General features: G+C 35.2%; 23 protein-coding genes, 3 long non-coding RNA genes and 1 pseudogene across 34 annotated transcripts; 12 read left to right on the top strand and 15 right to left on the bottom strand.

The window, feature by feature from the left end:
- Positions 1 to 18,084: 18,084 nt before the first annotated feature.
- On the bottom strand, positions 18,085 to 22,178 carry LOC132176201 (uncharacterized). Of its 5 annotated transcripts, XR_015911768.1 has the most exons (6): positions 22,028 to 22,178; positions 21,774 to 21,937; positions 21,127 to 21,261; positions 20,730 to 20,895; positions 19,662 to 19,753; positions 18,085 to 18,396 (listed from the first exon to the last, which is right to left on the bottom strand). It is a non-coding gene; the product is annotated as an uncharacterized LOC132176201 (long non-coding RNA). The 5 variants fall into 5 exon arrangements; XR_015911767.1 differs by lacking the exon at positions 18,085 to 18,396 and having other exon boundaries at positions 18,834 to 19,753; XR_015911769.1 differs by lacking the exon at positions 18,085 to 18,396 and having other exon boundaries at positions 18,834 to 19,753; positions 21,774 to 21,927.
- A 7,124-nt stretch (positions 22,179 to 29,302) lies between these two features.
- LOC132176420 (protein ABIL2) lies at positions 29,303 to 34,118 on the top strand. Its single transcript, XM_059588615.2, has 10 exons — positions 29,303 to 29,638; positions 30,599 to 30,724; positions 31,173 to 31,255; positions 31,408 to 31,561; positions 31,996 to 32,095; positions 32,198 to 32,278; positions 32,935 to 32,980; positions 33,063 to 33,151; positions 33,301 to 33,398; positions 33,703 to 34,118. Exons 1-10 carry the CDS (start codon positions 29,630 to 29,632, stop codon positions 33,856 to 33,858), a joined length of 942 nt encoding a protein of 313 aa, XP_059444598.2. The 5' UTR covers positions 29,303 to 29,629; the 3' UTR covers positions 33,859 to 34,118.
- Positions 34,119 to 34,204: 86 nt separating this feature from the next.
- On the bottom strand, positions 34,205 to 42,294 carry LOC132176289 (uncharacterized). Of its 3 annotated transcripts, none has more exons than XM_059588451.2 (15): positions 42,134 to 42,294; positions 40,962 to 41,202; positions 40,772 to 40,843; positions 40,333 to 40,407; positions 40,001 to 40,098; positions 39,484 to 39,727; positions 39,017 to 39,091; positions 38,110 to 38,207; positions 37,591 to 37,834; positions 36,810 to 36,907; positions 36,554 to 36,689; positions 36,244 to 36,360; positions 35,313 to 35,573; positions 35,155 to 35,216; positions 34,205 to 34,676 (listed from the first exon to the last, which is right to left on the bottom strand). In XM_059588451.2, exons 1-15 carry the CDS (start codon positions 42,236 to 42,238, stop codon positions 34,497 to 34,499), a joined length of 2,106 nt encoding a protein of 701 aa, XP_059444434.2. In that variant the 5' UTR covers positions 42,239 to 42,294; the 3' UTR covers positions 34,205 to 34,496. The 3 variants fall into 3 exon arrangements, with proteins under 3 accessions (XP_059444434.2, XP_059444436.2, XP_059444437.2); XM_059588453.2 differs by having other exon boundaries at positions 40,772 to 40,840; XM_059588454.2 differs by having other exon boundaries at positions 40,968 to 41,202.
- A 2,326-nt stretch (positions 42,295 to 44,620) lies between these two features.
- On the top strand, positions 44,621 to 49,751 carry LOC132175853 (protein NLP6). Its single transcript, XM_059587926.2, has 5 exons — positions 44,621 to 44,987; positions 46,157 to 46,728; positions 46,924 to 46,971; positions 47,112 to 48,054; positions 48,198 to 49,751. The coding sequence occupies exons 1-5, from the start codon at positions 44,690 to 44,692 to the stop codon at positions 49,346 to 49,348; spliced, it is 3,012 nt and encodes a 1,003-aa protein (XP_059443909.2). The 5' UTR covers positions 44,621 to 44,689; the 3' UTR covers positions 49,349 to 49,751.
- A 910-nt stretch (positions 49,752 to 50,661) lies between these two features.
- LOC132174408 (bidirectional sugar transporter SWEET4-like) lies at positions 50,662 to 53,174 on the bottom strand. Its single transcript, XM_059586069.2, has 5 exons — positions 53,132 to 53,174; positions 52,942 to 52,978; positions 52,049 to 52,427; positions 51,338 to 51,457; positions 50,662 to 50,835 (listed from the first exon to the last, which is right to left on the bottom strand). Exons 1-5 carry the CDS (start codon positions 53,172 to 53,174, stop codon positions 50,662 to 50,664), a joined length of 753 nt encoding a protein of 250 aa, XP_059442052.2.
- An 11,822-nt stretch (positions 53,175 to 64,996) lies between these two features.
- On the top strand, positions 64,997 to 75,624 carry LOC132175855 (protein NLP6-like; annotated as a pseudogene). The gene is made up of 5 exons (XR_015911761.1): positions 64,997 to 65,386; positions 72,283 to 72,841; positions 73,037 to 73,084; positions 73,213 to 74,148; positions 74,271 to 75,624. The product of XR_015911761.1 is annotated as a protein NLP6-like (transcript).
- Positions 75,625 to 76,240: 616 nt separating this feature from the next.
- On the bottom strand, positions 76,241 to 79,243 carry LOC132175856 (bidirectional sugar transporter SWEET4-like). The gene is made up of 5 exons (XM_059587928.2): positions 79,178 to 79,243; positions 79,000 to 79,036; positions 78,043 to 78,421; positions 76,879 to 76,998; positions 76,241 to 76,417 (listed from the first exon to the last, which is right to left on the bottom strand). The coding sequence occupies exons 1-5, from the start codon at positions 79,218 to 79,220 to the stop codon at positions 76,241 to 76,243; spliced, it is 756 nt and encodes a 251-aa protein (XP_059443911.2). The 5' UTR covers positions 79,221 to 79,243.
- A 7,521-nt stretch (positions 79,244 to 86,764) lies between these two features.
- On the bottom strand, positions 86,765 to 89,107 carry LOC132173299 (bidirectional sugar transporter SWEET4-like). Its single transcript, XM_059584755.2, has 5 exons — positions 89,065 to 89,107; positions 88,895 to 88,931; positions 87,707 to 88,085; positions 87,386 to 87,505; positions 86,765 to 86,938 (listed from the first exon to the last, which is right to left on the bottom strand). Exons 1-5 carry the CDS (start codon positions 89,105 to 89,107, stop codon positions 86,765 to 86,767), a joined length of 753 nt encoding a protein of 250 aa, XP_059440738.2.
- A 3,342-nt stretch (positions 89,108 to 92,449) lies between these two features.
- Positions 92,450 to 94,993, bottom strand: LOC132176333 (bidirectional sugar transporter SWEET4-like). The gene is made up of 5 exons (XM_088514925.1): positions 94,945 to 94,993; positions 94,749 to 94,785; positions 93,593 to 93,971; positions 92,939 to 93,058; positions 92,450 to 92,623 (listed from the first exon to the last, which is right to left on the bottom strand). The coding sequence occupies exons 1-5, from the start codon at positions 94,985 to 94,987 to the stop codon at positions 92,450 to 92,452; spliced, it is 753 nt and encodes a 250-aa protein (XP_088371051.1). The 5' UTR covers positions 94,988 to 94,993.
- A 1,964-nt stretch (positions 94,994 to 96,957) lies between these two features.
- LOC132173684 (bidirectional sugar transporter SWEET4) lies at positions 96,958 to 100,450 on the bottom strand. Its single transcript, XM_059585249.2, has 5 exons — positions 100,315 to 100,450; positions 100,099 to 100,135; positions 98,803 to 99,181; positions 98,148 to 98,267; positions 96,958 to 97,292 (listed from the first exon to the last, which is right to left on the bottom strand). The coding sequence occupies exons 1-5, from the start codon at positions 100,355 to 100,357 to the stop codon at positions 97,119 to 97,121; spliced, it is 753 nt and encodes a 250-aa protein (XP_059441232.1). The 5' UTR covers positions 100,358 to 100,450; the 3' UTR covers positions 96,958 to 97,118.
- Positions 100,451 to 107,887: 7,437 nt separating this feature from the next.
- On the bottom strand, positions 107,888 to 112,351 carry KLCR1 (Tetratricopeptide repeat (TPR)-like superfamily protein). Its single transcript, XM_059585248.2, has 3 exons — positions 111,464 to 112,351; positions 109,481 to 110,389; positions 107,888 to 108,369 (listed from the first exon to the last, which is right to left on the bottom strand). The coding sequence occupies exons 1-3, from the start codon at positions 112,108 to 112,110 to the stop codon at positions 108,135 to 108,137; spliced, it is 1,791 nt and encodes a 596-aa protein (XP_059441231.1). The 5' UTR covers positions 112,111 to 112,351; the 3' UTR covers positions 107,888 to 108,134.
- A 4,639-nt stretch (positions 112,352 to 116,990) lies between these two features.
- On the bottom strand, positions 116,991 to 117,720 carry LOC148586740 (uncharacterized). Its single transcript, XR_015911803.1, has 3 exons — positions 117,582 to 117,720; positions 117,437 to 117,495; positions 116,991 to 117,307 (listed from the first exon to the last, which is right to left on the bottom strand). It is a non-coding gene; the product is annotated as an uncharacterized LOC148586740 (long non-coding RNA).
- Positions 117,721 to 123,737: 6,017 nt separating this feature from the next.
- On the bottom strand, positions 123,738 to 127,816 carry LOC132175924 (beta-amylase 1, chloroplastic). Its single transcript, XM_059588020.2, has 4 exons — positions 127,161 to 127,816; positions 125,175 to 125,385; positions 124,971 to 125,087; positions 123,738 to 124,763 (listed from the first exon to the last, which is right to left on the bottom strand). The coding sequence occupies exons 1-4, from the start codon at positions 127,706 to 127,708 to the stop codon at positions 123,969 to 123,971; spliced, it is 1,671 nt and encodes a 556-aa protein (XP_059444003.2). The 5' UTR covers positions 127,709 to 127,816; the 3' UTR covers positions 123,738 to 123,968.
- Positions 127,817 to 129,237: 1,421 nt separating this feature from the next.
- LOC132173735 (importin subunit beta-1) lies at positions 129,238 to 134,243 on the bottom strand. The gene is made up of 3 exons (XM_059585323.2): positions 134,102 to 134,243; positions 130,472 to 132,897; positions 129,238 to 130,363 (listed from the first exon to the last, which is right to left on the bottom strand). Exons 2-3 carry the CDS (start codon positions 132,889 to 132,891, stop codon positions 130,165 to 130,167), a joined length of 2,619 nt encoding a protein of 872 aa, XP_059441306.2. The 5' UTR covers positions 132,892 to 132,897; positions 134,102 to 134,243; the 3' UTR covers positions 129,238 to 130,164.
- Positions 134,244 to 143,934: 9,691 nt separating this feature from the next.
- LOC132173813 (endoplasmic reticulum chaperone BiP) lies at positions 143,935 to 148,134 on the top strand. The gene is made up of 8 exons (XM_059585425.2): positions 143,935 to 144,159; positions 145,324 to 145,591; positions 145,678 to 145,892; positions 145,981 to 146,223; positions 146,359 to 146,838; positions 146,929 to 147,083; positions 147,187 to 147,269; positions 147,374 to 148,134. Exons 1-8 carry the CDS (start codon positions 144,102 to 144,104, stop codon positions 147,876 to 147,878), a joined length of 2,007 nt encoding a protein of 668 aa, XP_059441408.1. The 5' UTR covers positions 143,935 to 144,101; the 3' UTR covers positions 147,879 to 148,134.
- Positions 148,135 to 149,852: 1,718 nt separating this feature from the next.
- LOC132176613 (carbon-nitrogen hydrolase family protein) lies at positions 149,853 to 157,795 on the bottom strand. The gene is made up of 13 exons (XM_059588870.2): positions 157,324 to 157,795; positions 156,608 to 156,913; positions 155,997 to 156,220; positions 155,652 to 155,755; positions 154,915 to 155,049; positions 154,515 to 154,683; positions 153,867 to 154,002; positions 153,198 to 153,336; positions 152,675 to 152,851; positions 152,140 to 152,307; positions 150,837 to 150,932; positions 150,398 to 150,526; positions 149,853 to 150,282 (listed from the first exon to the last, which is right to left on the bottom strand). Exons 1-13 carry the CDS (start codon positions 157,515 to 157,517, stop codon positions 150,058 to 150,060), a joined length of 2,202 nt encoding a protein of 733 aa, XP_059444853.2. The 5' UTR covers positions 157,518 to 157,795; the 3' UTR covers positions 149,853 to 150,057.
- Positions 157,796 to 159,162: 1,367 nt separating this feature from the next.
- ABCF3 (general control non-repressible 3) lies at positions 159,163 to 167,367 on the top strand. The gene is made up of 18 exons (XM_059586476.2): positions 159,163 to 159,483; positions 159,992 to 160,207; positions 160,444 to 160,633; positions 161,303 to 161,511; positions 161,657 to 161,815; positions 162,299 to 162,427; positions 162,524 to 162,625; positions 162,753 to 162,899; positions 163,158 to 163,220; positions 163,444 to 163,490; positions 163,617 to 163,676; positions 163,891 to 163,973; positions 164,232 to 164,326; positions 164,598 to 164,684; positions 165,046 to 165,133; positions 165,571 to 165,656; positions 166,852 to 166,914; positions 167,039 to 167,367. The coding sequence occupies exons 1-18, from the start codon at positions 159,280 to 159,282 to the stop codon at positions 167,156 to 167,158; spliced, it is 2,148 nt and encodes a 715-aa protein (XP_059442459.2). The 5' UTR covers positions 159,163 to 159,279; the 3' UTR covers positions 167,159 to 167,367.
- Positions 167,368 to 168,641: 1,274 nt separating this feature from the next.
- On the top strand, positions 168,642 to 169,178 carry LOC132175912 (uncharacterized). The gene has a single exon (XM_059588003.2). It carries the CDS (start codon positions 168,730 to 168,732, stop codon positions 168,964 to 168,966), a length of 237 nt encoding a protein of 78 aa, XP_059443986.1. The 5' UTR covers positions 168,642 to 168,729; the 3' UTR covers positions 168,967 to 169,178.
- A 21,377-nt stretch (positions 169,179 to 190,555) lies between these two features.
- On the top strand, positions 190,556 to 193,136 carry LOC148586739 (uncharacterized). Of its 2 annotated transcripts, none has more exons than XR_015911651.1 (2): positions 190,556 to 190,796; positions 192,083 to 193,136. It is a non-coding gene; the product is annotated as an uncharacterized LOC148586739 (long non-coding RNA). The 2 variants fall into 2 exon arrangements; XR_015911652.1 differs by having other exon boundaries at positions 190,556 to 190,800.
- Positions 193,137 to 193,285: 149 nt separating this feature from the next.
- On the top strand, positions 193,286 to 200,368 carry LOC132174685 (putative trehalase). The gene is made up of 11 exons (XM_088514111.1): positions 193,286 to 194,089; positions 194,476 to 194,595; positions 195,342 to 195,457; positions 195,601 to 195,701; positions 195,805 to 195,914; positions 196,579 to 196,651; positions 196,742 to 196,906; positions 196,992 to 197,079; positions 199,257 to 199,356; positions 199,493 to 199,706; positions 199,859 to 200,368. The coding sequence occupies exons 1-11, from the start codon at positions 193,479 to 193,481 to the stop codon at positions 199,940 to 199,942; spliced, it is 1,782 nt and encodes a 593-aa protein (XP_088370237.1). The 5' UTR covers positions 193,286 to 193,478; the 3' UTR covers positions 199,943 to 200,368.
- A 2,017-nt stretch (positions 200,369 to 202,385) lies between these two features.
- On the top strand, positions 202,386 to 207,509 carry LOC132174684 (putative trehalase). The gene is made up of 11 exons (XM_059586324.2): positions 202,386 to 203,205; positions 203,699 to 203,818; positions 204,407 to 204,522; positions 204,666 to 204,766; positions 204,872 to 204,981; positions 205,638 to 205,710; positions 205,795 to 205,959; positions 206,045 to 206,132; positions 206,771 to 206,870; positions 206,989 to 207,202; positions 207,288 to 207,509. Exons 1-11 carry the CDS (start codon positions 202,595 to 202,597, stop codon positions 207,369 to 207,371), a joined length of 1,782 nt encoding a protein of 593 aa, XP_059442307.2. The 5' UTR covers positions 202,386 to 202,594; the 3' UTR covers positions 207,372 to 207,509.
- A 14,639-nt stretch (positions 207,510 to 222,148) lies between these two features.
- LOC132175449 (NAD(P)-binding Rossmann-fold superfamily protein) lies at positions 222,149 to 225,830 on the top strand. Its single transcript, XM_059587403.2, has 8 exons — positions 222,149 to 222,537; positions 222,614 to 222,845; positions 223,053 to 223,132; positions 223,217 to 223,373; positions 223,502 to 223,583; positions 223,761 to 223,848; positions 224,483 to 224,529; positions 224,703 to 225,830. Exons 1-8 carry the CDS (start codon positions 222,414 to 222,416, stop codon positions 224,931 to 224,933), a joined length of 1,041 nt encoding a protein of 346 aa, XP_059443386.2. The 5' UTR covers positions 222,149 to 222,413; the 3' UTR covers positions 224,934 to 225,830.
- Positions 225,831 to 227,301: 1,471 nt separating this feature from the next.
- On the top strand, positions 227,302 to 233,555 carry LOC132176516 (copper ion binding / methyltransferase). The gene is made up of 12 exons (XM_059588747.2): positions 227,302 to 227,544; positions 227,628 to 227,896; positions 229,143 to 229,216; positions 229,333 to 229,427; positions 230,375 to 230,472; positions 230,671 to 230,754; positions 230,942 to 231,022; positions 231,160 to 231,246; positions 231,405 to 231,500; positions 232,229 to 232,311; positions 232,697 to 232,785; positions 232,937 to 233,555. Exons 1-12 carry the CDS (start codon positions 227,412 to 227,414, stop codon positions 233,299 to 233,301), a joined length of 1,554 nt encoding a protein of 517 aa, XP_059444730.2. The 5' UTR covers positions 227,302 to 227,411; the 3' UTR covers positions 233,302 to 233,555.
- A 260-nt stretch (positions 233,556 to 233,815) lies between these two features.
- On the bottom strand, positions 233,816 to 238,917 carry LOC132174858 (uncharacterized). Its single transcript, XM_059586577.2, has 8 exons — positions 238,622 to 238,917; positions 237,055 to 238,260; positions 236,827 to 236,917; positions 236,515 to 236,672; positions 236,386 to 236,437; positions 235,361 to 235,440; positions 235,168 to 235,261; positions 233,816 to 234,962 (listed from the first exon to the last, which is right to left on the bottom strand). Exons 2-8 carry the CDS (start codon positions 238,234 to 238,236, stop codon positions 234,349 to 234,351), a joined length of 2,271 nt encoding a protein of 756 aa, XP_059442560.1. The 5' UTR covers positions 238,237 to 238,260; positions 238,622 to 238,917; the 3' UTR covers positions 233,816 to 234,348.
- Positions 238,918 to 253,081: 14,164 nt separating this feature from the next.
- On the top strand, positions 253,082 to 254,877 carry LOC132175133 (Dof-type zinc finger DNA-binding family protein). Its single transcript, XM_059586971.2, has 2 exons — positions 253,082 to 253,321; positions 253,761 to 254,877. Exons 1-2 carry the CDS (start codon positions 253,301 to 253,303, stop codon positions 254,526 to 254,528), a joined length of 789 nt encoding a protein of 262 aa, XP_059442954.1. The 5' UTR covers positions 253,082 to 253,300; the 3' UTR covers positions 254,529 to 254,877.
- Positions 254,878 to 257,574: 2,697 nt separating this feature from the next.
- LOC132176614 (uncharacterized) lies at positions 257,575 to 261,789 on the bottom strand. Its single transcript, XM_059588872.2, has 3 exons — positions 261,458 to 261,789; positions 258,692 to 258,840; positions 257,575 to 257,917 (listed from the first exon to the last, which is right to left on the bottom strand). The coding sequence occupies exons 1-3, from the start codon at positions 261,632 to 261,634 to the stop codon at positions 257,779 to 257,781; spliced, it is 465 nt and encodes a 154-aa protein (XP_059444855.2). The 5' UTR covers positions 261,635 to 261,789; the 3' UTR covers positions 257,575 to 257,778.
- A 7,418-nt stretch (positions 261,790 to 269,207) lies between these two features.
- Positions 269,208 to 272,380, bottom strand: LOC132176213 (BTB/POZ domain-containing protein At3g05675). Its single transcript, XM_059588352.2, has 2 exons — positions 272,264 to 272,380; positions 269,208 to 270,783 (listed from the first exon to the last, which is right to left on the bottom strand). The coding sequence occupies exon 2, from the start codon at positions 270,712 to 270,714 to the stop codon at positions 269,416 to 269,418; it is 1,299 nt and encodes a 432-aa protein (XP_059444335.2). The 5' UTR covers positions 270,715 to 270,783; positions 272,264 to 272,380; the 3' UTR covers positions 269,208 to 269,415.
- Positions 272,381 to 283,284: the final 10,904 nt, after the last annotated feature.

Genomic DNA, 283,284 nt, shown 5'->3' with positions numbered 1-283,284 from the left:
AGCTCAATCAGCTTCAGGAAGAATCATTTTTTGCTTTCATAATTCATATATATCCCGTGCTCCAATAGCGAATGGTTCTTAGTAACTTGCCTTATCCTACGTACTCATGTTACTCATCAAAGTCTCTTCCTCAATAATTCAACCAACTCCCATTCTCTCTCTCTCTCTCAAAAGATAAACTATACTTCTGTCGGTGTCTTCTTGAGCATTTGGATGGTTATTTAGAGTCTTGAGCTTTACTGGGAGCTGGGTTTTGGATTGCAGCTCCACAGCACGAACAAGGATGACCCATGTGAGCGTAACAATAAAGTCCAGAGGCGCTAATACTATCCAGTAATGAAGGCTTCGGAAGCATTCAGGACTCTTGGATCAACGGGTTCCAAATAGCAATGACCGAACAAACAACAAAAACCGAGACAAGAATTAACGTCAAGTAGTTTACTTAAAATTTAAATGTGCTAAACGACCATGCCATAAAGAAGATGACTTAACAGTATAAGAAGAATGTGAAATAGCTTTACTAATAATACTGAGTTTGAACATTCCATCACAAGAATAACCATTTCCTAGAAACATCTCATTCTTTGACAAGATCAACTTATAAGATCCGATAATTGCTTGTATGCCCTTCTTACACAAAAAAATGGGCAGAAACAAGGTTCTTAATTTGCGGGACATGAAAAACATTAGTTAAAATTAATTTCTTCTCATAAGTAAACTGCATCTCTACAGTCCATTTTCCATGAACCTTAGCAAAATTGTGGTTTCCCATCAAAACTTCTTCACCATCAGTTGCTAGGACATAGGTATTGAATTATGCTTTCTCGTTGCACACATGCACGGTAGCACCAGAATCAAACCATCAATCAGAAGAATTTGTAGCCGCAGCCATATTCACTTCAGTTATCATGCCAATTCGCATTTCAGTCACCATAACGATAATTTCTTCAACTACATTTGCCATGTTTGAATTGTTGCCATTTTCTTTCTTCTAATTCTTTAAAAAATATGCAATCACAAATATAATGACAATTTTTTCCTCAATTAAAACATTGACCTGTTTTTCTTGTCTTTGTTGGGTTCCTTAGAGTTATTATTCTTCTTAAAATTTGTTCTCTTCTTATTCACTTTAAGATAATTCTTTGTTCTATTATCTCCGCTATGAACATTATTGCCATTTACATTAGTCTCAAATTGGATATCATCGCAAATTCGACTTTCTACTTCAATTCACAAATGTTTTCCAATTTGCTCTAACGTAAGATCTTCTGTCATATGCAAAAGCTTCTTCTTGTAGTTATTCCAACTTGGTGGGAGTTTTGCAATTATTAATCCCACATGGAAAGACTTAGGAATTTTTATAGAAAGATCACGGAGTGTATTGACCAAAATCTACAACTCATGCATTTGGTCTAGAAGAGACAAATTATCTACCATTTTAAATTCAAAGTATTTTAGAATTAAAAATTCATCCGTACCTTTTTTTTTTTGTTTCGTACTTTGCTTCCAATGCATTCCAGATTTCCCGCGATGACTCGACTGCAATGAACAAATCATACAATCTATCAAAAAGAGTGTTCAAAATATGCCCTCTGCAAATAAGTTCATTCTCCTCACGTTTCTTCTACTCCGCTTTAACAACATCAGTATCTTCAAGAGTTGCTTCAGGAAGTCAATTCAGACTTGGATCAAGAACATAAAAAATCTTCAATGTAGTGTGAAGAAACTTCCTCTTATCCTGCGAACGAGTGAAATTGGTTCCATCGAACCATCCAATTTCACAAAATCTTGATTCATAACTTTGAAACCAGTTACGTCAGATCCTCCTTCCATTTTGAATATCGTTTTAAAATTGTTAGGAAAATTATGTGATAAGGAAGAAGAATCATAAACAAACAAACATTGAAATTGTTAGGAAACTATTGTTTGAAAAAGAACAATATCCAAAACAAAAAGATAGCTTTGAGGCGCAATGAATCGCTATCTTTAAGACAATATTTGCCCCAAATCGGAAGGAGTTTGCTAATAGGTTGCTAGCAAATCGCCTCCACGATACAACAAAGCTATAAATTCTACAGATAGCAATTCTGGAGAATTCCCACAATTTCTCTTGTAAACTTCTAAAGTTGAGAATGAGAAAACGGAATGGTTAAATCGGTGGGGGAATTGTCTTATTTATAGAAAAACAAGGGGCACAAATGAAAAGTCATAACTTTTCATTTTAGGTAATTGGCGGCAGTTACCATATACGTATATTCATCTGCAACTTGCAAGACATACATGGTGCGCTAGCTTGATGGTAATGCTGTGGTTTTTCATCTTACAACACACGGGTTTGAGCCTTCATAAACCCTATGGGGAGCCACCCGGTGGGGGTGGTAGTGCCACCCTTTCAATTTTTTTAATTTTTAGATTTAAATTTTAAAATTAAATTAATATTTTAATGAAGTGAAACGGTGTGTTTTGGTTGACACTAACGGTTGTTAAAAAAATTTCTTGGTAGGGATTTTATTGTCATTTCGATTAACCTAAGAAGTAAATTTTCGAAAAAAAAAAAAAAAAAAAAAAAAAAAAAAAAAAAAAAAAAAACTGAAGGATTTTTAAATTTTGGAGGGTTGACTCAGGAACTTATTATACAATTACCCAACAATAAAACAAAGCCAACACGAGATTGCCAAGTGGTGTCGTAATAATTGAGACCCCACGGCAGACTTGATTGAGAAGAAAACTAAGTTATTGAAAGAGCTACAAGAGGAAGAAGGGAACACGGACTTGGCTATGTTGGGGCATCTCCAGGAGGAATTAAACGAACTAATGGAATAGGAGGATTTGCAATGGCGGCAATGCGCTAAAGAGCACTGGTTGGAAAACAATGACAAAAACACCAAGTTTTTTCACGCCAATGTTAATCAGAGAAGACGGGCCAATCAAATCTCCAGAATTGATGATGAGAATGGAGTGCCATGCGTCACATCGGAGGAAATAAAGTTGGATTTTGAAAATTATTTCAAGGGGCTTTTCACGACTTCTTCTCTAGTTGGGGTGGAAGGATATATTGCGGTCTTGCCAAGGCGTGTCTCAGATGGTATGAATGCATCCTTGTTGAGGGAACTCAAGAGTGAGGAGATCAGTGACGCTTTGAACCAGATGCCTCCCTTGAAAGCCACTAGTCCGAAGAGCTTCTCGGTTAGTTTCTACCAAGAACATTGGGTCTCGGTGGGCCCGAAGGTATGTCGTGTTGTTTCAAATTTCTTCAGTTCTGAAATAATGGATGAAAATATGAATTCAACTTTTATCGCATTAATTCCAAAGAAATCCACACCTTCTAGAGTGTCGGAGTTCAAACCTATTAGTCTTTGCAATGTCATGTATAAGATTATAGCAAAAGTTCTTGCTAACCGTCTCAAGGAGGTGCTCCCTCATATTATTTTTTCTAATCAGAGTGCATTTATCCCGGGTAGATTGATTTTTGATAATGCTTTAGCGGCATATGAGACACTTCACTCTATGCACACCCGGATGTGGGGTAAGGTGGGGTAAGGTGGGGTATATGGCTCTGAAGTTAGACATGAGTAAGGCATATGATAGAGTTGAGTGGGCCTTTCTTGGAAGTGTAATGGTGAAGTTGGGGTTTGCTAAAAAATAGGTTGATTGGATTATGCAATGTATTTCTACTGTTCATTACTCTGTGCTTATTAATGGGGAGCCTGAGGGAAGTATTCGGCCTAGTAGAGGGATCAAACAAGGGGATCCTTTATCCCCTTATTTGTTCCTTATATGTACAGAGGTATTGAGTTCACAGCTGCAACTAGCAGAAAGGTCTCGTCTTCTCAAGGGTGTTCCCACGTCACCCAAGGGTCATAGATTGAACCATTTTTTTTTGCTGATGACAGCTTACTGTTTTGCAAGGCAACCCCTCAGGATTGGCACCGGTTGATGGATTTGTTAGCAAGGTATAAGAGGGCTTCGGGACATCATCTAAAAAGAGAAAAAACAGCCATTTTCTTCAGTCGCAATACAAGTAACAAGGCAAGAGATGTCATTATCCATTTATCAAGGGTGCCAGGGTCACAAAGTTACGATAAGTATTTGGGGCTCACGGCTCTTGTAGGAAAATCCCGAATAAGCGAATTTCAGAGCATCAAAGAAAGGGTGAGGAATTGGGTTAATAATTGGAAGTTGAAGTTCTTATCCTAAGCTGGCAAAGAGATCCTTCTCAAGGTCGTCATTCAGGCTATTCCAACATATGCAATGAGTATTCTTTTTGTTGCCCAAGACATTGTGTAAGGAGATTAATGCTATTATGCAACAATTCTGGTGGGGGCATAAAGAAAATGAAAAAAAAAAAAAAATTCATTAGACGTGTTGGGAAAAAATGGGGAGATCGAAGTCATAAGGGTGTTAGGCTTTCGAGATCTTATATGTTTTGAGATCATATATGTGCGACCAGACTAAGGCAACCTCCAGCTGGTATACCGATGGCGGCGGGTGGACACGAACTTGTGCTGAAACAAGTTCCTATCGAGGTTAAGTTTACGACCGGACGGATTCTAGCGGCTGGACCAAAGGTGAAACATGACTAGTCGTCATTTAACCTTTGTCTGATTTGCGTTTTGTATATAATACTCTAAATAAACACAAGTCAAAGCTGATTTTGACCTGATTTTGATATCTAGACTCAGAGATTAAGAGTCAATAGTCTTTGACTTTGGAAACCGGGTCTTACAAAGGAATTTTAGCCGGTTTCCATGGTTTACTTTCTAGATTTACCGGACCTGAGTTTGATATCTCAGAGTAAGTAGTCTCTGACTTTGGAAACCAGCTCTTCATATAGACCGATAAATCTAGAAAGTAAAGTAGTAAACCGTGGAAACCGACTAAAATTCCTTTGGAAGAGCCAGTTTCCACGGTTTACTACTTTACTTTCTAGATTTACCGGTCTATAAGATTTTATCAGGCGATGCCGGTTTAGGAAAGATTTGTAAATAAATTGAAACCCGGTCCAACAAAAAAAAACTGAAATATTATATCAATCAACACATCTTTACTATTGATTCTTGCACAATGAGGAGGACATTGTGCAAGAATATATATATGTTCGGTTTATATATATATATATATATATATATATATATATATATATATATATATATATATATATTTTTTTTTTCCATAAATTTTCTTTTGTCTTCTATTTTTTTATTTTTTTAACTTTTCTAAAATTTCTATCACAAATATTTGTCATTTTTTTTTACACAATGAGGACATTGCAAACTTAATGGATGTTTGGGAAAGACATTGTAACAATTAAAAGTTTAGGAAGAAATATTGCAAATTGTTTAATATATCCTCCCCTAAAAACAATTACATAAAGCAGCTAAATGGTATTTGGTGAACTTATAAGGAGGAAACTAGATACCAATTCCACTTATATGTTTCGAGAGCTTATATATTTCGAGATCTTATATGTGCGACCAGACTCAGGCAAACTCCAGCTGGTAAGCCGATGGCGGCGGGTGGACACGGACTTGTGCTGAAACAAGTTGCTATTAAGGTTGAGTTTGCGACCGGACTGATTCCGGCGGCCGGGCCGAAGGTGAAACAGGACTAGTCGTCGTTTAACCTTTGTTTGATTTTCGTTTTGTATATAATACTCTAAATAAACACAAGTCAAAGCTGATTTTGACCTGAGTTTGATATCTAGACTTAGAGACTAAGAGTCAGTACTCTCTGACTTTGGAAATCGGCTCTTCGAAAGGAATTTTAGCCGGTTTCCACGGTTTACTTTCTAGATTTACTTGACCTAAGTTTGATATCTCAGAGTCGGTAGTCTCTGACTTTGGAAACCGGCTCTTCCAAAGAAATTTTAGCCAGTTTCCACGGTTTACTACTTTACTTTCTATATTTACCAATTTATAGGATTTTATCAGACGATGCCAGTTTAGGAAAGATTTGTAAATAAATTGAAACCCAATCCAACAAAAAAAGGTAAAATATTATACCAATCACCACATCTTTACTATTGATTCTTGCACAAGAAATTATCAAATGTTTGGTTATCTATATAAATATATATATTCCCTAAATTTTCTTGCCTTTTATTTTTTTATTTTTTAACTTTTCTGAAATTTCTATCACAAATATTTGTCATTTTTTTTTACAGAATGATGACATTGAAAACTCAATGGATGTTTGGGAAGGATATTGTAACAATTAAAAGTTTAGGAAGAAATATTCTAAATTGTTTAATATATCATCCTCTAAAAACAATTACATAAAGCAGCTAAATGGTATTTGGTGAACTTATAAGGAGGAAACTAGATACAAATTCCAATTATATGTTTCAAGATCTTATATGTGTGGCCAGATTGAGGCAACCTCCAGCTGGTACGTTGATGGCGGTGGGTGGACACTGACTTATGCTGAAACAAGTTGCTGCCGAGGTTGAGTTTGCGACTAGACCGATTTTGGCGGCCGGATCGAAGGTGAAACAAGACTAGTCGCCGTTTAACCTTTGTCTAATTTGCATTTTGTATATAATACTCTAAATAAACACAAATCAAAGCTGATTTTGACATGAGTTTGATATCTAGACTCAGAGACTACGAGTTAGTACTCTCTGACTTTGGAAACTGGCTCCTCCAAAGGAATTTTAACCGGTTTCCACGGTTTACTTTCTAGATTACCGGACCTAAGTTTGATATCTCAAAGTTAGTAGTCTCTGACATTGGAAACCAGCTCTTTCAAAGGAATTTTAGCCGGTTTCCACGGTTTACTACTTTACTTTCTAGATTTACCGGTCTATAGGATTTTATCAGGCAATGCCGGTTTAGGAAAGATTTGTAAATAAATTGAAACCCGATCCAACAAAAAAACTAAAATATTATACCAATCATCACATCTTTACTATTGATTCTTGCACAAGAAATTATCAAATGTTCGGTTTCTATATATATATATTTTATTTTTTCTCCTAAATTTTCTTTTGTCTTTTATTTTTTTATTTTTTAACTTTTTTGAAATTTCTATCACAAATATTTGTCATTTTTTTTACAAAATGAGGACATTGCAAACTCAATGGATGTTTAGGAAGGACAATGTAACAATTAAAAATTTATGAAGAAATATTGCAAATTGTTTAATGTACCATCCCCTAAAAACAATTACATAAAGCAGCTAAATGGTATTTGGTGAACTTATAAGGAGGATACTAGATACCAATTTCACTTATACGTTTCGAGATCTTATATGTGCGACCAAACTGAAGCAACCTCCAGCTGGTACGCCGATTGCGGTGGGTGGACACGGACTTGTGCTAAAACAAGTTGCTGCTGAGGTTGAGTTTGCGACCGGACAAATTCCGGAGGCCGGACCGATGGTGAAACAAGACTAGTCGTCGTTTAACCTTTGTCTGATTTACGTTTTGTATATAATACTCTAAATAAACACAAGTCAAAGCTGATTTTGACTTGAGTTTGATATCTAGACTTAGAGACTAAGAGTCGGTAGTCTCTGACTTTGGAAACCGACTCTTCCAAAGGAATTTTAGCTAGTTTCCACGGTTTACTTTTTAAATTTACTGGACCTGAGTTTGATATCTCAGAGTCTGTAGTCTCTGACTTTGGAAACCGGAGTCAGTTTCCACGGTTTACTACTTTACTTTCTAGATTTACCGATCTATAAGATTTTATCAGGCGATGCCGGTTTAGGAAAGATTTGTAAATAAATTGAAACTCGATCCAACAAAAAAAATTAAAATATTATACCAATCATCACATCTTTACTATTGATTCTTGCACAAGAAATTATCAAATGTTCGGTTTCTATATATATATATTTTATTTTTTCCCCTAAGTTTTCTTTATCTTTTATTTTTTTATTTTTTAACTTTTATGAAATTTCTATCACAAATATTTGTCATCTTTTTTACAAAATGAGGACATTGCAAACTCAATGGATGTTTGGGAAGGACATTGTAACAATTAAAAATTTATGAAGAAATATTGCAAATTGTTTAGTATATCACCCCCTAAAAACAATTACATAAAGCAACTAAATGGTATTTGGTGAACTTAGAAGGAGGAAACTAGATACCAATTCTACTTATACGTTTCGAGATCTTAGATGTTTCGAGATCTTATATGTGCGACTAGACTGAAGCAACCTCCAGCTGGTACGCCGATGGCGGTGGGTGGACACGGACTTGTGCTGAAAGAAGTTGCTACCGAGGTTGAGTTTGCGACCGGACGGATTCCGGCGGCCGGACTGATGGTGAAACAGAACTAGTCATCGTTTAACCTTTGTCTAATTTGTGTTTTGTATATAATACTCTAAATAAACACAAGTCAAAGCTGATTTTGACCTGAGTTTGATATCTAGACTTAGAGACTAAGAGTCGTTAGTCTCTGACTTTGGAAGCCGGCTATTCCAAAGGAATTTTAGCTGATTTCCACGGCTTACTTTCTAAATTTGCTGGACCTGAGTTTGATATCTCAGAGTCTGTAGTCTCTGACTTTGGAAACAGGTGTCGGTTTCCACGGTTTACTACTTTTCATTCTACATTTACCAGTCTATAGGATTTTATCAGGCGATGGCAGTTTAGGAAAGATTTGTAAATAAATTGAAACGCGGTCCAACAAAAAAAAACTGAAATATTATACCAATGATCACATCTTTACTATTGATTATTGCTCAAAAAATTATCAAATGTTCAGTTTCTATATATATATATATATATATATATATATATATATATATATATATTTTTTTTTTCCCAAAATTTTCTTTTGTCTTTTATTTATTGATTTATTTTTGAACTTTTCTGAAATTTCTATGACAAATATTTGTCATTTTTTTAAAAAAAAAAAATGACGAACTTGCAAACTCAACGGATGTTTAGGAAGGACATTGTAACAATTAAAAGTTTAAGAAGAAATATTGCAAATTGTTTAATATACCATCCCCTAAAAACAATTACATAAAGTAGTTAAATGGTATTTGGTGAACTTATAAGGAGGAAACTAGATACCAATTCCACTTGTTACTTACATGAACTTAAATTGGCTTTTTTCAAACTTTCTTTAATTCAAATCGTGATATTATAAATCATTTTTTTATTTAAATATGTGAATGAATATAGAGTAGCGTTCACATGAGGCAAAGTTACAATTACTAGGGGTGATAATTACCTATGAAAAATGATTAAGAATATAATTTAATTACATAAACCAGCACGATGAGAAATAAACTAAACAAATATATTTGCACCAATTCAGACGTAAGGTTGTATTTTATTTCAATTAAAACCCAACATTTTGGATTGCCTAAGCCTGCTGCAACTACTCCTTGCCCTCCTCCACCATGTGATGTAGCACCCAAGTTTTCATGGTCACCTGATTCTGTAATGGCAACTTTGTCACCGTCCAATTCGTGCACGAGTTCATCAATCTTGCAGAACTGATATGGCCATCATACATTGTAGAGAAATTGGCAATGGTCAAACCGATTATCCTCCAGTGAATAACTCTGCATTTAATTTAGAAAAAAAAGTGTAAGATCTTATTGGATTTAGATAAACATAAAAGATTTGTTAGCTTGACAAATATTTGATGTTGAACTGGCTCTTTCACCCAAACTTACCTCTGCATGATAGGAAGGTGTTAGTACATTCATTTTGTGCTCATTGATGGAGTAGTACTTGAAGAAGTGTTTTACTTTATTAGCCACTTCCAATGGAGTTAATCTTGCACCCCATCTATAGCAGAGATTCTGTTGTTGCAACAAGGGAAAAAATACCAAAAAATAAAATAAAATTGATGAGTTCTTACAACTCGATTAGCGATAAAAATATAATTGAAAGATGATAAGGGGGCACAATCCAAGAAAACAACTAGTAGAAAAATAGGGAACAAACTCAGAGAAAATTGAAAAAAGCACAGTAACAATAAAATTAGAAGGGGGAATGAGGCATGGTGGCATTTGCCATCCATGTGAAAAGAGTTAATGTTGTTAGAATATTTTATATATTATTCTCTAGGTTTATTGTCTTTCCTATTAGGGTTTATTCTCTATCTTAATTACTTTAGGGTTTCTTACCTATCACTCTTAACCTCTCTATATATTAAGGCCTATGTAATCATCATATAATAATCACGATAGAATCAATACAATGTAGTACTTACATTTGCTTCAGCTCTCTCTCTTCTCTCTTGTTCTTCCGCTCTCAATATATTCAATAATTTATTTAACTTGGTATCAGAGCCACTTTTCTGTGGCCTTCAACGTCTTTTCTGGCGTTTTCCTTTTGACAAATTTTAGTGTCGTAGCCCTACGTCAAGTGCCGCCAAATTTTATACTGCCCATAGCCTCAAAAGTTGTTCCAAGACTATAAACCAAGAGCCAGTCAATTCATTCGCCGCCAACGATGTCCAAACGAACCGCCACAGCCCCTAAAGAATCTGCTCGTTCTGTTATGTGCCCCCAAACAACACTAATTGCCTCAATAATAGTGCCAATCGACCGATTGGGGCCAGATGAGTCTAGAGCTGTCAAGTACCGCCTCATCGGAACTGCCACGCGCCGTTAGAAGCTTCTAACGTTCCCCCACGGGCCGCCACGTACGGCCGCTCAGACAAGCTACCGGACCTTTTCATAGATAGCCCATAACAGCCCAGAACGCCTTAATTGGAGATCAGACGCGCTTCCACATGTCGCCAGAAGCTGCTGCCGTTTAACCCACACGCCGCTGCATTCCTCCGATCACCTTCATTGTAACGCCACTCTATAAATCAACAACCGCTGGTCTCAAACCAGTCAAGCACAGAGCCAGACATCGGACGCGCATCCATGCACCGGTATAAGCCTCTGCACGTGGGCGACACGCTCCATTCCACCGTCGCCTAAAAACGCGTGTAGTACATGCGCCAGCAGGTTTGAGATCTCTTCTACCGGCCACGTGTCAACCTCTCAAAAGTGACACGTCAGCCTTAGTGCAACGTCATCACGTTTGCCACATCAGCACCTTTGCCACGTCAGCTCCTTGTTTTGTTTTGTTGACTTTTGACTTCCCCAAAGTTGACCGTTGACTTTGACCACTCTCAAGATTGACCAGGTGTTTCCTACTCAATTTTTCGTCCTGATTTCAAATTTGTGATCAATTTTTGCTTTTAGCATCCTTATATGGCAGAAAACAATATTTTTCTCCAAATTTAGGCATTTGTTTTATGCGGTTCAAGTCAGTTCATGCATTATTCAATTTGGGTCCATAACCTTTTTCGGTGCACTTGAATCCGGTTCAATCTTCTTGTGGTGGGCACTCTCGGGTCAGACCAACCTTTCAACGGTCCAAGGGTTTTAGGCATGATTAGCCTTTTCAACTGAACCGTTTTTTTTTTTTTTTGCTACTTAGCTCAGTCAACCAGGCGAGACAGCCTAGTTAGCTTAGCCGACCAGGCAAGACAGCTTTCTCTCCACTCTGCCGACGAGGCCAGCTATTTTATTTTGGCCCGTAGTCGGCCATTTTCATGTTTTGGCCCGTTGTCGGCCCTGGCATGTAGTCGGCCCTTTTTATTTTTGGCTCGCTGTCAGCCTTGGCCCGTTGTCGGCCCCTTTTGAAGTTTGGCTCATTGTCAGCACTATCCCGTTGTCGATACCTTTTGAAGTTTGGCTCATTGTCAGCCCCTATTGGATTTTGGCCCGTCGTCGGCCCCTTTTGAAGTTTGGCTTATTGTCAGCCCTGGCCTATTGTCGGACCTTTTTTAAGTTTGGCCCATTGTCGGCCCTTTTGAATCTACATTCACTAGCCACTTGCCGTCGTCGCTGGCCACCCCGCCAGCTTCTATCTCTTTCGACAGTCGTCACCATCTACCTGCCCGTTCCCCGCCTCTGCCACCGCCGTCATCATAATTTCAGATTTCAAACTTAAGGTTGTAGAATATTCCACCTTAAGTTTGAGGGGGGATATTAGAATATTTTATATATTATTCTCTAGGTTTATTGTCTTTCCTATTAGGGTTTATTCCCTGCCTTAATTAGTTTAGGGTTTCTTACCTATCACTCTTAACCTCTCTATATATTAAGGCCTATGTAATCATCATATAATAATCAATATATAATCAATACAATGTAGTCCTTACATTTGCTTCTGCTCTCTCTCTCTCTCTCTCTCTCTCTCTCTCTTCTCTCTCATTCTTCCGCTCTCAATATATTCAACAATATATTTAACATGTGTTGGGTGGTCTTGGGCCTCTCTCAACCCCAAAAGCTACCTCAAGAGGTAAGGCTTAGGAGTTTTGAACTCAAAAATGGAATATCAACCTTGGAGATGCCTGATTATTAATGGAGGGTTTCTGCAAGTGTCCATTAACCTTTTTCTGGCAAATCTCAGGCCCCATTTGGATCCTCTGATATTGCATCCTTTGATTGGATGACCTTTATTATCAGAATTCTATTTTGCCACTACAATTTTCAGATAACCATAAAGATCTAATCAAAGACAATTCAAAAAATGAGGCACTCCATAAAGAATATTTCTTGATCTGAAGCAGAAAGAAGATTCTCCTAATTGGAGTCTCCATAAAGAATATTGTTGAGGAATAAAATAATCCCACATTGCTTGTGGATAAGATCTTGGGCATGTTTATAAAGAGTGAGCAACCCTCTCTTATTGAACCGGTTTTATGAGATGAGTTTGGCCTACAAATTTCTTCATGGTATCAGAGCCTACCACAAGACCAATGGAGCCCACACTACTTACCCCGTGACAAGGACCATAAAAAAATATTGGCCTGCACACAAGGGAGGTTGTTGATGAATAATCCCACATTGCTTGTGGACAAGATCTTGGGCATGTTTATAAATAGTGAGCAACCTTCTCTTATTGAACCGGTTTTATGAGATGAGTTAGGCCCACAAATTTCTTCAAATATTTCGTGATCTGAAGCAAGCAAAAAGATTCTCCTAATTACACTACCTTGTGATTCCCTATCATAGACTAATTCAAGAGGAAGTAAAAACATTGAAGCTCCATAAGAGAAATAGTGACACATAAAACAGCCAGGACAGAAACCCACTCTAATAAATGACAAGTGTCATGGATCACATGGTTTTTTAAAATATTTTAAGCGTCATTTATTGTCATTCTATTAATCTAGGAACACAAACATTAATTTTTTAGAAACCCAATAATGTTGAATAACACTTATCACTTATTGGAGTAGAATGAAGGAAATTTCCTCCAAACCAATTTGGAAGAAATTTGTGTCCAAACAGACATGGAACATAGATACTGGACCACAACGGAAAATTTTCAGAAACCTTCCAAAGACGGAGAGTTCCTCATATGTCATTCCCATGTCCACTTCATCTAGCTGGTTTATACAACATAGAATTAGGCAAAAGCATAATATTGACATACCCATCTCTATAACTTATTCTTTCACCCAAAAATAGAACATAACGATGAAATGTCAGTAACAAGAAAGAAAATTTGCATATGTTAAAGCAAAGAGTGTCAATGCAAGTCAAGACACCCAAAAGCGAACCATTAACACAATGTTGAGACGATGAATTTTGATCATTTAAATACTACAAAGATTTAGCCTCCACATTGTCGACAATCCATGTTATCGATGTGGGCATCTTAGGAGATGGACATTATTTAAGCAAACACAAAGGGTTTGTTTGCTAAAGTTTTGGATTTTGAGTTTTGAAGTAAAGCTTGAAAATTGATTTGATGGAAGCCACATTTGAAAAAGGCATTATATGTAGGGTCAACAAACGAACATTTGTTTGGCAAACAGGGCAATGAGCAGCGACGGCGAAGGTTAGGGTAGGAGAAGGCAAATCAGTGGAAGGTAATAGGGAAAATCGCGGAAGATTCTCAGTATTTTTTTTATTTTTATTTTTCTATTTTGTTTTTTGGGGGTGTATAATATCTGTAAAATAAAACCTATATTAATGAAGATATAAGAAACCACACGTACGTTTAGCCGACGTGTCCTCCAATGGTGACGCCACCTTGTCCAGAATCGAATCGAGGAGGTCATTTGGAAGCCATGCATACCCAGTCTGATTCTGATTCCGACGTCGATGAAATTGCCATGCCTATATATATATTAGACAAGATCACCGACATGTATGTCCACTTGGTGACAGCGGCCGTTAATTAATAGAGATGTTCAATTGTATTTTTGTTATATTATTTATGAAACAATTACCGCAATTTATGGAATTCCTTGTGGGCTTGTACGTCTCAATTTGGTTATTGACAGCACGTAAGAAATTAAGAGAAATAATATCAATAAATAAAAATATATCATATTCATGGTATCAATATTATTTAATACCATTTATTTCTCGTAATCTCCTATGGAGTAGTGATATAAGTTCTTATATCACTCTTATATCCTTTTAAAGATAATGTGGCTCTTAAAATCACAATTGGACTTGTGATTGATTATTATTAAATTTTGATCAAATGATAATTTTCAAAGTCATCTCAGTTTTTTAGGAACACAAGAGAGACTAATAAAATTACTCTCTTCTACGACCTCAATAGGAATATATACAATTCTCTTTATTGTCAAACCACAATTATGGAGATAACAAGTCCGACTTTAATTAAATGATCATAAATACTAAGTTGATACAAGTAATAAATGTTGATTTGCAAAATCTTAATCATTTAATATGGAAATTTTTTTTGAGATTTCAAAATTTTTACATGGTAGAATATTGTTTGTAGGAGATATGCTGCAGATTCACAATATAATGGTTGTTCTTAAAAATTAAACCAGACTAAAGATGCACATAACAGATCTTAATTAAAAAAAAAAAATCCAGAAATGAATTTTAAACATAATTTTTTTTTTTTTTTGATAAATTGTGTAACAATTGTTGCACTGACATGAAAATGTAAAATATTAATTAAGAAGTTAGAAATATGGCAAGTGGTTTAATTTTAGAAACTTAATATAGATATTAATCAATTTTTAAAAGAAAAATGGTAGGCCTTATTTTCTCAACCATCTCCATACATAGGGGTGATCAGACGGTTTTTATTAACCCTTTTTTAACTACTAACCGCTATAAACGCTAACCGTACTAACCGCTAACCGCTTTTAAAAGGGCTAGTGAGTTTTTGGAAACCGCTAACAGCTAATATCTAATATGGACCATACATATTACATTTGTTCAACCCAAACTCCATATCATAATATAAAGAAATAAACGATTCTTTTTTTTTTCTTTTTTTTTGAACAAATTGCAATCTTTATTGATAATCCATCAATCAAATAGGGGCATATTGCTCACTATTTACATTACCATTAATACAACTTGAAATTTTTCAACCCAAACTCTATCTATGCATCTAAAATAGCTTTTCTAGTGAGACTATGAGCGGCTAAACTCGCATCCTTCTTCACATGTTTAATCATCAACGGTTGCAGCTGGATCAATTCGTCTTTAATTGATTCAATCGACTAGATGACCAAAAAAAAAAAAAACCAAAATTATTATATTTAATATTATATAAATTTAATCCTCTACGTTCACTCTATTATTATAATTTTTTGATTAGTGTTAATTTTGTCAGTTTTACTGAGAATTTTTATTATAATAAAAATTAGTTATATTTTCAAAAGTAAGAGTGAGAAAGAAACCGACAAAAGTGATGAAGAGATCATCATAATAATAGTGATTGAGGATTCTAAATATCCAAGTGTTGGACTTTTATATGATATAAGTGTAATGGTATTGGTTTTGGTAGAAACGATGGAAAAATTTTCTTTGAAGGCATATTGGTTTTCATTATCATTATTATTAATTTTGTTTGAAAATCACATCTTTGCCTGTTTTCCTCACCAATTAAATTAAGGGGTAATTTCACTAAAAACTTCTAAACTTTCACCCAATTTGACAAATCCCCCCTCCCCCCGCCGTAAAACTTCAAAATATCTTAATTTGGACCTCTGAACTTTCAATTGCTCTCAATGTGAAACCCATAATCAATTTTAGCCGTTAGAAATACAAAAAAAAAGACTAAAATATCCCTGATTTTTTTTTTTTTTTTTAAATAAAAAAATAAAAAAAAGATTTTGGAATTAAGAGTAAAGTTGAAATTTTATATAAAATTCAAGAGTATAAACATCTTGTAACATTTAAAATCTCACGGGAGGAGTCCACATTGTGAACAATTTGAAAGTTCAGGAGACCAAATTAAAAGATTTTAAAGTTTTGAGAGTTTATTAAATCGGGTGAAAGTTTAGGGTCTTTAGTAAAGTTATCCCTTAAATTAATGTGCAGGCAAAGACTCCATGGGTTGATGTGATTAAAATTTAAGACTTGTTATTTTCCTTTAATTGGGGGGGTCCCAATTTGGTCAATAGTCGCACCATGGCTTGTCTTCAAGGGAAGTCATTGTCTGCAATTTGACAAAAATGGCTAAGTACTCAGCTTCGGGAAGAATCATTTTTTGCGCGCTTTCATAAGTCATGTATATCCCATGCTCCAGTAGCGAATGGTTCTCAGTAACTTGCCTTATCCTACGTATAGATGTTACTCATCAAAGTCTGTTCCTCAATAATTCACAAACTCCCATTCTCTCTCTCTCTCTCTCTCTCAAAAGACAAACTATACTTCTGTTGGTGTCTTCTTGGGCATTTGGATGGTTATTTAGAGTCTTGAACTTTACTGGGAGGTGGGTTTTGGATTGCAGCTCCACAGCACGAACAAGGATGACCCAGGTGAGCGTAACAATAAGGTCCAGAGGCGCTAATACTATCCGGTAATGAAGGCTTCGGAAGTGTCCGGACTCTCGGATCAATGGGTTCCAGATAGCGACGTTGTTGCGGTGTCCAAACAAACAACAAAAACCAAGACAAGAATTAACATAGAATAGTTTACCAATTTTCGAAGGTAATTCAAAACTAAAGTACTGGTCATAAGTTCCAGTATGGTTCACTTAGCATGTGAGAAGCACATGTTCTCTAATAGCATATACTTCTCATCAGGGACAGAATCATAAATTTCTACCCCTCATAAACAATTCAAAATTGCCCGTGCCAGGTGGTCAATTAACTTCATCCAACACTAATTTATCCTCCTTAAACCATAAAAAACAAAAGGGTAAATTTCAGTGAGTTCCCACCTAAAAAGTGCCATAGTACAAAGCACCTTGTACACAAGTCGGGTAAAAATTAGACGTTCGACCGTTGACATGATCCCATAAAATTGTTTGTACTTAAAAGGTCGAACTTTAGACCTGATGCGTTATGAGGACTTACGCATGAGGTTTGAGCTCGATTTGAGCATGCTAGAAATACATATTGAGGACAACTATTTCCATTGGCAATGAAAGGTGAACGAGTCTAATCGTCCTCAAACAAAGTGGTAGCAAATTCAATTGAAGGTTACATGCAATAATGCTAGCTGACACGGTAGTCTCAAACAACCTAAACCAAAGACTTGTCTTTGTTCTTTCCAAGTCACAAACGTAGCCCTTCCCCTTGTATTTTTTCTATTGCACAGCACAACAATGGAGATCTAAAGACCCAAGGGTGTGGGCCGTGTGGCTGACGTGAGAAAACTGACAGGCAAGGTGCAAGGTGGTGGCTAGGCGGCGATTGGAGAAGATCCCAACAAGTGAAAGCATGGCTGGAGCGGTGTTTTTTGGGCGGTAGGCTGATAGTGAGAAGGCCAGAGCTAGCTGTTGTGGCTCGGTGGTGGGCCTGTTTGTAGGTGGTAAATGTGCTCCCTCTCACTTGTTGGAGTAGGGATGATAAATGTGGATAGATGACATCCATAACAAAGTTGTTTATTACTTGGGCTGGTTGTGAGCAAATTGATAGAGACATGTGAGTGTGGCTTGTTTTTTGGACGTTATGATAATATCTCTACATCACAAAAACAAAAATACACTTTGGGCGATTTTCAATTATTTTATGGCTTTGACTGAGGAAACATTCAAAACCCGTCTCTAATACCAAACTGATGTAGGACAGGAAGCAATTAAGAAGAAATTTGAAGCAAACGAAGACAAGTCAAGAAGAGAAGAGAAAAATGACAACAGTCGGACCAAAATTTTTAATTCATCATAAGCTGTTAAATATAATAGAAAAGTAGGTTTAAATAGACTAGGAATTAAACCTAGAAGTCCAAAATAAAATGATGCAACCCTTCTGAAAAATAGATAATAAAACAAAAAAAGCAAACTAATAATGATTCAACTCTCAACCACCCAACAACAAGGTCATGGGCTGGTGTGATCTGTTGCTCGATCGTGTCTAGTGTCCCACGCCACTAATGCTAAAGAAACAGCTCCTAGTCCTAGTTGAATACCCTCTTGAAGAGGATACTCCTTCAAGGTATTTTGACATTTCCTGTATCTGAATAGGCCTGGTTCAAGAAAATGAATTCATACAGTCAAATCCCTCGGCCCTTGATCCATTGGATAATGAACGGTCAAAACCAAGTGTATGTATGACAAGTATAATTTTTGTGGATTAGGGAATGATAAATGTCAAAATTAATTCGAAAAAAAAAAAGAAAAAAGAACTAGAGCAAAGTTATTTCAGCTGAATATGTTTTGTTCAACAAAATTAGGGACAAATTAGCAGGCTAAACAGGGTTAAAACTATTATAGTAATAATTTGTTTATCCATTGAAGAATGACAGCTTTCAAAACAAATTCTAAAAAAAAAAAAAAAAAGTCTACACAAAGTTATTTTAGGTAAAGATATCCAACACTTTTTTTCTTAAAAACACTAAACATAGTTCCATTAATATATTGGTTAACATCCAAACAAAATATGAACATGAGATGAGTAGCCGGCTTATTGACCTTAAAAGATGTCCTTAAGTTCACACAACACATCAAAAAACTTTTAAAAAATTTCATTACATAAAGCATCAATCTCCTTTTGCTGCAAAACATTATCCTACCGTACGTGAAACTTTAGGACTTGCTTCTAGAATTAAAGTTCCCTTTCCAGAATGTATCAACAAATTTCAGTTATCTAAAAGAAAAAAACCAAACCCTCCTTGGAAACAAAGGTTTTCATGATGTTGAAATTACAGCAATTTCAGTATGCTTGGCTAAATCAATGTTTCTGTGATAACTAAGAAAGACAACAAGATATCCAACACACCCCCGCTCCCGCCTGAGAGAGAGAAAGAGAGACGGGTGCTTCTCCAGTTTGGAGTATTTCAGATACCACTACCAAAGCTTGATCATAATAATATTGAGCTAGCTCCAATAACAGAACAACTGTGAAGTTGTAGAACATTTCTCAAATGTACAAAAAGGAAGCCCAACTAGAAGAAATGGAGTCTATGTTGATGTTGAGGATATATCAGTCTATGCTCTATTGCAACAAACTGACTTGAAATGATCTAGATTGCCAATTAGGACCATTGCACTCAAGGAGAAAAAAACTGACATGAACCACAACTGCATCCTCCACCTCATTTTTGTGGAAGAGTTGGAATTCATTGGCATATAATTGAGATTGGATCTGTGACTAACATCCATAATCAGAATTTAAGCGTGCAACTCAACCAACCCACTTGAGGTCAAATCATAGATGTAGAAGATCAATTCCAATCTCTACTAAAATATCTATCTAATTTATTCCTAAACAAGGACAGTAAAGGAAAGATACCCGACAAAGTCTACATTGGCTGAGGTGCAAGATTTCCAGCTACACCAAATTAATGAACCCAAGTGAGCTCAGAGCTTCTGTTTAGGCACACTCTGCAAGAAGAAAAGGACTTGTAATCAGAATTTCAATCTTTTAATTGTGTGGGAAAGCAATCACTAAAGTCCTCTTGAAGTAGACGGCAAACTCACTGGGTGGAAAGCGCAGTATATTGAACAAATAATTATACAGATAACAGCTCAATCCTTTCAAAAGGGGAAAAAGGGTTAGATCGATTGTTAAAAATGGCCTCTCTTTCGCGAATTGCAGTTTTCTCCAAACCCAATCAATAGACATACAAATATCCCTTAATATCAAATCAACTAGCTCGGAAAATAGTCTAAAACGCATTATAATTTGGAAAGCACATATTTTCCTAAATCACGGTAAGCATAAAATTAGAAGAAGGGAGAATGAGGCATAGACTAATTCAAGAGGACGTAAAAACATTGAAGCTCAATGAGAGAGAAATAGTGAGACCTAAATCAGACCTGGAACATAGATACTGGACCACATCGGAAAATTTTTCCCCAACCTTCCATCGACGGAGAGTTCCTCGTATGATTCGAAAGTGAAGCCCTCTAAATTCACCAGTTTGCACTAGGCCATCTATGAGTTATGGAACAACCCTGGCTAGTGATTGGCTCATTGAAACTCTTGCTAGCCTTTTAATCAATTTAGCATGATTTAACTGTTCAGTTAACCTAACACATTATTACAGGTAATCATATTGGAAGGCTAACAAAAGCCTGTTATTGGTTACCTGCCCCAGGCACTCATCCTGAAATAATTTTTTTTTTAAAAAAAAGTAATCGAGATATCATTAAAAGCGTAAGGCGCTTCCAAGTACACAAGGATTATCCAAGAAAAGCCACCTAACTAGTTGGAACTCATCCTGAAATAATGGTCCTTTTATATTAAATGCAGCATGAGCCCATTAATTATTTGAAACAAAAGTAGACAGTCAACATGAAATATGAAATGCACAGTACAAGAGTACAGCATCGATATGTTACGCTTAATAAAACCAACCTTTTACGACAAGCTGGCACATGCAGCCAACTATAGCAGCAACCGAGGAGCTATCTGCTCCACCAGAAAGAGGAAACAAAAAACCAGAAGCTCCACTTCTTAAATAATCCCATAACCAGCAACCTGGTCCAAAGGCTATTTCCTCCTCAGGATCATGATACTTAATCTGAATCATGTTCAATTTAGCAAGAGTTTCGTAATTAGTGACATTCTTGTGAAAAGAATTCCACTGACAAAAACTACATAATCACCAATGAAATCAAATTAAACTTATTTGCAGAAAATTTCTAAGTGAAAGCAAGACTGCTATTTCAATACAGTTTATTCAATTACAGTGAAGCCTTAATCCCACCAATATGAGATTGGTTAAATAGTCCTTTCTGAACCAAGAACTAACCTTAAGTGGACTAGAAGGACACATTTTCAGGGTAAAAGGCTGAGAAAGCTTGTATGGTACTGCCACCGAAGGAACTTTAATTTTGCAACTTGCTTGCTCTTGAAAGCTACTTATAGATCCTCTAAGACTAGCAACCTGTGATCAAGCAAGCAAGTTAAGGAACAAAGAATATTCACAACACAGGGTTATAATCCAAAGACCAAAGAAATGCAATGAATTTGAATTGATAGAATTAATATCGGATTAACAGAATGGATATCAAAGTAAATGCCTATTTTCAGAGACTTCTTTAGTTGTTTGTATCAGCAGGTTTGCTAAACAACCACCAAGTACCAGTACATACTCAAACAACTCTTACATTAACAGCGTGACATGTAAGTGTGAATCATAGAATCGGATTGATGCAATACATAATTGTGCTGAAAATAGAGGAAGAGCAGTAATGGGTGATTTATTTTCGAGGAAGCAATTTAGTTGACAAACCCGAATCCCACAATTACTTGCTTATGCACTAGCATTTATCAACATAAATTGAAGCTATTTCATATAGTGCCTGTAGATATGATGTGTTATTTTTGGGAAAATTATATACATCGGAAAATTATGAGTGCATTATTATATTTCACATCGGAAAATTTTTCCCCAACCTTCCATCGACGGAGATTTCCTCGAATGATTCGAAAGTGAAGCCCTCCATGGGCTCTAAAAGCCCACTAACATTGGTGGGCCTTCTCTCAACCCCCACGAAATCAAAACTCCTCCGAACCACTCTCTGCGTACTATCTCCCTCCTCCTCTGTTTCTAAAACATCCTTGGCCATGTCAACAATAAACATTTTTTTTTAAAAAAAAAAAAAAAAAAAAACAAACAAACAAACAAATCAATGAAAAGAGCTAGCTACCTGCGACGAGGAGGGACCTATATAAACAGCAGCACCACCTCCCCTGTCTCATTCTCTCATTTTTCACAAAACCATCGCCTCCTTGCAACCCTAGCCTAGCTCCTCCCTCAAATTCACACCTCCGATCGTCAGCCATTACATTCAGTTTGTACAGTCACATTCAGTGTGTTGTCGTCATGATGCACGGTCCTCCATGTCTGCAGAAGTTGTCCGACGAAGAAGAAAAAGAACGCAAAAAACTGGAAAAACTGGAAAAAGAGCCTCTGGAGCCGGAGGAATCTCAGCTACTTCCTCGCACTGAGGTTCCTCCGGCTCCAGAGGCTCTTTTTCCGGTTTTTCCAGTTTTTGCGTTCTTTTTCTTCTTCGTCGGACAACTTCTACAGACATGGAGGACCGTGCATCATGACGACAACACACTGAATGTGAATGTAATGACTGTACAAACTGAATGTAATGGCTGACGATCGGAGGTGTGAATTTGAGGGAGGAGCTAGGGTTGCAATGAGGCGATGGTTTTGTGAAAAATGAGAGAATGAGAGAGTGGAGGTGGTGCTGCTGTTTATATAGGTCCCTCGTCGCAGGTAGCTAGCTGTTTTCATCGATTTGTTTTTTTTTTTAAAAAAAAAAAAATTTCCTAAATTTTCTTTTGTCTTTACACAACGAGGACATTGCAAACTCAATGGAAGTTTGGCAACAACATTGTAAGAATTAAAAATTTAAGGAGAATATTGTAAATTGTTTGATAGAGGGGTAATATACCATCTCCTAAAAACAATTACATAAAGCAGCTAAATGGTATTTGGTGAACTTATAAGGAGGAAACTAGATGCCAATTCCACTTGTTAATTACATGAACTTAAATTGGCTTGTTTCAAACTTTCTTTAATTCAAATCGTGATACTATAAATCATTTTTATTTAAATCTGTGAATGAATATTGAGTAGCCTTCACATGAGGCACAGTTACAATTATTCGGGGTGATAATTACCCATGAAAAAATGGTTAAGAATATAATTTAGGGTTAAATACCAAATACTCCTTGAAGTTTGGTAACTTTATTTTTATTCCCTTAGGGTTTCATTTTTATCACAGGATCCCCTAGGGTTTTAATAAAGGACCAAGTTAGTCCATGATCGTTAGTTGACTGTTAGAACTGACACGTGGCACCTATTTAATTTAATTTATTTATTTTTTTTAAAAAAAAAGAAATACATTTTTTTTAATTTTTTAAAAAATTAAATAGGTGCCACGTGTCAACATCTAATTGGTCCACGTGTCAGTCCTAACGGTCAACTAACGGATTGACTAACTTGGTCCTTTATTAAAACCCCAGGAAGTCCTGTGATAAAAATAAAATCTCAGAGGAGTAAAAATAAAGTTACCAAATCTCGGGGTATTTGGTATTTGACCTTATAATTTAATTACATAAACCAGCATGATGAGAAATAAACTAAACAAATATATTTGCATCAATTTAGTTCACACGTAAGGTTGTATTTTATTTCAATTAAAACCCAACATTTGGATTGCCTGAGCTTGCTGCAGCAACTCCTAGCCCTCCTCCACCATGTGATGTAGCTCCCAAGTTTTCATGGTCACCTGATTCTGTAATGGCAACTTTGTCACTGTCCAATTCGCACACGAGTTCGTCTATCTTGCGGAACTGATATGGCCATCTTACATTGTAGAGAAATTGGCGAAGGTCAAACTGATTAGTGAATAACTCTGCATTTAATTTAGAAAAAAGGTGTAAGCTCTTATTGGGTTTAGATAAACAGAATAAAAGATTTGTTAGCTGGACAAATATTTGATGCTGAACTGGCTCTTTCAGCCAAACTTACCTCAGCATGATAGGAAGGTGTCAATACAGTTATTTTGTGCCGATTGATGGAGTAGTACTTGAAGAAGTGTTTTACTCTATCAGCCACCTCCAATGGAGTTAAGCTTGCACCCCATCTGTAGCAGCGATTCTGTTGCTGCAACAAGGGAAATAATACCAAAAAAAATTTTAAAAAAATAAAATAAAATTGACGAGTTCTTACAACTCGGTTAGCGATAAAAATATAATTGAAAGATGATAAGGGGGCACAATCCAAGCAAACAACCAGTAGAAAAATAGAGAACAAACTCAGAGAAAATTGAGAAAAGCACAGTAACAATAAAATTAGAAGGGGGAATGAGGTATGGTGGCATCTGCCATCCATGTGAAAAGAGTTCATGTAAAGGAGTTTTGAACTCAAAAATGGAATATCAACCCTCGAGATGTCTGATTATTAATGGAGGGTTTCTGCAAGTGTCCATTAACCTTTTTCTGGCAAATCTCCGGCCCCATTTGGATCCTCTGATATTGCATCCTTTGATTGGATGACCTTTATTACCAGAATTCTATTTTGCCACTACAATTTTTAGATAACCATAAAGATCTGATCAAAGACAATTCCAAAAATAAGGCACTCCATAAAGAATATTTTGCGATCTGAAGCAAGCAAGAAGATTATCCTAATTACACTACCTTGTGATTCCCTATCATAGACTAATTCAAGAGGAAGTTAAAACGTTGAAGCTCCATACGAGAAATAGTGAAACATAAAACAGACATGGAACATAGATACTGGACCACAACGGAAAATTTTCCGCAACCTTCCATTGACGGAGAGTTCCTCATATGTCATTCCCATGTCCACTTTATCTAGCTGTTTTACACAACATAAGTTAAGACTTCCCAGCAAAGCATAATATTGACATATCCATCTCTATAACTTATTCTTTCACCCAAAAATAAAACATAACGATGAAATGCCAGTAACAAGAAAGAGAATTTGCATATGTTAAAGCAAAGAATGTCAATGCAAGTCAAGACGCCCAAAAGCAAACCATTAACATAATGTTGAGACGAAGAATTTTGATCATTTAAATACTACAAAGATTTAGCCTTCACATTGTCGACAATCCATGTTATCGATGTGGGCATCTTAGGAGATGGACATTATTTAAGCAAACACAAAGGGTCTGTTTGCTAAAGTTTTGAGTAATGTTTTGGATTTTGAGTTTTGAAGTAAAGCTTGAAAATTGATTTGGTGGAAGCCACGTTTGAAAAAAGTATTGTATGTAGGGTCTACAAACGAACATTTGTTTGGTAAAAGTTCGAAAAATATATTTCTTAAATATACAAATTAAAGAATGTTTCATCAAAACAAAAGAAAAAAGAAAAAGAAAAAGGAAAAATTATTGTATTTTACCAAATAGCTGTTTGAGTGGATGAGGGAGGGCAGAATATTGGGTTGTAGAGCCCAGGGTGGTTATTGTTCACCCTTCTTTCTTTAGGGCAATATTGTTTGATGGGTTTGCTTCAGTAACTTTGGGGGTCTTTTTTAGGTGTCAGGATTTCTTTAGGCTTATAATGGGTTTTTATCTTGGGTCTTATTGTGGGTTTTCGCGGGTTTCTCTATGTATACTTTTTGTGTGCCTAGAGGCGCATTGTGTTTTTTTGATATATACAACTTTACTTATAAAAAATAAAAATAAAAAACCTTAAAAGTTCATACAATTAACTGTCCATATGTTTATAAAAATTAATCAATAGTTTTCAGTACTCATAAGCAAATGCCGTAGCTTCAATATTGCTGAAGCAAAGGATTTCAAATTACTTCAAGTGGACAATAATTGCAATGGAGGCAACCCAGAGACTTATCACTAAAACAAGAAATTCAATATTTTTGCTACATGAGCTCAGCAAACCTGAAGCTTATTAATTGAAAATTTTAAAGGGCTTTGGACCAAAGCTTTGAGCCTTACCAACTGTTATAAGAACTGGTGATTGATCAGAGACTCCTGCAGCCAAGAAAACTGCTGAAGTTTGTCCAAAACAGTCCATCTAATACTCATTACTCACTACTCTGTCAAGCATCCTAGCAACAAAACCATCACCTTCTCTGTTATTGTTCCATGTCAAAAAACAGCCTGAATAAGCTAAATCAACCAGCTCCATTTTATTAGCACACTCCACAAAACCAACATCATAACCATTAAAATTTGAAGTTCCCCATTGCTCATGTACATGAAACACAGAATTAAAGTCACCCACATGAAATCAGGGGATCCTGCCAACAGACTGTTTAAAACTTCCAAAATGGGACCATAAATGCTTCCACCCCAACCCTTTAGGATCACCATATACAAAAGTTTGCAGCCAAACCATTGAGCCATTGACAGCTTCAAGTTGACAACATAACCGAAAATGAAAAGTTAACGTGTTTTAAATAACCTATAGTTTTGAAGTTGTTTGAGTGATGTAGACCGTGGCCAATGAAATGAAGCGACAAGTCACAGCTGATAGAAGTTTTGAAATTTTGATTTAAGGACCAAATAATAATAATAATTACCTTCATTCTTTAATCTGCATATGCACTTGCTACTAAACACTCCAAATTTAAAAAATGCTGGACCTAAAGCTGCAAAAAACAGCAAACGACAAACACTACAATCTGCTATACACCCAAACTCTAACCAGAACCAAAACAAATCTGCAGTACCATAAACCAGAGAAATATATACAATTCTCTTTATTGTCAAACCACAATTACATGTGCGGAGATAACAAGTCTGACTTTAATTAAACAAAAAAAAAAAAATCCAGAAATGAATTTTAAACATAATTACATCAAGAACAATTGTTGTACTGACATGAAAACGTAAAATATTAATTAAGCAGTTAGAAATATGGCAAGTGGTTTAATTTTAGAAACTTAATATAGATATTAATCTATTTTTAAAAGAAAAATGCTAGGCCTCATTTTCTCAACCATCTCCGTACATATTACATTTGTTCAACTCAAACTCCATATCATAATATAAAGAAATATTATAAATAATTTTTTTTTTTTTGAACAAATTGCAATTTTTATTGATAATCATCAATCAAATAGGGGCATAATATTGCTCACTATTTACATTACCATTAATACAACTTGAAATTTTTCAATCCAAACTCTATCTATGACATCTAAAATAGCTTTTTCTAGTGAGACTATGAGTGACTAAACTCGCATCTCTCTTCACATGTTTAATCCTCAACAATCTTAACTAGATCAATCCATCTTTAATTGATTCAATCGACTAGATGACCAAAAATAAAAACAAAACCAAAATTATTATATTTAATATTATATAAATTTAATCCTCAACGTTCACTCTATTATTATCATTTTCTGATTAGTGTTAATTTTGTCAGTTTTACTGAGAATTTTTTATTATAATAAAAATTAGTTATACTTTCAAAAAAGAGTGAGCAAGAAACCGACAAAATTGATAAAGAGATTATCATAATAATAGTGATTGAGGATTCTATATATCCAGGTGTTGGACTTATATGATATAAATGTAATGATATTGGTTTTGGTAGAAACGATGGAAAATTATCTCTAAAATCATATTAAAAACGCATTCATTGCTCTTTTTTTTTTTTTTTTTTTTTTTTTCAACGCACTTTCAAACGGGACACCTTTTACAATTTTATTTAAAAGTTATACGTTGGCAATGGCAAACATGGCAAAGAGCGACAGTGCAGGTTAGAGTTAACTCTCAATATAATATAAGAAACCGCTCAGTATTATTATTATTATTATTATTATTATTATTATTATTATTTTGGTGTATAATATCTGTAAAATAAAATAAGAAATCTTTACAGTAAAGTGGATGTAAAATAAGGAAAATAATAAAGTCACAATTGGAATCCGTAAAATAATATCTTTGCATGAGTTGGTAAAGATCTTGGATGTAAATCTCAATATAATAAGAAATCAGAATTCAGAAAAGTGCCGCTGAAGTTGTGTTTCTAGTGGCTGAGAAAAATGCAAGTCTTACTTAAGATGTTGCTAAACCTAAAATTATGTATCAGTTTATTCACACAAACACACTCATATTATATCTATCTATCCCCAAGACTTTTGAAAAGTCGGACAAAATTTTTCTCTAAATTGAATTAGAGAAAATTTCTTCTAACTTAATTTAGTTTAATAGACCATCTTATTAAAAAATGACGTGAAAATCACATGCTTTAATAGATCAATTTAAAAGAATTTCATCTGTTTCAGTTTGGAAAAAACTTTGGTCATTTGAAGAGCAAAATTCATTGATTAACCCATTACCCAAGTTTCTATTACGAGTAACTTATTCAATAGCTACTACATCTTGTCACGTTCACATAGCCAGATAAAAGATGTGAATAGCATTTCTCTTATTTGTAGGTGATACCGTGATTAGCATTAAGGAAGATGCCTAGGAGAGTAGGGGCATTCAAGAGTGAAGTGCCTTATTAGCACGAAAGATGTTCTCAAGGAAAGCACTCTCAAATGCTGAAAAAAGTTCAATTGGCATATTAAATGGTTATAGACTTTCCTGCCTTAGGGGCAGACAAGGGTGCTCCACCCGTGCCTCAATACCGTGAAACTGTGGCCATTAAAGGTGTTGGTGACAAGCTATGTGTATAGTCTTTAATCCTTTAAATTTTTGTTCTTTTATTTTTATTCTTAAAACAAAATATTATCAAATCACTCAAATACAAAAAGAATTTTCATTGTCATGTTACATCATAATATTCCGTTAAACAAAAAAACAACCTTCAAAAACGAAACCAAAATCATTATATTTAATATTACATATAAATCCAACCCTTACATATAGACTCCTCAATCACTCTATTATTATCATTTTCTATTATTATTAATTTTGTCAGTTTTATTGAAAATTTTGTATTATAATAAAAATTAGTTATATGTTCAAAAGCAAGAGTGAGAAACGGACAAAATTTATGAAGAGATCATCATAATAATAGTGATTGAGGATTCTATATATCCAAGTCTTGGACTTATATGATATAAATGTAATGATATTGGTTTTAGTAGAAACGATGGAAAAATTATCTTTAAAATCATATTAAAAACGCACTCGTTGCTTTATTTTTCTTCAAACGCATTTTTAAAACGGGACACTTTTTACGATTTTATTTAAAAATCATATGTTTGGCCGGCAAAATCACAACTTTGCATGTTTTCCTCACCAAATTAAATTAAATGAGCAGGCAAAGTTGCTAGCTAACCCCACAAGGACTCCATGAATCGATGTGATTAGAATTTAAGACTTGTTATTTTCCTGCAATTGGGGGGGTCCCAATTTTGTCGATAACCGCACCATGACTTGTCTTCAAGGGAAGCCATTCTATGCAATTTGACAAAAATGGGTGACTACTCAGTTTCAGGAAGAATCATTTTTTGCTTTCATAATTCATATATATCCCGTGCTCCAATAGCAAATGGTTCTCACTAACCTGCCTTATCCTACTTACTGCTCTTACTCATCAAAGTCTCTTCCTCAATAATTCACTATATCTCTCTCTCTCTCTCTCTCTCTCTCTCTCTGTGTTCAGTCCTGATCAGAAAAAAGATTAACTCTAGCTTCTGTCGTTTGCTGAGAGTTTTTTTATGTGAAAAAAGATAAACTATACTTCTGTTGGCGTCTTATTGAGCATTTGGATGGTTATTTAGAGTCTTGAGCTTCACTGGGAGGTGGGTTTTGGATTGCAGCTCCACAGCACGAACAAGGATGACCCAGGTGTGTGTGTGTGCGTATATATATATATATATATATGCTCTTTATCTCATCATTTCTTGGTTCTTTTATCGTATTTTATTTGATCTTTAATTCCTTCTACACTTCCTGTCTCTGCCTGATTGATCAGAAGACTGATCACAAATCATATGTTTTTGTTTCTAATTTGGTTTATACAAGTGATAAAACAAAAAACAAAAAAATAAAAATAAAACAAGAACTATCTCAACAAAGGGATATTTTATTATAGGCCCAGTTGAGAACACAATAATGAGTGAAGTTTCCTTCTCAGATAGTTGCAGAATAATATGAACTTCTTTTTGCAAAGTTAATTTGAACTTTACTTCTTTGTGCGTCTCTTTTTCTGATATGAACTTTACTTTCTATTGCCTTTTTATACCTTGCTATTATAGGCCCAGTTGAGTAGACTTTGTTTTATCACCTCCAAAATGAAATAGGGAGTGGCCAACTACTCGCCACAGGTTGTGATGGTGGTTCAACCACCCCAAAAACAGAACAAGGCCCCAAAAATTGAGTAGGATGGTGATCGTACCACCTTAAAAATAAAATAGGAGGTGGCTGAACAATCCTTACAAGCCGTGGAAATGTTCGACCACCCCTCAACCGGTAAGGGGGTGGCCGAACCACCCCTCAGCTATGAGTAGTGGTTAAAATAGGAGCTGGCCAAACAGCACTCACAGGGGTGCGGTCACCCCTTTCAAACTTTTTTTTTTTTTTTTGAATAATTTTAGAGGCACTTTAGATAGTTCAAACAAAATTGGGTAAAGCCCCCCTCCACAAAGGTTGGGTAAAGCTTGAATTTTTGCCCATGGGCGTGGCTCCAAAAAATTGTTTGTATAGAGCTACCAAAAAAGTTCGAATTTTTGCCCGTGGGTGTGGCTCCAACCCTTGAGGTTAGGTCAAACAGATTTTGAATGTTGGTTTTGGTTTTCATTGTTTTAGCAGGCCAAGAGCACTCATTTCATGAAAAGTATGAAGTCTCCCTCTTCTGTTTCTGCACAGCCAGAAGCTTCCCACAATGATGAACTCTTCATGCAGAAGAGGTTATTCTTTTCTGACAGCCTCAAGGTCTGTTCTCTCTAACAATTTATTTTGAGTTGGGCTAATCTTTTCTTACTCATACCATTGTTTACCTGTGGAGTTTCACCCAAGACATAATTTCACTTCAAATATTAGCCCAAAGAAGAAAAAAAAATAGAGTGATTGATATAATATTTTTGGACTCAAACCCTACAATGTTACCAAAAAAAAAAAAAAAAACTACAACATCTAGGTCTCTCACCTTCAAAATTTTGAGTTTATTCCCCCCAACATTACCCATTGAGGAATATAATGTCTCATGCTAGAATTCCCATTTAATTTTTGTGAACTATCATATTTATCAATCTTGTAACGGCCCCATGTTAGAAACTTGAATCATCCCATTGAAGAATGTATCATGTTCATTTGCATTCAAGTTATTGATACTTCAATTTCAAGCAAATATATGTAACAGTGTGCTGCAAATATATTTTAGGAATTGAAGGACCTGAGGAAACAGTTGTACTCAGCAGCAGAGCATTTTGAAGCAGCTTACAGCAAAGAAGATCAAAATCACATGTGAGTCATCCCAAGTTTTTTTTTTTTTTTTTTTTTTCCTGAACAGAAAGTTAATGCAGTATCTGAGAAATGGGGTACTTCTGCTTCTGTCTTTTTCTTAGTTTTACATTTGAGAAGATTAACTCTGTACTTTAACAAAAAAATGTGCATAGAGTACTGGTGGAGAACTTGAAAGATTATGCCATTAAAGCTATCGTCAATACTGTGGACCACTTGGGTTCTGTGGCATATAAGGTTAATGGATTTTTGGATGAAAAGATCTGTGAACTATCTAGAACTGAGCTTAGGTTCTCTTGCCTTGAACAGGTATTCCTTTTGTTCACTTTTCTGTCTGTCAGCATATGAATATTGGTACAGACTTTCTTTATAGAAGCCTGTCCTCCACACCTATGATTCTCGTTCATCTTAAGTCAACAGTTATCCTAAAAGCTCTCTCACGTTCTCTTAATAAGGAAAGTCTGACATGTGAAATATTTAATTGAAATAGAGGTGAATTGTGGAGTTGAGATTCAAATTCAGGACATTTGCTCTGATATTATGTTAAATCACCACTTATCCCAAAAGTTAAAGCTTATAGGAAGAAGTAAATTTAATCATTTAATTAATATTTAACAACACGTTAAAATCACGTTGTGGTTGGATTACAAATTAAAATTTAGTGTCATGGGGAGTCATAATTTTAACTTGTTATAATCCTAATTTAACCTTCTTTTAACTTATATTTGCTGGAAAAATCTCAGAGACTCCGAACATGCCAATACTTCAGAGATAGTGGGGGCCTTTTCCTACAATCATTGGCTCTAGAATTTCCCAAGCATCATAAGCGGTACATCATTCCAGGCAAATACATTCTTCTCTGCTATTTCACTTTGCCCTGATTTACAGCACTTGGAAGCTTATATTTGTGGGTGTTAATGGTCATGCCAATTTTGCTTTGTTCAGCTGGGACAACCACGGATGCTATTGGCCACTCTCAGCTGACACATCACAATGCTAAAGAGCACTTATGTCAGTTTGGAAGTGGTATTACATCTTTTCCGTGACATTTGAAGTACTACATCTTTTACTATAGTTGCAAATTCACATGATAGTCCATATTTTATGAAAATGAATGTCCCACATCAGTTTTTAAATGTAGTAAATGCCAGGTGGATTGCCACTTCAGTTTGTAAGAAACTTGTAGTATAAGTTGTAGTGTTCCTAGCAGTACTTCATTCAATAAGCATGTCATCATCACATTTGAATCATAGTTAAGATTTATTTATTACAATAAGATAGCAAAATAGTCTCATTTTTTATTACCTAAAAACACCTCGACAATTTGAGAAGTAGTATTACTAAATAGGGGTGATCATTCGTATTTGTGTTAGGTTTGGGTCATGTGAGGCATGGGAATAAGACTATATTGGTCAACCCTAAACCAATCAATTTAATTAAACAAGTCAGATCCTTCAACTCTAATATGTTAATTTTGTGTTAAATGTGTATAAGACTATATATAGGTCAACCCTAATCCAACATATTTCATTAAACGGATCATATTTCTCAACCCTAACCTGCTAATTTTGTGTTGGATTTATATTGAATTTGTGAATCATGCCAAAAATTATCGGCTCTAACTAATGCCCATCATACTTGCTACTAGGAAAAGCTGATCAGTTGTCTTTTTGGATTTATAGGCAAAGCTGTTCACGCAACTAGTGAGACCCCTGCAACAGTACTCAGGTAGATGTTGGCACTACATTAGTTTATTTTTGTGTAAACTTTTCTAAGCTCACGCTCTATCTGTAAAAAAATTCTAATACAGAAAAAGCCACTCTGCGTTATGGTCTCCACAATCTTCCTCAAGACCTGAAACTTTCCAGTTTACAAAAGTTGCATCATGCAGAGCAAGAGGTTTGTGCAAATGGTTTTGTTCTTATTATGGGAATTACAATGTAATAAACAATATATCATCTCACATGTTGATAGGTGTACTTGATTGTGTGGTTTAGAGTCTTTGTTGCATATTATGTACTGATCATAATCTTTTCTCATAAAATCAGAGAACCGATCAGTCTCACCATATCGCTTTCCATTTATACGTTCTGGATCTCTTGTTAGGAGATCAACTGCTACGAACTATTCTACTGCCAATAAACGGGTAAGCATGAAAAACCACCGATGTTGAATAAAACACACTGGTTGCTCTAAAAGTAGATAATAATATGTGACAGTCGCTGCCCGAATTTCAAGAAATTTGGATAGGGAATGAGAGGGATGCATGGCTTGGGATGCCCGGATGGGTCCATGGGGTTGCGAGACTCGCTTAAGCCCCGCACCTCCTCTCTTATTTGTTGCCTGAATTCTTTAGATTTTAATAGGAAATTCTAGGGGATCGGCTGATAAATGCAATAAACTTCTAAACTCCAAAAAAAGAAACATAAAACATGTTTTATTTTTTGCAGTACGCATCAGAGCCCCGGAGATCAGTTTCATTGTCTATTCATGCTGAAAGAGAAGGGACTAAAGCTATTGTACAAAATTCTGGCAAAAGCAAAGGGCTGTTTAAGGCCTTGCTAAGCATGCACAAGTCCAAAAGAGAAGGCATATTATACAAATAGTTGGATGAGAGAATTGAAAGGAAGAACAGAAAGCAGCATGTTAGGAAGCTTACAATATGTACTGTTTATGGTTCCTCCATGCCTTTCTTACCAGACATTACAACTTGTCACCAATGCTTCCTTTCATTTGTAACTTGTACAAAGCATCTCCCTACATTTCAAGTCTCACATTGATCAAATCTGATTTGAATGTTTTGGGGAACCGCATGTATAAACTTTTCATAGTTCACGTATATTGCACAAAATATGGTGTTTTAATATGCTTATAGTTTCATGGTTTAAAATGGATTGGCATTGGCTGCAATTCGGTCACGAGTCTAAATGAGAGAAGGCCTCAATAGGGCCACCTACTCGGGCAGGTAGATCACATCGGAGCCCTCTTCATTTTCATCTGTCTTTAGTTTTACGATTTGTGCAATGAAACCCTAATGTATAGTGTTTTGACTCCAATTTGAATGCTGAAGTCTGCTAGTAAGCATAGAAGAAAATGGTAACTATCTCTCACTGTCTTGATATGGCATTATCTTTTACACTCTTAACAATATAAAGATGCATGGTATTTCAATTATTTTGATTAGCATGCTTTCTAATATGACATACAAAGTTTGTAAACTAGGGCGCTATATATCACCTGCTGTTCAAAATCCTAGATCAAAACTGGGAGGCTCTTCTATCTCCCTTGTACATGTATGCTCCTTTGAAGTCTTCTTTACGTCATCGACAGGGTCATAAGAAGCACAAGGAGTCGAGATTGATTTACCAAAAGGGAAAGCTCCATCACACCTTTGAGGCCCAGCCTCAACTTTGTCCAAACAAGGCTATACAACACAAATTGCAACAAAATACATTATTTCTAAACCAAGCCGAAGAGTTCACAGACAATGAAATTCATAAAATAAAATAAAATCTATAACAAAAAAGAAAGAAAAACTGTAGACTGGTTTTATGTAGATATATATGTAGGATAAAAAGGCTACCTTAGACATCACATGAGTATTGGGTTCCAGACGTACTCAACAATATGAAACCACCAGTTGAGTTTGATTACATGAATCCTTTCACGCCTCTGAGAGTTCATATTCTTAAAGATTTACTGCAATATTAATCTTGGGATTCACCTAATGTAAATTTTCCTTTTTGTGCTGATATTGATACAACTAAAGACAACAGAACCCTCTCGGGACTGGACCTATACAAATTTAAGGATCTATATACAGAGTAGGTTTAGTGATCTAGGATCCAAACAAAAGTAGGAAAGTGACTAATAGTGATATTAAAGAGAATTATGGCCCGGACCTGGTGGGAGTTATCAAGATCGACATCCTTGGACGATTCACTGCCATTACAACTAGATATAGCTGCAGAATTCAATTCAGTTCAAGTTCTCATATAGTTAAGACATCAAAGTTTAGAATAGGAAAATGCAAAATGCACAAAGTTACATTAAAACTTACCTTCACAAGATATAAGATCAGGAGAGTTCCCAATGTCTATATTTTCACTAGATTCCCAAATGCCTACATTTTCACTTGATTCATGATGTTGCAAAGATGCTCTTGGTGGTTGAATATCTTCAGGAAAATCCAGTAAAACAGTGTCCGAAACTTGAGGCTCCTTGATAGAGGAACCCATTTCCATTGTGCTATTGTCTATATAGTCTGCAACATTGCTTTCCTGAGCCATAGGTTTTTGGAGGTTGGACAAGATTTGATGGGCTGCACAAATTCAAACAAGAAAATCACTGGCAGATAGGTTTAATACAGCGATGAGTTAATATCAGAAATGCAGCCTCGTAAACTGTCAAATTGCCTTTAAAGCAATCCAGCCTAGAACATGACATAAACAGAGTATGTGTCTGCAATGACTCTGATGCCATTGCACATTCGATCGTAGGAGATATGCAGACAATCCTCAATTTCCTTTGAGTGCATGGTGTATTAATGACTGATAAAAAAGTGAGACAGAAACGGATGCCCTATGACCTCATAATTTAGAAGGACACTCATTGCCTCAACTCAAATTGTCAAAAGCATAAAAGAATTCTAGAGATGCCTACAAAAGTTAAATGAAACATCCAATGAGTAGCAAGAAGCCAATAAACTCAACCCACCATTTTACTTGAAATTTATGTGACCCATGTAGCAGAAACATAGCAATTAACTGCATCAAATTGTATATCTAAAACTCTGTAAAACTGTTATTACATAGGATAGCAAGATATGCAGAAACTTGTATTATGTAAACAAAATCAAAGTGCCACAAAAAACAAAAACAAAAACAAAAACAAAACAAAACAAAACCAAAAAAAAAAAAAAAACGACAAAAGGAAGACAACTTTTCAAATTTCACAATGTTCTGTGAAGCACCAAATAACCTTTAACCCACCATCACGTATTGGCTTGTTTGGAGGAACTCTCCGGCTTAATTTGATCTCATCTACACTAGAGACGCTGAACTTTGAAACCGCGTCTTTTTCTAAACAAGCATTGTTTTGGGGTGCTCCTGTACATTCAATCCAAAATATTTTCTTGAGGGGAGATCAAGACCTGTGCGAACATCAAAATGAAAATAAAAAAGAACTAGAGCCAATACCAAAACTCAAATAAGACTGAAGATGCCAGTTAGCATAGCTTTCAACAACCCAACAAAAAGATATATGAGAACTCAGAATTAGCTTTTTTATAGCAGATCATACCTTCAGGACTTACACATGGCTCACCAACCTCCACCAAATATTTGGGTAGTTCCAGCAGAGTTCCTGTTCTCACATCTTCCGATAAACTGAGGAATTTACGGCTCAGGATGGTTTTATCTTCATTTAGTAAGGTAACCTGTCATACTTGACAGTATTACTTATTTGTAAAGGAATGATTGCCTCTGATTAGTATAACCTCCATACATATGGCAGGGAGCTTAAATCAAATTCAAAAGGGAAAGGAAAAAACAAACACCTGCATCTGGAAAGAACCACAAAATGAAACTTTCAGGATTCCACTGTGATACTTCTTGCTCCTTTGAACTATCTGACTAGTATATAGAGCATGCCATTCTGCATTGCAAAGAAAATGAGAGCATGAGGGAAAGCTGTCGGACAACACTCACAATACAACTAGAAGGTACTTGTAGAAGTTCAGATATAAATACAAAGTGTCGCTCTTTTATACCTGCAAAATGAAACAAATACCAAAATATGCACTATTGCGCATAATCTGTTGTAAGCTAAGCAATCTAATTTCCTGACCTACATGATTCTCAATTTTTCTAATTTATATATTGAGATAAGACCAGTCTTTGAGACTACAAAGACCATTATGAGCATTATTTCAGATCATAACCATTGAATTTTTTTTAAGGAGCAGCAGTGAACCAAAAAAAAAATTGTTACAAAGCTTCATTTTGGGCTGTAGCCCATATCAAAAAGTGAATGCTTACCACTTTGAAAGATCACAAGAAGGCTAATTAGGAGAATGGGAAAATATTTAACATAGGTGTTAAGATGGAAATCAGAACTATAAGAGATCGCAGGATAGATGTTACATGCAATGCTGATAGACGAAAGTTATGAAACCAAGCAATTACAGGGAAGGTCGATAGATACCTTCAAAGAATTCAGATGACCATAAAAACAAAACAATAGATTTTATCTTTATATTTTTTTTCTTCCTGGGAGACCACTATTAAACAATCACCATGAGAAAAATACCAAGTTGATGAAAAACTAATCATACTAACCTTTTACAACAGATTTTTTGTCTGTACGACACACCTGTTGCCCATGCATCAACCCTGATTTTTGAATAATATTGCCATCATTCACTTGAATATTCAAATCCATTAGAGGTTCACGGTTTCCTTCAAGTTCCCCAATTTCAATCAAATGACCATCCAATTCTATTGATTCACCAGATTTTATAACTTCATATTTTTTTAGAAACCTGCTACCTAAAAGTTTCCTGCTTGCATCATATAGCAACACCTGAACAGGGACACAAAAAGGAAGTGTAAGAATCAATATGGACAGAAAGCCAGTGAAACAAAGGAAATTAATTGAAGTCAATCTATCTGCAATTAATTATATTACATAACAAGTGATGTGCAATTGCATGGTTGATTAGTCAGATATGGAGTGGGTAACAGGTAAAACTGAAAAACTAATGATGAGAAAAGATTTATGAAATATGTTATCTGTCAAGACGAACAAACAAGATAATTATCATGTGAATAAGAACGACTATAGCTCTGATAATCAACCTGCCTCCCCAGGGAGCCGCAGATTGCAAGTCGCAAGAAACCATCGTGATACTTCTTTGCTTTTTGAGTTAATTGTGTAGTGTACAGGACCTGCCATTCTGTCATTACAAAGAGAACATGTTAACCTGGGACCCAAAAAACACAGAAAAAGGAAAAGATTGAAGAAGTCCTATGCAATAAATCCCTAGGGAGATCCATGACACTCCTGCAATATAAAGTTAATGATAATAAAATATAAGACATAATCAAACAAACAATTGGGTGTTCTGTTGTTTCGATTGTCCTGATGATTTGAAACATGTTGATGAAATTAAGCGAGTCAAATTTGTGTAAATGCTAGACTCCTAACAGAACTATTTGGGTTCCATTATTCTCATATATTAATCTTTTGACATGCTGCAATGTAAGTGCATGACATTCACAATTATGTCTGCATCAGAAATTGGTCTCCATACAACAACCGCATATAAATAGCTGTCAGCTTCAAACATAACACAAGATTATTGATTCCTATGGGCTATGGCCTTATAAATGTAAAACATTATACATGATGAATATGAACAGCTCAATTACACAGTAGTGAACTGTTGCTTAGCATTATTTTCATTCATAAAGCATTCCAATCGAACTTCTATGTACAACATACAATATGAAACATGGATGAGGAACATGCTTGGTGAAATGTTTTACTTCAGTTCATTTCAATTAAGATTTTATTAGTTTTTATAAGCAAGATTTGAACTTAAGACCAACCCCAATCCCACCCACCTGATCCAAGGTAATTAACCTATAACTGTGGACAATTCAACAATGAGTTGCACGGCCACTTTTAGGACCAAAAACTCCGCTGACAAGCCCTCAAGGGTCTTTAACTGATATAAATGCAGCAGGAAATTCCTAAACTAACCTCTTAAGGTAGGCTTTGCTTTATCTGGACTACTCTCTGGTGCCCCATGCTTGTCCAGTTTACTCTTCTCGAACTCTGAAGCAAAAATCAGCTATGATGTTATTACAATGGAGTCTCATATTTAGTATTATATGTAAGGGAACAAAACTAAATTTTAGGGCCAACACCAAAAAGAAGGGTGAGGGGGGGTGGGTTGCTTTTTTTAAAGGGATTAGCTGAGAGGCCCTCAGAGTGTGCAGATATCTGAAACAAAAACCCAAGACAAAAGTTACAAATCCTTAAAAAACAGACAAATGTTTCGATTATAAGGGCATAGAAGACAAGTGTCATACTGGACTTTATCAATATGACAAAGGGAGATAGAAAAGGTGAGTGTACTTTAAAGCAACTGAAGGAGGAAGAATTTATGAAACAATTATTGTGCAAGATGAAAAAAATAAGAAGAATTAATGTTCAAACTATCCAACCTTTTTCAACATGTTTACTGAGGTCAACATAGTTCTCTTGTCCATGCATTGTCCCGGTTTCTTTAGCAACATTGCAATTGTCTCTTTGAACATTCGAATCCATAAAAGGTTTAAGTTCTCCATCAGGTTCTCCAAGTTCAACCAAATGCGCATCAAAAGCTATCGATTCACCCGACCTTATTACTTCATCTTTTTTAAGGAACCTGCTATTTAAGAGTTTCTTGCTAGCATCAAATAGCATGACCTGAATAGAGACCCCAAAAAAGAGAATGTTAGGGTCAGCTGTTTTCCATCAAAATAAAGTGAACCTCTCTGCATCACATGAATCACTAAACAAAGATGTCTACTGACATCATTGAGGGTCGATTTAAGGAGTCACTAACAGGAAAAAGATAGTTAACAACTTAGAAGAGGACCTGGAGAATGGCTGATTTATAGAATGGTTTACTTATTGAGATCAACAAACATGATGATTGGACTTGTGAAAAAGAAATTTAACGGAAATAGGAAAGCCAACCTGTCTCCCAAGGGATCCACATGCTGAAAGCCGCAAGAAGCCATCATGATACTTTTTGGCCTTTTGAGTTACTTGAGTAGTGTACAGAACCTGCCATTCTACATTGCAAAGGGTAGCACGTTAAACAGGTAAAACAAAAATAGGAGAAAGGAATATACATAACAGAATGCAATGAATCCCGGGGGCATGTAACATGAAGCAACTAGTACGAGTTTGACAATTAATCAGCTTCTTGCCATTATAGGAATGACATAATTTTGTAAGTCATAGTAGCCATTGCACAAAAAAAGAACGTGACCATCGAAGGTACAGCAGCAAATTCACAAACTAACCTGCGATACTTGGTTTTGTTGTATCTGGACTACTCTGAGGTGCTTTATACTTGTGCAGTTCGCTCTTCTTGAACTCTGAACCGCAAGCAACTTTTAGAAGTATGGCAGGCTATAAGCTCATGTACGCACAATGCTAATGTAATGCAAAATGCCATTTTTATGTGGGGAATCCTCACATTCCGAGTGACTCAAACAACTGGTGTCTTAACTGTAAAAGCCAATGATAAAGTAAAATTGCATCTGAACTGGATTTTTTCACCAAAAAGTTAGGTTGACCAGTTGCTCTATACTTCCTTAAATATGATCCATTTATTTATGCAACATATACCAAATATCCTCTTATACTAGCCTGGACAACTTGACTAGGAATTATGATAAACGCAGACATCAAATGCTGTTTTAAATTAATGATCATGTTTATGTGAGTCAATATGCTAACCTCTGATAATTTTATGCGAAGGGCTCAAAGTTGGTCGTGCTTTATTCTTCTCCACATCATTCTTTCTATCTTCTGAACAAAAAGAAAAAAAATAATAAAATAAAAGAGAAAAGAAAACCAAAAATGCACTAAAAAAGGTTCTTAAGCAAAAAATAAGAAACCCTTAAGGAAGAAACTGTTATGGCAATACCAATACCAAAAGAAACCGAATGATTCCTGAACTTTTGTCTTTTCAGCAAACCGGGTTTCTCAGTGATTTTCTTATCACCTCCTTGTGAATTCAAATCAGATAGAGGCTTATGATCTCCCTCAGGATCACCCACGTCAACAAGATAAGCATTGAATGTCAGTGTTTCACCAGAGCTAACTACTTCATCCTTCTTCGCGATCCTGCATTCCAAGAGCCTGTCGCAATCATCATAGAGTATGATCTGTGTGCACCAATTCACAGAGTAAGCAACAAAGGACCCAAAAAAAAAAAAAAAAAAACCCTCTGATTAGTGTCCTCCAGATTTTCTAAGGTAAATCCAAGGTGGAATTCTTCAAATCTTAGCCATTATTCATTATTTCTAAATCAAATGGTTCAGATTTTGCCCATCTCAGCATTTATCACCTCTGGAAGATTCTTAATTTTTCTTTAATTCATTGTACCTCACTCACTAAATTGCATTCTGAGGTGACAAAATCTGAGTGATTTGTATAAATATTAATTAAATAACTAAATTTATTATTTTTCATAAGTTTAAATTTTTGGATTAAAAAAAAAAAAAAAAAATTGGAATAAGTCTTAATTTAACATGGTATAGATCCTAAATTCGAACATTCTCTATAATTTGTATCCAATTTCAATTACATATTCTATATGTTGGCCTTCACAAGATATATTTTGAGCTCACAGGAAGAAAGCTTAAATAACTAAAATTATTCTTTTTAAACATATTAATTTTTTAGGATAATTAATGATTTAACTTGATTTAATTAAAAAAATAATGCTTAGAATCTTAAGAATAAGAACTCCACCTTAGAGTTATCCAAACCAGCAATCTTTCTGCTTCACGCAAATATTTAAAGCGCTCAATAATTCCACCAAAATTTTCAAGAAAAACACAAAACATAACTCTTTAGAAAAGCCATAGAAATACAAGATAAATGCAGTTTCAGATCTTCGATTTCGGTCCAGAAAATGAACAGCCGCATTTTCAAAGTTTATACGCACATTGATTACACAGTTTACACTCATTTCCATAAAACTCAAATCATTTGAGCTCAAAAATTTTGCGCTAAAAATCCAAGTCAAAATTCTCGTCGAATCTGATAATTAAAGAATTCAAAAAAAAAAAAAAAAAAAAAAAAAAAAAAAACCTTGTTGGTAGAGATGTCGAGCTCTAAGAAACCGTCCTGGTAAACTTTGCGCTTCTGCTTCGTGTGCTTTGTGTAGGTCACGCTCCAGCGCTTCATATTCGCCATTGTCACAGTCAATGATCTGAGAGCCAACCAAATTGACCGGGAAAAAAAAAATGGAAACTCGGAGCCCCAAAGGGTTAGAAGAATCGAAGAGAGAAAGTTTTCTTTTGGCGGGAATGGCTTGGGTTCTTTGAATTGTGAACGAAGACGACGTCGTTTAAATGCAACTTCGTGATTTATGGCAAATAGATGGGCTTTTGAATAAGCGATTCATTTATGGGCCTGTGGCACGTACATCAGGGCCAACAGGTGACCGCCAGAGCAGATCCCAAACGGCCCAATATCGGTTTCTCCATTTTCACTCTAGAGCTGACAATTAATATGTTATGGTTAAGGAATATGACACGTTTAATTAAATAGTTCAGTTGTGATTGTTTTATATAGTTTTATACGTATGTCTCAACATAATCCGAACCTAACACGCAATATTTGATGTTAGCAATTTTTTACAAGACTTGCAAACCTGATACAAACTCGATAGAAGTTAACGAATTATGGTTGAAGTGTCAAATTCATTTAATTACATTAATCAAGTTATGGTTAACTTATATTATCATGTCTCAACAGAACTTAAACAACCATAATCTCACATATATGTTACAAAACGTATCACTCAACCAAAAAATCATAGATTCTCAAGACTAAATAAATGAGATTAATTTGTCAATATCACTAATGGTCCAATCTTATAAGAAGAAAAAAAAAGAGGTGTTTATTATTGGGACCATCCAATTGTAAACGACTGTATTACTTGTTTAAAAGTCTCAACTCTGATCCCCAATCAAATAAAGAATCTCATTATACGATTTTCATAATCAACATCCAGATAGTTTCCACTAATACTATAATCAAAGAAATCTTAAGTTCCTTTCCATTATCATAATAATAGCACCACTTTGACTATTTCTAACTTGAAAGAGAAAAGCAAGCAAAATGATATTCTAATTGCATCTCTCAATAAAGAAATATTGGTTAGCTTAAGTTCATATTTGTATTGCACCCACAACACCCAAAACCGCTATCACTACCATCCATTGAGGACAATCATTAAAGGTCTAAGACAACATGTTACAATTATATTAAATACATTTTTTTTACAAATTTAAGTGACTTTATGTTAATGGTAAAAATACTAAGAAAAAAAAAATTAGTGATTAATATGTATATATATCGTTAGATACTGTAAAATCAAATCTAGACCACAAAATGATTCGGTTCTATTTCACCAAACGAAGATATGAACATGTTCCCTAATAACTCTACAAACTAAATTTGTTTATTTAAGGATCTACAATGTCTTCTTTAGAGATCTACATATCCAGTGATTTTTATTTTTATTTTTCTTTTACTGGTTAACTTATTGTCATGTAAGACACAAATGGTGGGTGATCAGCATTTTAGTTGAAGGTGAATCAGCAAATATTTAATAAGTGAAAAGTAAGTTTAGCTTTAATTAAACATCACATTAGCTATGCACATTAGAGGCACGAGCATTTGTTTATTCTTTATTATTATTTATTTATTTTAATTATAGCATTTAACATGTCATACAAATTTGGGGATTCTTTTATTTAGTCCACTTTGGTTTCGGGGCTCCACCAGCGACCTCCTTAAACTTTTGGATGAGATGCATTCTCCATTGAACTATCGAGAATGGGTAGCGATAGAAATTTTTTCTAATGAATTGTTTTTGTCACTCTAAAGATGAAGTTGATTTTATTTTTTTTAGAAAATTACTGATCAATTATCATTGATAAAAAAAAATAACACCTAGAGCTCATCACTCTAGATTAAAGCGCAAAAAACTCTAAAGAGACAATATCAAAAATACATGGAGAAATCTCTTCCATCCAAGCAAATTTTAATTTGCACCCGCTTTGTTAGTTACCTTGGCCAATCCGTGTGCTGCAAAATTCGCTTCCCTCTTGACATGGCATACCATCCAACTCCCGTGAGAGTTAAGCATAATTTTTATATCGCCAACCACTGACTGTAAAAGCACTAAGTTAGAGATTTGGATATTTTATGGCTTTGACCATTAGTAGACAGTTCCCTTCAAGAATAATGAAGCGAATTTTAAAATTATCATTTGATCAAAATTTAATAATAATTAGTTATAAGTTTAATGGTAATTTAAAAAATTATATTATTTTAAGAATACCACAAGAAATACTAATAATATTATTCCACCGTTCTATCTTTAAGGCGGTCTTCTTTTTACTTTGTTTTTCTTATTATTTTATTACGTGATAAAATATTATTTTATTACAACTTGCAAGCACATGAGAGCCTAATCCTAGTTGGGTAGGAAGTGCAACATAGTACCATTCCCCACTAGTTTATCTCTATTGAGGCTAGCACAAGCCGTCGGATTCCGTTGGAAATGGAATTACACACTGTAAATTGGACTTACAATCCCAGAAAGCAAATTCCTGGAAAAGAAAGTCCGTGGAAATGCCCGAACTGGAGGACCCGAAGTCAACGGGACCAACTGTAGGGGTGGAGGAGGAAGTGGAAGAGGAAGAGGGGGAGAGAGTAGAGGCGTTAATCATGGACTTCGATGTTCTCGATGACTCCTGGTCGTTGGATCAGATCCTCTTGCTCGCCGACAACAATAGCCACAACCCCATGTCACCGCTCTACGTCTCGCCCTCCGACCAGCACTTCTCTCCTCCCTGGGCGTTCGTAGATGGAACCGACGACGCAGCGCATACCGCCTCTGCTCCCCCGGACTCCTCTCCGTTGCTCTCCTGTGAGTTTCGTATTTGTATTCTCATTCCTTCTTGGATTGGATTATGAATTTTTTTTTTTTTTTTTTGGCTTTGTTTGGATGGAAGATAATTTAGTGAAAGTTTGAAACTGTGTGGAAAAGTTTGGTTCTTGGTGCTTTCGTTTTGTTTGGTTGCTGAAAATGATAGATTACCGATCGAAAGCTTAAACTGATATTGCTTTGTTAGGTTGCTTGTAAATTATCATCTCTCGAAAGCTTAAAGTGATAGTAAATTTAATCATTTAATTTATCAAAAAAAGAAGTAAAACTGACAGAAAATGATGAATTAAGGTTAAATTCATAGAAAATAATGAACTTAATCACATAATTAATAGTCTTACACTCAAGAACACTTGCTTTGAGCACTTGCTTTGATTACACGTCTAAAAAAGCTAAAACTGATTTCAAAAATAATAATTAAAAAAAAAAAAAAAAAAAAGATGAGGGGAAGAAAATGAAGCGCTATAATCCCAGATGAAAGAAAAATAGAAGGATTAAACCGAGAGAATTATGGTTATATGGCCCTTCTCTTAGGAATTGATGCAGAACGAAAAGTGTAGTATGACTAAATCTAACTTTGGGTAGATGCCCTTGAGGGGTTTCTTGAAACCTCGAAAGAACTCTGGTGTACCAGAAAATAAGAGAAATGTAAAAGAGAATTATGCTGAAATATGAATAATTGGTAGAAAACTTGACGCCCAAATTATAACATTCATAAATTGACCCTAACCTATAAAAAAATCCCTATAAACAGTTAAAAATGAGGAAATAGAACCCTAAAACATGAAAATATAAGAAAGTAACGAACAATAAAATTGATCCAAGAATCAGGAACCAAAGAGCATGAACTTAATTGGCCAGTTTATTTTCTTTTCTTCTACTCATTTTCAGGACAACCAAAACGAAAATTGCATGCACTTGAATTAGTGAATTGGATGAAGTTTGTTGAACCTGTTGAGCCCGAGCTTTAACTCCGAGACTTTATCACCATCTACAATAGTTTTTAGTATATCCCATTCGATGGGTGATCGGTCTATATGGCCCGTAAAAAAAATGCGACAGTTATGCTCTTGCAGTTTCTCAGTAATATTATGGCTTCACTCAGTAGTTCACTCCTTTGAGTTCCGACTTTGAAGTTTCACTATATGCAGGTACTCCCAAACCAGTAACTGCAAGGCCAATGGATAATGGAAATAATAGAAGAGTTCCATCTCCGCTTATGGGACTCAAGCCCCTGGATGATTTAGATGGGTCTTGTGTAATCAAGGAGAGGATGACACAAGCACTTCGGTACTACATAGATTTGACGGAAAACAATGTTCTAGCTCAGGTTTGGGCACCCATAAAGAATGGGAGCCGGAATGTGCTCACAACTTCAGGGCAACCTTTTGTTTTTGGTCCACATAGCAATGGACTGCATCAGTTTAGGATGATCTCTCTGGGGTATAATTTTTCTGTGGATGAGGAGAACGAAGAAGTGCTTGGGCTTCCTGGCCGTGTTTTCCGGCAAAGGGTGCCAGAATGGACTCCAAATGTGCAGTATTACTCCAGCAGAGAGTACCCACGTCGTAATCATGCCCAGAATTACAATGTTCATGGAAGCTTGGCATTGCCTGTCTTTGAGCCTTCTGGCCAGTCCTGTGTTGGTGTACTTGAGCTCATCATGACTTCACCGAAGATCAACTATGCACCTGAGGTTGATAAAGTCTGCAAAGCACTTGAGGTTGGTCTCCTTTCCCCTTGCTGTGCATGTCAAACTTCATGCTGCATTCTTATTTGGTGACTGCCAGATGATGATTCTACTCTTTATGAGATTCTTATGGAAAATGTTGTTGCCTATGGGATTGTTCACCTTGGAAAATATTGGTAACTCCAAACATTTCAAGATTCCTCATTCACTATTTCGGTTGTCCTGCAGGCCGTAAATCTGAAAAGTTCCGAGACATTGGGTCATCCAAACATACAGGTAAGCTGCAACTATCATGCAAGCCAAGTTTGAGTCTTTTGGGAACCAAGAAGATAAATATGGTGCTTTTCTTTCATTTTCCTTCTTTCTTTTTATCTTTTTTTCTCACAGATGTATATACTTGGCAATGCTTTAACCAGATTTGCAATGAAGGTCGCCAGAATGCGCTGGCTGAAATTTTGGGAATATTGACGGTGGTGTGCGAAACTCACAAATTACCTTTGGCTCAGACTTGGGTTCCATGCAGGCATCGCAGCGTTCTGGCCCATGGTGGTGGTCTCAAGAAGAGCTGTACTAGCTTTGATGGTGGTTGCATGGGACAAGTCTGCATGTCCACAACTGATGTGGCCCTCTATGTTGTAGATGCTCACATGTGTGGTTTCCGGGAGGCTTGTGTTGAGCATCACTTGCAAAAGGATCAGGGGGTTGCTGGGAGAGCATTTTCGTCCCATAGCTTATGCTTCTGTGAAAACATTACCCTATTCTGCAAAACTGAGTACCCCTTAGTACACTATGCTCGCATGTTTGGTTTAGCCAGCTGTTTTGCCATCTGCTTAAGGAGCACTCATACAGGAGATGATGATTACATTCTGGAATTTTTTCTGCCCCCAAGTATTACAGACTTCTATGAACAACAGATTTTATTGGGCTCAATATTGGCAACGATGAAGCAGCATTTCCAGAGTCTTAAGGTTGCTTCTGGTATTGAACTTGAAGAGGAAGTATTTGTCGAAATCATTCAAGTTTCTATAAATGAGAGTGTTGATTCAAGATTTGAATCTTTACAAATACCGTTATCTATGAAATCACCACCCAGGCCTTATGGCTTACTGATTAAGGGAGATATGGTGCAGTTAGAATCATCAAAACAGCAATTAATGTCGCACTTCGATGACATAAATGATAAAGGCACCATTTCAAATAATGGAGGCATAAGCGTCGATCACTTTTCTTCTTTAGAAAATAAGGAGATCAGAAAGATATCAGAGAGAAAGCGTGGAAAAACTGAGAAATCAATTAGTCTAGAAGTTCTCCAACAATATTTTGCTGGTAGTCTTAAGGATGCAGCAAAGAGCCTTGGTGGTATGCTTATACACTAACAAATTGTTGCTTGCAATTTTTCTTATATAGATGTGGGTGATGCTGGATTTGTTCATAAAAAACTGGATGTTTATTTGCAATGGCGATTAAAATGTATTGTTCTTTGAAATGTTCTTGCTTTACAGTTTGCCCTACTACAATGAAGCGTATCTGTCGCCAGCATGGGATCTCCCGATGGCCATCTCGCAAGATCAACAAGGTCAACCGTTCCCTCTCTAAGCTAAAGCGTGTAATCGAGTCTGTTCAAGGTGCTGAAGGAGCATTTAGTTTAAATTCTCTCGCCTCGAGTCCTCTTCCTGTTGCTGTTGACTCACAGCCTTCCAGTTTGAATAGGTACTATCCACAAACATCACCATCCCTTAAACTCTCTGAACCTCAGAAAAAGAATGAATCTGCCCCAGGTAGAACACTTAAAAACAATGATCAGTCTGGGCTGCAAGATCAATTGCAAGAACGAAGAAAGTCAAGTCCAGAGAACCTTATTTGTGATCATAGTAGTTCTCCACCAGAGGTTGGTAAAGGCTCAAACCGGTCCAAAACTCGGAGCGGCTCATGTGAAGAGAGCGCTGGGACCCCTACTTCGCATGGTTCATGTCAAGGCAGTCCCCCGAATGAAAGCACACCAGCAAAGCATCCATATATTTCCTCCACCATCAACGAGCAATGTGATAAAGTAGGTGGCTCCTCGGATTTGGCATATCAACCCCCAGGGGCACTCAATATATCGGCTACATACTCAATACCTGATGCTCTTTTGATGACAGAACCTCAAGAAACATTTGGAGGAATGCTAGTTGAGGATGCTGGAAGTTCAAAAGATTTGAGAAATCTGTGTCCTTCTGTAGCAGATGCTATGTTGGATGAGCAGGTCCCCGCAGAGATTTGTTGGATTGACCCTCCATGTCCCAGTATAGCTCCTAGCCAATCTATGGCTGCTCTTGCTCACACCAAGCCACATGTTACAGCTACGAAAGAGATGAACAGTGTCACGATAAAGGCAACATTTAGAGAAGATATAATTATCAGGTTTCGGCTCGCTTTGAGTTCAGGTATTTTGGAGCTGAAAGAAGAAGTGGCAAAGAGGTTGAAACTCGAGATGGGAACATTTGATATCAAGTATCTGGATGATGATAATGAGTGGGTATTAATAGCCTGCGATGCAGACCTGAAGGAGTGCATAGATATTTCAAGATCGTCGACGGCCAGCAATATCATCAGGCTATTGGTTCATGATCTAACCGCTAATCTGGGGAGCTCCTGCGAGAGCTCTGGGTAGTGAGGACTAGTTTGTACATATTAGTGAGTCTGGAGATATATCAATTCTTGTAGTGCTAGGGTGCTGGATAAGTTGTTGATCTAGGTTTCCAGTTGTAAGAAATTTTCCGTTGAGTTAAAGAAGTACCACTTTCTTAGATTACTGTCATAAGACCTAAAAAATTTTGTTTGTATGTATAGGACGGAAGTTTGGAGTATCAAGTGTCTTCAATTATATGTAGATATGACACAACAGCTAAGTATTGTATTTGTATGTGTAGGACATTGTATTTGTATGTGTAGGATGGAATTTGAGAGTGTCATGTGTCCTCAATTATAGATATGGCATTTCAGTTTGCGTCCTGTGTGCACAGAACCTATGATTGATGGTGTCATATGTCATCAATTATAAATGTAGCACTTCAGCTTGTGTCGTGTGCTCCTCAATTATACTTGTAATATTCCAGCTTGCGTCATGTGTGCAGAAAAGATAGAATGCAAGTTGAGAGTATCATGTGTCCTCAATTGTAGATGTGGTATTCCAGCTTACATTATGTGTTTTGTATGCACACGACGCAAGCCATAATCGAATCTAAATAAGTGTTTTAAAATTTGTTCAGAGTATTTTGCTAATGCAACCCTATAGTTCTTTTTCTTTTTATAATACTCAACAAATGATAAAAATCTAATCCCTCATCTTATAAACTCTACAAAAACTTACATCGATGGACCAAATATCAAATATCCTTAAGGAAGAAAGTTAATATATTAGGCTAGAGGGTCATCGATGCACACCAATACTTGAGTAAAGTAAGAAATAAATGGCTCAGTTTGCCAATCGTTTCGCCTATATATCGCATTAATTAATTTATTCCTCATTTCCCTCTTCAAAACCATTTACCAAACGGTCCAAACATACCAAACATGCCCGTATTATCACACTAGTATCATTTTTTACTCAAACTAAAGGCAAACTAGCTATCATTTTGGTGGTAGTAGCACCCCCAAAATTTTAAAATTCCATCTAAATTATTTGTTTTTCATGAAATATACCATTTAAAAGTACTTTTTTATCCTCCCAAATTTTGTTTTTCAGTTTTGTTCCCCAAACCTAAAATTCTAATTCCAGCCTTGATCGGAACCTTTAAAATTGTCAAAAACAAAAATGAAACGACAAAGTATAATTAACTCATTACTGCAATATGATAGTTGGTGAACACAAGAAAGAAACAACATTTGTTTGAGATATATATAGAATATCACACACGACTAATAACAGTTCCTGAAAGTGGGTTCTAGTCATCTGACGGTGGTGATGAGAGAGCCTTCACTATTCTAAGATGCACTGCCAACCTTCTCAGTGTCTTCTCCATCCACAACCAGCTCTAACAGATCCACCTTGCCAGTTTTGTCCTTCCTTTCTGCAATCTGTCGCTTTGTTGATTTGTAGAAAGTGGCATAGAGAATCAATTGGGCCAGCCCAAACATTGTTCCCACCACATTGGGTGCCTGAGATTAATCCACAGGCTCAATTTTTAGATAAAACCCAATATTGTCATTCTTATGATCACAAGAAGCAAGTGATTTATGTTTGTTAATGTGTTTTGGAAGTTTTTTTTTTTTTTTTTTTGAAAAATGTTATGATATGATATAAAGGTAAAACCCGTTTTTATATTCTTATGTGTAAAGAGTGTTTTTTTGTTTTGAGTTGTTGCCGGTTAATGTATTTCTCTTATAAAAGAAAAAAGACATGTTACATTCATTGTCAAGTATACACTACCTGATGTGACAGTGAAAATTACCATTAGATCCAAAACTTAATGGTGATTCATCCAAAATTTAATGATAAATTTTACTGTCACCTTAAAAAATATGCAGTTCGAAGTGTATGTTGCATTTTTCGAACAGAAAATCACAAACACAAACAAATCATTTTTTTTTTCCTTTGCTTAAGATCATTTGGGGGGGGGGGGGAGGAGGAGGTGTGTGGGGGTTGAGTATGTGAAATTACAAGGACGAAGGGGTCAAATTGAATAAGACCATAAGTACTCCAGATAAGACCATTGACAAAGGAAGTGAGGGAGAGGGAAAAAGGCATATACTCCACACTTCTTGTGGTAAGCACCAATTTCTGCACCACACACAAAAGCATCTTCATCAATAGACAAATTACAACGATCAAAATAATAATAATATTGAGCTTAGTTCCTCAAGAACTGAAGTACGCAACAACTATCAAATAATTACCAAATTAAAACAAATATATGAATTCAGCGCCGAATGTGAATACATGTCCGTTTGTCACACATATTTATTGTTAAAGTATTAATTAAATAATTAAATTTTATAATTTTTTAACAGCTTAAATTTTTAAAATAATTAGTTATTTATCATAATATCATAACAAAGATCATGAGTACTCCAAACTCCGTCTCCGATTTATCTGATCCACCTTTTTTCTATTTTAATTAAAATAGTCGACATGCATGTTTTTACTTTTTGATATAATTAATTTGTTAGGTCATCATTTTATCCTAAACAAAGTTATTACATTGACTATTCACTATGGTGATTATAACTGATCAATATATCTTAGATTCCAACACATGCATGTGAAACTCCAACATTAATTTCATAGGATCAAAACAAAAGCAGAAAAATAATTGCACCAAAAATCAGTACCATATTTGCATTTAGGGTAATATATAGTAGATTGACTAACCATTACAACCAATGGGGAAGCATACATCATGACGTTGAACAAAATGCATATGATGCCTACAATCAAAGACCGCTCCTTATGCGAATGGGTTAGGGTTAAAACCAAAGTTGTGAGAACGCCGGTGAATATCAATTCAACAAGTAGGCCCAGCAAAACTCCGAGCCTCATTTTCCTATTGGAGAAGATGAAGAACAGAACTATGTACGTGAGCTCAATGGTGGTCCCGGAGCTGTTGATGGTCAGCACCAGGGTGCTGTGGGGGTGCACCATGGGCATGCCGTACAAGGTCCAGACCAAGCAATTGACTAGGGCTGCAAGGTATGGTACTGGTGAGTAATGCTCCACTGACCCTTTCTTCCATATTTGAACAAAAGTTGGCCTACAAAGTAAATGCCATTATCATTAATAGTTTTAAAAATAAAATTCATTCCCCCAAGGATTAGCTCAAATAAGCAACTTATTTAGTTAATATTACAAGATTGACTGTCCAAATTCATTCGGCCGATACGCAACTCTTGCGCGTGGAGTCGTGTATTTAGGAACGTTTACCCGACATGGAAGGATCACAAAGTTGTCCTATCTTAAAGGGGTTCCACATTGTTAAAAAAAAAATAAAAGAATAATAAAAAATAAAAGGATACAAGAAGATTTTGAGTTTGATTATTTGATTATTTGATCTTTCCAAAGGAAGGAGATAGCAATTAAGGTTGATTAATGCCTCAATTTACGTTAAACCTCTTGATTAACGGTACTGGAAAGCCAATAATGCCCTTCAAGCCATCCAAAAAGACAAAATTGTCTTTTTTTTTTTCCTTAAATTCTTGTTATGGGGGCAAAATACTGGGAGTGCCAAAAATCAGTGGCATTTGTATATATATGGAAAGCAAGCTTACACTGGGGACAAGAACAAGAAAAGTGAGATAATGTTTCCTGAAAACAAACAAAAGAACCCCACATCATCAGTTTGAATTTAATTAGCTGAACAAGAAAATGGTAATTAATAATACGTAATTCAAAGTAATTCTCTAGGAAGTCTAGCCAATAATAGAATATATATTTTAGAAATTAAACTAAGTAACCCACCTAGAACACCAACGGCCATTCGAGCAGCTTCTGTAGAAACCATGTTGCTGGAGCCTGGAGCCTGGAGCTGAAGAAGAACAATGACAAATCTAAATGAAAAGTGAATTTTTTTCACGTTAAAAGAGAGAAAGAGAGAGAGATATAAATGTTGAAGTAGGAATTAAGGTTCTATATTTATAAGCTTAGATTTTTGATGGCATCCAAAACTGCTTGGTCACTTGCATGACATGTACGTAGAGAGAGAGAAATGGCACTGCCTTCAAGATACTCAATACCCTAGCATAAATGCAAAATATACTAAAATTTTATATTAAATTGATATATAAATAATATAGCTAGTATCAATTTAGTGTTAATAAAATATAAACAAAAGAAAAGAATAAAAATAATTGTTTCATACTAGATTTTAATTTTCTACTCCATCCTCTATCGAAATAGAATCCGGTGTTTTTTTTTATCCCAAAAATTATTTATGACTATATATATATATATATATATATATACTAAATTTCGTAGCAATTTCTTTTTTGATGTGCATACAACGACAAGAAAGAGAATCGAATTTTCCGGTGCACTAGTATGGAATTTTCATATGTTGCCGTATTGCTAAAGGAGCCAATATTGAATTTTAATGTGAGTTTTTATATGAAGTTTGGATTTTGGGGAAATACTAGCTAGTAGACGTACATAGCCTCCTCTATCTAACTACGTACGAGGCATGCAATGTACCCCATCCATACATTAAAAAAAAAAATTGACAAAAATACTATTGATAACAAATTTAGAAAAAGACAAAAACAAAATTAAAGGAAAATTTTCCTTTTTTTCCTTTTTTATTTTTTTAGGTAAATTTAATCACTTAATTATTACTTTAACTTTCATCCTTATGTGTGAGTTCAAATTCCATTTTAATAGGTAGGGCCTAACAAGTATAATATTTTAATTGAAATGAGTGGTAAATGATGCAATCAATGTTCGAATTCAAGACCATGTTAAATCATCGGTTGTTCTAAAAGCTTAAACTGATAGAAAAATATAAATTTAATCACTTAATTATTATTTTAAGAATAATTATGAGTTGTCTTCATGATTTTTGAATGTATTGTAGCTAGGCTTTTGAACAAGGAGACTTTCAAGAAAAAATTTTGTCGTTAAGAATTAAATTAAACTAATAATTTGACAAGCATTCGGGGATTAATTGATGACTATTCTTTTGTTGAGGCAAGAGAATAAAACTTTTTTGAGGAAAGCAGTTGATTAAAAGACTAACGTAAAACAGTTTGAAAGATTAGTGGGACATTTTCGGTATTTTGGATGAAAGATATTTTAGGAGTTGGTAAAAATAATAATAATAATAATAAATTCAAAGTATTAGGACTGTTTGGCATTGGGATTTTATACATAATAAGTGCAATTTTAAACTAAATCATAAAAAATAGATGGTTTTGAATTACGTTTTTAAAAAATTACGATTTAAAAACGTAGAAAATTCACATTTTCAAATCTCAGGTAAATATGTGTTTTTTAAAACGCACAATTTTAAATGCTAAATTGCGATTTTAAAGTCCAACCCCTTAACTGCATTTTTAAAAATCACAACATTTTTTTTAAAATCGCAGACTTAAACAAATAGAGAGATATGTCAAAGACTGATGAATTTTATAAATAAATAAATGATAAAACTCATTATTTCAACTATCTTTCAAACATCTTTATATAAGAGGAAATGCTATAAGATTCTTTAATGCAAGCTGAAAATCGGCTCATTCAAAGAAGCTTTAATGCAAGTTGAAAAATTGATCATAGCTATAGATACGTATCTTAAAAATATCTGCTACTGGAGTAAGGCCTTCTGGGCGCATGGTTTTTTTAAAGAGGATAGACAATATTTCAAAGAAAATAATGAATGATGAGAAGGAAAAAAAAAATAATAATAAATAAATAAATTACTGGCATGGGGATCAAGGAGGGGATGTGCCAAGTTGGTTCTGTTTCATACAAAGGGAGAGAGAGAGAATAGAGAGAAAGAGGAAGAAAAAGAAAGAGATGAGGAGAAGGGTTTGGTGAATGGGGCATTTTCTACGTGCTAAAATTCAAGTAAGTAAACACTTAAAAATTCTTGACATTAATACATTTTACTAGATTCATTAAGTTTTATAAATCGTAAAGTTCACTTAACTTCCTCAAACTATCACTCCAATGATAATCTACACTCAAACTATCAATTGCGACAATTTACCTTCAAAACTATCAAAACAATGACAATTAATGTACCCCAAATTTTAACAAAATGACAAAATTACTCTTACTAAAATAAAAACAAAAATACTAAAATTTATTTATTTTTTTCAAATTTTTACGGATATTTTTGTCTTATTAAAAATTTTATAGGGGTAATTTCATCATTTTGCTAGCATTTTTGGGGTATATTGTTATTGTTTTGGTAGTTTTGGGAATAAATTGTCGTAATTGATAGTTTGGGGAGTAGATTGTCATTGGAATGATAGTTTGAGGGAGTTAAGTGGACTTTACCCTTTTATAAAAGTTGGGAAATTTTCTAAATGATGCATTCATTTTATTAATATTTCCTTCTGTATCTTGGAAATCACGATTAATGACACGAATTACATGACATGCTATTTTTAAAAATGATGAGATGATATGATATGATTTTCATGATGTTTTATGACACCCGCGGTTCATGACTACGCATTTTTATGAAAATGTTATGATATATTTATAATGAGATTTATGCACAAGGATGATCATGATCAGCTCAACGCTAATGTTGTGTACTATGATGTTTATGAAAGTTCATGCACAAAGTTTATGAGCTCAATAATGTTATATTTATGAAAGATGCATGGGCACTATGTTTTCCCACGACACCATTATGATGATGTTATGACTGGTATCGGGTATGTTATGAGTCGACTAAATGATGTTAATGATGTAATTAAGGATAGCATGACAAACCACACAAGCATATGTGGGCTATTAGTCTGGTGGCCTATGAAAGCTCCCACACTGATAGCTCGCATGTGGCTACAGGATTGAGCTAACGATGGTCATTCAGGACAAGCCAATCTGCACCGCTCAAGGTTGGAGAAATGTGAAAATAGTCCAAAAGGATATAAATATGTTTATGAATAATCGAAGGGGGTTTGTTAATGAAAAGCATATTGAAAGTTTTGATTAATTTACGAGCCATGACCCATGATGATGATTAACGATTGTTAAGAAATTATGTTTCCAAATTTTTTAATTCTTATTGTAAGTTTCAAAGCAATGACTTTCATGAACCAATATGACTTGTAAATAAGACTTTTCTGCATGCAAATGTTTCAGCATACGTTTTGTCTTTATTTACTAAGAGCATTTGAAAAATTCTATACTATGCATTTGATAATACAAAATCTCCCCTTGATCCCCTTTTGGTATTGGGACATGACACATGACAGTTGTGGTATAAGAGGAAATGCTACAAGATTCTGTGAACTCAAAGCAGTAGGAAGTTTGTAACGCTAAAATTACTTAACTGGTAATTTACTCTATGGTTTGTCTCTTAATTTTATTTCAGAATGAATAAGACTTAGATATCTCACATTGTCGGAAGAGAAGAATTTCCACTTTCATCACCAATATTTTTCAGAGCATAATACTCTGATACCATGTCTGCAATGCTCCCAAACAATTAATTTTGATTAACTTGAAATGTTACTAGCAATTCCTTTAGACCAATTAACTGGTAACTCACTTGTTGTATTACCCTAAACATTAAATTATCAAAATATCAACATGTGGAAGCAAAAATAAATGATTTGAGACAATTATCATATAACTTTAAATAACATAATGTTTCATTAATATAAACTAGGAGCTTCCAAACAGACATTAATATAATTAACGATATCAATCACATCTATCTAAGCAAACCTGAGAATATGAGCCATTTGCTCGGCATCTTCAACCCAACAAATTTCTCCTACTCTACGGCTTGACATCCTGCTAATATGAAAAACACCAAAGTGTTCGACAAGTAAAAGAAAATAATTGTGCAAGTTCACGACTTAATAAATAAATTTATATGAATCTAGTTTTTTGAATTGTTTCTAGAACATATTTATTTTTTTTCTGTTGAATTGTTCTTTTTTGCCCATTCATGTTTCTTTATTTTTTATACTATTATTATGGTTTTGTATTTAAAGTTAAAACATCAATAATCCTACATGTCCTCTATTGTCTATTTTGCAACTAAAAGCACATTTTTAATTTTGTTACCAAACATCAATAATTTCAAAAAAGCGCTTAAGACATATAGTTATCAAACATGTAAATAACTTTTCCGTAAAAGCGCTTTTGACAAAAGTTCACAGACAAAAGCTCTCTATCCAAAAGCTCTACATCCCACCGCAATACCAAACATACTCTAAGTAACAATTCGTAACCTATGAATACTAGCACATAATCCGTGGCTATGCGCGAGATTTTCTTTATAATTTAATTTTAAAATTTAAACGCATCCCCATTTTATCATACCTCTTTTAACGAAAAGACATATTAAATGTTATACACTAGTACATTATTGAACATGCATTTTTTTTTTTTTTTTGAAGTGTATTGAACATGTACTTAATGACACAATCACAGACATATGAATTAAAACTATGACCATTGAATTTAGTTTAATTTATATAAACTAAAACATTGTAAAATCTTTGTTCCCGTCAAAGTAGTTTAAAATGAAAAGAAGAATAAAGAGAAGAAAAAAAAAATAGCAAGAATAAAAATCGGATTCTGATTATCAAAGCATTAATAGAAATTAGTAAGAATCTATTATATTGTTGGTGTGTTACCTATTATATTTTAATACAAATAAAACTCGTATACTTCTAAACATTCAAATAAGGAAAAAAAAAAAAAAACACACACACACACACACACACAGAAAAAGAAACAAAATTTTTTTTATGAATACAAATTTTTTTACTCAACATTTAATGTAATCAAATAAAGCTTCTCACATTAGATTCAATGCTTAATTATCTATTTTGTGTTTCAAAAAACGAAAATCTTTTTTTTTACACAGTAATCAAATAAATTTTTGCTTTCTTCTGCCTGAAAATTTGAGTATAACACAACCGAAAAAAAAATAATAATAGTAATCTCATAAAACATTCAAATGAATTACAACATATTTGTAAAAATGTTAAAATATTTGTTCTCATGTGAGTAGTTTAAGATGAAAATAATAGCAGGCAACTAACTATTGGATCTAAGGCCAAAATGACCACAAGGTTAAGCCTGTATAATAGTAGCACATGACGCACAATAATGTCATACCATGCGAGTATTGTTCATTTATTTAAGAAAATCATATATAAGCATTTTCCATATAAGCGGTCTTAAACATTTGGGGAAACTTCACTTACCCCACATAAACTTACGCATATTTTGCGAACACCCTCTAATATTCAAAGTCTATCACTTTGGTGTATTGAACTTTCATTTCGTTCCAAATACCTCTCCTACCGTTAGATATTTGTTATGGGTACACGTAGAAGACCTCACAGCCAAGCAAGTGGTATAGAAGGAAAGGTCTAAGAAGAAGACACGTGGGGAAGAAGGGAAAGTTGGGGAGTACATCTGTCCTCTTTTCTTCTGCACTTTATGTTAATTTTATACATGCGTTTTATTTGTTAAAGCCTGCGTTTTGCAAGGCCTTTCTATGTAATTTCCAGTACTTGTATTTCGGCACTTCTAGAACCTTGGGGAAAGGATCCAGGTGGCCATTCTGTTAGAATATATTCTAACAGAATGGGTGATATAATGGGGGGCACTCTCATTAGATGGGATATGCATAGAGATTCCTGGCTTAAGATGTTGTAGGAGAAGGAGCAATCTCGAATCTGCTCATTTATCTTTAATATATTTTCTGCATTATTCCATTTCCTTTGTTGTTTTCATTCAAACCCATAAAAATCATCATACAAACCCAGAAAAACCTTTACAATTGGTATCCAGAGCCAACGATCTTCTCTAGTTTAGTTTCCTCAACCACCAGAAAACACAAATTTTTTTTTTTTCTTCTCTCATACTCTACCATGGCAGAAGGTACTCATTTCTTTCCAACTGTTTGAATCTCTAAAAGAGTGTCAGGAGGCTATTAACTTGCAACGCACAGTCAATACTGATGTTCAGCAACGCCTCATGGAGCTGCATGAGATGATGCAGACACTCGTGGCTAACCAGAACCCTCCACCTCCACCTCCACCTCCACCTCCACCTTCACCTCCTGCAGCGAATGACCTTGAGCAAGCTCCTGGCCGTGATGATAGGCGCCAGCAGGACCATGCGTTGGATTGGCGTGACGACAGGGATTTCAGACGTCCTCCGCCGGAAGATGACTGTGACCAGTTCCAGGGAGAGAGACAAATTCACACCCGTACCTTACGCCTAGATTTTCCAAGGTTTTTTGGTGAGAATCCCTTTGGTTGGACTTACAAGGTAAACCAGTTTTTTGAATATTATCAAACTCCCCTATATCAGTGAGTCCGCATGGCTTCCTTTCACATGGAAGGCGAGGCCTTGGTATGGTTTTAGGACGCTGATAAGGCTGGCCAGTTTCCTACTTGGGAGATATTCCTCCAATCCTTACTCACCCGTTTTGGCCCTGCCTACGATGACCCCATGGAAGCTCTCACCAAGTTGCACCAAACCTCCACTGTCGCTGAGTATACTTCTCAGTTTGAATCCCTCTCCAATCGACTTCGTGGACTTTCAAATAGGAATCGTTTGAGCTGCTTCATGAGTCGCCTCAAGGATGAGATTCGCCTTCCATTATGAATGCTCAATCCTCTGACATTAGTTGCTGCCTTTGGCTTGGCCAAACTCCAGGAGGAATATTTGATTAGCACTAGAAAAGCTCTCAAACCAGCCATCCATTCCACATCCTTTACCTGTCATCATTCCTGGGGTTCTTCGAGCTCCACTCCAAACCCGACCCCTACCCTACCTAACCCAAACACTAGACCACAAGCCAATTACCCTGTTCAGAAAATCTCACCGATTCAGATGTGTGAACGTAGGGAGAAAGGGTTATGTTACAATTGTCATGACAAATGGAATCCGGGACACCGATGTAAGTCTCCCAAGATTTACCTATTGACGGGAATGGAATTCCAAGATGAGGAATGTGGCGATGAGATTTTTTTTGACTCCATTGAAGATACTCCTACCGTGGTTGAGAATACTGTGTTGGATGGAATTGAACCCGCCATTTCCTTACACGCTATTGCGGGGTCACTTAGCCCCAACACCATGCGTTTGGTGGGATTTATTCAAAATCAATGTGTGGTTGTCTTGATTGACTCAGGTGGCATGCACAATTTTTTGGACCCTGCTTTGTTACAGAAGATTCCACTCCTGGTGGCACCTACACCCATATTGCAGGTGAAGGTGGCAAATGGTGCTAAGCTTTTAAGTGGTGGGTGATGTCACTCGGTGGCCTTAAAACTGCAAGGTAACACATTCATCACTAATTTCTATGTTCTTACTTTAGTAGGCTGTGATGTTGTGTTGGGTATTGATTGGTTGAGGACATTAGGGCCTATTTTGTGGGATTTCAACTTATTAACCATGCAATTCCAAATTGGGGAGGAGACTATAACATTTCATGGTTTAAGCCTTATTGGGTTATCATTGGAAGAGGGTCATCAGTTTCTTAAAGGCTCAACATCTATGAATAAGGGTTTCTTATTACAGCTATATGCACTAGAGTTTGATCAAGCCTCTAACCTTATTCCTGAACCGCTGAGGGGTATAGTGCATGAATTGAAATCCATCTTTGATGAACCTAAAGGATTACCACCTCCTAGGTCTCATGATCATCAAATCCCCCTTAAAGGTACTCAACCTATATCTGTTACTCCCTATAGATACCCTTTTTACCAGAAAACAGAGATAGAAAAGATTGTATATGAACTTTTGGAGTCTGAGGTAATTAGACCTAGTCAAAGTCCATTTTCTGCCCTTGTGTTGCTGTTTAGGAAGGCGGATGGTTGTTGGTGGATGTGTGTTGATTATAGGGCACTTAATCAGGACACCATCAAGGATAAATATCCTATTCCTGTCATTGATGAACTATTGGATGAACTCCATGATGCAAAATATTTTTCTAAGTTGGATCTAAGGTCAGGATACCATCAAATTCGTGTGAAACCTGAGGATGTTCACAAAACTGCCTTTCGAACTCATGAAGGCCACTACGAGTTTTTAGTAATGCCATTCAGCCCCACTAATGCTCCATCGACATTCCAGGGGTTGATGAATGACATCTTCAGACCCTTTTTGAGAAAATTTGTCTTGGTTTTTTTCGATGATATTTTAGTATACAGCCAGACTTGGGCTGATCACGTGAACCACCTTTGCACCGTATTGACCGTGTTACAATCTAATCTCCTTTATGCTAAAGCTTCTAAGTGCATCTTTGGGGTTCAAGAAATTGAGTACCTAGGCCATCTTATCTCTCATCAGGGGGTTCGGGCAGACCCATCTAAGCTTGAATCCATGCTTCAATGGCTCACTCCTGCGAACATCAAGTCCTTAAGGGGTTTTCTTGGCCTCACTGGCTATTACCGAAAATTCATTAGGGGGTATGGAGTCATTGCAGCCCCCCTAACAGCATTATTGAAGAAAAATTCCTTCCACTGGAATGATAGTGCCACAGAAGCTTTCCTCAAACTCGAGCAGGCCGTGACTAGTCCTCCTGTGTTAAGACTTCCTGACTTTACTCAGACCTTCACCATTGAATGTGATGCCTCTGGTATCAGATTGGGTGCAGTGTTAATGCAAGAGGGTCACCCCATCGCATTCCTCAGCCAGGCCTTGAAAGGACAAGCATTGAACCTCTCCAACTATGAGAAGGAGATGCTGTCCTTGGTCAAGGCAGTTCAGAAGTGGAGACCCTATTTGTTAAGGAAGCCTTTTAAAGTAAAAACTGACCAGTAATCCCTCAAATTTTGCTGGAGCAGAAGATTGGGACAACAACCCAACAACGCTGGATTTCCAAATTACTTGGTTATGACTTTGTAATAAAGTCCAAGAAGGGGAAGGAGAACCGAGTAGCTGATGCCTCGTCTCGCAAATTTGAGGATTCTACGGATGAAGTGACTATTTCTCTAATTTCTTTTCCCACACCTACTTGGGTGGATGACTTGAAATCCTCCTATCTCCAAGATGCTGTCACCAGGGAGTTGTATTCCAAATTACAGCAAGGGTTGGATACACCAAAAAGGTATACCTTGCAGCAGGGTTTGATTTTACGGAAGGGTCGCATCTGGATTGATAAGAACTTAGCCTTTAAACTCCAACTCTTAGCTTACATTCACTCCAACCCCATTGCGGGCCATTCAGGCTACCATAAGACCATCCATCGAGCTAAGGCATATTTTTATTGGGAAGGGATGCGGCGAGACATCAAACAATTTATCAAAGAATGCTCTGTATGCCAAGAAAACAAACATGAGACCATCCTCCTTGCAGGGTTACTCCAACCTCTTCCTACACCTACACGAGTATGGTCCGATATTTCTATGGATTTCATAGAGGGCTTGCCTCTCTCTCTCATGGCTATACAGTGATTCTAGTGGTGGTGGACAGATTCACTAAATATAGCCATTTCTTACCCCTTTCCCATCCTTATACAGCTTCTAAGGCTACTCACATTTTCTTGTCTAACATCCTCAAGCTTCATGGTATGCCAAAAACCATTGTGTTAGACAGGGATCCGATCTTCACTAGCACCTTTTGGCGAGAACTCTTTCAGCTATAGGGTATCTCATTGGCTTTCAGCTCAGCCTATCACCCCCAATCTAATGGTCAAACCGAATCACTAAACAAGTGCCTCGAAACTTACCTGCGATGCTATGCGGGGACTAAACCAAAGGGGTGGAGTTTATGATTGCCTATGGCTGAATGGTGGTATAATACAAACTACTATTCTTCTACTGGTTTAAACCCCTTTTAGGCAGTTTATGGTTGTCCTCCTCCCTCCTTGTTATCCTATGTTCTCAGGACATCAGCAAACCTTGTTGTCAATACTCAATCGAAGGATTGCAGCTCTGTTCTAACTCTTCTTAAGGAACACCTGCAATTGGCATAGAATCGTATGAAAGTGCAAGCGGATAAGAAGCACAAAGAGCGGAATTTTGACATAGGAGATTGGATTTATCTCCGTCTTCAACCTTACCGCCAGAAAATTGTGGCTATGCGGAAGAATTTCAAACTCTCACCTTGGTTCTTTGGACCTTTTCGCATTATCCAGAAGATTGGTCTTGTCGCCTATAAGCTGGATTTACCACTCGAAGCAAGAATCCACCCAGTCTTCCATGTCTCTTGCCTCAAAAAGAAATTGGGCCAGCAAATTGTGCCACTTCCTACCCTGCCACTGGTGGATCAGAATGGAGAGGTTAAGCCCAAGCCCGACTCAGTGACTGAGAGACGTATGGCCAAGAAGAAAGGTAGGTCGATCACGGAAGTGCTGATCCGTTGGAAGGGAGCTTCACCAGAGGATGATACTTGGGAGTCCCTCTGGGCTTTGCAGGAATAGTACCCCCACCTTGTGGGCAAGGTGCTTTGAAGGGGAGGGCCCTGTTATGGGTACACGTAGAAGACCTCACAGCCAAGCAAGTGGTATAGAAGGAAAAGTCTAAGAAGAAGACACGTGAGGAAGAAGGGAAAGTTGGGGAGTACAGCTGTCCTATTTTCTTCTGCACTTTATGTTAATTTTATGCATGCGTTTTATTTGTTAAAGCCTGCGTTTTGCAAGGCCTTTCTATGTAATTTGCAGTACTTGTATTTCGGCACTTCTAGAACCTTGGGGAAGGGATCCAGGTGGCCATTCTGTTAGAATATATTCTAACAGAATGGGTGATATAATGGGGGGCACTCTCATTAGATGGGATATGCATAGAGATTCCTGGCTTGAGACGTTGTAGGAGAAGGAGCAATCTCGAATCTGCTCATTTATCTTTAATATATTTTCTGCATTATTCCATTTCCTTTGTTGTTTTCATTCAAACCCATAAAAATCATCATATAAACCCAGAAAAACCTTTACAATATTGTAGTTAAATCAAACGGTAAAATGAGTAAAAAACCTTTATATCCCTAAAAATTTTTAAAATTTCAAATTTACCTTTATTTATAAATAAAAAATTATTATTATAATTATTATATTAAAAAATAAATAAAATCGTGGATCACAAAGTGACCCACAGCGAGTCACCAAGGTGACCCACGGAGGGTCACTTGGTGACCCCGGTGGGTCGATGGGTCAACAAGTGACCCATTGACCGTCATTTTTTTACCTTTTTTTTTTTTCATATATAATAATAATAATATGACCCTGTGGGTCACAATACGGGTGGGTTAAGTCCATCAGTGAACCTACGGGTCAAGAGTTATTTTTTTAAAATTATTTTTTAATAAAAAATAAGGGTATTTTAAGAATTTTAAATCCTAACAAAAGAGGGTAACTGAAACGAAACGAAAGTTCGATACACCAAAGTGAGAGACTTTGAATATTGAGGGAGTATTTGCAAAAAGCGCCTAAGTTCATGAGGAATAAGTGAAGTTTCCTCTAAACATTTTATTAAAATTGATAAGCTCATGAAATAGAATAAAAGAAAAAATTTAAATACATCCCTCAAACTATTACCTAACTGGTAATATTTCTTTCAAACAAGCTACCACCACCCCAGTCATCTTCTTTTTACTTTGTTTTTATTATTATATTATTATTTTATCACTTGCGTGATAAAATATTGTCTTATTACAAATTGCGGAACGAAGGAAGCCTAATCTTCTGTTGGAAATGGAATCACACACTGCAAATTGGACTTGCATTCCCAAAAGGCAAATCCCGGGAAAAGAAATTCCGTGGAAATGCCTGAACCGGAGGAACCCAAGTCAACGGTACCAACCGTAGCGGTGGAGGAGGAAGAGGAAGAGGAAGAGGGGGAGAGATTAGAGGCGTTGATCATGGACTTCGATGATTTCGACGACTTCTGGTCGTTGGATCAGATCCTCTTGCTCTCCGACAACAACATCGACAACAATAGCCACACCCCATGTCACCGCTCTACGTCTAGCCCTCCGACCAGCACTTCTCTCCTCCCTGGGCCTTCTCAGATGGAAACGACGACGCAGCGCATGCCACCTCTGCTCTCCCGGACTCCTCTCCATTGCTCTCCTGTGAGTTTCCTATTCGTATTCGCATTCCTTCTTGGATTGGATTTTGATTTTCTTTGGTTGGGAGCTGTTGCAGGGAAAGTTTGAAACTGTGTAGAAAAGTTTGGTTCTTGGTGGTTTTGCTTTGTATGGTTGCTGAAAATAGCAAATTACTGATCGAAAGCTTAAACTGATATTGCTTTGTTTGGTTGCTTGTAAATTATCACCTCTCGAAAGCTTAAAGAGATAGTAAATTTAATCTTTTAATTAGAACTCTAACATTAAGTAAAACTGATAGAAAATGATGAATTAAGGTTCCATTCATAGAAAATAGTGAATTTAATCACTTAATTAATAATCTTACACTCAAGAACACTTGCTTTGAGCTCTTGCTTTTGATTACGTCTAAAACAGCTAAAACTGATATATATATATATATATATATATATAAGGGAAAAATATAAAATGGCCCCCTAAACTACCAGCTATTTGTAATTTAGCCCCCCAATGTTCAAAATGTAATAAAGTAGCCCCTCAAACTACCAATTAGTTGCAATTTGGCCACTCTGTTAGTTAATACCGTCAAAATGGACAGAAAATGTAAAACGACGTCGTTTTGTTGAGGTTAAGTTACTAAAATACCCTTTTAAAAAAAAAAATATATATATATATATATATATATATATATATATATATATATATATATATATATATATATATATATATATATATATTAAAAGCAAATCCACCTAAACGTTGTCGTTTTGCTTTAATAAAATCTATTACACGACAACATATCATACTTTCGTCCATATTGTTTCTCAGTTCGTTTTCTTCGTGTTCTTCATTCCAGTTCGTCACTTCCAGCTCAAAACCTTCTCCTCTCCGGCTCACAGCTCGTCAACGATGGTTTTAAAAATTAGGGGTTTTACGAAATAAGTTTCTTAGGGTTTGTTTGTGAATCGCGACCGTTTAGTCTCTCGATTCTAGGTATCTCTCTATCCTTCTCTTTTATCTCTCATCTCTCGCCCTATATATGTATCTTCTATCTCTCATCTCTCTATTTCTGTTTTCATTTTTCCCTCTTTGTATTTCTAACTCTCATCTCTCGGTTTGTTTTGGAAGAAGATAGGGTTTCATTTGATGTGTTCTGTGATTTGGTACTTAATTCTTTGTTGGTCTTATATTGACATGTATTGTGATTTAGATTCGTTATTTCGGTCTCTGTTTCATATTGATTTAGGGTGATTGTGGTTGATGAAGCTCAAATCAATTTGGATATTTGTTTGTGATTGAAGGGTTGATTAGGTGTTCTTGTTCAGTTGTAGTTGATTAATTGATTGCAAATTTTGGGGTTTGATTTTGGAGGTTTTGTGGTTGAATTGAAATGTTCTGGGCTGTCAAACCAATTGGGTTTCGAGAGGAGTTTTGATTTGGTGATTTTTGGTGAATTTCCGAAAACCTCAAATCTTCAGCCACAATGCTATGAGAGAGATTGGAGAGGATATTGATATGGGAATAGAACTCTGAGTTCATACACTCCAATCAAGAAGATAAATGATTTCAGCATCTGATGGTACACTCCAATCAATTGATCAAATACTTACAAAAAAAAAAACAAAAAAACAAAAGTAGATTAAAAAGATAAGTCAAAGAAGAAGGATTAAAAGTCCAATTAGTTGACGAAAAATTCAAAGAAGTAGAAAAATGATTTCAGCATCTGATGGAACACTCCAATCAGTTGATCAAATTCTTACCCAAAAAAAAATAAAAATGTTTATCAAAAAGATAAGTCATTATTATTATAATTATTTTGGGTACTCAGTCTTGGCTCGTGTGCTAAGAGTCCCATTGCATAAAAGAATAGTCATTTTGTCAATCCAAATCTTCTCAGAACCCTAACAAGATGAAAAAGAAGGAAGAAGTTACTATTTTTTCTTGTATTTATTTATTTATTTATTCTTCATGTGTAATGTAGGAACAATTTTGCAATGCTTACATTAAATTTGAAGTTTATTCCACCTCACTTGCCTGTTTTTGTTGTCGAGAATGATAGAAGATAGAAGTGAAATTGCATTCATGAGCATTGCCATTTTGTTCTGTTTTCACATTTCTTAAAGAGTTTTTTGTACTCTCTCTTTTAAATGAGATTGAGAACATTCAATTAGTGTATTTTTTAGGGGATTTTTTAGTAGGTTTGTTGTCAATTTTGACCGTATAAAGTTTGATTTTGTCAATTTAGTTCATAGACTTTTAGATTACATTTATTGTGATCCCCCCCTCCTCTTCAATGTCAATATTCAACACTAAAAGCAAATATATATATATTTTTTTTCCAGTTTATATTTTTAACCAAAAAAAGGGAGAGTGATAAAGCATAGAAGTGAAATTGGATTTTCTCAGGACCATATCATGTTTCACATGTGCTTTTCTTATTTTATCCAACAGTACATCAAAATTAAGAAAAATATTCAATGGCAGCTGCAAGGGAGTGGCAATGGGGGCTTTATGCTTAAATTCTTAATAGGTCAACATTTATTCAGTTTCTGTCACCCACTGTATCTTATGAAGGTTTTTCATTGGTGAGTGATTGTCCTTAACCGAGTTCATCCTTATCCCTGTTTACTTGAAACTTTAACTTTAAGTTCTTGTGGTGCATGGAAGGATAGTATATGAGGAGCAAAATGTAAATTTGTTGTTTACATCTTAGAATAGGGGAACCTTTATTCTTTTCATAAAGATTATAGATAAGTACTGTCCTAGTTTTTGAGTTTAGAAGCTGGATGTTTTATTCAGGTTCTTTAAATATATAGAACGAACAATTGGTGACTAATTCTCATTTATGAAATATGCAGAACGAAGGTGATCATGGTTATGTGATTATTTTATCTTGGTTGACGAAAAAGCTATGCTTCCTGTGTCATAGTTCAATGCCCAAATAGCTGACACTACAAAAAAACCATATTTACTAACGCTTGATATAGGGGCATTTTAATTAAACGCCTTTATATGAGGGTGTTTTACAGTGCGAATGACCCTAAAAAAAATTAGAGACGCTTGCCCAATAAAACGCCTTCAATAATAATAGGCGTTCCATCAAAGCACGCCCCAATTTAATATATTAGGGGTGCTTGCGAGACAAGCACCCCAATTTAATATATTATGGGCGCTTTCTAGCCAAGCACCCCCAAATTATAGGGGCGCTTGCAGCGAAGCGCCCCAAATTAGGGGCGCTTTCTAGCCAACGCCCCAAAAAAATTAAGTAATTGACTATTATTTACCCAATCCACATAAGCCATTCTCCATCGCCTCCACTGCGCCTGAGATGGGTTTCCCAGTCCTTTGAGGAGTGCCCTCTCCATCTCCCCCCTTGCCTTGATACCAGGTGCCCTATTTTTCTTCTTAAATTGTCGGGTACTCTCTCTCGCTCTCTAGCTTTCCGATCTGGCATTCGTTCTTGCCGATTTTTAAGTTTTTTTTTTTTTTTTTGTTAATTTGTCTAATTTTATTTTTTGCTTGCAGATCTGCAAATTAATTTTCACTCAGCTCTCTCTCTCTCTCTCTCTCTCACTCAATTCTCTCTCCCTCAGTTCTCCAGCATGCAGCTCTCGATCTCTCTCTCACACCTCCGGTGGCTTCGCTCCCCCGATCCAGCTAATATAAACAATATTCCCCCCACGGCCGGCGGACAAGAAGACTTGTAATTTTTAGGTTTGGTTTTAGAGTGAGAGAACCAGAGAGAGCTCTAGCAGAAGAAGAAGAAGAAGAGGGGTTTTGGCCAAGTGTTGTAGTGAGGTATATCTCTAACATTTTCTTATGATTTTCATTATCTCCATTGGATTGAAGCTCGAAATTGTGATGATTTGTGGGATTTTTGATTCGCTCTAGAATTAGGGTTTCTGTTTGGAAATCTGGGCCTTTTGTTATTTTGTTGTGTTGGTGGCCGATTGGGACTTTGGGGTGATTGTTGTCATATTGTTGTTAAGGTGTGTTAGTGTCTTTACTTGTGATTTTCAGAACATGATTGGTTAAGCATTCTAAGCCAAGTCCCATTTCTTCATATTTTGTGGCCTTAATAACACAATACATGTAGTAGCAAACAAGAAAAAGGAAATGCAATGCCGTTTTGGGTTTGGCTCAACTTATGAAATATGAAAAGAGTACCAAACTTCTGAACAATCGATTTATGCCTATACTAATTTAGTTTCTTGTTCTTTTTCTTGACTCAGGGGGTGAAGAGGTGCTTGAATGAAGGAGGAATTGGATTTATGATGGCTCCAAGATATCACCCAGCAATGAAGACTGTCAGCCCTGTGAGGAAAAAGCTGAAAGTAAAAACTGTGTTCAACATCTACCTACCCAATGTTGAATCCAGCAAGAGTACCCTGTTATTTGTTTCTGCATGGGTGATCGTATGCATGATTAATAATCCAAGCTTTATGGCTTTGGCTGTATACTATTTCCTTAGATTCTTGGGTCTATGAAAATTGCTTTGATCCTTTTGGTTTGATGATGGCAGAAATCAAAAAAAGATGCAGCAATTGAAAGGCATATGAGGTTTGGTTTTATAGTGAGAGTGGCTTGTATTTTGAGGTTTGGTTTTAGAGTGAGAGTTTTGAATGTAATTATAAGACTTGTATTTTGTGAGGAATTGTAATTTATTGGGAGCAATTGAGATTGTATTTGAATAAATTTTTTATTCAAAATATATATTATGGGATTGTATGGTATTGAATTTGGACTTGTTATCTATTTTTCAAACAGTGAAAAAAAAAAAAAAAAAAAAAAGGCATATGAGAAAAAAAATAAATATATGTTATGGGATTGCAGTGAAAACTACCCTATAGATGCTGTTAAGATTTTGGTCGGCTCAGATTTAATCTATGTTTTTTTAACTTAAAAACTCACGCCGTTTGACCAAACAACAAACGTCTTTTTTTTTTCCATGATATTTTCTTCCATCAAACAAAGCAAACCTCTATTCACTACTGGAACCGTCTCTTTTGATTTGGAAATTGCAATGGGAATTGTTGGCATTCTGTGGTTTCCAATCAGAGATATTGGCTTGGACTCAAAATAGAAACCATTTACTCTGAATGTCAATATCATACTTTACGTAGGGGACCACAGAAAAAAAATAAAATAAAAATAAAATAAAAAATAAAGGAAAACTATACCATAGCATATAAAATCCACATAACCCATCAACCCTTATGCGTAAAACCCACCAAACAATAAGCAGACAATAAATCCATAAACCAGAAACTACAAATATTATTCAATGAAACCAAAATCTCCAATAAGCAGACAAGCAAAAAAATATACAAAACAAAAAAAGAGAGAAAAAAACAAAACAATAAAAACAAACAAACAAAGGGATCCATATCATTTTCCTTTCACCATAAAATCAATTTCCCTTCACCCAAATCAAAATATCAATAAAGAAAACCTAAACCCATCGAGAAAGAGAACTCCACAAACCCTAAAAATAGGAAAACTCAATTAAATTTAGTGTTAAACCTTTAGTGGCCGAAATCTTGAAAGGAAGACGTCTTTTCCCCCACGATCTATATGTTTTTGGTGAATTTAATGGGTTGACTAAACAAATTGCAGGTGAGACGAAGTGAAGTGACGAACTAAAAACAACGCGACAAACTGAAAACTGCTGGAAGGGGCTCTTTTGTTTGCTGAAATCTGACGGTGTGACGAACTGAAATCTTGAAAGGAACAAATGGAACGTAAAAAACTGATCTTTTTTAAGCCAACCCCCAAGGAAACTGATATTTTTCTCACGTGAAAAACTGTTGGACGAAGGTTAACGTTGTAGCTATTGGACGTGGTTGTAACTGTTGGATGTGGGTTGTCTAGTTGCTTTCAAACTGTTGTTGTCGTGTTGTAGTGTTGCAAGGAGTTTTTTTTTTGAAACCCTAAACGACAAGTTTAGTTGGATTTGTTTTTAATTTGATTTTTTTTTTTTTTTTTTAAAAAAAAAGGTATTTTAGTAACTTAGTCTCAACAAAACAACGTCGTTTTGCATTTTCCATCCATTTTGACAATGTTAACTAACGGAATGGCCAAATTGCAACTAGTTGGTAGTTTGGGGGGCTACTTTATTATATTTTAAACATTAGGGGGCTAAATTGCAAATGGCTGGTAGTTTGAGGGGCCATTTTATATTTTTCCCTATATATAAATTGAAACACGAACATCCAGGATGAAAGAAACATAGAAGGATTAAACTGAGGAATTATGGTTATATGGCCTTTCTCTTAGGAATTTAAGCGGAATGAGAAGTGTAGTAGGACTAATCTCAGTTTGGGTACATGCCCTTGTATCCATAAGGGGTTTCTTGAACCCTCGAAAGAACTCTGGTGTACCAGAAAGTAAGACAAATGTAAAAGAGAATTTTACTGAAATACGAATAATTGTTTTTTTTTTTTAAATTTTAATTTTACAGATTGCGGTAGAAAACTTAATTCGCAAGTTATAACATTCATAAATTGACCCTTACCTATAAAAAAACCCCTATAAACAGTTAAAAATTGAGGAAATAGAACCCTAAAACATGAAAAATATAAGAAACTAACAAACAATAAAATTGATCCAACAATCAGGAACCAAAGGGCATGAACTTAATTGGCCAGTTTATTTTCTTTTCTTCTACTCATTTTCAGGACAACCAAAGGGACAATTGCATGACACTTAAATTAGTGAATTGGATGAAGTTTGTTGATTAACTCGGAGACTTTATCACCATCTACAATAGTTTTGAATATATTCCATTGGATGGGCGATGGGTCTATATGGCCTGTAACAAAAATGGGACAGTTATGCACCGCTTGCAGTTTCTCAGTAATATTATGGCTTCACTCAGTAGTTCACTCCTTTGAGTTCTGACTTTGAAGTTTCATTATATGCAGGTACTCCCAATTCAGTAACTGAAATGCCAATGGAGAATGGAAATAATATAAGAGTTCCATCTCCCTTATGGGGCTGAAGCCCCTGGCATATTGTGTAATCAAGGAGAGGATGACACAAGCACTTAGGTACTTCATAGATTTGACGGAAAACAATTTTCTAGCTCAGGTTTGGGCACCCACAAAGAATGGGAGCCGGTACGTGCTCACAACTTCAGGGCAACCTTTTGTTATTGATCCAGATAGCAATGGACTTCATCAGTATAGGATGATTTCTCTGACATATACGTATTCTGTGGATGAGGGGAACGGCGGAATGCTTGGGCTTCCTGGCCGTGTTTTCCAGCAAAGGGTGCCAGAATGGACTCCAAATGTGCAGTATTACTCCAGCAGAGAGTATCCACGTCATAAACATGCCCAGAATTACAATGTTCAGGGAAGCTTGGCTTTGACTGTCTTTGAGTCTTATCGCCAGTCCTGTGTTGGTGTATTTGAGCTCATCATGACTTCACCGAAGATCAACTATGCTCTTGAGGTTGATAAAGTCTGCAAAGCACTTGAGGTTGGTCTCCTTTCCCCTTGCTGTGCATGTCAAACTTCATGCTGCATTCGTATTTGGTGACTGCCTGATGATGATTCTACTCTTTATGAGATTCTTATGGAAAATGTTGTTGCCTATGAGATTGTTCACCTTGAAATATATTGGTAACTTCAAACATTTCAAGATTCCTCAATCACAATTTCGGTTGTCCTGCAGGCAGTAAATCTGAAAAGTTCTGAGATATTGGATCATCCTAACACACAGGTGAGCTGCAACAATCATGCATGCCAAATCTGAGTCTTTTGCGAACCAAGAAGATAAATATGGTGCTTTTGTTTCATTTTACCCTTTTTCTTCTCAAAGATGTATATCCTTGGCAATGCTTTGACCAGATTTGCAATGAAGGTTGCCAGAATTCGCTGGCTGAAATTTTGGGAATATTGGCGGTTGTGTGCGAAACTCACAAATTACCTTTGGCTCAGACTTAGGTTACATGCAGGCATCTCAGTGTTCTGGCCCATGGTGGTGGTCTCGAGAACAGCTGTACTAGCTTTGACGGTGGTTGCATGGGACAAGTCTGCATGTCCACAACTGATGTGGCCCTCTATGTTGTAGATGCTCACATGTGTGGTTTCCGGGAGGCCTGTGTTGAGCATCACTTGCAAAAGGATCATGGGGTTACTGGGAGAGCATTTTCATCCCATAGCTTATGCTTCTGTGAAAACGTTACCCTATTCTGCAAAACTGAGTACCCCTTTATACACTATGCCCGCATGTTTGGTTTAGCCTTGCCATCTGCTTTAGGAGCACACATACTGGAGATGATGATTACATTCTAGAATTTTTTCTGCCCTCAAGCATTACAGACTTCTATGAACAACGGACTTTATTGGGCTCCCTATTGGCAACGATGAAGCAGCATTTCCTGAGTCTTAAGGTTGCTTCTGGTATTGAACTTGAAGAGGAAGTATCTGTCGAAATCATTCAAGTTTCTATAAATGAGAGAGTTGATTCAAGATTTGAATCTTTACAAATACCGTTATCTATGAAATCACCACCCAGGCCTGATGGCTTGCTGATTAAGGGAGATATGGTCCAGTTAGAATCATCAAAACAGCAATTAATGTCCCACTTCGATGACATAAATGATAAAGGCACCATTGCAAATAATGGAGGCATAAGCGTCGATCACTTTTCTTCTTTAGAAAATAAGGAGATCAGAAAGATATCAGAGAGAAAGCGTGGAAAAACTGAGAAATCAATTAGTCTAGAAGTTCTCCAACAATATTTTGCTGGTAGTCTTAAGGATGCAGCAAAGAGCCTTGGTGGTATGCTTATACACTAACGAATTGTTGCTTGCAATTTTTCTTATATAGATGTGGGTGATGCTGAATTTGTACATAAAAGACTGGATGTTTATTTTGTTCTTTGAAATGTTCTTGCTTTACAGTTTGCCCTAGTAAAATGAAGCGTATCTGTAGGCAGCAGGGGATCTCCCGATGGTCATCTCGCAAGATCAACAAGGTCAACCGTTCCCTCTCCAAGCTAAAGCGTGTAATTGAATCTGTTCCAGGTGCTAAAGGAGCATTTGGTAATTTACATTCTCTCACCACGTGTCCTCTTCCTGTTACTGTTGACTCTCAGCCTTACAGTTTGATTAGGTCCAAGTCCAACCCACAAACATCACCATCCTTTAAACTCACTGAACCTCAGAAAAAGAATAAATCACCCACAGGTAGAACGCTCAAAAACAACAAACAGGCTGGGATGGAAGATCAATTGCAAGGACGAAGAAAGTTTAGTCCGATGAACCTTATTCGTCGTGATCATAGTAGTTCTCCACCAGAGCTTGGTAAAGGCCCAGACAGGTCCAAAACAAGGAGTGGCTCATGTGAAGAGAGTGCTGGGAGCCCTACTTCACATGGATCATGTCAAGGTAGTCTCCCAAATCAAAGCACACCGGCAAAGCATCTATATATTTCCTCCATCAACCAGATATGCGATAAAGTAGGGGGCTCCCCTGATGCTCTTTTGATGACAGAACCTCAAGAAACATTTGGAGGAATGCTAATTGAAGATGCTGGCAATTCAAAAGATTTGAGAAATCTATTTCCTTCTGTACCAGATGCTATGTTGGATGAGCAGGTCCCAGAGTTTTGTTCGATTAAGCCTCCATTTCCCAGTATGGCTCCTAACCAATCTATGGCTACTCCGGCTCCCACCATGCCATATGTTACAGGTAAGAAAGAGATGAAGAGTGTCACGATCAGGGCAACATTTAGAGAAGATATTATCAGGTTTCGGCTCTCTTTGAGTTCGGGCATTTTGGAGCTGAAAGAGGAAGTAGCAAAGAGGTTGAAACCTGAAATGGGAACATTCGATATCAAGTATCTGGATGATGATAATGAGTGGGTATTGATAGCCTGCGACGCAGACCTGCAGGAGTGCATAGATATTTCAAGGTCGTCGGCCAGTAATATATCATCAGGCTTTTGGTTCGTGATGGCTAATCTAGGAAGCTCCTGTGAGAGCTATGGGGAGTGAGGATTAGTTTGTACATATTAGTGAGCCTTTAGATATATCCATTCCTGTGTTTTGTGCGTATAGAACCTAGGATGTAAGTTGGGGGTGTTTCATGTCCTCAATTATAGATGTGACACTCTAGCTTATGTTCTGTGTGCACAAGACATAGAATGAAAGTTGAGGGTGTCACACGTCCTCAATTATAAATGTAGTATTCTAGCTTGCATCCTATGTCGTGCGCATAGGATGCAAGCCATAATTAAATCTAAATTATAAGTGTTTTGAAATTTTTGGGAGTACTTTGTTAATTCAACCCTATTCAACGAAATGATAAAATCAACACTAGTCCCTCATTTTATAAACTCTATAAAACTTTCATGGATAGATCAAAAATCAAATATCCTTTGTAAGGAAGAAAGTATTACTAGGCTAGACGGTTATTTGCAATACACACCTATACTTGAGTAGAGTGAAAAATTTTATCACAGTAGTATCATCTTTTACTCGAAACTAGAAGCAAACCTAACTATAGTATTGGGGGAAATAACACCCCTGAAATTTTAAAATTTCATCTAAGTTATTTGTTTTTTATGAGATATACATTTTAAAAGAACTTTATTTTATTCCCCAAAATCCTTGTATTTTAGTTTTGTCCCCATAACTAAAATTCTAGTTTAGCCTCAGAACCTTTAAGAATGTCTAAAACAAAAATGAAACCATAGATAAAATAGCAAAGTATAATTAGCTCATTACTATAATATGATATATAGTTGGTGAACACAAGAAAGAAACTGCATTTGTTTGTGATATATTCTCACACTAGAATAATAACACTTTTTGGAAGTGAGTTCCATCAAGTCATTTGACACTGGCGATATTGGAAGAGTCCTCACCATTCTAAGGTGCACCGCCGCCAACCTTCTTAGATTCTTCTCCATTCACCACCAGCTCTAACAAATCCATCTGGCCAGTTTTGCCCTCCCTTTCTGCAATCTGTCTCTTTGTTGATTTGTAGAAAGTAGCATAGAGAATCAACTGGGCCATCGAAAATACTACTCCCACCACACTGGGTACCTGAGACCAAATCCACGTCTCAATTTTTAGATGAAACCCAATATTGACATTCTTACAATCATCACAAGCAGGTGATTTATGTTTGTTAATGTGTTTTGGACGATGATTTTTTGTTTTTTATTTGAAAAAAAATGTTCTGATATAATATAAAGGTAAAAAATTGTTATTATGTTTTTAATTATCTCTTAAGAGTGTTTTCTGTTTTGAGTTTGTTAATGTATTTCACATATAAAAATGCACTTCCAAATGCACACTATTTAACCTGACAATAAAAATCTTCATTGGATTTAAAATTTAATGATAATTTTTATTACCACGTTAAGGAATGTGCACTTGAGGGTCTATGTAGTATTTCTCAAACTGAAAATAACAACACAAACAAAAGTAACCTTTGTTTCTTTGCTTAAGATCATGGAGATAGAGAGAGTGAGAGAGAGAGGGGGTTGAATATATGAAATTACTAGGATGAAGAGGTCAAATTGAATAAGAGCATAAGTACTCCAGGTAAGACCACTGAGAAAGCAAGTGAAAGACAGGAAAAAAGGCATATACTCCACACTTCTTGTCGTAAGCACCATTTTCTGCACCACACACAAAAGCATCTTCGTCAATAAACAAATTACAATGATCAATCCGACAAAAAAGAGGAAAAACAAATAATAATAATACTAATAATAATAATAATAAGGGGTAACTTTACTAAAGACCTCTAAACTTCCACATGATTTGACAAACCCCCATAAATTTTAAAATTTCTCAATTTAGTCCCCTGAACTTTTAATTGCAATCAATTTGGATCCACTCGGAGGATTTAAGACGTTAAAAGTGAGACAATGACGTTTATACCCCTGACTTTTTTTTAAAATTTCAAATTTACCCTTACTTCCAAATTAAAAAAAAATTACAAAGACCCAGCCTCAGACCTGAAACCCATGGGTCTTTGGCGGAGACCCGCATGGGTCACGGCCAAACCCACGTGGCCTTTTTTTTTTTTTTGCTTTTTTATTAAAAAAACGAAAATTAGGGATATTTTAGTCTTTTTAGGGTTTGCCATTAAAAGTGAACTGCTAAATCTAATGGAGAGGTCCAAATTGATTTCAATTGAAAGTTCAAAGGACTAAATTGAGAGATTTTAAAGTTTAGGGGGAGTTTGTCAAATCGGGTAAAAGTTTAGGGGTCTTCAATGAAGTTACCCATAATAATAATAATAATAATAATAATAATAATAATAATAATACCAATAATGAGCTTAGTTCCTTAAGAACTGAAGTAACAACTATCAAATTAAAAAACAAGTATATGAATTCAGCATCAAACATGAAAGCTGTCCGTTTATCACGCATATTTGTTGTTAAATAATTAAATTTTTTAAACTATATAAATAATAATTTAACATAATATTATGACAAAGATCATGAGTACATTTTCTCCATTTTAATTAAAATAGTTGACGTGCTTTTATACCTTCATGACATAATTTGTTAGGACGTCATTTTAACAAAGTATGATGAGTCATGACCATTCATTAATTATCGTCATGTTTGATGCTGAATTCATATATTTGTTTTTTAATTTGATAAATATTTGATAGTTTTTGCATGCTAATATATAGTAGATCGACTAACCATGACAACCAATGGTGAAGCATACATCATGACGCCGAACAAAATGCCTATGATGCCTACAATCAAAGACCGCTCCTTATGTGAATGGGTTAGGGTTAAAACCAAAGATGTGAGAACGCTGATGAATATGAGTTCAATCAGCAGCCCCAGCAAAAATTTGAGCCTCTTTTTCCTGTCAGAGAAGATAAAGAAAATAATTAAGTACGTAAGCTCGATGGCAATCCCGGCGCCGTTGATGGTCAGCACCAAGGTGCTGTTCGGGTGCACCATGGGCAGGCTGTAGAAGGTCCAGACCATGCAGTTCACTAGGGTTGCAAGGTATGGTGCTGGTGAGTAATGCTCCACTGACCCTTTCTTCCATATTTGAACAAAAGTTGGCCTGCAAATTAAATGCAATTAATCATGAATAGTTAAAAAAAAAAAGAAAAAAAAGAAGAGTGGATTTTTTTGGTTAATACTTCGAAATTGGCTGTTTAAGTACTCATTCAGCCGATGCACAATTCTTTTAATTTGGGTGGAATCATGCTTACTATTCGAGAATATTTAGCCGATAAGAAAGGATCACGAAGTTGCCCCATGTCTTAAAAGGGATCCACGTTGAGAGAAAAGAATAGTAAAAAATAAAAGATATAAGATTTTGAGTCGATTATTTGATCTTTCTAAAAGGGGAACTCACTCTCTTTGTTGAGGTTACTCGAACCTTCATCCAATGAAAATGATATAAATAAAGAAAAGAGAAAGGAAGGAGATAGCAAAATGCCAAAATAAGGTTGACTACATTTAGGTTAAACCTCTTGACTAACGATATTGGAAAGCCAAAAATGCCCTTCAAGCCATCCGAAAAGACAAAAATACCTTCCCTTTTTTTTTTTTTTTTTTGCTTAAATCCTGGTTAAAAGGGCAAAATGCTGGGAGTGCCAAAAATCAGTGGCAAAAGTCTGGGAGTGCCAAACTTACACTGGGGACAAGAACAAGAAAAGTGCGACAATGTTTCCTGAAAACAAGCAAAAGAACCCCTCATCATCATTTGAATTTAATTAGCTGAACAAGAAAATGGTAATTAATAATATGTAATCTCTAGGAAGTCTAGCCAATAATAAAATATATAGTTTAGAAATAAAACTAAGTAACCCACCTAGAACACCAACAGTCATTCGAGCAGCTTCTGTAGAAACCATGTTGCTGGAGCCTGGAGCTGAAGGAAGAAGAACAATGACAAGTCTAAAAGAAAAGTGGATTTCCTGAAGCAACACATGGAAAGGACTGCCTTAAATGAAGCTTTGTAGAGGAATAACATTTCCATTTTCCACCCACAGAGAGAGAGAGAGATGGCAGTACTGCCTTCAAGATTCTCAATATACAAATGGTTGTTCAACATTTGAGTTGAAGGCGAATCAGCAAATACGCATATTTGCTTTTAATTAAACAGCACATTAGCTATGAACAGAACAGAGGCACTAACATTTTTTTTTTTTTTTGCTTTTTTCTCTCAATTACAGCATCAAACATGTCATACAAATTTTGGAATTCTGTTATTTATATAGTCCACTATGGTTTGGGTGGTTCAGCTGGGACCATGTAACACCTACAATATTGAACTGATTATTTTCGATTAACTTGGAGAGTGTTATTGGCAATTCCTCCTTACCAAACTTTTCACTCTACTGTCGACAACCTACTAATTTGTGAAGCACCTAAGTGTTCGACAGTTAGAAAAATAAAGTAATTGGATAAGTACACGACTTAATAAGTAAACTATCAGAGAACCTCTTGTTGATTGCATGTTTGTCATGGTATCAGATCCTATCCCAATTGGTTGTGACCCAACGTCACCTATTGTCGCACGTATTAGCTTGGATGTCCTCCCGCTACACGTGAGGGGGCGTGTTAGAAGTGCCACATTGTTTGGGTATTAAGGAGTTGGACCATATATAAGAATGAGGAGAAACCTTAACTCTTAAGTTAGCTTTTGAGTTGAGTTAGGCCCAAAACTCATTTCTAACATGTATCTTGTTGATTGCATGGTTGTGAAAACCAGCTTATATAATGAGCCTTAGGCGAAACTCGAAATGTGAACATTTAATATCAAGTATATGTGGATGATCGATGATAATGAGTGGGCATTGATAGCCTGCGATGCAGACCTACTATACAGGAGTGCATAGATATTTCAAGATCATTGACAGCCAGCAATATCCTCAGGCTTTTGGTTCAATATGTAATGGCTAATATGGGGCGCTCCTGTGAGAGCTATGAAGAGTGAGGATTAGTTTGTACAAATTAGTGACTCTGTTGATCCTTTCTATAAGAAGTTTTCCTTTAAATTAAAGTAGTAGCACTCTGTTGCCCACAAACATTAAATTAATTAATTTTGATCAACTTGGAGTAATACTTGCAATTCCTTCACACAAATTAACTGGTAACTAACTTGCTATAAGAAATTTTTCGTTAAATTAAAGAAGTATTGCTTTCTTAGATTATTGTCATAAGACCTAAAATTGTGTTTGTATGCATAGGACAGAAGTTGGGAGTATCATGTGTTCTCACTTATAGATGTGACTCTCTAGTTTGTTTCCAATACGTGTTCTGTGCGCACATAACCTACAATGCAAGTTGGGGTGTCTCGTGTCCTCAATTATAGATGCGATACTCCAACTTTTGTCATGTGTGCACAGGACATAGAATGCAAGTTGAAGGCGTCATATGTCCTCAATTATAGATATTGTGGTACTCCAACTTGTATCTTATGTCATGTTCGTATAGGACGCAAGCCACAATTGAATCTAAATAAGTGTTTTGAAATTTGTTGGGAGTACTTCGCTAATGCAACTCTATAGTTTTTTTTTTTTTTTTGGTAATAGTCAACGAAATCAACCCTAGTCCCTGATCTTATAAACTCTATAAAAACTTAGATAGATCAAAAATCAAATATCCTTTATAAGGAAGAAAATATTATTAGGCTAGAGGGCCATTTGTAATGAACACCTATACCTGAGTAGAATGGGAAATAAATGTTGTTAGTTCTTGTGTTGGCTTAATTTAGTTCCAAAATGCAGATGCTACTGTTCATGGGCTCAAACACTGATATAGAATACTCAGAATCCAATCTCCACCGTTCATAATGTAGATTCATGTGTTATGAACGTCCCTGCAAAATTTCAGCTCAATCGGACCACAAACGCCCATCGATCGGAGCTGTTGATCAAGACTGAACAGGCCGGGTCCGAACCGCAATTCCCTGGGTCCGGACCTCATTTCCAGAAACTAAAATCTTGCTATGCAAAGCCGTGTCCGGACCGCCCATTAACATGTTCGGACACCCCGTAAGTTTTAGGCCCAAAAACGTGATTTTAAGTGGGTTAGGTCTAGGGTTTTGTCGGGGGTATATATACATCATTATAGAAGAGAGAAGTACAAATTTTTACCCCCAGAGAGTTCGTTGGAGGCTGTGCTAAGAGAGATCATATGTGATGAGTGTTAAATTAAATCTCTTAGAGTTTTAGTTATTCCTTTGATAAATTTACGGTTGAGAAGTCTATCAGAAGGATCCGGTAAAGGAGAATCACGTTGAAGAAGATTGTGAGCAAGGAGACGAGTTGTAGGCTTGTCGATCTTACAGAGCCAAGGTCTTGCAAAGGGTTGTAAGTGTTCCTAGTGTCTGTAATCTCTGGATAATCTTTTGATAGTGATTTCCTGGGTTTGGCTGCCCCGGAGAGGTTTTACTTTTAGATCGGTTTCTAAAAGGTTTCCTCTTCGTAACCAAAATATCTATGTCTGCCTCTTTATTGCTTTATATATTTTGGGTGATTGAATTGTTTATTGCTTCATAATATTAATTCCGCATAAATTGTGATAAACAAGTTTTTGGAGTCGGCATAGCGTTTTTCAGTCACAGAATGACAAAAGGTCTTCATGTTTCCTGAAACACTTCCCAAAATACATCAAGGCATATGTGGAACAAGAAGACATAAATAAAACTCATGAAAAAAAAAATGACGTAGAATGCGTGATCATAAAGAAACATCAGCAAAACTCTCCTTCAATGTATGACTCAATTAACAACAGGAAACTGGAAATGCAAAGCATGTTTCTCCCCCTTAAAAGTTAAATGAACACACATGATAACACATCAATGACTCATGTATTGCATAATGAATATCCAAACATGCTCCAAATATGCAAAATATACATGAGACTAGAAATGGCTAGAAACTCATATTGCTTAACCCAAGCTAAGAAAATGTTCCATTCAACCTATGCTTGTGTGGTGTGTGGATAAGCCATCCAAAGAGAAAAATTTTCAATTTACAAAATGAGGAGAAAGTTTCACCACCATGAGGTTTTGACAAGTATATCAAATCAAAAGTCAAACCTTATCATACTAGGGCCTAGCCACTCTCATCCTATACAATTCTCTTTGTAAAATATTTTGCACAAGTTTGACACAGTGAAATAAATACCTTTTGGAATATGATCTTTTGATTTTATTTGTTTCACTATTTTGTTTATTTTTCTCTTTGAGAAAGTGTCCTCAAACTTTTGGTGCTTATCACAAAAGAGAAAGCAGGAATTTTTAAGCCCTAGGTTCAACTAGCATATGGTCAATTTGAAAAATATGACTAGTCAAAAACCTCATATGGCTACCTAACAGACCTCACAAATAAAGTGAAATAAAACCTCAATTTAAGTTTAACTGTGCACAAGAAATAAAGCATAGGCAAAAAGTACCACATAAGCTCAGGCTTTAGGTAACCACAAAAACAAGTCCATTGACACAAATTTTCATCTCATGCATATTAAGAACATTCTAAGACGCAAGGAATTAAATTCATAAAAAGCAACATGAGAAATTAATGAACTATCTAGGTGCATAAGACAAAATAAAAAAAAAAAGAAAGAAAAAAACAACCAAAGTAAAATATTTTTGTCTTTTTGTTATTTTTCACAAAAGAAATGCACACAAACAAAATACAATTTCAAAACAAAATAAAACAAAAATGCAATGAAAAATGAAAAACAACATGCTCTAGGATATGCAAAGATATACAAGAAAAACAATCCTAGACATGTGGGTGACTCACCTAACATAAGGTGAGATCATCACCACTCCCCCTCAAGGGGTGAATGGTATCATCCTTCATAACCCAAACTTGAGAAATCTTAGGTCTAGACTTATGACTTTGCTCAAACTTATCTAGCCTAGATAGCACTTTTCTCATCATTATGACCAAACCCTCACTTTCTTTCATAGAATATGAATTTTTATTTATATGCACATGAGGTTTCAAATTAAAACAGTGAGGTCGAATGTGACCCACTTTGCCACAGTGATGGCGTGTAGGGACAAACCTTTGTGAAGGTAATTTCCTAGGAGGATGCACGACTCTAAGTGTAGGGCAAGATGCATGAGGCTCAATGTAGATTTTCTTACCTTTATTACCTTGAGGAGTCAGAACAACTACTTGCTTTTCTTCACTTGAAGATTCTTCTACTTTCACTGGTTTAACAAAAACAGTCTTTGAAGTAGAAGCACGGTTAGAAGACAAAGAAGCAGTTTTATCAAATCCTAAGCCAGATCTGTCGCTAGATTGCTTTTGAATATGCAACATTTTATCAAGCTTTTCACTAGAGAATTTACTCAAGTGATTTCTAGATGCAATCAGATCATTTTGAAGGGATTTATTTTTAGCAATTAACACATGATTTTCAGATTTGAGAGTATTGCAAACAACATGTGAATCACTCAAAGATTTCAACAAATTTTCCCTTTCAAGCTCAAGATTCTTAAAATCCTTAACAATTTTCAAGTTAGTATTTCTAAGCATAGAAAACTTTTCCATTAAATTGTTAAAGGAGTTTTGAAGATCATTAACCTTATTTGATTCATTATCAGGGGCAGACTGAACATCTGATTGATTAGAATCATCAGAATCATAAGATGCACCAAAAGCCATATAATTAGGAGTTTCTTCCTCATCAGTGTCACTCAATGTAATATTGAAAGCTTTTTGACCTTTTGACTTATTACTCTTGAGGTTAGCACAATCCTTTTGCACATGACCATAGCCAGAACACTCATAACATTTTGGACCACGTGGGTCTCTTTCATTTCTACCCTGAGTACTCTCTTTTTGTTTTCTAAATTTCTTGGAAATTCTATGTTCATTCCTAAAATACCTTCTCGCTATCAATGCAAGTTCCTCATCATCTGGTGAATCCTCATCAGATAACTCATTAGAGTTCTTCCTAAGAGTTCTAAGGGCAATATCCTTATTTTTCCTAGGTTGAGGCAAGGAAAACTCATAAGTTTGAAGAGCACCAACTAACTCTTCTATCCTCATGGTATTAAGATCAGTGCATGACTCAATAGCAGTTACCTTCATTCTGAATCTTTCAGGGAGTGATCTCATAACTTTTCTAATAAGCTTAGTGTCAGAAACTTTCTTTCCTAGATTTATCATGGAATTTCTAATTTCACTATGTTTACCAAAAAATTCATTGAATGTTTCATCCTCTAACATTTTAATATCCTCAAACTGAGAAACTAACATTTGAAGTTTTGAAGCTTTAACAAGATTAGTTCCTTCATACGTAGTTTCTAGGATCTCCCATGCATCCTTGGCACTATCACAATTTGAAATTTTGGAGAACTCAGTTTGTGAAATTGCCAAGCATAGAGCATTCATAGCTTTGTCATTCGCCATACGAGTTTGTTTTTCAACATTAGACCATTCAGTTGTCGGCTTATCTGGAGCTTTAAATCCAGATTCAATGACATGCCAAACGTCTATAGATTTTAAGAAAAATCTCATACGGGATTTTCAATAGCCATAATTTGATTCATCAAAATTAGGCACAGTGTTAAGGGTTTGAGACATCTTAAACAAGAAACAAAGATCACACTCAGGAATTTAATCCTTCACGGAGTGAACCCGCTCTGATACCAATTGAAAAACGCTATGCCGACTCCAAAAACTTGTTTATCACAATTTATGCGTAATTAATATTATGAAGCAATAAACAATTCAATCACCCAAAATATATAAAGCAATAAAGAGGCAGACATAGATATTTTGGTTACGAAGAGGAAACTTTTTAGAAACCGATCTAAAAGTAAAACCTCTCCGGGGCAGCCAAACCCAGGAAATCACTATCAAAAGATTATCCAGAGATTACAGACACTAGGAACACTTACAACCCTTTGCAAGACCTTGGCTCTGTAAGATCGACAAGCCTACAACTCGTCTCCTTGCTCACAATCTTCTTCAACGTGATTCTCCTTTACCGGACCTTTCTGATAGACTTCTTAACCATAGATTTATCAAAGGAATAACTAAAACTCTAAGAGATTTAATTTAATGCTCACCACATATGATCTCTCTTAGCACAGCCTCCGATGAACTCTCTGGGGCTAAAAATTCGTACTTCTCTCTTCTATAATGATGTATATATACCCCCGACAAAACCCTAGACCTAACCCACTTAAAATCACATTTTTCCAATCTCCACCGTTCATAATGTAGATTCATGTGTTATGAACGTCCCTGCAAAATTTTAGCTCAATCGGACCACAAACGCCCATCGATCGGAGCTGTTGATCAAGACTGAACAGGCCGGGTCCGGACCGCAATTCCCCGGGTCCGGACCTCATTTCCAGAAACTAAAATCTTGCTCCGCAAAGCCGTGTCCGGACCGCCCATTAACATGTCCAGACACCCCGTAAGTTTTAGGCCAAAAAACGTGATTTTAAGTGGGTTAGGTCTAGGGTTTTGTCGGGGGTATATATACATCATTATAGAAGAGAGAAGTACGAATTTTTATCCCCAGAGAGTTCGTCGGAGGTTGTGCTAAGAGAGATCATATGTGGTGAGCGTTAAATTAAATCTCTTAGAGTTTTAGTTATTCCTTTGATAAATCTACGGTTGAGAAGTCTATCGGAAGAGTCCGGTAAAGGAGAATCACGTTGAAGAAGATTGTGAGCAAGGAGATGAGTTGTAGGCTTGTCGATTTTACAGAACTAAGGTCTTGCAAAGGGTTGTAAGTGTTCCTAGTGTCTATAATCTCTGGATAATCTTTTGATAGTGATTTCCTGGGTTTGGCTGCCCCGAAGAGGTTTTACTTTTAGATCGGTTTCTAAAAGGTTTCCTCTTTGTAACCAAAATATCTATGTCTGCCTCTTTATTGCTTTATATATTTTGGGTGAATGAATTGTTTATTGCTTCATAATATTAATTCCGCATAAATTGTGATAAACAAGTTTTTGGAGTCGACATAACGTTTTTCAAATGTCTCTATTATCATAGTAGTATCATCTTTTACTCGAAACTAAAAGCTGACCTAGCTATAGTTTTGGGGGCAATAACACCCTCAAAATTTTAAAAGTCCGTCTAGGTTATTTGTCTTTTCTGAGATATACATTTTAAAAGAATTTTTTGTCCCCAAAAATCGGTGTTTTTTAATTTTGTCCCCTATACCTAAAATTATAATTTCGCCTTGGAACCTTTAAGAATGTCTAAAACAAAAATGAAACCATAGAGAAAATAGCAAAGTACGTATAATTTGCTCATTATTGCAATATGATATATAGTTGGTGAACACAAGAAAGAAACTACGTACATTTGTTTGTGATATATTCTCACACTAGAATAATTGATAACACTTCTTAGAAGTGGGTTCCATCAAGTCATCTGACACTGGCGATATTGGAAGAGTCATCACCATTCTAAGGTGCACCACCAACCTTCTTAGATTCTTCTCCATTCACCACCAGCTCTAACAAATCCATCTGGCCAGTTTTGCCCTCCGTTTCTGCAATCTGTCTCTTTGTTGATTTGTAGAAAGTAGCATAGAGAATCAATTGGGCCATCGAAAATACTACTCCCACCACACTGGGTACCTGAGACCAAATCCACCGTCTCAATTTTTAGATGAAACCCAATATTGTCATTCTTACAATCATTACAAGCAGGTGATTTATGTTTGTTAATATGTTTTGGACGATAATTTTTTGTTTTTTATTTGACAAAAATGTTCTGATATGATATAAAGATAAAAAATTGTTATAATGTTTTTTATTATGTCTAAAAAATGTTTTCTGTTTTGAGTTGTTGTCTGTTAATGTATTTCTCTTATAAACATGCACTTTCAAGTGTACATTATTTGATGTGACAGCAAATATTTTCATCGAATTTAAAATTTAATTATAATTTTTATTACCACGTTAAAAAATGTGCACTTAAGAGTGCATGTATGTAGAAAATAACACCAAAAACAAATGTAACCTTTGTTTCTTTGCTTAAGATCATGGAGAGAGAGAAAAAGGGGGTTGAATATATGAAATTACAAGGATGAAGGGGTCAAATTGAATAAGAGCATAAGCACTCCAAGTAAGACCACTGAGAAAGCAAGTGAAGGACAGGAAAAAAGGCGTATACTCCACACTTCTTGTGGTAAGCACCATTTTCTGCACCACACACAAAAGCATCTTCGTCAACTGATCAATATATCTTTGGTTCCAATACATGCATGTGAAACTCCAACATTTCATATAGAAAAATAATTGCTATATAATCATTTCAAAATAATAATAATAATAATAATAATAATTGCACCAAAAATCAGTACCATATTTGCATATAGGGTAATATATAGTAGATGGACTAACCATGACAACCAATGGTGAAGCGTACATCATGACGTTGAACAAAATGCATATGATGCCTACAATCAAAGACCGCTCCTTATGTGAATGGGATAGGGTTAAAACCAAAGATGTGGCAACACTGATGAATATCAGTTCCACCAGCAGTCCCAGCAAAATTATTATCCTATTTTTCCTGTCAGAGAAGACAAAGAAAATGATTATGTACATGAGCTCGAAGGCGATCCCGGCGCCTTCGATTGTCAGCACCAAGGTGCTGTGGGGGTGCACCATGGGCAGTCCGTACAAGGTCCATACCATGCAGTTCAATAGGGTTGCAAGGTATGGTGCTGGTGAGTAATCCTCCACTGACCCTTTCTTCCATATTTGAACAAAAGTTGGCCTGTAAATTAAATGTCATTATCATGAATAGATTTTTTTTAAAAAAAAAAGCCCAAGAGGATTGGCTCAAATAGTCGATTAATTTGGTTAATACTATGAGATTGGTTGTTTGAGTACTCATTTAGCCAATACACTAGTACATGTTTGAATCAATAGAACGTCAGAAAATTCTGACGTTTTACCTATTAACACGTAAGGAAAAAAATTTTATTGACATCTATGCTTCTGGCAATCAACATGCGTCAGAAACGACACGTCAAAAAAAAATTTTGATGTGTCGGACACCATAAAACGTCAAAAATTTACAGTCAAGAAAAAATTGTTTTTTTGTACTGTACAGTTCTTATTGGAGTCATGCATTTGGGAATATTTAACCGACAAGAAAGGATCATGAAGTTGCCCCATCTTGAAGCGGTTACACGTCGTTAATTAAGAGAAAAGAAGAGTAAAAAATAAAATATATAAGAAGATTTTGAGTTTGATTATTTGATCTTTCTAAAAGGGGAACTCTCTTTGTTGATGTTACTCGAAACTCCAAAGCCAGATTATCTTCCAAACTTCATCCAATGAAAATGATATAAATAAAGAAAAGAGAGAGGAAGGAGATAGCAAAATAAGGTTGACTCCATTTATGTTAATTAAACCTCTTGATTAACGGTATTGGAAAGCCAAAAATGCCCTTCAAGCCATCCAAAAAGACGAAATTATCTTCTTCTCTCTTTTGCTTAAATCCTTGTTAAAAGGGGCAAAATTCTGGGAGTGCCAAAAATCAGTGGCATTTATATATATATATATGGAAAGCAAGCTTACAGTGGGGACAATAACAAGAAAAATGAGACAATGTTTCCTGAAAACAAGCAAAAGAACCCCACATCATCAGAAAATGCGAATTAATAATAAGTAATTCAAAGTATATAATTCTCTAGGAATTCTAGCCAATAATAAAATAGATATTTTAGAAATTAAACTAAGCGACCCACCTAGAACACCAACTGTCATTCGAGCAGCATCTGTAGAAACCATGTTGCTGGAGCCTGGAGCTCAAGAAGAACACTGAGAAATCTAAATTAACGAAAAGTGGATCTTTTTTCACGTTATTAAAGAGAGAAACAGAGAGATGGCAACCAAAACTGGTTGGTCATTTGCATGACATGTACGTCGTCGTGCAACCTGAAGCAACACATGGAAAGGACCGCCTTAAATGGAGCTTTGTAGAGAAATAACATTTCCATTTCCACCCACAAAGAGAGAGAGAGAGAGAGAGATGGCATTTGAGTTGAAGGCGAATCAGCAAATGCTGCAAATACGTACGCACATCTGAGGCATGCACTAGCATATTTGCTTTTAATTCAACAGCCCATTAGCTATAAACAAATCAGAGGCACTAACATTAATTTGTTTTTTTCTCTCTCTCAATTATAGCATCAAACACGTCATACAAATTTTGGAATTCTTTTATTTATATAGTCCACTATGGTTTGGGTGGTTCAAATATTTTTTTTTTATCTTTCAACATCAAAATCGATGCTAATAGTTTATTAGTAGGGTCGACATATAGTTAATTATTGCCGCTAATTGTTTTCTTATCTGAACCCGCAGGCAACATAATTTCCCGCCAGGATATTAGTGTCGACTCCAAAGTGAACGCTAATACTAAGTATTAGGATCGAGTATTAGCGTCCACTTTTGAGTCGACGCTAATAATGTCGACGCTAAAGAGCCAATTTCTTGTAATGGAGGACCATATAACGCCCACAAAACTGATATGATTATTTTCAATTAACTTTGAAAGTGTTATTGCAAATTCTTCCTAACCAATTAACTGCTAACTGACTGGTGGTTATTACGTACATATCCTAACTATTAACTTACTGGAGTATAAACATGCAAAAAGCAAAATACATGATTAGAGATTTCTAACATCAAATCATTTAACAACATTATGTAACATCAATTATAGACTCAGAACTTCCAACAAACATTGTATAATATGACATCGAATATCCAACTAGTCAAACCTAATAATGCGAGCTATTTGCTTGGCGTCTTTATCCTACTGAATTTCTCACTCTACTGCTGACAACCTATTAATTTATAAAACACCTAAGTGTTCAATAGGTGGAACAAAAAGAAGGTAATTGTATAAGTCCACAACTTAATAAGTAAGTTATCACAAAACCGGTTTATGTAATGATCCTTAAGCGAAAATTCATAACCTTTGAATATAAACAAGAGTTGTCGCAAATACAATGTGTTTTCTCCATCATCATACTTTAAGGAATAATATAAGATTTCGGCTCTCTTTGAGCTCAGGCATTTTGGAGCTAAAAGAGGAAGTGGCAAAGAGGTTGAAACTCGAAATGGGAACATTTGATATTGTTAATACAATTTCCGATACGGTGAATACAAGGACAATTCTCCAATCTTTTTTGGCAATCCTTCCTCAATCTGCAACACAATAGTGTTAAGAGAATTCACCGGCAATGTTCAAGTGGATCCTTTAAGTTAGCTCATTCTCGTGGATTCAATTCAAGAGTCAGAAATATATCGCGTACCTTCTTGCTTCGTGTGCGAGCCTATTTATAGGTCGGGTCGCTTTGAGCCAAAGATGGTAACCAGGCTGGAAATCTGGGATTCAGGAGTAATTCAATCAAATTAATGATTTGATCTTGTGACCGTTATAGGCAAATTGTATCCGCCTCGGTAGTTTAATGTGTATCCCGTGAATGGCGTCCTGCATATCCCGCGTATAATGAGCATGATATCTTTCCATATTCGTTTCCGAAAGTTTCATTTGATCACTATGATAGAATTGGTTGACAGTCTATCCCGGGCCACCCTTCTGGCCTCATAGATCCAAGAGGCAGGCATACCCGACCACGCTATCCTGAGATAGTGCTGGCCTTTGACGATGCCGACCTCCTTATAGATGTTGGGCTTTGATGACGTTTATACTTCTAGGCTGTTACGAACCTGGCCCATGGGCTCGGGCCGTATTTTATATGTGTAACAGATATCATGTATCTAGATGATGATAATGAGTGGGTATTGATAGCCTGCGATGCAAACTTGCAGGAGTGCATAGATAATTTTAAGATCATCGACGGCCAGCAATATCATTAGGCTTTTGGTTCGTACTGGCTAATCCAGGGAGCTCCTATGAGAGCTATGAGGAGTGAGGATTAGTTTGTACAAATGAGCGACTCCGTTGATCCATTCTGTAAGAAATTTTCCTTTAAATTAAAGTAGTACCACTCTGTTGCCCCCAAACACTAATTCATTTTGATTAACTTGGAGTAATACTGGCAATTCCTTCATTCAAATTAACTAGTAACTAACTTGCTATTGGAAATTTTCTCAGTACCACTTTCTTAGATTATTGTCTAAAGACCTAAAAATTTTGTTTGAGTGCATAGGACAAAAGTTGGGAGTGTTACGTGTTCTCACTTATAGATGTGGCGCTCCAACTAAAAATTGTGTTTGTATGTACATGACGGAAGTTTGGAGTGTCACGTGTCCTCAATCAATTACAGATGTGACTCACTAGTTTGCGTCCTGTGTTTTGTGTGCACAAAACCTAAAATGCAAGTTGCAGTGTCGTGCATCCTCAATTATAGACGTGACACTCCAGCTTGTGTCATGTGTGCACGTGACATAAAGTGCAAGTTGAAGGTGTCACATGTCCCTAATTATAGATGTAGTACTCCAACTTGCATCTTATGTCATGTTCTCATAGGACGCAAGCCATAATAGAATCTAAATAAGTGTCTTGAAATTTGTTGGGATATTTTGCTAATGCAACCCTGTAGTTCTTTTCTTTTTTTTTTTTCTTCTTCTTTTTTCTTTTTGTAATATTCAACGAAATGATAAAATCAACCCTAGTAGGGACATTTGTAATGCACACCTATACCTGAGTAGAGTGGGAAATAAATGTCCCTATTATCATATTAGTATCATCTTTTACTCGAAACTAAAAACTGACCTAGCTATAGTTTTGGGGGCAATAATACCCTCAAAGTTTTAAAACTCCGCCTAGGTTATTTGTTTTTTATGAGATATACATTTTAAATGAAATTTTTATCCCCCAAAATCCATGTTTTTTAGTTTTGTACCCCAAATCTAAAATTCTAGTTTCACCTTGTTTGAAACCTTTAAGAATGTCTAAAACAAAAATGAAACCATAGAGAAAATAGCAAAATATAATTAGCTCATTACTGCAATCTTATGATATATAGTTGGTGAACACAAGAAAGAAACTACATGTGTTTGTGATATATATTATCACAGCCGACTAATAACACTTCTTTGAAGTGGGTTCATTCCATCCAGTCATCTGACGAAGGCAATGGGAGAGTCCTCACCATTCTAAGGTGCACTGCCAACCTTCTTAGAGTCTTCTCCATTCACCACTAGCTCTAACAAATCCATCTGGCCAGCTTTGCCCTTCCTTTCTGCAATTTGTCTCTTTGTTGATTTGTAGAAAATAGCATAGAGAATCAACTGGATCATCGCAAATACTGCTCCCACCCCATTGGGTACCTGAGACGAAATCCAGTCTCAATTTTTAGATGAAACCCAATATTGTCATTCTTACAATCATCACAACCAGGTGATTTATGTTTGTTAATGTGTTTTGGAAGATGATTTTTTGTAATAGATAGTGTATTTTTCTGACGTGACAGTAAAATTTTCCATTGAATCCAAAATTTAATGATAAATTTGACTGCCAAGTTAAGGAATGTGCACTTGTTTGTAACCTTTGTTTCTTTTTCTTCTTTTTTTTTTTTTATCTGCTTACGATCATGGAGAGAGAGAGAGAGAGAGAGAGAAAGGGAGTTGAGTATATGAAATTACAAGGATGAAGGGGTCAAATTGAATAAGAGCATAAGTACTCCAGGTAAGACCATTGACAAAGGAAGTGAGGGACAGGGAAAAAGGCATATACTCCACACTTCTTGTCGTAAGCACCAATTTCTGTTCCACACACAAAGGCATCAATCCGTCAAAAAAGAGAATAATAATAATAATGATAATAATAATGATGATGATGATGATGATAATGAGCATAGTTCCTTATCCTTAAGAATTAAAGTAACAAGTACAACCAAATATTTACAAAAAACAAATATATGAATTCAGCGTCAAACATAAATACATGTCCATTTGCTCCTAATATTTGTTAAAGTATTAATTAAATAATTAAATTTTGTCATTTTCTAATGGCTTAAAATTTTAAAATAATTACTATATAATTTAACATGATATTATAATAAAGATTATGAATCCAAACTCCATCTCCAATTTATCCTCCATTTTCTCCATTTTAATATATATATATATATAGTCGCCGTGTTTTTACTTCTTGATATAATTTGTTAGTACATCATTTTAACCTAAAAGTATGAATTTTACAAAGTTACATCGACAATTCACTATCGTGATTATAACTGATCGATCAATATATCTTAGATTTGCATGGTAATATATATAAATAGTAGATCGACTTACCATGACAACCAATGGTGAAGCGTACATCATGACGTTGAACAAAATGCATATGATGCCTACAATCAAAGACCGCTCTTTATGTGAATGGGCTAGGGTTAAAACCAAAGCTACGAGAACGCTAACGAATATTACTTCAATCAGCAGGCCGAGCAAAACTTTGAGCCTCTTTTTCTTGTCAGAGAAGATGAAGAAGAGGATTATGTATGCGAGCTCGATGGTGATCCCCGAGCCGTTGATGGTCAGCACCAGGGTGCTGTGGGGGTGCACCATGGGCAACCCATAAAAGGTCCAGATCAGGCAATTGATTAGGGTAGCAAGGTATGGTGCTGGTGAGTAATGTTCCACTGACCCTTTCTTCCATATTTGAACAAAAGTTGGCCTGTAAATTAAATGCCATTATCATGAATAGTAATAAAATAAAATACAATAAATAAAAATATGCATGCAAGGGTCCGTTCAAATGATCAACTCATTTGGTTAATATTACGGGATCGACTATTCGAGTACTCATTCAGCCAATACATGGTTCTTGCGAACGGAATCATGTATATGGAAAAGTTTACCCAACAAGAAAGGGTCACAAATTGACCGTGCATTGAAGGAATCCAGGTCGTTAAGAAAAAAGAATAAAATATATAAGAAGATTTCGAGTTAGGTTATTTGTTCTTTCTAAAAAGTGAACTCTCTTTGTTAATGTTACTCCAAACTTTAAAGCCAAATTATCCTTCAATAAATAACAAAAGAGAGAGAGAAATGGGGGGAGGTTGATTACAATAAGTTAAAACCTCTTGATTAACAGTTGGAAAGCCAAAATGCCCTTCAAACCATCCAAAAAGACAAAATTATCTACTTCTTTTTTTTGCTTAAATTCTTGTTATGGAGGCAAAATACTGGGAGTGCCAAAAATCAGTGGTATTTGTATACATATGGAAAGCAAGCTTACACTGGGGGGGGGGGGGGGGGGGGGGGGGGGAGGTTGATTACAATAAGTTCAAACCTCCTGATTAACAGTTGGAAAGCCAAAAATCCCCTTCAAACGATCCAAAAAGACAAAATTATCTTCTTCTTTTTTTTGCTTAAATTCTTGTTATGGGGGCAAAATACTGGGAGTGCCAAAAATCAGTGGTATTTGTATACATATGGAAAGCAAGCTTACACTGGGGACAAGAACAAGAAAAGTGAGATAATGTTTCCTGAAAACAAACAAAAGAACCCCACATCATCAGTTTGAATTTAATTATCTGAACAAGAAAATGGTAATTAATAATAAGTAATTCAAAGTAATTCTCTAGGAAGTATGCATGAAAGTATATCTTCTTTTATTTTTTCAGAAATTAAACAAAGTAACCCACCTATAACACCAACGGTCATTCGAGCAGCTTCTGTAGAAACCATGTTGCTGGATCTGAAGAAGAACAATGACAAATATAAAAGAACAGTGGATTTTTTTTCACGTTATTAAAAGAGAGAAAGAGAGAGAGATGACATCCAAAACTGGTTGGTCAGTTGCATGACATGTACGTCGTCGTTCAACCTGAAGCAACACATGGAAAGGACTGCCTTAAATGAAGCTTTGTAAAGGAATAACCTTTCCATTTTCCACACAGAGAGAGAGAGAGAGAGAGAGAGATGGTTCTATATATATATGCCTTCAAGATTCTCTATACACGTACAAATGGTTGTTCAGAATTTGAGTTGAAGGCGAATCAGCAAATATGCACATCAGAGGGCATGCACTAGCATATTTACTTTTAATTAAACAGCACATTACCTATGCACAGATCAGAGGCACTAACATTTGTTTTATTGTTGTTTTTTATTTATTTATTTATTTTTTTCAATTATAGCATCTAGTACGTGATTCAAATTTTGGAATTCTTTTATATAGTCCACTATGGTTTGGGTGGTTCAGCCAAGCTGACCATGTAACGCCCACTAATGAACTGATTATTTTCGATTAACTTGGAGAGTGTAATTGGCAATTTCTTCCGACCAATTAACTACTTATTGACTGGTGGTATGACCTTAACCATTAACTTACCAGGATATGAACATGTGGAAAGTGAAAATACATAATCTGAGATTTCTAACAATAAATATTTTAACAACATTATGTAAGATCAATTATAGACTCAGAACTTCCAACAAACATTCTATAATATGATCAAATATATATCTACCTAATCAAACCTGCCAATGCGAGCTATTGCTTGGCGGCTTCATTCTACCGAATTTCTCACTCTTAACGCGGACAATTTGCTAATTTGTAAAACACCTAAGTGTTCAACAAGCAAAAAAAAAAATGTAATTGTGTAAATCCGTAACTTAATAAGTAAATTATCACGGAACCGATTTATGTAATGAGCCTTAGACGACAATTCATCACCCTTAATATTAAACATATGAAAGAGAACATGTCAAAGAGCTTGAAACTCGAAATGGGAACATTTGATATCAAGTATCTGGATGATGCTAATGAGTGGGTATTGATAGCCTGCGATGCAGACCTGCAGGCCGAGTGCATGCATAGATATTTCAAAATCATCGACAGCCAACAATATCCTCAGGCTTTTGGTTCAATATGTAATGGCTAATATGGGGAGCTCCTGTGAGAGCTATGAGGAGTGAGGATTAATTAGTTTGTACAAATTAGTGACTCTGTTGATCCTTTCTGTAAGAAATTAAAGTAGTACCACTTTCCTAGCTAGATCATTGACTTAAAAATTGTGATAGTGATTAAGATTCTCTTCTATTCAAATATTCATATATACTGAATTGTGCACCACGCTCGCTTGTCTGCATAGAACGAAAGTTGGGGGTGCCACGTGTTCTCAATTATAGATGTGGCACTCCATTTTGTATCATGTGTTCCGTACGTATAGGACATAGGATACAAACCACCCTGACATCTAAATAGGTTTTAGTGTTTGAAATTTTTTTGGGAGTACTTTGCTAAAGCAAACTTATAGTTCTTTTCCTCCTTGTAACATTCAACAAAATGACAAAATCAACCCTAATCCCTCCTCTTATAAACTATATAAAAACTTACATGGATGGGTCAAAAATCAAATATCCTTTATATATGGAAGAAAAATATTATTAGGGTACATGGCCATTTGTAATGCACACCGATACTTGAGTTGAGTATGAAATGAATGGGATTGTTAGAGTAATGCTAAAAATTACACTTTTATTCTATCACTATTGCACAATGTGAATGTGATAGTGTCAATCAATATTTACTTAAAAAAAAAAAAAAATTGTTTGGCACTAGTCACGTCAGCGGAATGAGTAGTATCATCTTTTACTCTAAATCCTTTAAGAATGTCTAAAACAAAAATGAAAACATGGAGAAAATAGCAAAATATAATTAGCTCATTACTGCAATATTATGATATATAGTTGGTGAACACAAGAAAGAAACTACATTTGTTTGTGATATATATTATCACACTCGACTAAGATAACACTTCTTGGAAGTGGGTTCTAGTTATCCGACGGTGGGGATGGGAGAGTCTTCACGATTCTAAGATGCACTGCCAACCTTCTTAGCATCTTCTCCATCCACAACCAGCTCTGACAGATCCACCTGGCCAGCTTTGCCCTTCCTTTCTGCAATCTGTCGTTTTGTGGATTTGTAGAAAGTGGCATAGAGAATCAACTGGGCCAGCGAAAACATTGTTCCCACCCCATTGGGTACCTGAGACGACCAAATCCATTGTCATTCTTACAATCATAATTAAGAAAGTATGTGATTTATGTTTGTTAATGTGTTTGGAGGATGATTTTTTGTTTAATTTGATATAAAGTAAACAAGGTTTTTATGTGTGAAGAGTTTTTTTTTTTTTTTTTTTGAGTTGTTGTTTGTTAATACTTAATATATTTGTCTTATAATCAGAAAGACAAATGATATATGCACTTTAAAAAGCATAATCCATGATTTAACAGGAAAAATTACCATTAGATCTCTAATATAAAAAATAACAACACAAACAAATATAATATTTGGCTCAGTTTGTTTTGACGTAAAATCTTTTTCGTTAAAAAATATTTTTTAGAAAATCATTTTTCAAAAAAATGTTTTATACTTAAAATATTTTTCAGTGTTTGGCATGTACGAAAAAATAAAAAAAAAAATATATTTTTTATTTTCATTCAATTGTATAAGCTATAAGAATCAACTTTTATTCACAACATAAAAATATTAATATAAAATGCTTTTTAAAATTATAAAAATAAAAATCTAAATATTTGAGTTATGGCAAGTTGATAAATGAGAAGTTCAAACTCAGAATAATAATTTACGGTTTAAAAAAAAAAAACAAAAAAACTATTTTACAAAAATTAAAAAAGCTTTTTCAGTTAAACCAAAAATATTTTCAGTTGGCTATTATTTTTCGTTATACCAAACATTGAAAAATACAATATATATATATATATATATATATAAGTTTTTAACATTTATTTAACGCCGAAGCAAATGGACTTCTTTTTTTTTCTTTTTCTTTTTCTTTGAGAGAGAGAGAGAGAGAGAGGGTTTGAGTATGTGAATTACAATGATGAAGGGGTCAAATTCAATAAGAGCGTAAGTACTCCAGGCAAGACCATTGGCAAAGCAACCAAGAGAGAGGAAAAAGGGCATATACTCCACACTTTTTGTGGTAATCACCAATTTCTGCACCACACACAAAAGCATCTTCGTCAAAATATAGACAAATAATAATGATCAAAAAATAGAAAACAAAAATAATGAGCTATTAATTAGTTCCTTAAAAACTTAATTAAGTAACAACCATCAAATATTTACCAAAAACAAATATATTAATTAATTCAGCATCAAACATTAATACATGTCCATTTTTGCCACACTTATATGTTAAAATATTAATTAAATAATTAAAATTTGTCACTTTCTAATAATTTAAATTTTTAAAATAAATAGTAATTTAATATGATATCATAACAAAAGTATAATTAAATTCAAGCCCCGTATTCAGTTTATCCTCTATTTTTCCCATTTTAATTAAAATAGTCCACATGTTTACTACGTTAACAAAGTTACATTGACTATTCACTATTGTGATCATTATAACTCAATATATCTAAGATTCCAACACATGCATGTGAAACTCCAACATTTCATAGGATCAAAACAAAAATGGCCGGGTACCATATTTGGGTATAGGGTAATATATAGTAGATTGACTAACCATGACAACCAATGGTGAAGCGTACATCATGACGTTGAACAAAATGCATATGATGCCTACAATCAAAGACCGCTCCTTATGCGAATGGGCAATGGTTAAAACCAAAGTTGTGAGTACGCAGATGAATATCAGTTCGAGTAGCAGGCCCAGCAAAACTCTGAGCCTCTTTTTCCTATCGGAGTAGATGAAGAAGAGGATTATATACACGAGCTCGATGGCGGTCCCCGAGCCGTTGATGGTCACCACCAAGAAGCTGTGGGGGTGCACCATGGGCAGCCCATACAAGGTCCAAACCAGGCAGTTGATTAGAGTTGCAAGGTATGGTGCTGGTGAGTAATTCTCCACTGATTTTTTCTTCCATATTTGAACAAAAGTTGGCCTGTAAATTAAATGCCACTATCATTAATAGTCAAAAAAAAATTTAAAAAAAAAAAAAAATGCACACGAGGATCAGCTCAAATGATCAACTCATTTGGCCAATACCATGAGATCTGCTTTTTCAACCAATACACGATTTTTGCGGACGAATTCGTATATCTAGAGTTTACCCGATAGAAAAGAGTCATAAAGTGGTCCTATATATCTTGAAGGAGTTCCACCTCGTTAAGAAAAAATAAAAGATATAACAAGATTTTGAGTTTGGTTATTTGATCTTTCTAAAAAGGGAACTCTCTTTGTTGATGATAATTTAATGTCATTATCATGAATAGTCAAAAAAAAAAAAAATTAAAAAAAATAATTGCATGCGAGAATCAGCTCAAATGGTCGATTCATTTGGTTAATACCATGAAATCAGCTCATTCAACCGATACATGATTCGGCTCATTCAACCAATACAGGTGAAATCATGTATCTAAAATTTACTCCGACAGAAAAGAGTCATAAAATGATCCTATCTTGAAGGAGTTCCACCTCATTAAGAAAAAAATAATATATAGTAAAAAATGAAAGATATAAGAAGATTTTGAGTTTGGTTATTTGATATTTCCAAAAAGGGAACTCTGTTTGTTGATGTTACTCCAAACTCTAAAGCCAGATTATCTTTCAACCTTCATCCAATGCAAAATGATATAAATAAAAAAGGTAAGAGAGAAAGGATAGAAAATTAAGGTTGATTAATGCCTCTATTTGGGTTAAACCTCTTGATTAAAAGGTATTGGAAAGCCAAAAATGCCCTTCAAGCCATCCAAAAAGACAAAATTGTCTTTTTTTTTGGCTCAAATTCTTGTTAATTAAAGGGGCAAACTACTGGGAGTGCCAAAAATCAGTGGCATTATATATGGAAAGAAAGCTTACAGTGGGGACAAGAACAAGAAAAGTGAGATAATGTTTCCTGAAAGCAAGCAAAAGAACCCCCACATCAGTTTTGAATTTATCTGAACAAGAAAACGGTAATAAATCCAAAGTAAATTCTCTACGAACCCAAAACCAATAATAAAACAAAGCATGCATAAAAGTATAATATTATCTTCTTCTTCTTCTTTCAGAAATTAAACTAACCAACCCACCCACCTAGAACACCAACGGCTGTTCGAATAGCATCTGTAGAAACCATTTTGCTGGAGCTGAAGAAGAAAGAACAATGAGAAAAGTGAGAGACAGAGAGAGAGGGAGAGAGAAAGAGAGAGAAGATTGTATGTATTGAAGTAGGAGGAGTTAAGTTGGTGGTTCGGTGAGGGGTGCTTGCGTCTCTTTTATAAGCTCATGTTTTGGATGATATCCAAAAGTTGTGGTCGGTCACTTGCATGACATGTATTGCTTCGTGCAACGTGAATCTAACACATGGAAAGAGCTGCCTTAAATGAAGGCTGTAAAGGAATAACATTTCCATTTTTTTACCCAGAAAGAGAAAGAGAGAGAGAGAGAGAGAGAGATGGCACTGGCTTCAAGATTCTCAGCACCTTAGCGTTATAGGTATGAGAAAGTGACTTGTTTCTCAGTGGCCTTTCTTAGATAAAATGGCCATTTGGCATTCCTGCCTCTTCCCTCCCCCCCCTGAATTGAAGTCTATCTTATCCGAATCCCTTGTATGGTTAATTTTTCTATGGATAAAAAACACCTTGACTTTATAGCAGTTATGACTTAACTAGCTGCCCGTTATGATGATTGTGTCTCCACTTTTATTATCACAAATAACCTTCTTAATTCTGCATTAATTATGTTTTAATTCATCACTTTTACTCTTCCCGCCAGTCAAATGTTACAATAAAAGCAAAAATAATTGTGTTTTACTCAATAATTTGGAGAAATTTTAGTGAATTGATGAGCAATATTTACTCACCAAATTTTATTTTTTTATTTTTTATTTTTTATCTCCAAGAGATAGCTCAATCAGTTGGGACCACGCCTAATGAAATGGAGGTCATTAGTTCGAATCCCCCTCCCCCTCTCTTGTGCGGACATGTCAAAAATATATATATATATATATATAAAAGCATTTATTGAATATCTAATATTCTCTCCTCTCAATAAAAAAAATAAAGAAATCCTTTATAAACATAATAATAACAATAATAATAAATAGTTAAAATAAAGAGCGAGATGAAGTACTGTTTTAAAAAAATTAAGTAGATAATTAAAATTTTTTTAAAAAAAATGTGACTTTTTTCAACTAAAAGATGAGAAAATTTGTTGAGTCGGCTAGATGCTATACTATGTTTAAATTAATAAATTTAATTATTTAATTAATGTATCTTTTAATAAGCCAAAAAGGCACATGCATGGTGCAAATGTTTGTGCTAGCTAGCTGCCATTGTATGGCATCAAACACCAAAAGGGTTTTGCCCATATCTGTAAAGGGGGTTATATGTAATTAATGTTTATGGGCAGGTGGGTCATGGTTAGAATGTGAGTTGAACATGCATCTAATGTTGCATATCTGGTGGTTATATTAATTAATTAATTAATTAATTTAACTCTTCTTAAAGATCTCTGTTTAATTAATTAATTGACTTCTTTGGCAATTGGCATTAATTAAGGTTCACATATATATATATATATATATATATATATATATATATATATATATAGCAGTTTCGATCTCTTGCAGTAACATCAAGGCAAATGCATGGAAATGCATGCACGTCGACGTGTGTCTTCGATCGTGTTCTTCTTCCATCGGAACTTGATCACATTTTTTCATTTTCTGCAAAAATAAAAGTAAAAGTAAAAGTCGATCTCATTATATATATATATATATATATATATATATATATATATATATATATGATCTTCCACACAAATGAGAAAAGGTAGAAAAAGGGTGATGATTTTTCAACTAGATTGTTGTACATATATACGCTCGTCACTACAATTGACTTGAGCATGACTCCATAGTCTTCAAAAACTATTACTTTCGGTAGGGAGGCAGAAAAGTAGTCACATGATCGACGAGTGCTGATCCATATAGGCAAGCAGACAAAATTAGCTTCATTTTTTAATGTAAAAATATATATAAAGGTGAAAATAGTTCTAAGTATTTTATATTTTAAGTTGTTTGTTAATGTTTTTTATTTTAAAAATAAAAAGAAAAAGAAACGGAAGTGAGAAAGAAAAAAACTTTAACAAACAATGACAACAACTTCGGAAAAAAAAAAAAAAAGGTTGTGTTACCGTCATGTATGAGAGCAATGACTATTTAAATAAAGTAAAGATATATTATAGAGTTAATGTTGGAATTCAAGACTTCAACTTTGATAACATGTTAAACTTTTTAGATAAATTAATGGTGATTTAATTAACAAAGTAGCATGGATCTATGTGATTTAATTTTAAAATTTCTTATTTGACAAGCATAATGGGAGAATGCTTATGCTGCGATATAAAGAAAGAAAATAGCTTACGAGAATATTCAAATTAAACTATTTAATAAATACTTTTAACCCTTTTAACCAAATTAATTTTGATATCTTTTGAGCATATATACGTAAATGACTTTTTGGGACCCATATGAAAAGAAGTTCCATTTGTAAGTTAATGCAATCCACTTTTTAGAGTACATTGCGCGAGTTGGATTTGTGAGTAATTAAACAATAATCTCTAGAAGTTACACATATACAGATTCTGAGACACGTACACATGATCGAGTTCCTGTTTTGACTGTTTGAAAAATCATAAAATCTACAACTACTTATATCTCTTTTATAACACGTGTCAACGAGTGCTTTAGAAATGTTATTTTTTGTTTAATGCATAATGTAACTCCAATCACATGCTAACTAATATAACATGTGTCAATAAATTGTAAAATAGTTGTAAAAAGGTTGTAGGTCTAGGCTGTCTAGCAACATTACTATTAAGTCTTAACTGTTCACCCTATATATATAAGCCGAATCACTTTCAAAAGTGCCTTAATATTTTAACATATGACGTGAACTCTTTTTATTTTAACGCTAAACCGGTTTTTTAAGGCATAATTTGTGAACGGTTTTTACTTTAAAAACCGATTCATTAAATTAGCGTAATTAATGATGTTTAATTATATTTGAAGAGTTTTCCATATATAAATTATTCAATAAATTAAGTATTATTAATGTCAAAATCAAATAAGGAAACAAATAATACAAATCAAATTATGTATTATTATGTTTAATCACTTTAATATGTATATAACATAATATTATATGTTATAGTTGAAATAGATGAACTAAATGATAGGATGTAGAAACAAAATAGAAAAAGATTTCATTGCATTATTTTTGCTTTTTTAAATATATAATTGTATATTAATTATTAATTGTATAGATTGTCGGGTTTTTACTCAACATAATAATTAGGTATTTATTTTTGATTTCACTAGCAACAATAATCTTTATTAATAAAAAATATATAGGTATATATTCAATGTCCAAACCAAATTAATGTTTTAATTAAGCAAAATTTAATTTTTTTCTCTTGCAATTATGAAAAGTAAATTTCATAATACTATGAAAAATATGATTATAATATTTTTAAATTTTATAATTAAATTGTAATGAAGAATCATGTGCATTGCGTGAGTTATAAGCTAGTCATATATAATTGAGTAATGATATATATACTACATATTTATCCCATAATGTTAGTGTGACCGTTCTAATTACCAACCCTTAAATTTATTTTTTTCTTTTTAATAATAACTGGTTTAATGATTGATTGAGACCGACATGTAAGCATTAATGTGAGATAATTATAAAATTAAAATATAAGTTTTAACATTATTCTTTGTAATTCGATCCACTAGGGTGTAAGCTGACTTGGAGAGTCGCCAATCTTTTCACAAAAACTTTTTTTTGTCCTTTTTTTTTGTTTTTCTTTGAAAGGTGAACAGCTTTAAAATTGTTCGTAAACTTAAATTTGTCTTCTTGCGCAGGGATAAAGAGTGATATATATATTCCCCATTAAAGTCTCAATAATTCCTCTTTTTCAAAAGAGTAGATGATCATGAGAACTATAAGATCAAAAGCTAGCATCTAGGTATTCGATCTACCAAAGAATTAAGGCAGCACCATCCATATTCTAAAACTGCACAAAACCCTAAACAGTTCTGAGGAGAGTTGGCCATGGAGACCAATGCTGGCCCTCCAACACACCCGGACATCAAGTAGTGGCAGAACAATTTTCAGTCCCCATCAAAATGAGATATGGGCATCATTGTTCAAATCATCAAAAACCTAACTAGCTACCTCCATTATGAATATATTCCTAATTGCCTTAGGAATATTAAACTAATGTGTTTAATCGTCTAATGAATCAAATTCTTATATGATTAGAATGAAGAAGAAATGACGGGACATGAGTGTACTCCATTTTTAAGTGCATGCCCTTTTTTTTTTTTTTTTTTACTTTTAAGTACAACTTGGAGGGTCCTTTCCAGTTTCCACTAGAAGGGTACTGGAGAGAAGAAAATGGGAATGAAAGTCAGAAGAGGTTTGGCAGCCACCCGAAATGGCTTTCGAGAAAAAGAGGCAGAGATGGTTGAGACTATTGGAAATATATATAGAGAAATTTTCAAGTTATATCAACTTTCTTTATTGAAGTAAAGGTTAATAAACATTAATCATATTGTTGCCTCCTCATATTGTGTATTAATTATTGCAATGTCCTGGCCTTGTTAACGTTTCAAGCTAATTAACCAGTGTCAGTGAGTTTTCATTGGTGACCATGATCATCTTGTTCTGTCTTCTTTTTGCTGAATCGGGAAAATTTTTCTTTAGAGTCTAATTAACTGTTTCATGTCAGCCGCTCTGCTTACATGATCCAACGGCTCTTAAAATATGTTTTACTCGGTGAGATTTTAAATGTCATAAAATGATATGGTTTCTCTCATTATACATTAATTAATTTTCATATAAGAAGGTCAAAAGCATGATCTAATACGACAAACAAAATAAACTGAACTGGCGTATGGAACACGCCTAAGTTCATATCACTTCTCCTCTCTTATTCAAAAAAAGTAATCAACGATATGACCCACTTCATTTCATATACATTTCTAGCCAACAAAACAGCTCTAATTTCCACCCACTTTCTTCTCAAAAAAGGTGTGTTTACTAGTGATTTTTGCCCCAATTTCCCACATTGGACAAAACTAGAGGCTTCGTAACAAAATTGAATACAGATTTCTAATTGACATCAAAAACTCTATTTTCCACTCCCACTTTCTTCTTAAAAGATGTATGAGTTTCCTAGTTCTTTTCGCTTTAATATCTCACGTCGGCCAAAAATAGGCTTTGTAACAAAATTAAATACGAGTTTCTAATTAAATCTTTGACGTTGTACATCAAAAGAGAAACTGCTGCAAAAATTAGTACAAATTCAATGCTTTTCGAAATCTAAAAGAACGTTAGATTCCATTTCGACAAGTGATTGAGCTGAAAATTAAAATATATTTAGAAACAATTATTTTGTTTATATACATTTTTTTTTTTCTACATAAAAAGGGTAGACGAGGGAAATCAACTGTGATTATTCTACTTAGGCATAACTAGAGTAACACCAACTAGCATGGAGCCGCACATGTGAGATTTAGACGGTTGGAACTGCATGCACTCTCTCAAGTTCGACTGAGACATAGCTTGGCCCAGCCCTACCAAAACATTAATGAGAATCAAGGTGGTTTACACTAATCATACATGCATGGAGATTCCCATTGCGAGATTCAAACTCATACCCTAGTGTGTACCCAATAACTTTGAAGATTTTTTTGGACCATTGAACCACCACCCTTAAATTGTATTTTTTATATTAACACTAATGGATACTAGTAGTTTATTTTTATATATTAATTTTATTTTAAAACTTAATATATTTTGCATTCACACTTTGGCACAATAACAAGTCCTCATTCGGTCCCTAAATACTGTTGTTGAAAGTGGTACATTTTATATGCTTCTTATATTCTCCATTTTGGGATTAGAAAGATATGATAATCTATAAAATCCAAATAAATGACCCAGCATTGCCAGCTTGGCCCTAATGAGGAAGACCAATTATGAAAAATATAGTTTATGCGGCATGGGACTCCACTCCAGATTCTTTAGGAAAATGATTCAATGTCATCAACACTAACGACTAGTCTAGCTAGCAACCAGGTGTACCAGGTCAGCTTGAGGTGGACGAAATGATTATGAAGAACATGAATTTTGGAATGGTGAGAAGGACAAAGCTACAGCTAAAACATGACATGCCAAAGCACATCAATAGAAAACCAGTTAAAAGTAATTTACATGCCTTAACGATTGGAGACGTAGACATTACAAACTCAAGTGATAATTTACGTAAGATTTAAATCTTACAATGTCAAGTGAATTGTCACGTCAATTTGTAAGTCTACGTAATTAGGGGTGGATAAAATCTTCCCAACCCGACCCACCTGCAAAAACCTAATTTTAGTGTAAAATTTGCAAATTAGGGTTGAAATTTTAACTATCCGTGCGAGTCTGAGTAGGTTTCGGGTAAGATATTTTAAAGAAGAAGAAGAGAAGCAGCAGAGGCAGCACGCAAGAGGAGAGAAAAAAACCCATAAGAGAAAGAAAAGAAAGAAGAAAAAGAAAGAGGGAGAGAAGAGACGCAGCAGCAACTGAAAGAGGAAAGAGCAGAGAGAGACGCGGGAGAAGAAGACTCACACAAACCCAAAGTATCCGTCCCGCCCCACAAAGCCCGAGACCTGGCGGGTATTGTCCAATGCAGCCGGGTCTCAAGTACCAATTTTAATACCCGAGGGGTGCGGGTCAGGTACAAAAATGCTCAAAAACCAACCCACCCCGACCTGTGCCCACCCCTATGTGTGACTTATTACGTCAGTCACTAAATTTAATTGCAACTAGTGTGACAATACCATATAAATTCTTAAGAAAATTATAGTATTCTAAACATTTTCCTTCCTTGGATTTTAAATTAATGTCTCTTAGTCCTCCTAAACTTGTTGCAAAATGAATTAATTGGGATTTTCAGCCTAGCTCTGGGCATACAAGGCTTAGAACTAACTTTCTTCTTTAAAGAAGGAACATCCTATTTATAGCGGTTGCTTTGACTTTGAATCACGCCCTGAGAATCTACTTTGACTCACGTCCTGAGATCAAGATTCTGTTCATTTCAAGTAAAATGGAGATAAAGATAGACATTTCATGGTGATCAATATTAGATTTTATAGATCAAGTAGCATATATATGGCCACATGATGAATATGTTGCCACATCATTTAGAATTTTAAATAATATGACACAATGTATACCATTAAATGCAATAAAACAAAATGTTAACTATTAAATGATTACTCTCCATCTCACTTGAAATTGAGAGAATCCTATTCCGCGTCATGCAAACCAGACATCACAATTAAAAGAGCGTCCAAGAAATATGACAATTCACTTGAAATAGCCATGAACCATTTCATGGTCAAGATTTAGTATTTGTTACATCTAATGATGTAAATAATGTCACATTCATTAAATTTTTTGAATAGCGTGCTATCATATTTATCGCATGATGTTATCTACAAACCGATAAATACAACAACATTAAATCCATTAAATCCTGAATATGAAATAACTCATCTTCATTTGGCGTTAAATGGACATGTTGAAGGAACATATAAGAGCATTAATGACCATGAACAAACATTGTAATCAAATTTATTCACTCAAATGGGCATTTCCTTTCGGTGAACAACTTCAAGCTCACAATACCGACATTCAAAGAAAAACAATGAACATATCAAAATAATTGGAGATTTCAAAGCTCAAGAAACAGAAAACCTCACCAAATTACAACTTCAATCCTGTACATGATCTTCTATGCTACAGAATGTGCAGGTGTAGGAAAGCAGAAAGATGTGTTAGAGGGATGTTTTTTTAAATTCTGAAACCCAAGCTTGGCCACCTCTTTGTCACTTCCTTCTTCGTCTTCTTTGAGCTGGGATCGATGAGATTTTCCAGTGATTTTGCTTTTCTGTCTCGGGTCCTGCCTGCTTCTTTCAGAAGCTCGGCTAGCCGCCTTTTCTCATCTTCAAAGTCAGGATTTGCAATTCCAAGCTTTTCTTCTCTTAATTTAAGGACATTCTCCAAGATTTCAATTGCATCTTCTACCCTGAAATGTTTTGATAGAGTATGTCAAGAAATGGTGAATCATCATTGCAGAAAATTGTTCATGTTCTCACTTTAAGCATTGGTATAAGAACTAAAACAAAAACATATTAGAATTATCAATGAAAAAACATATGAGAACAATGAAATCCTGGAATAGGCATGATCTGAATTCAATCCAAAAGGAAAGGCATCGATTGAGGCCATTAAATATATCTGATTCATCATGAAGTCTTGGTCCCAAGCATGCAGTGAAAGAATGATTACAAAAAGGGATTAAAAAGAATGCACTGTAACACCGTCTAAATGTTATAATCTCATTATAACATAAAAAAGAATAGTGAAAATGTTGCAAAAATGCAGAAGTCACCCCAATGATACGAAGAAGCCCATCACCAAAAATAACAAACACGGAAAGAATAAAGCTCAACAAAGGTTAAGAATATAATATAACACTGAATTACTCCAATTGTTGGAGTACAATCGAGCTCAGGAAGTCAGAACTATAGGGAGAGATAGATTGTATGCTGGGTTCAACTCCAAAATGGGAACAAGAAAGTCCGGAAATGCTATAGTTTATGACGAAAATATGATAACTTCATAATAAGGACAGTGTCTTTCTGGATGTATGGATTGCCACTTTTGGCGACATGACAGGTGGCAGAACACAATCCTTAGCATGATGTTGTTAACATTAATTACAGGTGCCATGTGTAAGGATTGGGACCAGGATCCTCTTCATTTCCCTTGAAATAAAAAATTGCACTTTCTCGGACAGGATTTAATGTTATTGCATCTAACAATGTAAATGATGACACAACATTTAAATTTTTTGAATGGCATGCCAATATATTTATCACTTGGCATTATCTACACTGTTAGATACAACAACATTAAATCTTGACTATGAAATAGATCATCTCTATTTCACTTTAAATGGAGAGGATCATATTCTAAGGATAGTAGATTTCTCAATTGCAGAGGGAGGAACTTGTTAGGCAGGGTCAAGAAAAAAATTGAAACTCAACTTTTGGCTCAAAGAATCAGGCGCATCAGCCATAAGCAAGCAGCTTGCGCCAACAATGCAGGATGAATAAGTTAAAATTATATGTTACCTCCCCATAGCATCATAGGTTGCTGCAAGATTGCTATATAACCCAAGGGTGTCTTGATGGCATGGGCCACACTCCTGTTCTAGAATCCCCCTCGCCTCTTCAAACAACTCAGCCGCCTCATCGATCTTGAACAACTGTACACAAGCTAATCCCATTTGGTTCAACACAACCCCAAAGAAGGCTGACTTCCTCTCCCCACTTGCTCTAAGTTTTACTATAGCACTCTCAAAAGAGTTCCTTGCTTCTTCATACCTCCCAACCATGTAAAGCATCACTCCCATCCGTGCTTCTATTCCTGCGATCGTGCTTTGATGTCCTGGTTTATCCTCCAACATTTTCACCGCCTTCTGCAAAAGCTTCAGTGCCTCCTCAGGCTCATCCACGGACTCATAAATGGCCGATACTTCAGTCAACCCGCCAGCAATCTCTTCTGCGGTGGTTCCAGGCACAGGCTTCGCATATATCCTCAGAGCATTTTCACAGTAGGACTTGGAGTCTCGGAGCTTTCCGGTTCTGTGATATAGGTCAGCAAGGCGTACAAAGACAGAGGCAACAGAAGGGTGGTTGTCACCCTTTGATGATTTGAAGACCGTGAGTGCCTTCTGGTAGGAAAAGAGAGCCTCATCATAGCGACAAAGAGATGTGTAAATGTTGCCAATGCTGACATCAATAGCAGCAACCTCAGTGTCTTGCCCATTTGCAATCATTGCCATGCTGGCAAGGACAAGGTGCTCAAGGGCTGTTTCATAATCTCCTTTTGCCTCAAATACGAGAGCCATCAGCCGGCGGTCAGCTGCTTCTTCAAGAGATGCTGGTTCACTGTGTGCACGGTGAATTTCAAGAGTTTTCTTGCACAACTCTTCTGCCCTAACAAACTCCATTGCTTGAACATGGGCCTCAGCTAAGTACCTGCATTTTTAATATCAACTGACTTAAAAATGAGTTCATCCACTGATCCAAGAGAATCAGGACACTAAAACCCACACCCCGATGTGATCCAAGCAAGGAAAAGATTACAATTATGAAAGCAATCTACTATTCAAATCTCTAAAGGGGTAAGAGCATCTCCAGCAGATGTTTTAAAAGCCCCATATTGTGTATATTTACCCCAATATGCGGGAAAAATCACGTACAGCAGCTTATCTTCAGCTTATGTAAAACACATTTTTTTGCTGAAGTGATTCTCAACTTGTAGCTAATTACTGTAGCAAAATTTTGCACTGAAACCAAATCCTATAAAGGAAAGTTTCTTTGCATCGTCTTGCCAGCAATACTCAAAAAGTATTGAAGCCCATGTTCTAATGTATCGTTCCATCATAGAATAAAAACTTCATTCATGGTTATGAGTTGGTTAATTTTTTAGCCCAAAAAACAAGCCAAATCCCCAGAGTGTTCAACCTTCGGCAAGCTTCAATTCTTCCCCAGTGTAGCCATTGAAGAACATAGAAATGACAAAAAATATATATATCATATATCTCCTTTTTCGATAAGTAATATATATCATATATCTCCTGATTTCTTTAATTGCATAGTCATTTCCTTCAATTGTCAATGATACTATATATACACGCACACACAAACAGGAAAGAAAACTTCACAGAATTAATCGTGAAGAAGTCAATGTTCCATTTTATAGTAATTAGCAAACAAAATTCAGAATTTCTCCGATTTTTTTTTCTTGAGAATTAAGATTTATAAGAAATTTCCAATGCTTCAACCTTCTAGAAATTGGCCAACAAAATTAGAAAATACCAAGAATTCCAGTCACTAACAGTCTCACTAATTTTCGGCCAAACAGCCAAAACTTAAGTTTTCACACACCGTCCATTTCCATCTAAAATTAGACACATTTCTAAACTTCACGAATCGATCCGAATCTAAAATTTCCGCAATTGTATCACATAATTAGCAAGTCGTTTTTTCATAAATCAAAATCAAAAACTTAAAAACCACGATCTGTACCATACGAATAGGAACACGAACCTGCAAGTCTCACCGACTCTCGGATCGGACTCTCCCAAGGTTTCGATTTGAATCTTCAGACCTTCCTCGTAGCAAGCGATCGACTTGTCCACCTGTCCCAGCATCGAGTACGTGTCCCCTAGCTGCATGTGTCCCGAGAACGCGGCCAGCGCATGATCCGTACCCCTCGGAGGGTCCGGGACCTGGATCGCCCGCTCAAGTACCGGCACCGCCTCGTCGAACCTCCCCAAACTACAATATATCGCCGCGAGCACGTGCAGGCTCATCGCCAGGTCCAGGCTGGGCTCGCCGTCCACGGCGCACCGCTCGAACGACTTCGACGCGCGGAGCGCGTAGTCCAAGGCCTTCGTCGGGCCCTCCCCGGAGGCGATCGTGTCGCGCGCCAGCTTCAGTAGAAACGGGCCCAGATCAGGGTTGTCGAGCGCGGACTCCGAGTTCGGGTTCATCTCCGGGTCGGGCGGAGGCTTCCTTGGCGAGAATTTTGACCTCGAAGGCGACGGCGAAGGAACTCGCTTCGGTAGCGGAGAAGGCGGTTTGGCGCTCCCGGGTTCGGATCTTTGGGACTGGCTTTGGGTTGGAGTTTCGGGTACAGAGATCCTCAGCGACGCCGTTTCGGGCGGAGTTTTAACGGAAACTAAGCCCGGCATCGTGACCGTCGATGGCAGGTGCTCGGAGAGTAAGTAGGGGGAAGAGTAAGAGGCTGCGAATGGCTAGCGAAAGAGATAAAGAAAGAAATGGATTAATTAAGGTGGAAAGGGTGATTAGGAGTAATCAATGGGAGGGATTAGAACTTCTCAACAACAAATTGGTGATTGATTGATTGGATTCTGATAGATCACTAGATCTGCTGGCAAAGTGTAAGGAGAGGTTTCAGTTTCAGTGTCGAGGAGGGCAAAATGGTCAATTGGAACCCCTCGTACTTTCTGTTGCTTTGGGTTAGGGAATTGACTTGGAGAAGGTTGGGCTGGCGCGTCCACTGTGGGCCGCGATGCAGAGTTGCTATCTCTCCAGTCTCATCTGTCCCAATTCACACCAAACCTTCAAAGATTTTTTATTTTTTTATTTATATTTATTTTTTTACAAAATTGAATTAGAAAGAAATTCCTCATACAGTTTATGTTTGAAAGCTAATCTTAATAGTGTTTATGTTCTTACATGGAGGTGAGAAATGAGAATCAAATGTTTTAACAACATATATTATATACTCTCTTTAATCCTATTAAAAAAATACATATGTTAAGTTAGTAGACTAAATTTAATAAATTTTCACTAATCTAATTTAAAAAATAAACTCATCTTTTTTTATCCACAAAGAAGGGTAAGAAGAGTTTAGAACCCATGCTATAGAAATGACTTATGTTTTACCTTCAAAGTTATGGGGTGATTCCATTGCCCATTAGTCGATTCTCGGGTGGCCGACCACTTCAACCCAATAATTTAGAGTGTGTTTAGAATTGCGATTTCGCAAGAATAATTTACGTTTTTAAAAGATATTACAAAACGTAAGGCGTTGGCATTGCGATTTAAAAAGCACTTAATATAAAATAGAAAAAAAAAAAAAAAAAAAAAGCATCACAATTTCGCATAACAAATATTTGATAAAAAAAAAAAAAATTACTTTTTAATATGTTTTACCAAATGCATTTACGATTTAAAAAAGTATCAATTTCAAAAACACAATTTTTTAAATCGCATTTATTAAAACCGTAATTTCAGACAGATAGTTAATTTTCAATGAATGCATTATTTGGTTACATAGGCATATCCTGCATACCACATGGATTTATATGATACTTTTAAAATTATATGGATTTATAAGATACTTTTAAAATTATATGGATTTATTTGTTACAATGTCATGCTGCATGGACTAATTTAACAATTTTCTTAATTTTTAAGTAACTCTATATGAATTATATAAATTATAATTATAATTTTTGAATTATTGTTATCCATTATTGATTAAATGTGGTAGGTTGAGATATATATTTTAAAATGTTTTGAATTTATGATAAATCAATTATTGTGTGCAAATTGCATATGGAGTGGTTAAAAGTATTATTGCACTACTTAATTTTAGTTGGTGCTGAAATTTGCAGTGAAACTTTACCGGTATGGGTAAAAACGAGTTACTACGTAGAAGTGGCCAACGTTGCTTAGCTGGCTCTGGTACGTTGGATTAATAATGGTCAGAGCAGAGTCTTGTGAATCTCGAGGAAGATTTGATCGGACGGTAAGGAGAGCTCGATAGATGCGAACAGAACAAGCATAACACTGATCCGTCAAAGACGTTGATGGGTCTACTGCTATTGGTTGGTCAATATTTATTTCTCCATTTAAAAAATAAATAAATACATTTTTCCCTCAATTGAAGGACACATCATTCGCAATAAACTCAATATTTAGTTCTTTTGCCGTTTGTCAACGCCTTGTGAACTCCTAGAAAAGGTTCAGTTTGTTTATGGTTTTTTTGGGACCATAGGCATAACTATTGCTTGCTGTTTGGTCATGTTGGACTGGATCCAAACTTTATTATTGTATTTATACTGCTTTTATATATTGAGTTTTGTTGTTTGGGTGTCCACCCGTTTAATCATGTAACCCTCATTTCCCTTATTTGATTTTTTTTTAAAAAAAAATTCTTAAATTATTATTTGTGACATTGGATCCCCTCTAACAACTATTTGTATATTGTTTAGAATATATGAAAAATATGTTATTTATTAGATTTTTCATACATTCTACAAGAGTCTCATGTGCTAAATACGATGGAAAAATAAGCAAGTGATATGCATGTACTATTTTTAAACAAAAATGTTGAAAATTTCATCCTAGTAAATAAAATATGCCCATAAATGTTTAGGTGCATGCCATGTAACTTAACTATCATCGGGAGTGGTTTCACCACTCTACTGGATACTCCACCATCACTTAAGGGCGGTTTTGCCAATCCAGGGGTTGCAACACCTCTAGGATTGGTGACTAACAACCTCTCTTTTTATAAAATAAAATAAATTTGAAGAGTATTTAAGAGCATTCCCAGCAGCTTCCTCGTCATTTTCCCTATATTTAAGGATCCAAACTACTTTTTGCTTCCTTATGTTAAAATACACCACAATAGCTTCCCTTAATTATTCCCTATATCATTAAAATATTTATTTTTTTAATTATATTATATATATGAGAGGAGAGAGGAGAGAGAATTGTAAGAAGAGAGAGGAGAGAGGAGAGAATAAAGAAGAGAGAGAAATTTTTTTTTTTTGAATTTAATAATCATAAGGATCGCAATAGTAGAACCCTATACTTTGTGTTCTACTGTAGCGATCCTCATGGTTGAGGCTCATTTAGGGAATCTGCTGTAGGACATTTTTTGTGATTTTTTGGACATATTCTCTACACATAGGGAATAGACTCCCTTATAGGGAGTCTGCTGGGAATGCTCTAAGTAAATTTATTGTCTAAACTTTTGTCGTAAAAAAAATTAAAATAATAATAATAATAATAATACTAGACATCCCAACACTTTTTCCTAAATGATCCGGTCCATTCAATAAATAAATAAATTTATATTTTTTTTTCTTAAACGAATATGGGGTTAAGATCATTTAGGAAAGAGAATTTGGGAAAAAGTGTTGAGATGCCTATTAACCCTAAAAAATTATATATGTGCTTGTTGGGTGCTCGGTTTTCCGGCCTGATTCAACACCATCAACTAATTGAGGAGCCTCTTGTCAACTTCTAATTGAAAACTTAGAAAAAACCCTAAGCCTTGTGAAACCCTAAGCCCCCCTCCAGAGCGCCGCCGCCTCAGGGGAGGAGGGATGCCCGTTGCCTGCATCCCTCCTCCCTTCCTTGCTTCCCGATTTTTGTTTTAGGTTTGTTTTTGTCTTTGGTTTTTTCTGTTCTGTTGTGCTTGTGTTCTCTCTCGGTGGGTACTACTTTTGGGGGTTTTCACTCAAACTCTCCCCCTCGCTGTTTGTTTACGTGCACCGCCGATCTCCTCCGCGCTCGCTTCGCTACTCACCGCTAGCTGTCGGGTCTTTTCACGCGCCCCTCCCGCGCCAAGCTTTTTGTGCCACCTTCCGCGGCGGTTTCCAGCCAGCTCGCGATCGGCCTCCTCCGGCTGCCGTGACCCACTTTGAGTGTTTTTCGCATTTATTTTCCTGTTTTGTTGTTTTTCTGTTTTGTATTTCCTTTGAGTTTCCCTGTATTTAGTTTTATTTGCTGTAATTTCTTTTCCTACATTAGTTTTATTGTTCCTTTTATTTCCCTGTATGATTTTATTTATGCTTGTAATAAGGCTTTCTCCTCTTGCTTTGTTGCGCCCGGTTGCTGCCCGATATTACTGGTCCAAACCTTTGGGTTGTGGATGTGAAATTTATCCTAGCTTTCGAGTCGAGGAGGATGAGTATCGGCTTGTGGGTTTTGCTCTCAAGGTCGAGGAATAAGTATCGGTTTGGGGGTTTTGCTCTCAAGGCCGAGGAATAAGTATCGGCTTGGGGGTTTTGCTCTCAAGGCCGAGGATTAATAAGCACTACCTATGCATTAGATGGTGTCTATTTGATGCAGATTTGAGTTTTCAACCTGATATTTAGTCATAGGTTAGCGGATGCTGTGTTTTGGTTGATTTGGTCTGTTGTTAATGACTATATCTTTAGCTTCGGCTATGATTTACTTCAGAGCTTTTAGCTCTGTTTGTAAGAGCTTTAGGCTCGCAACTTTTATCAATGAATGAGTATGATATGTTTCAAAAAAAAAAAAATTGAGGAGCCTCTTTGCATCTAAATAGTAATTGATGGGGTCAAATGTCACGTATGACAATCTAGGTGCAAGTGTGAATGGGATATCAATTCATTGGCCAAGTGTTTCCCTCTCCCCTTTCAAAAAAAAAAAAAAAAAAAAAAGTGGTTATAAAATGTCTTGATTGACAATTACAAAACTCAAATGAAAGAGATTAGCAAGAAGATATTGATATAATTGAATGGACAAATCAAAATGAAGTAGAAAAATTGTTAAATAACAACAGTATATAATTGTTAACATTTAAAACTTTAAACTCGTGTCATGTTTTTCTTTCTCCTTTTCACATTTAAATTAAACCCGCTTAATTATTATGTGGTTTTGTCTAGTATAATTAATTAATTATACTATTTTTGTGTTTCTACAGAACTGTTGTTTTAACTGCTTAATAAAAACAAGCATTTAAGCCAAGTGTAAAGGATATTAAGGCATTGATGATTAATCCTAAAAAATAAAAAATAAAAAGTGTTATCAGACCAATACCGTGTCCGTGTCTCTCTCATCCCAATTCTTGTATTATTTTTGTTGTTAGTCAAACAGTGTAGAAAGTACACACGTATAACATTTAATTAAAATATAAGATAAATTACTCCGACTGTATGTTTAATCACCAACTGCTTTTAAAGTTTTAATTAATAATATAAAATGAGGAAATTAATCATTTAAATTAATATCAATCACATGTGAGCTCTTAAACAAGTTGATTAAGATACATGCATACTTGTCAAATCTCGAAGCACTTGGGGAGTGGTGCTTCCTTTGTTAGAATAATTATTTATTTTTAATTTATTCAGTAGTTTAAGAGAAGTCTAAGCACTCATTATGAGCAAGAAAAGTTACACACTATTCACAGCTTCAACATCTAACAAAAAAGCTCATCAGAAGCTGTAAAATGAGGCCTGAATTTGCTCAAGGACTATTGCCTCCTCTACCACCAGAGCTTCCTTTCTTGGGATCATGGCTAGGATTGGCTGACGGGTCTTGATAATCCAACATTGCTTCAAATCCATTAAGCTTTCTCGCCTTCATTTGGATCATCATCACCTTCACAAAAAAATAGAATAATATCAACAACATTTTCACCTTTTTTTCTGTAATAACATTTGCAGCAGATAAACAGCAGATGAGGTGTGAGGTTTATGAATGTGCATGCATGCAACTAAGCTTAATTACCTCACTGCGTGGGGATGTTAGCTCCACCTCCATGCCATCTTTAAAGCCAGCAGCTGTGCCTGCAAAGGAAGAAAGGGTCTCTGTTACCCCAACAATATAGTTTTTGGAATTATTTTACTGCTGTGAAACATGCTTAATTAATTACCTTGGGATGAGGAGATGAGGAGTGCAAGAAGAAGGGTGATGAGGGTAAAGGTTTTGATCCAAGGAAGCAATATTATTGCTGATTTCTCCATTGTTTTTAGGGTATGATTTTTTTGTGTCTTAGAATGTTAGAGGGGTGATTCACAAAGTATGTTTATATTCTCAGTGGGAGGGAATGCAGCCAAAAGAGCTTGTCATGATGAACTTCTCCAAAAGCTTTGTGGAATGATTGTGAAAAATGCTTCACCTCCCCCATGGGCCATTTTCCACCATCTCAAAGTCAACTGCACTAAATTATGTTACATCAAAAAGTTGCGTGTCTCTCCTTTTATCTGCCACAAGCAATTAGTGTGTTCACCCTTTTGGAATTCAAATTCCCTTTGATATCTTCTTTCAATCTCCTTTCAAAACCAGGGGCCATTCTTTCATCCCACTCACTCACGTCCTAGAAGTTAGTGCCCCCTGATCATCAAATACAGAATAAAACACACTTGTCAATCAGCATGGGGAGACAAACATAAATCATGGTGATGCTCTTTTGAGCTTAAATTAGGTGACCCTTGAATTTTTGCAATAGAATATTGATACAAACTTTATAAGGTATAACTCTTCTTCAAAAACTGGTCGGTGAGAAAACGTTCAAGAATTTATATACATACTATACTATTAAGATTGTAATATATTATCACGCTCTATAACCAAGGTCTACGACAATTTATTTTATATCTTATAAGTCGCTCACTTTATAACTCGATGGTATCACTTGGTGGCTGGATGTATACCAAATGATGACTATTAATATGATAGATATTAATGAAATGGCCTTCCAGCTGGTGGATTGCGTGTTGATACTGTTGTTGTACAGCTATTAGTGAAGGAATAGTGATGATGAAGATTCCATTCCCTATGCTTGTATAACATGAGGTTGTCGGCAGAGTTGACAACAAAGGCCTTCTCACTTCATATAACATATAAGCTGTCAAATGAATCTCTATGTGCTCACACCTGGTTCTTGAGAAACAAACGGAAATTTGTTTTTGTTTTTAGTTCAATTAGGTTCTCTGTTAAGATTTTTCAGATCAGTGAAAAGTAAAGAGAAAATGAAGAAAACAAAATACAGAGAATCTACATGGTTGGGTAATGTGCTTTTATATATATAACAGCTTTTAATTAACTATTTTAGATAAAAACATAGAAAATCAATTGCAAATGTTGTTAAAAGTATAAGCCACAGTCTATAACATTTTCTGCTTTATATTTAGCACAGTTTTGTTTCCTTTTATTCAGTGTTCTATATAAATGCTTCTTCCCTTCGCTGCTACTTCTCAGTTTTATTTTTACCTTCAGGATTGTAACTAGAAAAAAATTAGGTTTGACTCATCATTCTTACTTTGGCTCCTTCCAAATGAGAAATTCCAGTTATGTTTATTTAATTACTAGTCTGGTTGTTTCATATCAAAGTAAATGGTTGGCATTAACAAAAATTAATTTGTGTAGAAATTGTCCCCTTTCATTATGATAGTAGATAGAAATATTGTAGCATAGGAGTGATGGTGGTTGCAACATTGCATCCAAAATACTTCCTCTAAAGTTGACATCCCAACTTTGCCAACTCTATGGTGGAAAAATGCAGTACTTGCACTAAGCTTTAATGCATGCATTAATGACCCCAATTTAGTTTGCTTAGCTGATCAAATTAGCAGTCCTGATGGAGAAGCCATTGACAACATTTAGTGTAGGAAACTCACTTATTGTTAGGGTCAACAATTTTTAATACGACTCACGAACTCGACATGAACCCAACACGAAATTAACGAGTCAAGTTATCATTGACCTATATAGTATTATTATCTTATAATCATGCTTCAATACGACCCTAATCTAGCACATGACATTTAAGGCTTGTAATTATTGACATGACCCGTGAAACCAATACAAACTCAACACAAAATAAGTGGATTGAAGTTAATGAGTTTGACCCGTTTAATTAAATAGGTCGTATTAGGGTTGACCTATACAGTTTTATACCTATGTTTCGATACAATTCGAACCCTACACACAAACACGAATTACCACCCTCACTTTCTTTCATCATGTATGTATGGATAAATGAGGAGAATATAGTAGTAGATACAAGAAAGGAATTAGCAACTTAGCAGCACAAATTCATCTTTTTGGTTTCCAAGCATAGAAATACTGGGTTTCACACAATTTATTGTATTGCATCAAACAAGCCCAAATGGGTGGCATACGTACACCTTCCACTGAACCTCTTGTTAGGCTTAGTATAAACACATTTAAAGCTCAGTACCCCTCTCCATGTAAAGAGTAGTCACATTTATTATAAAGAGATCTCAGAGGCATTGGAGCAATCAGGATTCCTCTTCCTATCGCCCCGGTGCCTTGGAATTGGATCGTGTTCAACTGCGTAGTCATCATTAGTAGGCTAGTAGCGACTTCTACAAGCAGCTAAAGAAAGGGTACATGGCCTATTTCAGCTAAAGAAAGGAAATTTAGAGCCTCTCCTTCAACAGCTTTCTTTCGGTGGATGTTCGGGTAGGATTGAAGAACCTAGCTTTCGAGGTTCGTGCCCCTCCCAATACCCCTTCTGTTACCGCTTTGTACGGCTCAATCTTCGTTTTGAGAAATGTTATGAATACCAAATCTTTTACTAAGAGATGCATGGGTATCAAATTGATGTTTAGTTGATTCATTGGTATTCATAACATTTGTCTTTGGTTTAAATATCAGCTGATCACTTTACCTCCAAATAACATTACTATGTTAAGAACTTAAGCATGACTTAAATGGTGAAAATTATGTGATTAGGCTCAAATATATTCTCCAAGAGTACTTTATTGAGTAGAATTGTAGAAATCCATTTGCTTGCATGCAGTTATATGAGTTACCTCGTTTGGTGGGTTTGTAGGATTCACACAACCCATAAAGCCTTTGGCTCTGCCTACAGGAGAATAGTGAAGAAAATCATAACAGAATAACAAAATAAATAAATAGAAAAGGGAGACAATAAATTTTACATCTATGACTTACGTCCACAAGATCTATTCTTATGGGGTTACATTTTGCTCTTATTTACTTGATGGTTCGATTGTATAAAAAAATGTTCTATTTATAGAACTTATAGATAATTTGAATTTATTCAAATCTAATCAAATCCCTTTATTCAAGACAATATAAGCAAATCAAATCCATAAATGTATGGTAATCTAACAAATAGAATCGTCACTTATGTTGAATCTTCACATAGTTGCTTAACACAATGAGAACCTGCTTACCTGGAGACATAACAAACGAGTATACGAGGATTAGAACAAAAGTTATGTTCTTAGGAATAATGGTGGATGTTGAGGTAGTTGGTGTGTCAGAATGGATTTGAGATGGTAGCTAGGGAGGGTGTGCTTTTTATATTAGGTGCGAGGGGTTGAATTCATTAAAAGTTTTCCTGCTGCAAAATGATCAAAAGCTTTATTGAGAGTAATGACGAATGAGCAGCTCCCATTAGTGATCACCACAAAGTCAACTAGACAAACTCTTTTGTAACACTGAACCTAAATTGATTTTAATCCTTTGAAAGCAACTCCAAATTTGGATGGAAATGGCAATCAATGTTTGCATGGCTCAAGCTTTATGAGTGCAGATATTGCATGTCAGTTTATAATTGATGAAATGATTAAGCAAAAATTTGACTTATCATTCATAAACTTTTAATTATTTCACCAATTATGAATTATCCCGTAAGAAAATTAGAGAAACAGTTGTAGTACTCCGAAGATTTTTTAAGCTTTATATATTCTGCTTTGGCTTGTAAGCTTTGACCGCGTGTCTTAGAACTAGTCCATCTTTTAATCTCTGTTTAGTCCATTCATTCAACATGATCATAAATAGCTTCAGATCACAGTACAGAGTCAAGGGGATCCTTACCATTGGCATGGTGCAAGTTTCAGTCCCCGGGCATCTTCAATTACTACTTATTGCATATAGATTTTGTTTTAGATCATAATATGGATTCAAACATTACTCTAACATGAGAATGCTAGCTCATTCCATAGCTGTCAATTATGTCTTCTAGTATGGTGTCAATATAATGGCAAACCAACTTTAAAATCCCCCCCAAACTCTAACTTGTCTCATAAAAATTTTTAAATAACCTATACAATTTCTTTCAAAATTAACATTTTACCCCTCAAAAAGTTTTTTATTATTTTTTTTTTACCTCACACTTAAAATTCTAGTTCCGCCCCTTATTTCCTGCAATCACCTCTTGTTATACTCGAGTGTTTCTGTTTTTTCTTTCACAATTCCCCTCCCCTGCTATTTTCTTTGAAAATCTCATCAGCTATATCAGATGGCACAAATATTCTTTCATGATTCCCCCTTACTATACACATTGACATATTTAAATTGATCATGGAGTGGTCCTAACATACCAATATTGAAAAAAACTTGCACACCCTTTTGGGCAGTGTTGCGCTCAACCACCACGTGGGGGTGGTCGGAATCACCACATCTGGTGTCGTGACCAGTGTGGTAATGCCTCGTCAAATTGCTATGTCATTAAATTTGTTTTCTTAAGTTGATATGATAATGTTATGTCGCATTGCCATGTCGGCGCATAAACTATTTATACATAAATTATATGTATGGCTGGCATTACTCTAAATCATGACACGTGGACTGTGGCAGTCACATCACAGAGAACCTTCCACAAAGTTGAACATCCAACTTTCTCATCTATGATATATGGACAGGTATGATGTCCACCTGTCCCATTGTGGAGCATGAAACCATGGCAAAGAAAGTGATTTAAATATACATTTATGTCCTTTGTTCTTTTGTTTAATCCTAGTGAGGTATGGTCTTCATAATCTTCACAAAAGATAGCCCATGCTGCTGAATACTTGGCTTAAAAATTGACCATTATAGGAAAACCTTCTAGATAATAAGATTATGAGTAGTTAAGAAACACAGTGTCAACTTTACACATGGAAGGTATACCCAATTGCAAATTAGGGTCTCTTCAATTGAGCAAGTAATTGTGAGAGCTTCCAATAATTTTTATTTGTTCAAACAGGAGACTCACTTGTCCCGCTGTTCGAGCACCTACACGAACAAAACAGATAAACCCCATCAAAACCTTCTTACAATCACAATAAAAATGAATTGCAATAAATATTGGATTGTGAGGAGGTTTTTTAACCATGTCTTCACGATCATATTATTTTACAAGTCATTTGAAATATATATATATATCCATCAAGATTGGTGGATGAACGTGCTTTTCTCTTTATGGCTTGATTAATTATGAACCCTAAGCTTATCTGCAATTATAATATGGAGCAAACAGAAAAGCACAAAGCAATCAAAAAAGGGTATATATGGCTTCCAAAGGCCAAAGCGGTATCATTTTTTTTTTGGCGGCCCACAGGGTAGGCTTTGGCTCTGAAGAGACCAACCGGAAATCGTGGAGGTATTATTAGGTTGAGTTGGCTGCTAGCATCTCCTTCTTGCAACAAAATAGAATTAATAATGTACATTGATGTTATATCACATGTAAAATGCTTGGTAGTACAACTTTTATTATAATTTTCTTATAAATTTACGTGTTAGTTTTCATTCAAATGTTTGGAATAATACAACTTTTATTATAACTTTCTTACAAACTTGTCAATCTACATGAAATATCATATGGTATAACATGCAGAAAAAAAATTTGACAAAAAAAATAATAAATTAATTAATTATTTAAAGACCAAGATAAAAGCCCAAATGAGTCTCACGTTTCTTATCACGTCAATTTGTAAAAAACGTATAATAAAAACTGCTACATCAATTACGATAGAATTTAATACTCTAAATATTGGTCTTGTTTGATAACAATTTTAGAAACACTTGTGTGTTTTCAAATCCGAAAGTTGCACCTTTTTACCATTAACAAACAATTCGAAACACCAAACATCTTTCAAATGTAGATCCACTATATATATATATATATATATATATATATATATATTAAGAAGAAAAAACGCTTTTCAATACTATTATCAAACACACTTGATTTCACTTTGTGCTAGCAATGTTGAAAGTAACACAGATCACCATAATTTGTATCTCACAGTCAAGTAAAAAGAAGCATAAGTTGAGAACAAGCCCACCAATTTAAAAATATGGGAAGGCAAATGTATTATGATACACCAGAAAAGCTCTTTCAGAAGAAGAAAAAATCATTAAAAATAAAAAATTAGGCATTACTACACATTTCACACCGGTAGAACTGGTGTCATCAAATTAGGTATAAGGTATTCACATCAAACGGTGGTGAAAGTATTTTCCTTTTTCACCTTGAATGATCCAAATAGATGAAGCTTGTTTAAGAATATGCAAAGGCCAGTCCAAGTCTCGTAGCATCCAACATGGAAGACAGATTTATGTCACCTCCAGAACCTAGCTTGGCTCGAAAAATATTGGCATCAGACATTTGCCTCACAAAACGAGTAAAACGAACCCAGTTCTGATATTCAAACATGTTTTTGTCCATCCTCGTAAAGTTGAATGAGAAGGAGGGCTTCTCAACACCATTTGAATAAAACTTCCACATCTTTAGCACCTGTTGAAACGACTCATCATCCAAATTGGCTACAGAGTTTTCGCCTTCTAACGGTATATCACAAACCCTAGCGGCCAATAGAAGCTGTCTAAGAAAACCTTCTGGGCTACTGGCGGGGTTCATCTGTTTCTCATCCACATCTCGCATTTCAAAACCTGTGCAGCATATAGCAAATCCATACCTACCAAACATACGAGCGATTGGTAGATATCCGTCTCTTGTGGAAGTATTGTAATATCCGGCCGTTAACTCTGACGGGTGGGATTGTGTGCTGTAATGCCAGTGGATCCCAGCCAATTTTGCTGATATGTGAACTTCAGTACCTCTGAAAATGGTTTCAGCTTCCCTACATATCCTCTCTCCATGCAGCAGCAGCATTCCTGAGTACCATTCAAGAAAAAATGTACCATATGGTGTGTTCCAAGACCCATTTTCACTTCTGAAAAACTCGGTGTGTTCAGGATCATGCATTAGGTTGCCTGCTCCTATGGGGCCCCCATTTCCCCATTCACGCATCCCAATCTCACGTGCACAAGCATTCAGAGAAGCAAGCATATACTGGCAAGAGCAATTCAAGGGGAAGAAACAAAAAAAAGGAAAAAGGAAACAATCAATATATCGGCCGATGATTGTTTTTGAAGAATAATATATCGGCCGATGATATAACACTATAACAGAACAAATTGAACATCAGTGCAACCTCCTACAGTTGCAACAACAGATTTCATGAACAAGCTTGTAAAAGAAGCTGAACTTTCTGCCTACCTTATCATAGCACTGAAACTCTCCAAGCTCCCGTGAGCGCCAAGCCCATGTTAGCTTCTGGGAAGGGCATGAAGGGTATCTTAGTTCACCAGCAGGACCCATCCCGACTTGAATTCCCTGCAAAATGAATAGTCCATTCATTGAGCACCTGTTTTAATACCAATGGATCTGTGACTATACCAAACTTTCATGGTATCATCTTACTGTTATGATAGCCCCAAGAAAAGGTCTAAATGCATCTCTGAAGTTCCTCATAAAATCTGTATACGCTTGAATTGGTGATCGCCCCCTCAAAACAGGAAGAATATCACACCCGAGGGAAATATATTCCATGTTTCTTCTTCCAAATCTGTCAGAATATGCTAAATCTGGATCTTTATCAATCTCTTCAAGTGCCCATAGAGGAAGAGGAATCCTTTAATTTTACAAGAACAAGTTTCAAAGTAAGTAAATAACAGCGTTTAAAGAAAAAACTCTAGAAGACTCAATAAAAAATTGAAAGCAGGTTAACCAAACACCAAACACCAAACAAAAACAGCCAAGAAATATTAAATTGGAAAAATGAATAGCGAGAAATCATCATATTGACACCTACTATCAAAAGAAGTTGATGAAAGAATCTACAACTCATGCTTCAAGGACTTCCTCTTGCTATGAAAGACTGATAACAGAAACGTGGAAATGTCAAATAAAAAAACCATATGCAGATATGAGGACATGAAATTCTAAACATTTATACAGAAATCCTCCAAGTACCAGATGAGATAAACCATAAGCGAAACTGTAAAAACCAAACAAGTTTCATTGATGCAATACCCCAAAACAAGAGGCTAAAAAGGCCCTCAAGAGTGTTATGATGAAAATAAAGAAGATAGGGTATTGCATCACCCATCTTGACTGCTAAATCAATATATTTTAGGTTCTGAAATTAATGCAATGCCTCAAAAGTCTCCAGTAAGCAAAGAAATCAGGGACCAATAGTCCTTAAATGTGTCATTTGATTACAAGAAAGCAATAGTGCTGAAAGAATCAACTAGGAAATTGTTTGCCAGAAGTCATCATGATCCCACGGATTTATAAGACCATTCAACATTATCCACAATTCAAAACCCTCGCAGGATCCAAAATTCAAAACCCTCATAGGATCCACTAAATCTTTTAAGAAGTTTTCAACAAAGGTATACTATGTGGAAGAGAATACAGTGATACTAAAATTTTCTATGCTATAGTTTTCACACCCTATCTGCATGAACATCATAAGACATCATTCTATCTATTATATTTTTACATGCATCAAGTAATTATATGATGAAGTCACTTTTTATGGCGTCAATATAGTCAATCCTTGCATCACAGCCATCAACAAGAACAACAAAAAGACCAAACAGAACAAGGATTGAGGCTCTGAGAGGCATATTCTGCTTTGACTGCTCTATCTCTGCAAAAATGAATTTTACGGTTCCGTAGATACATATGCATACATGTGTGTGTATGTGTATCAAAGTGGTGACAACAAACGAGGCTAAAGCATTTGTAAATGAGGGGAAAATGAACTTTCAACGGAACATGCATGAAACACAGGATAAAATCATAAAAGTCATATTTTAACATCTTCAACTGCAGTATAAAGCACTCGAGCTTTAATGCGAGTACAGGGATATGAAAACTCTGACACCATCACCATATCAGATGAACCAGACCGCTATGTGGCTAAATGCAATCTAACTAGCTAAATGGGACCTATTGGATCAAACCCAGTCTAAGTCTACCAGCTAAACGTGCATTGCCAAGGTAAATCATTCAAAGCAACAACCAAATCATAAGTATTAGAGTCCCTTTCCAACGGTTGAAGTAATCTCCAATATCAACCAACCCCTCAAAGCCTTAATTCACTTTATCTGACTAAGCCGTATGCTGAACCTTAATTCATTGCATCTCACTTGTACCTCACTGAGCTATATGCTGAGGTGAGAAAATTTGAACAATTTAACTAAAATCCATTATTAGGCTGTGGAACTACCTATAAAATCTAGAGTATTAGAATTTCATAATCCAATCCATACAAAGAAAAGCACTACCTTCAACACATTAATCAATAAAATAAGCAAATTATAATCCTAACTGAACGTATGAAAATAAATTGACAAAACCAGAAACAAAAAATAAAGATAATGAGAATGAGACTCTGACCAGTGAGGATCGCCGGGACCGGTGCCACACTGGTGAAACGCCATAACAGCGCGGACCTTCAGGCCGGAGCGCTTCGCAAGCGCCACGAGCTCCAAGTACCCTCGCCAATCGTAAACCCTAGGCTCGTCCCTCTCCACCAGGCCCCACCAGACCTCCATCACCACGCCCTCGACCCCGGCCGCCGAAAGCGCCCGGAACGACTGCGCCATGGCTCGACGCCGGCGGACCTGACCGGAGGTGTCCACGGCGTCGACGGGGAGCGTGACGAACACTGGCGACCCACGACGCCTGCGCTGCGGGGAGAACCCGTGGAAGAGCTCGTACTCGTGGAGTTCACCCCCGTTGTCCGGCGATACGGAGCCTCCGGCGCCGGAGGGCGTGGACGAATTGAGCCGGGACGCTACGGCGAGTCGGCGAGTTGAAAGGCGGGGTTGGAGGACCCGGCGCGTGAACGAAACGGATGAGAAGCGCGTGAAGCGAGTCGACCCGGTCCTAGAGGAACACAAGGAGGCCGAGAAGCTTGGTGTCGAAGGAGACGCGATCGCCATTGAACGAAAGTTTTTACGATTTGAGCTTCGGAAATGTTTGTATTTTCAGAAATGCGTGTGTGCGCGTGAGACAGAAAGAGAAAGAGAGAGAGTTGGGAAATGAGGTTACAGTGCGAAGAGGGTGTATGTACGCCAAGCTTGGGAAGAGAAACTGCCATCACATTTTATCGGTACGGTAAAACTGTTCGATTAAGTGCTACAAATTTTAATAATTCTTTTTGTTATTTACATTTTATTTTTTTAAGTTAACAAATTATAAACTTAAGAATTTTGATAGATTTGGTTTGGATGATGTGGCTACTAAAAGATAAATGCATTTGAATTTTCAACTTTTGGATTTTTAATTATTATTTGGAAAAAAAAAATTAATTCATTTTATTAAATTGATACGCATTTTTTACATAAGTTTTTAAAAAGAGCAATGCGGCTGCGAAGGGTGATAATCAATTCTTACTAAAAAGAAAAATCTATGGAATAACGAGATTTGACTTAGGTGCTTAAAAAAAAATTACAGTATATGTGCTATAATTTTTTTTAATAATTTAGATTTAATTCCAAAAAAAAATTTCAATGCATATTCTTAGACCCAATTTTTTTTTTTTTTTTTAAGTTAATATTTTAAAATTTACCGTCTTCTAATAAAGGTTGATAAATTAGGAAAAAATTAAAGATGAAAAGAAATGAGAAGGTGACGAGATAATAATAATTCAGATTTTGAGAAGTCCTAAGATTTAAAATATTTAGAATCTTGAACGATTAGGACTTGTGAAAGAGGACTCCATGGAGTGGTTGGACGGTCCGGATTGGATTGATTAAGTTGATAAGATGGCATTGGGGGGGATGACATGACCACAGGATGGATGAATTTGACAGATGAAACTGAATTGGCCAATGCCAAATGGCCAATAGATTGTGTTTGTTTTGTTGGCTGCTGCTGGCCGAAGCCTCTCTCGCAGGCCTATAATTGGCTTGTCCAGATCAACATCGCCTTACTCTAGAACTTCAACGAGAAAATAGCTGTCACAACGATTACTTAGGAAGAGGATATGTTTATAACTTACGTATCTTATGGGATGGCACATGAAAGGAAACTTTAGAAGCAAGTAATGTATGTTTGGAATTCTATAAATTTAATGATCAACGTAATAAATACCAAATAGACTGTCTCAAATCAGTAAGTGTGAAGATATTCAACGGTTTCAAGGAAATTTTCATAAAATTGGACACATACTAGGACGCGTGTTAACTCTCTACAATGAAACTCCTCTCGTACAAGCCTAATTAGTATTAGTCGTCGTCTTGAGACCCATTCTTATGCTAGTGAGATTGGGTCGAACTATAGCTCAATTAGTCTTAAGAGAGCAACTGTGTGCGATTTTCACTATTTAGGCCTCACCTGAGCAATTCCTAACGGGCAAAAACTACTGTGGTCACGCCCATATAAAGTAGCCACATGTAAACTTTCTTTAAATGTACACAATCAGAGGAAGTAAGTGCATTTCACAGTTTCTACTTGTTAAAGCATCCAGTAGAAAACATTCAAGTTTGATAGATGCTTGAAAGTATATCATTACACTGTTCAAATAATAAGACCCAAGGGGGAATCTCGTAGAGAGGCATTACAGAATGAACGTTCAACAATACACGACTGAGACTCAAAAATTTTGGAACTTGTTTCCTTTCTCGGTGACGAACCAAAAAGTAACTGCGAGGCTATACAAGAAGAACGGCCATAATAAGGCAAAAGAGGAGTAAATTAAGTCAAGCTATGGAACATGAACTAGATAAACAACTCAAAGTAAATAAGATGATGAAATATGACTGATGCATGAGGCGAACCCAATACTATGTTCTTGCCATCAATCCGACACAATGAGCAAGTATACATGAGTACAAAAAAGCAAGATACCCAACTCTATGAAAATTGACATGTAACAATGCAATACTTTTAGACACCAAATTTTGGTGAGGGAAGAAAAGAAAAGTAAGGCCAAAGGATAAGAAAATGCAGGCTTTTACATAGCTGCAAAGGGTCCCCACCCCAACTCCTGAACCGACTCGACTCTTCTTTGGCACCATAGACTCCAAACAAATGGAACTGCTATAGCTAGCCCATCGGATGGGGGTGGGGATGCGGCAGGGTGTGATGGGGCCTCTCCTATCTCATTCCTCCCATACCATTAACTTGTTTTTTAACTTCTTAAGTAATAATTCAACTTTTTCTGCCAAGCTAGCAGAAATGTATGGGTCATCACCGCTGACTTCCTCAATGACAATGCAAAACTAAAATGAAACCAATTACAAAATCACCGACTCCGGGCTGCTTGTGAAACACTGACAGCCGAACGACATCTGTGCCCAAAAATGGTGACGACCTGACTCATTGTATGCAATCCCAGACCCCGACTAAACACACCCAATTGCATGCAAGTAGAGTACACGATGTAGAATCTGCCTCAAAAAGAAATTGCTCGACTGATGGCCAACTTTGCCCATTCCGCAGATTCCCTAATCAAATGGTCGTCTGACGACAAGCATTCACTTAGAAAGTCTCTGCTTGACACAGACTGCTGAATCAAGGGACCTGCATTACTACCGAGTGTATCAGCCAGATCTCCAAGAACCCCAATTGCTGTCTTAGACACCGCATCATCCCTAAAAGAAAACAAATAAGGAGGTCAAAACTGATGATTGACATTTAGAAATAAAGAATATACGATTTAAGGAAGAAAAAAACAAGAAAGAGATTCCAGCATAGCTTACATGTCCTTCTCCATATATAAACTATCCAGGAACTGGAGAACGTGAGGTGCATAAGGCATCAATAGCTGGGTCTTTGAAGAGCCCTTAAATCCCTGAAAGATCCCCGAGTATGCCTCTAGAATTCCATTTCTGAGAGAATTGGTGTACTCTAACATGTCATCATCAGCACCTGATATATGGGCTGAGAGCTCTGCAGCACTCTGAAGCATAGGCATAGCATACATCAAGTACTTCTCAAAGTTTTCCCCAATTGCCAAAGCAATGTCACCAAAGCATGAAAATATGGGAGGCTTTACAGATCGATGCAACTGGTTGCTTGACAAATCCTTGAGGAGCTGGGTCATTATTCCATCACAATAAGGCAATACCTTATCCTCCAACGCCCTGCATATATCCCCAACTACACCGACTGTAATGGCACAAACCTGGTAGTCTTCGAAATTTTGAAGACCCATTTCCAAGTACCTATAAAATTCTGGCATATATTTAACAAAATCAGCGCCTGCTGCATAAGCTAGAGCTCCAATAGCAAGCATAGCCTCCTCATGCGCTGTGGCACTTCGAGACGCAAATACTCTCAAGAAGAGTTCCATCATCTGATCAGCATACTGCATGAAGACATATTTTGTTGCCTCAGATGACCCCAGCTTCTGTATAATGACCTGCAAGCATCCACAGAGCAAGCCTTGTAATTCATTCTGCTTCTCCCTCTCATCGGATGAAAGCTTCTGCCCCTCAAGAGTCTGGTGGAGCTCCATCATAATGAGAGGAACTAGTTGCAGTACCATTGGAGCTGTCTCATCAGTAGAACACCTCACAACTTCATTCAAAGTTTCATAGGCTGCGGTGCGGAGACGTGACTCTCCAGCATCTTCTCGGTGAGTCACAGTGAGAAGAGCTTGAACAATTTCCTGGAAGAAAGGAGCTAGTGGAGAAGAGGAAGATCCTGCATCCTCGTAACCCTGGGCCAAGAAATAGAGAGCACCGCATGCTTTCTCAGCAACATTTGGAACATCTTTCATGCTCTGAAGCAGAACTGTAATGATCTGTTGGATATTTGTCTGGGTAATTATGGGTGTCTCCAAAGCTGACCCATGCAGAAATTCAAACATTCTTCCAAGAGTCCAAGCAGTAGTATCCTTCACATGGTTATTTGGATCTTGCATAAGGGCAGTGAGCATGAAGCTCAACGCAATGTTAACAAGAGGTATGAGCTTGTCAGGGGATGGACCTTCCAGAATGGAACCAAAGGCATAAGTAGCAGCCTCCCTTTGCCTCCAATCTGGTTTTGTTATATTCTCTTCGATGAATGGCATTACAAGAGGAACAACATCATCCCCAACTGTCCGCGCAATCAAGCCCAAGCAAGTGCCTCCAGCCATCGCAATGTTCCAGGCCCCTTCATCTTGATCCTGATCCTCCTCCTGCTTAAGCAATGTCTCTAATAACATGGGAACAAGAACAGGGAGCGCCTGCTTAACAAAGTAAAAGCACGGAATATCAGAATCCCCAGTAAAGTCACCTCCATATTCTTCTAAAATATCTATCTCCTCATCACAGACTGAACTCCAGAACTCAATGGCTTGAAGAGCGACTGGCTCCTCATCTTCCTTCACAGCCTTTGCAGTAATGTTAAAGATATCCTGAATGTAAGGAGCCAACTTCTCATAGTAGGTTGAAGATATGGCAACCAAACACTCAAAAGCAGCTTGTCGAATCTTCAGCTCTGGACAAAGAGTAGCCTCACAGACAACTCTCATGATGTAATCACGCTCCATATCATTGGAAAAGTTTGCCTGAGCAAAACCTAGAGCGTTGTACAAAGCTCTAGTAGCAGCAAGTCTAACATCATTGTTACTCTCAGAGGCGTTCATACCCTGAACTACAGCGGTAAGTATCTTGTTTACATGATCCTGATCTACTGCATCTGGAGACACTTCTTCACAAATGTACCCAAGAGTTTCCAGCGTTGCCTGCCTGGTATGAGCCGGAAGCTGATGAATATTAGACAAGAGCGCTCCAACCAGTTCCGGCCACTGTTTATGCGGCAAATCAATACCACTGACCTTAGCAATGACTTGTGAGGCAGTTGATCGAGCATCAGGAGCTGGAGATGAGAGGGTCTTTAACAAGCATGCTTTGATCTGGGCCTTCACAGAGTTGTCTAATGACAACCATCTCTGCACAAGCTCAAGTTTCCTATGCTGTTCTTTGGCATCCAAGGCATTCTTAAGAATCAAGCCTGCTAATTTACGGCTCTCAACAGGCTTATCATCATTGGACAATTCTCCAGCAAGAGAAAACAGGAAACTTGGAAGATTTTGCTCCTGAAATTGTTTTAGATTTTCTTCTGCCTGCTTGCGCACAGTGCCATCTACTGCTTGTGCATTTAAAAGAATTTGAGTGACCTCCATTGCCATTTGAATCTGGGTCAACAAATTGAAACCACTTGTAAGATGTCTTATTGTATCTAATAACAGCCTCAGGTATAGAACCAAACAAGGAGATGGTAACCCAAATTTAAAGTAACAAGTAGCTCTAAATCCTAAAACTGATTAACCAATGTTATTTAAAAAAAAAAAAAAAAAACATTAAAAGAAGAGAGGAGGGCGAAAAAGAAGAAAGGCTAAAACAATTATTGCCAAAGAACTTAAATTTAGGATAATAGAAATACTCAACTGATGTAATGAAAAGCTACTGAAGAAGAAGAAGAAGAAGAAGAAGAAGAAGAAAAATTAAGACATTTATCACCGAAAACGTACAAAACCAAGACCCATAACACTATCCTTACGATGTGGCAAAAGAGTAAAAGTCCAAATCATACCCTAATAAGATTGTTAATTCTGTACAACAGCTCGTCTCATATAAATAAATTTCAAGATGTGGCATACAGCTGAAAGAAAGATAAGTTAAATAAATTAAATACCTTACTTCTAGACCCAGAATTTTTGGAAAGGAAAATAAGAAAACAAAGATCTTCAATCTAAACACCATATATTTTTTTATATTAGAGAGCGCTGAACCCCAACAATTGAATCAAATCCAAAAGTTCCCACAATACTATTTTCAATCTTACTTGAAAGATGGGATAAGAACAAAATTAATACCAAAGTAACAGCACACCAATCACCTTGACCATCAAATCGCATGTCGCAGTTGAAAACAAGTTTACAGCTCAGGTAATCATCAAAATCAAAATTTTAACTAAACCCTAACTCTACCATTATGTTTGTTCACTAAGAAAATAGTAAGATACAAAATAAAAATAATATCTTCTCTGCTCAGTAAGCATCTGAGCACAGTACCGTAACCAAAAGAACAAAGAAAAAGAGGTAAAGCCCAAAGCTTCGGGGTCGATATTGCTTTTCTAAGGTGTCAGAGCGAAAAATCAGATATCCAAACGTTTTACTTTCCCACCTTTACTAAGCAACCAAACAGTGCATAACTAATCCGAGAAAACCCAATTGAAAAAGAGCGCTAAAACACTGACTTGGTCATTCTGATCACGAAAATAAATCGACTCAATGCAAAACCATAAGCATAAATCCTAGATCAAAGTTTTCAGATCAGGGTTTTGAGACTGTAATCAGCGCACACGAACCGTCCGATGAGATTGAAGAGAGTACTTACCGAGTTGGAGAGTCGACTCGGCGAGCGAGTGAGTGATCAATCCGAATGGAAAAGAAGAAGAAAGAAGCGGCGACTCTGAAACCCTAACAGAGAGTGAGGGAAAAGCAGAGACGCCAATGTAAAGCTCGGATTTACGGAAAAAGAAAACTACATCTGATTTTCTAATTGGTGTTCAGGTGCCGCCACGCTAGAGGAAAACACGTCGAACGCGTGGGATTCGATAAGGGGTAGAGATTGATCCGATTTGTGGGACCAGGGGGAAAGGGAAAGTGTAATTGGTCGGATGGGTTTACGTGATGTAATGGTGCGGGTGGGATTGAAGGTCCGGGAATTATTATCACCGTTATCATTGAGTTTTTGTTGCATTTTTGTTTAATGTTAGGTGTTTTTTTTTTTTTTTTTACTATATTCGAGTTATGCCTTTTTTGTTTTTTAATAAACCTATTTTCACTTATGAAAAAATGGATAATGATGTTAATTCTACTATAAATTTATGTTCTAAAATCATTGACAAATTTCTTTCGCTATATCATTTTATCGGGTCTTGATAAATTTACTATTACCAAATGTATGTTTAATTTTCTAAATAAATAATGCTATATATCACATTTTTATCTCACAATTATTTTATAATATTAATGTGGTGGTCTCAACCAACTTTTAATTATTATTATTATTTTTTTTTAATAATGATTCGTTCAAAAGCTGGTTAGGATGGTCATGATAACATTGTGAAATAAATATTTAGTTTATAGCATTATTCTTTCAAAATTAGTAGCGAGAACGAAAACTATGTGAAGAGAGATTTCTTTTCTTTTCTTTTCTTTTTTTTTTTGTTAAATAATATTAATGTAGCATGTGGAACAAGTAGCGTTCGTTGATAGGTTTGACTTGGTGAGTGGTTAAGTTTTTGACGGAAGTACCAATTTTGTTTATAAGATATCAACACGTACCATTTGTGATACTTTTTAAGTCAATGTGATTATTTGATAACGAAGCAAAATACACAGATTAAAAAAATATTTAACCCTTAATTTAAAGTGAAAGTTTAGTAATTTTCTGTCATTATATGACAGCAATCAACATTATAAGGGTACGGACAATTAAGAATCTTACCATATAATCGTTGATTTTATTGTTATTAATTTTCTCTTTGTCTAGATGCTTCTACAATCATATAGAATGCAAGCTGATTTGTTAAAATTGCATACTCTAGTTAACATAATTTATTTTTAACAGTAAGTTATTAGTATTTGACTTTTCAACCCACGTGGTTATCATTTGCCCTAATCATGATTCATAGTCACAAAGTCAAACTAAACAAGACAGAGGAGGAGAGGCAAGGGAGAGGAAATGAGAGTGTCATGTATCAATGGCGTAATAAGTCACATGATGGACGTTAAAAGTTAGCAATTCTATTAATTTTTTTTTATTTTCTTAAGAGAAAGTGATGGATGGTCAAGATGATGTCTTGCATGATGGGAGAAAGTCTCCAATCTTGAGTGACATTTGGTTTCTGAACTTATAGTATGGCCACAAGCGAGTCTCCTTCCAAAATAAATTTTTGGAGCCCAAGTGAGGGGCTAACTTGCAAGGAGGGCTGCAAGTGCTCACCCCAAGTTTGGGTCACAAGGACTGATGAGAGTGATGGGCTTAATGTTTTTTTTTTTTTTTTTCTGAGTACATTGAAAGAAAGAAAAAACTAGAAGAAACAATCAGAAGAGAGAGATCTTTCCCACTAACATTTGGGATCGATGGGATCGGGGTGGAGAAAAGGAAATGTTGCCAAAAGTTAAAAATAAAATAAAATAACTGCGGCCCAACGTGCCACAAAATAAATACATAAGTTTTCACTTCTATTAACTTTTCTCATAGATAGCATCTAGAATATCATAAATGATGGGAGAGACATATTGTCATCAGAGTTTCTATTGTTAAATTATCAGTCATTCTAAAAGCTTAAGCTTATAGGAAGACGTAAATTTAATTACTTAATCAATACTTTAATACTCTCCCTCACGTGTAGGTTCAAACTCCCTTTAAATATGTGAGGTCCAACACGTAAAATATTTAATTTAAATAAGGTGAATTGACGGAGCCAATATTTGATCTCAAGATATTTGACTCTGATACTATATTAAAAACTGTAAGGTGGGTGAGAAGCAATTAATTTTCAAGATTTCATTTGTCCAAGATGGTTATGGCTGGATGAGAGCATAAATGAAAATTTACAAAATTTGATGCTTTCTTTCTTTAAGTGCGAGCTATATATATATATATATATATATATATATATGAAATCTATATATGAAACTTTGCGTTAAAATTACTTCTTTAGATTATCATAAGCTTAGCAATATTGTTTAAGCCCAACGATTAAAACAGCTCATGCAAGATCCAAATGCCACAGGAAGAAACATATATATACTTTTACCATAATACAAATTAAAGTAATTAACATCTACAAGTGTAATATAATTATAAATCTTACAATATAAACGTTATATTACCTATTAGGATATGATTTTTTTTTTTTTAATCTTAAATAAAATATTTCAACAATAACACAAATGCAAATTGAAAATTCTATATACGACACCTATTCGAATTGTCTAGGTGTTTCACAAAGAGTATGCAGATAAGATCTAACCTAATAGTTAATATTCAACCAATCACAGATATGCAATTAACATTCAAGAACACAGATATTTGGTTACGAAGAGGAAACCATTAGAGAGTGAGAACTCTCTAAATGTAAAACCTGTCCGGGGCAGTCAAACTCAGAAAATCAATCCACTATAAGAAGAATAAGGAATACATGAAGGATTACAAAATATTTGCAATTGATACTTCCTTGCACACGACAAGCGACCCATTTGACTTCTATCATAGTAGCTATTTCCATAACATTTGGCACAATTCTTCTATATGATTTCCTTTTACCGGAACATTCCGATAAACTTTTCAACCATAGATTTATCACATGAATAACTAAAACTCTAAGAGATTCAATTTAACGCTCACCACATATGATCTCTTTTAGCACAGCCTCCGACGAACTCTCTGGGGTGAAAATTCGTGCATCTCTCTTCTATAATGATGTATATATATCAGTACATCAAACCCTAGACCTGGGCCTACTAAAAACACGTTTTTGGGCATAATAGGTACGGAGTGTCTGGATAGGTTAATGGGATGTCCGAACATGGCCTTGCGGAGCAAAAATAGAGTTTCTGGAAAGCCTGTCCAGACAACCTAGCACCGTGTCCGGACATGGCCTGCAGTGGGGAAAAAACTGCATTATATAAATGTTGTCTAGCCTTAATAAACAGCTCCGATCGATGGGCGTTTGTGGTCCGATTAAGCTGAAATTTACAAGGACGTCCATGACACATGAATCTACATTATGAACGGTGGAGATTAGATTCTGAGCATTCTATATTAGTGTTTGAGCCTGTAAACAGTAACCTCTACAATTTGGAACTGAATTAAGCCAACACAAGAACTAACAAACTCCACCTTTGGCAATTTGGTAACGAAACCAAAATGCCGAGCCAATCTCATCATCTCCCCATATTTACTTCCCCTTTTTGTCACAGAATGACAAAATGTCTTCATGTTTCCTGAAACACTTCACAAAATACATCAAGGCATATGTGGAACAGGAATACAGAAATAAAACTCATGATCACAGATAACAGAACATGCATGAAGTAATGCAAAATCATGAAGAAACATCAGTAAAAACTCCCTCTCAATGTGTGACTCAGTATCAACAAGAGAAAAAAGTTTCAAACAAGAATATTCGTAAGAAGAGTATATTCAATAAATGATCAAAAATTGCAGATTAGGAGAAACTCTTTTTGAATGTGCCAAAAAAAAAAATACTCAAAGCATGCAAGAGTATGAAAAGATGAATAAACAAAATCATTGTTGCAACTCATGTCATGCCATTATGTACCATCACTATTTATGCTATATGTGTTGTGTGTGATAAGCCACAGTCAAGAATCAAGCAATGGACAAACATATATTGACAAAGAAGGCGCATTAAAACTTTCAAACCATATGAAAGAAATTCATATCTTGTTAAGTTAGAAGTCAAACCTTACTAGGGCCTAGTCATCCTCATTCAATATTCTCCCGCTTAGTCTTATCACAAGGCTTAGAATTACATCCGAAATTTTAATTATGGATAAGCCAAGCACAAAAAATTGACACAATGAAAATTCCCTTTTTGGAATATTTTGGCATTTTGCACAATTCACTTTAGATTTTATCTTTGAGAACGTGTCTTTCATAAAAATTAAGTACAAGACATAAGAGTTTGAACTGGAATTTACAGGTTCTAGGTTCAACCAGCATTTAGTCAATTTTAACCCACAAAAAAATCCATCATATGCATATGGTTTGTTCAACATAACAAATTTGTCATGGATTAACATTCCTTCTTGAAGCTTAAGTGCATAAAGATAGCATAAATAAAATGTACCACAATAACACATACTTGAACGGATCAATGACAGTTCATTATAAAGATAATCAATTCAAGCATGATAAGTGTATTCCATAGGTATATAAATTAAGAAGATTTTCAATTAAGCAATTAAAAAGCATTTAAAGCATATATTCATCTTAACATTTCAAACATCTTTGCAACACTAATTCCTTTCTCAAAAATTTATTAACACAAATAAAACTACAAAGAAGGGCAGCAAAGAAAAACAACATGTTTGAATTGAGATTACAACAGGCAATACATGAATGTTCTTTAGCATTAAACTTTCATCACATCTTATAGGTCCCACTACAAATAATGATTTGGTTTAATAACTACTTTTAGGTCTTCACAAGATATTACACATTCATGGACACTTGATTAGCAAGTAGACAAAAATCTTGGTGGTCCGCACACAACATCTCATCTATAAGCCTTTCAAAGATCATAACATACGAATTTCTTGAAAAGTCCTTTATAAATATGCCTCATAACAAGAATCTAAAAACAAACATGTATACACTCTTCATACAAAAAGTGTAATAACAAAATGAATTGCAATGCATAAACTAAAAAGCAAAAAAAAAAAAAGTAAAGCAAAGAAAAATAACATGCTCCAGGATTTTCAAAAGTAAGCAAAACAACATTTCCTAGACATGTTATTTACTCACCTAAATTTAGGTGAGATCTCTACCACTCTCCCTCAATAGGTGGATGGTATTAACATTCTTAATCCAAACTTTCTTCATATTGGGGACAAATGTGCGACTCTTGTCCAAATCATTTGACTAGGTGATAACGCCACTTAGCATGTTGAATAATTCCTCATGACTATTCCTATAATGAAAATAATCTCTTTTTGACTCATGATTATTCAATTGAAAACAATTAGGGCGAATATGCTCAATCTTACCACAGTGATGACATATAGGAATGAACCTTTGAGAATGTTGGTTCCTTGCAAGGTAAACAATGTTGGAGTTGCTTATAGGTAAAAAATGCTCGAGAGTACTTATCTTTCTTATCCTTCTTACCTCTCGAGGTCGCAGTGGTTGTTTTCTTCTTTTTCTTTAAGACTTATTTTCCTCTTCTTCTTAAGGAGTGAACGACAACTAGCTTATCTTTATCCAATGACTCTTCCAAGTTTTTTGTTTCAACAAAAACTTTCTAGGAAGAAGAAGCAAGGTTAGAGGAAGGAGTAATAATCTTGTCAAAATCAATCCCAGGTTTATCACAAGTAAATTTTTTGGTATGCAAAATTTTGTCAAGATTATCATTAGAGAATTTTTCCAATAGAGTTTTGGACTCCTTTAATTCATTCTCTAATGACTCAACTTTATTAACAAGATCATGATTTCCAGATTTCAATGTTTTACACAAATCAAGAGAATCACTCAATTCACCAATTAGCTCATCTTTATCATGTTCAGCCTCTCTGAGTTTCTTTAGATTCTTGGAATTAATAACTTGTAGCTTGGAGAATTTCACAAACAACAAATTATAAGTCTCCTGAAAATCAATTTCATTATTAGAATCATAATCAGAATAATACTGTTTATCAGAAGACGTAATAGTTTCACAAAAAGTATTATCAACAGTTTCGAAACAATCAAGAGTTTGGGACATCTAGAAAGTATATAGGATCACACTCAGGAATTTAATCATTTGATAGAGTGAACCTGCTCTGATACCAATTGAAAATTCTATATACAACTCCAAACGACACCTATTCGAATTGTTTAGGTGTTTCACAAAGAGTATGTGGATAAGATCTAACCTAATAATTAATATTCAACCAAACATAGATATGTAATGAACATTCAAGAACACAGATATTTGGTTACGAAGAGGAAACCATTTAGAGAACTCTCTAAATGTAAAACCTCTCCAAGGCAACCAAACCCAGGAAATCAATTCATTATAAGAAGAATAAGGAATACAATAAGGATTACAAAACCTTTGCAACTGATACTTCCTTGCACACGACAAGCGACCTACTTGACTTATATCGCAGTAGCCCTTTCCAGAACATCTGACACAATTAATCTATATGATTTCCTTTTATCGGAACCTTTCGATAAACTTTTCAACCGTAGATTTATCAAATGAATAACTAAAACTCTAAGAGATTCAATTTAACGCTCACTACATATGATCTCTCTTAGCATAGCCTCCGATGAACTCTCTGGGGTGAAAATTCGTGCATATCTTCTATAATGATGTATATATATCAGTATATCAAACCCTAGACCTAAGCCCACTAAAAGCACGTTTTTGGGCATAATAGGTACGGGGGTCCGGATAGGTTAATGGGCAATTTTGACAAGGCCTTGCGGAGCAAAAATAGAGTTTTTGGAAAGCCTGTCCGGACATGGCATGCAGTAGGGAGAAACAACATTTTGGAAATGCTATCCAACCTTGATCAACAACTCCGATCGATGGGCGTTTATGGTCCGATTGAGCTGAAAGTTTGCAGGGACATTCATGACACATGAATCTACATTATGAACGGTGAAAATTGGATTCTGAGCATTCTATATTAGTGTTTGAGCCTGTGAACAGTAGCCTCTGTATTTTGAAACTAAATTAAGCCAACGTAAGAACTAACACAAATTATTGTTAGAATTGCATACCCTTGTCATGATTTACAATCATAAAGTGAACATTTACAATTTTTTTTTTTATTGTTTTTTAATGTGAGCTATATTTCATTTTTTGGTAAAAAAAAATTGGATCAGAATTAGTTGCAATCCTACCTAATTCGTGAATGAGAGGGTCCCGATGAAACTCATATTTGTCGGGCTTACTAGTTTGGCAAATGAATCCCATTGAGACTCTATTTCATTTTTTTAAATGAATCAGTTCAGTCTCATTCATTGATAAACGAGCATAAAGCTCAAATAACACAAAGCAAAAGCTTTGAAGTAACTATAGCCAAAGTTACGAGGTTATTACATTTCAGATTCAAACAAAATCCGTTAACCTATAACTAATTTTCAAATTAAATAGCAGATTTGGATCAAACAGACTCAAACCAATGCATAAGTAGCTCTTATTCCTCGGCACTGAATGTAGAGAACTCCAAGCCAAAACTCATCCTCCTCAACCCGAAAGTCAAGATAACGTTCACATCCACAACCCAAAGGTTTGGACCAAAGCAACAAACCCGAAGGGCATCATGCAGGCAGATCGAGAGAGAGGACCGAACATTATTACAAGCAAAAACAAAAACGATTACAAGGAAACAAAACAAGACAGAAAGAACAAAAAAATGAAAGCCAGACAAAATTACAGGGAAATAAACAACATAAAAAGCATACCAAGAGGATGACAGCAGTCGGAAAGAAGAGCCGATCGCATGCTCGTCGGAAACCGAAAATGGAAGGGGTGTTGGAAGCTCATCACAGTGGGGGAGCGAGAAAAGGCCCAACAAAGGACGGTGGGCGACGGAGCACACGGAGGAGATCAGCGGCGTACTCAAATGGAGGGAGAAGTTTGAGTAAAACCTCAAGAGCATCACCCATAAAGTGTACCTAAACAAGCGGAAAAAACAACAAAAGCAAATACAAAAAGAAACAAAAACAACTATGGACCAAAGGAGGGGAAGAGGTGGAGAGGAAGGGAAAGGAAAAAAATCGCTCAAAGAACTAGGGGCATCAGGTAAATAGGCTAACTCGCTAAGTGAAAGAGGGCGATGGAAGAGGAGGGGAGAGGTAGGAGAGGGAGACGGGAGGAGGGCAGGAGGGGGAGAAGATGAGACTCTATTTCAATCAACAATTAACTACAATTTTGATAATTAATTGCAGAAAATTATGGCCTAAAAGATATCACAATTAATTAAACCATAGGAAAGTTTGATAAAATTATGTACTTTTTAGGTGTAAAAGCATGTGAAAACCATATATAACACTTTACACGTAAAATTTGCCTTTCTAGATTATCACAAATTTCATCATCATCCTGGAAGACATTGAATGTAACCGTATGAGAAATATAATAAAATTTTCCTTTTTTTTTGGACAGTTAGATTATATGAATATAGAATCCTACACTGTAGGAGAGAATTTGTTTGGAAGTATACTCTTAATTCTTTCTTTATCTTGTTTAAAAAATTGATAATTAATACTTAAATTTCCACATAATAAACAGTTTAAACGAAAACTTTTTTTTTTTCATTAATTAATATTGTTTTTTTTCTTTCACATTCAAGTGATTAGATTGTACTAGAAGCTTCTAAAATCCTCAAACTTACATCTTATCAATTGATTTCAAATTAAGTAGTTGAGATTTTATCACATTAGTAGTTATCTCTTTTACCAACCTATTTTTATTTTAAAATTAGTATTTATTATATTTTATCACATTTTTAAAATGATAAATGAGGAGTTATTTAATTTAAACTCAATGATTAAGATTTTAAATTTTTTATATGATTATATTAATATGAAAACTGAAAAATCCATAGGTTTTTTTTTTTTTTTTTTTAGACTTTTTACTCTCCGGGTTAGTCGAAATGCCAAATAAATCTCCATCATTAAATTTTTGTAACACCAGTTAGTTCAAATCAAAACACACCGTTTAACCACGTCAACATAATAATTTTTTTATTAATTTAATTTAAAAATTAAATAAAAAAAAAATTGAATGAGTGATTAGTGGTGCTCCCCCTCCTATGGGGTGGCCGCAAGCCACCCCAGGGGTGGGCAAGGGGTGGCCATGAACCACCCCGGGTTGGGGGTGGTAGCCCCACTGCTAGACACCCATTCTTTTTTTTAAAAAAGAAAAATTAAATTAAAAAAAATTTACTATGCTGACATGACAAAATAGTGCTTTTTTTTTTTTAGATTAACTGGCGTTACAAAAATTTAATGACGGAGATTTATTCGGCATTTTGATTAACCCAAAAAGTAAAAAGCTTAACAAAAAAAACTAAAAAAATTTCGGTTTTAACTTTTTTTTTTTTTTGGTAAGACGGTTTTAACGTATTGACTCAAGGACATATTTACCATAATATCAACAACTTTCATTCATGAAATCCCTGTCGTTCAGGAAGGGCCGAGAAACGTCCGTCGTATAAGGGCCGTAGATCAAATAATTTTTCGTTACTTTGAAGGAAACAGAATGCCGGTGGGACACTGGAAACGAGCGGCTGAGATCATCCCAACACGAGACCTAATCTCATTGGCGGAGTGAGCACTTCCTCGCAATATCATTGGTCCACGTCACTAGCTATGACATGTTCGCACAAATTGCCTTTCGTCTGAGTCTACACGCGAACTCGTTGGACACGGACACTAGACGCGAAGCGCCTATAAAACCGCTTGGATCCTCACGCGCAGTTCAACTGAGAGCAAGCCAAGGCCTTATATAAGCCTCTTCGACCCGCTTCACACACGCTCATTCTCAGGAGCTCCATTTGAATAGCAGAGAGCCAAAAAGAGAGAGAGAGGTAGAGAGGTAGAGAGGGAGCGAGCGAGAGCGAGAGCTGAGAGATCACACGATATGGCTGGCTCGTGGAGAGCACGCGGCTCCTTGGTCGTACTAGCGATTCTTCTCTTCGGTAAATGATGCTTCTCGTTTCTCAGATCTGATTTTCTTTTTGCTTGTTTGTGATCGTTGATTTGATTGTGTTTGATGCATTAGAGCGTATGTTTGCGATCGTAGCGTTAGATCTGATCGGATTTTGGCGTGTTAGATAGGAAATTGATGTTTGCAGAGATCTTAGAAGCATAGCATTTATAAAATTCTTGAATGGTTAGCCAAGTGAGTGGCTTGGACTTTCTGGTATCTCTCTGTGTAGTGTGTGAGATAAAAATTTGTCGAAATGGTTGTTTATATAACCTTGATCTGTTTTGTTCTGAGCATCGGACTGAATTGCCTGGTCTCTGTTTTCATTTTTATTATTTTTTGCTTAATTGAGCTGCAAATTGTTGAATACATAACAGTTTCTCAATATGAAGAAACTAAATGATAAGGAGGAGAGAAAACAGAGAAAGTAAAATGGAGATGAATACTGATCTCATTGCGATTACAAAGGAATCTTATATTTATAAAATGAAAGAATGAATAACTAACTCAACTATCTCAACAATATTGACAGCTGTATAACTAAAATGTAACTAACATCAGTCAACTAAACTAAACTAAACAGTGCGTGTGTTTTTCAAAGCTTTAGATTCGTGTTGTAGCGTACTAAAGCAATCAATTTGAAAAACTAAATGATGATGATATTTATAATGATTACCGCAATAAATATTTTAAATAACAGTGACTATCGTATTGAAATGTAATAAATCCACGTAATTGTTGATAGTTTTTTTTAGCAATATTGTATTTCAACTATTTTTTAGTAAAGAAAATTGAGGTTCAGTGCAATGTTCATCAATTGGTTTATTAGTTTTGTGTACAAGAATGATGATCAAATGAGCATAAATCTGGATATTCTCTTCTGATCATCAAAGTTAATATAGATTTCCAGTGTTGATCCTTTTTGTATTCAAAAGACAGAAAATCGGATTTTTACATTGCTCAAACAGCTTGAGTTTGTCTTGTACTTTATTGTAAATAGTGGCCTTAATGCCTAGCATTCTTTCCTTAGATCTTGCCGTTGACTGATATATATATATAATGATGTATTTGTCTTTGCTTCGATTGCTTCTTTTGGATTGAAAATTGTTGGAATTCTTTTTGGATGGTAATTAATATGGAAAATGATGAATAACAGGATGTCTATTCGCAATTTCCATTGCGAAAGAGGAAGCCACAAAGTTGGGAACAGTCATTGGTATTGACCTTGGCACAACTTATTCTTGTGTTGGTGTCTACAAGAACGGTCATGTTGAAATCATAGCCAACGACCAAGGAAACCGTATCACCCCATCATGGGTTGGATTCACTGACGGTGAGAGATTGATTGGTGAGGCTGCTAAGAACCAGGCAGCTGTCAACCCTGAGAGGACCATCTTTGATGTCAAAAGGCTTATTGGAAGAAAGTGAGTTGTCATTCTCAGCTTGTTTGATTGTGATTATTTGAATTTCTGTTTGAAAACAATAGTAACTGAGGTTTTTCTATCAAAAGGTTTGAAGACAAGGAGGTTCAGAAGGACATGAAGCTTGTTCCATACAAGATTGTGAATAAGGATGGAAAGCCTTACATTCAAGTGAAGATTAAGGATGGTGAGACCAAGGTTTTCAGCCCTGAGGAGATCAGTGCTATGATTCTGATTAAGATGAAGGAAACAGCTGAAGCATTCCTTGGGAAGAAAATCAAGGATGCTGTCGTCACTGTTCCTGGTGGGTAGATCTTCACTATAACATTGTACCTCTCCCTCATGTTGTTAATTTTGGCTTTACTCATTATTTTTTTGTATTCAATATACAGCATACTTCAATGATGCCCAGAGGCAGGCTACTAAGGATGCAGGTATTATTGCTGGACTGAATGTTGCCAGAATTATCAATGAACCAACCGCAGCCGCCATCGCATATGGTTTGGATAAAAAGGGCGGGGAGAAGAACATCCTTGTTTTTGACTTGGGTGGTGGGACATTTGATGTCAGTATCTTGACCATTGATAACGGTGTTTTTGAGGTTCTCTCCACTAATGGAGACACTCATCTTGGAGGTGAGAACATATCTTCTTAACCACTGTTTTATTCTTTATTATTTTTTCTGTAGAAGAATGTCTAAAGATTCTGAAGTGTTTATAATGTCTTAAGATGTTAAATTTTGTGCTGAAGTAAGATCTATTTCCTTGTAGGTGAGGATTTTGATATGAGAATCATGGAGTACTTCATCAAATTGATTAAGAAAAAGCATGGCAAGGACATCAGCAAGGACAACAGAGCTATTGGAAAGCTGAGGAGGGAAGCTGAGCGTGCCAAGAGGGCTCTTAGTAGCCAGCACCAAGTCCGTGTGGAGATTGAATCACTTTTTGATGGTGTTGACTTTTCTGAACCACTGACCCGAGCTAGGTTCGAGGAGCTGAACAATGATTTGTTCAGAAAGACCATGGGACCCGTGAAGAAGGCTATGGAAGATGCTGGATTGGCAAAGAACCAGATTGATGAGATTGTTCTTGTTGGTGGAAGCACCAGGATTCCAAAGGTTCAACAGCTTCTTAAGGACTACTTCGATGGGAAGGAGCCAAACAAGGGTGTGAACCCAGATGAAGCAGTTGCCTATGGTGCTGCTGTTCAAGGAAGCATCTTGAGTGGAGAGGGTGGTGAAGAAACCAAAGGTATTACTTCTCATTTTCTGTTATGATGCCAGCAATTATGTTATTTATGAAAATGGGGAAGCATTGAAAAATGTGGCATTCTGGATGCAGATATCCTTCTCCTGGATGTGGCTCCTCTGACCCTTGGAATTGAAACTGTTGGTGGAGTGATGACCAAGTTGATCCCTAGAAACACTGTTATCCCAACAAAGAAATCTCAGGTTTTCACTACTTACCAGGATCAGCAGACTACCGTCTCCATTCAGGTAATGGTTCTTGTATCTTGTTTACTTCCCTTCCAGCACATCAAGTTTGATGCTTTGAACTGTGTAAATCTTAGTTGGGATGCCTACTGTTATGATATCTCAGGTCTTTGAAGGTGAGAGGAGTCTCACAAAGGATTGCAGGAATCTTGGGAAATTTGATCTAACTGGAGTTCCACCAGCTCCAAGGTTTGCTTTTGCTTTCACCTTCTGTTAAACCTTATTAGAAAGTTTGCTTGCCTCAACTTCTGTTATAATGGGATTTAACATTATTTCACACCTCAATTTAACAGGGGAACCCCACAAATTGAAGTCACATTTGAAGTTGATGCAAATGGTATCCTAAATGTTAAGGCGGAAGACAAGGGCACTGGTAAATCAGAGAAGATCACCATCACCAACGACAAGGGTCGCTTGAGCCAGGAGGAGATCGACCGCATGGTTCAGGAGGCGGAAGAGTTTGCTGAGGAAGACAAGAAGGTGAAGGAAAGGATTGATGCTCGCAACACCCTTGAGACCTATGTGTATAACATGAAGAACCAGGTCAACGACAAAGACAAGCTTGCTGATAAGCTTGAGTCCGATGAGAAGGACAAGATTGAGTCCGCTGTGAAGGACGCCCTTGAATGGCTCGATGACAACCAGAGCGCTGAGAAGGAGGACTACGACGAGAAGCTGAAAGAGGTGGAAGCCGTTTGCAACCCAATCATTACCGCCGTTTATCAGAGGTCGGGTGGAGCCCCGGGTGGCGGATCTGGGGAGGAGGATGAGGACTCAGAGTCGCATGACGAGCTGTAGACAAGTTCCAATTTCATCGTGTAGTGATGAGAAACCAGGAACTCGAAACGAGGATACGAGGATATAGGCTTTAGGAGGCGATGAGACTTTTTACTATATTTTTTCTGGTGGTGGAAGTTATGGAGAAGAATTCCCCCTACTTCGCTCGTTTTTTGAGGTGAAGATACTTTCAGATGTTTTGTTATTATTACTTATATTTGTTTCCTTTTTGTTAGAACAACTCTTTTTTTTCAAGTCTACTCCTGATTAGCTGCAATTCTTGTGCCTATGGCTATGTGTGGGGATATGTTTTTGATTATTGGAATTGCGACAAAAAGTTTTTTCTCCAAACTGTCGGAAGAAATGCGAGAATTACATCCCGACACACATACAAGAAATGTTTTTTTAATCCAGTTTGGGGAAAAAAAAACTTTGTTCATAAACCTATTATGTGATTCGAAAGTTCAAAATGCCATTTGTGGAATAACCACCATCTCCACATTTGTTCAGTAAGTTTGGCTTGTCTCACAGGAAAACTTTTCTTGTAAAAAATTATTGGTGCCAAAAAAAAAAAAAAACTGAAATATTAATCTAAGAAAAGTTTTCTTTCAAATCTTAGGAAGAAGACTTTTATCTCATTTTTGTTGGACGTGACTTTTAAATTTTTTATTAAATCAAAATTCAATAATAATTATTTCATATCCTATCATCCCATTTACTATTTATTTTTTCACAAGAAATTTTCAAAGGGAAGCCAAACTCTTGTTCAGTATATGTGGAAAATTGAAGGATCGCACGTGTAGGCCCCATTCCCATCACCCTCATCATAAGGAAAAAAAAGGGGTAAATCTATCCGCTCTAATTATCAAGTAATTTGAACTTTTAATTGTTGTAATGTCTCGAAAAAAAAAAAAAAAAAAAACTAATTGTTGTGCAAGAAAAATGACAAGTATCCTTGATTTTGTCTCTCATCTTGTCTTTTTTATTTTTATTTTTTAAAGAAAATTATATCAGGAATATTTTTGTCATTTTCTATGCAAAATCGGGACATTGCCACTCGATGGTAATTTTGGGAGGGATATTGCAATAATTAAAAATTTGGGAAACATATTGCAAATTGTTTGACAGTTAGACATGGTTAATATACTTTCCCCTAAAAGCAATTACATAAAAATGCTGATGCGAACAAACTAATAACAAAACATAGAAATTGATAAATCGGCTACTTCGAAAAAGCAGTGATTTTCAATGGCTACTTCGAGGGAGCTGTGACTTCCAAAACACAGTAAATTGTATTATAAGACAATAATAAACTCCTACTTTGTCATTGATAATTTTCCTTTAAATAGAGAAGCAATATACTATTGATTATGTAATAGACTTAATTGGACAACTCTACTAAGGAATGAATATAACTATTTAATTATTTATTGGACTATAAAATCTACGGAGATATATTCTTAATTGGACTCTAACATGACACCAGACAATATCAAATAATTATGGTTATATAATTCTAAATTGTAATTGGTGAACTTATAGCATTTACAATGGACTTTTCAAATAAAAGTTAGATTTGAGGAAAAAAAATTTATTTTATCAAATTTAGAAAGCCACTTTTAAAATGAGTCAAACATTAGACTCACTATACTTTTCTCTACTTTAATTAAATATTATTATTTTATTAGTTTTAAACCAATCAAGAGAGAAGAGGGTAAAAAATAAACTTAAAAAATTATATAACTTTAACATTTTGGCTCTTGAAATGTATAAGGAGCATATATGACAATAGTTAAATATCAAGTAGAGAAGATAGCTTGTTAAATAAGTGTTCTCATGAGTTTTGTTAGAATTTTAGAGAAAAACTAAATATAAAGAGCTAATTAAGGAGGAAACTAGATACCAAATCCACTTGTTAATTACATGGAACTTAAATTAGCTCAGTCTTCATGCACAAGTGAGTTGTTTCAAGCCTTCTTTAATTCAAATCGTGATATTATAAATCATTTTTATTTAAATCTATGAATGAATATAGAGTAGCCTTGACATGAGGCAAAGTTACAATTATTAGGGGTGATAATTACCCATGAAAAATGGTTAAGAATACAATCTAATTACATAAACCAGCATAATGAGATAGAAACTAAACAAATATATTTGCACCAATTTAGTTCACACGTAAGGTTGTATTTTATTTCAATTACAACCCAACATTTGGATTGCCTGAACCTGCTGCAGCAACTCCTAGCCCTCCTCCACCATCTGATGTAGCTCCCAAGTTTTCATGGTCACCTGATTCTGTAATGGCAACTTTGTCACCATCCAATTCGCGCACGAGTTCATCGATCTTGCGGAACTGATATGGCCATCTTACATTGTAGAGAAATTGGCGAAGGTCAAACCGATTATCCTCGGGTGAATAACTCTGCATTTAATTTAGAAAAAGGTGTAAGCTCTTATTGGATTTAGATCAACAGAGTAAAAGATTTGTTTGCTGGACAAATATTTGATGTTGAACTGGCTCTTTCAGCCAAACTTACCTCAGCATGATAGGAAGGTGTCAATACAGTCATTTTGTGTCGATTGATGGAGTAGTACTTGAAGAAGTGTTTTACTTTGTCAGCCACCTCCAATGGAGTTAATCTTGCACCCCATCTGTAGCAGAGATTCTGCAACAAGGGAATAACACCAAAAACAAAATTGATGAGTTCTTATGACTGGATTAGCTATAAAAATATAATTGGATCAAACCACCTTGTAGATTTGGTAATGCAAAAAGTTTTTTCATATGCATTGAAAGATGATAAGGGGGCACAATCCAAGCAAACAACCAGTAGAAAAATAGAGAACAAACTCAGAGAAAAGTGATAAGCACGGTAAGAATAAAATTAGAAGGAGGGAGAATGAGGCATAGACTAATTCAAGAGGAAGTAAAAACATTGAAGCTCCATGAGAGAAATAGTGAAACCTAAAACAGACCTGGAACATAGATACTGGACCACATCGGAAAATTTTCCGCAACCTTCCATAGACGGAGAGTTCCTCATATGTCATTCCCATGTCCACTTCATCTAGCTGTTTTACACAACATAGAATTAGACTTTTTTTATGAATACAACATAGAATTAGACTTCCCACCAAAAGCATGATATTGACTTATCTATCTCTATAACTTATTCTTTCACCCAAAAATAAAACATAACAAGAAAGAAAATTTGCATATGCTAAAGCAAAGAATGTCAATGCAAGTCAAGACACCCAAAAGCAAACCATTAACTAGGTGTTGAGATGAAGAATTTTGATCCTTTGAATACTACAAAGATTTAGCCTCCACATTGTCGACAATCCACGTTATCTGATGTGGGCATCCTAGGAGACGGACATTATTTAAGCAAACACAAAGGGTCCGTTTGCTAAAGTTTTGAGTAGTGTTTTGGATTTTGAGTTTTGAAAAAAGTAAATCTTGAAAATTGATTTGGTGGAGGCCACATTTGAAAAAAGTATTGTATGTAGGGTTTACAAACGAAATTTGTTTGGTAAAATTTTGAGTAGTATATTTTTAAAATTAAAAAAATTAAAGAATGTTTCACCAAAATAAAAGAAAAAAGAAAAAGAAAAACTATTGTATTTTACCCTCCACGATGGTGGCAACCATTGTGAGGCCTACAGGAAGTTCATGGTGGCCACCATGGGCCGTATGAGGTTCATGGAAACCACCATGGGGCCGCCAGAGGTTCATAGAAGCCACTATAGGACCGTCGGAGGTTCATGGCAGCCACCGTGGAGGCCTCTAGAGGTTCATGGCAGCCTCTGCAGGGCTGTCGGAAGTTCATGCAGCCACCATGGAGCTGACAGAGGTTCGTGGAGGTCATTGCGGGGTCTACTAGAAGTTCCTAACGGCCATCGCAAGGCTGCTGGAAGTTCATAGTAATTATTTTTTTAGAAGTGTTTTGTTTTTTATTTTTTTTGAAAATGTTCTATGAAAAGTGTTTTGTGTTTTGAGAAGACTTTTGGGGTTTTTTTTGAAAGTGTTAAGCGGTGGGGCCACATCGAAAAAACCATTAGGTTATCTAGTATTTGAGAAGAGTTTTCAATATTTGAGAAGTGAAAAGAGTTTTACAAAAGTTTATCAAACATGTCCAAATATTCTAGAAAACTAATTATAAGATTGGTAGATACCGAAAATTAAAATCAAATGGAAGAAAGAATATTGTTTGTGGTTATTCCCATCATTTAACTCTCTTTACCAGAAAAATTACACAAATGAAAGAAAATCCATTACCTGACTGTAGTTGGAACGTATAGGCTCCAGTTCAGCAGTCGGTGGAGCTGCTTCAATATCTGCCAAGGATGAGAAACCAAGATTGATGGCAGCCCATCGTAGAAATGCTCGAAGATCCTGCTTACTAATACTTCCAATTGGATTAATATCTGCTGAACTGCAATCATACTGAGTAAAAGAGATGAGCATGAGTTCTAGCATAGTTGAAATATAACAACAGAGTCAAGATAAATATGAGTTCTAATATAATTTAATTATGACAGAATCTAGGCAAATCAACATTATACAGAATAGAGAAATCACCCAATCAACTCAAATATTGAGTATATGTCACAAAGTTGAAACCAGAACTTGAGTAAGCCATTCAAAAAATTCAACATAATATATAAAACCTAGAGAGGGGAAAAATAAAAAAGAAGAACAAATCCACACCTGACAGACATGGATCAAGATGACCCCTTAACGATTTTCACTGCTATAAAGAACGTTGTCTAAGCATATCTAACCTGTAGCATAAGTTAAAATTGTATGATACCTTTGTTAGGTAACCACGCAGTCCTTCATCCACATTGGAGCTACCCAAAACGAGATAAAATCCGGGTTTGTTGTGCACCCATGGCAAGAGTGACGCTAACATAAAAGCCAGCACCATTCTGATTCGAGCTTGAATATTCTGCAGACCTAAGTTTTCACTGTTAGATCCACCATCTACCTGTGAAAACAAACAGCAGATTGAAGAATTATTCAAACATAATTACTTACACTTGCTAATGTTAATATGGTCAAACATCTACTCCTTTACCTAAGCAAAGGCCCAATGTATCACATGAAAAGCATAACACAAGTTCTCAGATAATCACCCCACAAAACATATTAAAGAAAAAAGAGAAAGAAAGGAAACACAATCTCTCTATAGCATTAAAATCACACATCCTTGAAAAGGTGGAGCTAAGCCAATATAGTGATTTGGTCTATGACCCTAAATTGTTGTGCACAAAACAAAAAGTATAATTGGAAGTGATGGACTATATAGCAATGCCAGAAACAGAATTTTTTACCTTATAGCGTGGTCGCTTTCCTGCAAGGTTTTGAAATAAAGACAGAAGTGCAGAAACAACCCCATCTATGGAAACATCAAGATGCCATGAGCCAATCTCATCTGCTAGTACCTTTGCTCGTGACTTTGTGACTTCAGAACTGTAAGGAACAAACCCTGTTACTGGACTACAATACTCTCAGCGTGTAAGCTGAAATAATATCTGAAAAGGAACTTATTCAATTAAAATCTAATTGGCTTGTTGAAATGCAGTCTACAAGAAATAAACCTATTAATATCACAAAATCTTTTCTGTGTTACTGTTTATAAGAAATGAATCCTGGCGTCTTTCCTTGGAGATATCATACAGCCTTCTCACTACCTATGGTTTTCTACAGAACGCATATACACTCCTTGATGGGCCTCATAAGGTAACAATGTTTCATTGGCCAGCAAATAATAATCCAGTCAAAATGCCAAAACTTAAATACAGTGATTTTCAATACAAGCCACACATGGAGTTGCCTGGCACTTTAGAAGTTTTTTTTTTTAATAAATAAAAAAAAAAAAAAAAAAAGAATGACAAATTATGCTTATTCTGGTGTTGACCATGGAGTACCTATTTTAACACAATTACAACAAGAAAATATGACACGACAAGAAAGCATGGGTTTCGTGTACATGGACCCACCTGTTTTCAGATCCCATAAATACTGTATAAAATATGCGTTTTGCAAATTCTCTGCTGTCAGTAGGAAACTGTCCACCAGTATAATTTCCAATACGAATTGCATCAGCTTTGACTTGTTCATCTCCATTTGCTATTTCTGCATGTAAATATGCATCACATTTAATAATTTACAATCAGAAAATACAACACTTGGTTCGGGGTTCTAAAATATGTCCAGCTCTCTTCCAGCCTCTGCTGCACCCCTAGTACTTATGGCAGTTGGCAGGGAAGATACAGCCAGGAACCCCACAGAAGTTACACTTTACCAGCCCTAGTACAAAGGTTTCACGCTCTGGAGGAAGTTGATAATCAACTTGACCAATTCAACACAAATATCCTCCTCTCTATACAAAGAGACCACTCCAAACAATAACATACTTTTTGGTAACATCTTCAGATTACCACTCTTGGCTAAAATAGATGTACAAATAATGTCCCATATTTAACGTCCTTTCTGAAATTTTTTTAAGTCCAGAAATAATGGTCCTTTTATGTTAAATGCAGCATGTAGCCCATTAATTATTTGAAACAAAAGTTGACAGTCAACAGAAATATGAAATGCACAGTACAAGAGTACAGCATCGATATGTTATGCTTAATAAAACCAACCTTTTACGACAAGCTGGCACATGCAGCCAACTATAGCAGCAACCGAGGAGCTATCTGCTCCACCAGAAAGAGGAAGCAAAAAACCAGAAGCTCCACTTCTTCTTAAATAATCCCATAACCAGCAACCTGGTCCAAAGGCTATTTCCTCCTCAGGATCATGATACTTGATCTGAATCATGTTCAATTTAGAACGAGTTTGGTAATTAGTGACATTCTTGTGAAAAGAATTCCACTGACAAAAACTCCATAATCACAAATGAAATCAAATTAAACTCATTTGCAGAGAATTTCTAAGCGAAAGCAAGACTGCTATTTCAATAAAGTTTATTCAATTACAGTGAAGCCTTAATCCCACCAATATGAGATTGGTTAAATAGTCCTTTCTGAACCAAGAACTAACCTTAAGTGGACTAGAAGGACACATTTTCAGGGTAAAAGGCTGAGAAAGCTTGTATGGTACCGCCACCGAAGGAACTTTAATTTTGCAACTTGCTTGCTCTTGAAAGCTACTTATAGATCCTCTAAGACTAGCAACCTGTGATCAAGCAAGCAAGTTAAGGAACAAAGGTCAATTATTTATATTCACAACGCAGAGTTATAATTCAAAGAAATGCAATGAATTTGAATCGATAGAATTAACATCAGATTAACAGAACGGGTATCAAAGTAAATGCCTATTTTCAGAGACCTATCTAGTTGTTTGTATAAGCAGGTTTGCTAAGCAAACCACCAACAACAACCAGTACATACTCAAACAACTCATACATTAACAGGGTGACATGTAAATATGAATCATAGAATAGCCTTGATGCAATACATAATTGTTGCTGAAAATAGAGGAAATGGGTGATTTATTTTCAAAGTAGCAATTTAGTTGACAAAACCAAATCGCACAGTTACATGCTTATGCACTAGCATTTATCAACATAAATTGAAGCTATTTCATATAGTGCCTGTATATATGATTTGATATTGCTGAATGAATGCTAGTATATATTGCAATGTAAAATTTGCATTCCATCACTCCAGCAACTTTCTTTTGAAATTTAGGGTGCGTCCTACATAGTTTTGTTCATTACATTCATCAAGCAACGACATAGGCACATGCACACACAAGGAATGCAAGATGTTTCATACCGCATCAAGATCTACTTGAGCAACCACAATCTCAATATCCTTCAAAGAAAATTGTGAGCCTTGAGCAACCACATCTCCATTTACAACAACGCAAGAACATCCATCTGTGACAAGTGACATATTAATTACATTAATTGAACAACAACTTCACAAAAAGAAAAAAGAAAAAAAAAAAAACTATATTAAATAGTGGAGTTAGCAGAATAGGTAAACGAAAACAAGCACCAAACAAAAGGTAAAATGTTTAGAGATAGGAAAATAGACTGCTCAAGGTTTTTCCTAATAAGAAAATAAATAGCAACACTAAATTGCAAATAATATATTCAACTAAGAAATAGCGTGTACCATAGTAAAGGCGGCTGCCATCACATCCTTGGTGATTGCTGTACATGTAAACCCCTCCACGAGTATGAGTAGCACCTATAATAGCACGAAGACGAATATCAAGCTTTCTGAGTTGGTGGTGACTTCCACTTGCATTCATAAACACTTCAACCCCATTCAGCGCAAGATCAGCATGAGGAGGAACAGGACTATAAAGCTCTTCACAGACTTCAGCCGCAACAGCTCTAGCAATGAAAAAAATGCTTGACATTTAATATTTCATCAAGGGTCTGATAAAGTGAGAAACCCACAAATTTGTTCTTATAATGTCCATGAGTTCTGCAATTAGTTGATATCTATGCACTACTTATCAAAAAAAAAAAAGTTGATATCTATGCACCTATGGGAATTATCTATAAGAGAACTTTTATAGGAAGAATGAGGGATTGAGATTTTCTATCTAATTTCTTTATATCAAAACAAAATAATAATAAAAGGGGCTATGTACAGTGACACAATTTTCCATAACTTCAGTTGAACCTGCCTATCCAACCTTTCACTGCATGTAACTACAAAAGAGACGGGCAGTATAAGTTACCAGAAGGACAACTGCTGGTAATGTTGTCACTTACGTGTCTAGAAACTGGACGAATCCATAGCCAAAAGGCGCTGTTTTCTGTGATATATGCTCAGAAATTTCAATTGGGAGTTGAAAGTCCTCAAGTTGGCTTCTTTCCTTCCATCCCGTGAACCATCGGAGTTCCCTGTAATTGCCATCATTTGCAAGCCACATCTTCGGGCGTATAATAATTATTTTTCTGTTAAAACATAGAACTTGACAATTGTAACGCTCCGACCCTTTGATGACAGGCATGCCAATGCTACATAAGATGCCGTCAGTCCAATCACCAAGCAATATCTCTTTCAAACACTCCCATCTGCAAGCACATCAAACACTCCCATCAGCAGGCAATCAAAATATCTTCTCATGAAAACAAAGCGATTTTCAAAACCAGTTTTCGTCAAACAAGAACTGGGCGCCAAAATAAGACTTAAAAAACATTTTAACACAACTATCAATGATGTCATCCGTTAAATCATTTACCCATAAAACCTAACAACACTCTCTTTTATTTACGGTTTTACAATTGATATACCCCACGAGCAATCAACAAATAAACCAATTTCATTCAGTAAAAACCCTTTGTATCACATAATTCACCCCCATCTCCCCACACTTTCTTCTCAATTAAGCTCCAAGTTTACGACTTTTCCAAACAACAATTGAGAAGCCAAAACCAAACCAAACTCTCTACACTATAACAGCAACAAAGTAGAGAAAACTTACGCATGAGTGACGGTATCAAGCTCCAAGAAGTGGTCTTCGCAGCCATAACCAGTGATCTCGAGCTCGGGGCCGAGCCGAATCACAGCACCGGCTTGCTTAGCCATGGCTATGGACTCCTTGATATTCTTCAAGTTGGAATCGAAATCCATAGCCCACTGGTTCAGATTACACGTGGCCACCTTCAACAGCCTCATCTCGAACAGTCTCCTTCTTCTATGAACTCAAACAAAACAACTAAAAGCAGTGGATTGCGTGGAAAAGACAAAAACTTTGTGTAACGCTCTATTTGGTTGCTGAGAAAAATGAAAGATTGGGGCTTTCCCTCACCAAGTCGATGCTTGTGAATCAATTGTGGAATGTGGAATTGGATTCTGTGTTTGAAGGGTTTATATAAACTTTTGGGGGATTTGGAATTTGGAATTTGGGCAACGGTTTGGAATTTAGTAAGCAGCGAGTGTTGGACGGGTTTCGACTCCCGGATCCTTGGACGGGTTAAGAAAAGCGGGAAATTTTCTGGAAGTTGTTGTAGAGGCAATATGATGGGTTGTTACGACGAAGTTCGCTTGCAATATGTGTTATTGGTATTTTAGGTATTTTAGGTATTTTTCATGTAAAGTCGCTTAAAAACATATATATTAAAAAAAAAAAAAAAACGTCACGCAAAAAATATTTTAACTACTACAACTTTTATTATAATTTTTTTGAAAAATATATAATAAAGCTGCGTCAATTATAATTAAATTTAATTCTTTTAGTTATTGATGTGATAAATATTTTATAAACTTACAAATTAACCTCACATTTTAAGAGTCTGTTTTATGATTGCGTTTGAAGGGTCGAAAAATACTTTTAATACTAAAAAAGTCCATTTGAAGAAAAAAGTATTCGTTTGATAAAAAAATTAAAAGCGTTTTTAAAAGTTTAAAAAACATAAAAATTGTAAAAACGGACTTTTGACAAAAGCTTGAAAATGAAGTTTTTGTCTAAAAGCGTTTTTTAATTTAAAAGCTTTATTTCTCAAGCGTAATTTCAAACAAGCTCTTAAAAACTTTATTTCTCAAACACAATCTCAACACATGCTCTTAACGTCCATTTGGTATGCTAAATAAATATTTTCTTTGAAAAATAAATAGTTATTACAAAGAATAACAATGTGAAAGGAAATATTCTTCTTTTTGTTTAAAAAAAAAAAAAATTACATTTAGGGTTAATAACCTTTTTAGCACCTAAGTTTTCACTCTTTTTTTTTTTTTTTTTTCACCTAGATTTTAATTTGTTTCACAAATAATATTTGATTATAGGTAAATACTAGTTTAGTATCACTGTCATCATTCCATCAATCAAACTAACGGACATACATGTGTTGTAACAAAAACATGCCATGTGTTCTAACAATTTTTTTTTTAAAAAAAATCATTAAAATAATTAAAATAATTTAGAAAATCAAAAATTGAAAAAAAGAAAAAGACAATATATGGTCAATGAGGGCGGCTGGCTATCCCCATTTTGGCTATTGAGGGTGGCTGAGACCCCATAAAGCAGACATGGTCACATGGGGTGGCCGAAATTAGTTCAGCTTATAAAACGTATTAAATTGGTCTTTACCCATAAGTCAGGTACTATATATGATAGGAGAAACCTATGTAAAAACAAAAAAACAAAAGGTGAAAATCTAGGTAGTAAAATGTTATTAACCCTTAAATTTATGACACGACTCAAAATGAACGGCTGGATGGGCTGCAATTAGGAGGAATTGTAGAGGATCCTGTCCTTGCTCCCTCACCCAAACGCCATCGTTTGCATGCATCCCCGCCCCATCTAGGTAGAGAAGCTCACATATTCACATAGTTCAGCGGAGAGCCAGAGAAGAGCTTTCTCGGGGCTCCAATATCTGCAAGAAAACCCTAATCGTATAATCTAGAAAAATTGTTTATCAATCTATCTGAGGCCGAGACGATGACGGAGGTGGCTAGCTCAGTGGTGCACGAGGTGCTGGGCCCGAAGGCCCAGGACGTGGATCAGCCGATCATCGACTACATCGTAAACGTCCTCGCCGACGAGGACTTCGACTTCGGTGACGACGGAGAAGGCGCCTTCGACTCCATTGGCGAGCTCCTCGTTGCCGCCGAATGCGTCGACGACTTAGCCGAGTGTCGCTCGGTGAGTTTCTCTCTCTCATTCCAGTAAAGCTTTTCGCTTTCGGTCCGATTGTTTGCTCGCAAATTTTATGAAATTGTGATAAAGCATAAGGTTTATGGGTATTGGATTTCACATTTTTTGCGCGGCTAAAGTTTTGTATTTTTGGGGTTTTGGCCCGTTTGGTTGGTCGGGAAGTGTATCTTTGTGTGTTTGCTCAGCTTAGCATAATATTGGCTTTTGGCCCGTTTGGTTGCTAGGAAATTCTGGGAAGAGGAAATTGGTTGGGATTGGGAATATTGGGTTTCTCATTATTTTCTGAATTCTATGTTCTAGATTAGGCTCTTGGTATTTCTGCCATGGAAGTATGAATTTTTTAAGGATTCAAAATACTACATAATTTTTCATCGTCTATGTTTTCTGAATAGTTATATGAAAATATAAATTATTAGTCACAGTTGCTTTTTGAGCCCATTGAACAAGTGTTTTGTTTTTGTTTGCCATTCTTAATTTCTATGGAAGTTTATGATAGGCTTGCAGCAAATTGTGTGAAAAATTTGGAAAGCATGGGTTGGTCAAACCTACAGCAACTGTGCGGAGCCTTGCAACTCCATTCAGAATGAATGCTGGAATGGATGAGGAGCAAGTTCCAAAGAAGAAACCTGAGCTGATGGATGGTCCTGGACTATCTGAACGTGACCGAAGGAAGAAAGAAAGAGAAAAGCGCCAAGAGGAACGCCAAAGAGAGGTAAAAATATAATAAGAGATAACTATGTTTCCATAGTTATTCCAGATGCCAGATCTTATTGGTAATGCATGGGTTTGGCATCATGAAGCCAGAGTTTTTGCCTCATTGTTTAGCCTTGTTGACTGCAGATATAATTAGATTGAGCTGAGATCCTCTATGGTGATGACATACATGACCCAACAAATTGGGTCTTTAGTTTTGCTCTTGTTCTAAGTAGTGTATCCTTAATTATCCAGGCACAATACCGAATGCATTTAGCAGAGATGGAAGCAACCAGAGCAGGAATGCCTGTTGTATGTGTAACTCATGATAGTGGTGGTGGACCGGTTGTCAAGGATATCCATATGCAGGACTTTGATATCTCTGTGGGTGGTCGTGACCTCATTGTGGATGGTTCAATCACACTGTCGTTTGGAAGGCACTATGGTGAGTTCTCTTTTAGTTCCTCATGACACTTGCTTCACACTAAGAGAAATAATGGAGACTGAAGTTGAGGAAGATAAGAATCAAAAGATATGCATGTTTTAGATGGATTGCATTATTGCTAAAATTTTCACTTTGCTGGTTGACAACATATATAGAGAATGGTATAAAATGTTAGTTTGAATTGGTGATTTCCTTTGTATGTCTTGCCATGTTTATGTGAGCTGATATGTGTTTTCTCCTGAGTGCGTTTGAATCTGCCTGTTCTTTATGGTGGAACAGCTCACCGAATTGCCATTCTGGAAAGGCTGATAATGTTAGCTTCACCTTTGGTTACACAATAATGTTCTTCTGTACTATTATTGTCAGTGCAGTGCATTAGTGAGATTCAGTTTACAATCACTGTAGAAGGGTTCATAATGTTCCTCTCCAGGTTTTGGCCCATGAGATTATAAACTTTTTTATTTGCTAAGACTACGCCCATGTTAACATGTCCACAAAAGTATGAGATCCTTTCTCTGCCTTTTCCAGATTTGTTTAGGCTCAGTTAATTTAAGGTTAATTTTCTCTGATGATCTCAAAAGCATTTATAGCTATTGGCAGTTTTCTAGGTGTAATAATTATGTTGCAGTTCTTTTGTTTGTGCTTTTACATACTGTAATTTGGATGCAGGCCTTGTTGGAAGAAATGGTACAGGGAAAACAACTTTCCTTAGGTACATGGCTATGCATGCAATTGATGGTATTCCTGACAACTGTCAGATATTGCATGTCGAGCAAGAAGTGGTTGGTGATGATACAACAGCATTGCAGTGTGTTCTTAACACTGATGTTGAGAGAACGCAGCTTTTGGAAGAAGAAACTCGTCTGGTTGCCCAACAGGTTGAATACATACTGTTTGAACCTTGAGAACTACTTTGGTTCTGGTCTTCAGCTTTCTAACTGCCTTCTCTTTGTTGTTCTGCTTGGATTGAGGTTTATGTTCTTCTTTAGTGGACCTACTGACAATTTTTTGGTTGTCCTGAAGAGAGAGTTAGAGTTTGAGGAAGCAATTGGAAAGAGCAATGGGGAGCTGAATCAGGTGATTGACAAAGATGCCATTGCACAAAGGCTTGATGAGATATACAAAAGGCTTGATGTAATTGATGCTGATTCTGCCGAGTCACGTGCCGCTTCCATTCTTGCGGTCAGTTCACGAGTCTTTTGCATTATTGGTGGCTTTTTTTTTTTGACAAGTAATTTCAAATATTATTAATGAAGCGCAAGGGGTGTAATTTAAGCTCCAATTTATATTTGGCAAGCTGGAGCTGTAACTTGGGAGCTCACTTCAGCTATAGTTGAATATGGTACAGGATGTGAACATTGCGGTGATCTGATGAATCACTTGAAATTCTTGTATTTTCATTAAATCCTGTAGGTTGTCAGTAAATTAATGGCAAGATCTTGCTTGTTAGTAAATGAAACATGCCATTCAAATCCAGTTGGTTGACTGGGTCATTGAGAAACAAAAAATGCATGTGTTTATGTCTCTTTGTTCATTTTTGGTGTTTGTTGGTTCATGAATTTTCCTCCTAATCAAGCTGATTTAATTAAACTTCTTTTTGGCTTTATTATTATATTGTCAACTATTTTTCTGAGTTATTATCTTACCGATCTGAACTATTTTCAGGGCCTCAGTTTCACTCAAGAGATGCAGCAGAAGGCTACAAAAGCTTTTTCTGGAGGATGGCGAATGCGAATAGCTCTTGCTCGTGCATTGTTTATAGAGCCTGATTTGTTGCTACTCGATGAACCCACTGTGCGTTCTATTTTATGTGTTGCCTTAGAGATTTTTTGTTCTGTTGTATAGGATTTGGGACATACTTTTTTATTAATTTTAATTATTTTTTGTCAGAATCATCTTGATCTTCATGCGGTCCTTTGGCTGGAAACATACCTTTTGAAATGGCCAAAAACTTTCATAGTTGTTTCGCATGCAAGAGAGTTCTTGAACACGGTAGTAAACCAGCACCCCTTGCTTTACTAATATGAAGAAATTGGTATTATTAATTACTCTGTTAATTTTCTGTAACCTGTGTCACAACATCTTTTGATATGTCTATTCAACTTCACTATATTCTCAGGTAGTCACAGATATTCTTCATTTACATGGGCAAAAACTGACCGCTTACAAGGGGGATTATGATACGTTTGAGAGGACACGAGAGGAACAGGTTAAGAACCAACAGAAAGCATTTGAGGCAAATGAACGCTCCAGAGCTCATATGCAGGTCTTTATTCCATTATTATCTAAGTGTGTGTTCGTGTTTGTGTGGTTTGTTTGTTTGGATATATCTGTCTGTAGCTTTGATGATGTCTATATTGACTAGATCAAGTTAAATGTTATTATTTTGTGGTTTTTTTATTTCCATGTAGCCCGTCACATTGCTTTATGTTTAAAATTTCGCAATATCTCTCTCTCCTCCAGTGTTTCCAAATTATAGTAACTTGTATTTGATTGCAATATATATATTTTTTTGCTATTGCAGGCCTTTATTGACAAGTTCCGCTACAATGCAAAGAGGGCATCTCTTGTCCAGTCAAGAATCAAGGTACTTATTATTATTAATATTTGGTCCTTAAATCAAATTCTTGAAACTTATAACAGCTGTGGCTTGTCGCTTCATTTCATTGGCCATGGTGTACATCACTCAAACAACTTCAAAAGTAGCATGACAAGTTTTTCCTTAGGTTCTTTAAACTATTGATTGGTTTTATGAGCCTTGCGTCATAAATGAATTTATATGCCTACGCTTATCCTTTTGGCTTCTTCAGGCATTGGATCGGATGGGTCACGTGGATGAAATTGTCAATGACCCTGAGTATGCACAGCTCTCCTTTTATGGTTAAATTTCATTGAGGAAATGTAGAATATTTTGCACGAGTTTGCTCTATCTCTCCTTTTAGCTATGCATGTTTAAAACTTATTTGACTTTTTTTGTTTGCAGCTACAAATTTGAGTTCCCAACTCCAGATGACAGACCAGGACCCCCTATAATAAGTTTCAGGTTTGCTGAGCTCATGTAGCAAAAATATTGAATTTCTGTTTTTAGTGATAAGTCTCTAGGTTATGATTGTAGACAGCATTTGCTTCTGAGTACTGAAAACTCTTGATTACTTTTTATAGACATATAGACAGTTAATTGTGTGAACTTTTAGGATTACTACTTTGTGAGATGGAACTTGTTGAATTGTATTGATGTTTCTTACATGTGATTGCAGCGATGCATCATTTGGTTATCCTGGGGGGCCCATATTGTTTCATAATTTGAATTTTGGGATCGATTTAGACAGCCGCATTGCAAGTAAGCGTGCTAGTTCCCCCACTGAATACTCATGCTTTTACTCTTCTACCTCATCCATATATGCATTTTATGTTTATAGTAAATGATATTATATTTCTGGTGGAAGATGGAAATTCATCATGATGGTTCTTTATTAGTGTGTTTTTTTTTTTGGGACACCTCATGTTTTGCAATATGTTCGTTTGAGGATATGATTATAATCATGATAAATTAGTGCCTTGAGTACAATGATAAGCACAACATTAATCTGGTTGGCAGTGGTTGGCCCAAATGGCATCGGCAAATCAACTATACTCAAACTAATAGCAGGGGAACTACAACCAAGCTCTGGGACTGTTTTCCGATCTGCTAAGGTACATTATACTGTGGTCTTCATATCAGCAGTGTTAAATAACAAGCTTATATTTTATTGATTCAGGTTGCAATGAGATGTAACTGCATTCTCTATGACTCTCTACTGAAGTTTTGTTTTATATTGTTGTGGCATTATAGACTAGCATTCGACTCTTCTTTTACATTTTATGTAAGAGCACAGAATACCTGGTGTTCATCTCTTCAACTTATTGCAATATTGCTGTTGGCTTTGTCTGCTTTTATCTGATGGGACTTATTTTCTGTCTACAGGTTCGGATTGCTGTTTTTAGTCAGCACCATGTTGATGGGCTCGACTTATCTACAAATCCCCTTTTGTATATGATGCGCTGCTTCCCAGTGAGTTCGCTGTCTACTTTTTAAAGAGGACTTTAGCAATTGTTTTCCCATGGGTTATTTAAGGGTTATTTTTGTTTAAGGGAACAATTACATGCTGAAATATTTACATGTTGCATCTTTTATTCCATGATAGGTTGCTAGGAAAATTATGATGTTAGATTTTAACCTTAAGTACTGAGATCTCCAATCTAGATAAAGATATAGCAAATTTTTTTCTTTCTTTGGTCTCTATGGTTTTAATCAACCCCTTGTATGCTTTAGAGGTTACCGGGAACCTAGTAAGTTCTTTATCTTACTATTTGGAATAGCCATGCTTGCAATTAAAAGATTGAAATTCTTATTAGAATTTCCTTTCTTGCAGGGTGTGCCTGAACAGAAGCTCCGATCTCACTTGGGTTCATTTGGTGTAACTGGAAATCTTGCACTTCAGCCAATGTACACTTTGTCAGGTATCTGATCTTTACTATACTTGTTTAGGAATAAAGATTGATATTTTAGTGGAGATTGGAATTGATGTTCTACATCTAGGATTTGACTTGGACCTCAAGTAGGGCAGAGTACTGGTTAGTTGAGTTACATGCTTGCTAAACGAGCATGTGAACTTAAATTCTGATTATGGATGTTAGTCACAGTGCCAATCTCAATTATATGCCAATGAGTACTAATTCTTGGCACTTCCTCTCCCCGTAACAACAAAGTGGAGGATGTACTTATAAAAAAAAAACGAGGTGGAGGATGCAGTTGTGGTTCAAAATGTATTGGGTGCTGTGTAACTCACCAGTTGCAATTATGATCTGTATCTTTATTCTCTAAATACTCTACTCTTTTTTTTTTGGATAAGTTCTTGAAACACTAAATTATGTAATTTCTCTGAATGATATATTAGGCGGTCAAAAAAGCAGAGTTGCGTTTGCGAAGATAACTTTTAAGAAACCACACATAATATTGCTTGATGAGCCGTCCAATCATCTGGTAAGTCATTATCTTTTTCTTCACTTGATTTATTTATTTTTTTGGGGGGAGGAGGGGGGTTTTTTTTGGTCGTTATTACTTGTAGTTGTAGTATTTGACCTTTTCAGTTTATCGCTTTTCCTAGGAAAGAAAGCTGCTTCATGTTGGAATGTTCTAGTTTTCTATTATTATTACTGTTTTCCTCACAATATTTTTTTAATGTGGGAATTAATTAGAAAAGTTCATAATCCAAGAGTCAAGAATTGATTCCCTCAGAGTAACAATAATGAATTGCATCATTTTGACACAATCTGAAGGTAATAAGTGTATCCCTGTCTTTCTAGATTGCATCCTTAAGAAGACCTGGCTGGTCTACTGTTGCAATTGGTCCTTATTGGGAATCTGGATCATTTAATAACAGTTTCAATAGACTGATATATCCATGTGATTCTCAATATAGACTCCATTTTGTCCAGTTAAGCTTCCTTCTTGTCCTTGGAAACTACATTTTAGAAATGGTCTAGAACTTCACAGTTATATTATTGGAGCACAATATTATGATCACGATCTTTTGGTAGTGGTATCTGAAATACTCCAAACTGGAGAAGCATCCTCCTCTCTCTCTCTCTCTCTCTCTCTCTCTCTCTCTCAGGCTGGAGTGGGTGTGTTGGTTATCTTGTTGTCTATCTTATTTATCACAGAACATTTAATTAGCCAGGCATACTGAAATTGCTGTAATTGTACATGTTCAGCATCATGAAAACCTTTGTTTCCAAGAGTTTGTTTTTTCTGTTGGAGAACTGAAATTTGTTGATACATTTTGCAAAGGGAACTTTAATTCTAGGAGCAAGTACTAAAAGTTTCACTGTAGGATAATGTTTTGCAGCAAAAGGAGATTGATTCTTATGTAATGAAAATTTTGAAGTTTTTTTATGTGTTTTGTGAACTTAAGGACTTCTTTTTAAGGTTAATAAGCTGGCTATTCATCTCATGTTCATATATCATGCAAATGATCAATTATCAAACATGCCTTGGAACACATTTGATGGTAATACACCTCGTGAAACAGCATATTTTGCATGTGTTCCTTGGTTTGGATTTCTGTCGAAACAATTGATGCCTTATTTACGGAAATACAGTTTATTATAGATTCGTACTTGTATCAAATGAAATTGTCGACAGCTGACTGGGGATTCGTTTTTTGCTTAAATTCTAGGATTTGGATGCTGTGGAGGCACTAATTCAGGGTCTTGCTTTATTTCAAGGAGGCATTCTCATGGTATGACACCTCGGCTCTTCATGACTCCCATACACCACCCATTATCAAGCAAATCAATGAAGATGGCTTTTGCGTTTCTATATCTTGTTTTGGGTATAAATTGTATATGTTTGGTTGCTTGCAGGTTAGCCACGATGAGCACCTAATATCAGGTAGTGTAGATGAGCTGTGGGCAGTATCGGAAGGAAAGGTAACACCATTTCATGGCACATTCCAAGATTATAAGAAGATACTGCAGTCGTAATCGGAAAAGGTTGTCAGATTCAATCTTTTTCAAGCTGCGGACTACCCTTGATTGCCAAAAATTACAGGGATGTCAGCACTTACAGAACACTGTAGAAACAATTTTGAAGGTTGTCCCAGCCATCATAGGTGGTAACTTTCTGCTAAAAGGATGAGAGATGCTGTGTTCACTTGGCAAATATATTTTGATTCTACAATATGTTTATTCTATCTTCAATTTTTAATGGCCCTTGTGGCCATTCCTGGCTCCAAATCTATTTCATCATTCCATAGGTTAAAGTTGAAAGAAATCAAGAACATGTGCATGTAATATTTGGTCTAAATAATAGGAAACATGTTTTTTTTTTGAAAATTTTGTGGTTCCATATCTAAACCAGATTCAGATTCATCGTGCTTATTGGCTGGATTTAGAAGAGTTGTAGATGGTTGTTTTCAATAGTTTTGCCATTGCCATTGGAGTGTCTGTTGAACACAGATGATACTGTTTTTCTTCAGTTCTCATTACCACATGGAATTTGATGTATGAAATGTTGTGTTTGAGTGCTTCCATAGCCGATACCTTCTGCAGTCTGTAGAAAAGGAGAGAATGAATCAGTGAGGCTTCTCCATAATAAAATCTTGAATGTCAGAATCCAACAGGCATATAAATTGTGCATCCATGGGCACCACTTCATCTGCTCATATTTTGTACGCCGTTAAATGTAATAAAACAAATTTGATGGTAAAATAAATATTCATTTTACTTAAAAATAGAGAGGATCTTATTCTCTTCTATCTCACTCCAAATTTAAATACCAGTGTATTCCAAAATATTTGCTTTGCACTAATGTAGGCATGCTCATTCTTTAATGGAGTAAAAAAAAAAAAAAACAATATTTAAAAATGTATTTAGTGAATCAGGTATTTTGAAAACATTCTAATGTTTATTTATTTCATTAGAAAATATTCTTTTTATTTTTACAAATAATAATAATAAAATATTTGCTTTGCACTAATGTAGGCATGCTCACTCTTTAATAGGAGTAAAAACAATATACAATCTTCAAGAATGTATTTAGTGAATCAAGTATTTTGAAAACATTCCAATGTTTATTTATTTCATTGAAAAATATTCTTTTTTTTTTAAAAAAAAAATAATAATAATATAATAAAGAAATAAAACAATATAAAAATACAATTATTAATTAATCACTTATTTTAGACCAAGCCAATATAATTAAACCTAACCAATCCATCAACATCAAATTCCACAAAAAAAAAAAAAAAAAAAATCCTTATTGTTTATAAATTAAATAATTATAATTTTAACATAATAACATCTATTGTCATATATTATCCCATGAGTTAAAATTTTTAAATAACGTAGAGTACTTAAATATAATAAAATAAAAATTCTTAACCGTAGATCTCCATGTAAATTCAAATAGAAATCGACGTGATATTTGTTATATATTTTTTTAAAATTAATATAAACGATAATGAGAATAATATTAGAAAGTCAGCTCTCTTGCTCTGCTTAATTCGGAATTTCCCAAACGAAAACCAGAAAAGCGAATCATTTGGAGTGTTGATATGGAGAACAACAACTACAGCATCATATCGAGGGAGAAGCTGGACCAGGTGGCGAGCTGGGTGGGCTCCACGGTGGCCTCCGCCTTCTTTTCCTCCCTCGAGCGCTTCTCCTGCGTCAACCTTTCCACCGCCGACCCCGACGACGACGACGACCCCGACGAGGCGAAGGACCGACCTCTCACCCTCCAGCACCACCACGAAGACCCCCAAAACGACGTCGCTAAGCTCCCCGTCTAATCCCTCTTCGGTATTCAAATTCCCGCTTTTGTATTTCTCGTAAAACTAGGGTTTCTAATTAAACAGAGATAATCATCGCCGATGCGGCGTGGCGTGGCGTGGCGTGGCGTGTGTGGGTAATTGAATTTTAGTAGCTTGTTATTGTGCATTTTCGAAGAAACACATGTATATCAGATTGTTGCTTATAAAAAGAACTTAAGGTTTTGGTTTTTGATTCTTGATTCTTGGTTGTTAATGGTTAATGCCTTTTTGATTGAATTAGGACCACGACGACCCGCTAAACGACGTCACTAAACTCCCCATACGATCCTCTTCTTCTGTATTTGAATTCCCCCGTTTGTATTTTATGTAAAATTAAGGTTTTTAATTAATGATAATCGTCGCTGATATGGCGTGTTTGGGTGTGTGAATAATTTGAATCATATCTTGTTGTGGTGCATTTACCAACAGACATACAAGATTGTTGCTTATAAAAAGTTCAATTTTTTTTATTTTTTTTTTCCTATTCTTAATTGATTATGGTTAATGCTGTTTGCTGAGAAAAATGTTTGTTTTTGTTCTTTCTGTGGTATCCATATGAAATTTCTTTTAGTGCCTTGAAATGATGATCTCCAACTTGCATACATGAGTTATTAGAATGCTATTCACACGCGTGATTTGGAGTGGATTGTAATATGATTTATATAATTGTGGCATTGATGCCACCACTTTATATGGTATCAGTGGAGAGGGATGAAATGCTTAGATAATATGATTGTAGTTGTCCCCACTATTATAGTATGATTTTTATTGTTATGGCATTAATGCCCTATTTATATGATGTCGGTGGAGAGGAATGGAATGCTTACATAATATGATTTGGAGTTTATGTCACTGGGGTATGAGTCTTTTATGATATATACTCTCTTTGACGTCACATGGGTTATGCCTAGAAAGGTGTGAGATTTGTTAGTGTGTTGGCGAGGTTAGTGAGGTAATCGTTCAGTTATGGATGTGTGGAGACTAGCCCTATTGTGTTTAATGTGGACTATTTAGAGAGAGCAGAATGTATGATGTTTTTAAGATCATGAGAAGATGCATGATGAGCTCAAAAACATGTTGGTCAAGACCCTACTCAATTGGGCGAGGGCTGTTAATGTTTTTCAGTTTTCTACTTTTTCTCAATTTGTGAATTTTTGTTCTTCTTTTTTCTTTTTGCCTTTAGTGCGGTCTTTCTTTGTATACATCTTGTTTACTTGGGTTGTGCTCATCTACGCTATTGTGTTTAATGTGGACTATTTAGAGAGAGCAGAATGTATGATGTTTTGAAGATCATGAGAAGATGCATGATGAACTCAAAAACATGTTGGTCAAGACCCTACTCAATTGGGCGAGGGCTGTTAATGTTTTTCAGTTTTCTACTTTTTCTCAATTTGTGAATTTTTGTTCTTCTTTTTTCTTTTTGCCTTTAGTGCAGCCTTTCTTTGTATACATCTTGTTTACTAGGGTTGTGCTCATCTACGCTTTTCAATGAATTAATTATTTATAAAATATCATAATTTGGAGTTGATTATAATATGGTTTCTATAGTTATGGCATTAATGTACCCACTTTATATGATGTCAGTGCCAGTGGAGAGGGATGGAATGCTTACATAATCCATAAAGTGTCATTTGCATATCCCATCTCTCGCATGAAGAGCCTAGGAGAATTGATGATTCTTATTCTTATTCAATATGGTGATGGTAATGAAGACAAACTTACATTTAGTTCAGCTCTCATGTTTGTGTCAAGCTGATCTCACAAGTTCCGTCCTCAAGTTGCTGGCGGTGTAACTGCAAACTGAAACCTCATGCATTGATTAGGAGGTTTCAGCCCCTGTATTTTTGTTTATCATAAGGAATAAGATGAAAAAAAAAATAGAGAGAAAGAAGAGAGGTCAGGCCTGTGGGGGTGAGAATATTAATCCCATAGGGCTTATTAGGTTGTCATTTTTAATAATTTTCAAGGCTTTATTTCTTCCAAGGGCACCTAAGGCTTTCTAGGATAGCTTTCAACTAAATTAATATCATGAATTCACTTCTAAATGCTCTGTCTAAGAAGTGAAAACATTCTAATTCCTATAACACCCAGGTTAAAAACATGGTGGTAACAAATCTTTAAAGAAAATCTCTACTTTCCGAGAATATATAGAAATACATCAAGAGAAAACAATTTGTTGCATCTATTTATTTGCAAGGTGAAGAAGTATGAATTTTGCATTGCCTCGAATGTTTTACAGCAAGTGCCTAGTTTAAGAAGACAGTAGAACAGGAACAAGCACAGGCACAAGGGTTTAAGGTTACCAGCATTGTCAATCTTCATGCTCCGTCGAACAAAGCAGCATGGCTATGCAACGTCGGATAATGTAAAACTTTGCTCTCTTCTCCTTCCAAGCTCTCTCCTTTGGTACTTGGACCCGGGTTTGCCTTTGTGGTGAAGAAGTAGACGATTTTGTGACCTTGGCTCTCTCCATGCTTTCTTCTGCTACAACCCCTTCAACCTTGTTTGTCTCAGATTGGTAGCAGTGGGGCTTACCCGTAGGAATCTTTATAGGAGTTACTACAGTTTGTTTCAGTTTTCTTGAAGTCAGTAAATAATTGATAAAACTAGAAAAGGTCTGACAACAAACTCTGCTGAGCTGCTGAAGTCAACCCTGGAACTCTCTCTCCTGGGAATATGCTGTCTTTTTAACTTCCTGGTTCATTATCCGGACTTCCAGGTTTGGTTATCTGATGAGCAATCAAATTGGAGTTTTGCTTCCAGGATTTATTGCTAAATTGACAAATGTTGCGCATGTGCTTCTAGAATATTAGGATTTGTGTGGATTCAGTGACCTCCTTTTTTGAAAAAAAAAAAAAACAGAAAAAATCGAGTAGTTGAATCACAGTTACCTCATCACAGATAGGTGGAGAGGGCTCTACCACTCTTTCTTCTCATTTCTTCGTGTCATTGATTTTCCTGTCTTTTTGTTCATCAATTGGTTCACCAAGTTTGTTCGAGGATTCTGTTTGCATGCCTCTACTGTGAATCGAAGAAGGTTCAATTCTGTGTTTTTTCTTAATATTGAAAATGGTGTTTGTTTGAATCAAAGAGATGATATTGGAAATTATGTATTTTAGTTCTTTTTTAAAAAAGTAAAAAATAAATTCTGCTCACAATGGGATGATGATGATGATATTCAAAATTCATTTTCCCCGGTTGTGACTTGCGAGGATAATGAAATGGTTTGTAAAATTCCTGAAGAGAGAGAGAGAGATACACCAAGCCATTAGTCATGACTTTACTTGGCTTTGATTTTATGGAGTGGGCTTTTTTGATGGAAATCATAACCTTGCTTGGCTTTGATCCAAAATGAATTTAATTGGATCCATGAATGTATTTCCATGGTTTCTTTTTCTATTTTGTTGGATAGGTCTTTCTTTCGAAAATCATTTTCAACTCGTGGTTTAAGACAAGGTGATCCTATTTCACATTTTCTCTTTATCATGGATTCGAATGTTCTTTCGAGACTCAATTTTAGAAAACCGTGGAAACAGTCGTAGTATAAAGATATCTAGGAACAATATAGTTTTTAGCAAATATTGTAGCCCTTCCTTCACCTTCTCCATTTTCTCCATCCTCAACCTCCATCCGAGGCAAACCAAAGCTAGATATATTGGCATTTCCCTTTTCATCCTAAGAAAAAAGGGGCTTTTTGAACATCTCAAGACAAAAATCACAAATCACATTTCCGGTTGAAAATCCAAGCTTCTTTCTTGAGCGGGAAGAACAACTTTGATTAAAATCGTAGCCAATGCCATTCTCACATATATCATGTCTTTGTTTCTACTTTCTAAAGCCTTTCGTCTTGAGATTGATTCTTTGATGAAAAATTTTTAGTGGGGTTACCCCTTGAAAAGAAGTGTAATCTCACTCTTCTATAAAGTCGATTGAAAAAGGTGCTTCTTGGGCCAATTTTAGGGGAAATAATTTGAATAGTTGGTCCACTTCTTTAGGTTCTTGCCTTATGTGAGAAGGCACCTGGGCTTCACTCTGTTTGGACAGGTGTTCGGACAGTTTGAGCTCTACCCAGTTAGGCTACTTAAGCACTTATCCAAGCAGGTGGAATCCAGATGTTTTCTGACATGAGGTTGCCTATTGCATTGTCATTTGCATCCCCCTTTGGACAAGCTATTAGGTTTTGTTTGATAAGTTATTAGGTTTTGTTTGTTAAAAAATAAAAATAAAAATAAAAACTAAATCTAAAAATAAAAAAAATAAAAAAAAATATTGTAAAAATATTGCCCCAATGGCCGAAATGATGTGTCAGTGTAACATGATTTTTTATATTGAGATTTTTTGCCATTACAATTTCACGGACAACAAAATGCAATTTTGAATCAAATCACAGATTTTGACTTTCCAACCCTGGCGAGGCATGGCGGATTTCGGGTAGAAACAATTTTGGGCAACAGCTACCTGCCCCGATCCGCTCGCTAATAAGCCCCCCCCCCCCCAAAAAAAAAAAAACCAACTTCTAGTTAGTTCTAGGTTCTCTCTCTCTCTCTCACATCGCTTCTCAATCCTCTTTCTTCTTTCTCCACATCTTCTTCTTTCTTCATCTTCATTCTTAATCTTCTTCTTCTTCTTCCCTCTTCACGCCCCTGCAAACCCCCAAAAAAACACTAAAACCCTCTAATCTCTTTATCTTTCTTCACGCTGCATGTAGTCACGAACAGATCTAGAAAGGATTTGAGAAACAAAGGAGAGAAGAGAGGAAGAGAGACGTAGGAGAGAAGAAGAAGAAGAAGAAGAAGAAGAAAAGGAAAGAAGAGGAAGAAGAAGAATACCTGCCCCGACCTGCAAAACCCGGTCATAACCGAATTACCCGCCCCGTCCCGCAAATCTTGAGACCTGGCATGTATAGTCCATTGAAGCCGAGTCTCGGGTACTAAACTAAGGCCCCGTTTGGTTTGTGAAATAGACCCTTAGATTGGACTAGCTAACAATAGGTATAGCTAGTATTTTGTTTAATAACACTCTATTCCTCGAATAGTCTATTTCTATGGGACTACTAATCTCATACACACAGGGTTAGCTAAGCTAATCCTTTCCTATGGGATTAAATTGATTGTGTAAATTTCTCTTTCTATTTTCTTTATGATTTATGGTACAGTTTTTTTGCAAGTGCAAACGATTTTTTTTTTTTTTTTTTTTTTTTTTTTTTTTTTTTAATTCTGTTTTTTTATTTCTTTTGATTTTCTGTACCGTGTCTCTCTGATTTTTTTATTATTATGTTTCTCCGTATCTCTTTTTTCTCAATTTTTTTTTCTTTGACAGAGAAACAGAATCTGCAAGGTTTTTATAAAATACAAACATATAATCTATTTCTTGATTTCTTTTGATTCTCTGTACATTCTCCAACTATGTTTTTTTGATTTCAAGATTGAGTTTGATTTTGTTTTCTCCAACTATATATATATTTTTTTATATAAATAATTTTGTAGCATAATTGCAAAAAAAAAAAAAAAAAACAAAAAGTGTCACATACTGACATAATTAAAACCAAAAAAAAAAAAAAAAATTATAATAAAGTTGTTTATGTTTAAAAAAAATGAAAGTCCTTAATAATATAAATTGTATTTGTATTATAAGGGTATTTTAGGAAATTTGATCACAATATGATTCTATTCACCAACATATTGCATTGTACCAAACCAAGGAATATGATTAGCTAGTCTATTACAGTATTACAACCAAACAAAGGAATATGAATAGCTAATCTATTACACACTCTTCTATTCTCAGTAATAGCTAATCTTTTTCCAATGGACTAAACGTTTCGCGAACCAAATGAGGCCTAAGTTTAATACCCGAGAGCTGCGGATCGGGTACACAAAATGGCCAAAATCCGACCCGCCCCGACCCGTGACACCCTTATCCACGGCTTTATTTTACTCGTAAATATATTGAGGCAGGATTTTCCCTATTACCTTCCACTGATTTGCCTTCTCCCTACCCTAATCTGTGTTGTAGCTGCTTCGCCCTATCTGCCATTGCCGCCACCAGAATGTCGGACTATTTTTCTCGAGGCCTTCTAATGCCAATACTGGAAAGACTTCCGGCGAAATCCCTCTTCCGTTTCAGGTGCGTCTCCAAAGAGTTCTGCTCCTTATTGAGCGATGGTTACCATCTTATCTACCACCGTTCTCAGGATTCAGACCACTTCACTCACTATTCCCTACACAATCCTGAAAATTATGACCAGTACTTTCGTTTCGAATTACCTTCGAAAATTCGTAAACTAGTCTACATTAATTCTTGTCTCGGTTTTTGTTGTTTTTTCGGACACCCAAACATAGTCGTTCTCTGGGTCCCGTTTATCCAAATATTCGTGACGCTTTCAGAGCCTTCATTACCAGATAGTATTAGCGTCTTTGGACTTCATTGTTACGCTCACGGGCTAGGGAATAGTCGACCGAAAGACGATTACAAGGTGGTGAGATTGGTTTACCTTATGAGTGAGGATGATACGTCGGCGATACTTTCCTGTCAAGATGAGGTTTATAGTATGAGAACCCGTCGTTGGAAGAGAATAAATGGGCCTATGATTTGGGCGTCTCAAACTCTATCTCTGGCTTATGTCAACGGAGTTGTCCACTGGATATGCTTGGGGGCGTTGCTCTTGTTTGATGTGAGTGACAAGGTATTTTGCAAGATGAAATTACCCAATGGGCTGACGCTGCGAGTAATGGCTCGCTTTTGGCTTTTGATTACGAGTATGAGCTTCGCATTTGTGGTCCCTGGGTAATGAAAGAGTATGGTGTTGTTGAGTCTTGGATGAGACATACTGTTATTTTTTATCCAGATTGGATGATACGGGGTCCGGTTCTGTTGAGCTTTAGCAATAGCCCTGAGTTGCTAGCGTCGACAGGAGCGGGAGAGCTGCTTTTCTATGATCGTAGACCACTAGAAAAGAAGAAGCTTGGAGATTTGTATGTAGACAAATGCTTTGAGAGTCTCTATATTTGAAGCAAAAGCAGAGAAATCAGAAGGCTCTTAACTTGAAGCTAGGGGTGGGCAGATTAACCGGTTACCGATTACCGGCCGTGTACCGGTTTTGACCGAACCGATATTAACCGTAACCGATATACCGATATCCTTATCGGTTAAATTTTTTATACCGGTATGCTTATCGGTTCGATTCGGTCCGGTTAGAAATTTAATATCGGTTAACCGTTTAACCGATATAAACCATTAAGTAGGGATGCCAAAACGACGTAGTTTTGAGATTATATATATACCTATGTAACCTTATCTTAATTTGGGTTTGGGTAGGTTTGATTTTTTTTTTAGTGATGGTATTAGATGGGATTTCTTTGCCTTTGGTGAAAGCATTTTTCATTAACTAGTTTTGTTAGTTTAATTAGCATTCATTATGTTAATTAGTTCACTTGCTTTGGAAAAATGTATTTTATAATATAAAAAAAAAGCTGTGGTGGATCAATATAAAAAAGCTTCAATTTTTAGCCCAAAAAAGAAATATTTGGGTCCCAACAAAAAGTATTTGAGCTCTAAAACAACTTATTTTTAATAAGTTAATTTATCCCAACAAAAAGTATTTGAGCTCTCAAAAGTTCAAAAAAACTAATTTTTTGCTCAACAAAATAAATCAATATAAAGCCTCCGGTTAAATCGGTTAATCGGTTTAACCGAATCGTTTAACCGTGTATCGTTATAACTGATAATTTCGGTTAAAATTCTTATTGGTCCGGTATCGGTTAATAAACCGTTTAATTGAAAATTATCGGTTAATAATCGATAAGCGCCAAAACCGGACCGTTTTCACCGATACCAAGGCCCACTTGAAGCTTGAAGTCAAATAAAATAGTGTAGACAGATTAATTAAGTTTCAGAATTAATGTAACCCTATTAAGTTCTTACTTTAAAAATCTCCTTACATTCCTTTTTTAGCTATAGCTTTAAAATGATAGACATAAATCTTTTTTAATTACCTCAACTTAATTTTTGAGTTTACTTCATGCATTGAATATATAAGTCTTTAAAGGGACCTGACTACATCTTTTGCTGCAGGCGTGAACAGATTGTCACTATAATTTATTGTTGTGTTGTCAAACCAGGAAAAATAGAATTGATTAGACATATTACCGTATAATATCTCAACTGTTTGAAATGTGTTTTTTAGAGAAAGGATAGAGTTGTTTTGTTTTTTTTTTTTGTTTTTTTCAAATATTTTCATAGTTAATGGATAAATCTACCATTGAATTTGTATTGAGTTCCTTAAATGCAAACCATTTAACTTGGTTGCTCCTTTCCCATATAATTTATCTTGGAATTTAAACCCTAATTTTCATAATTGGAGTCAAATTTCTCATGTTCGAATTTGTGCAATCTTTGCCCCTACCAAGATTTTGTTTCTTATGCTGTTCATCCATGATGTTCTGTAAAAAAGAGTATCATTCCATGGCAACAAGAGGACAATGAGAATGGGAAGAATTAGTGCTCAAGGATTAGGCTTAGGGTAGTAGGAGTGAGGACAATGAGAGGCGTGTGCTATTTATATAGGTGCGTATTGAATTTGCTTAATTTGCTTAGTTTTGTAGAAACCGGCCAGGAAAAACCGGTTTCAAATTATTTACAATTTCTTTATAAACCGCAAGGAACAATAAAGGAAACCAACTGTAGGAACCGTCCAGGAAAAATCGGTTCAAATTATTTACAATTTCTTATAAACTGCAAGGAGCAATAAAGGAAACCTGTAGTATCTAAAGCTGTAGGAACCGGCCAGAAAAAACAGGTTTCAAATTATTTACAATTTCTTATAAACCGCAAGGAACAATAAAGGAAACCTATAGTATCTACAGATTCTATACCGGTATGCTTATCGGTTGAGTTCGGTCCGATTAGAAATTTAATATCGGTTAACCGTTTAACCGATATAAACTGTTAAGTAAGGATGCCAAAACGATGTAGTTTTGAGATTATATATATACCTATGTAACCTTATTTTAATTTAAGTTTGGGTAGGTTTGATTTTTTTTTTAGTGATGGTATTGGATAGGATTTCTTTGCCTTTGGTGAAAGCATTTTTCGTTAACTAGTTTTGTTAGTCTAATTAGCTTTCATTCTGTTAATTAGTCCATTTGCTTTGGAAAAATGTATTTTATAATATAAAAAAAAGTTGTGGTGGATCAATATTAAAAAGCTTCAATTTTTAGCCCAAAAAACAAATATTTGGGTCCCAACAAAAAGTATTTGAGCTCTTAAACAACTTATTTTTAATAAGTTAATTTATCTCAAAAAAAGTATTTGGGCTCTTAAAAGTCAAAAAAACTCTTTTTTTTTTGGCTAAACAAAATAAATCAATATAAAGCCTACGATTAAATCGGTTAACCGGTTTAACCGAACCGTTATAACCGTGTACCGTTATAACCGATAGTTTCGGTTAAAATTCTTAATTGGTCCGGTATCGGTTAATAAACCGTTTAACTGAAAATTATCGGTTAATAACCGATAAGTGCCAAAACCGGACCGTTTTGACCGATACCCAAGCCTACTTGAAGCTTGAAGTCAAATAAAATAGTGTAGACAGATTAATTAAGTTTCAGAATTAATGTAACCCTATTAAGTTCTTACTTTAAAAACCTCCTTACATTCCTTTTTTAGCTATAGCTTTAAAATGATAGATATAAATCTTTTTTAATTACTTCAACTTAATTTTTGAGTTTACTTCATGCATTGAATATATAAGTCTTTAAAGGGACCTAACTACATCTTTTGCTGCAGGCATGAATAGATTGTCACTATAATTTATTGTTGTGTTGTCAAACCAGGAAAAATAGAACTGATTAGACATATTACCGTATAATATCTCAACTTTTTGAAATGTGTTTTTTAGAGAAAGGATAGAGTTGTTTTGTTTTTGTTTTTGTTTTTTTTCAAATATTTCCATAGTTAATAGATAAATCTACCATTGAATTTGTATTAAGTTCCTTAAATGCAAACCATTTAACTTGGTTGCTCCTTTCCCATCTAATTTATCTTGGAATTTAAACCCTAATTTTCATAATTGGAGTCAATTTTCTCATGTTCGAATTTGTGCAATCTTTGCCCCTACCAAGATTTTGTGTCTTATGATGTTCATCCATGATGTTCTGTAAAAAAGAGTATCGTTCCATGGGAACAAGAGGACAATGAGAATGAGAAGAATTAGCTCTCAGGGATTAGGCTTAGGGTAGTATGAGTGAGGACAATGAGAGGCGTGTGCTATTTATATAGGTGCGTAGTGAATTTGCTTAATTTTGTAGGAACCGGCCAGGAAAAACCGGTTTCAAATTATTTACAATTTCTTTATAAACCGCAAGGAACAATAAAGGAAACCAACTGTAGGAACCAGCCAGGAAAAACCGGTTCAAATTCTTTACAATTTCTTATAAACTGCAAGGAACAATAAAGGAAACCTATAGTATCTAAAGCTGTAGGAACCGGCCAGAAAAACAGGTTTCAGATTATTTACAATTTCTTAAAAACCGCAAGGAACAATAAAGGAAACCTATGGTATCTACAGATTCTCAACTGTAGGAACCGGCCAGGAAAAACCGGTTCAAATTATTTACAATTTCTTATAAACTGCAAGGAACAATAAAGGAAACCTATAGTATCTAAAGCTGTAGGAACCGGCCAGAAAAACAGGTTTCAAATTATTTACAATTTCTTATAAACCGCAAGGAACAATAAAGGAAACCTATAGTATCTACAGATTCTATACCGGTATGCTTCTCGGTTGGGTTCGGTCCTGTTAGAAATTTAATATCAGTTAACCGTTTAATTGATATAAACAGTTAAGTAGGGATGCCAAAACTATGTAATTTTGAGATTACATATATACCTATCTAACCTTATCTTAATTTGGGTTTGGGTAGGTTTGATTTTTTTTTTTAGTGATGGTATTGGATGAGATTTCTTTGCCTTTGGTGAAAGCATTTTTCATTAACTAGTTTTGTTAGTCTAATTAGCATTCATTATGTTAATTAGTCCATTTGCTTCGGAAAAATGTATTTTATAATATATAAAAAAGTTGTGGTGGATCAATATAAAAAAGCTTCAATTTTTAGCCCAAAAAAGAAATATTTGGGTCCCAACAAAAAGTATTTGACCTCTAAAGCAACTCATTTTTCATAAGTTATTTTAGCCCAACAAAAAGTATTTGAGCTCTCAAAAGTAAAAAAAAACTCATTTTTGGCTAAACAAAATAAATCAATATAAAGGCTACGATTAAATTGGTTAACCGGTTTAACCGAACCGTTTAACCGTGTACCGTTATAACCGATAATTTCGGTTAAAATTCTTATTGGTCCGGTATCGGTTAGTAAACATTTAACCGAAAATTATCGGTTAATAATCGATAAGCGCGAAAACCGGACTGTTTTCACCGATACCAAGGCCTACTTGAAGCTTGAAGTCAAATAAAATAGTGTAGACAGATTAATTAAGTTTCAGAATTAATGTAACCCTATTAAGTTCTTACTTTAAAAATCTCCTTACATTCCTTTTTTAGCTATAGCTTTAAAATGATAGATATAAATCTTTTTTAATTACTTCAACTTAATTTTTGAGTTTACTTCATGCATTGAATATATAAGTCTTTAAAGGGACCTGACTACATCTTTTGCTGCAGGCGTGAACAGATTGTCACTATAATTTATTGTTGTGTTGTCAAACCAGGAAAAATAGAACTGATTAGACATATTACCGTATAATATCTCAACTTTTTGAAATGTGTTTTTTAGAGAAAGCATAGAGTTGTTTTGTTTTGTTTTTTTTTTGTTTTTTCAAATATTTCCGTAGTTAATGGATAAATCTACCATTGAATTTGTATTGAGTTCCTTAAATGCAAACCATTTAATTTGGTTGCTCCTTTCCCATCTAGTTTATCTTGGAATTTAAACCCTAATTTTCATAATTGGAGTCAATTTTCACATGTTCAAATTTGTTCAATCTTTGCCTCTACCAAGATTTTGTATCTTATGCTGTTCATCCATGATGTTCTGTAAAAAAGAGTATCGTTCCATGGCAACAAGAGGACAATGAGAATGGGAAGAATTAGCTCTCAGGGATTAGGCTTAGGATAGTAGGAGTGAGGACAATGAGAGGCGTGTGCTATTTATATAGGTGCGTATTGAATTTGCTCAGTTTTGTTGGAACCAGCCAGGAAAAACCGGTTTCAAATTATTTACAATTTCCTTATAAACCGCAAGGAACAATAAAGGAAATGATGTAGGACGATATTTATCTTTATTTTCAGTAAAAACGAAAATAAAGAAAATATCAAAAATAATATTGGAGCAGCGCCGCTTGATCAGAATTTTAGCTATTCTCAAACAATGGAAGTACAAAAGGAAAGATTTCCACGATTCCCGCTGATTGTCAATTTTATATTAGGATTTTATTTTATTTTATTAGGACTTTATTTCCTTTCTTTATTAGGATTATGTTTACTACTACTATAGGATTATGTTTACTTTCCTACTAGGATTAGATTTACTTTCTCTACTAGGATTAGATTTACTTTCTCTACTAGAAGTAGGTTTACTTTCTCTACAAGTATTTCTCTTCTATAAATAGGCTTGCCTATTATGTAAAACTTAATCAATTGAATTATAATCAAATCAGAGAATTCTCTCTCAAATACTCTGCGGAGTTTTATTTTTTCTTAGCCTGCGGGCTTGTTTTATCTTTTGGGTAGAAGACGAAGACGCTTCTCCTTGCAGAATCAAAGACGCTGCTCTTTGATTAGTTACCTTAGTCTTCCGCTACGTCAGGAAACCAACTGTTGGAACCGGCCAGGAAAAACCGGTTCAAATTATTTACAATTTCTTATAAACTGCAAGGAACAATAAAGGAAACCTATAGTATCTAAAGATATAGGAACCGGCCAGAAAAACAGGTTTCAAATTATTTACAATTTTTTATAAACCGCAAGGAACAATAAGGGAAACCTATAGTATCTACAGATTCTCAACTGTAGGAACCGGCCAGGAAAAACCGGATTCAAATTATTTGCAATATCTTATAAATTGCAAGGAACAATAAAGGAAACCTATAGTATCTAAAGCTGTATGAACCGGCCTGGAAAAACCGGTTTCAAATTGTTTACAATTTCTTATAAACCGCAAGGAATAATAAAGGAAACCTATAGTATCTACAGGTTCTCAACTGTAGGAAACAGCCAGGAAAAACTGGTTCAAATTATTTACAATATCCCAAGCAACAATAAAGGAAACCTATAGTATCCCTGTATGAAATGGCCAGGAAAAACCGGTTCAAATTATGTATAATATCCAATAAACCGCAAGGAACCGTCTAAAATCCCTTTGGAAAAACCGGTTCCGGCGGTCAAACTCCGGTGGTGTTTATTTAGAGTTGCGACGAAAAGCAATAAGGATTGAGTCAATCGTATACCTTTAGAGTAACAATGACCTCTACTCCGCCGAAAGCTATCGGCTGCCTCAAGTTCCAGAAACTTGCGGTGTTCTTCTCCTCCTTCTCAGTCCGGTCGGCCTAGGATTTCCGTCGACCACTGAAGAAATTGCAGAAACATATTCCTGCGAAACACATTGCTATGGTGGTGACTCTGTTTGCATTTTGAATGCAAGATTTAGTTTCTTATGTTGTTCATCCATGATGTTCTTTACAAACAAGTTTCATTCCATGGTGACAAGAGGACAGTGAGAATGGGAAGAATTAGGGCTCAAGGTAGTAAGAGTGAGGACAATGAGAGGCGTGTGCTATTTATATAGGTGCGTATTGAATTTGCTTAATTTTTTTTTTTTAATAAAATGTTTGTTCTGCCATGTCATACTTACCTTGCATCAAATTAGTTAGTTTATATGGGAGGTTCTGATGGCAATGTGTACAGAAAAAGAGGTCCATGTGTGAGTGGCAGTGCTATTTGTGTTCATAAGCTGGAATTGATAAACACGAATGAGGGAAGTGCTAAGGACTAATGAGCATTGTTGTGCAAATTTATTTAACTCGTAAGTGTTTCAAACTTTGCATTTTTCTCTCTAAAATTGTTGTTTTTCTTCAACGATCTACAAAATACTAAAAACACAAAACTAACACAAAACATTAAATAACAACACATCTAAATGATTGACTAATGTAAATAAAGGGGTTCAAATATGCAATATTTTGCACTTATCAACCATATAAAACGAAGTCTCCTGAGCTTAGTTGAAAAGCATGGTCTTTCCAAGTCTTTTGTAAAGATGTTAAAAGTGAAGGTTTAATATGGTGTGTTTCTTTTTTTCTTTTTCTTTTTTTGTAATTATTTAGGAATTACAATATTAGGTAATAACATAGAAAGTACACCTACTTGTGTGTTGTGGCTACCCCGAGAAACTATCACAATATATGTTTATGGAACATATTTGATTCAACTCCATTTGGTTAGCCATGGCAACCTTTGATAAATTACCCATGTCTATCGAATAAAATCCTCTTAATATTGAAAATGGTGTTTGTTTGAATCAAAGAGATGATATTGGGAATTATGTATTTTAGTTCTTTTTTAAAAAAAATAAAAAAATAAATTCTACCCACAATGGGATGATGATGATGATATGCAAAATTCATTTTCCTCCGGTTATGACTTGCGAGGATAATGAAATGCTTTGTAAAATTCCTGAAGAGAGAGAGAGAGATACACCAAGCCATTAGTCATGACTTTACTTGGCTTTGATCTTATGGAGTGGACTTTTTTGATGGAAATCATGACCTTATTAGGCTTTCATCCAAAATGAATTTCATTGGATCCATGAATGTATTTCCATGGTTTCTTTCTCTATTTTGTTGGATAGGTCCTCCATTTGAAAATTCTTTTCAACTCATGGTTTAAGACAAGGTGATCCTATTTCACATTTTCTCTTTATCATGGGTTCGCATGTTCTTTCGAGACTTAATTTTAGAGCAGAAAACCGTGAAAACATTCGTCGTATAAAGATATCTAGGAACAATATAGTTTTTAGCAAAAATTGTAGCCCCTCCTTCACCTGCTCCATTTTCTCCATCCTCAACCAGTCAACCTCCATCCAAGGCAAACCAAAGCTAGATATCTTGGCATTTCCCTATTTATCCAAAGAAAAAAAAAAGGGGCTTTTTGAACATCTCAAGACAAAAATCACAAATCACATTTCTGGTTGAAAATCCAAGCTTCTTTCCCGAGCGGGAAGAACAACTTTGATTAAAATCGTAGCCAATGCCATTCTCTCATATATCATGTCTTTGTTTCTACTTCCTAAAGCCTTTTGTCTTGAGATTGATTCTTTGATGAAAAAATTTTAGTAGGGTTCCCCCTCAAAAAGAAGTGTAATCTCACTCTTCTAGAAAGTTAATTGAAAAAGGTGCTTCTTAGGCCAATTTTAGGGGAAATAATTTGAACAGTTGGTTCACTCTTTTGGGTTCTTACCTTATGTGAGAGGGCACCTAAGCTTCACTATGTTTGGACAGATGTACGGACAGTTTGAGCTCCACCCACTCAGGCTACTTAACCACTTATCCGAGCAGGTGAAACCTAGATGTTCTCTCACATGAGGTTGCCTATTGCATTGCCTTATTGCATCCCCCTTTGGACAAGCTATTAGGTTTTGTTTGATGAAATTTTTTCCTTCTCTACCTAGTCAAGAATGCACACAACTTTGATTTAAAATGAAAAAAAAAAAAAAAAAATGAAATAACCACAGTTTTTGAAGATAGTAAGAAAAACTTTGTATGCACGATTATTTACAAGATTATATTGTATCGTTACACAAAGAAAAAATCTGAAAATTTGGATTGTCCTTTAACTAAAACACAAGATTATTTAGGAATTCCAATCTTGGCTAATAACATAGAAAGTACACCTACTTGTGAGTTATGGCGACCCCAATAAACTATGTTTTCATGTTAGCATAATATATGATATGGAACATATTTGATTCAACTCCATTTGGTTAGCCATGGCAACCTTTGATAAATTACCCAAGTCTATCGGATAAAATCCCAATCATTTAATTCGGATAGAAAAAAGAAAAAGAAAAAGAAAAATCCTAAATCCTGAGGTGCACACAGATGAATCCCGTATCCTAGCTGCTCGAGTACATGTTGTAGACTCGAGACCTGGGTCGGGTCCCTGATTTCGGGCAGGATCCGGGTCTAGACTTCCCTACAAAATCTATCATAATATATGTCCACGAGAAACCCTGGCTATAAAAGCAGGAGTATTTTTACTCTCTGAAGGGAAAAAAAAAAAAAAAAAAAAAAAAAAAGGGCTTTCATGGTTCTTGGGTTTCCTAGACCGCAGCAGGGATTTAGGCGAGTATGCTTTTGTCTTTAATTTTTTCCTTGGCATTTTTTTCATAGTGGGGGTAGTATGAGAGATGGCTCTGGAGATGAATTTATCAAATGCTTATATCGTTCCAATTTCTGAAAGCTTTATCACTGTAAAGCTTTGCATGTGGAACTCGAAGGACAATTGAGGAGCTTTAAAAACAAACCGGTTCCAAATTATTTACAATATCCGATAAACCGCAAGGAACAATAAAGGAAACCTATAATATCTAAAGATTCTCAATTGTAGGAATTGGCCAGGAAAAACCGGTTTCAAATTATTTACAATTTCTTTATAAACCGCAAGGAACAATAAAGGAAACCAACTGTAGGAACCGGCAAGGAAAAACCGGTTCAAATTATTTACAATTTCTTATAAACTGCAAGGATCAATAAAGGAAACCCGTAGTATTTAAAGCTGTAGGAACCGGCCAGAAAAACCAGTTTCAAATTATTTACAATTTTTTATAAACCGCAAGGAACAATAAAGGAAACCTATAGTATCTATAGATTCTCAACTGTAGGAATCGGCCAGGAAAAACCGGATTCAAATTATTTACAATTTCTTATATACTGCTAGGAACAATAAAGGAAACCTATAGTATCTAAAGCTATAGGAACCGGCCAGGAAAAACCGGTTTCAAATTATTTACAATTTCTTATAAACCGCAAGGAACAATAAAGGAAACCTATAGTATCTACAGATTCTCAACTGTAGGAAACAACCAGGGAAAACCGGTTCAAATTATTTTCAATATCCCAAGCAACAATAAAAGAAACCTATAGTATCCCTGTATGAAACGGCCAGGAAAAACCGGTTCAAATTATGTATAATATCCGATAAACCGCAAGGAGCCGGCTAAAATCCCTTTGGAAAAACCGGTTCCGGCGGTCAAACTCCGGTGGTGTTTATTTAGAGTATCGACGAAAAGCAATAAGGATTGACTCAATCGTATACCTTCGGAGTAACGATGACCTCTGCTCCGCCGAAAGCTATCAACTGCCTCAAGTTCCAAAAACTTGCGGTGTTCTTCTCCTCCTCCTCAGTTTGGTCGGCCAAGGATTTCCGTTGACCGCTGAATAAATTGCAGAAACATGTTCCTGCGAAACACATTCCTACGGTGGTGACTCTGTTTGCATTTTGAATGCAAGATTTAGTTTCTTATGCTGTTCATCCATGATGTTCTGTACAAACGAGTTTCGTTTCATGGCGACAAGAGGACAGTGAGAATGGGAAGAATTAGGGCTCAGGGATTAGGCTCAGGGTAGTAGGAGTGAGGACAATGAGAGGCGTGTGCTATTTATATAAGTGCGTATTGAATTTGCTTAATTTTTTTTATTATTATTTTTTAATAAAATGTTTGTTCTGCCATGTCATACTTGCCTTGCATCAAATTAGTTAGTTTATATGGGAGGTTCTGAAGGCAATTTGTATAGAAAAAGGGGTCCATGTGTGAGTGGCAGTGCTATTTGTGTTCATAAGCTTGAATTCTAACCTGAAATTGTTTATTGATAAACACGAATAAGGGAAGTGCTAAGGACTAGTGAGCATGCAAAACAAAGTCTCATGAGCTCAGTTGAAAAGCATGGTCTTTCCAAGCCTTTTGTGAAGATCTTAAAAGTGAAGGTTTAATATGGTGTGTTTTTCTTTTCTTTTTTTTTCTTTTTTTCTTTCTTTCTTTCTTTTTGTAATTATTTAGGAATTCCAATATTGGGTAATAACATAGAAAGTACACCTACTTGTGAGTTGTGGCGACCCCAAGAAACTAGCACAATATATGTTTATGGAACATATTTGATTCAACTCCATTTGGTTAGCCATGGCAACCTTTGATAAATTACCCAAGTCTATTAGATAAAATCCTCTTAATATTGAAAATGGTGTTTGTTTGAATCAAAGAAGTGATATTGGAAATTATGTATTTTAGTTCTTTTTTTTTAAAAAAATAAAAAATAAATTCTGCCCTCAATGGGATGATGACGATGATATTCAAAATTCATTTTCCCCGGTTGTGAATTGCGAGGATAATGAAATGCTTTGTAAAATTCCTGAAGAGAGAGAGAGAGATACACCAAGCCATTAGTCATGACTTTACTTGGCTTTGATCTTATGGAGTGGACTTTTTTGGTGGAAATCATGACCTTACTTGGCTTTGATCCAAAATGAATTTCATTGGATCGATGAATGTATTTCCATGGTTTCTTTCTCTATTTTGTTGGATAGGTCCTTCTTTCGAAAATTCTTTTCAACTTGTGGTTTAAAACAAGGTGATTCTATTTCACATTTTCTCTTTATCATGGGTTTGAATGTTCTTGCAAGACTCAATTTTAGAGAAGAAAACCGTGGAAACATTCGTAGTATAAAGATATCTAGGAACAATATAGTTTTTAGCAAAAATTGTAGCCCCTCCTTCACCTACTCCATTTTCTCCATCTTCAACCTCCATCCAAGGCAAACCAAAGCTAGATATATTGGCATTTCCCTTTTCATCCAAAGAAAAAAGGGGCTTTTTGAACATCTCAAGACAAAAATCACAAATCACATTTCAGGTTGAAAATCCAAGCTTCTTTCCCGAGCAGGAAGAACAACTTTGATTAAAATCGTAGCCAATGCCATTCTCACATCTATCATGTCCTTGTTTCTACTTCCTAAAGCCTTTTGTCTTGAGATTGATTCTTTGATGAAAAATTTTTAGTGGGGTTCCCCCTTGAAAAGAAGTGTAATCTCATTCTTCTAGAAAGTTGATTGAAAAAGGTGCTTCTTGGGCTAATTTTAGGGGAAATAATTTGAATAGTTGGTCCACTCCTTTGGGTTCTTACCTCATGTGAGAGGACAACTGAGCTTCACTCAGTTTGAGCTAGGGGTGCAAAGGCGGTTATGGTTAGTGGTTAGTGGCAATAACCGCTAACCGTAACCGCCCTAGCGGTTAGTAAATTTCACTAACCGCAACCGCTAACCGTAACCGCCCTAGCGGTTAGTAAATTTCACTAACCGCAACCGCTAACCGCCTAGCGGTTAGCGGTTAGCGAAATAGATAACCGCCCGCTAACCGCCCGCTAACCGCTTTTTTAAAATTGGGTTTTTTTTGGGCTTTTTGGGCTTATTTTTTTGGGCTTTTTTTTACCCTCATTTTTTTTTTCTTGTATTTTTAATATCTTCTTGGGCCCTATTGCTATAAAAAGAGCCCATATTGAAAAATCAAAAATATTTGACCCAAAATTTACATTTACTTGTACTTTAAAAAAATTTCCTTAAATATTAAATCATAACCAGTTAACTATTTTTTTTAAAAAAAAGAAAAAAAAAAAGAAAAAAAAAAGAAAATCAACACAACATACGAAAAAAAGTTCAGAATTCAGACAACTGTCACAACATATAAAAATATATATATATATATATATATAAAAGTTTAACACAAAGCATGTAAAATAAGTTCAAATAAAACATTAAATGATACAAATAAAACATTAAAACTTCATCAATCCTCTCATTTGATCCTCTAGCAAATCTTGTGGACATCAAAAGAAGAAAAATTATAATATTAAACATAATAATATTAAGGCACAAGCATGTACACATATCAAAACGTGCTTAATATATTTGTATTGTAATTAAAATACTATGACAATTCAAAAAATAATAACCTTTGTTACTAACAAACCTCTAGGCAAAAGATGAAGCATGACTTGAACTTGAAGGTTGAGTCACATTTATGAATACATAATATGTTGTTTAATTCAATTGAATCAATTGTGATTATCATTGTACATGAATCATATGATTAACTTGTAGACTTATGACTTATGAGTTATGTCATATTATATATGTATTATTTATTATTATATAATCATATGATTTAATGATCAAGTCATCATGTGATATAATCATATCAATTACAGCGATAATATATAAATTACTAAAATTATAATGATAATACATTAATACTTAAATTGTGTTTATAAGTAACACATTGGTTATTGTTTAATCCAATGTCAATTACTTAATTTGATATTATACGAATCATATCATCATTGTACATTAATAATATGATCACTTGAAGTCTTGAATAAAGTATTTGAATTGTCATTAAATCATATGATTAAGTATTTATATTATACATTTATATTATTCATATGCATATGTAGACTTATATAGACTTATAACATATATAGACTTATGAGTTTATAACATACATTGGAAATAAGTCTCTAGATATTTAATTGTTGTATTAGTATGAATTAGTATACTTATGAGTTATGTCATATTATATATGTATAATTTGTTATTATATAATCAAATGATTTAATGATCAATCTCATGTGATATAATCATATAAATTATAGTGATAATATATTAATACTCAAATTGTGATTTAATTATTTTTTTTAAAAATTGCGATTTAATGATGAAGTGATTATGTTATATGTATAAATATTTTTATAATTATAATTATAAAAATATATTATATAAAAAGGCGGTTAGCGGTTACGGTTAGTAAACCCAATAACCGCTAACCGCTAACCGCTAGGCGGTTATAACGGTTAGGCGGTTAGCGGTTAATACGGTTAAGCGGTTAGAGCGGTTAACGGTTAGTGGTTAGCGCCTTTGCACCCCTAGTTTGAGCTATACCTACTGAGGCTACTTAAACACTTATTCGAGCAGGCGGAACCCATATGTTTTCTGACATGAGGTTTGCCTATTGCATTGTCATTTGCATCCCCTTTTGGACAAGCTATTAGGTTTTGTTTGATAAATTTTTTTCCTTCTCTCCTGAAAAAAATAAAAAATAATAATAATAAAAAAAATGGAACTTACGCCTCTACCTTGTCATGAATGCACACAATTTTGATTTAAAAAAAGAAAAAGAAAAAAAAAAAAAAGAAATAACCACATTTTTTGAAGATAGCAAGAAAAACTTTGTATGCACAATTATTTACAGGATTATATTGTATCATTACAAAGAAAAATTCTGAAAATTTTGGATTGTCCTTTCACCCAAACACAAGATTATTTAGGAATTCCAATCTTGGCTAATAACATAAAAAGTACACCTACTTGTGAGTTGTGACGACCCCAAAAGACTAGCATGGTATATGTTTATGGAACATATTTGATTCAACTCCATTTGATTAGCCACGGCAACTTTTGATAAATTACCCAAGTCTATAAAATCCCAATCATTTAATTCGGACAGAAAAAGAAAAAGCAAAATCCTAAATCCTGAGGTGCACGCAGATGAATCCCGTACCCGAGCTGCTCGAATACATGCGGTAGACCCGAGACCCGGGTCCCGAATCCGGTCCAGCCCTACAAAATCTATCAGAGTATTTGTCCTCGAGAAACCCTGGCTATAAAAGCAGGAGTATTTTTACTATCTGATTCGGGGGAAAAAAAAGGCTTTCATGGTTCTTGGGTTTCCTGGACCGCCGCAGGGATTTAGGCGAGTATGGGTTTGTCTTTAATTTCCTCTCTGTGATTAATTTTTTCCTTAGTTTTTTTTCATGGTGGTGGTTGTATGAGAGATGGCTCTGGTGATGAATTTATCAGATGCTTATATCGTTCCAATTTCTGAAAGCTTTATCACTGTAAAGCTTTGCATGTGGAACTCGAAGGACAACTGAGGAGCTTTAAAAACCCATAACTGTGAAATTGTGATGCTAAAATTGTTTTTTTGTGTGTGTGTGTGGATATTTTGATTATAGGGAGAGATATGGATATGGTTGTGGAAAAGTTACAATTTTTTTTCAAGTTTATGTAGTTTTTTGGTTGTCGGTGGTGATGGGCAGTAGGAGCAATGGTTCAAGATTTCATATTTTAGTTGTAGGAGTGCTAAAACTTTGATTGTTGAAGATTGATTGGGTGAATTTCCAAATGCCTAGAACTATTTAGAGTAACCCACTTGAAGATTTGAACTGCACTCTTCAATGCATAGCGTGGCATCAGTTTTTCAAGTAGTGCTTTTTCAAGATTTCTTGATTTTTAGTTGTTGATATCGCATAAACTATTATGGTTAACCATTGAATGGGTAATTTTCCAGAGCCCAGAACTATTTAGAGTAACCCACTTGAGCATTCTTCATGACATAAACAGGCATAACTGATAACACGTTGTTGTTGATAATGTGTATATGACCCTGATAGAGTGGATTTGAAACTTTCTTTTCATAGTCAATCCATCTTGGTTTAAATATAGATTTCTGTTAATGGTTGTCGGTATATATACTGCTGGTTGCAAAATACTTTATGAACTGCTTATTATGACCATTTTAGTTGCTTTTGATGCTCTACTTCTAGGTGCTCATAATAAGGGATTCAATTAGTTCATCATTAGGCATCTTTTCTAATTATTCAGTTAGTTCTAATAGTGTTCTTTTTCTTGCATAATAGCAAGGTTCCTTCTTTTTCTGTTTTTGAGAGGGGGAAAAAGGGTCATTCAAACTGATTATATAAGTTATGAGTAATTATCTAACATGTTCACTTCAACAGCTTATGTATGAGCTTTGTTATATAAGCAGCAAAAACCAACAATTCAACTATCTAAGTGTATTGTGAATGCATAACCAGTTTCCTCAGACATCTTCACTGTCATCCATGATAGGTCAAATATTAGTATTTTCTGAACTTGTACTTCTTAATTGTCTTCCTCTTTTTTGATCAAGAGGCTTTGTACCGTCTAACATGGTGTGAACTGCATACTTATTAATCCCTTTGGAATGTTTTGTTGAAGGTATTGCGCCTTGAGTGGTTCTCATTGCCATTTGGTTTGTCAAGTTGGTTAGTAGCATTTGCACTTCATTCATTGTCAGCAACGTAGGAATTGACAAATGCAGATTTATCTTTAGAATCATTTTTGCCATTATTGTGTGGTCAGATATATGACCAGTCATGGTATGCTGTCAGGGAAGCCTTGCTACTATTGTATGGTCAGATCTAAGCCTTGTTTCTTCTGGTCAGCTCGTATTATCATGCGCTTTGTTACAGGTTTCAGCAGTAGTATATTGTTCAACGGAGTTAAGGTCCAAAATATGGAAGAAAAAAGTGTTTCCACGACTCTATCACCAGAAGATGTGTACGACCAGATATCTTGCAACAAGAAGGAAAATAATTGAATAGAGGAACTTACGATCATTGTTCAACTCTTTGACAACACGAAAAACCAAAGACTTCTTCCTTCCTTCCCATGGATAGATAGCCTATGTATTAACCACAAGTGATAGAAGTTTGCTTTTGGTTATTGCTATATGTCTTCCAAGCATTCTATCATGTTGTGAAGGGGAAGAAAATCTGGATTAATAGAAGCAGGGGCTCAAACACAATGATATGATTTGGATCAGAACCAACAAAAGCATAAAATTATGATGTGGAAAAGTGGTGAATCTGGAGGTGGGGGTACTGGTATGTATCTTGGTACTGAGGACTGCATTACAGTGAACTTTTCCACTGTTCTTGACCACGGTTTGTGTCAATGGAAGAGTATATGCGCTATGCGGTGGGAATTGAATTTGTAGCAGCTTGTGTTTATTTAATTTAGGGAAAAATGTAAAATTAGTTTAGGTGGTTACACTGATTTACAATTAGTTTTGTTCAATTTTTTGACAGAAACTATCGAGTATCATATAATCACGAGTGTTACCTACAATCATATAATGCCAAGTTGATTGCCTTGGCGTTAATTGAACTAGACTCATGTGGAACCATACGAGAATCTCATTATCTCATAGATTCAACAATAAATTTGTAAAGAAGATGAATAATAAATAAGCTTATATTTTATTGCGAGTGACACTTCTTGGTATTAATAATATTATTATACGTGTCTTTTAAACTAAAAAATAAAAACAAAAAACAAAAAACAAAAAGCAAAAAATTAATTTTTTTTATTTTTTTTTTTTTAAAAAAAAAAAAACAGAAGGGTGGTTCGACAATTGACACCCCTTTTGGCTAGACGACTCTCTTACTTGGCTTGAGAGGGAGCCTCAACGTCCGCCCGCGGGCCGTGGCTGTAACTCTAAGCAATGTGGCAAATGGACGCAAACCGTGGCAATTGCCATGATCTAACTTTTCTCCCCCACGATTTCCACGTACTCTGATGCCAAAGATTCTCTCTCCTCCTGCCAATTGCCATGTTGGGCTTTCAAGCTCGTAGCTTTTTCAAGCTCTGTTTGATATTTTTTGCAGCGTTTTTCTTAGTACAGATAACCATGAAGGTCGCAGAATCTTTGTCATCTTGCAGTTCCAACAGTGCAGGCCCAGTGATTCCCACAATCCCCTTGATCGGCTTCCTCGAGCGTGTCCAAGAAACCGCTCTCAGCACCTTTGGAGGGTCACAATTTGACCCAAAACTTTACGTTGATCTCTCACCGAAGTTCGAGCTATCCAAGACTCAGGACGCTTTTGATAAGCTTCCAAGGTCTGCAAACGGGTCGGTATCGGTTAAGGAGTTAAATGGGTTTATAGAGGAGTTCTTTGAGGGTGCAGGGGATGATATGGTGTACGCTGAGCCGGTGGATTTTGTGCCGGAGCCGGAGGGGTTCTTGCCAAAGGTGAAGAGTAAGGAGGTGAGAGCCTGGGCTCTGGAGGTGCATGCTTTGTGGAAGAATTTGAGTAGGAAAGTCTCTGATGAGGTCGTGAAGCGGCCTGAGTTTCATACTTTGCTTCCTCTGCCCAAGCCTGTCATGATTCCTGGATCACGGTTTAGAGAGGTCAATTACTGGGATTCTTATTGGATTATTAGGTGAGTTTTCTGTTACTTTTCGTATTTTGCTTTGAGGTTTGATACTTTCTTGATTAATGGTGGGGGTCTTGAGTTTTTGCTATATAAGGTAGATGGTACTTGGTGATTTAGATTCTAATGCACAGTAATTATTGAGGTTTCTACATTCGTTTTAAGCTCATTTTTAATCAATTGCTATACAGGGTTAATTGTAAATGCTGGTCCTGCAGTCAGTTGGGAGCAATTTTGTTTTTCTGGGTGCTGGGGGGTTGGGTTTGAGATACTGTCCAATTTAGAAACTGATTGTTTTCTTAGCTAGTGAATTTTTTATTCAATTGTTGGGTCAGAAAGGGGCCATGTGGAGCATCCCTTAATGGGATCAAGATTGATGTCTGTTTTTCGTGCAGGGGCTTGCTGGCAAGTAAGATGTATGAGACTGCAGTAGGAATTGTGACTAATCTTATTCACTTGATAGAAAAATATGGTCATGTTCTTAATGGTGCAAGGGCTTATTACACTAACAGAAGGTACTTGTTCTTTCATTATCTGCTTCTGTTGTTTTATTGTATTTTATGTGCTGCTGTATTCCACATTGTTGATTCTTATTTATATTCCTCATTCTGAAAATATGGCATTTTTATTAACTTTTACTAAATATTGTGGTGATTGTCATTGGCCTGTGCTCTTTTACATGATTTAAGTATCATTTCCCTTTTTTTCTTTCCAGTTTCTTTGTAATGTTCTTCTGGAGTACAATATGTTAAACGAAAATAAAAACTTTTTCTTTGTCATTCAATTTCTTAATAGGCAACAAGCTTGATGCACGATGAGTTTCATTTCATATTGCCCTTATTTAGGTAAATAGTGGTGCAGTCAGATTGTTTATAATGAGGACTTGATGTCTAAAAGCCAACACCATAATAGCTAGAAGGTCATATGCCTTATAAATTTTGCAGGCCACTAATATAAAGTCGGAATCTTAAATTAAACTTATTTTTGCCATCTTTTCATGATATATAAAATGAATAGCAAACCACTTGTCTTGAATTGAAAGATACGAGGATGCATATAAATATAATTTTCATTCTTTTACATTGGGCATTAAAGCTTTCAGCATGTGTTATCATCTAATTCTCAAGTTTTCTTTTTTGTTTTTCTCCCTCGACATTATGTTGTATAAATCTCACTTATGCAAATTTCTTTTACGTAAGTTCATCTGCATTCTAATTGCTCTAGTGGAGTTAAACCAGAAACTTGGGGTTACCTTTCGCAGCCAACCTCCTCTCCTGAGTTCTATGGTTCACGAGATATATAGTAGGACTGGCGATATGCAATTGGTTAAAAAATCTCTCCCGGCACTGCTCAAAGAGTATCAATTCTGGAGTTCAGGTACAATGAGATATATTTTACTTAGATATTCTCTTGATTGCCTTTGCTTTGTTGCTCAGATTAGAATTATGTTTAAATTTCTTTCTTAGCTTTATTTTCCATGGCCTAAATTTTTTAACTTCTTCTTTTTCTGCTGTCAATAGGAATACATAAGGTGACTATTCATGATGTTCATTCATCCAGTCACACTTTAAATCGATATTATGCAATGTGGAACAAGCCAAGGCCTGAATCTTCAACCATTGTGTGTCCTTCTCTCTAGCTTGAATTTCTTAGCAGAAATTATGTTGTTTGTATATCGTAGAGAACGTGAGAGGTGTAATCTTTAACTGGTTTTTGTCTCACAGGACAAGGAATCTGCTTCCAATATCACAAGTATTTCTGCAAAACAACATTTCTACCGTGAACTGGCTTCAACCGCTGAATCTGGCTGGGATTTCAGCACAAGGTGGATGAGGTAATAATTTGCTCTTGAGAATTAGTCTCTCTTGTAATCCTCTGTCCTGATCACTATTTTTTTTTTCCATTTCAATGCCGGTAAGTTAGAGTTACACCTTACATTGTTGTGTTATGTATAATTTGAAGAAGTGTATGATTTTTTTTGGGGGGCAAATTTGCAACTTCCAAACAGCTATAATTCAGGCCAAGTTCAAGTTAGTTGCAGCCAACTTTAATACTCTGGGTATCCTAATGACCTTCCAATAGGGGTAAATTTTCTCTACTTTAATATATGGTGTAATCTTTTATAGAGTTGGATGCGGTTGAAGTAGTTGCCTCACATCAAATTAGTTAGTTTATATGGGAGGTTCTGAAGGCAATGAGTATAGAAAAAGGGGTCCATGGGTGAGTGCTATTTGTGTTCATAAGCTTGAATTCTAGCCTGAAATTGTTTATTGACAAACACGAATGAGGGAAGTGCTGAGGATGAATGAGCATGCAAAACGAAGTCTCATGAGGTCAGTTGAAAATCATGGTCTTTCCAAGTCTTTTGTGATTCAAATATTAGAACTATTAGGTTCCACGGCCCAAATTTCGAAATATGCTTAGAGCTTGGAAAGACCAAGCTTTTGGATATTTACAAATTGTTCAATGAAGTGGTAAGGGAGCTTTTTTTCTCACAGGAATCCCTTGGATTTCACAACATTGGCTACAACATCAGTTTTACCTGTTGATTTAAATGCATTTATACTCAAGGTATGTCTCAGAACACTTTTAAATAGAATCCTTGAAATTTTGTTTAGTAACCCGTTAACATAACTAGAGTTCTGATACTTTTTGATTCAGATGGAACTAGACATTGCCTTCTTTGCAAAACTTACTGGAGATAATAGCACTGCTGAGAGCTTCTTGAAAGCTTCTCAAGCTAGACAGAAGGCAATGAAATCTGTTTTCTGGAATGAAAAGATGGGACAATGGCTTGATTACTGGCTCAATGATGGTACATGTGAGGTAGAGCCTTGATACAAAATTTTGTGATGTTTGAAGTTACTAATTCTTCAGCAGTTATTGTGATTCTTCATTTTGATTCTTTTAGGAAACTCAAACTTGGGAAGCTTACAACCAGAATCAGAATGTATTCGCTTCAAATTTTATTCCTTTGTGGATTGAGACATTCTACTCAGGTTTGTTACTCTTAATGTCCAACAGGACTAGGTTTACAAATAGGCCAAATAGTGTGATTGTCTGTTCAAGCATGCTAATCAGTCTTGGGTTGAAGACCTGATTGAACTTTTATGATGCAAGCTTGAGCTCCATACAAGCTCAGCTGTCCTGGTCCAAATGGGGCTCATGTTGATAAGCTGAATCTTCTTTTTGGAGCTAAGTTTGCTCGTATCTTGGTCTAGTTAAGGATGAGACTATTGGGGTTCGTTTGGCAACAGCCAGCACCCAGACACTGTTTAGTGTCTGACCTGTTGACCAATTTTTTCCTTCAAAGTTTATCTTGTTTTTTACCATATTGCCCCTCTCTCCTAAATTTTTCCAGACATAAATCCCACGCTTGGACAAAAGGTTGTCGGGTAGGGGTTGGAGTCAGCAGATCTGGGGATGGGTTTATGTGGACTTTGGAGGCCATTGATGTTGCTGCTGCTGACGCTGTTGGTGACATTGCTGGTCGGGGAGTTGATGGGAGATGGGTTCTCTCTTTCTTGGGGTTTCGAGCAACTTTCCATTGATGAATCCGTCTCCAAAACCACCGAGAAAGAGAGAAAAAAAAGAGATTGGTGTGATTTGGGTGGAGAAGAAGGGATGAAAGAGTGAAAAACAAGGTTTGATGGGGAGAGGGGTTTGCTTATTTGCTCTGTTTTTGTTTTGTTCTGCTTCTCTCTCTCTCTTTTATTTCTTTTTTATTTCTTTTAATTATTTATTTTTAATGTTCGTCTTTAGAGACCATAGGGTCTCTCTCGGGCATGAAAATTGCATATTGTCTTTTTAGGTGGGTGTTGGGGCTGATTGGGCAGAGAGAAAATTTGCCAACGGTTTTGGGAAATTGATGAGAAGAAAAAAAAAGAAAAAAAAAGAAAAGGGTATTGGTTGAAATAGGAATTTTGGGGGCCATCAGCATCTGTGCCACCACCAGTGTGGAATTTTATCAAATCTGTCTCTCTATGTTTTCTATTATATGATGAGAGAAGTGGCGTTGACTTCAGAGCCCTGAAGAAAGGGAGAGCAGAAGAATGAAGAGGGAGTTTGGGGGTGGGGGATGAAACGGGCTAGCAAGTTTTAGCAAGGGTTGGTGCTGACTCATGAAGGAGAAGACAGGGAGCTGGAGGAAATGAAGGGACCTGGAGGAAATGGCCGGGCGCTGGGATTTTTTTGAAAAAACAATTGAAGGGTAAAAGGGTAATTGCACGTCAGGGAAAGGACCCACAATTTTGACTGAACAGTGTCTAGGCTGCGTGGGGCTTTTGCCAAACACCACCTTGATAAGTCTAGAACTCCTGATAAGTTGAAGATGGTTATTTTTGAAAGTGAGATAATGTCCCACCGTATAAAAGCGCTTCAAAAATTTAGATTTCAAGTCACGGTTTTGATCTCCTACTTCTATGGCCTCGATTGGTGACTTCAACAAACCATGATTGTGGACAGCGTATTTTGCTCTTAAGTTAATATTGGTATGTGAATTTATAAGTGTGTTAGGTCTGGCAAGTTGTTTAAAGTTGTTCTGTTATTAGCTGAATAGCACAGACCTCTTTGGTTGACCATAATTTAGTCACCACTGAGTTCAGCTTAGCTCTCTCTTTTTCCTCTGATAGCTAAAATTAGAACTTCAGCTCAGGTCAGATTGCATAGGCTAGTGAATGTGCAAAAGCTGGAGCTGTTCATGAGTAGCTTGTTTTTCTGAAACATATGCATTTGGCAGACAGATGATAATATGAATTGGCAGCATTGTTTTTCTGTTAGAAATTCCAAAGTTTATCCCAATTTGTGTTGAGTTGTTTAATACATCACTAGCATTGATCCCTAAGTAATGGTACAGAGGTAACTGTAATCAAGGACAGGAAAAGGGTGCACTCTTTCCACAATTTATGCAGAAATAATACTTCCTGGGAAGTGAGAATGAGGTTATGTTGGCCTGAGCTGCTGATATAGATAAGCCATCATGGAAGGATAATTTGAACCCCCTGCTGAGAATTATTCTGAAGTGTTCATCCAGCGTATTTCTTGGATATAAATAAATGAAATATATAGCTTCATTTCAAACTTTGAATGCAGATTACTTTTGCAACATATGCTTGTACGATTTTTTGTTGCACGTTGATGAATACTAAGAATGCTTGTGTTGTTTACATATATGAAGATCCTTCTGTGGTGGAGAAAGTCTTGCGAGGCTTCCAAAGTTCTGGCCTGCTTGGTGATTTTGGGATTGCAACTTCTTTGAAAAATTCAGGACAACAATGGTTAGTACCATTTTAAAATTCATCTTAACTGGATCTTTATGTGGGAAAAGATTTGTATTCATTAGAAATGAAGAGAGAGAGGAAACATTTTCTCTTTAATTTAGTAATCAATGACCATATACAACTTGTACAATAGGGACTTTCCAAATGGTTGGGCCCCGCTTCAACACATGATAGTTGAAGGTCTAGTTAGATCTGGATCAAAAGACGCAAGGTCATTGGCCGAAGACATTGCTGCGAGGTGGATCAGAACCAACTATGATGCCTATAAGAAAACGGGCACAATGCATGAAAAATATGATGTGTCAAAGTGTGGAGAATTTGGAGGTGGTGGTGAATATGTACCCCAGGTAATATTCATTTAACTTTTCTGGAAAGAATGGTTGATCGACATGGATTAATGGTTGCTACTATATATGAACATTCCTGTTACAAAAGAAATGGTTTATCTCATTTTTCTTCCTTCTGATCTAAATGTTTCTTGGTTATTGTTGCATTGCAGACTGGTTTTGGCTGGTCAAATGGAGTTGTTTTGGCTTTTTTGGAGGAGTTTGGATGGCCTCAAGACCGAACAATACATTGCTAATGATCTTGGAGTTATTGCTAATTGCCTCACTAGCACATTTTCAATAACGAGGCTCTTCCTTGCATCAAGCTGGCCAGCAGATAAAAGCATGACAATAAAATAACTCTTTATTTTATTTCATAAACTTGAAATTCAAGATATATACATGTATGTATATGCTACAGAGGAGACTGACAGATTTTCTATATCTCAATTTCCTCCGGACCAAATTTAAAAATAAAAAAACTGTTGAGAGTGGACTTTCCATTGTTCTTGACCAGTGGGTGGGTCAATGGAGGAGCTAGTATGTGCGGTGGGTGTATTTGAATTTGTGAGCAGGTTGATTTAATTTAGTCAAAAAGCTTTATCTCCTTTTTATCATTTCCATGTGCTTTACTCATATTCTAAACCACTTAAATTCCACTTTGGCTGAGGACTTTTTTGAGTCCCTCTCTCTCTCTCTCTCTCTCTCTCTCTCTCACGGCTTGTTTCTCATCTTCAATAATTGTAAGGACACATCAGAAAAAAAGGACAATATTTGGGATATTAATTACAGTTTTTACTGTTTTTTTTTTTTTTTTTTGGCAATAAATTTCCGTAACAATTCATATGAGTGTTATATGGGTGAAAAAGATGAAATAAAAAATAATAATAATTATTATTTAGTATTTGATGCAATAAATGTTAAATAAAATGGGTTTTGTAATACTTAAACCCCTAGAATAAATGGTTTCATGACATGTAATGGAAGCTTCTAGCCACACTTTGACCATTTAATAGAATAATTTCATGATAAATGTCTCTTACATGATGGAAGCTTCTTATAATAAACCATTCAATAGAATAATTTCCTGACATTGCTTTGAAGAAAAAAAGAGAAAGAAAAGAATATATAGCTTCATGGCGTAACCTCATGGCGTGTGATTAAAGGTTTTTGTAACACAAACCATCCAATAGAATAAAAGTCTTTTACTTACAAAATAATAATAAAAAATAAAAATAAAAAAGAATAAAAGTCTTTTATATAAAATATAACAAAAAAACAGAACATCTTCTCTATACGATAAAATTAACTGGATATTTCTCTATGTAATAAAAAATTAAAATTTTTGTTATTTGTCTCCTATTTTTTGTTCTCAAAACACAAAGCACTCATAAAAAACATAAAACAATACTTTTAAAAGCCTGTTTGGGATTGCATTTAAGAAATAGACATTTTAAGTCAAAAAGAGCTTTTGGGCAAAAGCTTAAAAATGAAACTTTTGCCAAAAGTGCTTTATGACCATTTTTAAGCTTTTTAAATTCTTAAAAATACTTTTAATTTTTTTACCAAACAAATACTTTTTTTTTTAAACGAATTTTTTGAGTGTTAGAAGCACTTTTAACCCCCCCCCCCCCCCCCCCCCAAACACAATCTAAAAAAAAAAAAAAAAAAAAAAAAAAAAACACCCTAAAAATACATTAATTTGAATTTGTGACATTCAAATTCAATTATCTTCATCTTAATTTTTTTTTCTTCTTTTTTTTTTAAAAAAAAGGGTTAGATTTCGACTATTTTATTTAACTAATTTTGGCAAACTACAATTCTTTATGTATTTTACAAACTAAATTTCTTCAAATTATATAAACTTTTTTTTTTTTTTTTTGGAGTGAAAATAAAGTAATGAGATAAGGTTTTTGGAAAACTCAGAGTCCCTTTTACCTAATGCTCTCCTTTTATAGGTTTTACGTTCAATGTAGCTGGACAAATAGAATCTAGCTAATATCTTTATATTTGTAATACTCATTAAATAGATTATGTAGTTATTATTCATATAGTAGCTGTATTTGAGTATACTCATTAAATAGATTATGTAATTATTATTCATATAGTAGCTGTATGTGAGTGCAATATATATTTCCATTTCGATAAGGGGAAGAAAATTATCAATTATCTTCGACGAGGGATTTATTCTCATCCTAAAACTATATATGGAAATTTATTAGCTCTTTTAAACTGAATATTTATTAACTCATTATCTATCATATATATATATTTTTATTTAAAAAAATGATAATTACTTATTTAATAAAATGCCCAACTATTCAATTTAAAAATAATTATTAGAATTTAAAGAAGAGTGCAAGGCTTAAAAACAAATTTATCTTATATCCAATCATCTTGTGCCACATCAGTTTGTAAAAATTTTTCTGTAAAATTTGTTTGTAAGCTTAATATTTCTCGAATTTAAAAAGACAGAACAAAATCATCTCTAGTTCATTTGAACCGAATAATATCTAATTAATTATATTACTCAATAATATTCAATTAGTTATGTTAAAAAAGTACTTTTATCTTTTCACTTTTTTAAAAACAAACTTTAATATAATTAACTTGAATATTATCCTTTTAATTTGAAAATTAACCGGAGAATCTTTTTTCACCGAAGACTTGCATAATGAAGATCTTGAGAAGCATATGTCAATGCCTTAGAAATGTGAACCATTGGTCCTTAAGCTGAAAGCAATCTTTCTGGCAGATGGACGCAAACGGTGGCAAGAACATTGACAGTCCAAATTGCCGGCTTTCCTGCTTTGTCGTTGTCGTTGTCCCCTTGATCAACTATATATGTATAAGGTCTACTCCTATTTTCACGTACATCCCCAAGGAGTGTCTCTCCGGCTTCTCCAACCATGATGGGCTTTGAAGCTCTTAGCTTTCGCAAACTCTGTTTGATATCTTTTGCAGCGTTTTTCTTGCTGCCAATAACCATGAATGTCGCAGAATCTTTGTCATCTTGCAGTTCCAACAGTGCAGGCTCTGTGGTTTCCACAATCCCTTTGGTCAGCTTCCTCGAACGTGTCCAAGAAACGGCTCTCAGCACCTTTGGAGATTCACAATTTGACCCAAAACTTTATGTTGATCTGTCACTGAAGTTCGAGTTGTCAAAGACTCAGGAGGCTTTTGATAAGCTTCCGAAGTCTTCAAACGGTTCGGTATCGGTTAAGGAGTTAAATGGGTATATAGAGGAGTACTTCGAGGGTGCAGGGGATGATATGGTGCGCGCTGTGCCAGTGGATTTTTTGCCGGAGCCGGAGGGGTTCTTGCCAAAGGTGAAGAGTAAGGAGGTGAGAGCCTGGGCTCTGGAGGTGCATGCTTTGTGGAAGAATTTGAGCAGGAAAGTCTCTGATGAGGTCGTGAAGCGGCCTGAGTTTCATACTTTGCTTCCTCTGCCCAATCCTGTCATAATTCCTGGGTCACGGTTTAGAGAGGTCTATTACTGGGATTCTTATTGGGTAATTAGGTGAGTTTTCTGTTACATTTTGTATTTTGCTTTCAGGTTTGATCATATATTGTGTATGTTCTTGATTAATGGTGGGGGTCTTGAGTTTTTGCTATGTAAATGATTCAGATTCTAGTGCATGGTAATTATAGAAGTTTCTGCACTTGTTTGAAGCTCATGTTTAATTAAATTCCTAAACAGGGTTTGTAGTATTTGGGTCAGATTCTAATGCATAGCAAGTGTAGGAGTTTAATGCATTTGTTTGAAGCTCATGTGTAATTAAGCTGCTTGAAGTGTTAATGCTGGTCCCATAGTCAGTTGGAAGGAAGAGTTGTTTTATTATTATTTTTTTCTTTGGGGAGGGGGGGCTGAGATTCTGTCCAATTTAGAAACCGCTTGACCTTGTTTTCTTTAGCTGGTTATTTTTTCATTTTCGATTCAATTGTTGGGTCAGAAAGGGGCGATGTGGAGTATCCCTTAATGGGATCAAGATTTATGTGTATTTTTGGTGCAGGGGCTTGCTAGCAAGTAAGATGCATGACACTGCAAAAGCAATTGTGACTAATCTTATCCACTTTATAGAAGAATATGGTCATGTTCTTAATGGTGCAAGGGCTTATTACACTAACAGAAGGTAATTGTTCTTTCATTTTCTGCTTCTGTTGTGTTTGTGTGCTGCTGTATTCCACGTTGCTGATTCTTAATTATCCTCCTCCTGAAAATATGGCATTTTCATTGACTTTTACTAAATATTTTGGTGATTGTCATTGGCTTGTGCTCTTTTACATGATGAGTTCCATTCACAGCCATTATTACGTAAATAGTGGTGCGGTCATATTGTTAATAATGAGGACTTGAATATGCTGCAGGCTATAAGGTCATAAGCCATATAAATTTTTGCAGGCCATTAATATAAAGTTGGAATCTTAAATTTAAATTGTTTTTGCTATCTGTTCATGATATATAAAATGCAGTCTACCACTTGTCTTGAATTGATAGATAGAAGGATGCATATACATTTTCATTCTTTTAAAATGGGCATTAAAGCTTTCAACATGTGTATACAAATTTGTGGCTTAATCATCTAATTCCCAAGTTTTCTTTTTCTCCCCAACATTATGTTGTATAAATCTCACTTATGCAAATTTCTTTTACGTAAGTTCATATGCATTCTAATTTCTCTAGTGGAGTTAAACCAGAAACTTGGGGTTACCTTTTGCAGCCAGCCTCCCCTCCTGAGTTCTATGATTCATGAGATATACAGTAGGACTGGCGATATTGAATTGGTTAAAAAATCTCTCCCTGCACTGATCAAAGAGTATCAATTCTGGAATTCAGGTACAATGAGATATATTTTACTTGGATATTCTGTTGATTGCCTTTGCTTTGTTGCTCGGATTGGAATTATGTTTAAATTTCTTTATTAGCTTTATTTTCCATGGCCTAAACTTTTTAACTTCTTCTTTTTCTGCTGTCAATAGGAATACATAAGGTCACTATTCATGATGTTCATTCTTCCAATCTCACTTTAAATCGGTATTATGCAATGTGGAACAAGCCAAGGCCTGAATCTTCAACCATTGTGTGTTCTTCTCTCCAACTTAAATGCCTTAGCATAAGATATGTTGTATGTATAAATTGTGAAGAATGCGGGAGGAGTAATCTTTAATTGGTTCTTATCTCACAGGACAAGGAATCTGCTTCCAATATCTCAAGTATTTCTGCAAAACAGCATTTCTACCGTGAAGTGGCTTCAACTGCTGAATCTGGCTGGGACTTCAGCACAAGGTGGATGAGGTAATAATTTGCTCTTGAGAATTAGTATGTCTTGCAATCTTCTGTCTAGATGACTATAGCCTTTTCCATATCAATGCTGATAAGAAGTTAAATCTTACATTGTTGTGTTATCCGTAGTTTAAAGAAGTGTATGAAATATGCTTGTTGCAAATTCGCAACTTCTAAACAGTTGAAATTCATGCCAATTTCATATTAGTTTGCATCCAAAACTTTAATATTCTGGGTATCCTAATGACCTTCCAATATGGGGAAATTTTCTCTACTTTTAATATACTGTATAAGCCATTGTAGAGTGGGATGTCCTTCAAGTAGTTGCCTCATATCAAATTAGTTAGTCTATTTGGGAGGTTCTGAAAGCAATGGATAAAGAAAATGGGGTTTATGGGTGAGTGCTTATAAGCATGAATTCTAGCCAGAAATTCTTTATCAATAAAACCGAATGAGCGAAATGCTAAGGATTAATGAGCATGCAAAACGAAGTCTCATGAGCTCAGTTGAAAAGCATGGTCTTTCCAAGTCTTATGTGATTGAAATATTATAACTATTAGGTTCCGCTGCCCAAATTTTGAAATATGTTTAGAGATTCTCAAATTTGAGCTTTTGGATATTTACAAATTGTTTAATGAAATGGTGAGGGTTTAATTTTCTTCTCACAGGAATCCATTGGATTTCACAACATTGGCTACAACATCAATTTTACCTGTTGATTTAAATGCGTTTATACTCAAGGTTTGCCTCAGAACACTTTTAAATAGATTCCTCGAAATTAGTAACCTGTTAACATTACTAGAGTTGTGTTACTTCTTGATTCAGATGGAACTAGACATTGCCTTCTTGGCAAAAGTTACTGGAGATCATAGCACTGCTGAGAACTTCTTCAAGGCTTCTCGAGCCAGACGGAAGGCAATAAAATCTGTTTTCTGGAATGCAAAGATGGGACAATGGCTTGATTACTGGCTCAATGATAGTACATGTGAGGTAGAGTCTCGATACAAAAGTTCGTGGTGTCTTAAGTTTCTGATTCTTCTGCACTTCTCCTAATTCTTCATTTTGATACTTTTAGGAACCTCAAACATGGGAAGCTAGCCACCAGAATCAGAATGTATTTGCTTCAAATTTTGTTCCTTTGTGGATTGAGTCATTCAACTCAGGTTTGTTATTCTTGATGTTCAACTGGAATAGGTTTACAAATGTGCCAAATAGTATGATTGGCTGTTCAAGCGTGGCTAATCAGGCTTGGGTTGCGGACCTGATTGAACTTTTATAATGCAAGCTTGAGCTCCATACAAGCTCAGCTGTCTCAGTCCAAATGGGGGTTCATGTTCATAATTGATAATCTGAATCTTCTTTTTGGAGTTAAGTTTGCTCCTATCTTGGTCTAAATTAGGATGAGCCCATTCATAAGTCTAGAACTCCTGATAAGTTGAAGAAGGTTTTTTTTTTTTTTGAAAGTGACATAATGTCCAACCAAATAAAAGCGCTTTACAAAACCTTTAGATTTCAAGTCACAGTTCTAATTATTAGTGACTTCAACAAACCATGGACGTGGACAACGTATTTTGCTCTAAGTTAATATTGGTATGTGAATTTATGAGTATGTCAGGTTCTGTTATTAGCTGAATAGCACAGATCTCTTTGGTTCATATACAATTGATAGGGCACCATGAATGGATAATTTGAACCCCCTTGGATATAAATATATGTTCATTTCAAACTCTGAATTTCTTGTACTATTTTTTGTTGCACATTGATTAATACTAAGAATCTTTTCTTGTTTACATGTTTGAAGATCCTTCTGTGGTGGAGAAAGTCTTGCGAGGCTTCCAAAGTTCTGGACTGCTTGGTGCTTTTGGGATTGCATCTTCTTTGAAAAATTCAGGACAACAATGGTTAGTGCCATTTTAAAATTCATCCTCACTGAATCTTTATGTGGGAAAAGATTTCTATTCGTTGGAAGTGAAGAGAGAAAATTTAGTAATCAATGACCATATACAACTTGTACAATAGGGACTTTCCAAATGGTTGGGCCCCGCTTCAACACATGATAGTTGAAGGTCTAGCTAGATCTGGATCAAAAGAAGCAAGGTCTTTGGCTGAAGACATTGCTGTGAGGTGGATCAGAACCAACTATGCTGCATATAAGAAAACAGGCACAATGCATGAAAAACATGATGTGACAAAGTGTGGAGAATTTGGAGGTGGTGGTGAATACGTACCCCAGGTATTCATTTTGTTACAAAAGAAATGGTTTATCTCATTTTTCTTCCTTCTGATCTAAATGTTTCTTGGCTATTGTTGCATTGCAGACTGGTTTTGGTTGGTCAAATGGAGTTGTTTTGGCTTTTCTGGAGGAGTTTGGATGGCCTCAAGACCGAACAATTCATTGCTAATGATCTTGGAGCTTGCAATGCATAGACATATTGCTATTTGCCTCACTAGCATATTTTTAATAACAAGGCTATTCCTTGCAGCAAGCTAGCCAGTAAATAAAAAACATGGCAATAAATTACAGTGATTTTATTTCATAATCTTGAATTCAACACATATATGCTAATGAGGAGACAGAATAAAAATCTCAAAACTTACTCATCAATTCCAAATTCCACCCACTACCAATGGAAAAAAAAAATCTCAAAACAATTGATTCAAATCACCATTTTACCAAATGCGTAACTACATTTTAAAAGTTGTGTATCCAAATCTCATGTTTTAAAATTATTATTTTTTAATTGCACATTTTAAGTACAGGTGCGATTTACAGAATCTTCCGACCAATATTGGAGTTGCTCAAGAACCCCAAAAAAAATTTAAAGCTATACCTAAAAATAAAAAAATAAAAAAAATGTAAAAATAATCCCCCAATTGCCAAAATGATGTGTAACATTATTTTTTATATTGAGATTTTTTGCCATTACAATTTCACCAAAAAAAAAAAAAAAAAATCGATTTTGAATCAAATCACAGATTTGTAACCTTTGGGAATGCATTTTTAAAAAAATAGCAATTTAAAATACCAAAATGCGATTTTACCCTTAATTACATTTTTAAAAATCACATATTTTTAAATAGTAATATATAACTATGTAAGGTAAATATACTTTTAAAGGGAAAAATATAAAAAAGCCTTCCAAATTACTAACTTTACCAATTGTTTGCAATAGAGCCCCCTAATGTTTAAAATGTACTAAAGTAGCCTCCCAAACTACCAAATTGTATGAAAAAGGCCACTTATTTTTTTATATTCCTATAATACCCTTATTCTTTTAACAAATAAAATAATAAACAATTTTAAAAAACAAACAAACAATTTTTAAAAAATACAAGAAAACCAATAGGCAAATAAAAACAAAATTTTAACAGAATTTGACTCCAGGCACTAAATTGTTTTTTTTTTTTTTTTTGAAATATCTCAAGAACCGTACCTTTGATTTTACTTTAATACGGCAAAACAATTTGTAATTTAGGCCAACTACAATAACTAATTATTTATTTATTCCAATTTTTCTTTTTTCTTTTTTGTATTTATTCGCCCATTGTTTTTTTTTTTTTTTAATTGTTTGGGTTTTTTTTTTTCCAATTATTTTATTATTTTAGTTGTTAAAAGAATAGGGGTATTATAGGAATATAAAAAATAAGTGGCATTTTTTATACAATTTGAAAGTTTGGGAGGCTACTTTAATACCTTTCGAACATTGGGGGCTCTATTGCAAACGGATGGTAGTTTGGGGGGCCTTTTATATATATATATATATATATTTCCTATTTTTAAATAGTAGTTTTTAGGGGTAACTTCACTTTAGACCTCTGAATTACCACGTGATTTGACAAGCCCCCTGAACTTCAAAACCTCTCAATTTGAACCCATAAACTTTCAAATGCAGTTAATTTGAACTCATCCGTCAGATTTTAAACAATAAAAGTGAGACAATGACGTTTATACCTCTGATTTTTTTATAAAATTTGAAAGCAATTATTTAAAAAAATATATATATTATAAAAAAAAAAATACAAGGTGACCTGCAGTTGGGCCACTTTGTGACCCTTTTTTTTTTTTTTCAATTTTTTCACTTTTTTTTTTTAATAAAAAGAAAATTAAAGGGTAATTTTGTCTTTTTAGGGCTTTTAAAAGCAAAAATTGACGAAGTAAATTGACGAAAATTGAAAGTTGGAATGGAAAGCGATGAGAATTAGGCTCAGGGTAGTAGGCTTAGGGAGGGAATGCAAAGTGAGGACAATGAGACAGGCGTAGTGCTATTTTTATAAGTACGTCTAGTTGCTCTTTTATTGAATTTGCTTTTTTAATTTTTAATAAAATGTTTGTTTAACATTATATTGTCATGTCATCGTTTGGCATGCTTTCTAGTTAGTAGTGATATCTTTTCTTTTTCCCTTCATACTGTGTTGGAATAAAGGCCGGAGGTTGGAGAAACCTAAAAAGGCAGAAACATTTTGGAGGAGTGTTGATCGGCACGTTTTTTTGTTATTAAAATTAGATTTTTTTTTTTAAAAAAAAAAAATTACTATATGACCTTTCATGTGTGAAGAACAAAAGGTAAAATTTTGAAGTAAAGTGAAGCACGTTTAGGATTTTAATTTGATTTGAAAAGTTTATGGACCAAAAATTCAAACGAATGAAAATTAACTAAAACAAACTCAAAATGAGTCAAACGAAAATCCAAGACGTTCTTCACGGAATATTCTATCAGCCTATAAAATTTTAATTCAATTAGAGCATGTTAAGGAGATAAAACTGACCTGGTAAAATGCTAAATATGACAGTCTACCAATCTCCACTATTATTACATCTATCAATCTCATCTACTATTTCATCTATCAATCTTCCTCTACTATCCAATCTACCAATCTAGGCTATGCAAAGTCTAAAAAGAAGACTCAGGATTAGAACTCATTTACCATGTTTTTGTGATCAGAGATTGTGCTAGAGCTTTGCTATGGCGTATGAGTGCTTTTGATTGTGAGGTATTTCATTTCTCTCGATATTATTTTTTCAATTTTGCCCTATTTTTATTTGATGATTTTTTTTTAGTAGAAAAGCAAAGTAGTGATTTTATTTTTATTTTTATTTTTTCAAATTTATAGGTGGCTCTTTTTGCAATTTGAAGTCAAGTTTTTGTTTCTTTTACTCTTCATCCATGATCTTCTATCGATATGAATTTGCTTCCATCGCAACAATAACAATGTGTTGGGAGATAAGGGTAAAATCCCAAAAAATCAAAAGGGTAAAATTGTAATTACAAGACTCCAAAGACAAAAAAATAACCCTGCTAGTATACATATGACAAAAGAAAGGAAGGGCAGAAGCGTAAATCCACACTATCAAATAAAAGTCACTAGGCGCCACATTACTCCTGCTTCTCCTCCAGTCCCGCCATCGTGATTCCGACAACCATCAGCATACCGTGTTTCACAACTCACATCCTTAGTCCCGATGCCCAGTTATAAAGGATTTTATCCACCGCCACAGGCATATCAGCAATATATTTGTCACCACCGCCTGAAAAAAGGGCTTTGTTCTCCAGAAAGAACTCACCAAGAAATTTGCTCTCGTCTTTGAAGTACTCATAATAGAATTGCTGCAGAGAGTCCATCAGCAACATTGCCTTCAAGTAATTTCCACTTTCGTAGATAGAATTTACTTCAAAAAGTTGTTCCATCACATATTGTTGATCCTCCACCACAAATTGTTGTTCTATGACCTAAGAGGAGTTGTTGTGAGGGTGAGGCACCGGTGAAGTGAAGTGAATTTAAGTGAATCGAAGTGAAAGCGAGGGCGAGAGCAAGGGCATGTGTATTCTTTAGGGGGTAATGAAATTATTCAAAATGAATCAAAGATCTTCATAATTATTGTCATTGTTGTTGCTCACATGTGTAATGAAATTATTCGACTACTTGTTAACTCAGGCTTACAGATATTGTGGCATTAATTTTTTTCTCTTGGTTTTAGAAATTCCTTTAATCTAGTATTTAAAAGTGACATGTATTCTTTAGACATGTGAAAAACATTTGTTTTTTTTTTTTTTTTTTTTTAATTCTATAAAGAAAACTTGTGCTTCTCACATACTAAGTGGCACATTGCACTTTTAGTGACTAAATTAGAGGACTTTTTCTACAATTTAGTTTGTAGAAATTTTCCTACTTTAAATAAAAATTAATTTTTTTTATAACTTTATTGGGGAAATTGCCGGTATCTATTTCTATGCATTGAGACCTGGCTTATTTAACTTCCTAAATTAATCCATTGATCTCTTTTATCTAACAAAAAATACACTTTTTTCGTTTAAAGAAATTGTTATAAAGCTTCTTAAAATTAAGTATTCTCTTTTTAGGATTTTATGTCTTCAATTTTTGATTGGTATAAAGTGATGAAGTGATAGTAATTTTCTCTTAAATATCTTCTCCTCTGTGACAACATTCCCTCAAAATTATCAAAAAATTCACAATATCTCCCAAGGCTCACAAAAATACAAAATTGACCTTAAATATTTGTTAATAAGAGTCATAAGACATAAATACCCCTAAAAATTCAAAAAATAATTAATTAATTAAATTTTTTTAACAAAAACATTTTTTTTTATTTTTTTAGATTTCCACTCCCTCTTCATTTTTTTTTAAAAAAATAAATTATTTTAATTTTATTAAGGGTATTTTCTTCATTATGGAGGACACTAACAATTTTTGGTAGTTTGTGGAGACATTGTCGCTATTAAAAGTTTAGGAGGACATTGTCATTAATTCCCTAACTACCGAGCCGTTTTTAAGGTCTCCCTTGAACTTAGAAAATTTGCAATGTGAAGTTCTGATTTATCATCCCTTTCAATCGATCCCTACGGTTTAATTTTTTTATTAACTTAAAGGGGCTAGGCTGGCTAGCATGCAAAATTTCCATTCTATCCCCATGAAAGTTCTAAAAATACAACTAAGTACTTCTGGTAAAAAAATTTGAAAAAAATAAAATTAAAAAAATAAACAACTCATGGTGACGGGCACACAAGACCCACATCAGTGGCCGTAGGTTTTTTTTAAGGAAAAGTCTACATACCTCCTCAAATTATTACTCAATTGACAATGTCCCCCTAAACTTTCAACTGTAACAATGTCCCTCCAAAACTACCAAAACATTGTTAATGTCCCCCCCAAGACTAGCAAAAAGATAAAAATGTTCCTATAAATTTCTCAATAAGACAGAAATACTCCTATAAATTCAAAAAAATAATAATAATTTTTTTTAAAAAAAAAAAAAAGGAAAAATTTTAATTTTAGAGAAATGTTAGAGGTCAATATTTTTCTCATGTTTGACCCATATTTTTCTTATAATCAACCATTAGATTTGTAGAATTATGTGAATCTCACATAAGTCAATGGTGGACCCCACAAATCTAATGGTTGATTGTAAGAAAATATGGGTCAAATATAGAAAACTTATTGACTCCTAGCATTTCTCTTTTAAAAATGATTTAAAAAAAAAAAACGACTTTTTTTAAAAAAAAAAAAAAAATTAAACTGAAATTTTTAAATTTTTTTAAATGGAAATTTTTATTTTTAATTATGTTTTAAAAAACGAAAATTTCAATTTTTAAAACGGGGAAATTTTTTTTTTAAATGAATTTTTTTTAAAAAAAATGGAATTTTTATTATAAAAAATTAGATTATAAAATTACACGAAAATTTTCAATGCTTATTAAAAAAATAATTTTTATTTTTTTTTTATTTTTTATTTTTTTAATTTGGCCACCCCTTAAATTTTATATACATATTTTTAGTTTTATGTTTTTTCTAGAAGTTTTTTTTTTTTTTTTTGTGTTTATTTTACTAAGGATAGTTTTGTCAAGGAGGGGGGGACATTGACAATGTTTTGGTAGTTTGGGGGGATATTGTCACAATTGAAAGTTTGGGGGACATTGTCAATTGGGTGGTAGTTTGAAGGGAGTATGTGGACTTTACTATTTTTTTTATTATCACTTTTTTGAAGAGATATTTCAATTATTTTTGTTTCCTCAGATAAAAATCCTAATGGAAGGGTGTGATTGAAAGGGGCTGATAAATCAAAACTCCGCATTGCAAAATTTTGAAGTTTATAGTTTCCCCTTAAAAAAAATTATACAATCTCTAGTTATTTTTCATCTTCTTGTTATTATCATAGTTGCCAATAGTTTGCTATTTCAAAGTAGCTAAATAGGTGTCTTTGTTTTAGGTTTCCTATTCATTAAAATTGTGTAGATTTTAGGATTTAAGTAGGAGATAAATCTTGGATTAGCTCTAGAAGCATGCAGTACCTAATGAGAGCTTTGATTGCACAATAATGTCCAAAGCTGGTGGTGTTAGTTGCCAAATACTTAATACTTTTATGTCAACATCTTCACTAATGATCTCAGAAAGAGTTAACCATAATTAATTCTATTATTTATTCATAATCCAATCCAATCCCATCTTTATGGTCACAAAACATTTAGCCCTGGCTTTGTGGGTAGTGGGTAGCTATTCATACTCCAATCCATTTCTAAGCCATTGATTAATTAATCATTTTTCTTATGATTGAGACCCTTCTCTTAAAACCCTATTATGTTGCAAGAAAATGCATCGTTAGTTTTATGATACAAAAGCTTTAAAATTCTATTTCTCTTTAATTACTATTACAATTTTGTGGTTAACATAATTAGTGTCATGTAAAAGGTCAAAGCTAGCTATAACACTTTTTTGGTTTTCAAGCAAAATTGGCAGGCGAGGAAAACTAATTGTGACTATTTTACTTGGACTTAACTATAGTAGCACCTACTTGCTGAGAGTCACACATGAAAGGTTTAAACGGTAAGAATCACATACACTACTTCAAGTTCAACTGAACCATAACCTAATCCAGATCCATCAGGGCATCAATAGACATGAAGACCTAACTACTTTAAAGATTTATTTAAGCCATTGAACCACCACGCTAGATGGTCTATAATACCCTTAATTAGCATCACTTTTTTTTTTCTTTTTTTTTTTAATAAGAAAAACATTAACAAATGCAATACAATTATATATTAAGGGAAGAGAGATTGAAATCAAGGAGGTGGAAAGATGATTGATCTCATCAATCCAAAACTAATTTAGAGTAAGAGATTGGAATCCTAAAGCCTAATTTAAGGGAAGGGGGCCACCTCTGCGAGATTCGGGGCTCCCACAGAAAAGAGTGGCAATCATTAAAGAACCCTAAATATTTAAATCACACCCTTCATGTAATGTTTTGGATAATAACAAAATGGGTTTTTATATATACATAGATCTGGAAATCAGCTGGTGGAGAGAGTATGACTAGAAAAAAAGTTTCAATTTGCATATAATTTAGTCTTATGGGATTCTCCCATCTCTCAATGGCTTCTTATTAGTCAAATAGAGTTGGCGAACTAAACACCCAAATGAGAACAAAAGAGAGTGTTTTGATTAAGATAATGGTGTACAAAATCCAAGGTTTGATATGGTGGGGTGTATCATTTGTTGGAGACAAATTAAAATGAGACAACTTTAGGCTACAAGGTATATCTAAGGACGTCTTATTGGACTCCTTCCTAGTTTTAACTTACACTACCAACTTGACTAAATATCCTTAAATAATACTTGGTGTCTGTTTGGCTTAGCGGTTTCAACATATGTGATTTGAAAAAAATAGTGATTTCAAAATACAGTTAATGAAAACGTAATTTTTTAAAAACGCAGTTAACTTAATTGTGCGGTAAAATCATGGTTTCAACCTTTAAAATTGCTGATTTTGAAAAGAGTAATGTTAAAAACTATGTTTTTATCCATAACTAACTATCCCACAATGTTAACATGATCGTCTAAATCAACCTATGGAGCAATTCATTTTGAAAAAAAAATAATAATCAAATAGTTAGTTGAGACTGTCACATCAACATTATGTGATAGTTATAAAATAAAAACATAATTTTTTTACCCGCCGTTAAAAGAATACACTTTTTTATATTTTTAAATCATAATTGTTTCAAAACACACTCTAAAACAAGATACTATGATGCGATTTTGTTTAAAAACATGTGTTTAATTTATAAAATTAAACGCACTCTAAAAGTACTGATCACTACTCTTTGTGCTCAAGTAATTTTTCACTTGGTGGCAACACAAACACATGTAACACGATTAATTGACCATTAGACCTATAAGATTGCAAAATGGATCAAAACAGGTCCCTTCTTGGAACGATTCTTTGATATTATATAATATTATCTAATTTAATAATGATAATGATTGTTTTTAGTAGGCTATATTATAACATAAAGGCAAAAAAATCTTAGCAATTATATACTTTCAACTCTTGGTGTACTGAAAATGCTTCATGTCCCGCACAATTGTCTCACTTTACCGAGCCATGTGTCAGTGGCAAAGTAAAGATTAATGAAGCAAAAGAGTCATTTTTTTTTTTTTGTTTTGAGGTCAAAGGAGCTAAGTAATAAATTTTAATTATTTATTTAATATTTAAACACTCTCTTTCACGTGGGTCTTGAAATATGTAATTGAAATGTGAGATAAATGACTGACACACTATTCGAACTCAACATCTTTACTTTGATATTATATATATTAAATTACCATTTATTCCATATATTTGTGTTGTGCATCACTTATTAAGAAAAAGATTGAACCAACACGTAAGGGGAGTGTTAGAATGCAAATTAACTAATTAAACTAATCTTTTCTTATTAACTTAAACTTTTGGGATAAGTAATTTTTTTATTTGTCCCAAAAACTGCTATTAGACTTTTCTAAAATCGCTATCAGAGTACTGTGTGCCAAAAATCAATTGGGCCGACCATTTATTTGGCTCATTCTCAAATATTATTATTGGATGGAGGTCTTTCTAATGATGCCCTACCGCTCCTCTTGTTTTTTTCTTTCTTTTGTCAAAGAAATTTCACTTGACAAAAAAAACAAAGGATTTTAATCATCCATGCCAGCTACTGCTAGAATTTGGCAAGTTGATTTTAAATAATTTTCTTTTTGCTTGAAGAAAATAATGATGAAAAAGGACTAAAGGTTTCCTTCTTTAGAGAAGCAAAGCAAGAAGATAAACAAATGACAGATATGAAAACAAAAGACTGGCCAGGGAGGTGTCATTGGGAGAGAAGGATAAGAACACTTTTTCGTCCCTGTGGTGAAAGGCAAAAGAACAAAATAGAAGGCCAGAGAGATCGAGAGAGAGAGAGAGAGAGAGAGACGCACAAATTTAGAGGGCCAAGGTTTCTGAAAATTACAGATAAGCTTTAAAGTAATGGCAACCATAAAGCCTTTTTTTTTTTTTTTTTTTTTTTTTTTTTTTTTTTTTCTGTAGGCTGGTGAGGGATGTTGAACTGGGATTGCAGAGTTAGGATCTGTTCAGCTCAAGTTCTTGCCTGGCGGAATCTTTAATTCCCATGTGCTGCTTAATAAAAAGAAACTTCGTGGCATGCATGCAGAATATTGTACTTTAATTTGGATTCATTGAGAGTTCATCTTAATTAATCCAACGTTTTATTAGCACACTTTGTTATAGAGAAATGTAACGTTATAAATCACACTTTTATTTTATCACTATACTATTTTATTGATGTGTTAGTGGTAATTATTTTTTGGAATAAGGTCTGATCGGCACAGTCACATATGCAAAGTAGGATAATAGTGGATAAAAGTGTGGTTTCCAACATTACTCTCACGAGAAACAATCCTATATTTGTCATTTATAACTTAAATTCGGCTATTGAGATGGGTTAATTTACTTTTTTTTTTATTGTTAGTTACCTTAACTGTAAATTCAGCTATGGGGTAGTTTACACGTTGACATGACAGTGTGATATTAGTCAACAAAGAAAAATTTAACGAGTTATTAAGGGGTGACCAAACGACGACTCTAAGGGAGTGGTCGGTCACTCCAGTTGAACTTTAGTTAGTTCCAAGCAAACTTAAATGTAATTGTTAATTAACAATTATATTTTAATCCTTATTATTGTTTCTTCATTAGAAGTGTGATTAATTTCCTTATTTAATTTTGATTTCACCTAGCTCTTGTGTTCAAAAAGCATAAAGACATACCAAAACGCAGGGAAATGTGGCTGCAGCACTAGAGTGTAGAAGTAGGGTTGTGGAGAAACCATCTGATCAAATGGAGGCAATAAAATATGGAGTTGTGGAAGAAGGATTAAGGAATATGATGTCACAGGGCCACCCTAAGTGCTCCAAAAAGCTGAAGATTTTGTGACTTATTTTTTGCCTTAATTTAATTAATTATATCAAACCTTTTGGCTCATAATATATAATGACCCCTAATTTCCCACCTTTTCCCAAACTATTACAGATTACGACAACCAACGTGCTCTATGAAATCATCATATTATTCTCTTCCTAAATTATTTTTTTATATATATGCTTATTAATTATCATCTTTATGGTTCACTTCAGATTTATTATAATGGGGTTTTGTTTGGATTTTTCAAGGATTCTAAGAGTATAAAACATCTTTATTTCGGTTAACCAAGTAATCAAATGAATATCATATATATAATTCATATTAACAAATACTTCCTGTACTTTGCTGAGTTACATAAAGTTTCAGAGACAACGTTTTCACCCTCTTCAGTTAGGGTTAATACTGCTCGCGAATTTAACACGAATTTAACTCGAAATTAATAAATTAAGGTTGAGAAGTCTGACTTATTAAATTAAATAAGTCAAATTAAGATTAACATATATAGTTTTATACTCATACTTCAACATGACCTGAACCCAACTCGCGACATAAGGGCTTAGCAATTTTTGACACGACACTTAAACCCAATACGAATCAAACTCAAAATTAGCTAGTTAGGGTTGATGGTTCTAAGTTCTAACCCGAATTGCCACCCTAGCTTCAGAATATTAAACTGACATTTATTTTAAAAATAGACATGATTCTCGCATTATTTTTACTTTTTACATACTTTACGTAAAGTTTGAGAGATAAAAATGTTTTCCTCTAATTCCTGTTTGTTAGCTTGGACTGATGATAACTTTAGATGTATGAACTTGAGCATCAATTTACATGTTGCCCCCAAAAAGAGAGAAACATCTTTTTCTCGCCTGACAATTTTGCACCCCACAATTTTAAGCAAAAAGAACATCACTCCACATGTCATGGCTATGCTAAAACATTAGGACCCATTATTCATTTAGGTCAAGTATTCCACAGCAACCTTTTAAAAAAACAAAACAAAAAAGTGTAGAGATTGGATTTGGAATTCTTAGAATTTGTAGGGTATTTTATGGAGTATATATATATATATATATTGAAATCTCAGCCATTGCTATCATATTTAATCACTTGCTAATGCTATGATAAATCGTGGGGGTGATAAAAAATAATAAATGCTAATATGAGACAATTTTTAACAAAAAATTTTAAAATAATGACTTAGATTTGAAGAAATCCACTCAGCACAAACATTTTAAGGAATCTTGATAGTATAGGTAAATACCTAAAATCTTTAAATAAAGTTCATATCAGAATAGGATCCACCCCATTTGGTCAAAATTTTGAGGCGTGGTTCCCAAGAGGTAGCTCAATCGGCTGGGGATCACGCCTCATGAAGCGGAGGTCACTAGTTCAAATCCTTCCTCACCCTCTTATGTGGACATGTCAAAAAAAATAAAAATAAAAAATAAAAAAAAATTGTTTTATGAAATATAATGACAGAAATTTCCTCCAAACCGGTATGGAGGAAATATCCTCCAACCCATGTAAAATAATGCCAAGTGTCTATAAACATTTAAAAATCACATTAAATTTAGTCTAAATTAGTAAACTGCTATTAATGGGGTTAAGAATTTAATGTGCCTTTTAAATGTTTATAAACACTTGGCACTATTTTATATGGGTTTGGAGGATATTTCCTCCATACCGGTTTGGAAGAAATTTCTGCCCTATAAGCTAAATATAATAATTTACCGAAAGAAATTTCCTCCAAATTGGTTTGGAGGAAATTTCTTCCAACCCATGTAAAGTAGTGTCAAGTGTCTATAAACATTTAAAATGTACATTAAATTTTTAACCTCATTAATAGCAGTTTACTAACTTATACTAAATTTAATGTACCTTTTAAATGTTTATAAACACTTAGCACTATTTTATATGGGTTGGAGGAAATTTTTATCCATAATTTAAATAGTGAAATTTTTTAAATAATGTAGCAATATACTCATTATATAACAACATATACACTATTAAATATGTAAAATATAATTTTGATCAAATCGGTTAATATAGCGTCAAATATTATCAATTCAATTAATTATGAAACCACACATACCAATAGACTTTCGACAAGGAGTCTCTCCATTTCAAGTCAAATGAAAAAACGTCATTTCTGGTTAATATTTAATATTGTTACATCTTATCGCATAAATAATGTCACATTATTTAATTTTTCAAATGACGTGTCAATATATTTATCACATGTCATCTACATTATTAAATAACCATTAAATCATAATCATAAAACAAGTTTTCATGTATCAAGTGAAATGAAAAATAATTCATTTTAAGTGAAATTGAGATGATCACCATTATTGGAGAGATTATAAGCTAAGTTTATAAGATTCAATTGAATTATGTTATATTAATTACATCTTTTTACTCTGAGAAATAAAATATATTATATCATATAATAGTTATTGAAGAGGTTCGAAGTTCGAACCAGAATGATTGACCAGTAAAAGTCTTTTTATCCCGAGGAAATGCCAGATTCGAGGCCGTAGAATTGACCGATCTCAAACACTTTGAAACCCTCACGTGCGATTCCCCTTTGACAATTCTTACATACTACTCGAGACTCGTGCCGTAGATTATTCATTTAATCAACTTAATTAATCGCCGACTCGTCCCCAACCAACCAACCAACAAGGGTCACACGCTTGCCCGATCATTGAATACTTGTTTTTATGGGGATGTCGATTTGGTCATTTGCCACTAGATCAGGATTCTGTTTATTTTAACTAAATAATAAATAATTATTTTACTACCAATATTTTATTTTATTATATCAGTACACATAATAATTAGGTCATTTAAAAATAATACAAAACAGTATTTGAAGAAAAAAAAAATAGAGGTAATAATACAACAATTTAAGTTGACTCGGCTTTAAAGGTTTATGTTCATGATAATAATGTCTATATTTATTCTATTATAATGTGCTATATATATATATATATTATTTGATAAATTAATACATAGCAAATAAGGAAAATACAATATGAAGAATTATGACATGTTGGTCATACAGATTCAATTGTAGATTTGAAACAAATATGGATGAAGTTGGACGGAAGACGGACAAAAGAAGAAGAAAATTTCAAAATGCTCTCACTTTTTTACTCTAAAAAGTGACAAAATGTACTTTTGACAAAAGCTTAAAATAAAAGCTTTTGTTAAAAAGCTCGTTTTGACTTTAAAAGTTTTATTTTCCAACACAATCCTTTTTGTTTTTGTTTTTTGTTGGATCATGGATCAGCTCTTAAGGCCCAACGAGTTCCAAACCCGATCTCAGCAAGTCAGCACACCTAACAAGGCCTCGGACAACTTAGCCCGAGGAGGTTTCGAACACTGAGGAGGTCTCTAACACCGAGTCCGAGACAACTCCTCGGTAGGTATCGGGCATCGAGTCTAACACTCAACTCCTCGGGAGCAAAATAGTCAAGAGTCAAGGGTAGATCAGGTATTTCACAACAGAGGATATCTACATAGTCAATCTAAAACAGGTGATCATTATCCCACATTTGAAAAAAGTTCTCTACAACATAGACAGCTATCAACATGCAAATTGTCCCTATATAAACAGGATAGGTAACCATTCAAATTCAAAAGGTTGTCTAACTCAAACAAAAGCAGTATCACTTTTCCCCGGATCTTAGGTTACTAAGATTGCAAAGTAGTGAAAAATCTCTACCTTTATCAAATAACTGCGAAACAGATATTGAGGGATAGGATATCCGAAACCTACGGGGAACTAACTTTACTCCATGCCTATAAATACAAGTCTCAACTTAAATCAAAGGTAAGGACAATCTTGGCTCAAAAACTCTGATAGCTTATATCCTCGAAGTTCTCAACACCTCCTGAAAGGCATGCCACGTCACTATTCGGAAAATTGTGCATCAACATATATTTTTTTTTAAAAGTGAATCTTCATTCATTCAACTAAACAAAAGCATCAAAGATTACAACTTTCAGCGCGTATGACTTCATAAATAAAATTAGAATATTCTTCCATCCAAATTTTCTTCATTAATGTCTGGAACGCCTCCTTTGCCAACAAGCGTGCCAGCGATGCCGCTATCTTTGCTTTCCTTCTTGTATGCATCACAACCCAAGAATGAAAATTGTGTAAAACAATATTCGCATCTTCAATCAACGTACCATATTTTTGCCATAATTGGTATTTTGTCTTAAAAGCATTAACAATCTCCAGAGCATCACATTCTAAAATAATATTACGTATGCCCAAATCCCTACCAAAAAATACTGCATTCCAAGTTGCATAAAGCCTCCGCATTCTTAGGTCGATGACATACGATCCTGTACACATGCATGCTCTAAATATATCGCCACATCATTTACAGTTAAATACTACAACAACAACAACAACAAAAAATGTTAACCGTAAAATGATTCAAACAGAGAAAATCCTTGCATACAAAACCAAAGCCTTTTAAAATAAAAAATAAAAAATAAAAAAAATACTTAAAACATGTTATATAATAAAATGAGGATGAAAATAAGGTAAAAAAAAAAACAGAAAATTACCAAAATGTTGTTGACACACCTCCAAAGTAAAGATAAGGTGAAAACTTAGGTCGTTTCAAGCAGACAGTGGTGTGGTACAGCGGCATCCTCTCAAGCAGCAAAGAGACAACGCCCGATGGAAACCCCCCGACTTTTCATCAGGTCCAGTCATTTTCCAACTGTTTTACAAATAGAGAGAAGAAATTAGTAAAAACTCATTGGATTAAGTGTGGGATTAGACCCACTAATAAACAACAATAAACCCAATCATGCACCAAAATTTCTCTCTTCCCAATCACTCACTCATTGATTAATCTCCCCACACCCATCAACATTATTATAAAACCCCACAAAAATCTTGCTTTTTTCCTTTTCTTTCCCGTTGCCTCTTTAAGTTTAAACCACAATTCCAACCCCCCTCCTCCCTCTTCTCTAATCTCAATTACTCCATTAAACTCTCTTTTCCTCTCTCTGTTTCTCAGAAAAGCACACATAAATGTAAAGCGGCGTAGGCTGACACAGCTTTTACTTGGCCCCTACAACTGCAAACTGCAGAACAAGGCGCGCAGCCACGTAGTTGCTTGGTTTTACGTCAGTTTCTACACACACCCACCAAACCAGAAAGATGCTTGAGACCGTAAAGTACCTCATCGGAGCAACCGGCCCGAGCGGCTACGGCTCGAAATCTACCGCCGAGAAAGTCACGGAAAGCTGCCCCGATCTGCGCTCCATCACCGCCATCATCACAGGTAATGACACTTCACGGAGTAATGCTATTATGGGTGTCAAACAATTAGATTTTTTATGTGTTTTGATGATCACCAGGCGGTTCGTCGGGGATCGGGGCGGAGACAGCTCGGGTGTTGGCTATGCGAGGGGCGCGGCTGGTCCTCCCGGCGCGGAACACCAAGGCGGCTGAGGACACCAAGGCACGTATCGTGGCAGAGTTTCCCGAGTCCGAGATCCTCGTCATGCCGCTCGATCTTAGCTCTCTTTCTTCTGTCCGAAATTTCGTTTCCGAGTTCGAGTCCATCGGATTGCCTGTCAATCTCCTCATGTAAGTATACCCACAAGTCCATTTTCGTTTCCTTTTTTTTTTTTTTTCTTTTTAAAAAAAAAATTTGTTAATTTGCTTCCTGAGAAAACAGAGGAAGCGAAAAGAAACTCGTTCGTCACGGTTTCTCGGCAACCAAACACTCCTGTAAGTGATCGATGTTGAATGGGTAAAGGTTGTATAATTCAGTTTTGTAATATCTGATCTCAGAAACAACGCCGGAAAGTTTGCTCATGAGCATGCAATTTCCGAGGACGGAATCGAAATATCCTTTGCCACTAATCATTTAGGTAAGCTGTTCAAAAAAAAATTGTTTTTGTTAATGAATTTGAGTTAAAAATTAAACCTTTTTTGTTTTCTTCATGAATTTGCAGGCCATTTTCTATTGACGAAGCTGTTGCTTAACAGGATGATTGAAACGGCAAGGAACACCGGCATTCAAGGCCGTATAGTGAACGTGTCGTCTGGCATTCACGGCTGGTTTTCCGGTGACACAATCCGATATCTCGGTCTGATAACCCGAAACAAAAGGTGAAGAAGATTGAAAAAATAGATGACATATCGGGAAGTGCCAAAAGGGAATACAGTAACTATATATATATATATATATATATATACGGCTTTGACTTTTTCTCTGAATTTTGTCTTGGTCTCTTCAGCCATTACGATCCAACACGTGCTTATGCGCTTTCGAAGCTTGCCAATGTTCTGCACGCCAAGGAACTTGCTCGGAGGCTGAAGGTATAATATGGTGGTCACTGGTTACTTTGATTAATGATCGTTAAAGACAAAAGAAAAAAGAAAGTGAAAGTTTGTTCTTTTGTTTGTTGATTAATTGTCGTGTCGTGAAAGCAATATTAATTAACAATATTTGCTGAATCTTTATATATATATATATATATATAAAATAACTTGCAGGAAATGGATGCCAACGTGACAGTGAATTGTGTTCATCCTGGAGTCGTGAGAACCAGACTCACTAGAGAACGTGAAGGCCTAGCCACAGGTTGAAGATAACCCATCTACTTTAAAACCTTTTTTTTTTTTTTTTTTTTTTTATCATGGAAAAAGTTACAAAGTTTTTATATTAAAATAAATACAATTAATAATTTCTTGTGTCATGTTATAAAAATATATCTTAGTTTAATAGACGGGATTAAAAAAAAAAAATTACAAGAAAATATATTAGTTTAATAGATTGGTTGAAATAGATTGAATTAGAATAATTTACCCCAACCCAATTTAGATGAAACTTTATCCTTTAGTATGAGTCCTCTTACTTAAAGTTTTGATTTTGAGTTTTTTAACATGCATATTTGGCTTCTTTTTTTTTTTTCTTTTTTTGGGGGGGTTATTTGTTAATGTTTTTGTTTTGAAAAGATAAAATAAAAGTGAGAGGAAAAAAATCTTATCAAACAAAACCATCCATTATTTTCTTTTCATCATGGACAAAGTTTTTCTATTAAAAATACAAGCTCCAATCACGTAAAATATACATGTTATGTTTAGTTTAAAGACTAGATTAAAATAGACTGGATAAGAACAATTTACTCCAAGCCAGTTTAGATGAAACTTTATCCTTTAGCATGAGTCCTCTTATTTAAGTTTTGATTATGAGTTTTGAGCTTTTTAATATGCAGATTTGGCTTTCTTCTTTGCTTCCAAGCTCTTGAAGACAATTCCTCAGGTATGTTTGTTTTTTTAAGAATTACATTGAAATCCTACTTATTAAAATCGCAAACCCAAACCGATTCTAAGCTAATTTGGACATGTAATAAGATTCCATATTTTTGTTTCTTTACCTATGATTTTTGGGAAAACTATATAGTTATAATGAGTGGAATGCGATGTTATCTACAGGCTGCTGCTACCACATGTTATGTCGCTACTCATCCGAGACTATTAAATGTGTCTGGAAAGTTCTTTTCAGACTGCAACGAAACTTCATCGGCAAAGTTAGGATCCAACTTAGCCGAAGCTGCACGATTATGGTCCGCTTCTGAAATCATGGTTTCTGGGGACCCAAAAGCAGTTTTTGATCCACTCAATCCACTTAGCCTAAAAACAGATAAAGTAGATGAAAAATATTAAGAAACCAGAAAAAAAAAAAAACACTAAATTTAGAAGAAATACGTATGTTGTATACCACTTTGAGTATTATAGTATATATAATTAGATATATATATATATATATATATATATACCATCATTTGTATGTAAGATATATGGGACTTCTTAGCTAGGATGAGGATTTAGGCTCTCTACTTCGAACTGTATCCCCCCTTTCATTTCTTATCTGAATTTTGTGGAATTCGGATAGAAAGTTCGCGGAATTTTCATCCGACTTCTTAGTTGGTACATGTTAAGCAACTTGTTAGGTTTTTAAAGTGTGGTTTGGGTTAGAATATGGTGGTGTAAGACTAGATTGCTATAATGATATATACAATGATTATAATTATGGGATTAAAGTTATGTTAATGGGGGTTTGATTGGAAAGGAAAGTGCTTGGTGGAACCTTAAGGTTGTACCAATAACACATAAATAGGAGAGGTGGACATTGGTTTCCTTAGAGCAAATATATTAGTTTAAAAAAAAAAAAAAATGGGTATAAGTGGGCAATAAGAACATGGGGTCGGTTTGTACCATGTGGTGGTTGATTTTTTGAAGAGTATCTTTGAGGTGTTGGTATATGGGGCCTACTAACGTGGTGGATTGTGGAGTGGAGGAAGTGTCACGCGTTTAAGGAAAATCAAGAGCTTTGATGCATCCCTCTCTTCTGCGTGATACTTTGATATCATCACAAATTTTATTATATGTTTTTTTTATTTATTTATTGGAATTAGAGCTTAGTACAAAATTAATGGGTTTTGGTTGACGAGTCTGAAGTATTCTACACATGACTTGACACGATTCGAACCTGACATACGAATAGGAATTGCCACCCATAGGTGGTGCACTCATTTCCCGTCTTTGAAAGACGGTCTTTCTCGAACTGTCTTGTCAATTTGTAAGAGACTTATAATAAAAGTTGTAGTATCCTCCTTACAATTTTCTTACAAACTCACTTAATAGTATTTTGATGAAAAATAAAAAATAAAAAATTAAGCAACAAAATTTGGTAGGTAAATTTAATTGTTTAGTAGCTAACGTGTTTAGTGGCACATAAACTACCACGTTAATTTGTAAAGAATTTGTAGTAAAAACTATAATATTTCTAGTAGTACTTTTTCACCAGAGTCGAGCAAAAATCAAAACCAATAACCAAAATGGTCATTCCGGAACAAATCCTATTGCTTTGTTTCTTAATGTGTTTTGAGGAGTTTTTTTGGCTTGAAAGAGTGTTTAATTATGACATAAAAGTGAAATTTTTTTGTGTGTGTTTAAATTGTTTGTTAATATTTTATTTTGAGAAGAGAAAACAACAAAAAACAAAGCAAAATATTTTAAGATACAAGTTGCAGGGTTGAGCTCTGCTAGAGGAAGGGCCAATAGCTTTGTTTGAAATTGATATTCATGTTGAATGCTGAAAGCATTGGAGTGAATTATAGAAGCAGTGGCTTTTAGGGCATTGGTAAGGTTTTGATCACTTGTTCGTTTTTCAACTTTCCCTCTTTCTTCTCTTTTTTTTTTTTTTTTTTTTTTTTTTTTTTAAAAAAAAATGAAAAGAAAAATTGTACTTTTAGTTTTAGCCAGAAAGAAAAAAAAAAAAAAAAAAAAAAAAAGACAATTATCTTGAGGATAATGTAACTAATATGATTGTGTCTCTTTCTTTTAGCGGTTTCGAAATGTGTAGTTTTTTAAAAATCATCAATCAAAATGCATACGATTAGAAAAAAATAGTGTTTTTTTTCTTTCTTTTTTTTTTAAAATTTTTTTTTTTATTGATAAGAAGTATTCATCTTTCATTTCATAACAATGAGAAAACATTCAGAATTTTAAAAACTCTAAATTAAAAGAGTTAAAAGCTTTAAATTAACAATATCATAAATACAAGGAGTTGCCTCTTCTATCCAAATAGAATTGATTGGATCTCTCACCTTTGCCCTTGCAAGTTCATGTGTCGCTGAATATGATTCCCTTTTCACATGATAAATCATCGCTCCTCCTAGAATTTTTTTTTTTTTTTTGAAGTACGCTCCTCCTAGAATTGAGAACCACTCTTACATCTCCCACTATTTATATAAATTGAACAAATAGCCTATGGTTAATAATTTGAACCACTAATTGTGGTGGGTAGTCATAGCATGCTACTTCATTTTACTTGAAATGAATTATTAATTTTTTTTTTTTTTTTTAATGTCCACACAAGAGGGGGATTGGAACTAGTGACATCCACTTCAATAAGTATGATCCCCGCCGATTGAGCTACCTCGTGTGGACAAATTATTAAAATTTTTATTTTATACGTAATTAAAATTTATCTTGACCGTTGGCTTTACACCCTTTCCTATTCCACCTTGCAACCCATTTCCCAGCCCAAAGCCCCTAGAAGGCTAAAACCCTAAACTCTTCCCTCAACAAAATCACCCAGAAGAAGAAACCAGCTCTCTTCCTCACAGAATCTCAAAAATGACGAGCCTTATAACCGAAACCTCCCAGAAAATCTTCACCCCGGAGACCCTCCGCTCCGCCGCCAAACAGTCCCAACGCTGTCTCACCGTCCCCATACGCCTCCGCCGCGCCATCAAGAAGTACCTCCGAGGTACATATACCCTACGAATACGTATACGTACGCATGCGTATAAGTAGTGTATACTAATCTGTTACAAGTATTGGGTTTTGCAGAGCAGGAGGAGCCGCACGTGAAGAGGAAGGTGCTGAGGCTATCGGAGACGCTAAGCGCCATCAAGGACGTGAACGCGCAACTCGCGACTACGACGTCGAGGGAGCTGGTGGAGGACCCTTTGAAGTCGGCGGAGCAGTCGAGGCAGCGATGGAAGATCAGGAGCTCCTACGGCGACATTGGGTTCAAGTACACGGGCGACGAGACCATCGCCTATGTAGCTTCTAGAATGCCCGCCGTGTTCTCCGCTTGTTACCGAGTTCTCAAGGAGGTATGTAGTCTTGTTATGGTTTGGTATAGTATAGTACAGAGTAAAAGAAAAGGGAATTTTGTGAAATGGGTGGTGGATGTTTTGTGCGTGTGTGGAAAATTGCGGGTCTTGGGTTTTTCAGTTTGGTTGCTGAGAAAATGGTGAGATAAAAAGGGAAAGATTTGCTTTTGACACTTATTTTAGCTGCTTTTCTTTTGTTTGAGAGTAGTGAAGAGCTGAGCTTATCTGAGTCATCGAGTTGAATTAGGACTGGGTGGGTGTGTTTAATGTATGTATAGAAAATTGTGGGTCTTGGGTTATTTGTTTGGTTGCTGAGAAAATTGTGAAATGAGAAGGGAAAGATTGGATTGTGACACTGAATTTTACCTGATTTGTGTGTGTGTGAATGGAGAAGAGCTAAGCTTAACTGAGTCATATAGTTGAAGGTTTTTAGCTTTCTCAATTTTTAAAAAGAAAGGAAATTTTGAATGGGTGGGTGTGTTTTATGTGTGTGGAAAATTTCCGCCCATGGATTTCTCTTTGGTTGTTGGGGAAATTGTAAATTGAAACGGGTAAGATTGGCTCTTGGCACTTATTTTAATTGCTCTTTTTGTTTGTGATTAGTGAAGGGCTGAGCTTAACTGAGTAACTGGGTGGGTGTTTTATGTGTGGAAAATTGTGGGTCTTGGTCTTTTGTTTGGTTGCCAGAAAATTGTGAAATGAAAAGGGAAGCTTGGATTTGAACACTTTACCTGCTTTTTTGTTTGTGAATGGTAAAGCGTAGAGTAATTGAGTCATAGAGTTTTTTATTTTTATTTTTTTCTGAGCAAGTACAAATAGAGTTAAATTAGGCTAAACTGGGAAGATTGGATTTTGATACTTCACCTGCATTATTTATTTATTTGTTTGTGCATAGTGAAGAGCTTACTTTAAATCAGCCATAGAGGTGAATTAGGCTTAACTGGGTAGGCGTTTCATGTATGTGCGGAAAATTGTGAGTCTTTTTTTTTTTTTTTTCCTATTTGGTTTCCGAGAAAATTGTGAAATGAAAAGGAAATATTGGATTTTGACAATTGTGACACTAATTTTACCTGCTTTCATTTGTGAATAGTGAAGAGCTGAGCTTAACTGAGTCATAAATAGAGTGAATTAAATTTAAGTAGGTGAGTGCTTTAGGTTTCTTGAGTTATAATTGATCATGAAGTTTTTGGGATTGAATATCTGAATTATCTTTCTGTTATAATTTATATGTATTTTGGGTTTCTAGGTTCATAGAAGGCTACCGGGTTTCTCTCCAGCTCGAGTGTTGGATTTCGGTGCTGGCACGGGTTCAGCTTTCTGGTGAAAAGCTCGTTTAATTATCTCCCTATATGGTTACCTGCATACTGAGATGAATGTTGGTTCATTGTTATCTCCTTGTATCTGAGTTTTCTGACAATTTGAATGAAATGTTGTAGGGCACTGCGAGAAGTCTGGCCACAGTCTATGGAGAAAGTTAATTTAGTAGAGCCATCCCAGTCAATGCAGCGTGCTGGCCGGAGCCTTATACAAGGTAATCAACCATTTTCCTTTTCAAATAGTTGATAGTTCTTTGAGATTATTATAAGATTAACATTTCAAAGAGCAGTTGGTAATTTAGAAGAATTGCTGTTGTTTGAGGGTACTTCCTTGTCAGGCCATTGTATTGATATGGGTTGGCTGCTAAGTGGGTTTCGAGTGTTGGATTTTGAAATCATGCAAAAGTAGTATTATTCATGTAGAGAATAACCATATAATATAATAATTCACAATGTAGTCATGAATTAACTTAGGCCAACAAAATTGCTGATTATGATGTGAATTAGTTATGTGTTTTGGTGTTTATACACGTTGCTCTAAAAGGCTTAGCAAACTTAATTTGTGTCAAACCTTTATTTAGCCATGTGCATAGTGCATACTCTTTAACATATCTTAACCCCCATGGCTCAAGTGGTGAATGCCTTGGACTTTGGTGGCATAACCATTAGGTCTAAGGTTTGAAACCCCTTGGTGCAAACAACTCCTTGGGGCCACACCTCTGCCGAATGTCAGATTTAACCGATCTGTGTTGTGTTCTAAAGTATGCTACTAGAACTGATGGATCATCATTCCCAAAAAAATTTCTGATAGCGCTATACTCTTTAGAAGTGTTGTTATGACATGGCCTAGCTTGTATCGCCATTGATTTACCATTATTCTAATGTACTTCCATTAATGCTTCCTTATAAAATTAAAAACTCGGGTTATGGCTGCAGATAAATGCTCAATCAATTTTATCAAGAAGTGGAGAGGATAGACTTATGACGTGCTATCATTGTGTGCCTTCAAAAATTATTTTGCTTCTTTGACATTGTTCCTAAGAAATTTTATGTATGTTTTCAATATTACTAGGTTTCTCTATGTGCATATCCCCTTCCTCCCTTGCAAATACATGTGATAAAGAAGGAAAATCCTGAGATTTATATGTTACAATTGCTTTAGGTCTGAAGAACCTGCCACTTATTCATAGTTATGATAGCATTCAAGCACTTAATAAAAGCATCAATAAGTCAGAGAGAGGACATGACCTTGTAATTGCTGTAAGTTGTATTCTTCTAGATTTATTCCTAGTAAATTTTCCAGAGTTCTCTGTATTTTCCCTTGGCATGAATATATGAAGTAGCATGTTTGTATTCAATAAATGGTTCTTTAAATCGCTGCACTTAAGGAAGCTTTCATCATATGTGGCCTTCTCCTGGTACTGATTGATGGTCAATGTTTGTTGCTCTGGGGTGAAGTCTTATGTCCTTGGGGAGATACCATCACTGAAGGACAGAATTACTATAGTACGCCAGCTTTGGGATCTTACACGGGATGTTCTGGTATGATTCCTGGCTTATGGAATGTTTCATGTCTTGTTACATGCATGCATTGCACAGAGATTTTGATGATGTTACATTATTGATAATTGTTTTGATTTAATTTTTAGTTTTGAACTTTTCAGCACTCGATGCAAATTTTCTCCTTTGATTTTTTTATTTTTTTTGGTGGAATGCAAATGTGGGGTAGGTTTTGGTTGAACCTGGAACACCGCATGGATCTAATATCATATCTCAGATGCGATCTCATATATTATGGACGGAGAAAAGGGTAAGATGATTGTTCTTCAGGATAATATTTTAGTTGTCTATTCAAATATTTGTTGCAGGGACTCATGTTTCTGATTTACTACTTTGTGCTTCTTTTAACCCCTGCTCATGTATAGTGCCATATTCATGACTTCTTAGAAATGCCGTAAATCTAAAGCTGCAAATAATACAGTTTCAAAGGGCTTGGTAGTGGCTCAAAAAAGTGGTGCATTCATAGTTGCTCCTGTGAGTACAACAATTTTCTAACCTGTCCCCTCTTTTTTCTTCCTAGAATTAATAGGTTCTGCATATTCTCCACCTATTCTTTTCTTTTCTCTTCTTCTTCTTCTTCTTCTTCTCTCTCTCTCTCTCTCTCTCTCTCACATATAGTCTTGTTGATGCAGTGTCCTCATGATGGGCCATGTCCGTTGTTAAAAACTAGCAAATACTGTCATTTTGTCCAGCGCTTGGAGAGGACATCATCACAACGTGCATACAAGGTTCCTCCATCTGTCCTTATCTTGCACTCTTTGCTACTTAAATATTTATGTGGCTGCCATTTTATGCGGATTTGACTTATAAAAAAAAAATTATGTGGATTTGACTGCTGAACTCTGCATGTTTTCAAGTGTCAAATTCAGTCAGTTTTCCAAGTTTTTGTACTGGAAAATTGTTCAAGTTTCCACTTTTTCTTCGGTAAGGTCCTAGGCTATTACGTCTCTATGTACCATAGCATGTCAAATCTGAGTGCTTACTCATTTAAAATAATGTATATGAGAAAGAACTTTGAGCAAACTACGAGCTTACTCCTCCATTCCTTGGCTTGGTTAACCATTTGGTGTATTATTCATAAGTGGCCCAATCTAGTACATCTTTTATGCATATGCAATGTCATGTTTCTTGATTGAGGTTCCAAGCAATTTCAACTGTGTAGTGTGAAGTAGGTGTTAGATCCATGTGGTAGGTGGAAGATTATCTTACCACGATATTAGTGTTTAAATGATTTATTATGGGTGTCAATGCTAGTCCTATTCCATTGCCCGTTGCTTCCCTAGTGATGTTTTTTTTTTTTTTTTTTTTTAATTTACCAAGAACTATTGTTCTCATCTTCTTGTTCTTTGAAGCAATATTTTTTTTAAAAAAAAAAAAAGATTAGGTGAATTGAAAGGATTAAAGCATTTAATATGTCATTAATATTACCTTCTCTCTTATCAATGACTTTTTGTAGCGTTCGAAGGGCGAGCCCCCTTTACGTGGCTTTGAGGATGAGAAATTTAGTTTTGTTGTTATCAGACGGGGACAAAGACCAAGGTGAGTTTATTAAATGCCGCCTTCGAAGAGATAGGGTTGTTTATAGATTATTCCTCTTGGACATCAACAGTTTAATTATAAAATAATAATAATACAATAGCACGTATATTTTGTAACACATATATTATCAAATCATTTATTTGATGATTTTTGACAAGTTTACTCAGACTGAAAAAATATTTTATAACATCTTTAATTGTTAATTACTTAAGTGATTTTTGATCACAGGTTCTTTCTATTAATCCCTTTGATAGGTATATCAACCCAACTGCAGAAATCTGACTCCGAAATTATTTTGACCTTTTTTATTTAATTTTTGTAATTTCCCCCACGCTGCAGCTCCTTCTAAGCATTAGTATTTTACGTGACTGTTTAATTTGATCAGGGAAGCTTGGCCTCGTGATGGCATGAAATTTGAGACATTGAAGGAGCAGCATGCAAAAAGAAATCCAGAAGATCTTGAAATTGACTATGGTACATTTGAAACACTCTATTTCCCATGAAAACCTCTGCAGGAATTTCATAATCAAAACATGTCTTTGCATGCCCACTATGCATTCTTGTGCGTTCAGGGAATTTCTGAATTTCAATTTCTTTGTGGTGGTTTTCTTTTTGACTTTGGTAGAGGACCTGATGAAGTTACAACAAGAAGCTGATGATATTCCATATGAAGAAGTGGATCCAGCTACCTATGATTCTGATGTAATGGAAACTGATGCTGTTGACAAGAATGATGATGATGAAGAAGAAGAAGAAGAAGAAGAAGAAGAAGAAGAAGAAACAACCTCTGCTGATCTTGGGGGTGGTTGGGGCAGGATTATCTTTCCAGCCGTTCGACGGGGCAGGCAGGTTACTATGGATGTCTGTCGATCAACCGAACGAGATGGCTCAGAGGGTTCATTTGAGCATATAGTCGTCACACGCAGCAAGAATCCTACATTACATCATCAAGCCAGAAGATCTCTCTGGGGTGACCTGTGGCCCTTTTGAAGTTATGAAGTGCTTTTGGCCCTGTAATCCCCAACAAATTTCATAAAATTTTATTTCATTTTTTTGTATATGGTCTTTAGAAGGAAAAAAAAAAATGTAATTGAGGAAATTGTTAAATTAGATGGATCAAACGAAAGGCATACGTCTTACAATTGTTCATTGTGCAATTGAATTGAGTTCTAATGAAGACACTGAAGTCAAACTTACCACCAGAAGTCACTTCCAACTTAAGAAACAAGAAATTTTTGTTTTTATTTTTATTTTTTGTTCAAAGGCTTGGGCCAGTGAATTCTGACGTGGCAAAGAGTAAAGGCTTTAGGAAGAGAAAAGTTGGACAGCCCATGTGAGAGTCTACCTGAACCCTACATGTTTAAAGTGATACTCAAGCAGGAAACTGCCTTTATTGCAATGCATTAATTGGCACCCATATTGAACGAATAAAATTGAATTCTCAGAGAGTAGACCCATCTCACACAAAACTCTATTCATAAATACAATTTTGAGCTGACAATCCTTAAACAAATCAAAGAATCATATAATTAAACCCTTATATGAGAATCCAATACAAAAGTAATCCATAGCCTCCTTTTGACAACCTGGCTGGATTGCAGTAAATAAAAAAAAAGAAAAAAAAAAAACTAGGGACACTTTTTAATGCCCAGACTGGAGTATAATACACTTCGTAATCTATGAAGGGTCCTCAATAGAACACCCCCCAACAAAACAAAAAAAAGACAAATACAAGTATACAATTGTCATCTATACCACACTGCACATGCAGAGAATCCTTTGAATCAGAGTGTCTTGCACTCTTGCAACAAGGGGAATCACTGTCTTTGAAGGGCCCAACAACTGAAACTAAGCTCTGATGATCTTTCCAGGGTTTCAAAGACCAATAAACAACCACATTCTAATCTGTCCATTCCAGCCTGCAGTCATGACCACAACTGCGCACATGTCGGGAGAAGTGAACATGCCTCTAGCAAGAACTCTTCAAAATCTTGTGCTTAGATCTGCAACAACATGTTGCAAATCTGAAAGTCAGACCTAACCATTTTGCAAAACCCTATTTATCAAGTTCGACCTGGTAAGTGGTAACCCATAATTGTGGTACGTTCTAATCCGCCCGTCCCAGCCTGCAGTCACAAACACATGACCCCACATGTGGGGAGAACTGAACATGCCCTGGCAAGCACTCTTCAAAATTTTGTACTCAGATTTGCACATTGCAGGTGTAGTTACTGGACTTGGATTAGAAAGTTTCTCCTCAGGCCAAGTCGCAGATCCCTTCGGTAAAGACTCCAATAGAAACCCACGGCTCAGAGAGAAACAATCAGGTGAAGATAGAGGCATTGTCTGGTCTGAATTCTCATCAAAGTTGCGGTGCTTCGACCCATTTTTAACACTTCCCAAAATATCTGCACTCAATGTTGGGGATAGATGTGGTTCTGACGTGGTTTGAATGCCACACCAAGGTATAGCAATGAATGCATTGTGGGAGTGGAAACTCTCACTATACCAGATAGTCTTTGCTCGGGAAGAAGGCCTATCTGGGTTCATGAAGTTCCAGACATAGACATTTGAATCCTCGGTTGCCGAGACAATATGTTTCCCATCTGAGGTAAAAGAGGCAGATATCTGGCTTCCTGCATTTCGAAGACCTGAAAAAAAAAAAAAAAGGAAAAACAAGAAGAGTTAACAATGGAAGGAACAAAAAATCATCGAAATTACTGAATGGTTACATAGTATTCAACAGATGCAGTCTGCAAATGCAAATTATTGAGAATAATAGTTCACACAAAAAAAACTTTTCAAATTGCAAGATAAAAGAGAAATGAAAGATATTATACAGACACAAAAACCTACCCCTGAATTTGCAAATGACATCAACGCCTGAAAGAATTCGAACTACTGAATCAGCAGAACTGACCATTACTTTGCTTGGCTCGCTTGGGGAAAACTAAAAAATCAAGTTAAATTAATTTAGTTATTTCCAGTAAAATAAAGAAGTATAGATGGTAGAAATACTTTAACAAAATCGTGGATCTAATTTAGCTACCTGAAATCCAGTTATCCTCTTGCCTGGGGACTTCTTTTTGCCCTGTAAGTATATTTGAGCATCCAGTTGCAGATGATTATCTGAACCAAACAAAACAATATTAGTTGGCAGTAACCCACATCTTTTTAGTATTAAATACAATTATTAAATTTAGTGTGTACCACGTCCAAAAAATCTTAATTAAATAAACCTTAGAAAGTTTTTGAGGCTAGAAATTTTCAAAAACAGAATAAGTAAGAATGAGATAGAGCTTTCAAATGCCCTCTTATTATAAATCCAACATGAGGCAATTTCAGTCTACGATTCTTATCAAACAATTCATCTCATCTGATGCACGCATTTGAAAAAATAAAAATAATAAAAAATAAAAAATAAAAGATTTAGTCACTATTTGTATGTCTCAATTTAGGCAGTGTAGATTTTTTATTGTAAAGGACCCTCATATGTCCGATGGATGCGAGATTTGCATGGTTTATTGGGTTGGCTAAAACTATTAAAGGGTTAATCGGTTTTTAATTTGGGATTTTATTTCACAGTTACGATTAGTTTTGTAACGAGTAGCAGATGTATAATTTCTGCAACTCCAGTGAATAAAAAGGTTTGGTAACTGATTTAAGTCTAGAAATTTCTAGCAATTTTTAAGGATCTTGGGTTTCCTCAATCCAATATACAGGCAAGGTAATCCTATCCTGGCATGTAGTCAATGGCCATAGAGTAATTGAGAGCAAACCAACTAAACAGCACATTTCTTTTGTTGTACAAAACTGTTTTTTCTCTTGATAGAACTGCAAGCTTAATAGGCTGCCGAGATTAACAAAATAAATATCATTTCTACTTTTTAGGTAGATCCAGGAAAGGAAATGCCACATTTAATTTCTAATTTCAAGCATTCACAACTTCACATGTTTACTTCAGTTTGCATATGGCTCTCCAAGACCTTAAAACAAGTTGTACACTATTGAGAAAGAAGTTGACTTTGCTAGGAAAAAGAGAAAAAGTTGCATCTGGCCTGAACATGTGCGTACCTGTGATGTCATAAAAAAGACAGCTCCCAGTCATGGTGCCCACAATTCCTCCCTGTAAAAGTTGATTTTTTGAGTATTTCATGTTGGATATTCATAGTGAAAAGCCAAAAGCACGAAAATTCACTAGACCTTTCCATCAGGACGATAACACGCAGCAGTGACTATCTCTCTGGTATCAATATAATCAACAACCTTACATCCAACAGTTTCCCAGATACGAACTTTTCCATCAATTGAACCACTGATGAAGTAATTATCATCCACAGGGTTAAAATCAACACATGTCACTGCATCAATCATGGCAGTACAATCAGTGTCATGTGATTCAAACCAAACTGGGCGAACAGACGGAGATCACACCAGTATAGATTAACTAAGACTAACCAAAGCATCGGATAAATACATGTAAAGATAAATGCAAATGATCAGCAAGAGGCTCACCGTAATTATTATGAAAAAATATTCTTAGGCATCTGTCAGATCCCACTTGCCATAGACGAACTGTCTTATCAACAGAGGATGACAGCAGAAACTGTGGCAAGTACCAAAAAAAGAAGAAAAGAAAATGGCATTAATATTCATCATGTTCAAGAAAGTAACATGCTAGAAATATATCAACAAATGATGCAACAGTCCAAGAAAACTAGCTTAATTCCAAATAATACTAACCCCTTTTCTGGACCATGATAGATCCAAAACGTCATCGCTGTGTCCGTGGAACTCATGTAGAGGCTTCTCCAATATCTGGAAGACCTTTGGTGGGAGAATGACACAAGCTGAATCTGATGATTTCCTCAATTTCTCCATCTTCCCCAATTTCCCTTTATCCACATCAAGAGCAGCCAATTCAGAAAGATGATTCATTGTGAAGTATGCACATGAAGGATCAATTTCTGGAACGTTGAAGTTGTCTGATCTCTCAGCTTCGATCACCATCCACACACGCACTATTCCATCCTTGCCGGCACTTGCCAAGTACCGCCCATCCAGGCTGAATTTCATTGTCAATATTGACCCCTCATGTGCCAGAAATTCCTGCCCAGCATAAAGGGAAGACAGTTCCTTGGACTGCTTTCTATAAGAATGAGCCCGAACTCTGTGCATCCCTGTCCCTAACGTTGGTTCAAGATTACCAGCAGGCCTTAAAGCAGCAGTATCAACAATACAAACTGCAGCACCTAATGACCTTAGCCAACCCCTCTTCACTTTCTTCTTTTCATCAACCGAATACCTTGCCTCATCAACTTCTTTCCGCAAGTGATGATGAACCAACGAAGATGGCCCAAAATTTTTCTGAAATTCTTCAAAACTAACCGCTCGATTGGAACCCACCTCTCGTAGTCTGCTATGCATTCCATTCTGACCCAATTCATCCACAAGGAACTCAGTTCCATCATCCAAATTCTTGATTGTAAACACAAAATTATCTTCTGAAGCACCATTTTCTAACGGTTCCAACACTTTATCTGATATGGTGCACCTGGTAGACTGACTTAATGAAAACCCTTCATCAAAACCCGAAGTTCTCAAAACCGCCCCACTATTTTCCATGATTCTGTCAATACCCACTTCCATTATGTCATCTAATCCATCTCCCAGATCCTCTCTCATAACCGAATTCCAATCTACACTTAACCCCATCCATTTCAGAAACCTATGGCGGCGCTCTTGTACACTTTCCGGGTTCTTAATCCAAATCTCATACCCAAAGCCACCTGAAACACTACCAGAGTGCCCAATACTAGAACTACAGTCCCCAGAACGATCCAAATCCCAATCCGGCACAGAAGAGATCTCCTCGCGTGTATCATAAAACTGATCCTCTTCCTCTTCACTGTAACTCCCCATCATATCTAGCTTTCAACCCATTACATCCTAATTCCCACGAATAAAAAATATATTAGACCCTCAATTATAATCTAAATCCTCATTTAGATGGTACAATTTCTTTAAGAATTAAACAGAAATACTACAATCTAAAATCTAATGTCACTCAGATCATCAAATCAACAGATTAGTGAACACAAACATCTAGCATAGATCTTGCAGTAATCTAACATATTCAGTCCACAAAGATGTCCAAAACATGAACAGTTAACAAACAATCCAGCTGCCCTTTTGACTCTCTTACAAAGGGCTTAACTTCAACTACAACCCGCAACAGATTGTTTCGAGAAAACACGAGAAATGAAGCTACAAATCACACTTGCGGCCAGAAAGAGAGAGTTTTGCTCACCTGGGTCACGATGAAATTCCGGTCAAACCCCAGAAATCCACTGGGGATTTCCACTTTTGCTTTGCAATGCTCTCTCTCTCTCATCCACGGAAGTTCCCACTTGGGGAGGCAAAGAATTAAGAATGGTACAGAAAAAAGAAAATACTATAAACTAAGATCAAATAAAAGTATCCACTAAATAATAAAAAAAAATGTAGAAAACAAATTAAAAAGGTGGCCTTTGCCTCGGTATGGGCGTCAGTACGAAGAAGAGGCACGGTCCGAGACTGGAAGCTGCTTCTCCTTTGTGTTTTGTCTCTCTCTCTCTCTCTCCCCCTCGACTCTATGTCGATGATGTGGTAATTACGGTTTTACCCACTTACTGTTGTTCGGACAAACGGTTTGCAACCAACCACATGTTTTATCAGGTTTTTTTAAAAAAAATTATTTATTTAGAATATATTAATTGAAATGTTTTACATAATAAAATATCTTGAAAATTATGGAAGTTCTTCATTCCTTTTATCAGATTAACTTTGTTGGAATTGACTATTTTTTTTTTTTTTTTTTTTTGCTCTCTAAAATTTTATTAGAATATCCCACAAACTTTTTCTCTTTTCCGGCCAAGTAAAAAGAGTTGATGTTTAATTAATATGAAGGTTTGATTATATTGTAAAAGAGTGGCTAAGAGTATTATAATTTAATTACAATTTTTTTTTATAAATTAATGTATCCCTTTGTTTATTAGAGATTATATAGTAAAAACTGCTATATGCCTTTATTTTTTTTTATAAAATTTTAAAAAACCATTCCCTAAATATGTTAAATCACTATTTATTTATTTTTTAAAAAAAAAATTAAGGTACTATAAAATGATGAATTTATTTAATTAATATTGTAAGACTCTCCTTCACACATGTCTCACTCCTTCTCAATAAGTAAGGTCTAAGACGTAAAAATATTTAATTAAAAATGAAAGTGAATTACCATCTCAAAAAAAAAAAAAAAAAGTAAATTACAAAAACAAAGTTTGAATTCAATACATTTGTTTTTTTTTTTTTTTTTTTTGAAAGTGGATTCCATATCAAAATCAAACAGATTGTTCCGCAAGTACATTATCTTCCAAAAAGGAAGGGAAATTCGTAAACCAAAGCTGAGCTTCGTGAAGTTGCAGACCCATCTTCGCAAGTTGGTGTGCCACCCCATTCAATACATTTGTTTTGATACCATGTTAAATCACCGCTTATCTCAAAAATTTAATTTAATAAAAAATAATGAATTTAACTATTTAATTAATATTTTATCAAAATATCATATATTGCCTCAGTTTGAAAAATAAAAATAAAATTCTTTATCTATTTGATAATCACACTTTATCAAGTTATAAAATAAAAGAAATTAATTTTCATTAAGTTATAGATAGATAAAGATAAAAGACTAAAAAAAAAAAAATGAAAAAAAGGTTAATTAACAAACAAAACCCTTATTAATTTGGAGTTGACTGGAAAAGATTTTTCAGCAAAATGGTAATCAATTGCGACGCGTTAACAAAAGGTTTGACTTTGACTTCTAGTCGTCATGTATGAATTTCCAATCAAGACAACAAATCAATGGCCCGATTTGAAAATTTCAACATATTCCCGAAACTTCTCAAAAGTAATAATGCTTAAAGTTAAAAGGCATATTATAGGCTTTCTCCAAAGATATATAGTGGCTTTTACATTTTCATCCTTAAAGTTAGACAAATTATTTGTGGTTGAAACAATTTCTTTTGTCAACAAAGCATTGTCTATCACTCATTTTGATGGTTATGGCATATGCAGGATAAAATATTAACCTTACCCGTAACGTTAAAGATTCTCTCTATTTCACTTGAAATGAAAAGAAATTATTTTTATAGATCATATTATTTTTTACAGATCTAATGATATATATATTGTCGAGGATAAAATCTCACTATGGGGCTCACATGATCTTCTCGAATAAGTACGGTGAAAAAGTTGACAAACCCTAAATTTTATAAGATAAGCACGTCAAATCCCAAGATACGATGGATTTATGCATTTTCTCTCTCATCATAAGTATTTACCTAGAAACTCTATAAAGGCCAAGGGAACACAATATAGGAGGAAGGGGATTTTTTTTTTTTTTTCTCTCTCTAGCTATCCCTCTCTTTCTCAGTCTCCGTAGGCTAGTTCTCTAAAGAACCCAAGCCTTTTTTAATTTTTTTGCACTATAAAAATAAATGTGTCAACTTAAGCATTTGAGTGTCTTCAACTCCAACTAGGGACCTTTGACAATTTCTCTATTTTGTAGGTATATTGTTCTTAGACCATGGAAGCCTCATCCCAATCCAGCTGTTCAAAACTGTTAAGAGTCGTTGGTGACTGTTGCAAAAATGACCCAAAAATTACTATAACAGTTTAACACCATCTGTAGGGGTAATTTTATAAAATCTCGTCGTGGGTTCCACATGATCTTCTCAAGTAAAAAACCCTATAAAGGGGGAGACAATGCATGAGGGTTGGGGATTTTCTCTCTCTCTCTCTCTCTCTATGGCTTTCTCTCTCTTTCTCGGTCTCCATAGGCTAGTTCTTTGAAAAGACGAAGTTTTTTTTTTTTTTTTTACTCCAAAAAATAAATATGATAACACAAGCCTCAGAGTGTGTTCAGCTTCAGTAGAGGACCCTTTGACTATTTCTCTATTTTGCAGGTATAACATTCTTACATCAAGGAAGCCCAATCCCAGTCCAACTATTCGATAACTGTTAGGGTTGTTGGTCACTATCATAAAAATGCCCCAAAATTTGATCTAACAGTTTGCCACCGTTTGTGTGGGTAACTATATAAAATCTCACCATGGATCCTACATGGTCTTCTCAAGTGGGTACAATATAAAAGGAGACAAACCCTAAATTTTATGGGATACGCGCGTCAAATCTCAAGATATAATAGATTTCTACTTTTTTCACTTTGGCTATCTTTGCTTTCTTTGTCTCCGTAGGCTAGATCTCTAAAGAGCGCAAGCCATTTTTAACACTTCAAAAAATAAGTACAATAACTTAAGTAGCGGAGTATTTTTCAACTTAAAGCGAGGACAATTTGGCGATTTCTCTATTTTGCAGGTACATTGTTCTTATACCCAAAGAAACCCCATCCAAGTTCCTATCAAGTTCATTGCCACCGTTTGTGAGGGTAACTATATAAAATCTCACCATGGATCCTACATGGTCTTCTCAAGTGGGTACAATATAAAAGGAGACAAACCCTAAATTTTATGGGATATGCGCGTCAAATCCCAAGATATAATAGATTTCTACTACTTTTTTCTCTTTGGCTATCTTTGCTTTCTTTGTCTCCATAGGCTAGATCTCTAAAGAGCGCAAGCCATTTTTTACACTTCAAAAACTAGGTACAATAACTTAAGTAGCGGAGTATTTTTCAACTTCAAGCGAGGACAATTTGGCGATTTCTCTATTTTGTAGGTACACTGTTCTTATACCCAAAGAAACCCCATCAAAGTCCCTATCAGGTTCATTGCCACCGTTTGTGAGGATAACTATATAAAATCTCACCATGGATCCTACATGGTCTTCTCAAGTGAGTACAATATAAAAGGAGACAAACCTAAATTTTATGGGATATGCGCGTCAAATCCCAAGATATAATAGATTTCTACTTTTTTTCTCTTTGGCTATCTTTGCTTTCTTTGTCTCCATAGGCTAGATCTCTAAAGATCACAAGCCATTTTTTACACTTCAAAAAATAAGTACAATAACTTAAGTAGTGGAGTATTTTTCAACTTCAAGCGAGGACAATTTGGCAATTTCTCTATTTTGCAGATACACTGTTCTTATACCCAAAGAAACCCCATCCAAGTCCCTGTCAGGTTCATTGGTCACTCTGGAAAAAATGGCCCAAAAATTACTCTAACATATATGTTGTAAAATGTCACATCATTTAAAATTTTAAATGACGTGACACGATATATACCTTTAAATGCAACAAAACAAAATTTAGATAATCGAATGATTTCTCTTCATTTCACGAGGCAAAATCTAAATATTTACCGTCTTCTTTCTTAATGTTTTTTTATTTTCATTTTATCTTTTCCCATCATTCACTCTTTTTTAATGATTACATGATGGGCATACAGAAATTAAGATTAAATAAGAAGAAGAAGAAAAAGTAAAACTTATAGTAGAACTTTTAAATGTGTTCAAAGAACTTTAATTTAACTACGAAAGTTATGTAAAAACAAATGCATCACAGCCTTCGGTCTACTCATAGTTGGCCACCAACCATCTCTATCTTTCTCTCGGATATATATATATAACATTACTCATATAAATTAGCCTTGTGAGCATGGCATGCACCACGTGCTCCTAGGGAAATTAGCCTTGTCGATTTTGATTAATCAAATGATAAGCTGTAATTCCGTGATCATGGTTTTCACTTTTATCGAGACCATCGCCGACGGCGAGCGGCTGTGCCTGTGGGCCGTAAGATAGGACGTGAGGAAATATGTCGGTCAAAGTTGACTATTGACCCCAGGTCTCTAGAAAATATTTTTATATTATATCTTTTATTATTGATAAATGAATTACTATATCAATTTGTAAAAATTTTGTAATAAAAATGATAGTACCTCTACGGAATTAAAGATTACAATCCACATAATCATTTAAAATGAACCAAATTCAAATAATTAATATTAATAAATACTTGAAAACGCAAAATATTTAAAATTTAATGTCATGTTTTTCAAACAAAAAACAGAAAAACACCTTCGAAAACACGTTAACAATCAGAACATTTATCTTAAAACACCTTCCAAAACGCGTTAACAAATGGAGCGTTTATGTTTTATTTTGGGTTGGTGAAAGAAAGGAATAGATAGAAATTGTTAGGTGATTGGGTGGAGGAGACGCTTTAACAATCAGAACATTTATCTTAAAATACCTTAAAAAACGCGTTAACAAACGGAACATTTATGTTTTATTTTGAGTCGGTGAAAGGAATAGATAGGAATTGTTGGTTGATTAGGTGGAGGAAAATGATGGTGGGATGGGCACGGAACATGCTCATTCAAAGTAGCCCCGGCTGGAAATTTTGAATAGTTGATTGCCAAAAAATGGTTTGCCGTTGACAGCTTCAAAAGCAAACAATAAGGGTGGGCCTTTGATGGCTGCCCCTTTCTCAATTTTTGGCCTGGTGTTTCTTCTATTATAAAGGACGCCTCAAAACCACATCAACTATATATTCATGACAAGAGCTTGAAGACAATAAATTTTTAAAATTATATTCCCGTGCAGTAAAATTGTCTTATTTTACTCATCTAAAAGCCTACTTGTACTTATCAATGGGAGCGGAGATAACCCAAGCCTCCTTTACTTAGATTGCTTGAATAGGTGAACTCTCAAGTCCCATTGCAAGAAATTTCCATGAAATAAACCCTTTTTTTGTTAAAAAAAAAGAAAAGAAAGACAAGGTCCATCACATAGTCTGCCATGAGTTCGCGACAACATTTGTTGGGTTGCCATTATTGAGGAGATACGTCATTATCACCTCCATCCCTTGTATACCATTAATATTTATATATAAGCTAAATGTTTTAGATTGTGTTGAGCGACAAACACATTTTCTTTTTGAAACGCTTAAATTAAGCCTTATAAGGTAATCGTTCGTTCAATTTGAGCCGTAGGGAATTTATTAAATCGAATCTATTAAACTGATATTTGTCTGTAGATCATGTGATTTTCGCATATATATTGTTAATAAAGCATGTAATTATTAGATATAATTTTTAAAAAATGAATAAAATAATAATCACAAATTCTATGTCAGAACGGAGGAAGTTTTTTTATTTATTTTTCTAACTTTATTTAGGGGACAAACTTGTGGAACAAAAATATACGACCATGATTGCTCGGGCCTACGGTAGTAGTTGTGGTGTGGTCCATGAAGAAGCAATAATGCGAACAGAGCCTGACGACAATGAGGCCTGGCCGTACTCCAACCAAGCCAAAATATGTATTGGAGGCAATTGGCAGCCTGGGCCTGGGCCTAATTTGAGGCCCAACGTATTCCCAGGAGGGGAATTAAGACCTAAATAACATTGAATTTAGGGACCTTGAGCTTGGTGTTGATTCGAGTTGAAATTAGACCCATTGAGATTATAACATGTGTTATTTGTATCGTGTTATGGGAGACGTCCGAATCTCAATGCGTCCGGGTCCTATTGAAAGATCCGGGTTGAAATATGATATAACCAAATAAAAACAAAGAAAATACGTGGAAGGATTAGACATAATAAATTAGTACTAATTAATAAAAACGTGTTAGGATTAACAACCAAACAAACACAACTCATAAATGTTGATGTGTGAGTCATACCCACCAAAGATGATAGACAAAAAAGGGAGTTAAAGTTGCACCACACATGGTACTTCTTATATTTCTCGTTCAAAATATTCATCAATGAAGAATCAAATAATTGACTCTTTTTTTTTTTTTAGGAGAAATATTTGTTTTCATTTTTTTTTTTATATGTTTTTTGTCCATCTTCCTAAAAGAGATGTGCAAATCCATCATTCGGTAGGATACACATGTGAGTCCCGCATATTCAATGATAAATTTGAAAAAATAAGAAAAGAAATGTGTAAGAGAATGACACTAAACACATCTTTTTTTTAGGCATTTAGTTAAAAATAGCAAATAACAAATATATAGTGTGTCCAGTGTGGCGTGTGTCACGTGTAAGTTAGTAACACATGCTTCTTCTTTTTTTATCGGACATGATTTGGCCTGCTGACCATGTCACTCATCACCGGTAGAAAGTCAAAAAAACAGAGGGAGTTATTTGAAAGAAAAAAAAAAAAGGGTAATTTTTTACTGGTTGGCGTAACGTGTTTTAAATGATTTATGATTATCATGCCAGTTACTTAAAAATATTAAGAGAAAATCACTTAAAATATATCACGTCAACTAGTATGAAATGAATATGATAAATCAGTGTAAATAATTACATTTCTCTTGAAAAAAAAAAAACACTTTTTACAAATTTGGTTTAAAAACATGTGTGTTGGGTTCAAAATCGTGGGGCCTATAACCATCAAAGGTTTGCATGAATAATCCAAGACCACAGGATCACCACTTTCTCTAAACAAATTAACTGAAAACTAGAAAAAAGTGATCCCAAATGTTTCTGCTGCGAATCTCAGGAATCCAAGAAATGAAAAATTGAAATACTACTTTTTTTCTACAGAATCCAATGACTTTCAACTCTTACCCAGAAAAACCACTCCACCATGGGATTTCTTCAACTTTCCCCACTGAAGTACGCTCCCTGGGGAGAATATAGCCGATGTGGTCCCTTTCCTAAGGCGCCGGCCTTCCCTACTGCAATCATTCCCCCCCTATCCACTCTCCATTCTCCACTAATGCCGCGTTTGCCTAATAATTCAAAATTTGCAAAACTAATTTTCAGCCATGGGTCGGCAAAAGTCTACCCTCCCTCTCTCTCCAACTTGTTAACCCGTGTCAATATGTAATAAAAAGATGTTAATTTTTTTTTTAATAGCTGATGTGAGAGTAATATTATAATTCAATCTTGTGTTACTCTTATGTCCCTCAAATGATGATGTGACTCTTAAAATCATCATTGAATTTGTAATTAATAATTATTAAATTTTTGATCAAATGATAATTTTAAAGGCGCCTCATTTTTTGAGGGACATAAAAGAAACTAATAGAATTACTTGCTCACGTAACTCAATCACAAACATACAACACGTATTAACTAATTGTACTTATATCATTACTCTTCGCAAATTAATCTTATAATCAACAATCAAAATCTTTTGCGAGTTTATGCCACAAAATTTTGATCGGTCGGACCCCATCAAGTGCACTTATGATACCGAAAAAAAAAAAAAAAAAAAAAAAACTTTTTTAATGTGTTAATTTATCAAAATTATTTTCATGTATTTTCACTCTCTCTCTCTCTATTTTGTTTACAATAATATGTATTCTCTTAAATTATTCTGTCAAAATACATGAAAATAATATAAATTTAAACTACAATTCTTCATGCCACTATAATTATAATTTCGGTGGGATTAGAGTGTGAAATCGTCTTTAAAATGTAATTAAGCGTTTAATAAAATTGCAGTTTGACTTTTATAATCGTGCAATCTTAAAACCGTCGTTTTTTTTCAAATGCAATCTAAAACCGAAGACTTTTCACTATTTTCGTTTAAAAATAATACATATGACTCATTTGATTCCATGTGGGTATTATTTGGAGGCAATATAATGGAAAAATTTTCAATAGATGTTGAAAGGAATATGATGCCATTTCTATTCACACCATAACACGACGAAAGAGCTCCCCTCCGCCCTAGTGGAAATATAATTCAACTGAGATTTAGTGGGTCCCAAGAACCCAAGCCGCCTCCTCCCCACCCTCGAACCGATCCAACGGCCCTGATTTATCTAATCGGGGGTCGCTTACACCGATCTACAACTAATTTGACTGGAGGGAATAAAATGTGTGACAAAAGTCATCCAAAGTTGATATATTTTTTTGCTGACGTGTCCCGCACTAGCACATGCGGTCCACGTCAAGAGGCACGTGACATCATCGGCTTAGGCAAGGCTTGGGCGGGGTATTTTAAAGAAAACATAAAAAATTGTGGTGATTTTGATCGGACGGCTGTGGTTAGATTCCTTACTTGGTTGGGTAGAGAATGAGTTGGCCATGCGCATTTTTTTTGCGGCGGGGCCCACGGGCCGACCCCACAAAGCCCACCCCCACCGCCCCACCCACTATCTCTAATCGCATGCCTTTCTTGGTGTGAGCGATGGTGCTTTTTGATGGGCCCCCACCCCGCCCGGAGAAGATGCCCCACATCTGACGGCTTCTGATCGCCGCCAATTCAGCCCTGCAGTGCAGATCCACCTTCCATTCTATATAGGATACTGCTAGATTCACTAATGATACACTAGGAGTATTTGTACTTCGTATGTTGCAATGGTGTACTCAAAAAACGATGCTTCTTCATAGTGGGGCCCGGGCTTAAAGTAGTCCCGACAAGACCCATTGGGCGGGTGACACTGTAGGTGGTCCAAGCCCAATCAAGCACCTGGGGAGTCCACCGTCTAGATATCGGTTAATTCCATGAGAGTTGGTTTACTTCCATAACACGAAATCTATGAAGTCTAGCATAGAGGTCTAACAACCCTACTCCAATTACTTCTTACATTTTTAGTAGAATATCGGTCAGCGCATTACACTTTGATACATGCGTCATTTTCTTACCTCCCTACAACAATAGTAAGTAGCATTTAATTTGATGTCAATGCCTCACCATAACCGACGGAAAGCAAAACATGACATAAGATGTAATTTGTCAAAGTTAATGACCAAACATTCATCTAGTTAAAAGCATTGCCTACTAATAGGGAGACACTAGGGCAAGAGTCAAGCCCAATGCAATGCAACTAGTGCACATGAATTTAAGAAAATAAGCTATTAAGACTTAAGAGGTATGAAGCGTCTATCACCACACAATAATCTTTTAAGTTTATTACTCTTATTTTCTAAAAGAATATTAACTTAAGCATCAGAGTATTATCCCGTTGGCTCACCAGATGAGATCACTCGTATCTATTTTTTTCTTATTGTAGGTTTCGTTAGCTTGGAGTAGGTTGTCCGATCAACTAATACGTCATGCCAGATTGAATAGAGTTCAAGTGATAATAAGAATATTAATAAATGTCTTGTATATATCGTAAGTAATTTCTCTTCAAGTCATTTTAAATTTTACTTTGTATTTTTACATGAAATTAACACTCAACACAAATTCTAAACACTTAAAACATTCACAACTACATTGATTTTTGAAATTTAATATCCAAATTTGAGTTTTGAGTTTGAAATTTAGGTCCAAATTTGATTTCGAAAATAATTGAAAGGATATATAAATTAATAACAATATTGATTAAGATGGATTTTTTTTTTTTTTAAAGATTAGTGATTTAGACGTAATGTCAAGTAAGTGTATTATGATCCTATCTTTAATTATGTGATAGCAAAGTTGTGGCGTGGTGGTTTTGGGAGGCAATCATAACATCATGGTCTATTCTAAATTGTCCGTACATGCTCTTAGTTTTTTTTTAATAATTTTTTTATGGACAAAATTTTCTTTTAAATTGGCTGAAGAAAAATTTCCTAGCTAACTCAGTCTATCAATCGAGATTCATCTTTAAAGCACATGATTCTTACATGCACATGAGAATCATGTGTTATTAAAATAGATATCAGTTTAATAAACTAAATTTGAAAAAAATTATTCGTCTCAACTTGGATTCAAACTAAAAATCCCTTAAATATGTTTGGCGTGTTATATCTAAACACTCATCAACTGTTATATATGTGAATGATTTTACAAACATGTATTAGAATTGAGTAGGCTACTGTGAATATCTGCTGTGAAAGTGTAGTGATATATTACGATATTTATGTCCCACATAAGTTAAATCTAATCTTAATAATATGTATATAAGCTCTTAAGCACCATTCTCTTACCATCAGATTTTCAAAGGTAAATAAATTTTGTATCATCAACTATTTCTCTCTTTTTGTTCTAAACGATCAAAATTATTTTCACTCCTCCATGTTTTATCAACACTTTTTCTAATTAAAAACAAAAACATTTCTCAGAATACATTAACAATTTTTTTTTTTTTTTTTTTTTTTTGTCGAGTTTGGGACATGATTGATTGAGTGAAGCAATAGATGCTCTCCACGTGGGCCTAATAATATTATAAGGGCCTGGGGAGAGCATGCGATTACGTATGCTAATGATATGAGAGCAATTTTGGTTTAGAAAGATACCCACGTGGGACCTCTATAATTGATGGATAGAGGGCCCCATTTTCATCAATCACGGCCATGATTACAATCTGAAACCGATCCTATCAGGACCGTTCAATCATTCTGCTTAAAAGACGTGACTGCATAGTGCACATGCGATGATGGATCAAGGACACCAGCTATAACCCCCCTCCAATTTGTGTACCCAAGTGATCACAAGTGACAAAAACGGCACTGCATGTGAGCATTGAGCGTCTGTTCCTTCTTGGATTTTGGAAGGACTACTTTCTCGTTTTTCTATTTAAGCATGATTATAGTAAAAATTACTAGTTGGAAATCAACACTAGGAGGAACTTCGATGACGAGAAACCGAATACGCTCATTCAAGTTCGATTGAATTTTGAAAGATGTATTTTGTTTGGTAATGACTATCTCCGAACCCCATAACCAAAAAGTTATTGTGCTAGCTCTACGGGTTTGGTTTGAATTCAATTTCGGTTAGAACTAAATCTTTTAAGATTAGAACATGCGTGTGTTTTGTAACCAAACACAAATGACGTGTGTTTCAATTTTGAAAAGTCCAACTCTAACAGGAACTGAACCCTAGCTATGAACTCAAACGGAGGGATGCCATTGAGTTGATTTGAGATAAATTTGGCATTAACTGCTTTTAATGGCGCTTTGGCAGTTCAAACAACTCTATCAAACAATCTTCCATTTTATAAACATGTTTGAGACAAAAAGCATTCCTTTTTAATAATAATGAAGAGAAGAGTTTGGATTATGTCGAGTGTCAATTGCAACTAGACACGTATACGGAACACATATCATATACAATCTTAACAGATCGATCGAGTCCGATCCAACTAAAACTGAACCCAAGCCAAAGCTGACGATCAAGTGATAGATGGCATATTTCACCTAGAGATGCAACCGGCCAGAATATCAGTACTATATTTACCTACGGTATATACAAATATAGGTCGGGTAGCTAGCAGTTGTTTTATGTGTTGTTTCTGTAGTTTAATATAAAGGGTTTTTGTCGTCAAGTTGTTTCACATTTTCAGCCCAGGAAGGTGTTGGGATATGCAAATTTTTCTTTTTCTGTTTTGGTGTTTCCCTTAGATGTGACTGGGAAAGAGACTCCTTTCTAATGTGGTGATTAGGATAAACACCCGTGAGCAAATTCGTGATTACAAAAGAGATTTGGGAGAGTTAATTAAGTTAATTAAAACATCATGTCTATGACTGTGACAATAACATTAACGTTGTTAATTATTCCCATCTGTTTTTCCAAAGAAGCTAGCAAGACCGACCTGCAGCTAATATATTATATGCTGCATGGCCACAACTATAGCTAGTGTGATAATTGATTGCTTGGCTGCCACCATTTGCTTTACAAAGCTGATGTTAAGGAGTCCCTTTTCATGATGAAAGATATACGTTTTGTCAATTCATGTTTGTGGGGGATTGGAAATTTGGTTGAGTCGAGTCATCTTCCATGCCACTCTCTTTATGCCTACGTTTTTTTATTTTTTATTTTTTATTTTTTAAATTTGTAACATGCATGTCTCTTTTTCATAAGACAAACTGTCTCGGTTTGTTAATGCTTTTTATATGATGTTTTTCTTTTTCTTTTTTACTTCATTTTTGTTTGAAAATGTATTTTGAGGTGACATAAAAGTAAAAGTATAATTTTGAATGTTTTAGGTTGTTTGTTAATGTTAGGTGTTATCAAACAAAAAAGTGTTTACGAGTATTAAGCCTTGCATTAGTTTATTTTAAGTGATTATAGGAGTTCCAATATATAACTACAACGTAATTAACGTTTTTTGAGTGATAGGGCAAATACTGCTAATACCTTATATATATATATATTTTGCATAGTACCTCTTATTGATATTATTAATTTTTTTAAAAAATTAATTAATTAATTAATGTATTTGTTAAGGACAAAATAATGGGTTGACGAATTCTGCTAATTATGAACATTAGTTCAAAAACATGCGGAAATTATGAACCTAAAAGCATGCTAATTTGTCCTTTCTCATGTCCACAACATGGCATGCAAATAAAGGTATATACCCATTAATTAGCCATTCCTCATATCCGTTGATGATGCATGGCCTATCTCATATATATATGATGCATGCATGGATGAATGAATTAAAGTTCAATTCCTTATCTTCAAATTAAAGCTGCTATATATAGCTAGCTTGCAGCAAAAGTTATTGACCATATGGTGAAAAATAATTTGGGCGATTTGTCACCCTCTTGCATTAATTTCTCACACCCTACTGGGCTCCCACTATGTCTATGAGTATAGCATAGCTATAATTTTGTGGATCCTGAGTCACTTTGCATGCCTCCATGCATAAAGGGTTTGTACTGATAGTCACATTATTGGAGTTTGGTTGTCTCAACTAAAGCATTTAAAGGATGAGAGCTATAGCCATAGCCATCTTTAGAGTTGTCTACCTTGCTAGCTAATTCCTTATATATAATGGAAAAAAATCTTTTCCTTTGTTAATATTTTTGTTTTTTTACCATTTTTTTTTTCAAAATAAAAATATAAACAAATAATTTAAATACAAAACAATACTTATATAAATATACAAAAACAATTTTCATATTTATGTCACGGTACAATACTTTTTTAAAATTAAAAACAAAAAATACCTCTCAAAATATATTAACAAACATAGAGTTACGAGTTCGTCTAATAATGCTCTTTAGGTTTTTTTTTTGCTTTTGTTTTTTTTTTTAAAAAAAAAAAATTAAAAAATAACTTCAAGCATAAAATACTCAAAAACACTTAAAACTATTTTTATCTTTATATTACGTCAAAACACTTTTTAAATTAAAAAACAAAAAGCACCACTCAAATATATGGTACTATGATTAGCTTACAAAATGACATAGCAAGCCACAATTTATAAGATGATTAACTAAAAAATCTCATTTGTTCGTTTAATTAGTTAGTAGTTAACTTGTACGTCTATTATACATTTTTAATCATTTAACTAATTATAGACTGTAATTTCAGTTTATAATTAAGAAAATTATTATAAAAGTTATAGCATCTTAAGCATTTTTTGACATAAAAAAATGTCACATGAACTGACGTGGCAATTTATAAGAGACTTACAATAAAAATTACAAAATAATAATTCTAAAATCCAATCTTCGAAGCATATTAATAGTAACCCATAAAGACATCATGCACTTAATTTACTATACTAAAACAAGTCAATTATTTTCTTCATACGATTTTTTTCGTCTTTTTGGTTTCGTTTTAATTCCAGGAACAAGTTAAATCAAAACACAGTTTCTGGAACCAAAGTGGACAAAAACCTCACAAATCTGGCTGCCTGAAAAAAAATTATGGAAGAAATCTGATCACTTTCCCTTTACTTTTCTGGTCAGAGAGGTTTTAAGCCACCACTACCACAAGATCAAAATGTACGTATATATATATCTACAGTCCCACCCACGAAATTTCATATATATATATATGAAATTTCGTGGGTGGGACTATATATATATATATATAAAAGATTATTAACAGATACTCCCACCCAGAACTGTGAATTAAAATATTCACAAATGAGAAGAATATAATTATATATAGTATTTCTCTGTGTCTCCCTCATATGTACACAGCACATAAAGCAAGGGTGAAGGGTGATACATACAAAGTACGTCCACCAGTCAGTCTAAACATTCCTTTTTCCTGCTTTTAAAACCAGTTTGAAGAAAAAGAGGTCATTTTACTCTCTTTGAAGACACCATTTTTGCATCAACCGCTTTCAGTTGCATCCATGGACACTCAATGGCCACAGGTAGCTAGACAGAGAGATCCATGATCACTTGGTCTTTGTGTTGTTGATTCTGTATGAGACTATGATGTTTTTTTTTTGTTTTTTGTTTTTTGTTTTTTTTTTTCTCTTTTTCTTTCTTTCTTTCTGGGTCTGGCTTTTCATTTAATTGTTTGTTTCTCTTGTTTATTGGGCACTTTTTGGGTAAAAAAGTATGATGGTGTTCATGGCTAGTGTGCCTAGTGCAAGTCCCCACCTAATTGGATTTAGTTCTTATCAGTTCTTCAAACATATTTCACTTTATCTTTCTCTTTTGCTTATATGATAAAGGAAAAGAAACCCTTTTTTTTTTCTTTTCTTTTCTTTTTAAGTCTAAAGGCAGCAGCTAACTTGTTTTGATCTTCTTTGTTTGATCTTGAAGAAGTTATGGTTGATTTCCTTTTGTGATTTGGCCTTTTTTTAGGAGATTGTGGTGAAACCAATAGAAGAGATAGTCACAAACACTTGTCCAAAGCCTGCAGCTTTAGAGAGGAAAGCAAGGCCTCAGAAAGAACAAGCTATAAACTGTCCAAGGTGCAATTCAACAAACACCAAATTCTGCTACTACAACAACTACAGCCTCACACAGCCAAGATATTTCTGCAAAACATGTAGAAGGTATTGGACTGAAGGTGGATCTCTCAGAAACATTCCTGTTGGGGGAGGCTCAAGGAAGAACAAGAGATCATCATCATCATCATCTTCTTCTTCTTCCTCTTCAAAAAAGCTTCCTGATCTTAAGATCCATGAGGGTACTCAAGATCTCAATTTGGCTTTCCCAGCCACTCAAGATTTCAGAAACAAGCAGAACCAAATTCCTGCTACTTCTTCTACAACTACAACTACTACTACCTCTACATCTCAGCTTTCAGCTTTGGAGCTTCTCACAGGGATAACCTCAAGGAATTTCAATTCTTTCATGCCTATGCCAGTTCCTGCAGATCCAACCACAGTTTACACATCTGGGTTTCCCTTGCAGGATTTCAAGCCATCCTTGAATTTCTCTCTGGATGGGCTAGGGAGTGGATATGGGAGTTTCCAGAGTGTTGTTCAAGAGAATAGTGGGAGGCTTTTATTTCCATTTGAAGATTTGAAACAAGTCTCAAGCACTACAAGCGGTATTGAGCAAAGCAAAGAGCAAGGAGATTCATCTGGGTATTGGACTGGAATGTTAGGTGGAGGATCATGGTAAAGAAGATGAAAGATAATCTGAGTTTATGTTTTTTTTTTTTTTTTTCCTTTTCTTTTTTCAATTATGGGTTTTTAGGCTGTGGGTTACTTGTTTGGATTTCTTCATAACTAACAGATCATAGGATACATGGGTTTCTTTCTCCTTTGGCTTTTTCTATTTTCCTTCTAATCATCTTGTTTACTCTTTGAGCATGGTGGGAATTTTGAAGCTTATTTTAGGTTGGCTTCACGAAAGGATGATATGATTTGAGATACTTTGTAAGGATAGAAGAAGAGATATCAAGACATGCCCAGAATTTTTTTAGGGTTAACAAGTAGAGAAGGGAAAATGCACCATGCCCTTTATTTCATGTAATTTCTTCAAGAGCACAAGGGCATATATATCTCACTATTGTGTGTCACATTAATTGGCTTGGGACAAAAAACAGAATGTATAATGTGCAAGTTTTTCATCCAAAAAATTATGTAAATTTGCAAGTCTGTAAGGAGGTTCTTGAATGAAAAAAGAAAAAAGAAAACAGCCTCTGTTTATATATATATATATATATATAGTACTTATAATTTTGCAGTGGTTGCTTTGCATTCTTTCCATATATCTTTATCTTCCTCTATATATATATATATATATATATTCTGCTTTCTTGCTGTCTGTAAACAGGCTTTAAAGTGTGATTAGCGCATAGATTCTTCATTCTTCCAATCATCGAAGCAAATCTCCATGGAAGATATTGAGTAGCCAGGTGAGAAATCTGATCCCTCCCACATGACATTCTAAACAACTCTGCAGAAAGCAGCTCAACCTTAACGTTAGTTTAGAACCACTAAACCTGCCTCAACCGAAAGCCTCACCTACTGATTTCTATATCTAAACAGTTTTGAAGACTCCCTCACATTGCCACCACCTTTACTATACGAAAGTCATTGCTTCCATGCCACAACTTCCCTTTCATTTTTTTTTTTCTTTTTCTCATTGAAATATTGAGAAAGATCTGACAAAGCCTTCTCTCTCTGGTCCTAGAAGGGACCCACAAACATTCCCCTTGGCAAGTGTGCTAAAGAATAATACACCCCACTAAGCTGATGATATCCATCCAGATCTAGACCATCCATTCTTTTATATATATATATATATATATATATATATATATATATATATAAACTACTTTATTTTGGTTCTTTGCTGTAAGCCACTAGGTGTGCATAATAACTAGCAAATGTTAGATGCATTTGGACACTGCAAACAAATGTGGAAGATTTTTTTATGAGACTCAATTGTTTTATTTGATTAGTGGGTTTTATAGGTGGTTTTTTTTTTGAATTCCTAGTATCTAGACAGCAAAATTGTTAAAAATCTCTATCAACCACTGATGATTTTCTATCATGGAAATGTTTTTCCTGTCAAATTTAGGGGGGTTTTGTTCATGTATGATGATGTTTTGATTCTACTTTGCTTTTGTCTATGAGATGTTAGGGAAACCAGAATATCCAGCCACCCAAACATTACTTTGGACAAAATATATATTCCTTGAGCACCAAGGGTGGTGCATAGGTTCAAAGTTTTTCTGACCACCTATAGCTATTAATGGGAAAGGGTAGCGGGAATGGGAACAAACTTGTGTTTGTTGCCTGGATGGATCATCTAAACATGACTTTGGGAATGATTCGAGGGTACCCTATAATTAGGGTGCTCGAATTATACTGTAATTCAAGTATCGGGGAGCTGTGGGTTGGGGCAACGAGACCTACGTACCAAAGACAAAGAGACCCCACAACCCTAAAAGTATGAAATTTCGATCCTGGCTTTGAGCAATTAAACTTGTTCGGTTTTGTAATTACCTAGCTGATCGAGAGCCTTTTATATATAGTATATCTTTTGAACATTTTAATAAAATTCTCATATTATGCTCATTCTCGCACCAAATTAAAAAAAAAAAGGTTCAAACTTATATATCTCTCATACCGTATTGAATAATTCATAGAGCCAAATGTTTCACGAATATTAATTCTATAATTTGGTCATTATAAATTAAACTGTCGCAAGTTTTTGTTGATTACAAAATGAAAATGTCATTTTCTTTAATGCATGCACATTACTTTTCTCACTCGTGGATAGAGGTTATGCTTTTCCAAATGAATCAGATCCCTATATATATATATATATATATGCCGGTTGCACTAGCTTTCATCTGTAACCGTTTATTTAATTCAAACAATCCGGACCCTAACAAATTAATATAGGAGAATGAAAAATAAAATAAAATGGGGTAGCCAACAAGATATAGTCAAGCCACTCCTTTGGTTATTAGGTTAGTTCGACCACTCTAAACTGGTCATTGGCCCCGTAACCAAAAGAGGTGATCCGACCAACCCCTCCAATGACAAACCAGTGGCTTGCACACCATTTTTGTGACTTGCAAGTTACGTGACGGTGAAAATATAATGATGATTTAAGAATAAATTATCATTATTTTTTGAATCTAATAATAATTTTTACTTACCGTCGGAGTATACGTTCCCGGATCTCAATCCCTTGGGACTCATGAGATCAATGGGTCCACTCTGATATTGTTACCGGACATGCAGTAGCTTGGAAGTGCTACCAAGCTACAAACAGAGAGAACATTCCACCACCGTCCAGAACTCTGTTGGTTGGCTTTTTTGGTAGGATGTGAATAGGTCGGTCCTATTGTGTAAGCTTTCCACTTTCCACATACTGGCAGGGTGCCTTTTTTTTTTTTTTTTTTTTTTTTAAGTTTGAAAAATGTTCTAACACAAAAGTGAAAATTATTTTAATATTTTTAAGATTCTTTTGTATTTTGATTGTTTGTGAGTGTTTTTATTTTTGAAAAAGAGTAAACAAAAGAAGAAGAAGAAAAAAAGAAAAAGAAAAAAACAAACAAACAAACATTTTCACCTTCCCCCATGAGCATTGTTCAACAAGAAAGCACAAGCAAACTTTTTTTTTCTCTTTTTTAGACAAACTAAAAGAGAGGTGTTAGCTTCAGGTGAAAACGATTTAAATAGCATGGCAATTAGCATCATCATCATAGTTCACCAATATTAGCTGGTATAGAGAGAAAATACAGTGGGACTATTTCTCCGGAAAGTGATGAACAGTGATATACGTAAAATTTTTGCTTCAATAAGGAAAAATATTACACCCTTTCCAGTCTCAACATCTGTACAGGGATATCAAATGGAATATCAAAATGATCATCCTAAGAACAGGAGTAAACCAAACTTGAGTGTCTTCACATTTCAGCATTGATTCCAAATATTCGGACCTTGTGCATATTTGGGAACTTTGCAACCACCAGCACAAACACTGCCAATGTGTTAAAAAGGAGCATCGGATGTTGATAGTCTGTTGTGTGTGAGGCTATCAAATACCTGCCAAATCAAACATATGGCAATAAAATCACCGTTCTTATTAAGGTTGTACTACTTTCAACAGCAATTTTTAAGTCTTGGACTGCTGAAATTGGCTCTCACGTCGAAAAAATTATGTCTTTCATAAGCTAGTAGAACATGTGATATACAAACAAATAAAGACTCTCTTAGAAGAGATAGTACCTTTTTACAATCGAGAAAAGCAACATATAATGAGAAAGCAAAGAACTGGCTATGGTCCCAGAATATCAACAATTTCTATCAATAATGAAATACAGAGTATTATATAGCAAAACATTCTCAAAACAGAGCCTTGCGGGAGGAGCTTTCTTTGCCTAGCAAATCAAGTAAATATGTCCCATAAAAAAGAGGATAAAGTAAAAAAGAGTAAATGGCACCAGAAGTTAGATCTTAACTGCACAGTAAAAAGAAGAGTTCAACAATGCCTTGTAGAGTTCCTACAACACATATCAACCCCCAACATTGATTAGCACTATATGAGAGCTTCAGATACTTATTCAGGTTCTTATTCCTGGTGTAAAAAGTCCTACTTCGAGGGGCTCAGAGGATATAGTCCGGGGTTTAAATTCAGAAAGGTTGCTGAGAGGGGCACAATAATCTGTGAAATCAGCAACCACCTCCTTAACCCCATCACACACCATGCACCAAAAGTGTTTTTTCAACTAATAAGGACATGAGACCATTGATGCTATAACTACAATACACATTTCTTCTGTTCACTTGATTAAGAAATGAACTTAATGAAATACTTACAGGACAACAGGTACAACAGTCAAAAACTTTCTGTTGCGAGTGAGCTGCTTGCCATTGTCTATCTGCTCCCACCAAGTCAACCTGTTGTAGATACCTTGGTCTTCAGCAAATGGTGTTCCCTTCTTCCAATGGAAGAAATGATAAGTAACCTGAATGAAGATAGAGAATCACCACGTGAAAACAGTAAAACTGATAACAGGAACAGGAAGGTTATAAGTATGCAAAGTGAAGAAGAACACGTTAATTCTTGTCTAGATCATTAGGCGGAATTATTTTAATATAATAACTAATTCAATCTCAAAAACATCATTTTCCTTTCCAACTAGATACTTGACTTGCAAACAGCATATTCTCAAGAAAACAAGCTTTCCAATAAAATTCAAGTCTTAGCAAAATCAACGGCGGTGAAAACTAAGTAGAGACCATTTATCTTCACTCCTCTAGATGATTTTCCAGAGGAAAAGAAACATCATTCTCAAAAGTCAAGAACATAGTGTTAAGTAAAAGAAGAAAGACAAAAGAAGAAAGAATTTCAGGCATCAGAAAAACAAACAAATCATACTATGTTGGTAAAGACAATGCAGCACCTTCCCGCACTCACTCCAGGCAGCACAAAAGAAGGCTAAACAACAAGAGATAATTCAGGAAAGATGCCAGAACAATAACAGTTAATGGCTACTCATTAAGTTGCTTTTTGCAGTTTATCCATACAGGATATGGAACATTTCCTTGCAAGGTTTTCAACTGCGACCAACTACTTACAGAAGTGCATGTTGATTCATCCACACAAAAACAAAGTTATTATCAAATTTACATATAGCACCATCTCATAATAGATTAAGAGCAAACGATTGATAAAATTGAGAGATGGATATGGTGAAAAAACAATCTCCATAGTCAAAATTAGACTATCTTATTAACATATTGATAACATGTTGATCAATATCTCACATCCATATGTTATAAAATTTGGGAAAAGAGCCTAGTTAGAGAGGTAAACGAGGACACAGCCCTAGATAAGACTGAGTGACAATAAAACGATCCATGTAGCCAATCCTAATCAGCTGGGGTTAAGGCTCAGTTGAGTTGAGAAAACTAAAGAGCCTAAGCAATCCAATCCAACAGTAGAAACTACACATATAATTCCTTAAACTACGAAGAACATGTCTGACACCCACCTCAGAATTAATAAGGGTATCTCCTAGCCTTTTTTTTTTTTTTTTATATAAGTAATGTTTATATATCAAAAGCACCGAGGGGCGCAACCTTAGTACACAGGGAGTATACAAGAAAAACGTCTAACTAGAAGAAGAGAAAAGAACAAGGAAATCAAGATAGCTAAGCACTAAGGGTGTGAGCCAAGCTGCTGTCTAAGTGTAAAAGGGTATCTCCTAGCCTATAAGCTATACCAATGCTCTTATTATCTAGAAACAACTTATATTATATTCCTAACCATTCTAGTCGCCCTAGAGCATACCATATACCCCATGCAGTCCCTAGCTAGAAAGGCAGTCACTTTTATCACATAACCTTTAGAATATTTCCATTTAGCATTTAAATTAACAATATTAGTGAAGAATGCCCAATTACTAATGTACTACTATTCATGCCAACAACATGTTGATCAATGATTCATATCTATAAGTTACTAAAATGAGGGAAAAGAGCCTAGTTAGAGAGGTAAACGAGGCCACAGCCCTAGATCAGACTGAGTGGCAACAAAAGAACCCATGTAGCAATCCTAATCAGTTGGGAATAAGGCTCAGTTGAGTTGAATTGAGAAAACTATAGAGCCTAAGCAATTCAATCCAAAAGTAGAAACTTGACATATAGTTCGTTAACCTACGAAGAAAAAGTCTTGACGCCCACCTTGGAATAATAAGGGTAACTCCCAGCTTATTACCCAGAAACAACTTATCATACTCCTAACCATTCTAGTCCCCTCCTTAAGAGCACACCATGCAGTCCCCACACAGTCCATTTTTAGCATTTAAATTAATAATATTGGTTTATGGTACTTTCACCCTTTGTAGCAAGGTGGACGGTGAGGTTGTGGGTTCAAATCCCACTGGGTGCTTTTTGTAATCCAATCAAATACACACACACACACACACACATATATTGCTGAAGCATGCCCAACACTAATGTACTACTATTGATGCCAACAACATGTTGATCAATGCCTCATATCCAACAGTTACTAAAATGAGGGAAAAGTCAGAGAGGTTAAACAAGGACATGTCGTCAGATAGGTCTGAGTGACATAAAAGGATCCACAAAGCTAATCCCAATTCCTTGGGATTATTAAGGCTTTAGTTGAGCTGAGTTAACATAACTAAAGCACCTAAGCAGCCAATTCAAAAGTAGAAAGCACACGTTCAACGCCCACCTTGGAATTAAAAAGGTAACTCCTAGCTTAAGCTATCCTAATTCTCCAATATTATACTCCTAACCATTCTAGTCATCCTAGAGCACACCATACACCCAAATTTTGGTCACTTTATACAACATAATTGTCAGAAAATTTCCATTTTTAGCATCCGAACTACCAATATTTGCGAAGAAAACCTAATTACCATTCGAATCAAGCATTCATGAAAGATATCCTCAATCGTATTATATATCTAGCAATCAACGAATTTTTTTTTCTTAATCAACCAGCTAAATCAAATCCTCCAAAACTAAACCCCAAGTCATGTAATTAAACAAAGCAACACAAAATCGAAATTCGGATCAAATATTGAGAAACAAAAGAGAGAGGGTTACGCAGAAATGGAGGAGGTGGACGATGGTCCAGGCCATGCCGGAGGAGCAGTTGAGGACGGAGAGTACGATGATCCACGAGAAGAAGAGGATGAGGATGTAGGTCGTCCACACGCCCGGGTACGTGAACCACTCGGTGTTCCGGTTCAGATCCGTCGGAGGCACCGCTTGGACGTACATGTTCTTTGGCCTTTCTCTCCCTCACAATACTCACAAATGACGGATTTATCCCGAAACCCGAAGATTTTTTTAGAATTGGCAGCCACGAGAGCTCGGGTCGTCGGGTCGTTGATGTCGCGCCGCGGAGGGAAATAGGGAGTGTGGTGACTTGGTGATGTTGGGGTTGGTTTTACCGGTTATTTGGAGGGTAGAGTTGGGATTTCGGTTAGTAGAGATGGGACACCTCCTTCGCAGGAGATGGACGGTCAAGATATAATCAGTAAGAAAACCACGCCGTGGGTGAATTAAACGCTAAACGCAAAAACAAATGCACGAAGATCACGCGAAAACTGTGATAATTTGGGTTTGCGTCTCAAGGAATACTTATAAAGCTATGCAGATAAAAGCGGAACTCGATTCATTTAATTAAATTGATCAAAATTTTTAATTTTAACTTATTAATTTTGTATTGGTTTTGTGCTTAAAAAATTTGAGTCGTGGCGATGTATGATTATACTAAAAGAAAGCAAAGAAACTTGCTTTTGGAAGAATAAATTTCTAGCTTCGTTATCATTGTATATATAGGAAGAAATGTTACAATTACAATCAAGTTTAACAACAATTATTAAACTTGATAGTAACTAAGAGAACTAATACAACTAAAGAACTTTATAAGAAGAGATAAACCTACGCTAAAGATAATTACAAGAGATAAAACTACTCTAAAGATAATTAAGAGAGATAATTACAAGAGTTATATTTGAATGCAACTATATCTAATTGAAGAGATTTGGTTGTACATATACGACTATATAAATCCATGATAACTCAACTCATTTAATTAAAAGAGTCGGGCCCTTCAACTCAAACTTACTAATTTTGTGTTGGTTTGTGTCTTTGTTTGCGAATAATTTCAAAAATTGACAATCATAAATGTCGTGAATCAGATTTGAGTCGTGTCGAGATATGAAGTTAATCATAATCTAACTTGTTTAATTAAACGGGTTAATTAGAATTAACACTTATAAATTTCACATTGATTAGTAAGTGATTCATGGACCGTGTTAAAAAATTACAAACCATACTTCTCGCTCCCAAGATTATGAGGAAATTGGAGGTTGAGCAAACGAGGGGCAGAATAAAAAAATTTGATATAGGAAGCCAAGATCATTCCATTTCGGATGTTACCCATAAATTCAATCCTCAAATTCCAAGCAACTACGTTCCTCTCAAGCATACCATCAAACACCTTCCTTGGATCCAAATGAATGAAAATTGAAATATTCTAATCAAAAAAAAAAAGAAAAAAAAGAAAAAAAAAAAGAAAAAGAGTCAAGTACACTATGATAAACAGGAATATATTTATCCATTGAACACGTATACATTAAGGGGGAGAGCCTTAATTGAAGTAGAAGCACATATTAGCAAGCCATAGACTAAAAAATACACAATCATAATCACTTACACATCTTATTTGTAATCGCATAATCATATTCCCATTTTTTATCATATGCATTTCCCGATTGTCGTCGCCGTTCAACAGAAGTGGCAGAAGCATGCCGGAATAATGAAATAAAAATATTCGCAATTCCCACTTAGCGCATGCGCTTCATTCTTGCGTCTTTCGCCACAGTTTTTGCAATCAGGAGAAAGTTTTTTCTTACAATTGTTATTTGTGTCATACAAAGAAATCATTAGAGAAAAAAAAATACTAATGCATTGAAATAATTATAATTTTTTTTAAAAAAAAAATTTATAAGCATTAGATTCCCACAAAATAGTCAAAACATTGCTAATCATTTAACATGCTTAGCGACAATATGATCCGATCTTTAATTAAATGTAAAACTACTTACCCGCGTTTACAAGGAGTATGAAGATAAAGAAAATAGCAAAGAAACAAACAAATTTGGCAACCTTAGCCATGTTTTTCCTTCTTCTACAAATTATGGATAGCAAATTGAGGGTATTTATGCTAGCTTTATTTTGTGCATAAGCTAGGGTTATTATTAATTAACTTGCTTTATTATTATATTGTTTTTAGAATTTGAGACCTTATGATTAAAATAAAGGGTATAGTTTTGCTTGTAATTTTCTTCTGTCTTTTCGAGTACTTCTAAGTTATCACAATTAGTCTATGGCTTAGAATTTGTGAAAGATTATCCAATTATATATATATGGTTCATAATATAGTTTAGCTTATGGGGGCAAATTCCTAGCTTATAAAGAAATTGATGTGGTAGAAGAAATGATTCTTTAATAGAATCATCTTTTATGTGACTTTAGAGCATCACTTGGATTCTGCTTTCTAGCATATTTGTCGCTTTTTTACTTTATGATTATTACCACGTCAACATTAAAATATATATATATTTTTTAAAAAAAATTCTTGGTTATTTATATATATTAATCTTTTGGTTCAATTCAATTCAACTGCAATTTGATCCAGGGTTTTTTTATTGCCTAAAATTTCACCAAGAAATTATTTATTTCAAAACCATCAATCCTTCCAAAGTTAACAATCATAATATCTAGGGAAATGCTAGGTGCTCTCCTAGTGTCCTCTTAGTCATATGTTGATATTATTTTTTAGGGTTAAATACAAAACAGGTACATGTGGTTTGCACCAAAATCAAATAGGCATCTGGGTTTTCAAAAATATCGCAAATGGTACCTGTGGTTTGCAAAAAAACTCACTCAGTACCTCTGTTAAAATTTTATTAGATTTTTTAACGGAATGCTACGTCACCCTTACACGTGGGCCTCACGTGGAGTGGTACCTAGATTTTTGGGTGCCATGTCATTAAAAAAAAAAAAAAACCCAAAATTAAAAAATGAAAAAAAAAAAAGAAAAAAAAAAGCAAGGACAGGGGTGGCTGAACCACCCCATAGGGAGTGGCCGGCCACCCCTAGACGGCCGGTCTGGGGCTGGCCGAACCACCCCCTTAGGCCAAGGGGGTGGCTGAATACCCCCTTAGGCCATGGGGGTGGTTCGGCCACCCCAGCATATTTCTTTCTTTTTTTTTTCTTTTTTTTTTGTTTAAATAATGATTATTATTATTATTTTAACTTGGGATGATCGAATTGCAATAATTTGAAAGTTTGGGAGAGTCATGTGTCACGTTTTAAACATTGTAGGTAAAAGTGCAAATGAGTGGATAGTTCAGAAGGGGTAAAATGTATTTTCCCCTAATAACTTTTTAGAAATATAGTTATCTAAAAAAATCTGACATACCTTATATATGCTCAACCAATCCAAGTCAGGAAAATAGTCTTGAGAGCCTAGAATCTAAGTCGTGAAGATAAAGCATAAACCACAAGTCTCAACTAAAATTAATGATAGCACATTACCAAGAGGAAAATACAAAATAATTCGGCAAGTCGTGTCAGCATGATGGTTGTTTGAAGGGGGTATCAAGATTGTAACACCGAAGATAACCACTCCATGATGCCGGTCTAGCTGTCCCAAGTTTCAAGCGAAAAATCTAGTCAAGGCCATAATCACTCCACGAAGACTTTACTAGCTCTTTTCTATTCGAATGGTTAGCAATTCAGGCTTAAAATGTAAGAGACTCCTTATAAAACTTATCTACCTCAGAAGGTGGTGGGATTGTTTGAGACTTGTTTAGATAAGTAGGCCCTATAGTACCTCTCTTATATTTACTGCATGAATTGCTAAAAATATGAACAACAAATTTAGTAAAAATCTCTATCTATGTACACTATAGGATGAAAACTACAATTGAAATTTCATTCCAAAAGAATAGGTGCATATCCTAGAAGGCCAATATTGGCCAATATTGCATGCTATTACCGGTTATTTGGAGAAGGGGGATTCGGTGCGTTCGTTTTGAGGGTAGAGTTGGGATTTCAACAAGTAGAGATGGGACACCTCCTTTGCAGGAGATGGACGGTCAAGATGTAATCAGTAAGAAAACGACGTTGTACGTGGGTGAATTAAACACTAAAGGTAAAAACAAATGCCTCTCACACCTTAGATCACGTGAAAATTGTGATAATTTGTGTTAGCGTCTCAAGTTTAGGTTTTGTCGGGTATAGTTATAAAGCTATTTAGATAAAGCTTAATTTGATTTATTTAATTAAATTGATCAAATTTATCAACTTTACCTTGTTAATTTCGTGTTAGATTTGCAAGTTGTGTAAAAAATTCGGGTCGTGTCGAGGTATAAGTATACGACTATAACTCAACTCATTTGATTAAAAGAGTCAGGCCCTTCAACTCAAACTTACTAATTTTGTGTTGGTTTGTGTCTTTGTTTGCGAATAGTTTCAAAAATTGACAATCATAAATGTCGTGAATCAAGTTTGAATCGTGTCGAGATATAAAGTTAATCATAATCAACTTTTTTTAATTAAACGGGTTAATTAGAATTAACACCTATAAATTTCACGTTGGTTAGTAACGGATTCATGGATCGTGTCAAAAAATTACAAACCATACTTCTCGCTCTCAAGATTATGAGGAAATTGGAGGTTGAGCAAACGAGGGGCAGAATAAAAAAATTTGATATAGGAAAACCAAAATCATTCCATTTCGGATGTTACCCACAAATTCAATCCTCAAATTCCAAGCAACTACATTCCTCTCAAGCATACCATCAAACACCTTCCTTGGATCCAAATGAATGAAAATTGAAATATTCTCCTCAAAAAAAGAAAAAAAAAAAAAAAAAGAAAAAGTCAAGACACTATGATAAACAGGAATATATTTATCCATTGAAAACGTATACATTAAGGGGGAGAGTCTTAATTGAAGTAGAAGCACATATTAGCAAGCCATAGACTAAAAAATACATAATCATAATCACTTAAACATCTTATTTGTAATAGCATAATCATATATCCCATTTTTTGTCATATGCACTTCCCGAGTGTCGTCGTTGTTCAATAGAAGTAGCAGAAACATGCCGAAAAAATGAAATAAGAAAATTCGCATTTCCCACGTAGTGCATGCGCTTCATTCTTGCATCTTTTGTCACAGTTTTTGCAACCAGTAGAAAGTTTTTTCTTACAATTGTTATCTCCGTCATACAAAGAAATCATTAGAGAAAAAAAAAATACTAATGCATTGAAATAATTGTAAATTTTTAAAAAAAATTATAAGCATTAGATTCCCGCCACAAAATAGTCAAAACATTGCTAATCATTTAACATGCTTAGCAACAATATGATCCAGTCTTTAATTAAATGTAAAACTACTTACCCACATTTACAAGGAGTAAGAAGATAAAGAAAATAGCAAAGAAACAAACAAATTTGGCAACCTTTGCCATGTTTTTCCTTCTTTTACAAATTATGGATAGCAAATTTAGGGTATTTGTGCACTATATAGCGTCGCTTTATTTCGTGCATAAGCTATGGTTATTATTAATTAACTTGCTTTATCATTTTATTGTTTTGAGAATTTGAGACCTTACGATTAAAATAAAGGGTATAGTTTTGCTTGTAATTTTCTTCTGTCTTTTCGAGTACTTCTAAGTTATCACAACTAGTCTATGGTTCATAATATAGTTTAGCTTATGGGGGCAAATTCCTAGCTTATAAAGAAATTTATGTGGTTGAAGAGATGATTCTTTAATAGAATCATCTTTTATGTAGTGCATCATTTGGATTCTGCTTTCTAGCATATTTGTGGCTTTTTTACTTTATGATTATTGCCGCGTCAGCATTAAAATATATTTTAATTAAAAAAAAAAAATTCTTGGTTATATATATATTTTAATCTTTTGGTTCAATTCAATTGAACTGCAATCCGTCCAAAGTAATAGTTATAATATCTAGGGAAATGTTAGTTGCTCTCCTAGTGTCCTTTTAATCATTGGTTGATATTATTTTTTAAAAACCAAGTGAGAGAAATAAGAGTCACTTTCTTATTTCAAGTGAGAGAAATAAGCATTAGATTCCCGCAACATAATCAAAACATTGCTAATCATTTAACATGCTTAGCAACAATATGATCCAATCTCTAATAAAATGTAAAACTACTTACCCGCATTTACAAGGAGTGTGAAGATAAAAAAAAATAGTGAAAGAAAATAGCGAAGAATCAAACAAATTCTTAGCCATGTTTTTCCTTCTTTTGCAAATTATGGATAGCAAGTTAAGGGTATATATGCACTACATAGAGTAGCTTTATTTCGTGCATAAGCTTTTAGGATAACTGGTAATTTAATATGATATTAGAGTCAAAGGTCTTAGATCGAACCTTGACTCCGTCAAATCACCCTATTTAAATTAAATATTTCATGTGTTGGACTTCACCTATTAAAAAGGAGTTTGAGCCCACACGTGAGTAAGAGTGTTAAACTAATGATTAAGTGATTAAATTTATATATTCCTAGTAGCTTAAGCTTATGGGATAACTAGTAATTTAATATGGTTATCATTATTTAATGATAACTTGCTTTATTATTTTATTGTTTTTAGAATTCGAGACCTTATGGTTAAAACAAAGGGTATATTTTGCTTTTAATTTTCAACTGTCTATTCAAATACTTCTAAGTTATCACAGCTAATTTATGGCTTAGAATTTGTCAAAGATTAACCAATTATATATGGTTCATAATATAGTTTAGCTTCTGGGGGCAAATTCCTTATACAGCAATTGTCTTGATGTGGTAGAAGAGATGATTCTTTTTAGAGCATCAGTTGGATTCTGCTTTCTAACATATTTGTCACTTTTTACCTTATGATTCTTACCATGCCAGCATTAAAAATATATTTTAATTTTTAATTCTTTTGTCCACCTGTGAAACAAGTCCCCACTTCTTGGTTATATATATTTTTAATCTTTTGCTTCAATTCAATTGAACTACAATTTTATCCAGTATTTTTTATTGGAGCTATACACCTTTATCAATTTATGTACTTTGAGTCATTTATGTTTAAATAAATAGCTCAAAATGGAATTCCCAAATAAAGTTGGAGCTTTTACTTTGTTCTTTTGTCCGACAAATTGTATAGTATTATAGGACTTATCTACCTCTTTAGGTGGGTGAGCGGATTGTTTGGGACTTGTTCAGACATATGGGCCCATAGTGGCTCTCTTATATTTTCTGTCTGAATCGCTAACAATTCAAACAACAAAATTAATAAAAATCCCTATCCACGTACTCTAGGATGAAACCTTCAATTGAAATTTTGTTCAAAAAGAATATGTTTGTATCCTAGAAGGCCAATATTGCAAGCTATTAAAATATTCATTGAATGATCAATAGTAATTTAAACATGTTATTAAAGCAAAAATTTTGAATTCAAACTTTGTCTACATAATTCATTCACATTTCAATTGAATACTCTACGTGCTAGATCTCATTTGAGCCCCCTCATAGCTTAAACTTTTGAAATAAATAGTAATTTTGAATTACACAAAGTCAGATCAATTTTTTTTTTTTTTTTTTTTGTTTGGTTTAGTATGATCTACTAAAACCCACCTAAATGGAAAATGATGATCCTTTTAAGCATGCCCTGGATATAATAATATGTTTGGAGTTCGTTAGATGTTCAGAAACTACATGGAAATGCAACCCAATTGAAAGAAAAAAAAAAAAAAAAATCAAATAGAGCTTAAATCTGTCAAAATACATGAATAAACATGGACAATGATGATCTATTAATCATGCTATGGATTTGACTGGGGCTTTGTTAAATGTGTGGAAACTACATGGAAATGAACCCAAAAGAAAAAATCAAATAGAGTAATTCTGTCAAAATACAAGAACAGAATCATCACCATCCATCCCATTTCATAAACAAATGACACAAAAAAACTGAGAGAGAATTCAAAGGCTAACAGTGGCATTGTTAACACTGTCTAAGCCCTGCACTAATCTTCTCTTTGCAGACTTGGTTCTGTAACACCAGACCTCAAAAGCCTCAGTCAAGTCGGGAAACCGAAGGAGTTGCTGAGTTTTCATCCAGTCTGCAAGAATATCAGCCTGATCATTTGATGGCAATGCCAGAATCAATGAGACTATTGCACCCTCGATGCTCTGACAAAGGTCTTCATTCATCTTGTAAGGAAAACCGGTCTCCTCATTGCCCTTTGAATCCAAGAGAGGCTTCATCTTTCTTATGTAAGGGAGCCATGTCTTCAGCAGCAGCACCCGGCATGGTGCTGGAACAATCACATTGCCATAGCCAACTGCTTCCAAGACTTTTACAGTCACTTCTATCAACTTTACTTTCAAACCCCACATAATACAATCAAGTTTCTTGTCTTCCATGATCCCCAAAACACTAGCAGAGATTTCAGCCCACTTTGACACAAAGTCCTGCATTAAGTCCATCTTGGGAAGTATGTTACACATCCATTCAATATCAGATAAAGCCTGCAGAATTTTACCCTCTGCTGTCTCATGTGCAAGGTCAGACTCCAAAAGCAGTGAGGATAACTCATTTTCAAATGAAGAACAAAGCTTGGAAAGACCAACTCTTACGACTGATTTTACTTCATGATCTGCCTTTACTAATGGTGTATCTTCATCTTCCCCCAGCATGTATTCAACTTGTTCTTGAGCAGAAGTCTTGAGCTCGTCTCCAAATGGAGGATATGATCCACCGATGGACATGGCAAAGCGAACTGCAGAAATAAAAACATTTTTTGAGGCACTTAACTCTACAGGCTGGATCCTGGCTAATATGGGCATGGCTATTGGACCCAATTTAGTCACTGCTTTCAAAATTTGTTCCTCTTCCTTGTCCTCCCAAGGAACGGCTTCCAAGTATTGGATGCAGCTCTGTGCGATTTCTTCACAATCCAAGGCAACAGCCGTTTGCAAAATACCAATAGCAGATTTAACAGAGCCCAAGGACTCCAGAATCGAGTCTCCAGAGAGATACAGCAGCCTCAAAAGATTAACATGGTCATCATAGTCAAACTCTGAGCAGTGAATATCAATGCAAGTACTAGCGCCTGGATGGGATAGCTGACTGGCAAAGAATTTGCTCCTATTTATGAGGATGGAAGAGTGAGAGTAGAAACATTCAGGTCTTCCTTCTCTATTTTTCAAGCGTATGATGGTGTCACTGGTGCTCCGGTCACCAAGTTTGCAAGTCTCGGCGACTATGGTTTTGTCCATGTATGAAGAGGATTACGACCAAATTCATGCTTTATGCAATCAAAAGAGCCACGCTCACATTAAGTTCAACTGTAGAAAAAAAAAAATAGTCAATCCGCATAAATTCCACATGTATGACAAATATATTTATGTTCGACAAAGTATTACAACGCAGCGGCTAACTGTTACATTTAAATACTGCAAAACTAGCACAAACATGCTCATCGTTGTGTATGTCTCCAATGGCATAAGAACATGCATGTCTACAAAATGTGACTTGGGAAACGTGCTGTATTTGGGATCATATGCCACTACATACCCAGAAAAGCAAACAAGATAACTAGACTTGCTATAAGAAAAGAAAATCCCTGCAGAAACAAGTATGTCTAGAAACACTTAAAACTCAGGGCTATCTTAAGCTGGCTGATAATTATATCTATCTTGGTTTCAGCATCAATAGAGAAGTCATTGTTTTCCCACAAGGGATGAAATGAAAAGAAAACTATCACTGGTTCTCCCACGTAGCATTCCCCTGGTGTTATGCCTCACAAACTAACATGCCTCATAGCAGAATCATTACCCATCCACAATGGCAGGGTATATGACCCTTGTAAATTCTTTTACATGCGATAACATGATCATACCACAAAAGAAATACAATTTGGCAATCAACATTCATCATAGATTAACTTAATCTAATACAAACCTCAGCTGTAACTTACCATTGAAAACCAATTTCCAAGGGGAAGGTTGGCCAAGGACTTATAAACACATGATTAAGATTGTACTTAAGCCATTTGTGATACTTAGGATCGTAACATACCACCACACTTCCAAATCCAACGTCCACAGCAGCTCAAGCTATCCCATAGGTCGCCTTTTCCATGACTAGAACATATAATCGGAGGGTGTCCAAAAAGTTAAGATTGCACTTAAACCATGTGAAACACAGAGGATCATAACATTAACTAACACAACCCAAGCCTCAAGTTAGAGGGATGGGATGGGTACGTTTGGTGAAAGTCCCAACTTTTTCCTATGACAGTCAAGGATTATCTCAGCCACTTTTCCTAATCCACCCCAATTCCCAAACCTGTTACTGACAAATCTCAGACAAATTTCTAATATTATCACGTTTAAAGTTTCCAACTTTCATGTTATCCAAACAGAACCTATATATCAAACCATATCGTTAACAAGACTCCTAGCCTGATTGAACCCATATTTGCAATTCCTGCATACTGCAGCTCTTATACAGCTAATTCACGTATCAATGTTTTATTTGGGAAGCATCTAATTCGTTAATTTTTTATTTTTTATTTTTATTTTTTTTTTCCTGAAATAGATTCCTGGTTAAACGAGAAGCGAAGAACAAAACCCAAATTTTTTCCTCAGAAGCTGCTAAATGAAAATCAAATTTCCCATTTAAATCTATGCCAAAACCCCCCCCCAAAAAAAAAATGCAGAGAAAAAGGAAATCAAAAGTGCAGCTAAAATATGCGTTGGAGAGCACAAATCGATACAAAGAGGAAGATTTTCCAAATGGGTAATCGTCGAAAAAGCTACTAACCTTGTAAAAGGGCACAGAAACGCATCAACTAACCGCAGGTGAGCTTGTCTTTCCGAACTTCCTAAGTAGACATTTCGAAGCCCTCCATTAGATATTTAGGACTCTTTTTGAGTCCAGCTTCAGTTGTCACCAACATGAAAAAAGCCGAAAGTGGCGAATGACACCTATGCCCTTCTGGTAAGTTAAACATGAGACTTTGCACACTGACAAGTGGCATATAGCAGATTACTCTAAGGGCAGAATTGGCTGATAGAACTTTTCTCGTAACCCGCTTCAAAAAATTAAACTGACATATGCCTAAAATATATAAGTAACCCTCACATATATTTTTCAGAATTTAGCCAAGTCAAAATTACATATATTTTCTATAGACAATTTTGACAGTTTATTTTTTTATTTTTTATTTTTAATAAAATTAAGCCAAACTTTAATTTTAATTCAATTTTGAACACATGACATGTTGTTTGGGACATAACCCTAAAGTGGGTGAGAAATGATTGGAAGAGACAAGTGTTGTTGTGTTTGATTAGAGACATGTTAGCAAAACCACCTTTGTTTAACCCTTTTTATAGAGTAAATTAAGTGGGATTACCCAAAGGGCAAAGAATGTGAATAAAGGAATTGAAAGTTGAATTGGGTAAGGCAACGTTGATATCCTTTATGGGTAGTTTCATTTGATTTTGCTAACTTTAAGGGTGAGGGGCTCATAGTCCCAAAAAGTAGCAATTTTTTTCAATTATTTTTCTCTCAACTTGCACAAGTTGCTCATGCACGTGCAATTGTTTAATGCTCTCTAGCCAAACAGGGGAAATAAATTTGAGTGGGATGATATTAAGCATGGATCACGACAATTATTCGAATATTTAATCTCCTCCGATAGGAGATTCTTTGCAATTATTTTTGCATCGGAGTAGGTAATTGTGAGAGGTTTATGATAGAATTAGAAAATGTTTGAACTGTCTCCAAACAAAAAAATCTTATCAAGAACTCTTTACAATCGTAGAAAATTTCTTGCGATATGAAAGAGAGATTGTAGGAAATTCCGATCATTTAGTTCATTGCATAGATTCAATAAAATATATATATATATTCTAATGAAATGCATGTGAAGTTGTTATGACCCTATCGTCTTAGTTATATTCCATTACAAGGTGTTCCTTCGTTAAACCTCCATTATACTTGAACTAAAGAGAAATATTATACACACTCTTACACTTTCAAGTGCATACTTCTTGACGTGATAATAAAAATCTCTACTAAAGTTTGGATAAATTACTATTAAATTTTGGGTCTATTGATAAATTTTACTACCACATCAAAGAGTGTGTACTCGGGAGTATATCTAACATTTCTCCATAACAAAAATATATAAAGGTTACAATATTTCTTTTTTATCCATCTAAGTAAAGCTAATAATATTTGATACGACCAACAAATCAACACGAATACGATACAAAATTAAAAGGTTAAGGTTTAGTGTAATAGAGTTCGTGTAAAAAAGGGCCGACTCGGTTAGACACAATTAATATATAGATCAAATTAGTATCAATCTGATTAACTTGCATAACCCATTTGGCTCTCTTTAGATCTTAAGAAAAATTAGTGAAAAGAATTGGCATTGCTTGGCAAACTGCTGAAACATTAGCTTCCCTTTCCGAGGCATCTTAAGAGGTGGGCATGAGGGATGAAGCCCTATCTTCTTTGTGTTAAAGTATTAATTAAGTGATTAAATTTACATCTTCCTATAAGCTTAAGCTTTTGGAACAAATGATGATTTAACATGGTATCAAAGCCAAAGATTTATGAATCAAATTTTGACTCGTTCAAATCACTTCCCATTAAATTAAATATTCCACGCTTATTACTTCTTCCTATCAGCTTAGGTTTTTAGAAAAACTGGTAGTTTAACACTTTGCCATGAGCCTTGTTATTATATGAACTAGAAAGTCATCAAAGTGCAGATGGTTTTGGATTATATATATAGATATAAAGCTCTTTTTTTTCTTTTTTTCTTTTTTTTTTTCTTTTTTCCTTTTTTCAATTAAATGTCCTCACCTAAGTGGCTTATATTATTTCCACAAACACTAATTTTGAATTTTATTCCAATTTCTAACAAAAAAAGAGAAAGAAAAAAAAATGCTACTCTTCATTTAAAATAATAAAAAAAAAGGATTAACCATACTCTTCTTAACATAAGAATGCTTTTGGTGTCAAACACGCATTTTTAAACAAAATTGGAAAATTTGTTTTGATTGGTAGTGCAAAAAAAAAAAAAAAATGAAGGTTTAAAAACGTGAAAAAAAAAAAAAAAAAAAAATTACATGCAAGATTTTAGAAGTAAATACAATCGTAATTTTATAAAATATTTAATTATATTTTAAAATCGCTATTTTTAAACAGGCTTTAAACCTGCTGGAACAACGGACACCAATTACTAAGCAAGTGAATCAATAAATCGTGGGATGCTCTAGCCCAATCCAATTTTATTGACCCACATATATTCTACTCGATGCAAAACATCCTCATGGGCCATGCCTCCCCCATACTGGAAAGGGCTTACAAAATGGCTACCGATTATGGACCAAATCGTTGTGGCCTGGATTTTCTTTCTAGTGAAGCCCATTTCTCTAGTCTATAATACTTGGAGATTTGAAAATTGGCAATTGTTCCCGATAACGTGTTAAGAGTATGTTTGAGAATGCATTTGAGAAACATTTTTTTAGCAAAAGCATTATTTTTATGCTTCTGTCAAAAGTGTGTTTTGGTCATTTTAGATCCTTAAAAACGGTTTCAATTTTTTTTACCAAATGTGTATTTCTTCAAACGAACTTTTTGAATGTTAAACGCACTTTTAGACTCCTCAAACAGACCCTAAATGTCACGTGAATTTACAAATCGGCGTAATAATTCACGTTGACTATCACATCAATCATAATCAAATTTAATCGTTTACTGATTGACATAAAAACACTTGGAGTACTACAACAAAATCAATTACAAATTGACATGACAATTTATAACTAGTGAAATACTTAAAAGAGTATATGATTAACTAGATTGGTTGCTTATTTATTTCACAAATTATGAACTATAAGCTAGTTTAAAAAAAAAATTATAGTAAAAATTATAATACCCCAATACCGTCACATCAATTTATAAAAAATTTATAATATCAATCTAATTATGAAGATAACGCAAAATGGATTTTGATCCTTTAGATTCTATCTTATAAATCACATAGTGGAGTTTCTTAAAATTTCCAACTATTGAAAATAAATAATAATTTTTATATTAAATTAATATTAATCGTACAAAAAGAAAGCAACACAACAACACAAGGACAAAAATAGACACACTGAACAAAAGGGTCAGTGATTACGTCTGATTCCATCATCGTGCCTGACACAGTCATCATTCAACCCAAACCCATTATGATGACGTGGCGGAATGAGCCGTCCGGGGACCACATCTTCTCGGTGGTCCCCGCAGCGGTCGAGCCCCTCGCCCAACCACAGCACGGAGAGGCTCCCTGCCCCCTTTATCACCGGCATAGAAGCCCTCAAAATAACCGCCGTCTGATCGACCCGTCAATCAAAGTCATGAGACTACCACGTGTTTGGCCATACATGGAATGACCGGCTCTCGATTCTCGCGCACCAAAGTAATGGTCCACAGCTTTTGTAGCTGATAGCTACCGACAATGACCAGGGCGATGATTCTCTAGGGCTTGGCTTATTATAATCCATTACATAATGGCATATTCTTTGGAACTCCTCTCTCGCTTGATGTTTTTAATTAGAGCATATTCTTTGTATTAACTTAGAGCATGTGCTTCATAATCCAACCAGTGACGGTCGAGCGCGCTAATGCGAAAGTGTTGACCGTTAGCGTATTCGGGTTTTTTATTTTTTGGTTCAAAAGTAAAATAAGAATTCAAATAAGTAATTGTTGTTATCTAAAGCATAAAATTCCGCCAAATGTCACTTGATTGATAATGGCAAGGTCATCGAATGCATGAGAGAGAGAGAGGGTTGAAAGTTTTCCCCTTTTTTATCATGTGGATTCCTTTGACGTACAAAACTAGACAAAGACTCTGAATTATTAAAAAAAATTAAAAAATTCAATTCAATTTGAAAAAAAACTTTGCTTGCTTAGGTATTGATCGTTCTCTAATTAGTCAATATGTTTAGGTATTCTCTATGGTATATAACTATTCTATTAGTTGACATTTTTTTTTTCTTTTCTATTCTAGTTAACAAGTATTTAAATATATATCATGCATGTGAACTCTTTGTATTCTTATTCAAGTATCCTAATCCCTTTGGATTGTTGACTTAACTTGCAATATTTAAACATAAAGGATGTATTATCAAAATATGTTAGAGCTATTTTTAGTTTATTAATATACTTACTTTTAGTTTATTAACTCCTTAATCACTTAACAAGTATCTAAATATGTCATTGATGCGAAATCTTTAATTAAAACAAGTGGATTATGTATGGTAAAAGTTAGGTTTCGGTTATGTTTTATTCATTTTAACATTTAACTTTTGGGTTATTGTTTTAGTACTGTTATGAGCGCGTGAGACACTTAGATGATGAACATTGTGAGTACTTCACCACCGAAAGAAGAATTTTCTAAAAACTAAGAAATATGCCGTCTAATGGGTCCGAATTGATTGTAATTTTTTGTTCGGACAACATAAGACCTATTTATTTGTCGAACAATTTAAGATTTATTCGGACAAATGGGTCGGACTGTCTAGTCATGCTATATATATGCTTGGGATCTTTACCAATGGTTCAAATCTCTGCAGTTTCTCAGACGACTGATGAGCCGCAGGGGGCATATGAAAGTTACACGAAAAAATGGTGTAAATCGAAATAGAGGAGTGAGGGTGAAAAGGGTAAAAGAGTAGAGAGTTATAGGAGAGAGTGATAGCAGAGAATCGTTGCTTAGCGTAGGCAGGTGTTGCAACACAGACAGAGAGTAGACATTCTCTGACGACGGTTTTGCCGAGGTGAGAAAATGATTGTCGGAGGTGTAGCGTAGGGCAAGAAGCTTTTTGTTGGTTTCCAAGGTTGGGACCCACATGCTTTGGTGGACCTGTAGGAGTGGGGCCTGCCTGCGGAGGAGACCACCTTCTCGAATGCATGCAGCAGTATCATGATTATATCATTAGTGCTGTAACTCTTCTTTGCATTTCCTAATAAATGCCAGCCCCCCTGGGCCTCTTGCACTCTTCCATCTCTCTCTCTCTCTCTCTCTCTCTCTCTCTATATATATATATATATATATATGAATAAATAAGAGGAATGTTAAAAATTACACAGTTATCTTACTACTATCATATTATATTGATGTGATACTGTCAATTAATCATTAAGTTAACTCTTGTTAAAAAGAATTAAATCTAATGGTTGATTGACAGTAGGATAAGATAATAACATGATAAAAGTATGGTTTATAAATGACTCAAAATGAACAATTAAAGGGTTGTTGGGTACTGCAACTTCAGCCTAATAAAATAAGATGCGACGGTCGTATGATTTTTAGCATTTCTTGTTTTCTTATAATCCTTTACAAGGTAACCGATAGTTACGTTTTATTGAACTGAGTGTCATGTAGACCGTTCTCCGTCATGTGTTGGTCCATATTTCAATAGTTGACGTGATAATTATCACGTGAATTATAACGTCAAGAAAAGATATAATACCCTAACTACACTCCAAAAAATATCTCGAACTAGGTTGCCTCCGCATCTAAAATTCTCGTTTCGCCCCTCTTGGACAAGAGAAATTTGCATTAAAAGTGATGTCCCATAATTCCTTAATGCAATGGTATAGTCAAAACCAGTGAGAAAGTTGCCCATCTCCATCTCCATCTCCATCTCCATCTCCATGCATTAACCAAATATATATGAATTAATTTGTTTCATCGAGAAGGAATGCTTTTGATCAAAACCGTGTGGAGATGATCACTGCAAGGTAAATTATTTCTTTGAGCAAATTATTTTGTCTAATAAAGTTAATTAATCCAGCTCTTAATTAGGCAGTGCCTGGTTACCATATATTTACCAAAACTCCAGTCCAGTCAAGTCATGCTATGAATCTTGGCATGCACATTATCATATGCATTTCCGGTTGTTGGAGAGTGCTTTCTATCCACACACATATCTCTCTCTCTCTCTCTCTCTCTCTCTCTATATATATATATATAATGAATATGTTGTAATCATGCTGCAACTTTTGGTTCCTCAACTCCCTACTTTCCTATTTTTCGCATGCAATTCACTTGCTACCACATTGCTAAAGCATGCAACCTAACAACCAGAGCCATGAATTACCTATCCTCTTCAGTTTGTTTCGTGGGGCAGTAATATTTCTTTTGACAGTTTTTCTCCAAATTGGTTAAAGTTTTTCCTCCAATTCTTTTCAATTTAATCTATTAGAACAGTTGACTACTTGTCGAGGTAACAGTCGAAAGCACATGCAAGAGAGAAGAACTTAACAAAAGAGTTTATCGGAGTAGGCTGGTGGCCGGTAGATAGGGGATAACTCCAATGGTTAAGTCAGTAAAAATCAATGGAATCCTAAAGAAACCAAATGTAGTGTGTAAGGGAAGGAGAAGAAAGTTCACTTTTACTTGATGTTTGTCGCTCTTTATAATAAATCTTGTTGTAACCATCAGCCACGTGTTATGCCTTCGTTGGATATTTTTCTACTGCAAATATTTTTTACACCCAACTACCCCTATCATGTGTATTTTTTCATGCCGAGGATCACAGAGACGATAATTGACATGGCTTAGGAAGGAATCCAATGTGGTGTTGTACAGACGTTTTTGAGTTGGTTAATTGGTTGATGGACTGAGTACTAAGTTCGCAAGCCCAACATAGTTTATTAAACTAACATTTTATTTTTAAAGTATATGATTCTCATGCATATTTCTTAAAAATATCTAAAAACAAATTTCAATTTGCCCAATGAAAAAAAAAAAAAAACCTTTGTTCATAATAGTGCCTCACATAGCATATATATAATTCTGCTGTGATGGTATCATAGGAAAAGTCCGTGAGATTAGCATTTATGCTGCACTTTTATTGGACAGTGAAAAGCTTGTGTGGCAGCTCAATTGCATTGTCAGCTTTCGCTGCCAATAAAGGTGCGAGATTCCTTGAGAGCTTTTTCCAAGAGAAGCCCAAGACATAATTCGTCTACAAGTAGCCGAAACCCCCATTCCCTTTTCCTTGGACCGAATCACACATATGGTTTGTCCAATATAGACGTTTAAGTAAATAAATCATAAGTTGAATTCACAAAGAATTTACGGCCCGGCAAAATCATTTCCAATGCTTAAGTTAGTAAATGTACATAGGAAAAAAAGTAAATTGACAGAGTCTAACTAAGTAGTGGGCGTATTACCTAGTGAATGATCATCTCCTTCTTATATAGGCTCGTTGTTCTCTTCTCTTTTCGGTAGGGTTTGGGAGACTTCTACTCAAATTCTATTTAAGGCGTGAAAACCTCCTCTTCCTCCCCTAAAGAATATTAAAGAAGGTTTTCTGACGTGATAAAACCGTTATTTGACATAGCAAGATGAAAATTTTGCTGCGGTGCATTCTATCAAGGTATAGGTATACTTAAGGTAAATCGTTGAACCAGACTGATGGGCTTCTCATTGGCTTGGGTGTTCATAATAGGAAGACAAGCGAGCTATTTTTTAGTTCGACTCGATTATAAATTGAACCATAAAAATTCTATTGATTAAGTAAATTCTCAAAAAGGGGCCTTAAGAACTTAACAGGGACTAAGGGTCTGTTTGGGAGTGCATTTTTTAAAAATAATCTGCATTTTTAAATCAAATCGCAATTTTGAAGTGTTTGAGATTGCGATTTTAAACACACAAATTTTAAAATCGTGAAAAAATCTGCGATTTTTATAAGCTGACTAGGGAGTGCTTATTTGCAAATGTGCGAATTTCAACCAAAATCACGATTTCGCTTAAAAGTTAAAACAATATTTGGCGCAATATTTACCTATTTGGCCATGAAACCGCAATTATATGCTAATGTTATCAAAATACTCAATTGATAAAAAAAAATAAAAATAAAATTTTTTTTTTAAAAAAAAAGTACTTCTTAACATTTTTTATCAAATGCCTATGCGATTTTAAAAAGTATAAATTTCAAAAATGCAATTTTTAAAAACACAATTTTTAAAATCACACTTATTAAAATCGCACTTCTAAACAGGCACTAAATAATAAAGGAGGAAGAAAAATAAACTTAAATAGAAAAAAATGAGTAAATAACTATATTACAGTCTACATTTTAGTGACTGCCGTAATTTCTCACGTCGGTTTATAAAAAAAATTATAATAAAAGTTACAACGCACTCATTTACCATATTATTATTATTATTGTTATTATTATTCCCGAGGCGCAAAAAGAGATGTGAATTTCCCGTTAGCACTAGTCAAAACATAACACAGTAGAAATACAATCACATGTGCCAGTGTAAGCGGAAAAGAGAGCATATATATAATTATAGCTCCCCCATTAATAGTCTGTGTCCGATCTCCATTAAACTGGCCCCTTTTCCCTTTTCTAAAAGGGCAAAAGCATGTTAAATTTCTCCGAAAGAACAAAGGCTTATTTATTATGTGCATTTATATATGAAAAAACACAATAATTAACATGTTTTAAGCAAATCTTTCTTGTTCATTCAGTCATCATAAGGTAGGGCCTTTCACTTGATTCAATGGGACACCAAGTCTACAGTTGATTCTCCTTGAGGCAGGCCTCTTTAAATTACAAAAAAGCATGTAAATAAAGCAAGCAAAATCTTTTCCTTGGATTAAATTCTATGCTTTTTAGCAGAAAAAGGTTGGGGGCAAAGGGTTTATGATGCCGTTGACTTCGGCCTCAACGGCTATGATGAAGCGTGTGTTGCCCTTAGGAGACAAAATTATAAGCTTGTAAAAATGGAGGCTTTGTGATGGTGAGAATAATGGGGCAACTTTGCGTCTCTGCAATTACTTTGTGGGTCTTTAATTCTGATCTCCTTCTTTGTCTGACACACCCACAAACACAAGATCATGAGCTGCTTACCAGTTTAAAGCCGCAGAGAGAGACCTTATGATTTCCATTGTTGACTAACAAATGAACATGGAAATCAATGTGTTTAAGACAAAAGGGACGACTTTTAATCATGGATCAACTTCTTCTTTTTGTTTTTTTTTTTTTTTGAATAAAAAAAAAAATTGAATTGGGTTTGAATAATTTCTTTCAATTCAGTCTGTTAAACTGATATGGGTTTAGACTCACGTGCATTTTTAATAAAGCGTGTGATTATCGAATGTCAATTTAAGCAGTTCGTAGAGAAATCTTATTATTTTTAATGTTGACTAAAAAATGAATAATAGAAAGGAATTTGTTTAAGACAAAAGGGATGGCTTTTAATTGTGGATAATTTATTTTTGGAACTGGGTTTAAAGTTGTTCCTTTTTTTTTTTTTTTTTTTTTTTTAATTTAGTCTATCTTGAGTCACTGTATTTTTAATAGAACATATTATTGTCACTTGTCAGTTTAAGCATAAGCAATCCGTAGAGAGACCTTATAATTTTCAATGTTGACTAACAAATAAACATGAAAATGAATGTGTTTAAAACAAAAAGGGATGACTTTTAATCATGGATAAAGTATTTAAAGATTTTTTTTCTTCTTCAATTTAGTCTATTAAATCAACATGTATTTAAAATGCACGTGATTATCGCATATCAGTTTCAGTGATCTACAGAGAGATGGAGCTTATAATTTTCAATGTTGACTACCAAATGAACATGAAAATGAATGTGTTTAAGACAAAAGCATAAATTGGAGGACTTTTAATCATTTTTTACACATTGGTATGATTTGCTTTGGAAATCTTAATCATAAGGTTACAAAAACAAGTGGTCCTTGGCTATATACGATTTGATTGCACTAGGGAGGAGAGGGCTGGCATTGGCTGAGGGGATGAGGGATTGGAGTGTGTGTAAATGTCATGAAGACTTGGAGTAAGAATGTGGGAAATCCAAAAGAGGCAAGAGAGTTAAAGAAAATGAGATTTGGGGTTTGGCATGTGGTACTGTTAAGTCAAGATTCTCAGCCTAGGAGTAGATTTTGGTATATATTGGGGACCCTATGTGCATGTAACTTATTAGTAGAGCACTAACATTCTTTTTGTTCTATAATGAAGAATAATGGGTGTCCCTAAGCTTTTAGATTGGACCTCTTGGATACCCTACACAAGAAAAAGGAACTGCAAGAAAGATAGCTCTGGTTTAGCTGTATTATAGCTACTACTCAGATGATTAGGGCAAGTTGTGGAGGGTGGTACATGGTATATATACTATAACATATGCTAGGGGTGATGTATCAATATTCAACAAGATTGAAAAAGGCTATATATGAAGAGAGTGTAGATTAGAAGAACATGTGGTGAGGACCGGCATCGTGCTTCTACGTCATATGGTATTGACAATATTTTTTTTCTTCAAATTGGCCTTGTTGAAGGAACTTTCTCCGTCCCAATCAATTAAATCACATGCATTTTTAGATTAGAAGAACATGTGGTGAGGGCTGGCATTATCCTTTTATGTCATATGGTGTGGACAAAGTTTTTGTTTAAATTGGGTTGAAGCAATTAAATTGTATTCGAACTGTATGTGATTTTTACGAGTATTTTTTAAAATGCATGTGAAAATTATTTATATTTTGAATATATGTCAATTTAATAGATTGGGTTGCAGAAAATGTTTGGAGAAAAAAATTGTTCTAATAGAATTTATATACAAATCATTACCATGGAGTATGTATGAAGGTGAAGATGTTCACTTATTCTTACCCTTGGCTACCACCAAAATGGCTAATGTCCCACTTGACTTTTTGTTCACAAACATTTCGTTAAAAAAAAAAAAGTCAATTTTGACTTTTAGTTTTGGAAAATTAACTACATAATTTTTTGGTTGACGAGCT

Source organism: Corylus avellana, chromosome 3, assembly GCF_965113065.1.
Source record: "Corylus avellana chromosome 3, dhCorAvel1.hap1.2, whole genome shotgun sequence".
Lineage (NCBI taxonomy): Eukaryota > Viridiplantae > Streptophyta > Magnoliopsida > Fagales > Betulaceae > Corylus > Corylus avellana.
This window is presented reverse-complemented; position numbering and strand designations above follow the sequence as displayed.

Excerpts from the sequence above, each read along its gene's own strand:
- LOC132176289 (XM_059588451.2), bottom strand. The coding sequence starts at position 42,238 with ATGGCGAATATGAAGCGCTGGAGCGTGACCTACACAAAGCACACGAAG. Across the intron at positions 40,099-40,332 it reads AACAAAACCAAGTATCGCAG|AATGGCAGGTTCTGTACACT; the intron begins GTTAGTTTGTGA and ends TTTGCAATGTAG. Across the intron at positions 36,908-37,590 it reads CAAAAAATCTGTTGTAAAAG|AATGGCATGCTCTATATACT; the intron begins GTTAGTATGATT and ends TTTGCAATGCAG.
- LOC132174685 (XM_088514111.1), top strand. The coding sequence starts at position 193,479 with ATGTTGGGCTTTCAAGCTCGTAGCTTTTTCAAGCTCTGTTTGATATTT. Across the intron at positions 194,090-194,475 it reads GATTCTTATTGGATTATTAG|GGGCTTGCTGGCAAGTAAGA; the intron begins GTGAGTTTTCTG and ends TTTTTCGTGCAG. Across the intron at positions 196,652-196,741 it reads TAAATGCATTTATACTCAAG|ATGGAACTAGACATTGCCTT; the intron begins GTATGTCTCAGA and ends TTTTTGATTCAG.
- LOC132176333 (XM_088514925.1), bottom strand. The coding sequence starts at position 94,987 with ATGGTTTCTACAGAAGCTGCTCGAATGACCGTTGGTGTTATAG. Across the intron at positions 93,972-94,748 it reads TTCTTGTTCTTGTCCCCAGT|GCCAACTTTTGTTCAAATAT; the intron begins GTAAGCTTGCTT and ends TTTAATTTACAG. Across the intron at positions 92,624-92,938 it reads AATTTGACCCCTTCATCCTT|GTACCCAATGGGGTGGGAGC; the intron begins GTAATTTCATAT and ends ATTTCGTCTCAG.
- LOC132175133 (XM_059586971.2), top strand. The coding sequence starts at position 253,301 with ATGGACACTCAATGGCCACAG. Across the intron at positions 253,322-253,760 it reads TGGACACTCAATGGCCACAG|GAGATTGTGGTGAAACCAAT; the intron begins GTAGCTAGACAG and ends GCCTTTTTTTAG.
- LOC132175924 (XM_059588020.2), bottom strand. The coding sequence starts at position 127,708 with ATGGCGATCGCGTCTCCTTCGACACCAAGCTTCTCGGCCTCCTTGTGT. Across the intron at positions 125,386-127,160 it reads GGTCCCGGCGATCCTCACTG|GATTCCTCTTCCTCTATGGG; the intron begins GTCAGAGTCTCA and ends GTAAAATTAAAG. Across the intron at positions 125,088-125,174 it reads TTCTTGGGGCTATCATAACA|GGAATTCAAGTCGGGATGGG; the intron begins GTAAGATGATAC and ends TTCATTTTGCAG.
- LOC132176420 (XM_059588615.2), top strand. Across the intron at positions 32,096-32,197 it reads TAAGCGGTACATCATTCCAG|CTGGGACAACCACGGATGCT; the intron begins GCAAATACATTC and ends TGCTTTGTTCAG. Across the intron at positions 32,279-32,934 it reads CTTATGTCAGTTTGGAAGTG|GCAAAGCTGTTCACGCAACT; the intron begins GTATTACATCTT and ends TTGGATTTATAG.
- LOC132175853 (XM_059587926.2), top strand. The coding sequence starts at position 44,690 with ATGCCCGAACTGGAGGACCCGAAGTCAACGGGACCAACTGTAGGGGTG. Across the intron at positions 46,729-46,923 it reads AAGTCTGCAAAGCACTTGAG|GCCGTAAATCTGAAAAGTTC; the intron begins GTTGGTCTCCTT and ends GTTGTCCTGCAG. Across the intron at positions 48,055-48,197 it reads TGCAGCAAAGAGCCTTGGTG|TTTGCCCTACTACAATGAAG; the intron begins GTATGCTTATAC and ends CTTGCTTTACAG.
- LOC132175856 (XM_059587928.2), bottom strand. The coding sequence starts at position 79,220 with ATGGTTTCTACAGAAGCTGCTCGAATGACTGTTGGTGTTCTAG. Across the intron at positions 78,422-78,999 it reads TTCTTGTTCTTGTCCCCAGT|GCCAACTTTTGTTCAAATAT; the intron begins GTAAGTTTGGCA and ends TTTAATTTGCAG. Across the intron at positions 76,999-78,042 it reads CTTCACCATTGGTTGTCATG|AAAATGGTGCTTACGACAAG; the intron begins GTTAGTCGATCT and ends TGTGTGGTGCAG.
- LOC132176613 (XM_059588870.2), bottom strand. The coding sequence starts at position 157,517 with ATGAGGCTGTTGAAGGTGGCCACGTGTAATCTGAACCAGTGGGCTATG. Across the intron at positions 153,337-153,866 it reads TTTATGGGATCTGAAAACAG|TTCTGAAGTCACAAAGTCAC; the intron begins GTGGGTCCATGT and ends TGTTCCTTACAG. Across the intron at positions 152,852-153,197 it reads GAAAGCGACCACGCTATAAG|GTAGATGGTGGATCTAACAG; the intron begins GTAAAAAATTCT and ends TTGTTTTCACAG.
- LOC132173299 (XM_059584755.2), bottom strand. The coding sequence starts at position 89,107 with ATGGTTTCTACAGATGCTGCTCGAATGACAGTTGGTGTTCTAG. Across the intron at positions 88,086-88,894 it reads TTCTTGTTATTGTCCCCACT|GCCAACTTTTGTTCAAATAT; the intron begins GTAAGCTTGCTT and ends TTTAATTTACAG. Across the intron at positions 86,939-87,385 it reads AATTTGACCCCTTCATCCTT|GTACCCAGTGTGGTGGGAGT; the intron begins GTAATTTCATAT and ends ATTTGGTCTCAG.
- LOC132173813 (XM_059585425.2), top strand. The coding sequence starts at position 144,102 with ATGGCTGGCTCGTGGAGAGCACGCGGCTCCTTGGTCGTACTAGCGATT. Across the intron at positions 145,592-145,677 it reads AAAAGGCTTATTGGAAGAAA|GTTTGAAGACAAGGAGGTTC; the intron begins GTGAGTTGTCAT and ends TTCTATCAAAAG. Across the intron at positions 146,839-146,928 it reads GGGTGGTGAAGAAACCAAAG|ATATCCTTCTCCTGGATGTG; the intron begins GTATTACTTCTC and ends TTCTGGATGCAG.
- ABCF3 (XM_059586476.2), top strand. The coding sequence starts at position 159,280 with ATGACGGAGGTGGCTAGCTCAGTGGTGCACGAGGTGCTGGGCCCGAAG. Across the intron at positions 160,634-161,302 it reads GTCGTTTGGAAGGCACTATG|GCCTTGTTGGAAGAAATGGT; the intron begins GTGAGTTCTCTT and ends ATTTGGATGCAG. Across the intron at positions 163,974-164,231 it reads TTTAGACAGCCGCATTGCAA|TGGTTGGCCCAAATGGCATC; the intron begins GTAAGCGTGCTA and ends TCTGGTTGGCAG.
- LOC132175912 (XM_059588003.2), top strand. The coding sequence starts at position 168,730 with ATGGAGAACAACAACTACAGCATCATATCGAGGGAGAAGCTGGACCAG.
- LOC132174684 (XM_059586324.2), top strand. The coding sequence starts at position 202,595 with ATGATGGGCTTTGAAGCTCTTAGCTTTCGCAAACTCTGTTTGATATCT. Across the intron at positions 203,206-203,698 it reads GATTCTTATTGGGTAATTAG|GGGCTTGCTAGCAAGTAAGA; the intron begins GTGAGTTTTCTG and ends TTTTTGGTGCAG. Across the intron at positions 206,871-206,988 it reads AAAAATTCAGGACAACAATG|GGACTTTCCAAATGGTTGGG; the intron begins GTTAGTGCCATT and ends CTTGTACAATAG.
- LOC132173684 (XM_059585249.2), bottom strand. The coding sequence starts at position 100,357 with ATGGTTTCTACAGATGCTATTCGAACAGCCGTTGGTGTTCTAG. Across the intron at positions 100,136-100,314 it reads AACAGCCGTTGGTGTTCTAG|GAAACATTATCTCACTTTTC; the intron begins GTGGGTGGGTTG and ends GCTTGCTTTCAG. Across the intron at positions 99,182-100,098 it reads TTCTTGTTCTTGTCCCCACT|GCCAACTTTTGTTCAAATAT; the intron begins GTAAGCTTTCTT and ends TTTAATTTACAG.
- LOC132174408 (XM_059586069.2), bottom strand. The coding sequence starts at position 53,174 with ATGGTTTCTACAGAAGCTGCTCGAATGGCCGTTGGTGTTCTAG. Across the intron at positions 52,979-53,131 it reads AATGGCCGTTGGTGTTCTAG|GAAACATTATCTCACTTTTC; the intron begins GTGGGTTACTTA and ends GTTTGTTTTCAG. Across the intron at positions 50,836-51,337 it reads AATTTGACCCCTTCGTCCTT|GCACCCAATGTGGTGGGAAC; the intron begins GTAATTTCACAT and ends GATTAATCTCAG.
- LOC132176213 (XM_059588352.2), bottom strand. The coding sequence starts at position 270,714 with ATGGACAAAACCATAGTCGCCGAGACTTGCAAACTTGGTGACCGGAGC.
- LOC132176516 (XM_059588747.2), top strand. The coding sequence starts at position 227,412 with ATGACGAGCCTTATAACCGAAACCTCCCAGAAAATCTTCACCCCGGAG. Across the intron at positions 227,545-227,627 it reads CATCAAGAAGTACCTCCGAG|AGCAGGAGGAGCCGCACGTG; the intron begins GTACATATACCC and ends TGGGTTTTGCAG. Across the intron at positions 229,217-229,332 it reads GGCACGGGTTCAGCTTTCTG|GGCACTGCGAGAAGTCTGGC; the intron begins GTGAAAAGCTCG and ends GAAATGTTGTAG.
- LOC132173735 (XM_059585323.2), bottom strand. The coding sequence starts at position 132,891 with ATGGCAATGGAGGTCACTCAAATTCTTTTAAATGCACAAGCAGTAGAT. Across the intron at positions 130,364-130,471 it reads TTATATATGGAGAAGGACAT|GGATGATGCGGTGTCTAAGA; the intron begins GTAAGCTATGCT and ends GTTTTCTTTTAG.
- LOC132174858 (XM_059586577.2), bottom strand. The coding sequence starts at position 238,236 with ATGATGGGGAGTTACAGTGAAGAGGAAGAGGATCAGTTTTATGATACA. Across the intron at positions 235,262-235,360 it reads AGAGGATAACTGGATTTCAG|TTTTCCCCAAGCGAGCCAAG; the intron begins GTAGCTAAATTA and ends TTGATTTTTTAG. Across the intron at positions 234,963-235,167 it reads TGTCATTTGCAAATTCAGGG|GTCTTCGAAATGCAGGAAGC; the intron begins GTAGGTTTTTGT and ends TTTTTTTTTCAG.
- LOC132176614 (XM_059588872.2), bottom strand. The coding sequence starts at position 261,634 with ATGTACGTCCAAGCGGTGCCTCCGACGGATCTGAACCGGAACACCGAG. Across the intron at positions 258,841-261,457 it reads TCCACCTCCTCCATTTCTGC|GTTACTTATCATTTCTTCCA; the intron begins GTAACCCTCTCT and ends ATCTTCATTCAG. Across the intron at positions 257,918-258,691 it reads ACTGTTGTACCTGTTGTCCT|GTATTTGATAGCCTCACACA; the intron begins GTAAGTATTTCA and ends TTGATTTGGCAG.
- KLCR1 (XM_059585248.2), bottom strand. The coding sequence starts at position 112,110 with ATGCCGGGCTTAGTTTCCGTTAAAACTCCGCCCGAAACGGCGTCGCTG. Across the intron at positions 110,390-111,463 it reads AGAGTCGGTGAGACTTGCAG|GTACTTAGCTGAGGCCCATG; the intron begins GTTCGTGTTCCT and ends TTAAAAATGCAG. Across the intron at positions 108,370-109,480 it reads ACCTATGATGCTATGGGGAG|GGTAGAAGATGCAATTGAAA; the intron begins GTAACATATAAT and ends AAAACATTTCAG.
- LOC132175449 (XM_059587403.2), top strand. The coding sequence starts at position 222,414 with ATGCTTGAGACCGTAAAGTACCTCATCGGAGCAACCGGCCCGAGCGGC. Across the intron at positions 223,374-223,501 it reads CTGATAACCCGAAACAAAAG|CCATTACGATCCAACACGTG; the intron begins GTGAAGAAGATT and ends TGGTCTCTTCAG. Across the intron at positions 223,584-223,760 it reads AACTTGCTCGGAGGCTGAAG|GAAATGGATGCCAACGTGAC; the intron begins GTATAATATGGT and ends AATAACTTGCAG.